Source organism: Corythoichthys intestinalis, chromosome 5 (genome assembly GCF_030265065.1).
Source record: "Corythoichthys intestinalis isolate RoL2023-P3 chromosome 5, ASM3026506v1, whole genome shotgun sequence".
Classification (NCBI taxonomy): Eukaryota; Metazoa; Chordata; class Actinopteri; order Syngnathiformes; family Syngnathidae; genus Corythoichthys; species Corythoichthys intestinalis.
The window spans coordinates 24,874,246-25,080,054 of record NC_080399.1 but is presented as its reverse complement, the minus strand read 5'-3'; the positions used below and the strand labels follow the sequence as shown (position 1 = coordinate 25,080,054).

Genomic DNA, 205,809 nt, shown 5'->3' with positions numbered 1-205,809 from the left:
AAAATAATTATTGATTAAATTAAAATTATCCTTTATTTTACTATAAAATATTTTAACATACAGTTGGGCAAATAAGTATTTAGTCAACCACCAATTGTGCTAGTTCTCCTACTTGAAAAGATTAGAGAGGCCTGTAATTGTGAACATGGGTAAACCTCAACCATGAGAGACAAAATGCGGGGAAAAAAAACTGAAAATCACATTGTTTGATTTTTAAAGAATTTATTTCCAAATTAGAGTGGAAAATAAGTATTTGGTCACCTACAAACAAGCAAGATTTCTGGCTGTCAAAGAGGTCTAACTTCTTCTAACGAGGGTCCACTCGTTACCTGTATTAATGGCACCTGTTTTAACTCATTATCGATATAAAAGACACCTGTCCACAACTTCAGTCAGTCACACTCCAAACTTTACTATGGCCAAGACCAAAGAGCTGTCGAAGGACACCAGAGACAAAATTGTAGGCCTGCACCAGGCTGGGAAGACTGAATCTGCAATAGGTAAAAAGCTTGGAGTAAAGAAATCAACTGTTGGAGCAATTATTAGAAAATGGAAAACATACAAGACCACTGATAATCTCCCTTGATCTGGGGCTCCATGCAAGATCTCACCCCGTGGCGTCAAAATGATAACAAGAACGGTGAGCAAAAATCCCAAAACCACATGGGGACACCTAGTGAATGACCTACAGAGAGCTGGGTCCACAGTAACAAAGGCTACTATCACTAACACAATGCGCTGCCAGGGACTCAAATCCTGCACTGCCAGACATGCCCCCTGCTGAAGAAAGTACACGTCCAGGCCCGTCTGCGGTTCGCTAGAGAGCATTTGGATGATCCAGGAGAGGAGAATGTGTTATAGTCAGATGAAACCAAAATAGAACTTTTTGGTAGAAACACAGGTTCTCGTGTTTGGAGGAGAAAGAATACCGAATTGTATCCGAAGAACACCCTACCCACTGTGAAGCATGGGGGTGGAAACATCATGCTTTGGGGCTGCTTTTCTCCAAAGGGACCAGGATGACTGATCTGGGTAAATGAAACAATGAATGGGACCATGTATCGAGAGATTTTGAGTGAAAATCTCCTTCAATCAGCAAGGGCATTGAAGATGAGACGTGGCTGGGTCTTTCAGCATGACAATGATCCCAAACACACAGCCAGGGCTACAAAGAAGTGGCTTCGTAAGAAGCATTTCAAGGTCCTGGAGTGGCCTAGCCAGTCTCCAGATCTCAACCCCATAGAAAATCTGTGGAGGGAGTTGAAAGTCTGTGTTGCCCAACGACAGCCCCAAAACATCACTGCTCTAGAGAAGATCTGCATGGCGGAATGGGCCAAAATACCAGCAACAGTGTGTGAAAAGCTTGTGAAGAATTACAGACAACAGACAACGTTTGGCTTCCGTTATTGCCAACAAAGGGTACATAACAAAGTATTGAGATGAACTTTTGATATTGACCAAATACTTATTCTCCACCATGATTTGCAAATAAATTATTTAAAAATAGAACAATGTGATTGTCTGGGTTTTTTTCCACATTCTGTCCCTCATGGTTGAGGTTTACACATGTTGAAAATTACAGGCCTCTCTAATATTTTCAAGTGGGAGAACTTGCACAATTAGTGGTTAACTAAATACTTACTTGCCCCTCTCATTAACATTAGTAAATAAATTATCCTCAAATCAGTGCCAAATAATAGCAAAATTAAATAACCGTGAATTATTCTTTTCATGATTAAAATAAACATTTTTGGTCTGACCTCCGAATGAGTTGGCCTGTGTGGAATGTAGCCCTCGAGCCCAAAAGTTTGCCCATCCTTGCTTGCAGTAATCATGGACGGTTGTGTCAGCAGGATGCAGAAACCTGGGAGGGACATCCTCAGTGAGCCAGCCAATTGTTGGTTGTCTTTACAAAATGGTGTCCCAACAACTTGGCCACGGGGAAGTGGAAGTGGCTGTTTTTTTTTGTTTGTTTGTTTCTTGGGGTGGGGTTTGGGGGAGGTTCAGACGATGCTGCGGGAGCCGCTGGAGTTGCGTCTGCGCATAAGCGGGATAGTGTGGTGCAGCGGCATAGGCGAGTCCGGCGGGCAGAACTGGTGCGGGTGGTTGTAAGGAGGCGGGGGCGGCGGCAGAGGGGGCTGGGGCCCGTCACCCTGGACGTGGACGGGCGTAGACACGGCCGAGCGCAGCAGCTGGTGAGCGGCCGGCCCCTGGCTGAGGAAGGCTTCCATGCGGCCCCGCCCGCTCTGGTCCACCACGATGACCTTGACGATCTGCTGGCACTGGATGAGCGTCTCTGGGCGGAGGTCCCCGGCCTGGGCGGGGCCCAGCAAGGCGGGCGGGGCAGTCAGGGCCAGGGGGGGCGAGGACTCAACGCTGGGCGGACTCAGTTGGTAGGTCTGCAGCCTGTTGTGAATTGACACCTAGTTTAGGAACAGCCAGAGAACGCACGGGGAGTTACCAGCCTGAACGCAGCCTTACGCAGCCCTCTGGTGTGACACGCACGGGGGCATGCAGGCATGCACGGAGGTGGCGTGCACAGGCAGCGCGTGCAACACACACACACTACACTTGCTTGTCGTCACACAGCATTGTTAATAAGTTAATAACTAAAACGTAAGGATGCTGTGTGAAATGTCCATCATACTAAATAGATGTACTCTAAACTCAGTGTATATTAACAACAGATGATGGGGCAAAGCCATACGTTTTATTTCATTGTACTGCACTATTTAAATAAAAGCTTTTTTAAAAGTGACTACCGTAATTTTCGGACTATAAATACTAAATGGGGTTGTATTGCGCCTTTCCAACTTTTTAAGGCCCTGAAGTGCTTCACACTACATCCTCATCTACCTACTGGTGACGCAGCACCAGGAGAAATGTGGGGTTTATTATATTGCTCAAGGATACTTAGACGAGGTCATCAGGGCTTTCTTTTCTATGGAAAAAATTCAGAGAGCTATTTATTTAAACTTTTATTCAATTTTATAAGAGATGTTTCCGAATCTAGGAAATTCAGGCACTTTTGGAGCTATTATTTTCTATTTGTGTTCAATAAACATCCTTTAGGCATTTCAATGAAGTTCAGTGTTTGCATTATTCCATTTTTTTTACACTTTTACTGCAAATGAATATCGGCTATAAAAATCGGTTATCAGCCCCTTTAACTACAGTGATCCCTCGTTTTTCGCGATTAAGGGGGACCAAAACCATACCAACTAACAATAAGTGAAAAGCCGCCAAGTAGCGCCCACTGCCCACAATTTTTGTGTGTGTGTATGTGTATTCAATACTGTATATTTCTTCAGATTTAGCATTGGAAAGAGATACATATAAGACATGTTTTTTCACTTTTTCCCCAAAGTATAATAGCAAAAAAAAAATTACGTATACAAATATTTTAATAAATAGCTTGTAAGCACTTCAAATGTAATAACTATGATAAGTTTTAAACATGTTACTGTATCAACGAATTATTTTTAAACATGAATAAAGTAGAAAAAGCTTGTCTTTATTTAATGCTTCATTGAGTGAGTCCACTCAAATTCGCTCAAGCTGCTCACTTACACACAATGAAGTGCCACAGGCACTGTTTAACAAGTTGAAATATGACTGACACTGGCATCTGTTGCAAGATCAAAGCTTAATGTCTGTCAATTATTGTTAACTTTAATAAGCAAATCCAGTGCACTGCCTGACCAACAGAGAGCAGCAGGAGGGAGAGTGAGACTACGTGATCTGCTCGGGACGGCCAATCTGTATTTTATTTTATTATTTTTTTTAATTGGAAAAAAAAATTGCGATGGACTGAGGGTGCGAAGTTTGAAGTGCGAAGTAGCAAAGGATCACTGTATTACTAATCGGTCTCGGTCCTAAAAACCAATATCGGTCGATCTCTACCTGAAAATAGTCGCTTTTTCACATTTCTTACACAACAGAAAAATGAAAATCTGTTTTTTTGTTTGTTTGTTTTTTTAATTTAATAAACAAGATTCTTTCCGCTGGCATGCAAATGATGAGGTGTTGTTTGTTCTTATAACCCTCTGTGGGGCAGTGTCACTACAGTGGACAGCTATTCAAAAGTTGAGACCTTTAACCCTTTATAGGGCAAGTGACTATTTTTAGACATTTTAAGATAAAACATTATATATATGGCGGAAAACACAGAGAAGACTGAAAAAGCCGTTTCTGCTCTTGCACTCCTCTTTAAAATAAACTGCTGTATTTTAAGCCAAAAGAACTGTTGTGTTTGATAGAAACATAGGTCTATCTGCTGCCATAGCAGATTCATGGCGCATTAAGCCCCTGAACTATTTTTAATTTGTCCATTTTACCCTGGAAACCCCCGTTTACAGACGTCACGCAACCGCTTTTGTTTCAACCCAGCCATAAAACGAAGGTAATTAATTATATTTATTATTCAAAATATCAGTCATTTTTAGCTTAGAATCATTAATTGATGTGAAATAGTTCGTTCCCCCCCCCCCCCCCAAAATTCTTCACGCACATATTTTGAACTTTTAAACAAATTACGTCAAAAAAATGGTGTCTGCAAAAAAGTCTCGGATATCTACCTTATAACTAATTGCTTAATTGTTTGGTGTTTTTTTTCTTTGTTACAGTCGCATTTTCTCCGATATGTTAAATGATAAATAATCGATCCAGACAAAGAAAAATTGAAAAACAACGTTTAAAAGGGTAAATATATGGAAAAGAAAATCTCGACCACTCTTTGATGTCTGCGATTTCTGCATCACGACCCTTGTTATCTGACCATGTTTCACCCATAAAATCTCCCCAAAAATCCAGCTGTGGCCATTTACAGCTGTGTCTTGACACTCAGTGATACATGCTACATGGAGTTTTTGGATCGAAACAAGGTAAGTACATGATAATATCTCGTTAAAATCATGGCGTCTTTAATTCTGCTCTTGCGTGCTCCTACAGCCAGTTAGGGTTTTGCTGTTTACATTTTTTTTTTAAATGCCCTCCTGTTCAAAATTTTTCTTCCCCCAGAAAATTGAGATTTTAAGCTTTCCAATGATGTATCACAGATGCATATCGGAGAATTTTGAAAGTTGGCCAAATTGGGGGTCTCAGAGCCTAGGGCTGTCAAACGATTAAAATTTTTAATCGAGTTAATTACAGCTTAAAAATTAATTAATCGTAACTAATCGCAATTAATCACAATTCAAACCATCTATAAAATATGCCATGTTTTTCTGTAAATTATATATATATTCTGTAAAATAATTTGTTGGAATGGAAAGATAAGACACAAGATGGATATATACATTTAACATACGGTACACAAGGACTGTAGTGGGCATTTCACCCTACTGTCATTTAAATCTGTCTATGCTGTCCTCACTCCGAAGCGTCTACTTTTTCCAAAGCTAGACAGCTAGTGAACGACGCCTTAATAATCAGACTTCTTCCTTTTTCATCTGATTTATTAATAAAATGGCCTCAAACCATTGTCCTCTTTAGACCGTAGTGAAACTACAAAAAAAAAAGTACACAAGCATTGCATTAGCAACAACGTTAGCTTAGCACGCTATACAGGTTCACTAAACATAAACAAAAAGCATCTCATACAAATATAACATTTCGCTTACTAACATAATATGTACATTCTTTACAACAACCATACTTACGGACAAATCTTGTCCAAGGATCATATAAGCACAACATTACAACGTAGGCGTCAGCCCGAGATGTCGTGCAGCCATATTGAACTGGCAAGAAAGCAATAAACCATGTCGCAAAGCGACCACAAGAGTTCGCTGTTAGACAGCACAAAAAACCTTGCAGTAAAACTTACCAAAAGGCAGAATACTGTCTGAGCAGGACATGTGCGTTAATTGCGTCAAATATTTTAACGTGATTAATTTAAAAAATTAATTACCGCGCGTTAACGCGATAATTTTGACAGCCCTAAGCAGAACATCAAGTCACCTGAGTGTTTTCCGCCATATATAGTTTTTTATAATTAATAATAATTATCATACTGTATTTTTTTATATCATTCTTTATTATGAATACAATCGGAAATTAATACAACTTTTTTCTAAAATAAATTAATGAAGTTAAAATGAATAAAAACAGAAATACACTGGTTACAGTCCCAAGAAACACTCTAAAGTGGTTTTTCTTCCCCCATAGTATTTAACTCATTGCAAGCCATTGATGACGACAGACGTCCTATTCATTTAAACCGGAAAGACTAGCTGTGAACGCTCATTTTTTGACAGCGCTAGATGTCAAATTCATTTTGACCGGGAGGGTCAAATGAATAAATGCTCATTCGCCCTTCCCAGTCAATATTGATTGGATTTCTAGCACTGTATAGGTTTAACTGAAATAATTTATTATTTAGAAAGTATTGCCACCATACAGCTCTCATTGGTTTATGGATGTGTGCGTGAATGGTTTCACATATAAAACACGTTATCAACCCTACCTGTGAAAGACACTATTTAAGTCAAATTTGTTTTTTTTGCATGTCTCAAATTTCACCTGCAGGTCAAAGTGGAATACCGAAACTTTTAAGTGAGTTTACTTGCACCTGAAGACACCACAGAGTAAATTATTGGCCTAAATTTCCTTTTTGCAGTCGGGTCGAGCCTTGAATAGCTATTGTATCCCACAAAAACATTTTCCATCCTATTCAAACTCTCATTACTATCCTAGAAGGAGAGAAGAGGAGGACGGGGAGTTTGTTTTGCAGGTGGGTAAGGGTGAGGGGGCCATTTGGTAAAAGATCGAGGGATAAAGTGACACCGAGGGCGTGGTGCCTCCCTAACACACTGACTGACACGTCTCAAAAGGACTGGTCGAGGTGGGAGCGAGACACACGATGCAAAGGAGAAAAAACACACATTGGACGGAAACGCACGCACAGACTGGTTTATGTCGGCCTCGTCGCGGCTTAGAAGCAGCTGATGGAGAATGAATGTTTTCTCCTGAGCAAGAGTGGCGGCTGATCCACTTGCGGGCCTCTAGGCAGCTTTTGTATCCTTGGTGATGAGCCTCCAGTGGAGCTTTTCGCTTTTTTTTATTATTATTGTTGTTAAAGCGAAGCGTGACTTTCTTCTTTTGAAGCCGTACACACACAGGCACGCACGCGCATTCACAGAGAAGCCGACAAGACCCACGGCGGTGAACAAGCACAGACTTACCTGAGGGTGACAAGAGTGGTTTTGGCACTCACCTCCACTGCATTGTTGTTGCCGCTTTTATCATACACGTCCTGTTGACCTGCCGAAACACGCAAGAACATCCACGGGCAAGTTTTAGAACACAGGTGTCAAACTCAAGTCCCGGCGGCCAGATCGAGCCTGGCATATCATTTTGTGTTGCCCGCTAAAAGCTAAAATAGTTAAAATTGTTAAATTTCAACTTGGCATCACATTTTCTAAAAATATTTTGGAAATGTTGCAAGCATTCACTGTCATTGATGGCGATGGACATCCAATTCATTTAAACTGTAAAGGCCGGCAGACAACATTTGCTGCCACCCTCTACCAGTTCAAATGGATTGGACATTCATCCCTGTCAATGGCAGCCAATGAGGTATAATAAATGGAATAATTGTTGAATAGAATGTTTTTGATGACTTCTAATTCCAGGTCTCCAAAATTCTACCAAATGGGGTCATTTTGCCTCTAAAACATGATACAGTGCAACAATTTTTTTTATCGACTCAAGCCTGGGCCACCAGGAATTTTGCTGATTTTTTTCCCCCCCATTATTATTCTCGAATTTCTTGTTGCTGACACAATTCTGCTCTATATTTAATCCCAGTTGTTAGGAATAATCAGTGTTGTTAATTTTACTTTAAAAAATAATTAGGTACAGTTAAAAATTACTTCTCCCAAAAAGTAACTGAGTTAGTAACCTCGTTATAAGAGGAATTAGTTACTCAGCAAAGTAACTGATGTTACTTTTCATGTTCTACGCGTTATTACATTATACATTATATAGCATCTTTCCTGTCAAAGATGTTAATATTAACTGATTAAAGAAAAATAAAAACACTATATAGACAAGTTTCCTGAGAGAAAAATAGGCGGCGCCATCTTTGATAATTTCTGCTCCGAACTTCGGGTTTAGACAGAACAGCATGAAGTGCGTTTTAGGTAAGCTGTGTATTGACAAAGTTAAAACTGCAAAATCAAACCAGAGCAACCCACGGAATCATAGACGTAGATGAGACCCCGAGACTTTCCGTGCTGTGCGTGAACTCCTGGAAGCCCCAATATATGGTTGGAATTGGAATGTTTTGAACAGCGTCTAGCTTCAGAGCGCCAGTGTGAATCAACCTCGCCATACGCCTTAAATCAAAACCAGCTGCAGACAATAAGTTAAGGATGTGATTTAAAACTAAGGATATACATTGTATCACAAAAGTGAGTACACCCCTCGCATTTCTGCAAATATTTATATATTTTCATGGGATAACACTGTCAAAATGACACTTTGACACAATGAAAAGTAGTCTGTGTGCAGTTTATATAATCAGTGTTGTTAATAATGGCGTTAGAATATAACGGCGTTACTAACGGCGTTATTTTCTTCAGTAGTGAGTAATCAAATTAATTTCTTTTCTCATCCAGGCAACGCCATAACCGTTACTGAGGCGGGAAAGGCCTGCGTTACTATGCGTTATGATGTTGGTTGACTGACACGAGTATAGTCTGAATAAGACGGACTCACGGAGACGAGAGAGCAGAGCAGGAGTGGGGAGGAGGCAGGGGAGTGTGACGCCGTTGCAAACACGATGCTACTATGCTAGGTGGCTCTAATAATACCTGACTGTAGCCGATAGCCTACAAACTACGCCCACATGATGCATCGGTAGATATCACATATATACACAACTAGATGCAAATGAAAGACAAGGCGGCATTAGCAACATGTATAATAAAGAACACGATGCATTAGTAAACAGCCACCATTTTAAAGCAGTAGACTACTCATGAAGGCTCTGTTGTAGAGAACCTTCCTATCGAACCTAAGTCACTTTTATCTAAAATGCTCCTAAATCGGCAAAACTTAACTTAAATCTATCTTTAATGATGAAACAGTTTTAAAACTTATACATGTCGAAAATAGAAAGAAGGGAACTAATGCAACAACGGGAGCAATTTTAACAACTTTAACGGTTGATTCACAACATTAAATGACTTCCACACATAGCAGCGGTTACTATCTAGTATACCCCTGTGTCAAGTTAAGTTTAGGGAATTAAAGAATTGGGCTAGTTTTGCCAATTGTCCCAAAAACCCTTTAAACTTCACATTGTGTGACCTTTTTAAAAAAACAAAACAAAAAACAAAAGAAAACAACAACAAAAAACATGAAAATGATCACCAGTTACTTTGCCAAGTAACTAATTACTCTTACATTCAGGTAACTGAGTTACTAATGCAATTACTTTTTGGGAGAAGTAATTTGTAACTGTAATTAATTAATTTTTTAAAGAAAGATTAACAACACTGTATATAATAGAGTTTATTTATTTTACCCTCAAAATAACTCAAAATATAGCCACTAATACCTAAACCCCTGGCAACAAAAGTGAGTACACCCCTTAGAAACTACGTACATCCCTAAAATGTCCAAATTGAGTACTGCTTGTCATTTTCCCCCCAAAGTGTCATGTAACTCATTACAGGAGTGCTCTCAGCATTGCTGCAGAGACTTAAATATCTGAAGAAATGCGAGGGGTGTACTCAATGTTGTGATACACTGTACATACTGTAAAAGATTGTATGATTGTTCTTATCACGTCGTAGATCATATGTGGACAAAATTTGTTCCGAATGCAGAAGGGCTAACACAGATTTTTTTGTTACAAGGAAATACTACAAGGTATCTACATATAAACAAAAACAGTATGTCATTCGTTTTTTTATTGCAGATATTAATCGCGATAAAACATTTGGACAACATGATTCTATTTCTTGTTTTATTTAAAATGATTGGTTCATGTGAAAAACAGGTCAATAAATCAAAATTTATAAAAAATAATTAACTAAGGTGGAACATAAGTCAAGCCTTTCATCGTCAAAGTAGAACGCACGTAGTCTCAATATATGTCCATCGAGGTCCAGTTAGTGTTGCTGTGGGGCACATCAATTTGTCTTCCCTTGCCTAACAGCGTTGTCCACCTGTAAAAAAACGGACAAAAAACTTGTAACACTTACATTTAAGTGATTACATAATTGTGCCATCCTACATGTACTGATTAGCAACAGGCTAGCAACAGTTATCATGTGTTACAGCCACAGCAGTACAGTAGTTGTGCTAAATAATATTACACAACATCATAATTAGAATCATCATCGTAATAACAATATCAATCAAACAAACAAGTCGTTTAAAAGCGCAAGATTTTAGCTTTAGTATTTTTTGAGCACCGGACACATGAAAATGCAGGGATAGGAAGAACATACCTTCCGTAACACCAGTGGCAACATGGCTACATAAACACCCGGTCTTTGTGGTGGTATGGGCTTGGTTCCACATCTGCCTTCATGAACATGTTGTCCTCCCATGTCGTGATGATGGCAGATGGATGCAATATTTCCGAATGATCTTTTGTGAGGGATTTTGATGAGTAATGTTACTCCAGCTCCACTGTTGTTTTGGATGGAGAAAATGTAAAATGGAAGTCGCGAGTGGAAATGCGGAAGTAAAGTGGAAGTTCCTCGGACACTTGTCTATACAGTATTTTAGAACATTTGGTATTTAATTTAATCAAATACACTTACTTTATTAGGTATACAATGCTAGTAACAGGTTGGACCCCCTTTTGCCTTCAGAACTGCCTCAATTCATCATGGCATAGATTCAACAAGGTGCTGAAAGCATTCCTCAGAGAGTTTGATCCATATTGACATGATGGCATCACACGGTGCAGATTTGTCGGCTGCAGATTCATGATGCGAATCTCCCGTTCCACCACATCCCAAAGATGCTCTATTGGATTGAGATCTGGTGACTGTGGAGGCCATTTGAGTACAGTGAACTCATTGTCATGTTCAAGAAACCAGTCTGAGATGATTCCAGCTTTATGACATGGCGCATCATCCTGCTGAAAGTAGCCATCAGAAGTTGGGTACATTGTGGTCATAAAGGGATCGACATGGTCAGCAACAATACTCAGGTAGGCTGTGGCGTTCCACCGATGCTCAATTGGTGGCCAAGTGGCCCAAAGAGTACCAAGAAAATATTCCCCACACCATTACACCACCACCACCAGCCTGAACCGTTGATACAAGGCAGGATGGATCCTTGGTTTCATATTGTTGACGCCAATTTCTGACCCTACCATCCGAATGTCGCAGCAGAAATCGAGACTCATCAGACCAGGCAACGTTTTGCCAATCTTCTATTGTCCAATTTCGATGAGCTTGTGCAAACTGTAGCCTCAGTTTCCTGTTCTTAGCTGAAAGGAGTGGCACCGGCATGGTCTTCTGCTGCTGTAGCCCATCTGCCTCAAAGTTCGACTTACTGTGCGTTCAGAGATGCTCTTCTGCCTACCTTGGTTGTAACGGGTGGTTATTTGAGTCACTGTTGCCTTTTTATCAGCTCGAACCAGTCTGGCCATTCTCCTCTGACCTCTGGCATCAACAAGGCATTTCCGCCCACAGAACTGCCGCTCACTGGATTTTTTTTCTTTTTCGGACCATTTTCTGTAAACCCCAGAGATGGTTGTGCGTGAAAATCCCAGTAGATCAGCAGCTTCTGAAATACTCAGACCAGCCCTTCTGGCACCAACAACCATGCCACGTTCAAAGTCACTCAAATCACCTTTTTTCCCCATACTGATGCTCTGTTTGAACTGCAGGAGATTGTCTTAAACCATGTCTACATGCCTAAATGCACTGAGTTGCCGCCATGTGATTGGCTGATTAGAACTTAAGTGTTAACGAGCAGTTGGACAGGTGTACCTAATAAAGTGGCCGGTGAGTGTATATTAGTCTGTTGAGAAAATACAAATGTAAAATGACCATTAATCAGTGCTAATCTCAAACTGTATGTTAGGCCTACTGCAGAATAAACAGAAAGCTATCCTTAAATATTCTGTAAAGTAACAATATTAAATATTGAAAATAAATCAAGTTTGAGAACGCTACCTTTGAAATTCCCTGGCTCATCGCCATTATCGCTGTCTTGTTGTGTTTGCCAGAGCATGCACTGAAGCAGGGCATGATCCACCCATCTAGCAAATCATCATCGCGTTTGCAATAGCGTCACCACTCCCTTCCCTCCTTCCCTTAATATCTCCAGGCAAGTAGGTAGGCAGCTGATGTTTGACAAAATCAGACAACTCGCGTTTCATTCAACCAAATTTTAGTAACGCGCCCCTTCACATCCTCACTAAGGGTAACGGCGTTGCAAAGATGGGAAAATTAACTAATTAGATTACTCACTACTGAGATAAATAATGCCGTTATTCTCTAATGCCGTATTACCAACACTGGCAATAATGCACTAATTAGCTGCTTAAGTACTGTATCTATTGTACTATCGTGAAAATGATTGGAAAAGTTGATACTTGCATGAGTCGATTGAACTTATGCGCCCCTAAATTTTTGAAAAATGTAAATAGGAAGTTGCATAAAAACAAACTCCCTTGGCAAAGGTAAAGGTTTCGTTCCAAAATTTGAATGTCAATTCATGTTGTTTGCAGTGTTGTTAATAACGGCGTTACAATATAACGGCGTTACCAACGGCGTTATTTTTTTCAGCAATGAGTAATCTAATTAATTACTTTTCTCATCTTGGCAACGCCGTTACCGTTACTGAGGCGGCAAAGGCGTGCGTTACTATGCGTTACTAAGTTGGTTGAATAAAAAAAGTCTGAGAGAAACGGACTCACGGGGACGAGAGCAGAGCAGGAGTGGGGCCGTTGCAACCGCGATGCTAGGTGGCTCCAATAATACCTGACTGTAGCCATAGCCGACAAACTACGCCCACATGACACGGTAGATATCATATTATAGAACTAGATGCAAAAACTGACACAGCTGCATTGCCAACATGTTTTAAGGACTACATGTGTTAGTAAACAGCCGCCATCTTAAAGCAGTAGACCTCTCAGGAAGGCCCTGATGTTGAGATCCTTCCTAGCGAACCTAAGTAACTTTTTTTTTTTTTTTTTTTTTTTAATCTAAAATGCTTCTAAATCGGCAAAATCTTAACTTAAATCTATCTTTAAATGATGAAACAGTTTTAAAACTTACACATGTTTAAAGTAGACAGACGGGAACTAATGCATTAACAGGTGCAATTTTAACAACTTTAACGGTTGATTCACAACTTTAAATGACTTCCACACATAGCAAAGGTTACTAGCTAGTTATCGCAATACCCTTGTGTCTAGTTAAGTGGAGGGTAAAGGGGCTAGGGCCAATTGTCCCCCAAATCCTTTAAACTTCACATTGTGTGACCTGTTTTTTTGTTGTTGTTGTTTTTTGTTTTTTTTGTTTCTTGTTTTTTTTTTTTTTTTTTTTTTTTTTGAGAAAAAAAAAAATTATCACTAGTTACTTTGCCAAGTAACTAATTACTCTTACATTCAGGTAACTGAGTTACTAACGCAATTACTTTTTGGGAGAAGTAATTTGTAACTGTAATTAATTACTATTTTAAAGTAAAATTAACAACACTGGTTGTTTGTGTATTTCGTGATTGTGTTCCAAACAGCACTGACATTATTCATAACCTTGACAGCTAACAGGTACAAATACCGACGACGTGTACTGTAATTAAATTAGAATATTCCCATCTTTCCAGGCCTCTAATCAGCACTAAGTAGGGGAGCTGTCGTTTTAAGGGATTTTTTTTTATGTGTGTGAAAGGAAACGCTTCAGCAGTGCGTTTGGGGATGTGAAAAAAAATGCATATTTGCTTTCCTCTAGTGAGCGAGATAAGAAGATTTACCGCAACGTGTGTTAGAGCTTAGCTTACTTTGCAAAAAGAAATAAATTCACTTTTAAGATTGACCCTCTGTAAATACACAGCAACTTGTAGCCAGTGGCAAGCTTAGGGGTAGCTCATGACTTACCTAAAAAGCAACTCAATACTGCTTTAATAAACTGTCAATTTATAAAACTCAACTCATGACTGGAGACCAGAACGTGTGTTAGATTTAATCTTATTTTGAAAAAATTAATAAATTCACCTTTAAGATTGACTCTCCATAAATACAGAGCAACTTGTAGCCAGCTAGATTTTATGGAGGACCAAAGATCCCAAAATTTAAAATAAATAAATAAAAGTGAAAATAAAAACGGCTATAAATGCAAAAATAAGAAAAGATTAAAAAATACAAAATAAATACAAAAATAATATATGGAATTTGCCCTTGTATTTGTTTTTTTGTTTGTTTGTTTGTTTGTTTTCCATTATCAGTACATGAACATGACAAAATTAATGAGGTGGCGAGAGTGCATAACTTGCCAGTGTTTTCAACCTATTTTGAGCCACAGCAAACTTTTTTCATTAAAAAAAAAAAAAAAATCCCAAGGCCCGCCACAATCACAAAATGTAAAGATGAATGTCTTTAAAGTATATTAACAATGTAAAGTTATGTATTGAATAAGAATCGAATAGAGCTGAAACGATTACTTGTATAATTCAAGTAACTCGATTTTAAAAATTGATCAAGGAATTTTGTCCGCCTTGAGGAATTGTTTAATTTTGCCAGCTGTAAGCTTGACATTTTGCCCGGACTACTTCCAAAGCGGTACAGCGCGCTGACGTCACGTGCGTACAGGAAAAAGACCGAGGCGGCGGATATATTTGATTTCAACCATGCATGAATATAGAGTAGACATGTGCGATTTACCGGTTTCAAGGTATACCGTGGTATGAAAATGTCAAGCTTTCAAAATCGCAAAAATTTTCCATCATATCGTCCCTAAGGTATTAGCTACAGTGTATCACAAAAGTGAGCACACCCCTCGCATTTCTGCAGATATTCAAGTATATCTTTTCATCGGACAACACTGACAAAAATGACACTTTGACACAATGAAAAGTAGTCTGTGTGCAGCTTATATAACAGAGTTCATTTATTTTCCCCTCAACTAACTAACTCAAAATATAGCCATTAATATCTAAACCCCTGGCAACAAAAGTGAATACACCCCTTAGAAACTACGTACATCCCTAAAGGTCCAAATTGCGTACTGCTTGTCATTTTCCCTCCAAAATGTCATGTGACTTGTTACAGGAGAGCTGTCAGCATTGCTGCAGAGAATGAAGAGGTGGGGGTCAGCCTGTTAGTGTATATTTATAATTGCTCTTTACCTTAAAAATATGTTTTATCCGATTACTCGAATAATCGCTGGAATTTTCAGTAGAATGTTCGATTACTAAAATATTCAATTGTTGCAGCCCTAGAATAAAACAAACAGAAAGAGAGACACATTTTATAATAATATTTTTACTCTCAATGTGACACCTGGGCTTGTTGCATTGGAGTAGATATCACTGCATCTCCGGTGAAAATTAATCTCGCTACGTTCAGTTCTTCTTTACAGTCAGGCCTAAATCTCAATGAACTGAGACTCTCTGAGAGGAAATGGTCTTTGCTTCCTTTTGACCACCATTGAATGAATTTTGTCTAGTTCTGAGTTAGCATCTTTCCTTTTTAAAAACCTTTTCCATCGCTGTCACGGTTATAGCTTTGCTAGCTAGCCGCTACTGCTAACCCCAATGCCACCCTTACTTCTTCCGCATCACTAAACAAAATAATTAGCTACCTATTGACATCTACTGATATGGAGGAGTATTGCGTGATTACCGACCTTTGGACAACAGGCATCGGATTTTGAGCATTTGCGGATTCATTTTCCAAAAACTTTATTACATCAATTTAGCTAAAGTGTATGGTTTTCCACGGCACATCACACTACGCCATGGCACAGTGGTTGAAAAACACTGGGCTATAAAACAATTCAGTGCAGCTGGAATAAATGGTCAATTAGAAAAAACTCAAGTTTAACTCATGACAGGACACTAAAATAGTCAGCTGGGATTGACTTGAGCTTGTTGGTGACCACAATGTGGACAAGTGTTACAGAAAATGACTCTGACTCGATTTTAGTCCATACCTGAGGGGGATCCATGTCCCGTGTGCACGTCTACTTGGCCGCCGTTCGTATGGATGCTGTGAGGCTGGATGCCCTGTTGCCGCTCCAATTCCCCTTAAAATACCAGAAAACAAACACAGGTGTGAATTATATCATGTACCCAGGAGTGTGCAGTTGTCACACATTTACAGTGGTGAAAAATATTTTGATAAATGTTTTGATTTTTGAAAATTGCATTCACATTGTAAAAAATAAAACTTCCTATTTGTTATGCTAACTCAAGATTTTAAGAAAAAAAAACCATTATGTTCTCTTTATTTTATTTTGAGTATTTTTAAACTAATTTCATCAAGTTAATATTGTAAAATTGTAAGTAGAATCCTCTCCCTTCTACCCTCCCTGATTGACATCTACTCCTCCCAGTGACTCAGCAAAACGCAACATCCTCAAGAACAGTTCACATCCTGGTTTTCAACTGTTTGAACTGCTCCCCTTTGGGAGGCGCTATAGGTGTTTGAAACAAGAACAAACAAAATGAGGAATAGGAATAGTGTCTTTGCTTAAGCCATCTCCACCCTCAACTGCCATAAGTAACACCACATCACCAAATGTCCAATACATCTACATGCAATATTCTATGTGCAATACTTACTTACGTGCAATATTAACGTAAATATTCAATGCCTTCACTGTCAAACTGCTGCTACTTCACTTCTATTCACACATATTCTATGTGCAATACTATTTACGTGCAATATTCCAATGCCTTCACTGTCAAACTGCTGCTACTTCACTTTGATTATTTGCACTGCCTGAACATAGGACTACCTCATACACATTTTATATTTATTTAGATTTTACACTTTTATACTTGCAAGTCGGTTTTGAGATTTTTACTTGTCCTGCACTGTAAAGGGAGATGCTGCACAATTTTATTGTACTCTAACTGTATAATGACAATAAAGGGCTATTCTATTCTATTCTATTCTATTCTATTCTATAATTAACTTAACTGCATCAGACCCACGTTTTTTCTGCTGGGCAACAAAAAAAAATCTTTGCTGATTTCTACTCTACTCAAACACCAGAAGAGAGTGCATAATGGGAAATGAGCACTTACGTTTGCCTTTTTGAAGTTGCGTCTTGTCTCAGCCATTTTCAAAGTGCCAAAAATAGTAAAGAGGACGTGCTAAACCTCATGACTGATTTCGATGGGGAAAGTTTCGTCCAATGAGCTCCCATAAGTGGCAATAGCAACTAAATTCAGTATATTTATTTGTCTCGAGACGCAAACGCGTCATGTCCTTCAGCAGCATGCTCAGGTCTGAAGGGGTTAAAATGGATAACTTCAGTCAACTTTTTTTTTTTTTTTTTTTACAGCGTATGCCTGTTTTTTTTTTCATATTTCATTTTATGTCACTAATTGCAAATTTTCATAAAATAAGCACGTACTGTATGTTACAGTATTTTTCTTTCTTTTTGTTTAACATAACAGGGGTCCTATAGATTGAAAACTTCACATGATGGAGGAAAAACTGAAAACAGTTTGGTATTCCCAACCCAGAAATCAAAAATGTGCTTATGCTTTAGTACAGAGTATAATTAACATTGCCACCTCCTCAAGCCTTACACTGGATGTGTATGTGCTCCATCTCGTTGACTTCGGAAATAGCCTCTCGCAGTTCCTCGGCGAATTTCCGCAGCTCCTCCCCGCTTGGTGAGCAAAAGCTGACCAGCTGCTTCTTCTCAGAGGTAAACGGGCTCAGCATTGTCACACCATGGGCGTAGTCTGGTGGCAACCGCAAACACACGGTGTAATTATTTATGGATTGGGAAGTAAGTAGTTTTAGGTAGAGCCCTTTAACTCCATCAAGTGCAGTGAATAAGTTAACAAGTGTTTTAATTCTGGATATGTGTTTTTTTTTGTTTTTTTTTTCAAATTTCTGTTTGCAAAATTGCCCAGATGATGGCCCATGACTCAAAGAAGAACTAGTGTGCTACTGCCCACTACAGGCTGAAGGCTGTGATGAAAAACACTACCTACCTTATGACATACCGCAACAATAAGTCGGCAATTGAATACCGTAATTTTCTGACTATAAGGCGACCCTAACTATAAGCCGCCACCCACCAAATTTGACACGAAAACAGCGTTCGTTCATGGATAAGTCGCACTGGACTATAAGCCGCAGCTGTCCTCACCGTATTATGGGATATTTACACCTAAAGATATTTAATCGGCAACACTTCGACAGCGGCATCATAAGACTGTCATAACACCAAATGAACCACAATGAAGCTTAGAACCAATTGGCTACAAAGCTTCATTGCTTCATGAAGATTCATTTGGCAGTTACTGCTCCCTTGGGGGAGACAGTCAACCTCTACCGCCACCTGCTGTCAACGCTGTTGTTATCCAACATGCCTCCTAGCATGCATTGCAGCGCTACAGATAAATAACAATCAAAATTCATGTTCTGTGCTAATTATTTCTTTTAGTTACTGTTCCAGTGGTTTCATTAATTGATAGTTATTGTTTTTGGTAACACTTTATTTGACAGTGGTGCCATAATACTGTCATAAGACCATCATAATTATTACATGACAGTGCCATGAGCATTAATGAATGCTTATGACAGATGTCATTTTGTGTCATTCGGCAAGCTATCTCACTTTTGAATGGATGTAAACGATCCAAGCTGGACATAAATTGAGTTAGTGATATAATTTGCTGGATGACACTTAATGACATCTGTTATAAGCATTCATAAGCATGATACTGTTATGTCATAATTATGACCCTCTTATGGCAGTCTTTTGACACGGCTGTCAAATAAAGTGTTACTTATCAACCCATATAAATCAACAAATAAGCCACACTGTACTACTACTGTAAGCCGCAGGATTCGAAATGAGGGAAAAAAGTAGCTGTTTATAGTCCCAAAACTACGGGAATCAGACCTTATACAAAAAAATGACAACACTCGATTGTCTACAAGCAAAATGGTTCTGGATAAAAGTAGTCACTTTCAAGGGCGTGGGTTTGGTCTTAATATTCGTACAGACGATATAACCGCATAACCTGCATGTACACTTTTTGCTGGGGACGGGACATTAATAAGACCAAACATATTTGGTGAATGGGGGTCAGGGCTATATTTCTCACCAATATTAACCTAATTAATTGATAGGCTAATTGATCGATGCAAAATAAATAATAGATTGAGTCTTAAAGGCCAGTTAACAGATTAATGCGTCAGATTCTTTCACTTATTTTAAGTAAATATTACTATTTGTTCGTATTGAGCCCATACATCTAAAAGTTGGTCAACTTTCACCTAAATCAAAAAATTTCAAATAATGTTTTGAACAATATTCTTGAATTAAGAACATTTCTGACAAACAAGTTTTTCTTTTAAGATTAAATATACAAACCTTTTTGCTTAAAATAAGTCTGTTAAGCTTATTTTCAGCTTGCTGTTTTTCTTATTTCAAGAAATCTCATTGAGTAAAATCGACTTGAAGCACTGTAGCAATAGCAAAATTAGTGGAGTGTTCCACACCTCCACAACACTGACGTCTTTTTACATTACTTACAGTGGCTGCTGCTGGCGGGGGAAAAAATTCTAATATCCCTCTTTGAAGCGGATGTGGGAGGCAGCAAGTTGTATTTCTGTCTGGCTGTGAATGGGTGTGTGGGGTGGGGGGGTTCAAGTCATCACCCAATCAAACGTGCGTTTCAGGGGGAAACTGGACTGGCACATTCAACAAGTGAAAAGGGTGTAAGTGTAAGTGAACATAATTAAAGTACTGTAATTCATTTAATAATGGTAGGATCAATTCTATCCTATAGGAACATATAGGAAGACAATCTAAATGACCTATATAACTGAAGTCATTATATAATGCAAATAAGGTGGCTTAAAAGTTGGTGGGGATAATTTGAGCATCCTGAAATTGGTAGTGTTATGTCCCTACCATCCCTATGCAAACCTACGTCCTTGGTCACTTTATAAATTTGGGTCAACTAAAAACGAAAAGTCAAAAGTGTCATTTGGCTGTAGGTTTTGAGATACAGTATCTGACTGAAATGTTAAAATCCAAGTAGTTTAAGCAAAAATAGGTATTAATTGATATTTGTTTTGGAAGTGGACAAAATGCAATAATGTAGAACACGTCGTAAGCATTGGCACACACTGATATATCCGTTTCATGTTAAATGTTGCAACCTGTAAAACTTACCAAAAAAATTACACCAATGTATCTTTGTAGTAACATATCTTTAGCCAAACAGCACTAAAATCTTATATTTTCCATTCCATGTCACCACAGCAAGTACAATTATGCCATTTTTATCTCTGAAGCAGATATTTTCCAAGATTTGGAGACCAGTGAAAACGGGCTCTGAGGATCAATACATACCTCCCCATGCGACATAGCTACCAAGTTTCAAGACGATTGGTTAACAAATAACAGAGTATTAGGACTTAAAAGTTATTGTCCACAAGAACATGAAGACAAACAACAACAACTACTTGAGTGGTGACTTGAAATAGTCTTCAGCCTGTAAAAACCTATAATTTAGGCACCTTGACAGATAAGGTATTACAAAATTTACAGATTGTGTGAGTTAATCATACATTCATTGCTGAAGAGGTGAAACTGCATTCCCAGTAGACCCATCGCTTTGCAGAAGTTGTAAGAAGCTGAGCTTTTCTTCTTAGGGCACAACTTCAGGATCTGGAGATGCACACAAACATGTTAAAAATGCTAAACAACAACAAAAAAGTGCTACGTCTAAATGAAACAACTTTAAACTGATACAAGTAGTTTGGAGCGTGCTCACCAAGAGCAGGTCATTGAACAGGAAGACCTCTCTTTGAAGCTGCGATAGTTTCTGTTTGTGAGGTTTGTTAGCATCAGGAACCTCGAACAGACGACAGCAGCACACAAGACGTCTGTGAGGTACGGCCAAAATCTGTACAAGAAATAAGCAGAGATAAGTTAATCAGCAAGTAGGTCAGTGGGAAAGGTTGGGAAATTTGTCATCAGTGTGAAAAATTCTTACGGTCTTCAGGCCCAAGATGGACTGCTCCACGCGGCTAACATAGGTAACATGGTCCTCATTGGATCGCAGCTCTCTTTGTTGAATTCTTTCATAAATGCCAGCCACCATTTCTCTGGGGATGTCTGCTCCGTCGTCCACACCTGATAAAGCAGCCATTGAGAGAATGAAATTGTGAGAGCATGAGCCACAAGGTGAAAAACACTATCAGTTGAATGTGTTTTATAAGATGGCTGTTGCTTTCAAGGACTTTAATAAATAGAGAATTGTCTCGGAAAAAAACACAAGGAGATGTCTTTTTATTTTTCAAGGTGAAATAGTTCATTGCTGGTATTAATAAAAACCACATACAGTGGGGCAAATAAGTATTTAGTCAACCACTAAATGTGCAAGTTCTCCCACTTGAAAATATTAAGAGAGGCCTGTAATTGTCAACATGGGTAAACCTCAACCATGAGAGACAGAATGTGGAAAAAAAAAAAAAAAAAAAAAGAAGATCACATTGTTTGATTTTTAAAGAATTTATTTGCAAATCATGGTGGAAAATAAGTTATTTGGTCAATACCAAAAGTTCATCTCAATACTCTGTTATGTACCCTTTGTTGGCAATAACGGAGGCCAAACGTTTACTGTAACTCTTCACAAGCTTTTCACACACTGTTGCTGGCATTTTGGCCCATTTCTCCATGCAGATTTCTTCTAGAGCAGTGACGTTATGGGGATGTCGTTGGGCAACACGGACTTTCAACTCCCTCCACAGATTTTCTATGGGGTTGAGATCTGGAGACTGGCAAGGTCACCCCAGGACCTTGAAATGCTTATTATGAAGCCACTCCTTTGTTGCCCTGGCTGTGTGTTTAGGATCATTGTCATGCTGAAAGACCCAGCCACGTCTCATCTTCAATGCCCTTGCTGATGGAAGGAGATTTTCACTCAAAATTTCTCGATACAGATTCATTCTTTCCTTTACACAGATCAGTCACCCTGGTCACTTTGTAGAAAAACAGCCCCAAAGCATGATGTTTCCACCCCCATGCTTCACAGTGGGTATGGTGTTCTTCGGATGCAATTCAGAATTCTTTCTCCTCCAAACACAAGAACCTGTGTTTCTACTAAAAAGTTCTATTTTGGTTTCATCTGACCATAACACATTCTCCCAGTCCTCTTCTGGATTATCCAAATGCTCTCTAGCGAACCGCAGACGGGCCTGGACGTGTACTGGTTTCAGCAGGGGGACACGTCTGGCAGTGCAGGATTTGACTCCCTGGCGCCGCATTGTGTTACTGATGGTAGCCTATGTTACTGTGGTTCCAGCTCTCTGTAGGTCATTCACTAGGTCCCTCCATGTGGTTCTGGGATTTTTGCTCACTGTTCTTGTTATCATTTTGACGCCACGGGGCTAGATCTTGCATGGAGCCCCAGATCGTGGGAGATTATCAGTGGTCTTGTATGTCTTCCATTTTCTAATAATTGCTCCCACAGTTGATTTTCTTTACACCAAGCGTTTTGCCTATTGCAGATTCAGTCTTCTCACCCTGGTGCAGTTCTACAATTTTGTCTCTGGTGTACTTCGACAGCTCTTTGGTCTTGGCAATAGTGGAGTTTGGAGTGTGACTGACCTGTACCTACCTGTATTAATGGCCCCTGTTTTAACTCATTATCAGTATAAAAGACACCTGTCCACCCCATACAATCAGTAAGGCTCATACTTGTAACATGGCCAAAACACAAAAGCTGTCTAAAGACACCAGTCACAAAACTGTATACCTCAACAAGGCTGGAAAGGGCCACAGAGCAATTGCCAAGCAGCTTGGTGGAAAAAAAGGCCAAAGTTGGAGCAATCAATAGAAAATGGAAGAAGCTAAACATGTAAGATATCACCTTGTGGAGTCTCATTGACACTAAGAAATGTGAGGGATCACCCCAAAACTACACGTCAGGAGTTGGTAAGACCTGAAAAGAACTGGGACAACAGTTTCCAAGATTACTGTTGGTAATACATTAAGACATCATGGTTTGAACTCATGCATGGCACGGAAGGTTCCCCTGCTTAAACCAGCACATGTCAAGGAGTCATAGGAGCAAGTTTTGTGGTCAGATGAGAGAAAAAAAGAAATTTGAAGAATGATGACTACGAGTGCACTGGATTAAAAGGAGGATTACTAGGACCCTGTATTGTGAGATTTTGGAGAACAACCTCATTCTCTCAGTCAGAGCATTGAAGATTGGTAGTGGCTGGGTCTTTCAACATGACAATGACCCGAAGCACACAGCCAGGAAAACCAAGGAGTGGCTCCGAAAGAAGCAATTAAAGGTTCTAGCATGGCCTAGCCAGTCTCCAGACCTAAACCCAATAAAAAACCTTAGGAGGGAGCTCAAACTCCGTGTCCAGAAACCTGACTGATGGGTGGGCCGAAATCCCTCCTGCAGTGTGTGAAAACCTGATGGAAAAACTACAGGAAGGCTACTGTACCAATTATCAACATTTGTTTTCTCAGGTGTTCAAATACTTATTTGCAACTGCATCACACAAATAAATCGTTAAGAAATCATACATTGCGATTTATGGATTTTTCTTTTTAGATTATCTTTCTCACAGTGAACATGCACCTACGATTAAAATTTCAGACCCCTTCATGATTTCTCAGTGGGAGAACTTGCAAAATAGCAGGGTGTTCAAATACTTATTTTCTTCACTGTATTGACAGATAGACAGAGCTCGAAATAATTCATACTTCTGCACGGGTATGAATCTTTCGGGGTTGTCTGTAGATGCCCGTGCAGCACTTGAAATGCTGCCCAGTCACATCCACACAAAGCTGAATAACTGCACTTAATCATGAAGGTTTTTTTTTCATGGTTTCCATGACAATGAAGTAGTTGTCAGAAGCTGCTGTTGACTGAAGAAAGAGTGCGGTTGAGGAAAGGTAAATAGAAGTCAAAGTGCTGCCGGGCAAAAACAGGTGATGAGATGTATTTGGAAAATACAAGCTCATATCGTTAAATCGCAATGAGGCGCAATTAACTGGTGTGCTCTCTGGGCCACAAGCAGAGGAGCTTAAGATATCAGACATGGAACACCAAGAGAGCGAGCAACATTCATTTCGAGTCAACGGCATACAAATTCATGACCGTGCCTACAAGACGTGACTGTTACCTCTGAGGTTGCGTATGAAGTCATCAAGGCCCATTTTGCGCTGCGGTTTAATGTTGGGCGAGTACATGTCAGTGTTGAGGAGGACCACGGCAAAGGCCAGGATGAAGATGGTGTCAGGGTTGTGGAACTGCTGCACCACGTCGGGATTGCACATACAGTAGCGCTGGCTGTGTAGACACAAAAACACAAGCAGGTTCAGACACACATGCCAAGTCAAGGAGTGTAATCCTTAAAATAGATGAACCGGATATGTAAATATACAGTGGTGTGAAAAAGTATCTGAACCTTTTGAAATTTCTCACATGTTTGCATTAAATCACCATCAAATCTGATCTTATCTTTGTCAGAATCACACAGATGAAAAAACTGTCTGCTTTAACTAAAACCACCCAAACATTTATAGGTTTTCATATTTCAATGAGGATAGCATGCAAACAATGCCAGAAAAGTAAGTAAGTGAACCATTACATTTAATATTTTGTGCCCCCCCCCCCAGCAATAACGTCAACCAGACACTTCCTGTAGCTGCAGATCAGTCTGGCACATTGATCAAGACTAATCTTGGCCCATTCTTCAAAACTGCTGTAGTTCAGTCAGATTCCTGGGATGTCCGGCATGAATCGCTGTCTTTAGGTCATGCCACAGCATCTCAATGGGGTTCAAGTCTGGACTTCGACTTGGCCATTCCAGAACGTGTATTTTGCCTGAAACCAAACTGATGTTGATTTACTTCTGTGTTTTGGATCATTGTTTTGTTGCAATATTCATCCTCTTTTTAGCTTCAACTTTCTGACAGACGGCCTCAGTCTGTCCTGCAAAACATCCTGATAAACTTTTGAATTCATTCTTCCATTAATTATTGTAATTTGTCCAGGCCCTGAGGCAGCAAAACAGTCCCAAATCATGATGCTCCCTCCATAATGCTTCACAGTGGGGATGAGGTGTTGATGATGGTGAGCTGTTCCATTTTTCCTCCACACATGACGTTATGTGTTACACCCAAACAATTTCATCAGTTTCATCACTGCAAAAAATATTTTTCCAAAACTTCTGTGGAGTGTCCAAGTGCCTTTTTGCGAACATTAAAAGAACAACAATGTTTTTTAGACAGCAGTGGCTTCCTCCGTGGAGTCCTCCCATGAACACCATTCTTGGCCATAGTTTTACATAGAGATGTCCCGATCGATCGGCATCCCGATCGATCAGGTCCGATCACGTCATTTTCAAAGTATCGGAATCGGCAAAAAATTATCGGCCATGCCTTTTATATATATACAGTGGTACCTCTACATACGATCACTTCGACACACGATCTTTTCGACATCCGACATAAAATTTGAGCCGCCATTTGTTTCTACATCCGACGAGTTGCTCGAAATACGACGACATGACAGCACTGCAAACGAACGCACGGTGGATTTTCTTGTGTGAGAAATCAACACAGTTTTCAAAAAAAGTTGATACAGTTGGAGAAACAAGGAAAAAAGTGATGCTTACCTTTGAAATGAAGATGCAAGTTATAGAAAAATATGAGCTTGGGGTGCGCGTCCCTGAACTGGCTCAACAATACAGCTCCATGGTCCTCTTCCGACCACCGTTCGCCACTATTTATAAGTTAAGGTGACAATTATTATTGTGGTAACATTGCCAAGGAAATCGCCACCTTCGTCACGTTTTTATCATTTATTTAAGAACTTATCCAACACAAAACGCCCATTGTCTTAAGCAGTTGACTGCTCTCAAGAAAACGAAAGTATTATCTCTACCGCACCGACCTATCTCACTGAGACGTCAGCTTCGCGGTGCGTTCAGGGACAGTAAAAAGTGTCCGCCATATTAGAATCCGATTCGTTACATTATTTACAGGAATAATTATTTATTATTATTCTTATTATTATATTATTCTGAATTATTTATTTATAACTTATTTGTTTTTCTATGTTTAATTGCCATTTGTAACAGTGCCAGCAGTATTTATTAAGAATTTAGTGTATGTTTTTAGGCTTTGGAACGAATTAATGGAATTATAATGTATTCCTATGGGAAAATCCTGCTCGACATACGACCATTTCGACTTACAAACAAGGTCCTGGAACGAATTAAATTCGTATGTAGAGGTACCACTGTATATATATATATATATACATATATATATATATATATATATATATTTGGGCTGTCAAACGATTAAAATTTTTAATCGAGTTAATTACAGCTTAAAAATTAATTAATCGCAATTAATCGCAATTCAAACCATCTATAAAATATGCCATATTTTTCTGTAAATTATTGTTGGAATGGAAAGATAAGACAAGATGGATATATACATTCAACATACGGTACATAAGGACTGTATTTGTTTATTATAACAATAAAACAACAAGATGGCATTAACATTATTAACATTCTGTTAAAGTGATGATCCATGGATAGAAAGACTTGTAGTTCTTAAAAGATGAATATTAGTACAAGTTATAGAAATGTTATATTAAAATGCCTCTTAATGTTTTCGTTTTAATAAAATTTGTAAAAATTTCAATCAAAAAATAAACTAGTAGCCCTATTCTGTCCTCAATGTGTGTGAGTACACAAATTGACCGATAGCGAACATAAGTTCCAAAAAGAAATCAGACGGTGTGGCAAAGTTGCATGGGCTTTACTGAAGTCATCTCTTTTTGACAGGAGCACGTTTCTTTTATTTTTGTAAAACTGAAAATAACAAGGCAATGTGCCAATAACTTGCATAAATCACAAAATAACATAAAATGTACACACACGTGTCCATTTGAGCAGTAGCACTAGCCAATTAGCTCACAAGCATCTAACAATGTAACTGCATTTCACCATATATGTGAACAAATTCAAATACACATCATCAATAACTATCTAATGCTCATGAATATAAACAAAGGAGGAATATAACTCACAAGCGATGCATGTATTAGACACAAACAGTGTGATGGGGCTATGAGAACTGCCACTGCATACTGGATGCGGACGTTAGCTAGTCTGAATAGCACTGTCTATTAGTGTGAGTTCGCGTCGACATACACGTCAGAAAAGCGCGCCGAAACCCAAATAATCAGCTGCACTGAATCGCCAGCAGAGGGCGACATTACGCCACATAACATGTGCAAGTCACACCCAAGCGCCAGCAGAGGGCGGAAAAACTCCATAAAACACAATTAACAAGTTGGCCTTTCACTGTACTGACATTTAAATCTGTCTGAGCGGGCCTAGTGCGTTAATTGCGTCAAATATTTTAACGTGATTAATTTAAAAAATTAATTAACGCCCGTTAACGCGATAATTTTGACAGCCCTAATATATATATATATATATATATATATATATATATATATATATATATAGATTTTTTTTTTTAATTAAATCGTTTTCTAATTGTATTTAACGTTACAGACAATATATTACACTCATCCAGAGTCTTTAGTTTAGGCTTAAGGTAGGGTTATCAAAAATATCCAGATAACGGCGGCAATTAATTTATTAAAAAATGTGTGACGATAAAATATTAAACGCAATTAATGTATGCGCTGCACGACCCTCTCACTCATTGTCGCGCTCATTCTGTAATGACGCCGTTTTACTTATCTAGAGCGATAAAAGACAGCACAATATGAGTTGAGTAAATTTTGGCAGTCTTTGGAGCCTTATTTTAATTGGCTAAAGCCTTGCAACCCCTCTCCCTATGAATAGAAATATCATGGGAAGCAATGTGAGGAAGCAAGGTGGCAATTGATCTTTGTCTTAACACCTTAAGTTATTTCCCAACGCAGAGAAGATACATCAATTGCTAGCACGACGCACAGTCATGGTTCCACTTCCCATCATGCATTTGGGATGGCCACAGTATCATTTACTGAAAGCTCAACAAATACACTAGATGGCAATATTTAGTCACAATATACAAAGTCACAAGTCTTTCTATCCGTGGATCCCTCTCACAGAAAGAATGTTAATAATGTAAATGCCATCTTAAAGATTTATTGTCATAATAAACAAATACAGTACTTATGTACTCTATGTTGAATGTATATATTCGTCCGAGTTTTATTCATTTTTTTCTTAATGCATTGCCAAAATGTATGTGATCGGGAAAAATTATCGGGAATGATTGGAATTGAATCGGGAGCAAAAAAAGCAATCGGATCAGGAAATATCAGGATCGGCAGATACTCAAACTAAAACGATCGGGATCGGATTGGGAGCAAAAAAACATGATCGGAACAACCCTAGTTTTACATATAGTTGATGTGTACACAGAGATATTGAATTGTACCAGGGATTTCTGTCTTTAGCAGACACTCTAGGGCAGGGGGCCCCATCTGCCGGGCCGAGGCGCATTTGCTCCCGGGCCGCACAGAAATAATAATTTAATGACGACCGCATTCTGACCAAATTAACTCTGTGCCCCTGCTTAACACACCAATATCCCTGTCAACTCTCGATATAAATATACGGGATAGATTAGAATGTCGTCATAGAAATCCATTGATTGGACTGCTAGCAGTACATCTTGTTTGTGTATATAACATATCTATGTACGCTTATCCTCGATAATAACGTATTAGTAGACCGCGGGCGCAGCACATTTGTTCCCAGAAATAATTAGCCCCCACACGAGTGAAGATGACTGGAAAACAGATGTCTTTGGAGATATTTTTACAGCGAAAAGGGCACCTGATGAGCCTACAACCTCGAAGACCCACGAACTGCGAAGGAGTGGATTCGTAACCCGTTTGTGAATAAACCGAGTGATTCGAGCATGACTGTGCAACAGGAGGATCAACTTGTAGAGATCGCAAATGACGGCGACCTTATTAAACGTACATTTGAGACAACAACTCTACCGAGGTTCTGGATTAAAGTCATTCCAGAATATCCTGACATCGCTACGAGAGCATTGAAAACCTTGCTACAATTTCCAACATCGTATCTTTGTGAAGCGGGCTTCTTAATTAATGCTTAACGACAAGGCGAAGTCGTTAATGGTGAGAGCAGTGTGCAGTTGTTGTGTGCAGCTAAGATGGCAGGATGTATCTGTGGAGAAATTTTCTACAAGTCCTTCCATGATCAAACGTAAGTTAATATTCCTTTCTTTCAAGAAAGTTTAAGTACTGTTTACTTTGGAATCGCTGCATTTGCGCATTTTGAGGCTATGTTTAACGTTACGCGCATGCGCAGAACCACATCGTTGCAATTTTTGATGGGTTGCAAAATTTGTCAGAACACCGGTCCGTGAAAAAAAGACCCAATTAACACCGGTCTGTGGTGCAAAAAAGGTTAGGGACCCCTGCTCTAGGGTTCTTTTTACCTCTCTGAGTATTCTGCGCTGAACTCTTGGCGTCATCTCCGGTGGACGGCCATTCCTTGGGAGAGAAGCAACAGTGCCAAACTTTCTCCAGAGACAACTACTCTGACTGTCGATTGATGAACATCCAGACTTTTAGAGATGGTTTTGTATCCTTTCCCAGCTTTATTTATGTCTACAGACAGCTCTTTTGACCGAGCCATGATGCACATAAGACAATGCTTCTCATCAACACATTCTTACATTCTTACCAGGTGTGTGTTTTATAGTGGGCAGGGCAGCATTAAACCACTCAACAGTGATTGGGCACACACCTGACTTAAATTGTTTGGTAAAAAATGGTTTCAATTGCTCTTTAAGTGTCCTTGGGCAGATGGTTCACTTACTTATTTTTCCCCCTTCTGTCATTGTTTGCATGCTATCCTTATTAAAATATGGAAACCTATAAATGTTTGGGTGGTTTTAGTTAAAGCAGACACTGTTTTTACATCTGTGTGATTTTGACAAAGATCAAATTACATTTGATGAGGATTTTATGCAGAAATGTGAGAAATTCCAAAAGGTTCAGATACTTTTTCGTACCGCTGTATTTCACACAAAAAAGTGTTTCAATTGTAGAAAATATTCTTCTCTCTGGTGATTCTGTGTCTAGATTTGGGCAACATCTTTTTAATGAGGGTTCTTTTTTTCAATCTCATTAAAAGATTATCAGGATTTTCTTTCTTTTTTACAAAGGGGAATGATGGTAACAGAATTCTTGCGAAGCAATAGGATAGGGATTAAGGATTAATCAATTGCCAATTTGGAGCTAAAGATAAAATATGCAAATTTAAAAACCTCAAAAATGCATCTAGAATTTATTTCACTGCATAACTCGTATTTGATTCAGTATAAAAGCATCAAGCCTCCAAATGAAACCTGCTGAACTTTTCATTCATTTGGTCAAAAATGCTTCAGTAGGCTACTGTATGAAATGTTACTGAAAGATCTGTTAATATTCAACCCAGCTCTCTTGAGTTCCACCTGCAGGCTTCTGCAGAATATTAGAAACACCTCTGAAAACCTTCTTTGTGGATCCAGAAGCGCAGTCTAACTTAATGAAGCGGACCCTCTGACTTCATGGCTCCTGGCTTTATTGTTATTATGGCACACTTTTGCGTTCTGTTCTAATTTTAAGATATGGATTGAGAGCTGGTTAGAATAGGAGGAAAGAAACAATAGTAGCATCTGGACGGGTCTGCTTTAGGGAAGGTTGTGCAATTAATTAAAGGGGGAAATGCACTTTTGAATTGCTTTTTTCCCAGTTAGTTGCATCTCAGAAGGGCCTGTTCTCCCATAAAGTGTGAAATTACACTAGCACAATGGGATCTGCCTGTTTTCCAATGTCTAATGTTTTTAAATGTTCGAAATTGTGATATTACAAGTGGGTGATTTACATAATTTGGGCTACACATCATGTTTTCTACATCTACAATCTGAAAGGTTGGAAAGCTAAAAAGTCTTTCCGTTTAGCACTTTCACTGCCATTGATGGTGACATACTACATCAATCTATATTGGGAGGTCGAGCAGTGAATTAGGGCTGAACGATATTGGAAAAAAATGACATTTCGATTTTTGGGGGGTTTGCGATATTAAAACTAGAAGAATTTTCAACAGACTTGAATGGCTGTGTTAGGAAAGACTATGGTTGACTCACTATGACCAGTGTTGTCACAGATTACTTAAAAAAGTAATTTAATTACTGATTACTGATTACACCTCAAGAAAGTAATCTAGTTACTTTACCTATTACTTTATTATCAAAGTAACTAAGTTATTTTAAAAGTAACTTATCAGTTACTTTTTACCAATGTTTCTCCTTTTGCTGCTTCAACTTAAAAATGACAATAAAAAAATGTCATCACATCTAACTGAATTTTTCACATAAGGCTTAATCTTTGAGTTAGCGGGGGTTTAATTAGTCGATGGAGTTGATTTTAACCACCATTGACCCGCGCTAGCTTAGCCACTCCGGAGCCCTGAAACTAACAAATAACTGACAAACTGCACGGAATTTGTTCAAATCAACTCCAACGACTACATAAACCCCAGCTGACTCCAAGATAAAGCCTGATGTCAAAAATTCTGAACTTCCCCTTTAAAATAAAGACCTAGTTGTTAAAATATTGTCTATAAAAGTTGTAAAGCAATAAAACAAACAACAAAAATGAATGAAGTGAACAAGAATCCTACAACGTATTTCATAATGGGTCAAAATCATTTTTCGAGCAGATCATGTAACTAGCACCTAAGAGACTATCTTTTTTTGCTAAGCCAAACCTACACATGTGGAGGCAGGATGGATATTTAGAATTTCTGTAAACCTAAGCTTTCAAACACAACCAACAACTCAGCTTGAACAGTTTTATATATATGTACACTATAGACCCTACTCACGTGACGTCACAACTCCGGCCTCCTGACTGGTGCCGCCCAATTGTCCGTCAACAAATCGTGTTTACCTGTTACGGCTACATACATTCCGCCTATTTACGGCGTGTTTTTCTGCTCGTTAACATTAATAATCAAAATGGTGAAGGCGTGTGTGGCGGTCGGTTGCAATAACAGAGAAGATAGACGGAGAGACTTGAAGTTCTACCGGATTCCGAGAGACCCGGAGAGGAGAGAGCGAGATGGGCTGCTGCAATTCGACGAGAAAACTGGGCTCCAAACGATTACCACAGATTATGTAGTAGTCATTTTATATCTGGTAAGATGCATTTAATATATATTTAGAGGGTTTTGGGCTGACAACCACAATTAAGATCATTGCTAGGCTAATCGCCGACAACATACACGTATGTATGTAGTGAGAGGCTATCGCTAAACCATATAAACATTAAAAGCCCTAGCTCCATTGACAAATGACATGAAATACATTAGACTTGACAGTGGATGTTAGCAAGAACAAAACATTTTGAATTGAAAATTTCGTAACTCACCTTTCCAAGCACAAGATAGATTCCTGCCGAATTTTCGTGGACGAGGACCTGTTTCACCCAACCAGCAACGAAGTATTTATAAGCCTCCAAGCTCTTAAAGTTTTTCAAACTTTCGTGAGAATAGGCTGATTTTGTGTGGACAAGATAGTTGTACATATCAGGGTAGCTAGCAAATGTCAGGCAAATACGGGGGAGACAGCGGGTCGAAAAACATCGATTTAGGCATCAAATATGGATCTGGCGAATGGATAAACTGAAGCTTTTCCACATAACGCCTTTTATGCAACGCATCAAGTGAGTTTACGGCATCCGAAAGCACCGGGTCTTCCATGAAATGCATTATAAATTGCTCGATCAATTGAGACCATTGATAATACAGACACAAAATGACGGACAAGGGGGCGGAACCATACAGCGAGCACGTGATTTTGTGACGTCGGTGGGTAGGGTCTATATATACGGTATTGGCCAAAAGTTTGGCAACACCTCAAAGGTGGATACTTTGAAGAATGTAGAATACAAAACCTGTTTTCAGTTATTTCACTTTTTTTGCCATTCCACATGTTCGTTCATAGTTTTGATGTATTCAGAGAGGAATGACAATAGTACTGAAAATATGTAAAACGCAAAAATGATGAGGCGTGTGTCCAAACTTTTGACTTTTGTTTCAGTCATTAACATGCTTTGCCCCCAGCCCCACAAAAGTAAAACGCCGCCTATGGTTACAAACACTAGCAATAAAATGTGCATAAAGGCTGGTTACAAACTGTAGAATTGCTGGCTGTCTTGTCACCTGTAGGGTTGTTTCGAGTTTTGTCGCGTTGGACTGAAATTCCAAGTGCTTCCTTGTTGAATTGGATGTAGAGTTTTTAGCAGCCGACAGTCTTTTTCAGCCAGCGCAAAGTTTGCAACGCACGGAGATATTTTTGTCATCTTTACTGGACAGAAATGTGAAGCAATGGCTGTATTTCCAGTGAGCAAAGGCGTCCATTTGCGGTATATACTGTATATCCTGCCTTTCACTGTTAGCCTCGCTGCATCGTCAGAATGCTATGTTGTTGACCGCCGTGGCAGACAGCACTCAAACAGCATCGTAATACACGTGACCCGTTTTTTTTTTCCCCGATGAGAAAACATGAGATGTGATGTCACTCCCAAACTCAAGAGCAATATTTTCTATTCAAATGCTCTTCGTACATGACTACAGTATTCTTCATTCTACGTACATTATGAGGCAAAAACAAAATAGTAACGCACAGGAACTAAGGAAAGTAACTTTAATCGGATTACTGGCTTGGAAAAATGAACGCGTTGGATTGCTCGTTACTGAAAGAAAGTAATCAGATTACAGTAACTAACGCGTTACTGAGAACACTGACTATGACCACATTGATTTCATTATAGATGCCCTGATCTGATCACATGATCGGAAAACGGGCCGAGCGGAAGAGGATCTGGATTTTCAGGAGGCCTTTCAGAGGATCGGAACTGGGTAAAAAGGATTGGATTTTTAATTATGTTTTTCTGCATCATACTCGTTCAGTCTCTCACGCTCCTTCCTTCGTTGGGTACTAAAAGTTAACGATGATTGACAGGTTTGTAGGTTTGATCTGGCCTCGGTAGCTCTACGATAGTATGATCAAAGACTCAAATGTGTTAATCATCATTAAGCTTGGTACTAAAGAAGATTTATTAGAGATGTAGTATCGGAATCGGCAAAAAAATATCGGACATGCCTTTTTTTTTTTTTTTTTTTAATTTAAATCGTTTTCTAATTGTATTTAACGTTACAGACAAAATGTCTTACGCTCATCCAGAGTAGCTTTGGCTTAAAGCAGGGCTATCAAATTTATTGCGTTAACGGCGGTAATTGATTTTTTTAAATTAATCACGTTAAATAATTAACGTATGCGCTGCACGACCCACTCACAGATTGTCGCGTTCAATCTATGAAGACGCCATTTTACCTATAGATAACGCTAAAAGGCAGCGTATAATGAGTAAAGAGAATTTTGATAGCCTTTGGAGCCATTTTTTATGTGGCTAAAGCCTTACAATACCTCTCTCAGCAATTAAAAATAACGTGGGAGGCAATGTGGTGAAGAAAGGTAGTAGTTGATCATTTTCTTAACACCCTATGTTCTTTCCCAACGCAGAGAACATATATCAATTGGTGCCCCTACGCACAGTCATGGTTGCACTTCCCATCATGCATTTGGGCAGAAGTTAAATGGCTGCAGTATCATTTACTGAAAGCTCAACAAATACACTAGATCAGGGGTTCCCAACCTATTCCACTAAGGCACACTGTGGGTGCAGGATTTCATTCTTACCAAACAAGATGACAACACTTTTTCCCCAATCTGGTGTTTTACAAGTGCAATCAGTTGATTGCAGTCAGGTGTGGCTTGTTTTAGCAGAAGCCTCATTGGTTCAACTGTCTCTGCTGGATCGGCTGGAACAAAAACCAGGACCCACAGTGTGCCTTGAGGACTGGGTTGAAAACCCCTGCACTAGATGGCAATAATTAGTCACAATATACAAAGTCACATTTATCCTTTAAGAATTACAAGTCTTTCTATCCGTGGATCCCTCTCACAGAAAGAATGTTAATAATGTAAATGCCATCTTGAGGATTTATTGTCATAATAAACAAATACAGTACTTATGTACTGTATGTTGAATGTATATATTTGTCTGAGTTTTATTCATTTTTTTCTTTATGCATTGCCAAAATGTATATGATCGGGAAAAATTATTGGAAATGATTGGAATTGAATCGGGAGCAACCAAAAAAAAAAGCAATCGGATCGGGAAATATCGGGATCGGCAGATACTCAAACTAAAACGATCGGGATCGGATCGGGAGCAAAAAAACATGATCGGAACAACCCTACTTGGTACGCAGTCTGAATTGTGCTGTGGCAACTCATTCAATGTGTAAGTGAGAGGCTGTTCTCGGCAGTGAGCAACAAAGCACAAAAAAGAAAACAAACATGTTTTTTTTTTTCGGTATTGGATCAGGACTCGGCATCGGCAGTTTCTCAAAATTGGGTGACTTGGATTTGGACTTAGACTCGGGTGCAAAAATGTGCGATCAGGACATCCCTAGTTTTCATACAATACCGTTTTATCCAGGCTAAGGGGGTTCATCTGTGAATGATGATGATAATGATGGCGTACATAAAAGGGATCCAGGAAGCCATGTCTCTGCACAATTGCTGCTTTTATGGAAAAAAAAAAAAGTTTACATTAAAAAAAAAAAAAAAAAAAAAAAAAACAATCACACGATGGGACTATTCTGCAGGCGCACATTGAGATGGTGATGTTCAAACCATATATTCTGCAGGCCTACAGTGAATGATCAGGTTTCAGTGTCATTGATTGCCATAGACGTCCAATCCATTTTAACTGGGAGTGGCTGGCTGGCTGGCTGGCTGGCTGGCTGGCTGGCTGGCTGGCTGGCTGGCTGGCTGGCTGGCTGGCTGGCTGGCTGGCTGGGTTGGAGGTCTGAAGCCGTCAATGGCAGCCAATGTAAACAGGAGTCTGGGTGCAATGTGGTAGGGCGCACGCACATATCCGCTGCACCATCAGAGTCAAACTCATCGTAGATAATCATAGCTTCCCTCAGAGGGTCATTATGACTGTGAATGCGGCACCATATTTTTCACACTATAAGGATCACTTCAAAATCTGTTTTTTTTCCCCAAAGATTGACAGCGTGCCTTATTTATGAATGTTTGTTGTGACTTCAAACCTATTTTGTTGGATCGCAAGGTCGCTGGAAGTCACTCACAGCAGGGGGTGCTGAGGACCATCAAAAAACTGCCATCTCGGTCCAAATTTGCTCGTGCGTTTTCTCCATACAAGGCATACACAATGGCAGTACACACACATGCTGGATAGTTTACGTACTACTACTAGGCTACTACAAAGATGACGTTCTATTTCATTTGGAAAAAAAACGCGCCCGTGTATTATAATCCAAATCATTGATGCTAAACGGCGCAATGACACAGGAACACATTTGAAAACTTAAATGGCAAATAAGCCACACAACACTAAAATAAATTGCACATGAATATCCAACAGCGCTCTGCACGGCTGCAGCTCAACAGCAACAACAAACAATATCATTGCAACAATGCAAGCATATTTTACCTATTTGAAGACGCCAAAGGACAAACATCTTCATTTTCGAATTGAATTTGAGGAAATGTTGCTATTTTTGTATAGAAAAAATTGCTAATTCGTTTTTGTGCCATGTTAACGCCTCTTCTGTTAACGGTTTACTTTTCCGTTCCAATAGCGCCTTATTCAAAGTGACTCGGTAGCAAGCCAGGTGTCAGGTGGTGACCATGTTATTAACAAAAAAAAAAAACTTTTTCAATATACAGTCATCCCTCATTGTTGCGGTTAATGGGGACCAGAACCTGCTGCGATAAGTGAAAAACCGCGAGGTAGAATTTTTGTGTGTTTGTGTGTGTTCAATGTCTTTATTCAGATTTAGCATTGGAAAGAGATATATTTACATAAGACATGTATATAGGATGTACACATGTATATATATATATATGCTGTCAAAATTATCGCGTTAACGGGCGGTAATTATTTTTTTTTAATTAAGTTAAAATATTTAACGCATTTAACGCATGTGCGGAACAACCCACTCACGCATTGCCGCGAACAGACTACAATGGCGCCGTTTTATGTATATTGTGAGGTAAGAGGCAGAGACAAGCGAGTGGATTGGACACAGGCATTCCTTGGAGCCGTGCTATTTACTGGTATAAGCTTTGGCATCTCTTCCACAACAATTAAAACTATTGTGTCGAGCGACGTGGAGAAGAATGACAGGAGATGAGCTTTTTCTTAACACAACGCAGAGAAGATATACCATTTGCAGCCACCACTGACAGTCATGGTTGCCCAACTCCCCATCATAAATTTGGGCAGTTAAGAACAGTTAAGTCGCTACAATATCATTTAGTGCAAGCACAACAGAAATAATATTCCTATCACTCAAAAAAAAAAAAAAATGTTCACAAAAAGAAAAGCGCTCAATGCAAACAGAACTGGCATTCCCAATCAAAATAGCTATGCAAAATAATTCTCAGACTTTGGTCAAACTCTATTCAAACATTTCGTTTAGCTCAACAAATACACTAGGTGGCGATATTTAGTCACAATATACAAACTATCAAAATTACTATAATTTGTACTCACATTTATCTTTTAAGAATTACAAGTCTTTCTATCCTTGGATCCCTTTCATAGAAAGAATGTTGATAATGTTAATGCCATCTCAATTTATTGTTATAATAAACAAATACAGTACTTATGTACAGTATGTTGAATGTATACATCCGTCTTGTCTTATCTTTCCATACCAACAATAATTTACAGAAAAATAGCGCATATTTTAGAGATGGTTTGAATTGTGATTAATTACGATTAATTAATTTTTAAGCTGTGATTAACTCGACTAAAAATTGTAATCGTTTGACAGCCCCAAAACATCACTGCACTAGAGGAGATCTGCATGGAGGAATGGGCCAAAATACCAGCAACAGTGTGTGAAAAGCTTGTGAAGAGTTACAGAAAACGTTTGGCCTCCGTTGTTGCCGACAAAGGGTACATAACAAAGTATTGAGATGAACTTTTGGTATTGACCAAATACTTATTTTCCACCATGATTTGCAAATAAATTCTTTAAAAATCAAACAATGTAATTTTCTGTTTTTTTTTCCACATTCTGTCTCTCATGGTTGAGGTTTACCCATGTTGACAATTACAGGCCTCTCTAGTATTTTCAAGTGGGAGAACTTGCACAATTAGCAGTTGACTAAATACTTATTTGCCCAACTGTATATATAGTGTATATGGTTTTTAATCACTTAAAATGCATTATAAGTTTTGGACATGTCCCAGGTGACATTGGGCGAAAGGGGGACTAAACCCTAAACTGGTGCTTGCAAGGTTTCAATCTTTTAAAGAGTGACCTCAATCTGGAGTTTTGGTGTTTTAGCAAGAAACATGAAGTCAATACACAAGATGTTCTTTGTGGGTCACACAAAATCATGTGGTAAAGTGGATCTGGCCCCAGGCCTTGATTGGACATTTACCCCCTTTTGCGTCTTTCAGAAGACTTCTAATAAGTTCAAGTATTCAAATCGTGAAAAAGTATGACCCCTATAAGATCGTAAACTCAGCAAAGCAAGGTTGTGACACCACCAACAGTGGCTGACAAGAAACGGACGCCATTAATGATGCCGAAAGGTTGAAAAGTTTGACAGTGTAAAGCGGTTTGCGCCCTCGGTGGCGAAGTAACACTCGTCACGTTGGCTCGCACGAGTGTGATGGAATGCTGCACTTTGTCTGCTCTGTCGCCGGCCGCAGGCTTCAAACGGCACCTCCCAAACTCCTTGACTGTCACTTGTGCTTACACACTGGTGTATTCCGGTAGTCGGGGGGGGGCTTTTATCACAGCGACTGAGGCGAGACGCCAACGTGGCACCGTAGGATATACACTGCAGCACATTTCTTGTTCTTGAACTTTATTTAGCACTTAACAGCACGATGTGTTGCTCAGTGTCACTAATGACATTACATTGACACTGTAAGTAGCTGCTAACAAAAGCCATTTGCGTGGGCCTAATGTGGGCGGGAACAAATGATTTTTTTTCCCCAGAAGTTAAAAAAAAAAAAATGCAGAAAAAAGTCACAAGTATCCAGAAAGTCTGTCATTTTGATTTGAATCTGAATCAGAATGTCTCGATAAATGGCCAAGAGGTTACAGTCCATTTTTTTTTTTTAACATTCATTATTTTTTAACTCATTGGCCACCATGTATAGCAATAGACAAACCCAAGTTACGCAGCAACCTCGGCATATTACCACTTACAAAACTCAAACTAAGGAAACACACAAGCGTCCTGCCCTTGTAACGCTTTAATTTTAGTTCATAAATAAAATCATTGGCTGGCATTGACAGTGATAGACTTCCAATCCATTTTAACTGGGTGGAACGGCCATAGGCGGATCTACTATTCAGGCGAAGTAGACAATCGCCTTAGGCCCCCAACCAGTAGGGGGCCCCCAACCAGCTGCCCTTGCCCCAACGAGCAACGGCTTGGGCCACCGGAGCCAGCAGCACTCCCAGCTATTCGTCATGCATAATTATGTCAGCATACCAAACAAAAAAATAACAAAACAAAAAAGAAAGCCATTTGAATGTGGAATTTATATTATCTCCCCCCCCACACACACACACACACACGCACAACAATGGACTGTTCCACGACGACGGACTGAGTATCAGTCGCTTAGCTTCATTTAGCTCACTTAGCTGTTTGTTAGCTTCACTGAGCTCACCCGTGGTTTTCACGCCACTAAGCTTGCTATTTTTACAGCTCACTTGATACTTAGCACGTCGGCTATCGTTTATTTCGAACACATGAGCGAACGTGCTCTCCATGAGAGCCAAAGTGCAGTGAGGGAGAAGTTGAGAACAGGCCTCTAATGCCTCTTTTAACTTTCTTCACACCGAACATAAAATACACGACAGCACGCCCTGTGGTGAAACAATGTAGTACAGTTCCAATCAGTCATAAAATTACACAGCTGGTTAACAGCAAAAGCACGTCATGTTCGTCATATAAATGATGATTTCTGGAGTTAATCCCACTTACTTCAGAATTAATATTATAATATGTTGAGTAAATACTACATAATACAGATTCTACACTAAGAATAGATTTCAAATGACACTCTTCATGACAAATATGATTGGCAATGAATAACTATTATAATTATTATACTACTATTATGTATAGTAGTATACTATAATAATATTGCTAGTTTTTTTTTTAAGAATTGTTTTGAATAATGTTGGAAAGGCAAAGTCAGTGTTCTGAATCTGTTTACTTTCCATTCTTTTGCACTAGTAAATGCTATCAGCATTTAATCTCATTGTTTGTTTGTGATTAATTATTGTTATTAACATGATTATTTGTACTTTAATAAAGAATTTAAGTGTTCCAAAATAGTTATGAGAATAAATAAGCGTCAACAAAAATTTCATTGCTAAATTAGTAAAAAAAAAAAAAAAAATTGTTAGATTAGTCGATTAATAGTAAAACTAGTCGGCTGACTAATCAGGAGAAAATTTGTCGTTTAGGACAGCCCTAGTGTACCAGAACATATTTCCTCCACACCCTTCTCACCTTTTTAACCCCTGACTCATGAAGAGGGCCCCTGGATATGTTCGCCTTAGGCCCCAAAATTGCCAAGTCCGCCACTGAGGACAGCAAAGATCAATGGCTGCCAGCTTCCCGCAGTCAAAATGGATTGGACGTGTTTTGCAGGCAATGGCCAAAAACCATGATCATTCAATGCCAGCCATCCCAATTAAAATGTATTTGAAGTCTAACACCGTCAGAAGCAGTGAATGGATGAACTAAGACACACCCTTAAATGCTGTAGGAATAAAAAGTGGTCTATTTTCAGTTTTTTCATCCAAATTCACCCTGAAAATCTTTTTTTTTTTTTTGCCTGTACCATTCAATTACTTTTGACCATTCTAAAAAAAATTGATGTAAAAAATAAATAAATAAAACCTTCATCTTCTTCCATGTTTAATTATTAACATATTTTTTAATTTTGATTTGGTTTTTGCTTCCTGCTGTGACACAGCAGCCTCCTGACTCGTCTACTTGATGTAATATGCAGCAAATGTTGAGTCGAGGAGAGCTCCACTACTGAATGCCTCCACGGACACAAATGCACACACACTTATTTGCGCATGTTTATGCACCACTGTGTGAATAAACAGCAATATCGTGTGTGTTTGTCTGTGTGTCACTCTTGGCTCCACATCTTATGTCAGCAGTCTGTTCCAACAGCAGCCTGGCATCTTCATATCATGAAGGTTCACACGCCAGCTGGCACAAAGAAGCCTTCGATGCCACGATGACGGCACATCACATACACACACACAAACGTGTGCAGAGATGACATAACAAGTGTTGCGTAACACACACGCCACATCGCGATAAGGACCACTCACTTGTGACCTATGCTCACAGAGCGTGCTCTGTGATTGCTGGTGACAGATGTGTAATGTGCACCACCCAAAGGGCTAGGGTCCCTATGACTCGCCGAGTGGTGATGAAGTGTTCTGATGGGCCTCCAAATAAGAGAAATAGGATGAAATGTGATATTTGCTTTTCCCCTCCACCACCTTTCAGCTTTCAACACACGCTATAAAGGTCATTTAATATACGCGTCATTCCAGAATCGGAGGGCATTTTACGTCCAACTCTTCAAATTTTAACCCTAAAGTGACCAAGCTATTTCAGCGACCGTATTCGATTGGGGTCATTTGTGATCCAATTGACTTTATACAGGAATATTTCTATGTAAATGGTTGCTTTAGGGTTCTTCATATTTACAGTATTTCACTGTTTAATATATTTGTCTATCATCTTACGCTATAAGGTTTGTAATTAGATTTTTCTTAAACACAAAATAAGCCAAACAAAAATAAAAACACACACACCCTGATAGAAAATATATCACAATAATGTATTATAGGGCTGCAGCTATCGAATATTTTAAGAAATCGAGTATTCGACTGAAAATCGGATAAAACATTTTTTTAGGTAAGGAGCAATTATGAATATACATGAGAAAACAAGACATTTCATCTAATATTGAACCATTTTCAGTCAATCAATGTCTTGATTTTCGATGTACATTGTTGAAAACAGCCAACAATTGCATCACAGAAGTGAGTAGAAAAAAAAAACTTTTTTACTGTTTTCACTCAAAAACTTCTAGATCTTATTTAAAAAAAAAAAAATCTTATTTCTTACCTAAAAATTTCACTACGCTTGATAACACTCTGGAGCTGCAGCTATCGATTATTTTAGTAGTCGATTAATCGATGAACTACTTAGTTCGAATAATCGAGTACTCGGATGAACATAAAAAAAATTAAAATACCTGAGCTGGGCCTCAAACGGTATTAAAAAAAAAAAAAAAAAAAAATTAATCAAATAAAATAAGGATCTACATATGTACAACAAAAGAACAATTGGCTAACTTACAAAGCAAAAGTCACTAGCTTAAATGCTATAAAATACTCGGGGTTTTTTTTGTTTGTTTTTTACAATACTCTTAACGAATGGTTCAGACACATATTCCCACAAAAATTGGCTAAATATACCTTTAAACTAAATTACAAACACATTAAAAAAAACACTAGCTCAAACAAAAACCTAGCTTATGTTGGCCATAACAGGGAGAAGCTGGATTTGGCAATGTAAAATGAGGCAGACGAGAGGGCAGTGTATCCACCCAAATCAATAAAACTAAATGCAAACACTTTCAAAAACAAACCATTACAACGCCACTTTAATTTAACGAATACTCGAAGTAGCAAAATTTAGTTCTTATCTTTTTTTTCTAATCGAATACTCGAGTTAATCGATTAATCATTGCAGCACTGATGTATTATAATAATAACATATTACGTTTTGACTAGAAGTCAAATGATAGATTGATATGGGATTTTCAAATGCAGATGCCTAAATAATCTAAAAAAAATTTAGCCGATTGCCAATATCGAAAGCCGATTTATTCAGCCAATATTTTAGGCCGATATCCTTTTTTTTAAGCACGCAGATTATGAAAGACATTTTTTCTTTAAATTGCTTCAACAGCATCATATTTACAGCGATGACCTGAGACTTAAAGGATTAATTTTGGTCTAGTGCTACCAAACCAATGAATTTAGCACTTCTTTTTATGATTATACACACTCGGCAAGAACAGTACACTATTTTCAAATAATTAAACCCACCAAAACATCACGATGAGATGTAAATAAGTGAGAGTTTAAGAGGCCATGCTAAATCTAGTGCTAACGCGAATGCTACGCTAACGCTACAAGTTACATTTAGAGTGCAAGGATCACTCAATAAACACTGTAAAAAGCTAAAGCAACATTGCATATTCTCTCATGCAAGATAAAAAAAATATTAGGGCTGTCAAATGATTAAAATTTTTAATCGAGTTAATTACAGCTTAAAAATTAATTAATCGCAATTAATCGCATTCAAACCATCTATTAAATATGCCATATTTTTCTGTAAATTATTGTTGGAATGGAAAGATAAGACACAAGATGGATATATACATTCAACATACGGTACATAAGTACTGTATTTGTTCATTATAACAATAAATCAAGATGGCATTAACATTATTAACATTCTGTTAAAGCGATCCATGGATAGAAAGACTTGTAGTTCTTAAAAGATAAATGTTAGTACAAGTTATAGAAATTTTATATTTAACCCCTCTTAATGTTTTCGTTTTAATAAAATTTGTAAAATTTTCAATCAAAAAAATAAACTAGTAGCCCGCCATTGTTGATGTCAATAATTACACAATGGTCATGGATGCTGAAACCCATAAAATCAGTCGGACCCAAGCGCCAGCAGAGGACGACAAAACTCCAAAAAACACAAGTGACAAGTGGACATTGCACTGTGCTGTCATTTTAATCTGTTTGAGCGGGGCATGTGCGTTAATTGCGTCAAATATTTTAACGTGATTAATTTTAAAAAATTAATTACCGCCCGTTAACGTGATATTTTTGACAGCCCTAAAAAATATATTACAATAGTTACAAACAGGGCAAGTCTGGAGCTTCCTATAGCAACCTGCTTTCAAGCTGTTGAATGGTCCTTCTGGGGTCCTACCGTCAGTCAGCGGTGACCACAGCTGACCACACAGATGCCTGATAAAAATCATTTTTTAAAAATCTTATTTTGTTTGTTAATCGGCCGATGGCCGATGTTGAAAAAAATAGTCCATATATCGGTCGACCTCTAGTTTTGACAATTCTTCTCTGTTTCGTTTTTGAAAACGCATGTTAATTTTTATTTATTTCCATTTTTTGCATCGAAATTAAAAACATGAAATTTTGCACACAAAAAAAGTTTCTTAAAAAATAAAATAAAATATGTAAGACACAGTGGTAGATTATTAGCATCAAAGTACAGAAAAACTGGTGACTAGCAAATATACAAATACTTTTTTTTCTTTAATTATTTGCATAAGTAACTTCATCCTCTTGACGGAGATAGGTAGTTACGTGTTACATTTACTAGGTTACATTAACTTGAGTACCTATTTGAGAAAAATGTACTTCTAAGAGTAGTTTTATCACGACATACTTTTTATCATTACTTGTGTACTGGAGTAGATTTGTGAAGATGAAGCACTGCTACTTTGGTCTACACTAGTGTCTCTAAATCTGTCCTTTTCGTTATACATTTTAGATTTCACTTTATTTTTACCAGAAATGCCGACAGTGGCTCTGCCAGTTTCACCAATGAGACATTGCAAGAATAATCACATGACTCCATTATACAAAGAGTACAGTTACATGACCAAACAAAAGCTTGCAGTCGGTCAGTCAGTCCTATGATAACACCGGCCTGTTCAATCACATAGCATCTTTAAAGTGTCGTAAAAATTATTTTTTCATTCATTTTCCGAGCCGCTTATCCTCACGAGGGTTACGTGGGTGCTGGAGCCAATCCCAGCTAACTATGGGCAGTAGGCAGGGTACACCCTGAATCAGTTGACTTCCAATTGCAGGGCACAAGGAGACAAATGACGATTCATGCACACACTAATGCTTAGGGATAATTTAGAGTGCTCAATCAGCCTACCATGCAAGTTTTTGGGATGTGGTGGGGAAACCGGAGTACCTGGAGAAAACCCACGCAGGTACGGGGAGAACATGCAAACTCCACACAGGAAGGCCGGAGCCCGAGATTGAACGCTTTATCTCAGAACCGTGAGGCGGACGTGCTAACCACTCTGCCACCGTGCCGTCATTGTAAAAAATAAAATAACTACAAAATAAACTACAGTATTTAACCAAGAGTCAACATTACCCGAAAGCGCGCATTTCAGCCTCACTCCCAGTTTTTATTTGGAAGAGATGGACCACAGAAAACCAGAGATATGATCATTTTAATTTTATGGCAGGAAATATGTTTTCTCCACTAGAGGACACTCTACTCTTTGGGCGGGTGATGTTTGCTTTTTGTAGATTTTTGTGCATTTTTTGGCCTAATATGGTCATGTAGTGGGTTGTAGTAATAATAATAATAAAATAATAATAATAACAACAGTTCATATAGATGACCTTGTGCTGAGAACAAAAAATATACCATTTAAAAAATATACACTCACCGGCCACTTTATTAGGTACACCTGTCCAACTGCTCGTTAACACTTACTTTCTAATCAGCCAATCACATGGAGGCAACTCGGTGCATTTAGGCATGTAGACATGCTTTAAGACAATCTCCTGCAGTTCAAACCGAGCATCAGTATGGGGAAGAAAGGTGATTTGAGTGACTTTGAACGTGGGATGGTTGTTGGTGCCAGAAGGGCTGGTCTGAGTATTTCAGAAACTGCTGATCTCCTAGGATTTTCACGCACAACCATCTCTGGGGTTTACAGAGAATGGTCCAAAAAAGAAAAAATATCCAGTGAGCGGCAGTTCTGTGGGCAGAAATGCCTTGTTGATGCCAGAGTTCAGAGGAGAATGGCCAGACTGGTTCAAGCTGATAGAAAGGCAACAGTGACTCAAATAACCACCCGTTACAACCAAGGTAGGCAGAAGAGCATGTCTGAGCGCACAGTACGCCGAACTTTGAGGCAGATGGGCTACAGCGGCAGAAGACCATGCCGGGTGCCACTCCTTTCAGCTAAGAACAGGAAACTGAGGCTACAATTTGAATCGAAATTGGACAATAGAAGATTGGAAAAACGTTGCCTGGTCGGATGAGTCTCGATTTCTGCTGCGACATTCGGATGGTAGGGTCAGAATTTGGCGTCAACAACATGAAAGCATGGCTCCATCCTGCCTTGTATCAACGGTTCCGGCTGGTGGTGGTGGTGTAATGGTGTGGGGAATATTTTCTTGGTACTCTTTGGGCCACTTGGTACCAATTGAGCATCGTTGGAACGCCACAGCCTACCTGAGTATTGTTGCTGACCATGTCCATCCCTTTATGACCACAATGTCCCCAACTTCTGATGGCTACTTTCAGCAGGATAATGCACCATGTCATAAAGCTGGAATCATCTCAGACTGGTTTCTTGAACATGACAATGAGTTCACTGTACTCAAATGGCCTCCACTGTCACCAGATCTCAATCCAATAGAGCATCTTTGGGATGTGGTGGAACGGGAGATTCGCATCATGGATGTGCAGCCGACAAATCTGCACCAACGGTGTGATGCCATCATGTCAATATGGACCAAACTCTCTGAGGAATGCTTCCAGCACCTTGTTGAAACTATGCCACGAAGAATTGAGGCAGTTCTGAAGGCAGAAGGGGGTCCAACCCGTTACTAGCATGGTGTGCCTAATAAAGTGGCCGGTGAGTGTATATATCAGACATTGTAAGCAGTTACTCACAATGCTACTCATTACTTGAGCATACATTTCACCTAATACTTTTATACATGTACTAGAGTATTTTTTTGGATGGCTACATTAATAATAGTAATTTTATATAAAACTACACCTGCTTGAGTAAAACCTTTGGCTACTCCACCCACGTCTGCCTCTTGGTCAGCATGAATGAAAAAACAGCTAGCTAACTTCTAATCCTGAGAAAACTAACATTTGTATGAACTACAGATTTGCAAGCCTGTTACCTGAAACCCTGTTAGTGTATCAATTCCAAATACTGTAACAATCAAATAAACCTGATGATTAAAAAAAAATACCATTGATCTTAAAGATGATCTCATCAAGCCCTTGTCTGTCCTCATTCGGATATTATGCTAATTAATGCTATCATATCAGAGAGGACATCCAAAAAGCTCTGTCAGGTGACACTCAATAAAACAACATGAATCACTATTGACGTTTTGATGTATGCTGATGTGATAAAAGAAAGAATAAGGCAGACCTTATCTTCTCGCACAAAGGACACACATCCTGTATTTCATTGACTGTGGCACTTTCATAACACTAAATCACAGCAGCTATTTTTCTCAAATTTGTCCCTGTGGGCAATCTGTGGACACAACCAGGACGCCCCAAGGGCAGCGCTGCAGAGAAAATTTGTTTGCTCAATTCCTTCCCTTCTTTCCTTCAAATATGGTGACTACTGGAGCACCATGAAGGCATAGAGAGTACTGTTATTTGAGTCCTATTTTCATACTTTATGTCTATCTTGAACAGCGCGAGTCTGTGCCAGGCGAAGGGGCGTTTAAGACCAGGATTTGGTCATTTCGTGGACAGGCAGAAGCCTGCTCTTTGGAAAGCAACGGAGAAATAATAGAAAAGTGACTTTTTGACTTATACCCTGGCAGCTTTAGGAGTATTGTTGATATCTGACACTATTCATCAATGGAATGTATACAGTCAGTATGAGCTGTGTGCCAAAAAATCGATTATTAATAATATCGATATTTTTTTTTCTTAACAGCGAACAGGAAGGGGTTATGGGGGGACAGAAGAAAAGAAACACAAGAAAAGAAAGAAAAGAAACACAAACAACAACAAGAAATACATTGAACGCCTACACTAACTATTAATATGTTGGTGCTATCGTCAACTAGATGTATTTCCGATTGACACCATGTGGGGGGCCTGTTGACCTGGGAGAGAAGGGGAGGGAGGTGGGGAAGTGTATGAGCTAAGTGATTGGGAGGGGTAGATAGTACACAGATCGCTCTGTGATCTAGAACCCAGTAATCGTGTGAATCCCTTGTGAGTGTAAGCCCGTTGGCAACCAACCCTACGCCGCCCCACCGCCAGTCCCGGCATCGGGACCCCCCCACCAGAGCGCCCAATCACATCCAGCCGCACGCAAGCCCTGCCGAACACGTGACAGCCATGCAGACGAGCGGGGACACCGTGCAGGAACCAACCCAGAGCCACGACCCCCACCCAGCCAGCCCGTGGGGGGGCAGCGCATCCCTCCTCCCGCAGCCCAGCAAAGGAGTCATTGGACCCCCCCGGGATCCAAGTTGGATCCCATCAACCCGCCCTCAGGGATGGGAAGAGGGGACGCACCAACAAACCCACGCCCGCCCCCACCCCCGTCCGCTCACCCGGCCCACGAGCCACAGCCACAGGCCCCCAACCAGCACAGCACACCGCGGGACCCCCGACAGCCCACCAAGCTCAAAAAATCGATTATTAAATGCATCGAGATTCGACACGTGACGATTCGATTACAATTCATAAATATTCAAATGTTCCCTAGTAACTTTATGACAGCCGCTAGTAACAGAAAGAAATTCAAGACACGTCTGCCCCCCGGACATCTTTAACGGACGCACGCACAACGTTATGATGGATGCAGCTGAAGTTACTGAGTGAGAGATTTACTCCTGTTCAAAAGACTCGAAAATAAATTGGTGTTTGATACAGGTAGGGTTCCGGCAGTCGCGCTCTGTGCGCAAGTTATTTTTTAGAGCTAAAAAGGGATGAGATATACTTCGTTACTCCTTGGATTTCACTTGTTCAGCAGTAGGTTCAAGTCGTGTTAATTGGGAAAAAGTCCCTACTGTTTTGCTACGTCAAGTGTTCGTCTATCAGAGGTGAGTACACGAACCTTCTTGTAATGTTTAACTTTTATTGTTGTTGTTTGTGAGATGTTACTAGTTAGCGCCGAGCGCTATGCTAATTAGTGACTTCACTAACATGTATTTCCTTGTCAATCTGTACGTTGTTTGGTGGTGTACAAAAGTTACTCCAGATGCAGAACGTTTAAAATCAGGATTAAGTGCAGCGGTAAGACTACAAACATGCGAAATAGAACAGAAATCAGTGGGAAAAAAGTATATTGGTTAAAAGAAGTCTTGTTTCTAAAGACTTTGTTTGTTTCCAGAAAATTTGGTATTCATTCCACCAGTGAGGATTTTATTGTATTGTTGAGAAAAATAAGTTCTACCTTTGAAACAGCTTATGTTTTTGGACCTTCTTGTGAAAAAGAACATCTCAAGGTTAGCTGTGTGTTGTTTGGCAAGTTGAGAAATAAGTAATGCCTTTAAAGTGGTTAATGATTTTGCACTTTCTTGTTAAAAAAAAAAAGCAGCTTAAGGGCAGCTATTTGTTGTATGGGCATGTTTCCATGTTCCTGAATCATTAGGATATTTTAAATAAATAATGGACATAAATTTGTCTGGCGACTTTATTAATTTGTAATGTATGATGCATCCATAATCGTGATAATCGTGATCATCGTCAATACCGCGATCATCCTTCAATAATTGAATCGTAACACCCTGAATCGTAATCGAATCGTGGGGTGCCTAAGATGGCACAGTCCTAGTCAATATACAAGTACACTATTAACAGACTGCAATATACTCAGAGTGCAGCTTCCCTGTACAAATCATTTGTGACTTAGGATGAAGCTCAACCTCGCAACACTTATTAACTCTCTAAAAACATTGTGCTCAGAAAGTGTCGCCAGGAGGTTGCTGGGAAGTAAAGAGAGTCTATTTTTGTACGCTCACTGATTCCCTACATCATTTTTGGGTGCTGTAATTGGCAAGTTCATCCACGGTTGCAGGCAATCAGTATAATTTCTTAATGATACCAAAGATTTGCTCTCATCACAACCTGTCACCATGAGCTCTCACAAGCACTTACAGGCTATTAAAATGTCTCCCCGGATGTGAATGTCTGTTAGCCCCAAGGCTGATGCATGACATCAAAGATTCTTTTACTCTCCTTTTCTTTTTTTTTTTTTTTTTTTTTATAGCTGCAGTGCAGAATATGTAAGCACCCATCGCTGGCGGCATAACACAAAAAAAGTGTGCCCTTTTGGTTTTGGTGATGGATTTATGTTGCTACGTTTCGCAAGAGTACTGCTAAACTCAAAGGTCCCGGATGTCCATCCATCCATTATCTGTACTGCTTATCCTCACAGAGGCCACGAGAGTGCTGGAGCCTATTGCAGCTGATTATGAGTGGAGGCAGAGTACACCAAAAACAATTTGCTAGAAAATCGCAGCCAAGGAGTTGAATATCCAATAAATTAAGTCATGCAATCATGTGAAAGCATGCAAAGAACTGAGAAATAAAGAATGAAAGAAGAATATCACACAGTTGCAACCTAACACATACATATTTTTACATTTATTTATATATAAATATACTGCTTTTTATTATTTTGATATTTTATTTGATCATTTTAATAAACATTGTCAACGGCACTGAAAGAGCTATATTGTGTTGCTAACCTGAAGGCCTCGATGAGTCTCTCCACCTTCTGCGCTTCTCCTTGCACACGCACGTGAGCCTGGAACTTTCTCAGTGCCTCGTCCAGCTCCATGCCTGAGAAATCCATCTCGTCCACCACACAGCTGTGAGCAAACATACACACGAAAGTATTTTTAAAAAAAGAAGCAACAATTTAACACGCAGGAGAGGTGACGTTGGCCTTTGCATCCGAAACATTGCACACAAACACACACGCTGAAGGCAAAACCTTCCTCTTACAGTCATACTTCCATTAGTGAGCTACTGACCTGGAAGACACACACACAAGCGGAAAGCGGAAAGTGATTACAGTGGCAGATAAGAGGCATGAGAGTCACATAATGACAATCAAAGGAGTACATGAAAGAATGTGCCAATGGCTGGACTACATACAGTACGTGAACGTATGCGTGCATGTATGTGCATTAACCTATTTGGACAATCTGTGCGACAATCTTAGCAAAAAGCTTTTCCCTTCCTCCCTCGCGGATATGTCTAAACATGAGGATGAGTGCAAAAACATGAGCATTTTGAATGAAAGCGTGTTGTACAGTATTTATGCAAGCCAGGGTGTTATCACATGCACTTAAGTACTAAGAAGGGGCCACAGAAGACAAAAATAGTCACTTGTGACTCACTATTAGTCTTGTACTATTCCTTATTATTCTATTAAAATGTTTGAATGATTAATAAATAATGTGACAACAAAAAGAAGTCACAAAGGAAAGTCGTTGGATATTTGTAATAGTGTTGCACCGATACCAATACAGCATTAAATGGCATCATCGGTATCAGGGAGAACTAAGACGTAATGCACTGATACTGCTCAAAATGTACTCTTAGTGATTTAGTTTCCAAGTGCCAGTGCCCCACCCAAGATGACTGACATATACACGCTGGCGTGAACACAAACGCTAATCACCTGTCGAAAGATGTCCGCCAATTAAAAACACTGCCAAAAAAGTAGACGAAGATGAAAAAGAACAAAACAAAGAAGATAAAAGGTAGAAAAAGAACTAAAAGTAATTGAGTATTTCTTTTTTAAGCTTGAAGATAGTAGAGTCAGGTCCTGTGGTGTTTTGAGCCTAGGAGAGTACCATATTTTTCGGACTATAAATCGCACCTGAGTATAAGGGGCCTTTTACATGGTGACTCTCCGAGAATACGAAAAATGTCAAATTTGCATTTGCATTTGCGTCTCCATTTGAACAATGTCGCGATTCCGCATGACATGAAAACGATGTAGTATTTATGCCAGGCCCTAGGGGGGGGCAGTGCAGATTTAATGGGCGACAGAGAATGATGCACTTTGACCCCACCAAGCTCCCTCAGCCTGGAAAAAAAATATGCCCGCCCACTCGAAGCAATGTTTCATTTTTCTTTTGTTCAAAAAGGCACAAAAACTGAAACGTTCAACATATTTAATTTAAAAATATTATTCCACTATTCCGCCATATTTGCTGTTTTTAATGTTTAGTAGCACCGCTGCGCACGCCCAATGTGACGTGTACGAGTGCTGACGTTAACGACACGGTCTCGCGCCGCAGGAGCCTTTGATATGCATGCCGAGGAAGCCCCCCTCAACCACCCGCAATCGGATTCTTCCACTTTGGAGGCAGGATTCAGAATTTTTTGTCCTCGCCTTCCATCTTCGCCCACACCATATGCACGCGAGGCGAGTCCGCAACTCAGTCATTGTGTCTTTGTGTCGCAGAGTCGCCATGTAAACTGCCCCTAAGTCGCACCAGCCATAAAATGCCCAACGAAGAGGAAAAAAACATATATAAGTCGGATCGGAGTATACTGTAAGTCGCATTTTGGGGGGAAATTTACTTGATAAAATCCAACACAAAGAACAGATCCAAAACACCAAAATAACATGTGCAATGATATAATAATGTGTTAAAATTTCACAGATAAGAGTATAAGTCGCACCCCCAGCCAAAAACTATGAAAAAAACTGCGAGTTATAGTCCGAAAAATATAGTAGTTTGAATTTTCAAAACATAATATGGTGTTGTTGAATGTTTAAATTTAGCAGATACTGTCTCATGTTATTATGAACACTGACATTGACATGAGCATTTATGAAGATGTTAGCTCCTGTAGAGGGAGGGAAAACGGGGGAAAGTAGGCTAGCAAACTTGTTTGGCCTGCTAGCATAAGTGATTAACACTTGAACTAAGCTAATGTACTTGTGTACAAAAACAACATTTTGGCCTTTGAGAGCAATTCAAAAGTTTTAGAGCAGTTTATTCGTTCATTGGTATACCAGATAGAAGGTGATTTAAAAAAAAAAAGTTGTTCTGGATTCACACTATTAGTTTATTTTTCCTGTTTCACAAAGGTTTTTAAACAGAGTCTGACCAAGCTATGATAGCAGTTACTTAAAGGGATCCACAGTTATAAAGACTTGTAGTTCTTAAAAGATAAGCGTTATTATTTGTTAAAATAATTTAATATTGAAACACCTCTTGATGTTTTCGACTTTATACAGCTTTGAAAATTAGTTTAAATAGTGGGTCACCATTGTTGTTGTTGACGTCGCAGGGCGGTGACGTCACATGGTTACGCTGCCGAGCTTCCACACTATGACTAGAGCGACATAAACATGTAATCTGTTTAACCCTTTCAATTTTAACCCGAGGGGAACATTAATGAGCATGAGAGCACTGTCAATATTTCACAAAACGAGCAGCAAAAGCAAAACGAACAGGAAAGACGGGATGAGACGTGGCAAGAGTAGGGAAAAAAAGGGTGTTCTGCCAAAATGTGCTACCCCGGCAAAATGTCTACAAGAGGCGAATTTGAGATACAGACAGAACATAAAGATGCTTTAAGAAAATACTTAAACGTAATAATAGCAAATAAAGGTGGTTTAAGTATGCTACGTGATTAATGTGGTCAATAGATCAACAATCTGCCTTAAAGCTACCACGAGAAAACAATATGCTTAAAGGTGTGAGAGGGATAAAAATGCAAGAAGTATTTTGAGGCAATAAAAAGGTAATAAAAGACTGAATAAAAGTACTCTCCGCTTTTAACTGATGAGTGCACGTGTTGGAGGACTTGCCGCGTAGAAGGAATTGCAGTAACCTGGTAGTATTCGTCAAGTAACACTAACAATCTACATCAGGGGTCCTCAAATACAAATCTTGAAGGTCCACAATTATTTTTTGCCATACAAGCATGGGTCCATTTGTTAATGTCAGTCAAGTACAAGGCAGGTCGAAGGTTGTAAAGGTGGTGTTCTTTCGACCAAACAAAAATACAACGTACATTCTGATTAAAAGAAATAAATGAAAACATTTTTTTGACTTAAAATAAAAATACCAAAAAAAACATACAGGTACAATGTTTACACATGTACACTAAATAATTGACTAGATCTGTCAATAAGGTGCAAACAATAACTATTGACAGTACATTTTGTAACTGGAGAAAACTTATCTTCAAAAGAGCTGTGCTCTTCAACATAATGGCGTTTCAAATTTTCACTTTTTATCAGAGCAACCGTCTTTAAGCATATTAAGCACATAGGTTTGCTATTTGCAGTTGGTAAAATAGACGCATATATGTCATTCCATTCCTCATTGAAAAGGCAATTTTTGTTGTCCACTTTTCTTGTCCTGGTCAACTTTGAGCATGCCGTTTTGTTAGGTTCGGTCTTCTACTAGTGGCACATGTGGTGTGGGTGAACGTTGTTTAACATTGTGATCTTCTTTTGGTGGGATGTGAGGTGTTAGTGAACGTTGCTTAACGTTGCCCTCATGCAGCGAGTGCCGGGGTTACACGGGGACATAAATAAATAAATCACATTTGCTCACAGTATGACTCACGTTCCTGAATGAAAAATAAAGTACACGACAGCAAGTACAAACAGATTGCAAAGTGCCAGGTGCGACTCGTGTTTGAGGTTGCTGATACTGCTGCGTTCCGTTCACGCTAGCTAGTAGCATCAGGGGTCGCGTTAACCGGAAATTTTCCGTCGTTGACCGGTTTTTTAAAACGGTGACGGAAAAAACTGAAGTCCGTCCGTCATTTTGACAGGTTGCAATTCACACCCCAGACCACAGGGTGGCGAGTTAACATATTAATTAGCTATTGTCTCTCTTAATGCATGACGTCGTTGGATATTCTGTCAGAATATTGTAGCGTCACCGGGGTCTGGCGGCGGCACCGTGATTGACACATCAACGCGAGGTTCTTATTGGTGCACCCGGTGTGCCAGTGCGTCATCCAATTGATGGACAAGATTGCCGCCTGTGTATAAACCCCAATCACATGACGTCACAACTCCCCCCCCCTGACCGGAGCCGCCATATTGTGTGTCAGCTCGTCATGTTTACACATTACCGCTACGTACATGCCTCCTATTACGGCGTGTTTTTCTGCTCGTTAATATTAATAATCAAAATGGTGAAGGCGTGTGTGGCGGTTGGTTGCTGTAACAGAGAAGATAGACGGAGAGACTTGAAGTTCTACCGTATTCTGAGAGACCCGAAGATGAGAGCGAGATGGACTACTGTAATTCGACAAGAAATCTGGGCACCAAACGATCACCACAGACTATGTAGTAGTCTTTTTATATCTGGTAAGATGCATTTAATATATATTTAGAAGATTTTGGGCCGACAACCACAATTAAGATCATTGTGTGACGTTGGTGATTGGGGTCTATATCGTTGCCTCCTTTTCTTTGGGGGCGGAGTTGTTGGCGGTAAGGAGAGTAAAAAGGGAGAAAAATACCACGACTTCCGTGTCTAATTTTTCGCTGCCAAGCAAGCGTTACAATATTAATTAAAAATGAATGAAATCTAAATACTATTGAATATGTCATCATTATCATTTTAAAAATTTAAATGACGGGTAAAAATAGACTATGACCGGATTTTTATGACCCTGTCAGTCAAAATGACAGACAACGAAAATGTCTAGCACAACCTCTGAGTAGCATGCACGCTCTCTCAGAAATCAGCGCATCCACGCAGGCTCTCTCATTCAATCAGCCCCTCGTTGTCGTAGCGGTGACAACGGAAGTGAAAACATGGAAGATATTCGACTAAAAATCAAACAGAATTTAGCGATAGGATAGTAGCGCATAGCGATAGATCGGCGATTCATACAAATGATGTATGTTGAACAAAAAGTTGTTTGTTTTTCTTTCGTTTTTTCGTACGTCCTTGGGTCCGCAAAAAGGTGTGCCGTGGACCATAGTCCGCTAATTGAGGACGGCGGATCTACGTCATCACCCCGAGCGTCCATAAAACATGGCGCCCTCCGTAGGTCAAAACATGTACTAAATATGATAGATTTTTAAATCAGTGGCAATATTTTATGTGTTTCTAATGACATATTTTAGTAAAAGAGAAGAAATGTAGCTTATTGGAGCCTACAAGTCTTTAAGTCTGAGGTTCCCTTTACAATTTCAAGTGAGTATAATAATTTACTAATAAAAGAGAAAAAAATGTTTTTGTATATATATTTTTTCAAACAACATCGGCCGATACCACACAGCTAGTTATCGAAATTGGTATCGGGAGATTCGGGAGCCAGGAAATGGTATCAGTTATTTTGGAGTTGAAATGTTTTTCTTATTCATAAAAACTTGGGGTAATTATTTTTATGTTATTTTATTTTTTTAATCAAGCTTAAACTCTCTGTAAGGCGAAACTTACTGGAAATTCCAAGTCACTTTACAGTGATGCGGATTTATAGTATAAACAATATATAATAATATATTGCAGTTTACATTAAATTTCTGTGAAAAAAAAGACCTTTACCAACAGGGAAGAAAACATTTTTTTGTCTCATTGTCAGCTACTGTATAACAGCTTCCATGTTGAATTCTGTGATAGGATCTCTTTCCATTTCTTTTTAGTGCTTTGGTAGTAATGCAACGTACAAGTCACAGCTCATTCTCAACCTTGGAAAGCATTTGACAAAAAACTCTCAAGATCTAAAGTATAAATATATATATATATATATATATATATATATATATATATATATATATATATATATATATATATATATATATATATATATATATATATATATATATATATATATATATATTTTTTTTTTTTTTTTTTTTTTTTTTTTTTTTTTTGCCTTTTCTAATTCAATTTTATATAGCTCTCACCACTCAACTCGAAACTTCTAAAGTTGTTGCTTTTATGAGCTTCTTTTGTAACCATTCTGCAACTTTGAAACGTGACAACGAGTCCTGGAGGTGCTCGAAAGAGAGGACGGCCGATTTAAATCTTAAGATAAAGTTTGGAAGCTGCCACTAATGCAACTCTAGGGTGTAAAATACCTCACTATATGGCTATATCTCACCATGATTGTGCTTTTGCCTGTGCTTATTACTTGCAGCGAGCCATAATATCACCATGGCTGTCAATGCACAAGTCAATAAAAGTAGGAAGTGCTAAACCTGCAAAAGGTCTTGTATAATTCATGGCTGCGGCCCAGCAGCCCAGCATCAACGTGAATGATGCCACTGATAAAATGTTGAAAGCAATGATAGCTATTGAATGATGGGAAATGTAGGCACTGTTGCCAAAGTTTCTGCAACGACTACAGAAAAATGCTATTCTGGATGTGACCTGAATGGATGCAAAAGATTAATATTTTGGCTTTAACCCTTATTAGACCGCTCATTTTAACCATTGGTAGCCATTCACGGTGCTAGAAGTCTGTTCCATTTAGACTGGGAGTGGCTGGCAGCCCTCAAAGTCAAATTAGATTGGATTGGACGTCTAGCGCAGTCAATGGTACTGGAATATGAGCCAGTCCTCCCAGTTAAATGAATGACATTGATTGTTGTTGATGGCAGGCAATGAGTTAAGTACGGTAGTCCCCGGGTTTTGACCGAGTTTCGTTCCTACGCTGGCGACGTAAACCGAATTTCCGAGTTAATTTAGAATGAACCCTTTAAGTACCCCTAAATCTCAAAAATAATTATCCAAAAAGTCAAAAAGGATTGTATTGTGTTTAATGATGGAGGATACACTGCCCTCCTGTGGCAGCGTTGGGTCTGACTGGACTGTCGCCTTGTATGACTGAGAAGCAGACTCAGACGTCAGACATGGAACAGTGTTGTTTTAGTCAAAGACAACGACACGGAAAACATTTTGTTAACGAACATTTTTTTCATGACGATGACGAGCTGAAAATGCATCTTTGATGAGTTTAACGTGATGAAAGGATTGTCAATTTACGTCTGACGAGACGAAAACGACATGAAAATGTGCCATTGTACCCGTTATATGTCCACAATGTGTGCCATTTGTGCACGTAGTTGTTTTTTTTGTTTTTTTTTGTGTGTGCTGTAGTCAGCCAGCTTGCTGCGAGCCAGCCGTCATTCACATGGCTTGCGCACGGCCCCACCCTCCTCCGAGGCAGTCCAGATGAGTAGTGACCTAACATCAACATTAATGGCGGCTCCAGGCGCGAGGATTCGTGGACGCATTTTATCTATAATCTGACCGAAAGAAGCTCCCGCTTGACAAACTTGCGGCCACATACTTGGTGGAGAAAATACTTAAGTACCGTATTTTTCGGACTATAAGTCGCAGTTTTTTTCATAGTTTGGCTGGGGGTGCGACTTATACTCAGGAGCGACTTATGTGTGAAATTAGTAACACATTATGATATCATTTCACATGTTATTTTGGTGTTTTGGAGTGACACTGATGGTTGGGGTAAACTTGTTAGCATGTTCTTTATGCTATAGTTATCTGAATAACTTAATAGCTATGTTACGTTAACATAACGGCCACGTTCGCATTTTGTTGTTCATGCATCATGTTACATTATCATACTGTACACTTATTCAGCATGTTGTTCTTTATTGTATTTTTATTTTAAATTGCCTTTCAAGATGAAATATCTGTTCTATGTGCTGGATTTTATCAAGTAAATTTTCCCGCAAAAATGCGACTTATATATGTTTTTTTCCTCTTCATTGGGCATTTCATGGCTGGTGCGACTTATACTCAGGTGTGACTTATAGTCCGAAAAATACGGTACTACGAATCTGAAACGGCATCTAAAAGTTCGACACGCTGATATTTATGCGAAGGTAAGTTGTTGAAAGTCATTTTAAGATATCATAGACCTATAGTTTTATTCAGCAAATGGTCCATTATCATTTTAATATGTATTTTGCACATTTTTGGTGTAAGTGGAGCACTGAGTTTAGGCTAATATTTTAGTTTATTTGCGATGCTATTATGAATAAGCTTTTGAAAGCAAACAATGTGCAGCCTGCGAACATCATGTAATGGGGAGAACATTTGGCCATATTTGATCACGCAGCACGCGCTTTAACCTGTATTTGTACTGCCTAAAAGATGGTGTAAAGACGTGTTGCTGTTCCCCATAGGGTTAAAATGACAGCAAATCTTAATTGACCTACTGTATATAAGGTTTGAACATATGCAGCATATGTTTACAAACAATGACTGAACATAACTCTGCTTATTAAGCACGTTGCTGCATGCTCCATGGGATTATCATAACAGACTGTAACGGAGCCCATTTTTTCCCCCCTTGATTAATCGTTAACTTCTTCACTTGCATTGACGGTAAAATAAGTCCTATCTTTTGACTCTTTTCATCCTTCTGCTGTGAAGTTGTCAGTTTTGCAGATAGTCTCTAGGTAGGTTTAGTGTTAGGGTTAGGGGTACCCCTGGCAGCCAATATTGACATACTTTGTCAGCCCTCCCACTTTTAATGAACTTGACATCTAGCGTCGTCAATGGCAGTCAATGAGTTTATATAAAACACCAAACAGGCTAGTTACAGACCCTTTGCAATAGTCTTTTTCATGCTCTAGCCTATATGTGTTGAATTACAACATGCTAACTACTGTAAATAAATATTCAGGTACTCTTGTCGTGTATACAGTGCCTTGCAAAAGTATCCGGCCCCCTTGAATCTTGCAACCTTTCGCCACATTTCAGGCTTCAAACATAAAGATATGAAATTCAATTTTTTTGTCAAGAATCAACAACAAGTGGGACACAATCGTGAAGTGGAACAACATTTATTGGATAATTTAAACTTTTTTAACAAATAAAAAACTGAAAAGTGGGGCGTGCAATATTATTTGGCCCCTTTACTTTCAGTGCAGCAAACTCACTCCAGAAGTTCAGTGAGGATCTCTGAATGATCCAATGTTGTCCTAAATGACCGATGATGATAAATAGAATCCAAATGTGTGTAATCAAGTCTCCGTATAAATGCACCTGCTCTGTAATAGTCTCAGGGTTCTGTTTAAAGTGCAGAGCATTATGAAAACCAAGGAACACACCAGGCAGGTCCGAGATACTGTTGTGGAGAAGTTTAAAGCCGGATTTGGATACAAAAAGATTTCCCAAGCTTTAAACATCTCAAGGAGCACTGTGCAAGCCATCATATTGAAATGGAAGGAGCATCAGACCACTGCAAATCTACCAAGACCCGGCCGTCCTTCCAAACTTTCTTCTCAAACAAGGAGAAAACTGATCAGAGATGCAGCCAAGAGGCCCATGATCACTCTGGATGAACTGCAGAGATCTACAGCTGAGGTGGGAGAGTCTGTCCATAGGACAACAATCAGTCGTACACTGCACAAATCTGGCCTTTATGGAAGAGTGGCAAGAACAAAGCCATTTCTCAAAGATATCCATAAAAAGTCTCGTTTAAAGTTTGCCACAAGCCACCTGGGAGACACACCAAACATGTGGAAGAAGGTGCTCTTGTCAGATGAAACCAAAATTGAACTTTTTGGCCACAATGCAAAACGATATGTTTGGCGTAAAAGCAACACAGCTCATCACCCTGAACACACCATCCCCACTGTCAAACATGGTGGTGGCAGCATCATGGTTTGGGCCTGCTTTTCTTCAGCAGGGACAGGGAAGATGGTTAAAATTGACGGGAAGATGGATGCAGCCAAATACAGGAACATTCTGGAAGAAAACCTGTTGGTGTCTGCACAAGACCTGAGACTGGGACGGAGATTTATCTTCCAACAGGACAATGATCCAAAACATAAAGCCAAATCTACAATGGAATGGTTCAAAAATAAACGTATCTAGATGTTAGAATGGCCAAGTCAAAGTCCAGACCTGAATCCAATCGAGAATCTGTGGAAAGAGCTGAAGACTGCTGTTCACAAACACTCTCCATCCAACCTCACTGAGCTCGAGCTGTTTTGCAAGGAAGAATGGGCAAGATTGTCAGTCTCTCGATGCGCAAAACTGATAGAAACATACCCCAAGCGACTTGCAGCTGAAATTGGAGCAAAAGGTGGCGCTACAAAGTATTAACGCAAGGGGGCCGAATAATATTGCACGCCCTTTTCAGTTTTTTATTTGTTAAAAAAGTTTAAATTATCCAATAAATTTTGTTCCACTTCACGATTGTGTCCCACTTGTTGTTGATTCTTGACAAAAAATTAAAATTTTATATCTTTATGTTTGAAGCCTGAAATGTGGCGAAAGGTTGCAAGGTTCAAGGGGGCCGAATACTTTTGCAAGGCACTGTACAATGGGTGCCAAAGAAAATGAGCTTGCTCTTTGGATTGGGCGTCCAGGAGTTGGTTATTAGTTTTGTGTTGTTTTAGAGTTATCAAGGTTTTGGCCAATTTAAATTTTCAAACATGTTATGTATGCTTCCTTAGGTTCCTTATAAATTGTAAGCTACATATGACTTGTACTTTCCTGCACAGCAGGAATTTTATTTTACTGCAATCAGTGTGTAAATTTCACCAAAATAAAGGTAGTGTTGTGAAAATAAGTGTTTACTTGACTGCCAATGTTCATTCGAAATTGTTGGAAACTTATTTTTTTACTAAAACCTTGTGTATCCATCAACCAATACTAGTCTAAAAAATTTTGAGTTTTCTATAACTAAAACTAGACTAAAACTGTTGAGTTTTCGTCAACTAAAATAGACTAAAACTGAATATTTGTCGACTAAAACTAGGCTAGAACTAACACATTTTGAAATGACTAAAATATGATTAAGCCTAATAAGTATTTTTGTCCATAAGACTAAGACTAAAATTAAAAGCGCTGGCGAAAAAAAACCCACACTGGGATAAAGGATAGCTGTGCTCTGGTTTGCCCACATAAGGCTGTAAGTTGTTTCAGCTAATATATGTTTGTGTATGCATTTGTAATTAAATTCACAGCTACAGTTTGTGGAGTTACGTGTGAGCAATGTGCTATGAGAATTGTAAATACGTAATTATTCGTGACATTTAAGATAGCGGATTTTTGCTAGGCAAATTAGGCTCATTTAATCTACTAAATTTACATATTGATCAGACTAGATGGATGTTTCAACACCAATTGTTTTGTGTCAAGTGTTTTGTTACAATGCGTGTCATTTTGAAAATAAGTGTACAGTACATATGTGTGTTGCAGCCTTACAAAGTACAAAGCTTTAAAAAAGCACAATTGCCTTGTTTACTGTCTGTAAGGCTGAACAACTTCACGTTTAGTGAGGACACAGCATGTAAAGTAAAAAATAAGATGATGTGAGGTACAATATGGTAAAAAAATAAATAATAACAACGACTAGAGACAAAATGGCGGACAAGACTCCAGTGTCGTAACGTCAAAATCGCGTAAATCCAGTACGTTGTAATCTGGGGACTACCTGTCGTATATAATTCAAGATAGGAAAAAAAAAAAAAGTTTAGAGTGATAATGGAGACAATAACCGGAGTGCACTTCTGTTTTCGCTCATTTAAGTTTATGGATATTTTTTTAATTCATGAGAAAAAATATAAAAATAAAAATCTTGATTAGTAATAAAAATATAAGGGGTTAGGTCTGTTGCATATCAGGGTGATGCCACAGATGACAGTTATTAATGTTATTCCACGAATGATATGAAATTTTTACATTGTACAATTAGGTGAATATAGACGCACAATGAAGAAAACCAAGTGTTTATGTTATGAGGAAACATTTGTATTTTCACAAGAAAAAAATATGATTGAGAATTTACATATATAAAACTGAAATATTTTGAAAAATATTGGTAATTATATGAGAGTAGAGGTTTTTTTTGTTTTTTTTTAATAAATACAACTTAAAGGAATAAAGTTGCAGGAAAATTCTAGGACCATAATACTGTAAATATTTATGTAATAAGTGGCATCGTCAAAACACTGCAAGAAGAGAGGAATTGTTAACTAAAGGGAAATGTAGGCCATTTCAAACAGAATTCAAACATTCCGAATCTAACTTTGAACAGGCTTCTTTTTGTTTGTCGTTTTTTTTTTTTTTTTTTTTTTATCTATCCCCACTGAACATTTGAAAGATGGCCAAGGTTCAATTGCTTGAAAAAGAAACTCTAATGGCTTACAAAGGCTTCAGACAGCAGCGGTGAATTATTTATATTCAACCTAAAGTCGTCTCTGTTGGGGGAACCAAACCAACGCTACAGACTGGGATATTCTATTTAAAGCTGCGTGTCAATAATGGACAGTGTCCCTAAGAATGAATAAATAAGGACACCAGAAAAGTTATTCATGTTGTATTCATGTGTAGAATGTCTACCTTTTTAAACTCATTCAATGTCAGTGCCTCCTAGTTATTATGGATATTTGAGAACTCTAAAAATTCATACTAGACAAATTACACTGTACAGTGTGCAAAAGAATGCTGACTCACTCGAGGACATCTCGGTTAAACTGCAACTTGCTGTTACCCAGGAACTCTCCAATCATCTGCCTGCTCAGACCTTTCCTCTGGAGCAGGAAGTGGGCCACACCGATGGCCGTGTCGGGCACGAAGCCACGCGTGATCAGGAAGTGGATACCTTTCTCCGGGTTCCTGCCGGCACAGGAGAATACAGGCAACACTTTCAAATAAGGCCCAGAAAAACAAGAGTTCATGACAACGGCATAATAAATCTGCTATCGTTCCCAATTCCTAACACATACTCAATCATTAGGCTAGATTTTACTGAAATATACAGTGGTTTTGTATCTATACTAGGGCTGTCAAATGATAAAAAAAATTTAATCGAGTTAATCACAGCTTAAAAAATAATTAATCGTAATTAATCGTAATTCAAACCATCAATAAAATATGTCATATTTTTCGGTAAATTATTGTTGGAATGGAAAGATAAGACGGATATAAGGCAGAAAACACAGACAAGACTGAAAAAGCAGTTTCTGCTCTTGCACTCTTCTTTAAAAGAAACGGCTGTATTTTAAGCCAAAACAACTGTTGTGTTTGATAGAACAATATGTCTATATGTTGCCATAGCAGATTCATGGCACATGAAGCCCCTGAACTATTTTTAATTTGTCCGTTTTACCCTGAAAACCCCCGTTTACAGACGTCGCGCAACCGCTTTTGTTTCAACCCAGCCATAAAACGAAGGTAATTAATTACATTTATTATTCAAAATGTCCGTCGTTTTTAGCTTAGAATCATTTAGTGATGTCTCATATTTTGTTTAAAAAAAAAAAAAAAAAATTTAAAAAATTATTCACTCCCATATTTTAAACGTTTAAAAAAATTATGTCACAATGAAAAAAATGGCGTCTGTAAAAAAGTCACGGATATTTACCTCATATCTATCGCTTAATTGTATTGTTTTTGTTACCGTGGCATTTTCTCTGAAATATTATTTATCATCTAACTGGTCCAAACAAAAAAGTTTTTAAAAAAAAGTATAAAAGGGTAAATATATGAAAAAGAAAATCTTGACCACTCCTTGATGTCTGCGATTTCTGCATTGCGACCCTTGTTATATTACCATGTTTCACCAATAAAATCCCCAAAAAATCCAGCTATGGCCATTCACAGCTGTGTCTTGACACTCAGTGATACATGCTACATGGAGTTTTTGGATCCAAACAAAGTAAGTACGCGATAATATCTCGTTAAAGTCATGGCGTCTGTAATTCTGTTCTCGCGTGCTCTCACCTCCAGATAGGGTTTTGCTGTTTAAGTTTTTTTTTTTTTTTTTTTTTTTTAAATGCCCTCCTGCTCAAAATTTTTCTTCCTCCAGAAAATTGAGATTTTAAGCTTTCCAATGATGTATCACACATGCATATCGGACAATTTTGAAAGTTGGCTAAATTGGGGGTCTCAGAGCGGAACTTCAAGTCACCTGAGTGTTTTCCGCCATATACATTCAACATACTGAACATAAGTACTGTATTTTTTATTATAACAATAAATCAACAAGATGGCATTAACATTAGTAACATTCTGTTAAAGCGATAAATGGATAGAAAGACTTGTAGTTCTTAAAAGATAAATGTTAGTACAAGTTATAGAAATTTTATTTAAAAACTCCTCTTAATGTTTTCGTTTTAATAACATTTTTTAAATTTTCAATCAAAAAAATAAACTAGTAGCTCGCCACTGTTGATGTCAATAATTACACAATGCTCATGGTGCTGAAACCCATAAAATCAGTCGCACCCAAGCGCCAGCAGAGGGCGACAAAACACCAAAAAACACAAGTAACAAGTGGAGATGACACTGTGCTGTCATTTTAATCTGTTTGAGCGGGGCATGTGCGTTAAATGTGTCAAATATTTAAACGTGATTAATTTTAAAAATTAATTACCGCCCGTTAATGCAATAATTTTGACAGCCCTAATCTACACTACACATATGTGTTAAATAAGCAAAGTTTTCAAATACGTTGTATAAAGACAGTGGAAATGAAGGAAAACAATACAATGATACAAAAGTATGAATGAGATGGCTGGCATTGATTCCCAGTCAAAAGGGATTGGATGTCTAGCGCTGTCAATGGCAGCTATTGTGTAAATGAGTTCCTCATAAAGATTTAAATATGATAGTCTACAGTCCCTGACAAAAGTCTTGCCGCTTATCCATTTTGTAGAAACAATTGCTAATAACCTGACTTTTAATGATTCAATTGGTTTCAGAAATGGCTCATGAAAGCTAAGAAACTCCCAAATGATGTTGAATGTACAAAAATATATTTCTTTCACTGAAAAAAGATTTATCATTTAATGAAGACATAAAGGTCAAATTTTGGCAAGACAAAAGTTTTGTCGCCTACAGAGAGTAGTGTGAAAATTGAACAAAGAATGTACTTCAAATACAAAAATATGTTACATAACATAAGCGAATTAAGTAGTGGTGCTGTGAGATCCAAATTTAATACTTTGTATGACTTCCATGGGCTTGAAGTATCTCTCAGGGTGCAGACAATTAAAAAAACCGTGTGGCATTTGCCAAGGCCCACAGCCTGTCAAAAGGATGGACGCTGGAAAAGTGGCAAAAGGTGGATTTTTTCAGATGAATCTTCCATTGAATTACACCACAGTCGCAGCAAATATTGCAGGAGACCTACTGGAGCCCGCCTGGATCCGAGATTCACTTGGAAAACAGTGAAGTTTGTTGGTGGCAAAATCATGGTCTGGGGTTACATCCAGTATGGAGGTGTGTGAGAAATCTGCAGTGTGGAAGGCAACATAAATAGTCTGAAATATCAACAAGTCATAGCTGCCTCTTAGATTCCTAAGCATAAAAAGGGACAAATTCTGCAGCAGGATGATGCTCCATCGCATACTTCAATCTCTACCTCAAAGTTCCTCAAGGCAAAGAAGATCAAGATCCTCCAGAACTGGCCAGCCCACTCACCAGACATGAACATCATTGAGCATGTCTGGGGTAGGATGAAAGAGGAGGCATGGAAGACGAAACCCAAGAATGTTGATGAACTCATGCAAGACTGCTTTCTTTGATGTTCCTGATGAATTCATCAATAAATTGTATGAATCCTTGCCGAAGCCCATGGTAGTCATACAAAATATTAAATTTCACAGCACCACTACTTAATTCGCTTATGTTATGTAACATATTTTTTGTATTTGAAGTAAATTTTTTGTTCAAATTATCACACTACTTTCTGTAGGTGACAAAACTTTTGTCTTGCCAAAATTTTACCTTTATGTTTTCATTAAATGATAAATCTTTTTTCAGTGAAAGAAATATAGTTTTTGTACATTCAACATCATTTGGGAGGGTCTTAGCTTTCATATGAGCCATTTCTGAAACCAATTCAATCATTAAAAGTCAGGTTATTAGCAATTGTTTCTACAAAATGGATAGGCGACAAGACTTTTGTCAGAGACTGTATAGCACAGTAAAGCTAAATGTGGGCAGAATATTTATCAAGAGGAAGCTAAGTCTTGCTGTTCTTAATGAATGCCTTATGAAACATTAATAACCCATTTATAAACCAGTTATTAACGCCTCATTAGGGTAGCCAGTTGGGGAGCTTTGGTACGTGATGGCTTTTTTTTGCATTGTCTCTTACAAGTGCGTGACTTAATTCCAAAGAGTACTGTGTGCGTGTATGTATTTGTGTGTCGTGTAAGAATATATTGCTTATGAAATCCAGAAAAGCGGAGTGCATTCATGCTCAAAAGCTGTTAACTGAGGACGCGTCTGGGTCAGAGCGGCTGTCTCTGATGCGTGCTACTTAATCAAGTTTAATTCGCAATAACTAATAGTAATGATAAGAAGTAAAGGCCAGTCGTGCTCACTATTTATGGCTCCTTTCACATTGTTCATGCCCTCTGCCTCTCGCTTTCACATCTCCTCCATCTCCTTGATGCCTTTGCCTTTATTTTTTCTCTAGATTAGAAGCCCATGTCACAAAAGAAGCTCTCATAGCAAAAAAATCTACTTTGAAGAGCGGCAAGCGCATGCACATGCGTGTGCGTGCACAGTATGTGTGCGTATGTACAGTAGATGTGTGTTTCTGTGCGCGATGTGGATCCACTCACACGTTGAATAGGTTTAGTCCAATGCGGTAGAGGCGTTTACGGTGTGTGTCAGTGGAGAGGGTGGGCGAGCGGCAGGATGACGGATCCTGGCATCGATCCCTAGGCAGGGAGACCACCAGAGCCTGCAGGGCGTCAGGGACTGTCCCCGCGGGCAGCTGCTGCGGGTGAGTGTAGTGGTACTGCTGGTACTGCGTGTAAATCTGGGCCGGCTGCTGGTCCGACTGGGCCGAGGTGACGATGGCGGTGGAGGTAGACGTGGAAGTGGACCCAGCCCTGTCGGATAAGCCGTCCCCCTCTTGGGTGGTGCCGGGGAGGGGCACGGCGGAGCCTCTCCGTGACCCCGGATCCACCATCTCCAATTCCTCGCTGGGAGGAGGGGCAGGGAATTCCGGCTCTTCGGCAGACTCTCCTCTGACGAGACCCATCCCACTAAGCGAGGTCTTCCTGCTGCCCGCCTCGCCTCCGGCGTTGCCCAGGGAGGTGGTGGTGGTTGTAGTGGTAGCGGAGGAGATGGTGTAGGAACTATTGCTGTCAATGTGCACGGTAACGTCGCGGAAGGCCATGAGTAGAGAGCTGGCGCTGCGAGGGAGGCAGGCGCTCTCAGCGGCAGCACGGAGGGCCCCGGGGTCCATCAGGAGGCCCTGGCCGTCCGTACCTTCCGATACACTCCAACCGCGGAGAGCCTCATCAATAGACTGCGCCAGTGAGTGAAGCTGAAAGAACAGGGAAATAAATAATTTCTGTAGGAACATCCCAAAATACACATTATTTAATCTAATCTATGTGAATAGGGTTGTTCCAATCATGTTTTTTTGCTCCCGATCGTTTTAGTTTGAGTATCTGCCGATCCCGATATTTCCCAATCCGATTGCTTTTTTTTGCTCCCGATTCAATTCCAATCATTCCCGATAATTTTTCCCGATCATATACATTTTGGCAATGCATTAAGAAAAAAATGAATACAACTCGGACGAATATATACATTCAACATACAGTACATAAGTACTGTATTTGTTTATTATGACAATAAATCCTCAAGATGGCATTTACATCATTAACATTCTTTCTGTGAGAGGGATCCACGGATTTAAAGACTTGTAATTCTTAAAGGATAAATGTGACTTTGTATATTGTGACTAAATACAGCCATCTAGTGTATTTGTTGAGCTTTCAATAAATCATACTGCTGCCATTTAACTTCTGCCCAAATGCATGATGGGAAGTGCAACCATGAGTGTGCATCGTGGTACCAATTGATATATCTTTTCTGCAATGGGAAATAACAGGGTGTTAAGAAAAAGATCCCCTATGTTAAGAAAAAGATCAACTACAACCTTCCATCCCCACATTGCTTGCCACGATATTTCTAATTGTTGAGAGAGGGATTGTAAGGCTTTAGCCAATTAAAAAAGGGCTTCAAAGGCTGCCAAAATTCTCCCTACAAATTTTACGTTGCCTTTTAATTCTATGAATACGTAAGATGGGGCCATTATAGATTGAATGCGTAAATGCGTGAGAGGGTAGTGCAGCGCATGTGTTCATTGCGTTAAATTTTTAAAAATGTTATTAAAGCCGTTAACTCGATAAATTTGATAGCCCTACTTTAAGCCAAAGCTACAGACTCTGGATGAGTGTAAGACATTTTGTCTGTAATGTTACATACAATTAGAAAACGATTTAATTTTAAAAAATATATATATATTAAAAAAAAGGCATGTCCGATATTTTTTTGCCAAGTCCGATACTTTGAAAATGACGTGATCTCCCGATCGATTAGGACATCTCTATATGTGAATGAAAATTTTAATACTTGGTCATCTAATGCAGTCATCGTCAACTGGTGCATCAGGACTAAAAAGTGGGTCATGGATGCATAATGGGTAGGTTGCAGACAGGAAATGCGATTTAACGGGATCCTCAGTGTACAATGGTTCAACATTCGATTTTTTGAGGTTTCAAATGGCACACATTAAACTATTTTTATCTGTTACATTTAAAAAAAAAATTTTTTTTTAATTCCATACATATACTGGTCCTTCTCAAAAAATTAGCATATTGTGATAAAGTTCATTATTTTCTGTAATGTACTGATAAACATTAGACTTTCATATATTTTAGATTTAGAAATGTTTTTCTGTGTCTTAGCCTCTTGCTTGAGGGTGTCAATGATCGCCTTCTGGACAGCAGTCAGGTCGGCAGTCTTGCCCATGATTGTGCTTTTGAGTGATGAACCAGGCTGGGAGTTTTTAAAAGCCTCAGGAATCTTTCGCAGGGGTTTTGAGTTATTTCGTTGATTCAGATGATTAGGTTAGTAGCTTCTTTAGAGGCTATTTTTTTGAGATAGGGATTTTTGTTTTTTCTTGACGTTTTTGCCAAAATCATCAATATTAAAACAATAAAAGGCTTGAACTACTTTAGTTGTGTGTAATGAATCCAAAATATATGAGTCTAATGTCTATCAGTACATTACAGAAAATAATGAACTTTATCACAATATGCTAATTTTTTGAGAAGGACAAGAAGTTACCTTAATTATTAAAACTGTGAGTGTACATTTGTATAACTTCTGATTTACGAATGAATTTAGGTTACGCTGCTGACTTTGATTGGAACACTGCAGTAAATTGTAGACCTTGTCCAGAGAAATATTACAAATGGTCAGACATAATGATAATAATGCATTGGTATATAGCACGTTTCAGGACACTCAAGACACTTTACATTGCATTATTCTTTCACTCCACACAAGATGGTGGCAAGCTACGATAGCAGCCACAGCTGCTCTAGGGCACTCTGATAGAAGCAAAGCAGCTAATTTGCAGCATTGGCCCTTCAGACCACCAACAATGAATCATTCTCATCCTTCTTTCACACAAGTAAATACGGTGAAGAGTCTTGCTACCAACTGCGGCAGTAAATCAATAGTTGTCTTTCTAAAATTAAACAAATCTGAAAATTGTTTTGAAAACAACCCTTGTACATACAAGGGTTGTTTTCAAAACAATTTTCAGATTTTTTAACAGTGCATTATTTATTGTTTTTGACTTACCGTAATTTTCGGACTACAGGCGCTTCTTTTTTCCCCTCATTTTGAATCCTACGTCGTGTGCAATGATGCGGCCAATTTATCGATTTGTCTAATGGCTGCCAGGGGCGCTCGAGCGTAAAATGTAAAAGTGAGACACGTGGAATATATGTGTCGAGGAAGACGCTAGTTTGCACTATTACCGGTAATTTAGCTTTGTGCTTAGTGCATGAATAAAAGTAGCAGACCGTCATCATGGAAAATGCTAGAAGAAATACATATGACGTAGCTTTTAAGTTAAAAGCTTGACATTAGAGTGAATCGTGGATTTAAAGTGGCACTCCGAGTTGAATGGGAGGCTTGGATGACCAGCGGCGAGATATCGTTTACTAATACAGGCAGCGTGCGAAGAACAACTTTTGCACAAGTCTTCCATTGGATCCACACATATTGGAGCAGTGTGAAAAAAATCCACCATCACCAACAGGTTTAGAAAAGCCAGTCTGCTGTGTGACGAAGAGGATGGCACAAGCTCAGGAGTTATTTTGTCTCATTATGAGAGACGTTGAAATCGACAACGAAAGAGAGACTGAGAAGGTGCGTGGTGAAGTGTATCTGAGCCGATTCATATCCAACACTGAGGGTGAAGTCTTGTATGGCTTCAGTGCACAGGAGGAAGATAAAGATGGCTAACAAAGACTTATGTTTCTAATAACCAACCCAGTTAGTGATGTTCTGCCGTGTTGCTGCTATGTAACTGCTGTGTTGCTGGCGCTGTTTGGAAAGAAAAGTTAAGATATGTTATCAAAATTTAGAAAACTGTGTATTCCTTTGGCAATATCTCATGTTACTATGTGGGCACACATGGCTTATAGACAGGAGGGGCTTATGTATGTACAAATTTTTTTTTTCATTTAAAAATGTACTGGGTGAGGCTTGTAATCAGGGGCGCCCGATAGTCCAGAAATTACTGTAAATGAAAGCGTGTAGCAACCTAGTGATTGTATGAAAATGCAAACAAGTGTATGTTTTAAATCTAGATTTTAAAAGTTGATAGTGTAGTCCAGTTGTCATCTTATCTGTCCGCAAAATCAGAAAATGCAAGTGTGAGTTGTCATCTTATCTGTCCGCAAAATCAGAAAATGCAAGTTTGAATACATTGAAACTTTTCTTTGGTAAATTAAAGACTTGCCATAGGTGTCAATGCTACTCTATGTGAGCCTTGTGATTGATTGCCAACCAGTTCAGGGTTGACTGAAGAACCAACCAAAGTAACAAACTAGAAGTGATTTGACGTCATTGTGCAGCCTCTTGGTATAGTCGCACAAACAACTGCAAAGTCTTTGTTGGAAAATTTTTGTGCATATTTTAAATCTATAGATGTTAGTGTAACGTTAATGAGAATGAGGGCTTATGGGGAAAAAATCACTTTGGCACTTTTAGATAAAGGAAAATACTTTAACCTTTGGAAAGGAAGTGTAACCTTAGTATCTTATCATAATAGAGTACATATTTGCAGAATAAGGGACAAAAATAAAACCCCGTAATCTGAGCAGGTTAGCTAATTATCTGCCCTTTGTAAAACCAATGGGCTGAGATGAATAGTGACAGTGTCTCAGTAATTAGATCATGTGGTAAAACTGCTCAAAGAAGCATTTTATTCTGCGGTTAATGTTGGACTTAAACCTTATATGAGAGAAAGGAAAGGTATTACATGATTCAAGGGTTTAATAGCATTTATTATCAGTGCACTAATCTGTATATCCAGGATTTAAAGAGAATTGACATGCTGTTTCTCACTTTTTATCCTTGTTGCCAAATAACTATGTAAAGTACAATAACAAACGGCCACAACAAGAAGGTTAAACAAGTTTGGCACACTAAAAACACATATTTGGAAAACATCCATCAAGCCTTTGTTCTCTGGGGAAATGATCAAAACCACCACAGGGGGCAATTTCTTTTTAATATGTACTCCACACCACAGGGGTGAAAGTGGGCTGTAACTGTCCGGAACAAAAATCGGAGGCGAAACGAGGAGGAACCCCTTTGATCCTGAAAATATTATGCCTACTGTCAAACCTCATTGTTAAAAGAAAAAAAAAACTGCCAGGTTGCGACACACGCATCTTCAAAAAGAAAAAAAATCTACAACTACTTCTACTAAACGTCAGATTTACATACACAAGTCTTAACAACAAGCCTAATAAAGTACTTGTGCAGCATCATCCTTTTCCATCCATATTTAATATTTATTTATTCCGCGGAGTTCTCCCAGCGTGTGCATCTGAGTCTGACAAGACACCCTGCCTGGAGTCCACTTGTCCGTTCAATTGGCTGACATACTGACATGTGGTCAACAGTGTTGTTAATCTTACTTTAAAAAAGTAATTAATTGCAGTTACAAATTACTTCTCCCAAAAAGTAATTGCGTTAGTACCTCAGTTACCTTAATGTAAGAGTAATTAGTTGCTTGGCAAAGTAACTGGTGATAGTTTTCATGTTTTTTTTTTCTCAAACAAAAAAAAAAACAAAAACAAAAAAAAACAGGTCACACAATGTGAAATTTAAAGTGTTTTTGGGGACAATTGACCATAGCCCAATTCGTTAGCCTAAACTTAACTAGACACAAGGGTATTGCGGATATTGCGATAACTACATAGTAACCTTTGCTACAATGCCTTGCAAAAGTATTCGGCCCCCTTGAATCTTGCAACCTTTCGCCACATTTCAGGCTTCAAACATAAAGATATGAAATTTAATTTTTTTGTCAAGAATCAACAACAAGTGGGACGCAATCGTGAAGTGGAACAACATTTATTGGATAATTTAAACTTTTTTAACAAATAAAAAACTGAAAAGTGGGGCGTGCAATATTATTCGGCCCCTTTACTTTCAGTGCAGCAAACTCACTCCAGAAGTTCAGTGAGGATCTCTGAATGATCCAATGTTGTCCTAAATGACCGATGATGATAAATAGAATCCAAATGTGTGTAATCAAGTCTCCGTATAAATGCACCTGCTCTGTGATAGTCTCAGGGTTCTGTTTAAAGTGCTGAGAGCATTATGAAAACCAAGGAACGCACCAGGCAGGTCCGAGATACTGTTGTGGAGAAGTTTAAAGCCGGATTTGGATACAAAAAGATTTCCCAAGCTTTAAACATCTCAAGGAGCACTGTGCAAGCCATCATATTGAAATGGAAGGAGCATCAGACCACTGCAAATCTACCAAGACCCGGCCGTCCTTCCAAACTTTTTTCTCAGACAAGGAGAAAACTGATCAGAGATGCAGCCAAGAGGCCCATGATCACTCTGGATGAACTGCAGAGATCTACAGCTGAGGTGGGAGAGTCTGTCCATAGGACAACAATCAGTCGTACACTGCACAAATCTGGCCTTTATGGAAGAGTGGCAAGAACAAAGCGTGGTGCGATGGTGTGGCTCAGTGGTAGAGTAGTTGTCCCCCAACCCAGAGGTTGTGGGTTCGATTCTCTGCCCTGATGAACTTGCCTAAGTATCCTTGAGCAAGATACTGAACCCCACATTGCTCCTGGTGCTGCGTCACCAGTAGGTAGATGGCGCTGTAGTGTAAAGCGCTTTGAGCGCCTTGAAAGGTGGAAAAGCGCTATATAAGTATAACACCATTTACCATTTAAAATTGACGGGAAGATAGATGCAGCCAAATACAGGAACATTCTGGAAGAAAACCTGTTGGTATCTGCACAAGACCTGAGACTGGGACGGAGATTTATCTTCCAACAGGACAATGATCCAAAAGATAAAGCCAAATCTACAATGGAATGGTTCAAAAACAAACGTATCCAGGTGTTAGAATGGCCAAGTCAAAGTCCAGACCTGAATCCAATCGAGAATCTGTGGAAAGAGCTGAAGACTGCTGTTCACAAACACTCTCCATCCAACCTCACTGAGCTCGAGCTGTTTTGCAAGGAAGAATGGGCAAGAATGTCAGTCTCTCGATGTGCAAAACTGATAGAAACATACCCCAAGCGACTTGCAGCTGTAATTGGAGCAAAAGGTGGCGCTACAAAGTATTAATGCAAGGGGGCCAAATAATATTGCACGCCCCACTTTTCAGTTTTTTATTTGTTAAAAAAGTTTAAATTATCCAATAAATTTTGTTCCACTTCACGATTGTGTCCCACTTGTTGTTGATTCTTGACAAAAAATTAAAATTTTATATCATTTTGTTTGAAGCCTGAAATATGGCGAAAGGTTGCAAGGTTCAAGGGGGCCGATTACTTTTGCAAGGCACTGTATGTGTGGAGGTCATTTAATGTTGTGGATCAACTGTTAAAGTTGTTAAAATTTGTCCCGTTTTTGCATTAGTTCCCTTCTGTCTACTTTCGACATGTGAAAGTTTTAGACTGTTTCATCATTTAAAGATATATTCAAGTCAAGATTTTGCCGATTTAGGAGCAGTTTAGATAAAAAGTTACTTAGGTTCGCTAGGAAGGTTCTCTACAACAGAGCCTTCCTGAGGAGTCTACTGCTTTAAGATGGCGGCTGTTTACTAACGCATCTAGTTCTTTATTCTACATGTTGCTAATGCAGCAGTGTCTTTAATTTGCATCTAGTTCTGTATATATGTGATATCTACCGAATCATCATGTGGGCGTAGTTTGTAGGCTATCGGCTACAGTCAGTTATTATTGGAGCCACCTAGCATAGTAGCATTGCGTTTGCAATGGTGCCAACCTCCCTTGCCCCCTCCCCACTCCTGCTCTGCTCTCTCGTCTCCGTGAGTCCGTCTTTCTCAGACTTTTCTCGCGTCAGTTAACCAACATAGTAACGCACGCCTTTCCCGCCTCAGTAATGGTAACGGCGTTGCCAAGATGAGAAAAGTAATTAATTAGATAACTCACTACTGAAGAAAATAACGCCGTTAGTAATGCCGTTATATTCTAACACCGTTATTAACAACACTGGTGATCAACATGGAGGGTTAGCTCTGATTGGTTCAAATGCACGTGTTTCTGGGACAACAAAAAAAAAAGAAAAAAAAACATGCTTGTTGAATTAATACGATAAAAAAGGGCAATGCAATGGAAAATTGATCAGATCTCTAAGAGAAAGGAAGGAGTCGAAGAGTCTTATTTTATTGTATTTGCTCTGATGAGGAAGTCCAGAACATTTTCCACGTTATAATCCGTGACCCCAGAAATAATTAATAGAAAATGTTACATTTGAAAGCGTTAAGTGGTCCTTAAACATAATAGATTTTTAAAACCATTTTTTAAATTAAATTGCATAAATGTCCTCTAATTTCTATCATAAATGATACATTAAGCATTACATGCAGTTCTCGTGGTAAAAAAATATATAACTAAAGTGAGATAACTAAAGTGAGGTGAACACAATAAAGTTTTAAATAATTTTCTTTTTTACAGCAATGATGTCCAGAAATGCTTGTCTCAAATGTGATACATTTGGCAATATAGTTAATTTCCACCTTATTTTTGTTCATTTACCTATGTTAGGCTACTTATTTATTTATTTATAATATAAAAAAGAAAGTCAATGTTTGCATTATCTTCAAGATATATTCCATTTCACTATGCATAATGTTAGTCATTTGTACTTATTTTTGTTAATGTTAGTTTTTTGTTTTTTTTAATACTAAGATATAAGTTAATAATAAAATTATCTTCAATTTTAATGTACTGTACATCCTATGTTCTTAAGTAGTTAAAATTGAGGTTTTGCATTTAGATGCAAGGAAATGAGAGTAAATACAAATTAGGAGATGGAGGTTGGGGTTACTCTATGGTGTTTTTGTTTACTGTTATTTTGCACATCATTCAAAAAATACAATTTTGAATGAAAATCAGTTTCTCAAGTATGCCTTGTTAAAATAAGTGTAACTCAGTAGCTTAATGCATGTGTACAACGTTTTGGTTTTTATTGCGTGTTATAGGTATTACAGCGGTCCCTCGTTTTTCGCGGTTAATGGGGACCAGAACCCACTGCGATAAGTGTGAAAACTTGCGACGTAGCACACCCTATTGTGTGTTCAATGTATTTTATTCAGATTTCGCACCTGGAAAGATACATATAAGACATGTTTTTACACTTTTTCCCCCAAAGTATATTAAAATATATATATATATATATATGTACAGTATACTGTATATGTATTTTAATAAATGGTTTATAAGCACTTCAAATGTAATAATTGTGATAATTTTTAAACATGTTACTTTCCCACTGAATTATTTTTAAACAAGAATAAAGTACTGCAGTAGAAAAATGCTTGGCTTTATTGGCTTCTGTTACCTCCTTTGGCGGTGACTCTTGGAGTGACATGTGGAAATTACAAACTGCTCAGATCACTTTTAACACGTGGCGTTTATTGCCGCGAACACGACACATCCGGCTGCCTCGAACGTTGCCACACACACACACACACACATTCATTCCAGTGCGCGCTTCCTTATCCACCCGCCCTCGCATGCGCACGCAGAGCCCGTCTGTTCCAAGGCAGCACTCGCAACACTTCATTGAGTGAGTCTACCCAAATGCTCTCACTTACACACAATGAGTTGCCACAGCAACTGTTTAACAAACGACGATTCATGCATGCGGTGCTTTTAATGCTCATGACTCTGGCAAGCTCAAACAGAAACATCTGTCAACATTGTTAACTATATTTAGCAACTCCAGTGGAGTGCCACAGTTCCAAACAAAGAGCAGGGAGAGGGGGGATTGAGGGAGGGAACGAGAGTGCGACTACACAATCGGCTCAGGACAGCTCATCTGTATTTTTTTTTTTTTAATTGAAAAACAATCCGCGATGGACTAAGGGCGCAAAGTTTGAAGCGCCAAGTAGCAAGGGATGGGTGACTTACCAGATGCACTTTATATTTTTTAAGGTGCATATTTTGCTTGATCCCGGCGCTACTGTTACGCAGATTGAAAAATAAGGCACGTTTAACCAGTGTTGTTAATAACGGCGTTAGAGTATAATGGTGTTACTAACTGCGTTATTTTTTTCAGTAGTAAGTAATCTAATTAATTACTTTTCTTAGCTTGGCAACGCCGTTACCGTTACTGACAGTGTAAAGGCGTGTGTTACTACGTTGGTTGGATGACGCAAGAAAAGTCAGAGACACGGAATCACAGAGACAAGAGAGCAGAGCAGAAGTGGGGAGGAGGGAAGGAAGTTGTTATGCCGTTTCAAACGTGATGCTAGGTGGCTCCAATAATACCTGACTGTAGCCGATAGCCTACAAACTACGCCCACATGGTGCTACGGTACGTTGCTAGATATCACATGTATATAGAACTGGATGTTAAATGACAGACACGGCGGGGTTAGCATACTGTACATATAGAGACCTAGATGCAAAATGATAGACTTGCCGGCGTTAGTAAACAGCAGCCATCTTAAAGCAGAAGACTTCTCAGTAGAGAGCCTTCCTAGCTTCCTACTCTTTCTTTTTCTCTACTTTTTCTAAAATACATAGGCGGAGTTACCGGGGGGCCAGCCCCCCCGATGGCCGAGAAGTTTTATTGCGTTTAATTGACATTCCTATATATCGATTTTAAAATTAAGAGTTTTCCTGTAAAATATTGTCTATAAAAGTTCTAAAACACTGAAACAAACAACAAAAATGAATGAAATGAAAAAAAGAAGATATTTTATAATGGTTCAAAATTATTTTTCGAATAGATCATGTGACTAGCACCTTAGACGGTCATTTGCTTTGCTTAACCAAAACCACACGAGGATCTAAGAAGCAAAGCAAAATGGACATACGTAATTTTTACAAACCAAAGCTTTCAAAAGCGACAACAACTACTGAGCAAGAACCAAAGATTGAAAATGTGGACCATGAAACGCCAGAGACCACCGTCAAAATGGTGAGCGGAGTTTCAATTTGCCCCACTAAAGACACTAATTGTGCAACAGAGCCACCACCAGTGTCTTGCCAATGTAGTTACCCCCATCAAAAATTGTATCCCCTGGCACGCACACACACATTAGTTATGAGTTATGTCGACTTAAACAATTAATTGAAGAGACTTGAAAAAAAAAGCATTAAAAATATTTCCGGACCCGAGATTGTTGTAATTTTTTAATTTCGGACCAAGAGGATTTTTAATTCATGACCCCTGCTCTAGAGTGTGAATCTCTTCTTTTGCTCAAAATCAGGCTCCAATTAACTCTTGACACTAAGCGGATTAGCACTTTTGCTGTAGAAAGAAAGTAACTCTAGCTTACTTGTTCAGAGAAGCAGTCCTCTAGCTGTGAGAGCGAAGGTCCAGGGCTTGGAGAAGGCGCTGGTGCCGATCCCGTAGGGGCAGCCGGCACCGGGGCGGACGCAGGAGACGGGGGCAGAGAGGTTGAGCGGCACGGTGGCGGAGGCGGTGTCTTGGAGCGGAGTGGGATCTGTCCCCCACCCGGATGGAGAGAGTAACTGTGTCTCTGAGCGCTATTGCGGTTCCGTCCCGAGGGGCTGGGTTGGCGCAGGGAGATCCGGCGGGGTAGCTTGCTCTCAGAGAGTGAGTTGCGGATCTTTTGGAAATTTTTGCTTAGCTGGTACTGACGAAAGGCGGTTTGGATGCGGCGAGCTGCCCTTCTTGCGATGAGGTGACCTCCATACTTCTGCTCCAGGTCTTCTATCTGGAGAGGTGAAGATTCACATTACAACCGAAGAGGTGTAAGTGAACAGTTACAATAAACAATATTTATTATCTTTTAGCAGCCAATATGACTCAGTGGAACTTGAAAAGGAGGATGGCATATAATATAGATAAACATTTTGCGAACCTAAGGTTTATATCTATCTAATGCAGTGTTGTCCAACCTTTATTGAGTATGCGGTTTTTATGGATTCCAAGCTCTTAACTCAAACGACCTCACCTCACCTCAGTTTTTCCATTCATGTTAATTGAAGTGCCATTAATATGTCTAAGCTCCACAAAAACACCATGCCTTTATGTGTCTAATAAAGACAAATGGGACTGCATAAAAACATAATAAAAAAGAAGGTAAATTAATGGGCTGGTTTAATAAATAAAAATAAATTACTATAAATACTGTAGTACTTGTATGTTGGATGTTTGCCTTTAACCCTTTAAAAGGCATTTATTTTACTAATCGGCTTCCATTAACGGCGCTAGACTGCAATCTATTATTAACTGAACGTCCATCGCCGTCAATGGCATTGCTTTGCATTGTGACTGACATCATGAGCTGTAGTCAGTTTGGTTGATAAGATTAGTGGGAGCGTTTGGGAATGAGTGGTGGCCAACAGCAGCCCTTCGTTCGTTAGTATTATTCATTCAGTCATTTTGCATTTGCGTACTTAACTGTTTGTTCTACCGTATTTTTCGGACTATAAGTCGCACTGGAGTATAAGTCGCATTTTTGGAGGAAATTTATTTGATAAAATCCAACACATAGAAAAGATATGTCATCTTGAAAGGCAATTTAAAATACAAATACAATAGAGAATGAAGGAAAAGAGTTGACAGGTTGCTTTATTCTTATAACGAACAGGAGATGATGACACAGAATTCGGGAGTAAAAAGAACAAAGAATTTATACTTAAAGACAGACAAACAGAAAAGACAAGACATACTGGTACCAGGTGACAAAGAAAAAAGTGCCTCCAGCCTCCCCATGCATAGGCTTTTTCCTCCCTTCTCACTGGGGGGTCTTTCCCTCCCCCATCTTGCTAGCACCCGCAAATATTTTCCAGATGTGCAACTATTCAAAGGCATTCACTCAACACAGGACAAATAACTTGTCTTATGATGAAAAATGCAATGTCCACATATGATTATGTGAATGAATGGAAACATAATCCAACAATTCCCTCTTTTGAATTCAAATAAAAAATTGAATTCAAGAACAATGTGCTGAATAAGTGTACAGTATGATAATGTTACATGATGCATGAACAACGAAATGCAAACGTGTTATGTTACCGTAACATAGCTATTAAGAATTATTCAGATAACTATAGCATAAAGAACATGCTAACAATTTTATCAAACCGTCTGTGTCACTCCAAAATACCAAAATAACATGTGAAATGATTTAATAATGTTTTAAAAATTTCACACATAAGTCGCTCCAGAGTATAAGTGGCACCCCCAGCCAAACTATGAAAAAAACTGCGACTTATATTTTGAAAAATACGGTATTCAGCTGACTTGAAATTTCTCAAGTCAACATAACAAATTCATTTTTGAATAGAAAACCATCTGCCTTCTAGCGGAAAATTCTGCCTATGATTCTACGTCGCTAGCGTACATGCTTGAACAAAGATCCTAGTCAATTCAAAATGCTTGCATTGTATCTCATTATTTAAAAAAAAAATAAAAATAGTCCAGAAAAGTTGCACAGCCAACTTTCCAGCAAAGAATTAAAAAAAAAAAAAAAAAAACTGTAAAGAAAACGAGGACACCCGACTCACACCGTGAGAATGCGCCACAAAAATGCACACACTCAGAAGCCGTTATTAGCTGTTACTATGGCAACATAGCATCTTTAATGCTCCTGTCGCTGTGGATATGGAAACACTGTGTTAGCTTCTTTTTTTTTTTTTTGTTCGCTTTCATGTCAACAGAGGCAGAAATAGATCTGAATGGGCTTCTTCTTTTGCAGCACGCAATGTCCTCCTGGCAGCCCCCTTGCATTCCACCCCTGGTCCCCCTCACACCTCAAGATAAATGTCTCCATGGGTGAAAAACAATCTCTAATAGGTGCATTATTCAGGACTACATTTCATATACAATACTAAAATGCTCTCATTTTGTTGTATCAAAATGGTTAGACACACAACTCATCCCACTTATCCCCAGGATGGTCGGGAGGGTGCCGGAGCCTATCCCAGTTAACTGCGGGCAGGAAATGGGGTACACTGTGAATCGCAGGGCACAAGGAGGCAACCATTGACACGCACATTCATAGCTAAGGACATTTTGGATTTTTCATTCAGCCTACCATGCACATTTTGGGGATGTAGGAAGAAACCGAGTACCCGAAGAAAACCCATACAGGCCCAGGTTTGAACCCTTGATTTCAGAACTATGAGCCAGCTGTCCTGACCACTCCACCACCATGCCACCACATCATTTAACACAGTGCAATTATTATGTGACAGCATTGAATTATGATATGTAAGAGCATATAATTAAATTATGAGAGTATTTCAGGGTATTGCGCGGGACCAGTGCAGTAGTGAGTGAGAACATTTACAATCAGTGTCAGTTACTGTAATCTGATTACTTTGAGTAACGCGTTCATTTGTCCAAACAATTAATCTGATTAAAGTTAGCTTCCTTAGTGTCTGTGCGTTACTATTTTGTTATTGCCTCATAATGTGTGTAGAATGAAGAATATTGTAGTCATTTTTGTTTCCATGGTAACCGCTCATAGTTACTTCCTATTTTGGTCTCGAGTCACATGGGACTGAGAAAGACCTGTGCCAGCACTGCCAGCACGGGTGCACATTCCAGCCGAGTGCAGCCACGTATTGAGATGTGCGAGGTAATATTGATCTGTGTGCGTTCATGAAAGTATTTTTCCTTCATTCTGGAGGGTTCCAGCGGTAGAATGGATCCGCTACGTTGCCGGCAGTTTCATAGCTTTGCCGTTGCAAGGGCGGGTAGTCGTCACTCCTGCTCAACCTCACGAAGTCTGAAAGAATTGTTTACATCATACAACCCTTAGCAAAAAGTATGGAATCACCAGTCTCGGATGAGCACTTAAAGAGTCAAGAATCTGCATTGGACAAGGTGTCAAGAGTCAATAATCTGCATTGAACAAGGTGATGATGCTGGAACTTTTGTTTGGTGTTGTTCCAGTGAGATTTAAAAATATGACTGCCTGAAGAAGACATCAAAATTCCCTCAGTCCTTGATGATATGGGGCTGCATGTCAGGCAAAGGCACTGGGGAGATGGCTGTGGTTAAATCTTCAATAAATGCACAAGTTTACATATACATGTTAGACAGCTTTCTTAACCCTTTAATTGAAAATATGTTTGTCATTTTCCAAGCTGACAATGCATCTTGCCACAGAGCTAAAACTGTTATGGCATTCAATGGAGAAAGACTCATCCAGTCAATATCATGGCCTGCAAATAGCCCAGATCTCAACCCTATTGATAACATGTGGTGGAAATTGAAAAAAATGGTCCACAGCAAGGCTCGAACCCGCAAGGATGATCTCGCAACTGCAATGGCACCAAAATGATGAAGAATACTCACCAAGTCCATGCCTCAGAGACTTCAAGCTGTCATAAAAGCCAGAGGTGGTTCTACTAAATACTAGAGATGTGTTTTGATTGTTATTTCTTTGTTGTTTCTCATGATTACATATTTTTTTCCTCAGAATGGAGTAATTCTATTTCCCTGTACTTGATTTGAAAATTAACATTTACTGATCACCACAATGTTTTTTATTCATTTCTTTTAATGTTTCTGAATTCTAAAGAGTTGCACTTTTGAACTAATTCATTATTTTTTCAAGCTTTTTATCTAAGTTTGTTCTACATGATAAAATGTCTGAGTGAATGCTCGTCCGAGACTGGTGATTCCATAATTTTTGCTAGGGGGTTGTAGTCGTGTTGCACATTTATGCCGTGAGGTGACGTGATTGTTTAGCATTTTTGGGATGTGTTGTAAGTCCGATTGAGTGTTACATGCTTAATTGCCGCCACCTTTTGTGGCCAAATTGACCGCTTGTGTGTATGGCGTACTTTGGTGTTGTGCACGCGCATTCGCGCCCGGATCCACATTTGTGTTTATTGCACTGTGCAATAAATTTGTGTGTTGTTGATTATTGCGTAGTCAATTTGCATTGTTTCACATTCTGAATTTTTTACATTAGGCTTGATTTTAACAAATTCCATGCAGTTTGTCAGTTATTTGTTAGTTTCAGGGCTCTGGAGTGGCTTAGCTAGCGCGAGTCAATGCTGCTTGAAAACAGCTCCATCGACTAATTAAACCCCCACTAACTCGAAGATTAAAGTGCCTATGACAGCAAAAAGCATGATTTTTTTTCATATTTTCCACAGTATTTTATGCTCCTGAATGAAATGGACCGCTTGGATGTGTGTGGAAGTGATCGCTATATTTATTTAGTTTTTTGAATCCCGTGCCATGAAAATGAGTGACTTCCTACTCCAGTCTTGAGTTGAGAAAGAGAGTGCTGTGACATGTACGGTAGAAGGAGTCCTCTCACTATCCAGCCATACTATTGTATGAGAAGCACTAAGGATTCAGCTGATTTTGCGGATTAATTGGTTTATTTTTCGCATCACGCCAGCCAAACGGCTGCAGGAAAAAAAAATTGCTGCACCAGGGAGAGGCGTGAGCCTTTTTGGGATTTCAAAAGGTTCCCATTCACCAATGGATATTGGCCAAAACAAGCCCCACTACAGTGGGACCACTGGACTTAAGAGGAAGTGAGTAAACATCGTGTTTTGTATAATGTCAAATACTGGGATCATTTTAATACGTAGGTGGCTTGCATTTTGTGGCTGACATGCTCCTTCTCCACTCGGCCGATGACACCGGCAGCTTGTCACTCACCCCCCCGCCGGGAGAGCACTATACTCAGTTTTTTGCCCTCTTCATGTGCCCGGTGTTCCGTCAAATTTCCCACCCGATCAGAAATTGCAACTTTGTGTTAAAAATAGCCGCAAATACAGCGATTACAAAGTAAACACTACAAACGTTCTTTAAATAATGGACTATTTACTTACGTTTCATCATGGCTGGGCAGGTAGAAAAGCTCTCCTAAGACACATTCTGTCTGTCATGTTAGCTGCACAACAACTGCACGCCACTGTTTGTTTACGTCGTCGCTGTGTAGTAAAGCATTTTTTTTCATTATATTCGTGTTGACCATGTGGCAGCTACGCGTTCCTCCGACGTCGGCAGGTTTGTCTGGCGGTACTCTCCAGCTGCTTCCCCGGCGAGCTCTCCTGTCCGTAGTAGCAGGGGAACGAGCTGTAACTTGCTCTCCGCCGGGCGGGTTGCCGATCGACAAAGACAATCAACAACCCCGCGGCAGTGTGACATGACCGGTTTTGTGTGTGTTTTGTTTTGTGTTTTGTGTGATTTTTGTGCTTGGAAAAGCAAAAATAAGATTTTGAGACATCACTCGGTTCGGGTTAGCATGTCAGCTATCTGTCACGGCTCTTGGTTTATTTACATTCTCCGAAGCCGGGGGGCAGGGAAATGTCGAAAGCCTGACTAACTATGGTGGCATAATATAGCGTTCCGGAGGTTCGACAGCAAAGGTGAAGTTGGCAGTTTTGACCATTATGGAGTAATTTTGCCATGTTGTACTGAATAAATGCATTTTTATTAGGGACGTTTCGATCATGTTTTTTTGCTCCCGATCCGATCCCGATCGTTTTTTTTGAGTATCTCCCGATCCCGATATTTCCCGATCCGATTGCTTTTTTTTGCTCCCGATTCAATTCCAATCATTCCCGATAATTTTTCCTGATCATATACATTTTGGCAATGCATTAAGAAAAAAATGAATAAAACTCGGACAAATATATACATTCAACATACAGTACATAAGTACTGCATTTGTTTATTATGACAATAAATCCTGAAGATGGCATTTACATTATTAACATTCTTTCTGTGAGAGGGATCCACGGATAGAAAGACTTGTGACTTTGTATATTGTGACTAAATATTGTCATCTAGTGTATTTGTTGAGCTTTCAGTAAATGATACTGTAGCCATGCCCAAATCCATGATGGGAAGTGGAACCATGACTGTGCGTAGTGCTACCAATTGATATATCTTCTCTGCGTTGGGAAATAACATGAGGTGTTAAATAAAAGATCAATTGCTACCTTGCTTCTCTACATTGCTTCCCATGATATTTCTAATCGTAGGTAGAGGGATTGTAAGGCTTTAGCCAATTAAAATAAGGCTCCAAAGGCTGCCAAAATTCACTCTACTCATTTTACGCTGCCATTCTCTCTATATAGGTAAAACGGCGTCTTTACAGATTGAGCACGACAATGCGTGAGTGGGTCCTTTATTGGGATAAATTTGATAACCCTACCTTAAGCCTAAACTAAAGACTCTGGATGAGTGTAACATATTATGTCTGTAACGTTAAATACAATTAGAAAACGATTTAATTAAAAAATATATATATTAAAAAAAGGCATGGCCGATATTTTTTTGCCGATTCCGATACTTTGAAAATGACGTGATCGGACCCGATCGATTAGCATCTCTAATTTTTATTATTTCATATTCCATTTAGCACAGGATTGTTATTTGTCATGACCATATCATTAATTTAGCAATTGGGAAAAATACTTCAATAAAAAGAATATCCTTTAAAAATATTGGAGTAGACAGACTGAAACAATGATATTTTGAGACTCTCTTTGTCGCATTTTCCTCGTTATGAATAAGTCCACCTCAATGGGCTGCATATTAAATCGGATGAAACCATTCTCCCGCTGACGTCATCCACCTGTTGGGGACGCTAGAGCCCTATAGTGGTAGGCGTGGCTAGACGGCGATTAAAACACTAATTTCTCGTCATCTGCGCTTTGCCAAATTGTTATCTATAGTTGAATCGTCTCAAAATATGATTTCAAGTCACATAATAATGCTATTTAAGACTTTTTTTATCCTGTCGTACGCACTTTAAGCCTTATGTGAAAAATTCTGATCTTCTATAAATTCAATTATTGGAAAATCAATTACATGCGATGACATTTTTCGTTGTCATTCTTATGTTGAGGCAGCAAAGAGAGAAAAATTGTTAAAAATTAACCGATAAATTACTTTTAAAGTAACTTAGTTACTTTGATAATAAAGTAATCAGTAAAGTAACTATTACTGATTACTTTTTTGAGGTGTAATCAGTAATTAAATTACTTTTTCAAGTAATCTTTGACAACACTATTCACTATACAGTAGCATATACATTATGTAACATCATTCCAGTGTGATGTGTGAAAGCACCTTATATATTGTATATAAGTGGTTTAATAGAATGCTTGAGACAATTTCAGCACAGTATATGAGAGCATTTGAGTCAAGTGTGAAAAGGTAACCCTGAATTATAAAGGGTCCCAGAAGGCCCCTCTTACCCCAATGGCACTTTTGCAGAGAAGGACGTACCTGTTTGTTTTTGTTCTCTAGGGAGATTTCGTACTCGCTGGGTCCCTCCCGCTTGGCTGTGGTGCCCTCCACGTCAGGTCCCCCCGAGGACGAGCCGTCCTCCAGGCTCAGCAACCGTCCGCTGTCGTAGGAAGAAGAGCGGATAGCGATCAGCTGTCTGTGACCTTCAAAACACATCGGTTTGTTCGTGTGTATCTGTGTGAGGGGCAGCAGGTGGGAAATGATTGCTGTTCCCGCAGGCCATAGCAGGACACAATTGCTCTGCAGCAGGAATTCTTTTAAAATCTACCCTCAAGTCTTTAATGTGATGTTCTCATCAGATAATTTCTTTAATTATCTATGATTAAGTTTTATTATCCATTTTATCTGAGTGTATTTTGACTGGGCAGAAATAGTTATCCTCGCATCTGGACTGAGTATTCTGATCTTTTTTTGCAAAGGGGCCTTTCGCCTGGTGGAAAAAGTGGTTCGCACATCTGCCTCACAAGCCTAAGGTTTGAGGTTCAAATCTCAGCACCCATTTATTTCATCTTCTTCCTGCAGTCCCTCCAATTTGTATGTTAGGTTTACAGAAAGGTTTACAGGGGCGCAACTACCCTACTGTTGTTAGTCTATGCGAAATCAAAAATGGTGTAACGTCCCAACCTGCTCTAACCCAGCAGACACGCACCCACACGTACATTTTTTTGGTGGCATCTGTTATGGTCCACAAATGCGGAATACAAGATTGGACCCAAGAGCAGACAACAATTGAGGAGATGCCTACCAGGGTTTATTAATACAAACAACACAAACACGCGGTCGCAGAAAAGGGGGAATAAGTAAAGTAAAGGTGACAAGTCAACGAGGATCAAATAACACTAAACTAAGTGGTGGGCAGAGATAACAAAAAAGATAAGAAAAAAATGAACACACTCAATACCTGCACAAGGTAGAGGAATCACAAAACAAAAAAAACAGCTGACGATCAAGCGAGCAAATATTCAGTCCTTCTCAAAAAATGATAAAAAGTGATAAAGTTCATTATTTTCTGTAATGTACTGATAAACATTAGACTTTCATATATTTTAGATTCATTACAGACACCAGAAGTAGTTCAAGCCTTTTATTGTTTTAATATTGATGACTGGCAAAAAAGTAAATAAAAACCAAAAATCCCTATATCGAAAATTTGCATATTTTCATCTGACCAATACAAAAAAAGTGTTTTTAATACAAGAATAGTCAACCCTCAATTAATTATATCAGCTATGCACTCAATACTTGGTCGGGAATCCTTTTGCAGAAATGACTGCTTCAATGCGGCGTGGTATGGAGGCAATCAGCCTGTGGCACTGCTGAGGTGTTATGGAGGCCCGGGATGCTTCGATAGCGGCCTTAAGCTCATCCACAGTGTTGGCTATGGTGTCTCTCAACTTCCTCTTCACAATATCCCAAATATTCTCTATGGGGTTCAGGTCAGGAGAGTTGGCAGGCCAACTGAGCACAGTAATCCCATGGTCAGTCAATCATTTACCAGTGGTTTTGCCACTGTGAGCAGGTGCCAGGTCGTGCTGAAAAATGAAATCTTCATCTCCATAAAGCTTTTCAGCAGATGGAAGCATGAAGTGCTCCAAAATCTCCTGATAGCTAGCTGCATTGACCCTGCCCTTCATAATACACAGTAAACAAACACCAGCAGCTGACATGGCACCCCAGACCATCACTGACTGTGGGTACTTGACACTGGACTTCAGGCATTTTGGCATTTCCTTCTCCCCAGTCTCCCTCCAAACTCTGGCACCTTGAGTTCCGACTGACATGCAAAATTTGCTTTCATCTGAAAAAAGTACTTTGGACCACTGTCCAGTGCTGCTTCTCCATAGCCCAGGTCAGGCGCTTTTGCCGGTTTCAGGTTCAAAAATGGCTTGACCTGGGGAATGCAGCACCTGTAGCCCATTTCCAGCACACGCCTGTGCACGGTGCTTCTGCAGGTCCCCCGAGGTCTGGAATCGGCCCTTCTCCACAATCTTTCTCAGGGTGCAGTCACCTCTTCTGGTTGTGCAGAGTTTCCTGCCACACCTTTTCCTTCCAACAGACTTCCCACTGAGGTGCCTTGATACAGCACTCTGGGAACAGCCTATTCGCTCAGAAATTTCTTTCTGTGTCTTAGCCTCTTGCTTGAGGGTGTCAGTGATGGCATTCTGGACAGCAGTCAGGTCGGCAGTCTTGCCCATGATTGCGGTTTTGAGTAATCAACCAGGCTGGGAGTTTTTAAAAGCCTCAGGAATCTTTCGCAGGGGTTTTGAGTTAATTTGTTGATTCAGATGATTAAGTAAGTAACTTCTTTAGAGTACCTTTTCATTATATGCTAATTTTTTGAGATAGGGATTTTTGGTTTTTCTTGACTTTTTTGGTCAAAATCATCAATATTAAAACAATAAAAGGCTTGAACTACTTCAGTTGTGTGTAATGAATCTACAATATATGAAAGTCTAATGTTTATCAGTACATTACAGAAAATAATTAAATGTATCACAATCTGCTAATTTTTTTAGAAGGACTAGTACAATGAGCCTCCAAAGCACAAGTGTCGAATGGCGATCAGCAAGTTAACATCTCAGCACCATTCTCTTGGATCGCCGGCGTTTATATATTACTGTTGACTAGCTGGAATTAGCTGAAGGTGCGACGTCAGGAACGCCCCCACAGCCGGTGTTCTTTAAAATTTTGCATCCCATCAGAAATTGCAACTCTGGTCTGCGCATGTGCGTAATGTTAAAAATGACCGTGAATGCAGCGGTTCCAGAGTAAACAGTACAAACTTTCTTTAACAAAAGGAATATTAACTTACATTTGATCATGGACGGACATGTAGAAAAGTTCTCCTCAGACACATCCCGCCATGTTAGCTACACACAACAACTGCACGCCGCTCTCTCACTGTTATTGTCTTCACCGTGTCATTAAGCATCAATCTACTCAATTTTCCTGTTGTACATGTAGGTTTATGATGTAACTTGTTAATTTAGCACCTTTGGATAACATTCAGAGTCCAACTGAAAACAGGGCTTATTCACCACCACAAAAGCTTTGGGAGAAAATTATTATAAGGGTGGAAAATTTGACAGAACACTTGAACACAGGCTCTGTAACAAAACAAAATCTGACCGGCAGCAGAATGTGACAGACTCTTTATTGCTAATTTACTAGTTAGTGATAGGGCTGTAAGTAACGATTATTTTTAGAATCAATTAATTTAACGTTTGATCAGATAAATGTCACTTTTTTTCAATTACCTTCACAATTCAAGTTAAAGTTGTTATAGGCATGTTGTAAGTAACAATGAAGACAAAACAGATGATTCTTTCCTTCAAAAATAAGATTTTATGACAGCTTCCTGACTTAACTGTAGTCTACAACTGTATTGTTTTACATACATAAAACTTAAAAGTTTTTAAGGGAACCTCAGACAAAGACTTGTATGCTTTAAAAATCCATAATCGTTCTCTTTTTCTAAAATATGTTATTAGAAACACATTAAATATTGCCATTGAATTAAAGATCTACAATATGTAGTACATGTTCTGACCTACGGAGGGCGCCATGTTTTAAGCGCCCAATGGACGCTCAGGGTGATGACATAGATCAGGGGTCGGCAACCTATGACACGCGTGTCAGCACTGGCACGCGAAGGGTTAACCAGTGACACGCGAGCGCATGGCAAAACAAAAAAAAAAAGCGTGTTATGTTTATTGTCAGTTGTATCTTTATCAGTTGCTGAAGCGCCCCATCTTGTGGCCGTTTTATTTATTGGTTCTAAAACAGTAGAAGAAAAATGCAAATAGGAAGTTCTTCAAATGTGATTCAGTGTGTTACACGGCAGCTCCACTCTCACAACTTCTGTGGCTTTTGTGTTTGTTAGAGCAACGTCTGTGAGTATTTTGTTGTCAAATTGAGAATTTCACTCTTTATATTGTCTTTAGGTTGCATGTTTGAGGGGAAATGTGTTTGATATTTCTAATTAAGAACTACTGAATACAGGCTAATTGTGTTTGCATATATGGATGGCATTTTTGTTATTTTCAGCATTGTTGCTGCTTGCATGTATTTTTTCTTTGTTTTAGTCTCACAAAAAAGGAAAGAGAGACATAAAGGATTATAGAAAACATCCGGAGTGTGAACCTTTTCATGTTTAGCTGCTTGGATAGCGGAAGCGAGCCCATTTACAATGCGCCTTTTTACCGGAAATTAAGGCATTTTCAGTTGCGCGCCCTGTTATTTAGGGGCTTTACGGGACCGCCCCTCTCACCCACTCTGCCTGTGGCGTTATAGACCCTACCCACCGACGTCACAAAATCACGTGATCGCTGTATTGTTCCGCCCCCTTGTCTGTCATTTTGTGTCTGTATTATCAATGGTCTCAATTGATCGAGCAATTTATAATGCATTTCATGGAAGACCCAGTGCTTTCGGATGCCGTAAACTCACTGGATGCGTTGCATAAAAGGCGTTATGTGGAAAAGCTTCAGGTTATCCATTCGCCAGATCCATATTTGATGCCTAAATCGATGTTTTTCGACCCGCTGTCTTCGCCGTATTTGCCTGACATCTGCTAGCTACCCTGATATTTACAACTATCTTGTCCACACAAAATCAGCCTATTCTCACGAAAGTTTGAAAAACTTTAAGAGCTTGGAGGCTTATAAATACTTCGTTGCTGGTTGGGTGAAACAGGTCCTCGTCAACGAAAATTCGGCAGGAATCTATCTTGTGCTTGGAAGGGTGAGTTACGAAATTTTCAATTCAAAATCTTTTGTTCTTGCTAACATCCACTGTCAAGTCTAATGTATTTCTTGTCATTTGTCAATGGAGCTAGGGCTTTTAATGTTTATATGGTTTAGCGATAGCACTCTCACTACATACATACGTGTATGTTGTCGGCGATTAGCCTAGCAATGATCTTAATTGTGGTTGTCAGCCCAAAACCCTCTAAATATATATTAAATGCATCTTACCAGATATAAAATGACTACTACATAATCTGTGGTAATCGTTTGGAGCCCAGTTTTCTCGTCGAATTGCAGCAGCCCATCTCGCTCTCTCCTCTCCGGGTCTCTCGGAATCCGGTAGAACTTCAAGTCTCTCCGTCTATCTTCTCTGTTATTGCAACCGACCGCCACACACGCCTTCACCATTTTGATTATTAATGTTAACGAGCAGAAAAACACGCCGTAAATAGGAAGAATGTACGTAGCCATAACAGGTAAACACGATGTGTTGACGGACAATTGGGCGGCACCAGTCAGGAGGGCGGAGTTGTGACGTCACGTGGGTAGGGTCTATATGCGAGCAATAATGGATTTTGAGCACACCTCCAGCTCTTCCTCTATTTCTCGACTCCTGCGCTTGTCAGATTTTTTTTCTCTGCGCGTTTAATTCAGCCCTCGCTACTAACATGTCACCAAACCGACCAATCAGAGAGCTGGCAGAAGTACACTGTGTTACCAATTGCACTTTTTGGTAATTGCAGTGGTTTCAACTCTGCACCGTAGTGTGTAGTAGACAGGCGATTAACGTGGCTTGTTGTCGACGATTCGCCCGGTGCTTACTTCAGAGAGGTGGTGATGTGTATAAAAACACAGTGACACTTTGCATGGCATTTTGCTGGAGACTTTTATTAATAAAACTAAAACCATCATGGGACACAGCCACTTTTCACGACGCTCTTCGCACAACTCTCTCTCTCAACACCTTGTTTCGCTGCCTCTCTTTTTCTCACCCTTAACTAGTAAGCCGGTCATACTGTCGGGGACAGCGGCCCCTTGGGGATGCCGGTAACAACTGGTTGGCTGGTTACTTCCGCTAGCTCTGTGCATTATGCCTCAAGAGCGTTGTGTGTATGTCACACAACAAGTGTCAAACGCCACTATGAGACAAAACATGAAAATTCATGGAAGACTGGGCCAGGGATCACATTAAGGCAGGCATCTTTTGTATTTGTTATATAAAATCTAAAATTGTGCGTAGAATTCACTGTTTGTGAACAAGACAAAGTATTCGCCTGTTCTGACTTTGAAGGTTAAAACAGCCCGCTCTGTACTGTGAGAGACCTGCACTGAGAATCACGCTTGTTCCCGTTTTCTTGCTGGATTGTGTGTGTGTGATATGTTTACATAAGATGATGCTCAAGTTTTGATATTTTCTACAATATACATTTATTTTTTAGTTATTTGATATTTTCTACAATATACATTTATTTTTTAGTTATTTGATAAAGAATGGTAGTTGTAAGATTTCAACGTATCTTCATGTTGTTTTCTTTGGAGTAAAATTACAGCTCTGTTGGATATAAAATTCAGATGTGCGTCATTAATCTTGGTGTGGCACACTGATTGACAAGAAAATTTGAAAGTGGCACGCCACACCAAAAAGGTTGCTGACACCTGACATAGATTGTCACTGTCAGGTGATGAATACTACTGGGTTACTGCAATTCCTTCAACGCGGCGAGTGTTAGGTTTTGTATTTGTTTTCTCCTAGTGTAACTTGTCCCTGTGATTGCCCATTGATTTCACCTGATGTGCCTTCTCCTAGCTTATCCTCCTGTGCTCACCTGTTCCTTGTTGTCTCGTTAACCCTTGTTTGCGTGTGTGTATATAAGCTCCCATTTTCTGTTCACTCCTCGTTGCGTCATTGTCTATGTCCATGTCTACGTCAATTTCAAGTCCGGTCCAAGCCCTCGTGTACCAGTCCCTCCGATTTAAGTAAGTTTTGTTTGAATCTTGCCCTTTTGATCCTCAGTGCTTTCAGTTGTACTTTGTGTTTTTGTTAGATATCATTAAACGTTTTTTGAGTTCACCTGCCTTGACGCTTTTGTTTCCCTGCAATTGGGTCCACACAACCTGCCTGCCTGCCCGCGTCCCTGACAGCGAGACGTCCAACACATGCACTCATCGGTGAAAAGCGGCCAGTACTTACTATTTGTGTTTTTATTGAGTCTTTTATTACCTTTTCATTGTCTCAAAATACTTTTTGCATGTGTTTCCCTCTCATACGTTTAAGCATTGTGTTTTGTTGTGGTAGCTGTGAAGCAGATTGTTGATCTGTTGACCACATTAGTCACATATATTTAAACCACCCTTATTTGATATAGCGACGTTTAAGTATTTTCTTAAGGCATCTTCAGTATGTTCTGTCTGTATGCATCTAAACAAAACAAGCTGAAAGCGCACGGTAGCACTTTGGGTGTCAAATTCGCCTCTTGAAGATGTTTCGGCGGTGTAGCACATTTTGGCAGAACACCGTTTTGTTTCTCCTACTCTCTTTTTGTCTCATCCCATCTTTCCAGTTCATTTTGCTTTTGCTGCTCGTTTTGTGATATATCAACAATGCTGTCATGCTCATTAATGTTCCTCTGGGGTTCAAACTGAAAGGGTTGACCAGATGGCATTTTTATGTTGCTAGAGCAGTGATTCTTAACCTTGTTGGTGCTACCGAACCCAAACAGTTTCATATGCGCATTCACCGAACCCTACTTTAGTGTTTAATTTTTTTTTTTTTTTTTTAATTCAAGACATATTGTTTTTCTACTGGTGCACAAAATGAACATATACAGAAAATAATGACAGTACATATTACATATTACATATCTGCTTTGCGATCAGGTACGCAACTTCATATGATGTTGTGAGAATCGGTTTGTTAATGGGTACAAATCAAAGAGCAGGCAGAGTGGCCTTATCTTCGAATTCGGCTCTGCATACCTTGAATTCAGCAAACGTGTTCTAATATTCCCCATCTCCATGCAGCTTCTCGAAGTGTTTCTTTAGTTTTGCCGGTGCGAGGCTAGAGTTGCTCAACTTGGCATTGCAAATTATGCAGCAAGGATATTGACTCCCATCCCGTTCCATGATACATGAGAATCCATATTGTATATAGTCATCTGACCACTTTCTTTTTGCTTGAAATAGTTAGTATGGATTAAAATATGAAGAAAGTAATTACTGTATTGGCCCGAATATAAGACGGTGTTTTTTGCATTGAAATAAGACTGAAAAAGAGGGGGTCGTCTTATATTCGCTGTCTAGACGTTATACCCATTCACGGCGCCAGATATCCTTGAAGCGATGTTCAAACTGGTTAAACTTCAGCTACTCTGAAGTTTAACCAGCTAAAACATTGCATTATTTTATTGCAATGTTTTTCCTTATTCAGATTTGTTTCAAGACTACAGTTACAGTTATACTTCACTTTGATGGTTAAAGCAGTTATTGCAATTTTGTTGTTTTATCACAACAGATTGGTTAATTAACATTTCAAAAACCAGAAGCCATTCATTTACGAATGTGATTGCACTTTAGTTTGCATATTTAAATGTTCAGATATTAAGATTTGAATGAGGCAAATTAACATGCTTTTTCTCTCAAATATATTGTTATAATCATTTGTTTCGGATGTACTGTAATTATTTTCTGTATATAAAATTATTTGGTGTTCAAAAAGTCTTTTTTTCCAAACTTGAGTCTTAGGGGCAGTTTACATGGCGACTCTCCGAGAAAACGAAAAATTTCATGTTTGCATTTATATGGTTCCATTTCCATTCAAACAATATCGCAATTCCGCATGAAAACGATGTAGTATTCATGCCAGGCCCTAGGCGGCAGTGCAGATTTACAAAGTGACAGCGAATGATGCACTTTGACCTCCTCAGCCCGGAAGACAACATGCCCGCCCTCTCCAAGTAATGGCATTTTCTTTTGTTCAAAAAGGCACAACAATGGAAACATTCAACATATTTAAGTTAAAAACATTATGAAAACAGTAAATTAAAGCCGACGTTCCGCCATTTGCTGTTTTTAATGTTTAATAGCACAGCTGCGCACGCCCATGTGACATGCGCGAGTGCTTACGTCATCGAAGCGAAGGCCGTTTCCGTGCATATGAATGCGCTGCGACCCCCGTAATCGAATTCTTCCACTTGGGAGGCAGGATTCAGAATTTTTCGTCTTTGCCTTTCGTCTTCGCCGACACCATATGCACGCGAGGCAATTCCGCTACTCAGTCATTGCGTCTTCATGTCGCAAAGTCGCCATTTAAACTGCCCCTTATTCAGGCCAATACAGTATATGACATACTACGATGACTCTCAGACGTTGTTCTTCGCAGCACTGATTGGCCAAGCAATGTCACATGATCCTCTGCAGCCAGTGATGGTCAAGCAAGGAATGCCATCGCGTATAGACATGATGAGTCGGTGTGTCTTGACCTCAGCGGCTGAGGCTCCACCAAACCCCTGACACTGACTCACTGAACCCCTAGGGTTCGATCGAACCCAGGTTAAGAACCACTGCGCTAGAGTCATACTCTGGAAGCCTGGCAGCGTAACCATGTGAAATCACCGCCCTGCGACGTCAACAACAATGGTGACCTACTAGTTAAACTAATTTTACAATTTATATTAAAACGAAAACATCGAGAGGGAGTTTCAATACCAACTTATTTTAACTCATAATAACGTTTATCTTTTAAGAAGTACAAGTCTTTCTGTCCATGGATCCCTTCAATAAAGGTTCTGAGTAAAAAACATAAAAAGAATTTTTCAGTACCCAAATCAGACAAAAGTCCTGTTCATTCAAATAAAGAAAAAGTGCTGTGATGATTTTTTTTTCTTGTGGGAAAAGCGCTGATATAGATTGTGTCAATGACTCTTTTTTTTTTTTTTTTTTTTAACTAAACAACAAAATCGAGTAAGGAGGAGGCAGACTGTAATGAAGGTTTTCTTTATCAAACAGTTGTTCATAAATACAATCCAAATCCAATTTCAAAGCACACTCTCGTATGACAATTTACAGTGTGAATGGGAGTTATTGAAAGGAGACTGAGAAAATTTAAGCTGTATATGAATGGGTGTATGTGTGTGTGGTTTCTTTATCAAAAGAAATTGGACAACTTCACTATCAAACAATAACTCAAGTGCTAATATGCTTCTCCAAAACAATACAAATGGACGGACACTCAAGACACTGATTAGCATATTTGCTAACTAGCTGGTTACACACACTTCTCTGTATTGAATATAAGATATACATTGGAAACAATGGTGTGTAAAGTGTTCTGAGCCTCAATTATTCCATGGCAATAAGAATGTCTGCTTGTGAGACAGAAAGACAATGTCAAACATGACTTGCATAAAAAGTAGCAAGATAACTTAATCAGCCACTGCAGACTTTTTAGAAACAATAATCTGTAATGCAGCTAAGACCAGAATGTATAGGCGAATAAAAATATAGACGTTAAACAGTATTTCAATGCAGCTTCAGCATGGTTATTGTGGTTGCCTTCAATAATTCCCCTTTCCCTGACTTATTTATATATTTATTTATTTATTTAGTAATCCCTGCTCACGCTCACTAAGGACAAATACTGCCCTTTTACACGACATCGCCGTTGAAAATATGCTAAAGGGGAAATAAGGCCATGGGCACAGAGCAAAAAGTTGAACTGATAAGCAATAAAAGAGACATATTATGCATTTTTCCCCAATTTAAAATAGTCAGGGGATCTTAATAACATGTCCGTACATGCTTTTGTCAAACCCCCCAAGGATCAGTCATGCAAATGAGCTTCAGATGACCCTGTCACCTCTACTACAGGGCCAAAGGCATATGGCTGCTGCTGCAGCAAACCTAAAGATCGTAAAATCATTTTGATTCAAGGACGCAGCAATCATCATCTAGCCGCCAAATTACACTTGTCAAATAGTGTCGCTGATTGGTGCTATTAGAGAATGCAGTGATGAACCAGACAGTCAGTTTCCTCCCACCCACATATTGCAATGTATGAGAAGGCTGAAAGTCAGAGCTGTTGAATTGTTTTACAATCAGAGAGACAGTGTATATGTTGCATTGTGTCAATGCTGTTACATGACCAATTTTGATATGCACGGCAAACATGGCTGACAAAAATACTCACAGTTGATGGGTAGGCAGGCACTAAAAAGACGTGACTATTTTAATACAAGCTATTAAAAAGTCCCCTGTGAGCTGTGATCATCATTTGACAAATATTGTCTTGTGAGTGCCTGCCTCCCTGTCCTCAAAACAAATCTTAGTTTGTTCAGAATGTATTCACAAGTGTTACCCGCTGTTTATTTTTTACACACCGAAAGCTGAACAACAGCAGGTAGGTTAAACATCTTATTCGAGAGCGCACCCTCAGAGTTCTACTTGTTATTCTTGTGTTGCTATTACTCTTATGAAGTCAATATCTCACTCAGGAATAAGGCCATGAGAAAAGCATTGTGTCTCTCAAAAGAACTGGAGCAAGTCACGTTCAGTCGCAAATGGAACGGAAACAAGAGGAGGACGCGCAAGGAGAAAGCCAGCACCAAATCAGAATACATTAGAGTACATTAGAATACATTAGAGGGTTTAAAACGCAAGAGTTGAGCAATTTATGCATCTGGACTGCAAAAAGCTTCCGTAATGCTGTGTGAGCCATCCCATCTCGCCTACTCACAGTCTGCACGTGGGACGTAAGGCACAAGTGTACATCTGTCAAAAACTATAAGTCAAAAAGACACATTTGAAATACACATTAAAAATAAGTGAATTTTATGCAATAGTAAGTTGCTTAATTATACTGTATAATTTATCTGGTTCTTCATTGATGGTTGTTGTAAGTCTTGGACTTCTGTCCTGTTTTGTTTGATTGCTTGACCAGCTAGCAACAGAGAAAGTAGTGGAACACCAGAACAGGTATTCAGAAAAAATAACATATAAATGAATATCATGAGAAATGATATCATCAAGGGGTAACATTTCTCATCTGATGCAGGAGAACAGAATGTAACAAGATCCCCCTCAAGCTCCACAAATTGCAAAATGATCTGATGAGATTGTATGCAAATACAGTATAAGGCTGTGACCATTTTCCCCAAAGATTTTCCATGTTAAATTTAAATCATTGCCAAACGTCATTCCATCAGGTGGCAATTTTCCCAACCACTGTGTTGTGCAAATCAGAATTAATTCATTTAATTTAACAAAATTGTGCTGATAATTAGATCTTTGCTACAAATAATGAATCTTCATTTGCTTATTGGCTGCCATTGATGCCGATAGTGGCCCTTCCTGATCAAATATATAGGACTTCTATCTTGGCCTGTCGAGATAACAAATTTTAGTAGGCGACGTATTGTCTCATAAATGATTGCGATATGCGATATTTCCTGTTTTTTTGTTATTTTTTTTTTTTTATACCTATTCAACCACAAATATAGTGACAATACATCCTAATAAACATCCACCTGTAAGTGTGGATATTGAAATGAAATGAAGTTGTTATTCTTAATTCATTAACATTAACTTTTTTTTTTTTTGCCACAACTCATACAAGGGTGTATTGGAAAAAACACCTGTAACATTTTTATGACCTTTTTATGATCTTGTAACCTTATTTGTGACCCGAATTGATCCATATATGTATAACTACACACATATAAACATAACTGCGTCATAACTGCTTTTTAACTGCGCCATACTGCTTTTGAGAAGAGTAACTAAATGTGTGCTCTAGGTGCACACATTCTTTTGGACTGATAATGCAACTTCTTATCAGGTTATGCTCGCCATTCTGACGGGAGTTTTAGCTCATTGCTATGGTAACCAAGATATATGATGCTGCTCAAAAGTGCAACGAGTGAACCAATTATATTTGGACACGAGACTAATCTCCTTAAGAGGCTGGGCAAAACATGTCAAATTTACCATGTTTGGGCAGGCAATATGTCTCCTGAGGGCAGGGGTTGGCCCCCTCTGTTATCATGTGGCATATGCCTATAAGAGCGGACCTTTTCCGGGCCACACCTGGGGTCGGTCAGAGGATTTTACGCGTCAGTCGCTCGGCCGGAGTTCCTTGATTGCTCATACCAGGAACGTTGTGTGGCCCTCAGTTCATTGTCGACAGGTAAGAGCTTGATTTCATTATCATCAGGGAAGTCATTGCACTTTGGTGCGGGGATATTTTAGCTTCGACAACTAATTATCTAGCGCCATTGTTATGTGTGTTGATGTGTTTTTAACTGCTTCGTAGGGGTTTTTGACAATTCAGACCTAGCGTTGTAGTTATTCTGAGCTATGTTTGTTATTTTGAGTTATTTTTCCAGGGCTCAGTTTGGATTTTGAAGTTTTTCTTTTTAAAACCCTATCCATGACTGCCACCATGACTTCCGTGTGTCACAAGAAAGGTTGTTGGTCACATGCGTGCGGGCGAGCGAGGTGATTGCTCGCCTTGCGTTCAAGAACTACTATGACAATGTGGACCCAAGCAGGTCTAGTCTATATCATTTGATTAGACTCGTTAAGTGTCCGTATCCGCGAAAGTAACCTTTTCATTTTATCCATATGTGACGACCGTCAATCCTCCCCCTGCGTTTAATTCCAACACATTGCCATGTACAGCAAGGTGGCTGATGGCTTCTTGAACGGGACACGTGCAATAACTCGCTTGCCTCCACCTACTCCTTCCTTCCTACTGCAACTCTGCCCAACAACAACCATGTCGCGTGCTGTTAACAAGGCTGAGTGTCCTGAAAAATACTGTCAGGGGCCACCCTAATAATGTTATGAATTATATATTTAAAAAAGCAATATCGAATAATTTCTCATGGCACATCTGATGATCTCTCACGGCACACTAGTGTGCCGCAGCATATCGGTTGAAATACACTGTATTACGAGAAAGCAGAGAACAGGATGGGGTTACGGGGGAACAGAAAAGAAGGAAAGAAGCAGACAGAAGAGGAGAAGAACAAACAACCCTAGAAATTATTACACGCCCATGCAACCTATGAACATAGTGGTGCTATCGTTACCATATTTACCTGAGGACACCATGTGGGGGTGCTGATAACCGAGCAGAAAGAGGAGGGAAGGTGAGTCAAAAGGAGACGTGATTAGGTGGGGTGGAGCATAAATAATTTAAGCAATGTGAGTTGGGTAACCCAGTATTTAGCAAATCACCTGTAAGTGTGGATATGTTGACATCCTATTCTATGCTACCTGATCGCTAATCCTGGCACCGACTATATCTCTACCTGAGTGTGTCTAATTCCAACTGGTCATGTGTGAACCCACTCAGACGTATGCTGGTCCTACAGATTGTGGAAATGCTGCGCGAGGGCAACCCCAGCCAATCCGGGGAGCGAGCGTGGCTCCACCCTCCCCGCAGTTCAAGCAAAGGGGCCAACGTCATCACCCCGGGACCCAGGGCGATCACCCGGACCATCTGCGCCCCCATTAACTAGCCTTCAGGGAGGGAGCGCGCCATTGCCCCCTAACGCCTGCCACCATCACTGCCCGCCCACCCGGACTCCCTGGACAACAATTTTACCTATAACAGCTGAAGAGCTCAAAGTTTAGAGGTGATTTCAAATGTTGATCATTTTGGGCAACTACCATATCATTTGACTAATACATTGGAATGTGTAAAGCATTTTTCCCTCCGCTAGCGGATGATGTCAAGATTGATGAGCCTTTTGAGGATTGTCTATGAAAAAGTGGAATCGTAGGCTCTTTTGTTCATTGCAGTTCCAATTACGATTATATCTCCTCATCTTTGTTTTGATATGTTGTTGAATGCCACATATAAATCCAATTTGTTGTCTGAGGATAATGAAAATAAAGACAACACACACACCAACTCACTGTACCACAAAACACACAACTGCCTACGCGCCAAGCAAAAGGCAAAGTGGCTCGTTTTCTTGTCCCTTCGTTACTATGGCAGTGACGGCCATTGCGTCATTGCCGGGTTGCTAGGGGTGCTCACGTATCGATGGAATCGGCGCTTGTTGCTCTGACTCAGGCCCATGTGCTCAATACCGTCGAGGCCCTGACGGCTATTTGTTACAAAGCGTTTATTGTAGCCGCATCTGTGACCACAAGTACGCGCGCACACACAAATCGTAATGTGGGTGGTCAGCTGCACACACAACCAAATGTCATTCGGCAAAATAATAAACCTTCATGTAATGGCTGTGTTGGAGAGTTACAATGATTCCGATGTTTGCCCGCAACAAACAAGGAGACAATATGAGAGATCATTACAACGATAGTGTGACTGATGACAGTAAACCCTGAACTGACTCAGTGGATGCTGATAATAGCCGAGGAAACAATTGAGGGGGAAAACAGTGTAGCAATAATTCCAACAAAGGAGAGGAAAAAAGGAGTGTAAACAAAGGATGACAAAAGGGAAGCTTCATTTATTAAGTCTTCCTGTTGAAGACTCTCTTACCATCAAGGGCTACTGTACCTTAGTTCCAGCGCTTATCTGAGTCATACAAAAGTGAGTCAAATAAAGTTAGCGCGGTATTGTTAACCCCGGTTCTTCACCTACGCAAGTCAAACCTCAAGGTGATTCCAGACACAAGCAACATGGATTTGGCAAGTTGAGAAAGGGCGAATAAGACTGCCATTTTGAACAATTTTAATCTTTTAACTCTATGCTTTTGTTATTTTTTGGACGTTGTGTTACTGTGACTAGCTGTTTACAATAGAAAAGATTATGATAGGAAACCATTTCAGCAGCTCATGTTTCAGGGAAATATTTAGGACCACAAAATGTAATTAAAGTTAATGGACCTTATGTTAGGTTTTGTGTTTGTTTTCTCCTAGTGCGACTTGTCCCTGTGATTGCCCATTGATTTCACCTGTTGTACCTGTTCCTAGTGTATCCTCCAATCTGCATCCTTCTGTGCTCACCTGTTCCTTGTTGTCTCGTTACCCCTTGTCTACGCGTCTGTATATAAGCTCCCATTTTCTTTTCACTCCTTGTTGCGTCATCGTCACAGTCTACGTCAATGCCCATGTGCTCGTCAGCGTATGTTCTCCAGTTTTCGCCATCCAACCCCTTGTGTTCCTTAGTAAGTTTTTGATACCCAGTCTTTTGTTAGTAACAGTTTTGTTTGCCTCTGAACTTTCTTCGGATCATCACAGCCTTTGTTTTGCACTTTGTTTTTGTTGGCTTTCAATAAATCATTTTTTGCACTGCCGGTCTTCATAACCTCTTTCCCTGCAATTGGGTCCACACACCACCTACCTGCCCGAATTCCTGACACTTTAGTTACATATAATAATGTTTGTTACAGTCACAAATTACTTCTCCCAAAATGTAACTGAGTTAGTATCTCAGTTATTCAGTTACATTATACATTCTATAACATCTTTCACTTCAAAGATATTTATTGGGCTGTCAAATATATCGCATTAACGGGCGGTAGTTAATTTTTTAAATTAATCTCGTTGAAATATTTAACGCATGCGCGGAATGACCCACTAATGCATTGCCGCAAACATATTACAATGGCGCCGTTTTTTGTTCATTGAGATCTAAGAGGCAGAGAAAAGCAAGTGGACACAGGCATGCATTGAGGCCGCGCCATTTATTGGCATATTCTTTGCCAACTCTATCACAACAATCATAACTATTGTGGCGAACGGCGTGGGGAAGAATGACACGAGATGATCTTTTTCTTAACACGATTCATTGAACACAACGCAGAACATATACCATTTGCAGCCACCGCTGACAGTCATGGTTGCCCATCATGTTCCCATCATGCATTTAGGTGGAACAGTTAAGTCGCTACAGTATAATTTAGTGAAAGCACAACAAAAATAATATTCCTATCTCTCAAAAAAATAATGTTCACAAAAACAAAAGCACTCAATGCAAAGAGAACTGGCATTCCCAATCAAAATAGCTATGCAAAATACACATAAAACTTACTCAGACATTGGTAAAACTCTATTCAAACATTTCGTTTAGCTTCACAAATACACTAGATGTCAATATTTAGTCGCAATATACAAACTATCAGAGGTCTTGTACGTTGTGAAGTCAACACTCAAATGAACGTAAGGTACAATGAACCCGCAAACTACGGAGTCAGTCGAGGGGCAAAACGCACTAGAAAAACTTGGCTAGATCTCTAATTAATTTAAAACTTGCCCTTGACACCTTGTGGTGTATTTCAATCACTACGTAGTTAAAGACACTTTGGAAGAACGGCAGGGAGCCCGATGTGACGTCCCGCTCGGCGATGTCAACATTGGCGAGCTATTAGTTTATTTTTTTGATTGAAAATTTCACAAATTTTATGAAAACGACAACATACAGAGGGGTTTCAATATAAAATTACAATAACTTGTACTCGCATTTATCTTTTAGAACTACAAGTCTTTCTCTCCGTGGATCCCTTTAACAGAAAGAATGTTAATAATGTTAATGCAATCTTGTCGATTTATTGTTATGATAAACAAATACAGTACTTATGTACAGTATGTTGAATGTATATATCCGTCTTTCCATTCCAACAATAATTTACAGAAAAATATGGCATATTTTGGAGATGGTTTGAATTGCGATTAATTACGATTAATTAATTTTCAAGCTGTGATTAACTCGATTAAAAATGTTAGTCGTTTGACAGCCCTATTAATTATATCAACTGATTAAAGAATAAAAACACTACATACAGTATTTTAGAACATTTTGGATTTATTTAGATAAAATACATTACAGTCTGTTAAGAAAACAAATGTAAACTGACTATTAACCAGTGCAAATCTTTGAAACTGTAGGCTAGGGCTACTGCACAATAAGCAGAACACTAAATGTGTGTGAAATTTCCGATTCTTAGATTATTCGCGATTCGGCCGTGGAAGATTCGAAAACGATTCACAAACATCCAAATTCTGATTATTGAGATATGCTAAATAAAGCAGAACTAAAACACAGGCCGCGCGGTCTTTGGGACGCAATGAGGAACGGACAGAGAGTAAACATCATGCTTGTCATTACCTGGGTAATGCTTAACTCACAGCTCTGGCTCAACTCATGCCGCCAGATAAAAAAACAATAATACCTGACTGCTGCCGACAGACACTACAAACTACGTCCACATAATGCTACGGTAGATATCACATGCAAAAAGAACTACCGGTAGATGTGAAATGACAGACTCGGCGGCGTTAGCAGCAAATGTATAGAAACCTAAAACCAGTAGACTTCTCTTGAAGGCTGTTGTTGCAAACCTAATTAACTTTTTATTTAAAATACTCCTAAACAGTGTTGTTAATCTTACTTTCAAAAAGTAATTAATTACAGTTACAAATTACTTCTCCCAAAAAGTAATTGAGTTAGTAACTCAGTTACCTGAATGTAAGTGTAATTAATTACTTGGCAAAGTAACTGGTGTTACCGTTCATGTTTTTTTACCCCCCACCCCCCCCCCCCCCAAAAAAAAAAAAAATTTGTAACCTTTGCTATGTTTGGAAGTTATTTAATGTTGTGAATCAACTGTTAAAGTTGTTAAAATTGGTCCCGCTATTGCATTTGTTCCCTTCTGTCTACTTTCGACATGTGAAACTTTTAAAACTGTTATATCATTTAAAGATAGATTGAAGTCAAGATTTTGCCGATTTAGGAGTATTTTAGATAAAAATTACTTAGGTTCGCTAGGAAGGTTCTTTACAACAGAGCCTTCCTGAGAAGTCTACTGGTTTAAGATGGCGGCTGTTTACTAACGCAGCTGTGTCTGTCATTTCGCATCTAGTTATATATACAGTTTGTAGGCTATCGGCTACAGTCAGGTATTATTGGAGCCACCTGCGTTTGCAACGGCATCACAACTCCCGTCCCTCCTCCCCACTCCCGCTTTGCTCTCTCGTCTCCGTGAGTCCGAGTCTCTCACAGACTTTTTTCGCGTCATTCAACCAAGGTAGTAACGCACGCCTTTACGTCCTCAGTAACGGTAACGGCGTTGCCAAGTTGAGAAAAGTAATTAATTAGATTACTCACTACTGAAAAAACTAACGCCGTTATACTCGTAGCCTCTGAATCGTAATCGAATCGTTAGGTGCCCAGAGATTCCCACTTCTAGTTATTAACAACTATGCTCAGAGGATAATTTGGAACAAGCATACAGCTGCTGCTCCTTAAGCGTGCAATAGGCGAAAGAATATCTACTACATTTTTTTTAAAAAATAATTTTAGCTTTCATACGTTTTCTTTCATCTCTACCACTTTTTCTTATTAGGATCACAACCTACACAGGTGAGTTGGACCCTATCTTACCCCTAAGCCAAGAACTGGGGTACACTCTGGAATTGTTGCCATTAATCACAGGTCAAATTATGGATAGGAGTGGGAACCCTGGGTACCTTCCGATACGATTTGCAAGGCTCACGATACAAATTATCTCATCATCATCATCATCAATTATTATCAACGCATGGATCAGGAAATCAATTTACCATCAAACAATTTACTGTCCCTATTATGGACCAACATCCACGCTCTTGTTCACACACACAATTTCTAGTCTTACCCAGAAGCATGATAGAATGCAGGAGGAAGTATACTGAGAAAACAAACACAATTGCGGATAACAAATGCCAACTCTGGATTCAAACCCTCAACCTAAGAACTCCTCATGATGCAAATGTGTTAACCACCTGGCAATCAATATAAAATTATTAATCTCTGCAGAATTACAGTAGAGAGCTCATTTTGAATGAGAAAGGCAACTGTTGTTTCTGTCTCTTTGCAATCGCCCACTACTGGCCTGGCATGCATATTACAGCATTACTGTTAATTTTGCAGGACACAGAAAAAATTTCAAGTAATACATGTGCAAGTCATCCGTATTACCTGGATGTGCCGCTTGCATCAGGCTCAGGATGCTCCGGGGCGGGGCAGCAGAACTGATGCAGCACCGTCTCATTTCTGCAAAGCAGAGAGGAAACAATATGATTTCTTTGCCTGTTTGTTTTCCCAGCATCCTGCCAAACTTCTCACGCCAAAAGATCCAGAAAAAGAGACTTTCATTAAACTCCTCGGGATTATTTGGCAATGATCCCTTTGTAAATACCCTATGTGGGTCAATTCCGGGCTGAGACTGCTTACAGTGCGTTGATACCAGCATCCAGATGTTAAAACCTACCAATGATTTAGCCGTGTCCCTGAATCAGTGTGACAGATGGTCACTTGCAGTTATTTCCCTTCCTATACAAGTTACTTGGATTTCCATTCATATTTGAGTGATGATATCCACACCGGAGACCACGCCATAAATACGTTTGATGAATTTCCTTTCCTTTTTGATGCACTAGGTCTCCAAGCATGAAGTGTGCTGGTACTGTTCACAGAGGAGACAAAAGTACTCACGCTGTGTAACATATGCTGTGATAAATGTTAAAGGGAACCTTGGACTTTTAGGCTCTAATAAGCCAAAATTGTTCTCTTTTACTAAAATGTTATTAGAAACACATAAAATGTTGCCATTGATTTAAAAATCTATAATATTTAGCACATGTTTTGACCTACGGGCGCCATGTTTTTATACCTGCAATGGATGCTTGGGGTGGTGGCGTAGATTGTCACTGTCACTCAACTAATATTAACAGGTTACGCCAATTCCTTGTACACGGCAAGACATGCGCTCATTGGTTAAATGTGGCAAGTACTTACTATTTGTGTTTTTATTGAGTCTTTTATTAATAATAATAATACATTTTTATTTATAACGGACTTTACATTTGAAAAACAAATCTCAAAGTGCACATTACCATGTAACCGTTTCAATGGCTCAGCTCGCCGGATGGTTTGGGTTATTTTCTATTTTTGCCGGAGACGAATTCGTCAAAATGGGCGGAGCCAGACATGGAGTCAACAGGCCAGGTGCTTATTCATGGTTTAAATACCAGCGAACATGGACAAAGAACGCTTCATCATGAAGGTGGAAAGTCACAAAGTGATTTGTGATGCAGCAGATCCTTTTTGTAAGGACAACATTAAAAAGGAAGCTGCATGGAACGCCATAGCAGAAGTTAGGATGGACGGTGAGATTTTAAGCAAGTTGTGTAATTTTTAAAACTAATTACCGTATTGGCCCAAATATAAGACGGTGTTTTTTGCATTGAAATAAGACTGAAAAAGTGGGGGTCGTCTTATATTCGCGGTCTAGATGTTATACCCATTCACGACGCTAGATGGCGCCAGATATCATTGAAGCGATGATCTGTCATGACAGATCTCAGCTACTCTCAAGTTTAACCAGTTTGCACTATTTTATTGCAACGTTTTTCCTTATTCAGATTTGTTTCAAGACTACAGTTACAGTTAGACTTCACTTTGATGATTAATGCAGTTATTGCAATTTTGTTCAATCACAACAGATTGGTTTATTTATATTTCAAAAACCAGAAGGCATTCATTTATGGATGTGATTGCACTTAAGTTTACATAATTAAATGTTCAGATATTAAGATTTGAATGAGGTAAAATAACATGCTTTTTCTCTTAAATATATTGTCATAATCATTTGTTTCAGATGTACTGTAATTATTTTCTGTATAAAAATGAATTTGTTGTTCAAAAAGTATTTTTTTCAAACTTGAGTCTTGAAAAAGAGGGGGTCGTCTAATAATCAGGGCCGTCTTATATTCGGGCCAATACGGTACTATGTGTTTTTATTGAGTCTTTTATTACCTTTTCATTGCCTCAAAATACTTTTTACATGTGTTTCCCTCTCATACTTTTAAGAAGGGCTGTCAAACGATTAAAATTTTTGAATCGAGTCAATTACAGCTTAATAATTAGTTAATCGTAATTAATCGCAATTCAAACCATCTATAAAATATGCCATATTTTTCTGTAAATTATTGTTGGAATGGAAAGATAAGACACAAGATGGATATATACATTCAACATACGGTACATAAGTACTGTATTTCTTTATTATAACAATAAATCAACAAGATGGCATTAACATTATTAACATTCTGTTAAAGTGATCCATGGATAGAAACACTTGTAGTCAAAAGATGTTAGTGCTAAAAAAATGTTAGTTAGTAAATGTTAAATGTTAGTACAAGTTATAGAAATGTTATATTAAAACCCCTCTTAATGTTTTCGTTTTAATCAAATTTGTAAAATTTTCAATCAAAAAATAAACTAGCAGCCCGCCATTGTTGATGTCAATAATTACACAATGCTCATGGGTACTGAAGCCCATAAAATCAGTCGCACCCAATCGCCAGTAGAAGGCGACAAAACTCCAAAAAACACAAGTAACAAGTGGACATTGCACTGTGCTGTCATTTTAATCTGTTTGAGCGGGGCATATGCGTTAATTGCGTCAAATATTTTAACGTGATTAATTAGAAAAATTAATTACTGCCCGTTAAAGCGATAATTTTGACAGCTCTACTTTTAAGCATTGTTTTTTTCCTGTGGTAGCTTTAAAGCAGATTGTTGATCTTTTGACCACGTTAAGACCAAATCATACCAGACGCATTTGCAGTCCAGGTCCAGCAAGATATAGCGCCGGAGCCAATCCGTTTCCATTCTTTCCTACTGTTCATATTATACCAGCCGCGACAGCGGTATGAATTGACTGCGGACCATCTCCGACGTGCAGGAGCCCGCCGGATGGTTTGGGCTATTTTCTATTTTTACCTGAGACGCCTTTGTCAAAATGGGCAGAGCCAGGCCTGGAGTCAACAGGCCAGGTGCTTACTCACGGTTTAAACACCAGCAAACATGGACAAAGAACGCTTCATCTTGGAGGTGGAAAGTCACAAAGTTATTTATGATGCAGCAGATCCTTTTTAAAGGGACAACAATATGAAGGAAGCTGCATGGAACGCCATTGCAGAAGTTAGGATGGACGGTGAGTTTTTTATGCAAGCTGTGTAATTAAATAGTGTCACAAAATCATGGTAATAGCAAAAAAATTCGGGAAAAAATGTTCAGTCAAATCAAGTCCACCTCTCTCTCTGCTTCTCTGTTGAGTACAGACTCCGTGTGTTTGTCGTTGTTTTTAATGCCACATTATTGCAAGCAATTACGCGAGAGCTCACGACGGCATGGAGCTGCCGGACCGCAGTTGTGCGCAGCCGGTATGTTTTGTCCTACTTTTGACGCACTGTGGAGCACGCAGTCAACACGGAGACTGGCAGATTCGTACAGAAGACGCATCTGGTATAATTCGGCCTTTAAACTACCCTTATTTGATATTACTACATTTAAGTATTTTCTTAAGGCATCTTTAATATGTTCTGTCTGTATGCATCTAAACCAGACATGTCCAAAGTCCGGCCCGGGGGCCAAATGCGGCCCGTGGTCAGATTTCATCCGGCCCCCAGCCTCTGTCATAAAATCAATAACATCTGGCCCGCACACAGACTTAATAAATTGGTCAACAGTACTGCAACCAGCAAATGAAGTAGCTTACACACGAAATGCTGCTCCTCATTTACCCACTAAAAGGCAGCAGCCCTTTAACCCTTTTTTGCAAAATGTATCACATTTGATACACCTAGAATTTATGATTTTCAGACTAATTTAGAATTTTGACATTTCTTTTTGAAATCAAAATGATGGATGGAAGTCGACACATGCATCTGCAGGATCCATGAGAAAAAAAACATGATTTAGCATGGGTTATAGATGTTACAGCGCTTATTACACATATTCATTTTGACTTTTCACAAATTTGGGAAAAAAAGGTTTCATTAGGACCTTATTTTTCAAATTTTGGGATTCTCTGATAATTGCTTCATGCTGCAGGTCTTTAAGGGCTAAGCAACATTATTCCGTGTGACCCTCTACTTCCAATTTTCTAAAATGGCAACAATCAACAAAAAAAAGTTGACCTTGACGGCCGACGCTTCAAGGATAGGTGGAAATTGGACTATCACTTCACTAAAATATGCAACAACTGTGTCTTGCCTCATTTGCAAAGAGACAGTCGCTGTTTTTAAATATTTCAATGTGAGGCGATATTACCAAACAAGACACGCTGACATGTACGACAAGATTACAGGGAAGATACGCAGCGAGAAATTGAAGCAACTTGAAGCTAGTTTAATTTCACAGCAGTAGTATTTCGCAAGAGCCCGAGAGTCGAAAGAGAACGCTGCAAAGGCTAGTTGCGAGATTGTTGAAATTGTTCATTAAAAAAATAATAAATCAAATGTGACACACTGAATGGCTGCTAAATTTTACTTAAATATATTGTTCTACGTAAAGGACATCAGCCAAGGTCGGCCCACTACGTTTTTACCACGCCAAATCTGGCCCCCTTTGCAAAAAGTTTGGACACCTCTGATCTAAACAAAACAAGCTGAAAGCGCACGGAAGTACTTTGGGTGTCAAATTCGCCTTTTCTAGGATGTTGCGCCGGTGTAGCACAGTTTGGCAGAACACCGTTTTTTCCCCAACTGTCATCTCGTCTCATCCTGTCTTTCCCGTTCATTTTGCTTTTGCTGCTTGTTTTGTGAAATATCGACAGTGCTGTCATGCTCATTTATGTTCTTCTCGGGTTCAAATTGAAAGGGTTGAACAGATGACAGGTTTATGTCACTAGAGTCATACTCTGGAAGCCCGGTAGCGTAACCATGTGACATCACCACCCTGCGATGTCAACAACAATGGCGACCTACTAGTGAAACAATTTTTAAAAATTGTATAAAAACGAAAACATCAAGAGGAGTCTCAAAATTATTTTAACTCATAATAACGTTTATCTTTTAAGAAGTACAAGTCTTTCTATCCGTGGATCTCTTTAAAGAAAAAAACCTTTATTGCATGCATTCCAGAGGAAAGAATCTTGTTTCATAAAGTTAAATAACACTAAATAAAATTCTAATAGTGGAGAAAAAAAAACGTCACTTTCGTCATGCATATTTTGTGTTTAAATATTTCTTTCTCTATTATCAGAGGTTTAAGAAATGGGCGATTTGCATACTTAAATACTTTGAGCAATCGTCTTTCACATGAAGGTCGCTTATATTGGGTGTTGTCTTTTCCTTTTAAGCAGGGTTGCCGATAAGGTGGAGAATAAACAGAGGAGTAGGATGGCAGGATACGTAAAAATATTAAGAACTGAAAAGAAGCTCAAATAGCAAAGAAGACAAATGTTGACAGTATGTCACCCATTTAATCATATAGACAAGAGTAAAAAAAAAAGCTTCAGATATCTCTAAAATATGTTTGGTTAGCAGTTGGGGAGTCTCCTCCCCTGCTGTGCAGTAGAAAAAGAGAATATTTTTAGCGAGTGCCTGGTGTTGTTCCTTTCACAAATATGAGAGTTGTGAAAAATATCGTTTAAATGCATAGTTTTATGCAAAACAGTACAGTATCTAAATTTCCCCCTGGCCTGATAGGCCATCTGAGGACAGGTGGCGAAAGTACTAGGGAGTAAATCTAAAGAGTCATCAGTTTATGCAGGCTCCCTGAGGAAAAAATATTTAAGCATTTGTAGTGTGTTGCTTCCAACCACTGCTACGAGGAAACAGAAAATCGACGAGAACACTTTGGAGGGCCCATCTCGCCTTCAGGATGCCACACATCTCCCAGCATATGTAAACTATATAGATGAAATGGGATTTCTCCTCAATATATGCATTATTATTTGACTGCACTACTAAGACATTTCTTGACCTGCGCTCAGCATATTGTAAGTGATGCAGAGTCACAGTGACAGGCAGTCAGAGTCAACGGCAGGACTCGCAGTGACAGTCGCAGCTATAAAAAGATTCCTTTTCTCCACAACTTCCTCATCCAGGAGGAAACTACGCAGCCAGTCGGCCAGATCAACCATTTTCTAACTGTACAAATTCTAGGAGAAAGGCCTTCAATGTCAAAGAAAAATGATGACTACATATTTTGTTTTGCTTCTAATCTTGAGTGCCCTGCAACCTCAAGTGGAGATGTCTTAATCCATTAATAGTTTAAGTCATTCACTAGCTGGCATTCACAACGATAGACGTCCAATCCATTTCAACTGGGGGAAGGGTGGCAGCCCTCCAATTCCAAATGGATTGGACATCTATAATCAGCAATGGTACTGAACCATGATCTTTTACTGCAAGGCCTTCCCAGTTCAAATGGATTGGGCGTCAATGGCATTCATTGAAAACATGCAGTTTTCCACTTATTTGATAATTGGTAGCACACGGGTCAATCCAGCAGACGCACTAATGTTAGTTCGTTTAGTTGATTAAGACAACTCCACAGTGCACTCAGCTCATGTTATTTTTTTATTAAATTGATATGAATCTGGGTGCAGTACCACAAAGACAGTCGGAGATTTTTTTCTTAAATCAATTTTGAATTGAAACAATTGTTTTTAGAGGTTGACGAAGCCCTGCGGGGGGCTTTACAGAATGAAAATGACTCATCTAATCAAGATGAAACAGCTCCAGAAGCGGGAGGGATTTTAAAATATACTTGTATAGGAAATGTCAGTGTGAAAAACAATGTGAGACAGAGACAGAGAGAGCGAGAGGCATCGTGACAAAGGCTGATCGGCTTGTGTTGAAATAGCACAAATTTGCCCCACTAAAATATCGCTGCTCAAATCCTTTGGTTTCCTCATTAGAGATGTCTCATCCGCTTCTCTCAGCGCAACTTGGCACTGATAAAACATAGGTTTGAATTCAAATCTAATCTCAGGCACTCCTTGGACACCCCAAAAACCTGTGTCTTGGCGTCACTGATTACTCTAAACCAGGGGTCCCAAAACTACAGCCCACGGGCTGTATACGGCCCGCCTCCACATTTGGTCTGGCCCCCTGAACATTTTTTTTTCCAATAGTGCTATTTATTTCCTAGCTTTTTTCTGTGAAGAACCCAGACAGAGTTATTTGGTTATTATTCATTTAATTAATAGTGTTATTATTATATTATATTATATTATATTATATTATATTATATTATTATTTTCATTTTTATTTTTATCTTTATTTTTATTTTATTTTATTTACTTTTTTTTTCGTGAAGAATCCAGAAAGGGTTATTTGACTGTGGCTTTCTGATAAACAATTAATTTTTACATTTAGGCACTCCTGCAATCGTCACACTTTTTCTGTTACAAACTGACCCGGCCCCTCATCAGAGAAGAGAAAAGTTATGTGGCCCTCACAGGAAACAGTTTGGGGACCCCTGCTCTAAACGGTCCAAACGTCTGAATGGGAGTATGACACATATAGAAAAAGAATATTGACACTCACTTTCACCCCAATGGACAAGTTACAGCAGTGGATCTCAAAGTGTGTTGTGAGTACCAGCAGTGAGCTTCCTCTAGTGCAGAGGTCACGGAACCGCGGACCTCGGTCCGGTTCCGGACTCCCAAGCCGTCTGGACCGGATCTCAAGCTGTCGCGACTAATACGCGTTGCAACAACAAAAATCATTTTTGTTTGCGGGTTTGCAGAGCGGAGGTGGGCAACAAACAAAAACCTTAGCGATGACGCGCGTGAGCCAGCTAGTGGGAGTGAAGCATTTGAAAGTTATTTTTAGAACAGCATGTCTCACACTCGCTTTCCAGACTCCGCGGAGTGACAGCCAAATACTGAGCCAAATGAAGTTGGAGGAAGAGGCGAAAAAGGTACGGCAAATGGCGTGCTCAAAACTACGCAAGAATGATGCAGAAAACAGAGTGTTTAAGGAGGAGTGGACCAACACATTTTTGTTCATTTTACCTGGCGGCAGCAGAAGACCGCTATGGCTCATCCGTTCAGAGATGGTAGCGCTTGTAAAGAGCAGCAATTACAAAAGGCACTATGAGACGAAGCACGCAGCTTTTTCGCAAAGTTTCCCTATGAACTCTGCCATCCGTTCTCAAAAAATAGTGGAATTAAGGGCTCAATATGATCGCACCTCAAGACTCATGGTTCATTTATTCACTGCACAGCAACGCGCAAATGAATGCTCCCTCAGAATACCATGGATATTGGGTCAAAACAAAAAGACTTTCAGTGACGCACGGACCCAAGAAAATAATTTTTTAATTTCGGACCCAGAGGATTTCTAATTTATGACCCCTGCTCTAGTGGAATGCAAAATATTTGCTGAAGATTTATATTTAATGTTAAGAACTGTTTCTTTTTGAATATTTAGAACTTATATGGGTAACACAATTTAACTAGTCTAAATCCTTTGACACATTGCCAGTTGTTTAATTTTTTTTTTAACTGCTCAAACTGTCTTTTTTCGGAACATTATGGCATATTAACTAACATACAGTATTTTCACCCATGCTGTGATATTGACGGTGACTGCCGACCAGTTCATTTGAACTGGGAGGACAGGCAGGGAATTCTCATTTTCAATGCCATTGACAGCACTAGATGTGCAATCCATTTAGACCGGGAGAGGCTGGCAGCAAATGATCGCGTTGTCAATGGCAGCTAACGAGTTGATTTTGGCCCTGACGGATGTTCTCAGAGAGCCAAATTTTCCTTGAGGTGCTATTCGAAAATGTTTGGTAACAACTGCTTTATAGTTTTCTGGAGTCGAATCACATCCTCAAGTATTGGTGCGCAGCTCCTCACTGAAGCTCCTCCAGCTTAGGCATGTGCCGGTATAAGATTCTGACGGTATGATAACCTGAAGCCAAAATATCACGGTATCACGGCATTGCAATTACAGCTTTAAAATGTCTTACTTTGAGGGAAAAAAAAAGTTATTTTCATTGAACAGGATTTTTATATTTCAAAGCATATCAGCTAATTGGAACATAAGTATACCGTATTTTTCAGACTATAAGTCGTTTTTTTTTCGTAGTTTGGCTGGGGGTGAGACTTATACTCTGGAGCGACTTATGTGTGAAATTATTAACACATTATTATATAATTTCACGTGTTATTTTGGTGTTTTGGAGTGACACTGATGGTTTGGTTAAGTTGTTAGCATGTTCTTTATGCTATAGTTATCTGAATAATTCTTAATATCTATGTTACATTAACATAACACGTTCGCATTTCGTTGTTCATGCATCATGTAACATTATCATACTGTACATTCAGCATGTTGTTCTCTATTGTATTTTTATTTTAAATTGCCTTTCAAAATGACATATCTGTTCTATGTGTTGGATTTTATCGAGTAAATTTCTCCAAAAAATACGGTGCGACTTATATATGTTTTTTTCCTCTTCATTGGACATTTTATGGCTGGTGCGACTTGTATTCAGGTGCGACTTATAGTCCGAAAAATACAGTAACGTTAAGTTAAAGCAACACTTTGCAACTTTTAAGTTTGGTCGGTTTTAGCGACACAGCTCAACAGTATTACCATCAGAACAAAAATAATTGAATTATTTTCCATAAAAAGCACGTGTCTATGACTTGTTTATCATGTATATCATGTTTACATTGAATGAATGAATGAATTAAATTTATTGTCATTGTCATCATCATCGGTATCATTGACAGTTACAGAATGTGGGATAGTTTGGCCAAGAAAGAGAATCATTGAGAGTCACAGAATATGGAATAATTTGCCCGAAAAGACAACGACAGAAAAAGGAAGACGGGAAAAAGCATATGCTTATCAATACCCGTCCCCCAGCAGCCCGGACACACAGTCTAGCATGTTAGAGTTGCATAGTCCATTTTTTACTCATATACCTTCCCAAAAGATGGGTTAGCGGCCCCGGCAAATGATTTAGGCGTCAGTTGTAATCCAGAGATGATGAGATCATTTGCGCGTCTTCCTTGGTCGAGATCATCAACCAGAATTTCCAGCCTTTTAATGCGAACCTCCCTCTCCTCAACCGCTTGCTTGAGTTTCTCGTTTTAAGCGCGCAACAGCTGTAATTCTTTCATGACTTCTCGATTCTGGCTTTGAATCAGGTTAGTCAGAGAGGCCTCCAATTTCTGGATGGAGGATTTGACTTCATCCAGATCCTCGGGTTTCAGAGTTCTCGAAGCCATACTGGAGTTGTGCTTCTGGCTGGCCCTGAGCGCTTATCGGTTAAGATAAGAGAGTGCTTCAGGAGCTCAGAGAGTGTGTCTGTACACGGTGAAGGCTGAAGCATTATACACAAACTCGCTTTCTCAACACAGAGAGTTGCCAGAGAGAAAAAAACACCACGTTTTACCACCCCTAGACACACTAAACACGCTGGAGTTAACTCTAGTAGCTGGTGTGAAACGTTCATGACAGTGTTTACTAACCTTTAATTTTGTATTAATGCAAAATCCTATTGCCTCCTCGGCAACTACCCTCCGCAAACATGTTTTATATGTCGGTTGGCCCTTCTCCTCTAAGCTGCGGCCGTCTGTAACTTTTCTGTAGCCAAAGTATTCCCATACCAGCGATTTCGTTTTCTTCGATGGAGAAAAAAATTTCAGGAGTTTCACCTCCTCCAGCCATCGTGTAGCACAGCTGACTTACTAGCCACGTTTACATGCTGACTTTTATTCATACCGATTCAAATCATTCCGAATGGAAATTTCAGATCAGCTGTTTACATGTCACTTCATCTATTCCGATCCAGCGTTTACATGTGACTGCCTTTATTCCGAAAGGACGTTTGACAACTGCCGTCTGACATGCGCAGATTAATCAAAACAAAGCGTCACGTTGCAAAACATGGAGATCGATCGTCGGAGTGCTGCTGTTTTAACTTTAACCCACTTGTTGTGTTTGTGGGGTCGTATCCGCTTCTGCTGTTTTGCTCTTTTGCCTTGTAGTAGCTAGTTTTCCACCGGTTTCTAATCTGGTCAACGCTCCGGTCTATTCCGGCTTCGTGTAACCTCTCGTGAACTTTTTTAAATAGTTCACTGTTCCTCGTTTTACGCCCGTCTAAGCGAGCAATTATATTCAATTCTTTTAAAGTTTGAATTAAATACAATCTTTCCGCCGGACTCCAATTAGGTGCGCTGTGCTTGGAAGCCATGTTGCAAGTGACGTTACTTACGTCACAAAGTGACGTCACCACGTCAGTACGGAGCATGTGCAGAAAGAACGCAACCAGACACCATTCCGCTTCCCTGTTTACATAATATAATTTTACTTCTAATCGGTTTGGGAAAAGGAATATTCCACCCTGTGAATCGGAATGAAATTCCATTCGGTTTGGGCCTGTTCATTCCGAATGAGGTGTTTATATGGAACACATTTATTCGGTTTGAACAAATATTCCGATTGTAATTGGAATATTTGGCTCCATGTAAACGTGGCAACTGAGCAACAACCAGTGGGGGAGGGTTGAGCCCTGCAGCTGCAAGCCAGGGATTTCTCCCTGCATTTTTGGGACATAAAATAGGTAATACCTTAGGGACGGTATGACCCAAAAAATTTGGGGCCGTTTTGAAACCGCGACGTTTTCATACCACGGTATACCTTGAAACCGGTAATCGGTACATGTCTACTCCCGCTTGTAAAATAAATGTACGTTTAAGTCAGTCAACCACTTCACGTGATAAAAAACCTTTCGTTAAAGTCTTAAAACTTAGCATGCAAGTTTTTAAAGTAAAGGTGGACAGACTCAAAACTGTGAAGTACAAGTACTAACACAGAGCCCACTGCGCTGCCCATTTCATTGATTTCCCATTGGAGAAATTGAGGGGTGTCCTTAACATGATGAAACAAGAAGATGTCACTATAATGTGAAAAGCAAACATTCATATTTAGTGGGAAATAATGGGATATTCTGTAGGATTTTCCTCCACTTTATTGATGATTTATATGTGGTCAGGCAGCCTGCTTGACACACATACATACACAAACTTTCCCATCAATCTGTTTGTTCAAGGCCTTCTACATAATGGCCATCCGCATGCAAGGCAGCGTACAAATAGAGCAGGTGAATATTTTAAGAGTACACGCCTTCTGCTGTCGGCCCATGTTCCCGTTCTGACTCACAAGGCCTCGCTTTTTTTCTACCACTACTTCAAGCACAGTATGTTCAGTCATCAGTCGATTGCCGGGAGCCTCACATGCAACAAGGGCTCGGGATGACGCCAGTACATTTTGTGCACCTTCCCAGACACAACGGGATGTCCCTCAGTCCCTTTGTGCTGAGTTTTTTTTTGTTCGGGAAGGATAAAGCAAGTAGACAGCTCCCCTAAAATGTAGCCCAACCCTTCTTTTCTTCTCTCTCTTGGTCATCTCTCTTCCTCAGCCACTATGAGCTGGTCTGCTCCAAAGTCAGCCTCAAGCTCCTTCCGCAAAACTCCTCCGAGGAGGCCTCCATCAAAGAGCGTTACTGAGCATGCATCTTTCTATTTCTCGCTCCCCCTCCTGAGAATGGCTGATTACCGTTCGCTCCACAGGCTAAGTGGGCCAGATAGGAAGGCTCAGCTGGAAAAAGCGAGAACGAAAGAGAGCGAGAGAGGGAGAGAACCCTTTCTCTGAACCTTATTCTTCCCTGTAAAACTCTCCAGGGTACATACACGTGCACCGGCAACACTGGCAACAATGCAAAATACACAATCGTGCAGCCAAAAAAAGACTACACACCAGCCCACGTGTCATTTAGATGGAGATACACAGATAAACGGGTGCATTGAAAGGTGTGCAGCCAACAACCTCCTTTATAACAAACACCTTCCCACACAATCAACTAAAAAAATCTCCATTAAAAAAAAGTGATGCTAAATATTTTTCAAATGAGGTATTCATTTATCAACAGGCATTGTGTATACAAAAGTGTACTTTTAACCAAGACTTCATTGGATGGTTTTGTGATATTGAACATTTTTAGTGTAAGGTGTTCATTTTGTATTCACTTTGTTGAATGTTTTTTTTTTTCAGTTCACTTTTGGCAGTTTGCCTATATTAGTGGGCATAACTGACCACTTTTGACATGCATATGAAAAATTCAATAGAGTGTAAGAGTTGCCCTATTGCCCTATGCAATTTGAGGTACAACAAAGGAAATGACTGCAACACTGCAAGCCAGGTCAAGAAGAGTCATTTAACCGATACTTTTTTGGCCAACCTGGAGAGTTGTGACAATGTGAAGTAATTCAATTCTTGTTTCTCCTTGGTCACCAACTCATCCAGTGTTGCCCACTTATCCAATAAAAAAAACAGAAAAGCACAAACCTACTTAACAGGATAATTACCTACACTATTCAAGTCAAATGTAATCTAGGCTCGCGCACATACTGTAATTTTTTTTTATTGCCTCCCCACATGACATATGCAATAATAATGTTGAAGCTTGCTGAATTGTTACAAAACATCAAACTCTTGAGGTGTCGATAACTCTTTTTGAGGGAGGTCTTAAAGCAACACTAGGTCACTTTTCAACCTTTATAAACTATTTTCATAACATTTGTGATAATTAGGGCTTACACGTTAACAGGCGGTAATTATTTTTTTTAATTGATCACATTAAAATATTTAACGCAATTAACGCATGCGCGGAACAACCCATTCAAGCATTGCCGCGAACAGACTACAATGGCGCCGTTTGAAGTATATTGAGAGCTAAGGGCAGAGACAAGCAAGTGGAGTGGACGCAGGTGTTACCGGCACCCGCCAAGGGGGCCGCTGTTATTTTCAATGTGACCGGCATTGTCAGATTGAGCAGTGAGGAAGAAAGTGATCGAGCGAGAGAGGGAGCGAGAGAGTAGAGAGAGTGCGCAGTTAGCGCAGGCTCAAGTGCTGCGTCCCCCACATGCTTTTGTTTTGTTAGTAAAAGTACCCACAAGAAGCTATCGAACGCCTCTCGGTGTTTATATGTACGCCGCCGTCTTCCTCAGGAGGAAATCGGACAAACAGAGCCGACCGACGACAACGAGCCAACATGAATCGCCAGTCCATAGCACCGCCAATTACCAAGAAGGGCAAATTGGTAACACAGGCATTTATTGGAGCCGCGCTATTTATTGGAATAAGCAGTGGCCTTTCTTCCACAACTGCTATAACTATTGTGGTGAGTGATATGGGGAAGAATAACTGGAGATGATCTTTTTCTTATCACCATGTATTGTACTCAACGTAGAGAAGATATACCATTTGCAGCAACCACTGTGACTCATGGTTGCTCAAATTCCCATCATGCATTTGGGCAGTTAAGAACATTTAAGTCGCTACAGTATCATTTAGTGAAAGCACAACAAAAATAATATTCCTATCTCTCAAAAATAAAATAATGTTCACAAAAAGAAAAGCGCTAAATGCAAAGAGATCTGGCTTTCCCAATCAAAATAGCTATGCAAAATAATACTCTATTCAAACATTAAGTTTACCTCAACAAATACACTAGATGGCAATATTTAGTCGCAATATACAAACTATCAAAATTACTATAACTTGTACTCAAATTTATCTTTTAAGAATTACAAGTCTTTCTATCCATGGATCCCTTTCACAGAAAGAATGTTAATGTTAATGCCGTCTTGCGGATTTATTGTTATAATAAACAAATACAGTACTTTTGTACAGTATGTTGAATGTATATATCCGTTTTGTCTTATCTTTCCATTCCAACAATAATTTACAGAAAAATATGGCATATTTTAGAGATGGTTTAAATTGCGATTAATTGCGATTAATTACGATTAATTAATTATTTAGCTGTGATTAACTCGATTAAAAATTTTAATCGTTTGACAGCCCTAGTGATAATATGTCAACTGACAACTAGTGAATGACACCTCTTTTATATCTTGAAGGGGTCTGTATCGCTTTCACCGACACTAACTTTGAGGAGGGTGGCAGGAACCCTGCCACAAAAAAAACTACAAATGCGCTGACTGCTTTAGGGCATACGTCACTTCCATTTTTCCCCATTCATTATAGAGACGCAAGTCAATGCAAATGCTTTCACGCAAATTCTGTAACGGTGGCAGAGCAACAAAATAGACAAAAAGTTTTGTCTGAGGAGGAAAAAATTAAGGCTACAAATTAGGGGTTTAATGGTACACAAATATCTCGGTTCGGTACATACCTCGGTTTTGAGGTCACGGTTCGGTTCATTTTTGGTATAGTAAGAAAACAAAATGCAAAATATAAATGTGCTCGTTGTTTATTACACACCTTTGTGCTTTCAACAATAGGAACACTAGCCTATACATAGCTAGAATTCTGCTCAAAAAGTAGCGGGTATTTAAAGATAACCCAACAACAATTTGCCTTTCAGACCCTGCGTATTGGTCAGTTTTCTTTCTGAAAGAAAGAAGAAAAAGAAGTCCTGTGCTAAAGAGAAAAGCAATCGCAATGACAAAGATTTTAATATGTATTTTACAAATGAAATGCCTCAATGAATATTTTTTTTTTCTTATGAACGGTTTTCAAAAGCTTTATTGGTGGATTTTCTCAAGTTAAAGCGCCACACAGAAATCAAAAAAATTAATTGTGTAAGCAGGATTTGTGTATTATTCTTATTATTTAATTACAGGTGTTTTAGCTCATTTCAATTTATTTTATTTAAATGCGCTATTATTTATTTTATCATGTGTTTATATTTGACAAATGTGATGTAGTATTCATTTATATTGTATATTTTATGTTGTATAACTTTAGTTGCTATGTAAATATTAGTTCGTACTTGTTTTGCCGTGGTAGGAGGGTTTTGTATTGAACACGGGCCGTGTTGGTTATTATTATAGCAGAGAAGACAGCAGTAAATCAACAAAGACAAGTCAACTGTGCCCCGATCTACCACACAAGAGATCTGATGGACTCAAAAAGTGGGTTACGATTGCATATTAGTTTGAAAATCGACCGTATGCACCATATTTTTACACGAGTGACTTCTGGTCTGCCCGATCCTAGCTACCGGTATTGACGCAGGAGGGTCGCGTCTCGCATCAAATAATAAACTCTGACATTCTTTTCGCATGCGTCATGTTGAGCCGCTTCTGGGACGTGTCTAACACGCGGCCGCACTGCGACTGGTGTGCATTGGCTGATTGACTTTAACGCCCGCGTTTCACTGCGTTCTCGCGGCGGCCATGTTGTCACGCCGTTGACGTTTCTGGGTTATACTGTCCTACCGTGTTGGTCCTCATTATAGTAGAGAAGACGGAGTAAATATAATCTACACAAAGAAACTGTAACCCGATCGACTCGTTCGGTACCGAAATGGTTCAATACAAATACATGTACAGTTACATCCTTACTACAAATACTGTATATACAGAATAAACATTGGCCCGGCTTTCACCCGCTGGCGTGATGCGCCCCCCCACACTCCCGACCTCGTTAGCGCTGACAAGTTTGGGTTGGGTGGAGGGGGGTTAGCCACACTAAGCCACACGGTTGCTAACCGTCATCTGCTTTTGTTTAGCCACAACTGGATTCATTACCTTTATACAATTCAACCTTCACACAGTCGCTGGAAACAGAAATGTGGTTTAATCCATCTGGAGGCGAAAGGGAGATTGATTGATGATTTTACGACACTGCGGGTGTGCGCTGGTCCTCATGGGAACACAATCTTCCTTAAGGCAAAACACTACTACTTTTCTCCACTAGCGTCGCTAAAATCGACCAAAACTCAAAAGTGACCAAGTGTTGCTTTAATGGTAGTAGAAGTGGTCAAAGTAGTGGCATGGGTAGTCATGGTAGTAATAGCCTGGTAACAACAGTAGCTTAGTACGGTAGTCATACATTGTAAAACAAAGCTTGTTACATTTATGACAAAATAATTGGAGGTGTGGTTGCCAGAACTGTACTGTTAAAAAACAGGAAAGGCATAAAAATAATAAATATTATAATAGAAACAGGAGATGTAGTGTAGTCAATGACAAGAAATTGTGAGAGTCATGGACTAGTAGTTGTAGTGCTTTAGTAAAACCAGACTAAAAGTGAAAGTAATGGACTAATTGACTTGATTTTTATTTAGTCGTAGGAGTAGACCACGTAAATAAATAAGCCTAAAATAACTAGCATACTAGAAAGATCCCTTTCAAGTGTTTGAACATAAGTGTCTACTCGACATTTTTTTATTGACAGATGTTGCTGAGGAAGTGACTGGCTGGAGCATACAAGTGTGAGGAAGTAATTTAAAAAGGGTGATGTAATCAATGCTGTTAAGAGACTAAATGCTGTGCTGTCATCCTCCATTCAGAAAATGTGAAAATAACCACTTTCCACACTCCATCCCTCCTGCTCCATGACGAAAACAAACTTTAAGCACAGACATGTTCCACCAGAGATTCAAACGTGGATCTGCTGAAGGTGAGGCATGACCGTGCTAACCATAACTTAACTGTAATGCACTTTCATTTTGGAAAATAAAGCCAGAGTACCAAGAAGATGAGGCTTTAGATGGGTTTTGAACACCAAATCTGGTAACTGTAGGGCAGACACTCGAACAACTAGTCCACTGTGTTGTAATGACAAAACTAATGATCAGAGGTGGGGGGAAATACACCAGGTCCAAGGACATATTAAGTCGCCAGTACATTTAGTAAGAGTAATGTTAGTCTCTCCATGCAGTATTGAATGTAACACATTTTAAGGGATTGAGAGGAGCCTTTTCAATTGACAGTAAATAGCAAGGGCGTAGGTTTGGTCTCAACATTGGTAGGGATGATATAACAGCATTACTTGCAAATACACTTTTTGCTTGGGACGGGACATTAATAAGCCCAAACAGACGGGGTGACCCGTGGTCAGGGCTAAATTTCTCATCAATATGAACCTAATTAATTGATAGGCTAAACGATCAATGCAAAATAAATCTGTATTGACTTTAACTAACTTTCATGTGTATTGGTTTAGGTCAAAGGTGGGCAAACTATTCCACAAAGGGCCGCTGTGGGTGCGGGTTTTTGCTGCAACCCATCAAGAGGACACCTTTTCACCAATCTGGTGTGTTATAAGTGCAATCAGTTGATTGCAGTCAGGTGCTTTATGTTTCCATTTTAACCTCATTGGTTAAAAGCTCTGTGCTGGATCAGTTGGAACAAAGACCAGGACCCACTCCGGCCCTCGAGGACCGGTTTGCCCACCCCTGGTTTAGGTGATACACCGTTCGATTCAAACCTTTGTTTTCAAAAACTACTAAAGAAACATTTTGAGAATTTCCAGAATAAATGTCTGGATTTTACTAGGAAATTTAAATTTCAAAATTTGACCACAAATTATATCAACATACACAAGAAATACAAACATGTTAATCATCCATTAACTATCTATTAGGGGGTCATCCTTAGTTGACTACATTTCTTACAGTTTAATTAACTAACAGTAGAACACATACAGGAGGATATTTCTCTCAACGCAGCTTCCTCCTCAAGTTAAGAAATTCACACAGATTAATGCTATGCTAACTCTGATGTAGGTCGGACTTTCAGTAGCAATATTAGTGGTGTGTTCTAGGCCTGTCGCGATAACAAATTTTGTGTGCGATAATTTATTTCATAAATTATTGCGATATGCGATATTATTGCGCCCCCCCCCAAATTAAAAAAAAAAAATATATATATATATATATATATATATATATATACAATGGGGGTGGCTCAGTGGTAGAGTAGTCATCCCCCAACCCAGAGGTTGTGGGTTTGATTCTTCGCCCTGATGAACTTGCCTAGGTATCCTTGAGCAAGATACTGAACCCCATGTTGCTCCTGGTGCTGCGTCACCAGTAGGTGAATGGCGCGATAGTGTAAAGCGCTTTGAGCGCCTTGAAAGGTGGAAAAGAGCTATATAAGTGTAACACCATTTACCATTTACAATAACACTGTGAGAATACAGTATACTAGTATATTAAAAGATCAAGTACACCCATTTAAACGCAATAAATGCTTACTCTTAAATTCAAAAATACTTTTTAAGAAATCACAACTAAAATCAATGAATAGACCATGCCTCTTTTAAGTAAAAGACAACAATATTAATACCATATGGAAACAGAATAAATAAAATGTCTTTTTCAAGAAAAAAATAAAATTGCACTTAATAACTTAAGCATCAATTAAAACTTTTCCTCTCATAGCTTCTGCTATGGCGTTCCATGTGTAATACTGTGATTGGATGTTTTCCGAGGCACCATGAAGCGCACGTAATGGTGTTGTTGTTTTTTTCATGTGACGCAGCAGTGAGAGAGGCAGTGTCTCTACACAACCTGCCGAGAGCCACAGGTTGTAGTGTTGTAAGCGCCGTGTATTAATAAAAAACAAAGTTGGCAGCACGTCGTGTGTCTGATATCATTGCCAAAAAAAAAACCACACACATAATAGGACAACAGACAGCTTCCTTTTTAATGTTGTCCTTATAATGATGATCTGCTACATCAAAAATCACTTTGTGACTTTCCACCTCCATGATGGACCGTTCTTCGTCCATGTTTGCTGGTTAAACCGTGAATAAGCAACTGGGTTGTTGACTCCAGGCCCGGCTCCTTCCATTTTGAGAGATTTGTCTTCGGCAAAAATAAAAAATAACCTAAACCATCCGGCGGGCTCTGGTACGCCGGAGATGGTCCGCAGTCAATTGGGAGCACTGACGCGGCCAGTATAGGTGAACAATACGATATAATGGGAAATAATTGCTCCGGTGCTATTTTTTGCCAGACCCAGAACGAAAATGCATTTTGCGTAGTTGGTAACAAGGAAGCCGAACTTTTAACAGCACGTCAGCCGCACACGCACGTGCACGCGAGGCGATAAATCGCAGCGGAAAATTTACCGCCTTCATTTTTATTTACCGTGCGATAAATGGAATTATTGCATATTGCGACAAGCTTAGTGTTCCCCACCTCCACAGCATTGACGTTTTTTTACATTATTTACAGTGGCTGCTGCTGGCGGAAAAGACACTTCGGATATCCCTCTTCTTCGAAGGGGGTGGGGGTGGCGGCATGTTGTATTTCTGTCAGGCTGTGAATGCATGTATGTGTGTGTGTGGTCGGGGGGGCGTCAAGTAGGGTTGTTCCGATCATGTTTTTTTGCTCCCGATCACATCCCGATCGTTTTAGTTTGAGTATCTGCCGATCCCGATATTTCCCGATCCGATTGCTTTTCTTTGCTCCCGAATCAATTCCAATCATTCCCGATCATTTTTCCCGATCATATACATTTTAGCAATGCATTAAGAAAAAAATGAATAAAACTCGGACTAATATATACATTCAACATACAGGACATAAGTACTGTATTTGTTTATTATGACAATAAATCCTCAAGATGGCATTTACATTATTAACATTCTTTCTGTGAGAGGGATCCACGGATAGAAAGACTTGTAATTCTTAAAGGATAAATGTGACTTTGTATATTGTGACTAACTATTGCCATCTAGTGTATTTGTTGAGCTTTCAGTAAATGATACTGTAACCATTTAACTGTTCTGCCCAAATGCATGATGGGAAGTGCAACCATGACTGTGCGTAGTGGCACCAATTGATATATCTTCTCTGCGTTGGGAAATAACATAGGGTGTTAAGAAAAAGATCAAGTACTACCTTTCTTCCCCACGTTGCTTCCCACGATATTTCAAATTGTTGAGAGAGGGATTTTAAAGCTTTAGCCAACTAAAAAAGGCTCCAAAGACTGCCAAAATTCACTCTACTCATTTTACGCTGCCTTTTAGCTCTATGTAAAGGTAAATCGGCGCCATTATAGATTGAACGCGACAATGCGTGAGTGGGTCGTGCAGCGCATGCGTTAATTGCGTTAAATATCTTAACGTGATTAATTTTTTAAAAAATTAATTACCGCCATTAACGCGAAAAATTTGATAGCTCTACTTTAAGCCAATACTAAAGACTCTGGATGAGTGTAAGACAATTTGTCTGTGATGTTAAATACAATTAGAAAACGATTTAATTAATATATATATATTAAAAAAGGCATATCCGATATTTTTTTGCCGATTCCGATACTCTGAAAATGACGTGATCGGACTCGATCAATCGACATCTTTAGCGTCAAGTCATCAGCAAATCAAACATCCGTTAGAGGGGAAAAATGGACTGACACATTCAGCAAGTGAAAAGGGGTCAATGTAAGTCGGAACACAATGAAAGTACTGTAATTCACTTAATAATGGTCGGGTCAATTCTATCCTTACAACTTGTCTGGGAAGACAATCTAAATGACCTATATAACTGAAGTCATTATATAATGCAAAGAAGCTTGCTTAAAAGTTGGTGGGGACAATTTGACCATCCTGAAAAATTGGCAGTGTTATGTCCCTACAGTCCGTATGCAAACCTACGCCCTTGGTAAATGGATTTACTGCATTCATGTAAAAGTGCAAACTGCTGTCCTTCAAATGCACCTGCTTGTACACAACTGTGAAATAGTCAACCGCTTCCACACAGATCAAGCCACCGCGTCACAAACGTCGTATACGTGCAGGTGAACAATGCCCTGAGAATCAGTGATGCCTAATCACTCATGTATTCATGTCTTTTCCCACAAGCTGCAGCCTTGTGTGAAAGGGTCTCCACATGCACCACGCAGGCACCCCGTTAACCAGCATGACCAAATTTGGAAGTGTCGCCGTAACAGAATTTCAGGAAGTAAACAGCCAGGCCTTTTGACGACGAGTCAGCTTTGTAATGCTCCTTTGCGCGGGTACCGCTCCTTCACCAAATACACAAAGAATGGGTTCATCGACAGCGTGCTGCACATTGCTTTTACTAATATGAAAGGCCTTTACTCCCCATCTAATTCACACTCCTTCATTTAGGGAGTAGGCTCTTCCAGAGAGACCAATCATGCTTCAGCTGGGATACATGGGATACTATGTGTGTGAGTGTGTCTACATTTCCTTTTTCTATTTTGTCTCAGGTGTCATTCGGACAGACATGAGGCCATCAGCATTTGAGAGCAGAAATTTTGCAGTCGTGTAAGCACCATGGCTCAGTGTTGCAAAATTATAGGTCTTTTTTTCTATCCCACAACTGCACTTCAGCACAGGTATGAGAAGCTTTATGGTCGTCGCATTGCCCCAAAACGTAGTCAATTTTAGGGTTTGAGGGTCAATTTGTACTTGATTTGACAATCCATACAGCAGAAGGCCTGCTCCTATGACCATGGATGAAAATAATGCACAATTACAGCAGGGCTTTGTGCAAAGCCTGGAAAGGTCTATCTGGAGAGCTGCACTAGACCTCAGCACCAAAAAAAGCTCGATTCAGCAGATACTTCAGGGAGTGATAAAGCTTTTCACGTACTCCTGGTTGTCAAGAATCATAATCCTATGCTTTGAGCACTGAGCAGCACTCCACATCCAGGACCAAAACAAGCGCAATCTGTAGTAAGATGGCAATGCTTAAAGCAGTGTTTACTTGAGGATTGTAAATATGATGACTCAGAAAGTGGTGGAAACCACTTTCAATTCTGAAGCTAAATTAGCTTTATTCACCAGGGCATTATAAAGGCAAATTATGTTCCTATTTTACTTTGAAATAGTTTCTTTGTGTCTTTGCACAGTTAGAAAAAAAATCAATGTACTGTATTATCAGAAGTATTAGCTCTAGTAGTTGTTAGAGCCGTCACCCCACTTATTAAACACCCACATTTTTTTCACACTGACCAGGCCCCCTCGCCCTCTCCCAGCCAACATGGCCATGTCAAATGTTGATTTTAGCACCTGCCATGGGTTGCTAAAATCTGGACGGCGTGTTGCAAATGGCCCATCGATTAGACTTTTGACACCTATGATAGGGAGGGTAAAAAAAATAGTGTATTTCTGTTATTTGATGATGTAGTGGTGATCTATATTGTAGCAAGGGGAACTGGTGGTGTGGTGGGGGTGTGCGTGTTCACGTGGTACACGTGCATCTCAACTAATAGCAAAACATCAGAGGCCTGTCGGTTGCCCCATGAGACGTGAACAAGCCGCACATTCATTAACAGCAGAAGCAGCAACGTGGACGCACCGCTTCACATCACACGCCAGGCTGCCCCCACACATACGCACACACCCACGCAACCACACGTCACACACATAAACACACGGTCACGCATGCATGTATCACATGCACAAATGCATGCATCTTACAGTCACTCACGCACGTAAGCATGCGTCACACACAGACACACATGCAAACAGTACACACAAACCAATGCATCACACACATGCAAATTACACTTACATGCATTTCACAAACATACATTATAGAAAGAACGACACACACTTGCATGTATTGCAAACACATACAATATGTGCGTATGTATTACACACATATGCATTAGCACAAACATTCATGTTACGTATCATACATGCGCATCTCAAGTATACACATAAAACACATGTGCAAGCCCACAGCTGTTTGTTACGTAATGATGATCCAGTTTCTCTTTTAAATAATCCACCTCTTTCTCTTGCTTACTCCCTCTCTCGCTCCCTCTCTAATTAAAAACGTCCTTTTAACTGGGCAACTGTCAATGTGCGTGCATGATAATAATTTTAATAACAAAAGTAACAATCTTTTGGTGCACTAAATATTTTAAAAATAAAATGAGAGGAAATCACGAGATGTGGATTTCAGGACTGTTTTGTACTCACTCTGATGTTTTGGTGAGGGCCAGTGACCGACACAGCGTAGTCGGGGTCATCGGAACCAAAGACCGACATCCGCTGCAATTCCCGCCGTTCTCCGGCTCGCTCTCCACCGGCGAATCTGTGGGTGGCTCTGCCGGAACCAGCTGCATGTCCCCTGGGTCCAGAGGCTCCGCGGAAGGGGGCTGCACCACCGCGGACCCCTCGACTTGTGAAGGTGCTGTCGCTTGCTCAGGTGCGGGGCTCGCCGTCGAGCTCTTGGTCTGGGGGTCCTGAGCGAGGTGCAGGTGATGGAGGCAGCCAACGTCGGGGTGAAGCTGATGGTGGTGATGATGGAGGAGGTGATGCGGGTAAGCGGGATAGGAATGCTGATGTTGCTGCACGCGGACATCTCGCAGGTGCCTGTTCTCCCCGATGAGCTCATCCACTCGCCGGTCCAGCTCCTCGATGCGGGAGCGCTGCGTCTGGATAAGACTCTGCTGGTTCTGCACGATGGTGGTGAGCTCCCGCAGGTACAAGATTGCCTGCACCGGGTTTTCCAGCAGGCTGGAGCTCATCCTACATGCGGGGCTCGGACAATGGCCAGAAAGAGAGGGGCAAAAAGGACGCAGAGCAGAGGGAGAATTTTGTCAGGACGAGCTCTCCTTTGGGTTTTTGTTTTTTTTCTTCTTCTTGAAGGATGCGGTGACTGTGCTTGCCTCCGCTTATGCTCCCTCGCTCCTGTCTCCCTCACTCACTGCGCTGAGAGGTGCTGAAGAGAGGAACTAGATCCAGCTGTGACGGGAGGGAGGAGGGACAGGAACGAGGAGGAGGTGGAGGAGGAGAAGGGGAAGAGGAAGCACTGATGCGCCATTACGCACAGAGACGATCAAACTTCTGGGCAAATGCGCACCCTACAGGCGATATGACATCAAAGCAGCACATCAATATAATGATCACAAATTTTTATTTTTACGTGATCCAAAGAGGCAAAAAAATTCTGTACTTTTGGCTTGAGTAGTAATTAAATAATAAATAAATAGGATTAATTCCAAGAATCTGTTGTGAAAAGTCAGTTTAGCAAATGTTTATGAGGCAGAGACAGCAAGAATAAGTGACAGTTTAATGTTAAACGTGGCATATTCAAATATTAACGCAAATTTCTTTATATTTGACCGCTGAAAGAAGCTATCCATTTACCATAATGTAAGAAACGCGTTAACCGTGCGTTGTTTTTTAGCCAAACTACAACAAAACGAACAAAAAAGTATGCAAACTGAATTAATGCGGTCGGTTAGTTTGGTTGTACTCTATTGGTTGTGCATTTCTGTCGGTACTTAAACGCCACACATTTAATAACATTGAGATCACGTGGTGTATATACGAAAGTACACCGAGCATTGCCATTTTCCCAATTTTTTTCGTCAGCGCCACTAGCTTTTCTGTTGCATATCCTCTGGAAATATTCATTAGTATACAAAATTAATAATATTTTTTAAATTGCCTTTCACGCGTAAGCAGTACGTTTCTCACGGCTTTTTTTTTTTAATACTGAAAACATTTTTCGAGGGTACACAAACGCTACACGACGAACAGTGACGTCACATGACACATATACACGGAAGTACGGCGCTTGTTGTTTTGCTAGTGTTGTTAGCCTAGCCTTTTCCGACACATAAATGCCCTGAGAGTATAAATAAGTGCACTAAATAAATGGTCAGGTAGGCAGTTTATCTGTTGAATTATATAATTTTTGGTTTCTTTAAATGCCACTTTTACGGTGCTTTTGTTTATTTTTTTAAACACGATTAGCGTTAAGTGCTTAGTTTTCGGTTGTCACTTAGGTTTCAAGAAAAACATTCTCAATTCAATGTGTGGGTGTATTACCTGTTGAATTTTTTAACGATCGACATGAAAGGGTGACATGCTGAAATATGTGACATGGGATCATGTGTTGCTGCTGCTGCTCCAGTCATGTGAGAGTCAGAAGGGAATGCGAATGCTCATGAAGTGTGTTAAATTATTGAACTGATGTGCGTTTCCATGCAAGATTTTTAAATTTGCTATTAGTCTCATGACATATTAAACTGTTCATACGTAAGTGGAGTGCGATGGGAGGAGTTCTATGTGTATGTTATGGACAATTCTGTCGAACCACATACCTAAACACACCGACGACGTGACCATATAACACCCCTACATTTATATGAGCAAATACCTGTCATAAGGGGCTTGCTTTAACGTTTTGATGTAGGATGACCCAGAAGCTTTGCCTGGAGGGTCAGGTGTACTCTGTGCCTCTCATCCAGCCAGACCTGAGGAGAGAAGAGGCTGTTCTTCAGATAGCAGATGCATTGTTCTTCCTGGAAACCATCTCCACAGATATTTTCAGGAGGTAACCTCCACACAAATTTGACATTGAATTAAAGGGATCAACATTTTTTAATCTGTTTTTGCCTTGCGTTTTATTTTCAGGGTGTCCGAGAGTGTGGAAAAAAATCGCTGCCACCTGCAGAGTGTCACCGACAGGATTCGACTGGTTCAGGCTCGTGTTGACAGGATCAAAGGCAGTAAAAAAGCCACCAAGGTAAGTTAAACAAACCCATAAAATAAAATAAATACCTTTTACCCACCTTTATAGATGCTTGAATTGTTTTTCTGTAATATTTCAGGCTGATGCATAACGAGCCACAGAGTGATTATATACTCTTGCAAATTGTAGCATAGTCACTGAATGCCTCCTGTGTATCACTAGGTTTTCTCTAGTGCCAAATACCCGGCCCCAGACCGACTCCAAGACTATTTGTCTATCTTCAACGGAGCCACGGACCCCTCGACACAAGCCCGTCAGCAACAAAGGATACATAATAAGCTTCGGCCCTTTGATGAGAAGACATTACAGGTGAGCTTGTAGGGTTCACTGCAGATAAACCCAAATTTGTCTGGAAACAATTATTTTCTCAAATGTTCAGTTAATTTATCAAAGCAGAAATCAAAAAGCAAATTGACAACTATAATTCGGCATCATAACGATTGAAAAAAATTTGGCATTGACCCAGCTGTAGAAAGTGACTCACTGGCATAAGAGAACCGCCCCTCAAAACAAGCTATATCAGCTACTTGCTAAAGAGAAGAATTTTACTACCAGTATCATTCAACTTGTGTAAAGACATCTGGAAATTGTTTTGACTCGTCAGCCAAAATGCACAGTATCTTTCCGTAAAGAAAAACAATATTTCCCCAGGTAGCACTGCTTTTTTTTGCAATAAAATTTTTCTTTCCGAGTGTCTTGTCTTGAGACAAATGAAATACTCCCTGCAATTTCCTTTGGTGGCCAAATGCATTATTCAGTTTCCTACATGGGAATACATCTGATTCAGTCCTGCCTGCACTAACATGACCCACAATTTGTTAGAGCAGTGAATCCTAATGATTCGTATGTTTTAAGGACCAAACTCTGATGCAAATAGCAACAAACTTATGCAAGCGGGTTTGATGAATTACAGATCGACCGATATGTGTTTTTCAAGACCAATACAAATACTGATTATTAACGATACACGAGAATATCGGTTACCGATAATTATCGGCCGATAATGGCAATTATGACATCACACAGATAATACAAATATTTAAAAAATCAACCGATAATGCAATCCGATAATTATATACTTGATTTAGCCTACAAATGTGCGCAACCAAGCAGTTTCCTCCACTTCTCCACCGCCGCCTGCTCAACCCCTCCCCTCTCTGAAGCCCCTGTGGGAGGAGGGGTTGAGGAGTACGGCGTCATTGAGGAGGCGGTGTTATCAGTGTTGAGGTGCTCTCACTAGCATGCGTTGATTTTCCCGTGTGTGAAATGAAATAAACGATGCTCTCGCCATCTACAAAACATTCACTGCAGAAGTTCCACAAAGCGTAAAGAAAGCGTCCTTGTGGAACACCACTAACCCAGCAGCCATTTAAAACTGCATCACAAAGATTTTTGGAACGAATACGAGGCTGCTGCTAGCGCGAATGCTAAAGCTATTGTAAACACAAATAAACTATAAAGGAAGCTACAGGGCTTGTGATGATACAGAGACGCTGCGGTCCTCCCGGAGTCGGGTTGTTTGGGAATAAAGCCCAAAGCGGGTGGTAAACTCCCTTCTATGGCTAAACACCTCACGAGACCGATAGTCGACAAGTAGCTGTCTTCCGACGGAGCCCGTCGGTCCGGCAGGCAACCGCCTCGCCCTAGGCGGGCAGAGCAGAGCCATGCACCGAACACGCCGCAGCGAGCCGGCCGGGGCGGGCGGATATCCGGTACGGTACGAACTTAGCTGCCGCCGCCACTCCAGTTCAAGACAGAGGCCTGGCGCGGGTGCCAATTTGTGCAGCCGGACAGACTGAAGGGCACAGGCGGGAGGAAATTCCCGAAATGACCCGATAGCCAAACCCCTGGATGAAAAAATAATGCAGTTTATACGACCACGATTCTTCGTGAAAAACATGCCGATCACATCAGTTTTACCACGGACATTTGAACAAGTGATGTCAAGTAAGCATGTTTATCATGACGGCACAGTGGTTAGTTGATAATTGTAACATGCACCAAACCACACAAAGTCATCCAGTCAGTAATGCATTCAGTACGCTTTAAATTTATGACGTCTTAATCAGATCATTCTTCTTAAATCTAGTCAAATAATTTTCCCCATCTTGTTTGAGTGTTTAATGATTATATTTAACAGATGAATGCGCCAGATTATTCCACTTAATTGAACTAAATATTGCCATTTGTTCTTATTAAGCATCTTAAAAAAAAAATTTTTTTAAGGGTAATTTTTCCACTTAAATCAAGAAAAAATTGCTTTCAAATAATGTTTTCAACCATACATATTCTTGAATAAAGAACATTTCTGACAAGTTTTTTTTTTTTTTTTTTTTTTTTTTAGGATTATGTATAATTATTGCTTAAAATAAAGCTGTGAAGCTTATTTTCAGCTGGCTATTTTTCTTCAAGAAATCTGAGTGAAATATACTTGAAGTGCTGGCAGTTAATTTCACTTATTTCCAATAGATTAACACTGAAAACAAGGGAATTTAACTAGTTTTAAGGAGTTGTGTTTTTGCTGTGTAGTAATGTTATACGATAGGAATGGCTTACTTTTAAAGCCATTTTTGTGCAACTTAGGTATTTACTCTGTAAGTAATTGTTGCCAAAAGTTTACCATTACACAATGTCAGACAATCTGTCTTTATTTAGATGTTGGAATTTACTACTTGTTCACATTTGATGTTGAAAAAAAGAGCAATAATATTTTTGCACAGTAATATTTTCTCTTGTGTATACTTTAAAATTTTACATAAATCTTTTAATAGAATTATTGGCTTGACATTATCGGTTATCGGTTGGAATGAGGAGGAAATTATCGGTTATCGGTATCGGCTGAAAAATGCATTATCGTGCATCACTACTGATTATTAGTAGTTATAGGGGCAGATAACCAATTTTTGGAGCCAATATTCATTTGCAGTAAATGTAAAAATTGGTGTTAAACAAAATTGAATAAGGATATACAAGGCAATAGTGTGATGCGCTTTGAGGGCCTTAAAAAGGTGGAAAGATGCAATACAAGTGTAACTCCATTACCATAACCATTTAAACAATCAGAAGACTGGTTGAATACTAGTGTAGGAGAAGACAGGCAGAAGAGAGAGGCCCGGCTGCACCTGAGCCGAAATAACCCCGTTTTAAATTTATTTTTTCATATCGGCTGGTCAGATTAAATAGAAGGCCGATACAATATACGTCAAATTTCTAAATATCGGCGCTGATAATCGGCCCGGCTGATAATCCGTCTACTTCTACGATGGATATGACATTTTGCAAAAAGCTTGTCACCTCAACTTCTTTTGATTTTTTTTTTTTTTGCTGACAGGAGAAGCTGGTGTATTTCCCTGTTTGCATAGGCAAAAAGAAGAAGTTGGAGGATGAGACGGAAGAAGGGCTGGGCAGCCTGCCCCGCAACATCTCCTCCGTCAGCTCGTTGTTGCTCTTTAACACCACTGAAAACCTGTGAGTCCACATGACAATCAACAGAAAATTAAGATATCTGAAAAATCTACTTAAGTACTATTCTTTTAAGTACTGTATTTGTAATTTTATACTTCCCACTACTGCACCATATAGAATTTCAAAGATAATATTAAAGGGATATAATTTAACCATTTGCATCTCAGTGGAACGAATCCTGTTTAAAAAATTGAAAAGACAAAATTGTTTCCAATGTGTAATGGTTAAGAAACGTAAATAAAAGCCAATATTTCCCAGAAGTATGCAAAAGAAGCCGCTGTTAGAAATTTTTTAATTAAATTTAAATTTTAAATTTTATTTTATCCCAGATTGTCCTGCCTCCTCGTTGTGCACTGGGTACCAACTGTAGTATAATTGGCTATTGGAGAGCTTTAATGGACTGAGAAAGTGAAGCAAAGTTTGTCTGAGTCTCAGACAGAGAAAGGTGAAAGACTGTGAGAGATTGCAGATACATGAACTAAAAACTGTGTGCGCACTTTCTTAGCTACTAATGTTTTCGAGTGTATCATCGTTGACGTGCTGTACGATTGTACTGACCTCACGTTCATCACATAATCACTGCGTAAGTAAGCGGTGCTATTTTTTGGGTTTAAACATTTTCTCCATTATCAGAGTTCTAAGAAATGTGCAATTTGCATATATATATACTTTGTGAAACCATACTTCACATGAAGATAATTCATTCTAGATCTTATCCATTACTTTAAATCCCCTCACGCCATTGTGTTTTAAAGCTACAAGAAATACGTGTTTCTCGATCCTCTGGCGGGAGCTGTGACCAAGACGCACACGACCATCACGACTGAAAAAGAGGATAAGCCTTTTGACGCGCCGCTGTCTATCACTAAGAGAGAGCAGCTCGAGAGACAGGTATGTTACAAAACAAAAACGTTTTCAGATACTTTAACTCATTGGCTGCCATTTATGGTGATAGATAAATCAGAGTTGCTCTCAAATTGAACTATTTTTACACTGGCCATCAGTGTTGTTAATCTTACTGAAAAAAAGTAATTATAGTTACAAATTACTTCTCCCAAAATGTAATTGCGTTAGTAACTCAATTACATGAATGTAAGAGTAATCAGTTACTTGGCAAAGTAATTGGTGATAATTACTTTTTTTTTTTTCCCTCAAAAAAAAAAAAAAAACATTGGCCGCACTATATGAAGTTTTTTGTGAAGGTTTTTGGTACAATTGGCCCGAGCCCAATTCTTTACCCTAATTTACCTTTTACCCTGAATCAACTGTTAAAAGTTGTTAAAATTGCTCCCATTATTGCATTAGTTCCCTTCTCTCTACTTTCGACATCTGAAAGTTTTAAAACTGTTTCATCATTTAAAGATAGATTCAAGTCAAGATTTTGCCGATTTAGAAGTATTTTAGATAAAAAGTTACTTAGGGTTAGGGTTAGGTTCTCTACAACAGAGCCGTCCTAAAAAGTCTACTGCTTTAAGATGGCGGCTGTCTAGTAACACATTTAGTGCAATGTCTGTCATTTTGCATCTAGTTATATCTATATACAGTACATGTGTTATCTACCATGTCTACCATATCTACCATAACATGCGGGCGTAGTTTGTAGGCTATCAGCCACAACATGTATTATTGGAGCTACCTAGCATCGCGTTTGCTCGGCGTCACAACTTTCTTGCCTCCACTCCTGCTCTGCTCTGTCGTCTCGGTGAGTCCGTCTCCCTCTGACTTTTCGACCAATATAGTAACGCATAGTAACGCATGCCTTTCCGTCCTCAGTAACGGTAACGGCGTTGCCAAGATGAGAAAAGTAATTAATTAGATTACCCACTACTGAAAAAAATAACGCCGTTAGTAACGCCGTTATATTGTAACGCCGTTATTAACAACACTGCTGGCCATACATTAACTTTGGAATATTACCACTTAAAATGCTGGGGGGAAAAAAGGTTGAAAAACCTCCCTTACAAAGGCTGCAACTAATGATTATTTTTATTATCGATTATTCTGACGAATAATTGAACGATGAATGGGATAAATGTCAGTTCTTTTAATGACCTTCACAATTTCATTCAAAGTTGTTTTAGGCATGTTGTAGGTAGCAATGAAGACAAATTGGAGGAATATTTCCTTCAAAAATAATATTTTATTACAGCTTCCTGACTTAACCGTAGTCTACAACTGTATTGTTTTGAGTACATAAAACTTTAACACATTTTTTATAAAGGTTCTGAGTATAAAACATAAGAATTTCTGAGTAAACAAATCAGACCTGTTAAAAGTCCTGTTCATTCAATTAAAAAAATGTGCTGCTGATTGACAATTTTTATCATGTGGGCAAAGCGCTGATATAAATTGTGTCAATGACTCATTTATTTCCTTTAAAAAAACTTAACAAAATCAAATAAGGAGGAGGCACACTGTAATGAATAAGTTTTATCATAAATACAATCCAAATCCGAGCTCAAAGTACTCGCTCTTGTATGACAATTTACAGTTTTGAATGCAAGCTTGCCTTGGAGACTCTAAGCGACATGTCCAATGTCCGCCCGGGGGCCAAATGCGGCCCGTGGTCAAATTTCATCCGGCCCCCAGCCTCTGTCATAAAATCAATAATGTCTGGCCCGCACACAGACTTAATAAATTAGTCAGCAGTACTGCTACCAGCATATGAAGTAGTTTACACACTAAATGCTGCTCCTCATTTACCCACTAAAAGGCAGCAGCACTCTAAGCAACATTAACATACCCCGTGTGACCCTACCCTCCCAATTTTCTAAAATGGCGACAATCAACAACAACAAAAAGTTGACCGCGACGGCCGACGCTTCAAGGATAGGTGGAAATTGGACTATTTCTTCACTAAAATACGCAACAACTGTGCCTCATTTGCAAAGAGACCATCGCTGTTTTTAAAGAGTTCAATGTGAGGCGATATTACCAAACAAGACACGCTGACATGTACAACAAGATTACAGGGAAGATAGGTAGTGACAAATTGAAGCAACTTGAAGGTAGTTTAATTTTACAGCAGCAGTATTTCACAAGAGCCCGAGAGTCGAAAGAAAACGCCACAAAGGCTAATTGCGAGATTGTTGAAAGTATTAATTAAAAAAAAATAATTAAGCAAATGTGACACACAGAGTGGCTTGCTAAAATTTGCTTATATTGTTCTACGTAAAGGAAGTCAGCCAAGGTCGGCCCCCCACATTTTTACCACACCAAATCTGGCCCCCATTGCAAAAGGTTTGGACACCTCTGCTCTAAACTAGTGTATGAATGGGTTTTAATGTGTGGTAATAAAAAGAAATTAGGCTCGAGCGTTTACGTCACAGCACCACGGGATCATGCGAGATTTGCGACAACGCAGCCATTTCGGAAGCACGTCTGCATCACGGGACATTTAAACTTAACGGCAAATACAGTTCAACTACGAGTGCCAAAGATGGAAAAAAGTAAGGAAAACCAGTTCGATACAGAGACAAACTTGTTACCACAGCGAAGGACAGATATGTGAGCAATTTTAAGGATGTGAACAATGTTGACCCTTACGAGCAAGCTGAACACAAATGGAATAAAGATGTCGACAAGCTTCCACCACTATGTGAAATGGACATCATGCTGTATTTAGTGTTTGGTGTAAGTTACTACACTCTTCAGCAATTCCGAAACTACAAATCGCTACAAAACTACGAACAGTTTTGCTGCGGATGGGTGCAGGATCTGCACATTATGACCATAGCAAACGGCAACACCATCTTTCTAGCAAAGGTAGGCAATGTGTTATTACATTAGTCTGTGACCACGGATGTACAATTTTTTTGTTGCAGAAAATGTAACCTGTGTACAAATTCTTTGCCACTCTTTCACGTCAAAATATTACAGCTTTTTCATTTAGCAACGACAGGAATTATGTCTTATGAAGACAATGCACATGTATGCATGCTAGTTGTTTAGCTGTAGCTATAGCTAACAACAGGCCGACTTAGGGCATAAAGTTACCGAAATTTGCGTAAACAAACGAAATTAACTTACCGGAGTGGAAGTGCATAGAGCAAACTCTGTGTGTAACTGGAGAATCAAACGTTATGCCCTTCCTTCTGATCGAGGCCACCCATGCCATTCTTCGACGTTTGGTAAGTTCATATATGACCTTTCCCTCGCCTTTTCTCCATGTAGGGATCCGGAAGAAACTCAACGGTTTTCCGTCGAGCTGTACATTCTCCTTTCTATTCGATCAGTTGTTGCAATTCTTTACCACACAATAATTTCCAACCATTTTTAAAGAGCGACCTGTGTTGAAATGCCTCACTGTTTATGTTTACCACTTCCATAATGGCGATAGCGGCGGAAACCTCGCGAGTGCCACGTCATACGCTCGAGCCTAATAGCTAACAACAGGCTGACTTAGGGCATAAAGTTACCGAAATTTGCGTAAACAAATGAAATTAACTTACTGGAGTGGAAGTGCATAGAGCGAACTCTGTGTGTAACTGGAGAAGCAAACGTTATGCCCTTCCTTCTGATCGAGGCCACCCATGCCATTCTTCGACGTTTGGTAAGTTCAGATATGACCTTTCCCTCGCCTTTTCTCCATGTAGGGATCCGGAAGAAACTCAGTGGTGTTCCGTCGAGCTGTATTTTCTCCTTTCTATTCGATCGGTTGTTGCAATTCTTTACCGCACAATAATTTCCAACCATTTTCAAAGAGCGTCCTGTGTTGAAATGCCTCACTGTTTATGTTTCCCGCTTCCAAAATGGCAATAGCGGCGGAAACCTCGCGAGTGCCACGTCATACGCTTGAGCCTAATTAAACACGTTTACTATCCAAGAATAATTCAAGTGCTAATATGCTTCTCCAAAACACAATCCAGACAGACACTTAAGACACTATTTAGCATAATCACTAACTAGCTTAACACTGCGTGCTAAGTAGTAACGTCTCATCAACAAAGAATACAAACAATACAATTCGCTTCATTTACTCACCTCTGACGGAGGCACACTGGATCTAAAAACACAAAACACAATCTAACTGACAATCTAGCCTCGCATTACACACAAAGAAAGACCCAAACGGGACTGCTCAAAGCTGCCTGCAAAAATTGATTATCTATTTGGTTGCAACTAATTTATTAATCAATTAGTTGTTGCAGCCTTACTTCCTACTGTTCTAACAACTTTAATGTTATTAAAAGAATTAACTCGTTGGCTGCCACTAACGGTAATAGACGTCCAATCCATTTTGACTGGGAGGGGCTGGCAGTGATTGAATGCTGCCAGCACCTCCAGGTTAAAATGGGTCAGACGTCTATCGCTGTGAATGTTCCAGTTTCGAGCAAAAAAAACATCATACAATAAATTAGTCACTGTCATCATGCAGTTCAGTCCAGCCGTGATAGTTTTGTAAATCTGTGTTGAAGATCATCAGGCACTCATGTTTCAACAGACTGCAGAGAACTACTTCTATGTACCAGACTTGGGTCAGGTGCCCGAGATTGACGTGCCGTCGTACCTGCCTGACCTGCCGGGCATTGCCGATGACCTGTCCTACAGCGCAGACCTGGGGCCTGGCTTTGCTCCGTCCGGTCCAACACATAGCATTCCCGAGCTTCCGGCCTTCTCGGAGGAGAGCGGCGGTATTGAAGCATAGATGCTTTTAAAAAATCTGAAAATGGAACCTCTTAACTCGTTTTCATTAAGCAAAAGAATATTTTGTTGGCACATCTGTCATGAGGAAACCCACAAAAAAAGCATTGTCTGTTTCAGGTGGTGAGATGCATCCTATTGATCTTCCTCCTCCCCCACCCCCTCCACCGCCGCCCCCACCACCACCGCCTCCTGCACATGGCATTCCTGCAGGACCACCTCCTCCTCCACCCCCTCCGCCGCCGCCACCTGCGGAAGCCACAACAGACGGTGTCCAAGGTCCTAGCTCAGGTTTGCCAATCATTAAAGATCGGGTGTAACCGTGAGCATGGATGTTTTGTTTTTTTTAATATACACTGCTGGCCAAAATTATTGGCACCCCTGCAATTCTGTCAGGTAATGCTCAATTTCTCCCAGAAAATGATTTCAGTTATAAATGCTTTGGTAGTAATATCGTCATTTATTTTGCTTGCAATGACAAAACACAAAAGAGAACGGGGAAAAAACATTAAATCATTATCATTTTACACAATACTCCAAAAATGGGCTGGACAAAAGTATTGGCACCTGTTGAAAAATCATGTGATGCCTCTCTAATTTGTGTAATTAACAGCACCTGTTACTTACCTGTGGCACATAACAGGTGGTGGCAGTAACTAAATCACACTCGCAGCCAGTTAAAATGGATTCAAGTTTACTCAACCTGTCCTGTGTCCTTGTGTGTGCCACATTGAGCATGGAGAAAAGAAAGAAGACCAAAGAACTGTCTGAGGACTTGAGAAGCAAAATTGTGAGGAAGCATGTGCATTTTCAAGGCTACAAGTTCATCTCCAAGACCTGAATGTTCCTGTATCTACCATGTGCAATGTCATCAATAAGTGTAAAGGCCATGGCACTGTGGCTAACCTCCCTAGATGTGGACGGAAAAGAAAAATTGACGAGAGATTTCAACGAAAGATTGTGCGAATGGTAGATAAAGAACCTCGACTAACATCCAAACAAGTTCAAGCTTTCCTGCAGTCCGAGGGTACAACCGTGTCAACCCGTACTCTCTGTCGGCGTCTGAATGAAAAGGGACTCTATGGTAGGACACCCAGGAAGACCCCACTTCTGACCCAGAGACATGAAAAAGCCAGGTTGGAGTTTGCCAAAACTTACCTGAGAAAGGCAAAAACGTTTTGGAAGAGTGTTCTCTGGTCAGCTGAGACAAAAGTAGAGCTTTTTGGGAAAAGGCATGAACATAGAGCGGGGGTGTCCAAACTTTTTGCAAAGGGGGCCAGATTTGGTGTGGTAAAAATGTGGGGGGCCGACCTTGGCTGACGTCTTTTATGTAGAACAATATATTTAAGCAAATTTTAGCAAGCCATTCTGTGCATCACATTTGCTTTATTTTTATTTTTTTTTTATTAATAATCACAACAATCTCGCAGCTAGCCTTTGTGGCATTCTCTTTCGATTCTGGCTTTTGCGAAATACTGCTGCTGTGAAATTAAACTAGCTTCAAGTTGCTTCAATTTCTCGCTACTTATCTTGCCTGTAATCTTGTCGTACATGTCAGCGTGTCTTGTTTAGTAATATTGCCTCACATTGAACTCTTTAAAAACAGTGACTGTCTCTTTGCAAATAAGGCAGTTGCGTGTTTTAGTGAAGAAATAAGTCCAATTTCCACCTATCCTTGAAGCGCCAGCCGTTGCAGTCAACTTTTTTTTATTGATTGTCGCCATTTTAGAAAATGGAGTAAAGGGTCACATGGGGTAATGTTGCTTAGAGTGCTGCTGCCTTTTCGTGGGTAAATGAGGAGCAGCATTTAGTGTGTAAGATACTTCATATGCTGGTAGCAGTACTGCTGACCGATGTATTAAGTCTGTGTGTGGGCCAGACGTTATTGATTTTATGACAGAGGCTGGGGGCCGGATGAAATTTGACCATGGGCCGCGTTTGGCCCCCGGGCCGGACTTTGGACATGTCTGACAGAGTTTACAGGGAAAAAAACTAGGCCTTCAAACGAAAGCACACAGTCCCCACAGTCAAACATGGCGGAGGTTCTTGATGTTTTGGGGTTGCTTGCTGCCTGTGGCACTGGACTGCTTGACTGTGTGCGCATGGCATTATAAAGTCTGAAGACTACCAACAAATTTTTCAGCATAATGTAGGGCCCAGTGTGATAAAGCTGGGTCTCCCTCAGAGGTCATGGGTCTTCCAGCAGGACAATGACCCAAAACACACTTCAAAAAGCACTAAAAAATGGTTTGCGAGAAAGCACTAGAGGCTTCTAAAGTGGCCAGCAATGAGTCCAGAACTGAATCCCATAGAAGACCTATGAAGAGATCTGAAAATGGCCGTTTGGAGAAGGCATCCTTCAAATCTGAGAGACGTGGAGCAGTTGGTCTAAAATTCCATCAGAGCATTGTAAGAAACTCATTGACGGATACCAGAAGCGGTTGTTTGCTGTTATTTTGTCTAAAGGTTGTGCCACCAAGTAGTAGGCTAAGGGTGCCAAATTGCCAATACATTTGTGTGGCCCATTTTTGTGTTTTTGTGTCAAATAATAGTGATTTAATTTTTTTTCTTTCTCTTTTGTGTTTTTCATTGCAATCAAAATAAATGAAGGTATTACTACCAAAGCATTTGTAATTGCCATCATTTTCTGGGAGAACTTGAGCATTATCTGACAGAATTGCAGGGGTGCCAATACTTTTGGTCAGCACTGTTTTGTTTTGTTTTTTGTGCGTTTGTTCAAAGTGCAACCAGGTGCACTACTTACACTAAAAAACATGCCTTTTAATAGAAGTTAATTTACAAAAGCAGTCAATCCTTCCAGTTAAGCAATGTGATTGCTATATTTAGTCACTTTTCCAAACCTTCAAGCAGTCATTTGACACCACCACCCCTCCAAAAAGGAACTACCAACTCTACCCCATTAGCGACCATTGACGGTGATCAATGTACAAGAATTAGCCATTTTCACTCGACCACATACCTTTGGCCTATCGCAATATTCAAAACAACGACTCATATCAACAACCTTCCTACTGTTCTAACGCAATGACTGCCATTGACGGCGCTAGAGGCACAATACTTTTCGACTATCAAGTGGAAGTGCTTATGTTCATTATCTGCCAAGAAAGTATTATTACTTTGGAAGTTTTCTGGTGACAGGAGAAATAAAGCATCGCCATATTTCTGACTTCTGTGATCTCAGAACATTTCCCTTCCAAGTTTGGATTAAATTGGCTAATACGTTAGCAAGTTATAGCAAAATTCCTTCCGTGGCCTCTTTTGCCTTTAACCTCATGATAGCAAATTTTAATCACCTCTTCATGTTACATACATATCCTGCAAGTTTGATCATCTCTTTGTTCTTGAGTTACCTTGAACACGAAGACATACGGAGCTGGGTACATAATCTGCGCTCTATGTCTCATATGTAATACTGTCAAAAATGGTTTCAAGTCAGAAATTTTATTATTCCCAAAATAGTTAGGGTTTTTTTGTTAAGCATCATGAGATTTAATTTAACATTACAAAAACAAACCTCACCAAGTCACCATCCTTCTCCAACCCGATAGGCCAAGTGGTCGGGGCTCCCTGCGAGGTGGTCCAGCCCTCAGACGGCCGCGCCAGCCTCTTGGAGTCCATCCGCAACGCCGGCGGCATCGGCAAAGCCAAGTTGCGCAACGTCAAAGAGCGCAAGATGGAGAAGAAGAAACAGAAGGAGCAGGAACAAGGTGCGACGTGATATCAAACGCTATTCTACTGTCACCGATTAGCAATTAGGAGCTGAATGTGAATCACCCACAATAAATTGCTATTGTCGTCTCTGAGCAGTTGTAGCAGCATCCAGCGGTGGCGACTTTATGTCTGATCTCTTCAACAAGCTTGCCATGCGAAGGAAAGGTACGCTCAAGTACACATGTGTTGTGGATGTAAATGACCCATCCTCTTTTTTTTTTTTTTTTTTAGGTATTTCTGGCAAAGGTCCGACCGGTTCGGATTCAACTGAGCCCCTTGCCGGTACTGGAGGAGCGTTTGCAAGAATGTCCGACGTCATCCCGCCACTTCCCACACCGCAGACGACGACAGACGATGCAGATTGGGAAGTCTGAAGGGCTGATAGTTTCAATTTAATGCACTGAAAATTAGGGTTGGAACAGTTGTGGAATGTATCCAGTAAATGTTTTAACATGGGAAGTTAACTAGAAAGTTAAAAATGTAAGAGTATTATTCAAGCATAAAAATTGAGTTTTGATTTGTCATAAGCAAAAACAATACAAAAGGATGACAGTTTAACACTGATTTGTAAGAACCTCAGAGCTATTCATTTTTAAATATTTTATTGAACATTCAATGTTTTCGATGAAGAACAAAAAACATTAAAGCAGGAATAGCAGCGATATTAAATGTACTTCCATGAAATCCATCAGGACCTTCACCCCACTGAATTTAACCCTGGAGAACACTTTTTTTTAATTTACAGTCTTTACTATGCGCCAAAATTGGGTTTTCAAAGGTTAAATTCAATAACTCGAAAAAAAATTGATGTGTTAATGCCATGAAAGGTTTCCAAAAAATTCCAAGAATTTGATTTCTGTTCTGAATTCTGTTGATATATATTATAAATGAATGAAGCATTTGATATGTCTTTATGACTAGATTGTACCAAACCGGAAGTATTACTTAGAATTTGATTGTAAAATGCTGTATGTAATGTAAAAAGTTCATGAATTTCACCAGGAGTTACAATGCTTGTTCAAGACGCATTTTTCTTGCATGTTTTTCTCTTCAATAAACCAATGTTTGCATTACATAACGATGCGTGTAAATATTTAATGTGGCAAATGAAAGCCATGCAGCATTGTAGCTGCTTGAATAATTCAGCTGGACACGCAGCATTTAGAAACGTTCCAACAATGTTGCAGACTCAGTGGATGCGAAAACTACACACCCCATTCAGAAACTAGCTTGTGGTATCAGAAAATGAGACCAAGATAAATAATTGAAAAACTTTTTCCACCACTAATGTGACCTATAACCTGTGCAACTCAATTGGAAAACACGTTAAAGCTTTTAGAGTGGTGGAAGTAAAAATAGAGAACTGACATAACAGGATTGAATAAGTGTGTCCCCATTGATGACCACAGGCAATGTTTTACTGCCAATGACGTCGATAGTCTTCTGATCCCATTTGGGAGGGTGGCAGCGATCAATCGACAGCAGTCAATGGCAGCCAATTATCGTCACTTGCAAAAAATTAGCACCACAGTGACATTATCAACTCAACATTGAAAGCGCTGCTGGAATTTCTGGCTGTGAAAAACACGCAACACTTTAAAAATGACAGCACATTGGATCCGTTAGGGGTTAACCCCCTAGTTTTTGCTTCTTCTCCACAAAGAACTGAAAAAGAAGAACAGTGGACAATGAGTGAGGTCATTGTAATCAAATCAGTGCTCCCCAATAATCAACTAAAATGTTGTATATTTTGTAAAAACTATGTAAACATAAAAGTGATGGCTTGTAACTATAAAACCTTAAAGGGAACCATGGATAGAAAGACTAGTAGTTCTTAAAAGAGAAACATTATTATGAGTTAAAATAATTTGAAATTAAAATCCCTATTGATGTTTTCGTTTTTATACAATTTGTTAAATTAGTTTAACTAGTAAATCGCCATTTTTGTTGACATGGCAGGGCGGTGACGTCACATGGTTATGCTGCCGGGCTTCCAGATTATGATTCAAGCGGCATATATGTCATTTGTTCAGCCCTTTCAATTTGAACCCGAGAGGAACATTAATGAGCATGACAGCACTGTCGATATTTCATAAAACAAGCAGCAAAAGCAAAATGAACAGAAAAGACAGGATGAGACGAGAGGAGGAAAAAGAAAAAACGGTCTTCTGCCAAAATGTCCTACAAGAGACGAATTTGGTTTAGATGCATGCAGACAGAACATACTAAAGATGCCCTAAGAAAATACTTAAATATAGTAATATCAAATAAGGGTGGTTTAAATCTGCTACTTGACTAATGTGGTCAACAGATTAACAATCTGCTTTAAAACTACCACAAGAAAACAATGCTTTAAGGTATGAGAGGGAAACACATGCAAAAAGTATTTTGAGGCCATGAAAAGGTAATAAAAGACGCAATAAAAACGCAAATAGTAAGTACTCGCCGCTTTTAACTGATGTGTGCATGTTTTGGACGTCTCGTCGCGTAGAAAGGAATTGCAGAACACCGGTAGTGTTCGTCTAGTGACAGTGACAAATAGAGCTGGGGATCTTTGGGCACCTAACGATTCGATTACGATTATGATTCAGAGGCTCCGATTCGATTATAAAACGATTATTGATGCACCCCCCCCTCCTTTTTTTTTTTTTTTTTTTTTTTTTTTTATGTTTTGTACATTAGTTCCAAAATTGTTCAAAAATCCTCTCAGGCTAAACCAAACTACTATTTCAGTATCAAGTTAACGTATAACAGTAAACAAATATACAAAAATAACAGTAAATAAAATACTCCAGTCCCCATTTTGTATCAGCAGCTTTAAACTACATTCAATTAATTTAATGTTGTGAATCAACTGTTACAGTTGTTAAAATTGCTCCCGTTATTCCATAATTTCCCTTCTGTCTACTTTTGTCAAAGTTTTAAAACTATTTCATCATTTAAAGATAGATTCAAGACAAGATTCTGCCGATTTAGAAGTATTTTAGATAAAAAGTTAATTAGGTTCGCTACAACAGAGCCTTCTAGAGAAGTCACTGCTTTAGTACTGGTTTAAGATGGCGGCTGTTTACTAACGCCGGAAAGTCTGTCATTTCGCATCTCTGTTGAATAATACATGTTCTAACACCGCCCTCGTCTGTTGTTTTGCATCTAGTTCTACATATATATGTTATCTACTGTAGCCGTATGTTTGTAGCAACTAGCAACTGTGCGTTGTTTGTAGTGGCTGTCGGCCGCAGTCAGGTATGATTGTTTTTTTTAATCTAGCGGCATGAGTTGAACATGATATTTACTCGCGGTTCGTTCCTCATTGCGTCCCAAAGACCGCGCTGACTGTGTTTTACTTCTGTTTTACCTGGTATAATTCAATAATCGGAATTTGGATGTTTGTGAATCGTTCTCGAATCTTCCACGGCCGAATAGCGAATAATCTAAGAATCGGAATTTTCGCACGTCTGTAGTGACAAACTACGTCATCACCCCGAACGTCCATTGCGTGCATAAAACGTGGTGCCCTCTGTAGGTTAAAACGTACTAAATATTGTAGATTTGTAAATCAATGGTAACATTTTATGTTTCTAATCACATATTTTAGTAAAACAGAACAATTGTGGCTTATCAGAGCCTACAAGTCTGAGGTTCCCTTTAAAGCTGCCATTGCATCGCTCAATGTTCCTTACCTTCCGCAACGCAGCGAACGCTGAGCCGAAGTTTTTGTGAGTACTGGTGCGACTCTGGATCCACGCAGGAAGTTTGCCAAGGGTGGCGGCACGGGAGTAACGTCGATCACACAGAACGATGGAGGAGTAGTCGCCACGGTGACGGATAGCTCTGCCTTTTGTTATGAGGGAGGAACAAACTTGGAGCTGATTATCACATTTATAATAAAAAAAAAAAAAAAGAAAACAGCACACCTATTGACTGATTGACAGCCTTCATGCAGAGGTTTTCTATCAGTGCTTGACCAGGGCTCTTCCCTCCACTGTGAGTCTGAAACACAAAAGAGTTTCAAAGGAGACATACTAGATTTTAGTTGCAAAAAATAAAAAATGCCAAGGATAAGGAATTTTTGCACATTTTTTGGCAGAAACTCCAAAGACGCAACTACTTCTATACTTTAATAAAATAAAAAATAAAAACAAACATGTACGTTTTCCAATTTGTCTTTTTTTTTTTTTTTTTTTTTTTTTTTTTAATCATAAAGAAAGTCAAGTTGGAAAAATACAAGTAAATGAAAAGCAATGTGTGTCACCATGTGTTTGTCCAGATAGGACATCTTTTCCTGAAGTTCTGGTGATTTGATGTTGGGATAAGGCATTCCTACCATCACCACACACCTGGATTCACAAGACACATAAAAATCTCACTTGCAGTTAATTTGATCAGTGGGGATATGCTTTTATCTAAAAAAGCAGCATTATAAAAAATAATAATAAAAGGATATGCTTTTTAGTACAACGCTATATCTAAAAGCATCTTTTCCTAAGCGCATATGTACCTGCCCAGGTCATCAGAGAAATTGATACCCTCGCTCATCTTTCCACCCACTACGGAGAACAGCAATGCCCCCGTTAGGGTCCCACCGTCTTGCTGACTGCACTTCTGTTCAGATACAGACATTTATTGACATATTGTACAGTGTTTCCTTCCATACTCTCAAAACAACATTTTTGTAAAATGCTTTCTTTTTTAAAATTAAAAAAGCATTGTGGTGTACTATTTAAACAATAGAATGAAAAAAATATAAAATGAAAAACAATGAAAGTTATGAAAGTTGGAAAGAAAACACTTTTTCCTTCCATTTTCTTAGATTTAGGTTTCATTTCCAGATCTTCGATTTTTTTTGTGCTTGCACCACAAAGAAAAAGGGAGAAAAAATTGTAGTGTTAGCTCATGGCTTAAAAATACTCATAAGTCAAGGTACCGCTGTACGTAGAAATCAAGCATGATTCCAGCAAAATAGGAAGTGACAGTTCTTCACCTGAATGCAACGGGAGAACTCGCCAAGAACTTGCTCCACATGGTTGGCCTTTTTGGGCTCCTGGAATATCTGAAAAAATCACATTTGGCTTTGAAATTGGGATTTTCTAAGCAACCTCGAGCAAACAGACTGTATTAGATTTAGATTAATTTAATTTAGATTAATTTAAATTAGACTAGACTAGACTAGACTAGACTCGAATACCTTTTAAAGATCCTAAAGGTCTTACAATTTCAACCAAAATCAACTGTTATCAATGTCCTCTTATTGAGAATGGAAAATGTAAATGTTACACAACGTTAACAGTGCATCATCACTTTCAACTGTTATTTTGCGTTGAAAGAACTTGGAAGTCAGCGAAAGGTATGGTATGAACTTGGCACCATGTTTCAGGTTGTACTATACAAAAAAAGATAACAGACAAAAAAAGATAAAAGATAGTGATGTAAACTACCTTTTTCTTGGTGGCAAGACGTGTCAGAATGCCACCAGACTCCCAATGTACCACGATGCGCCTCAAATACTCGTACGAGGGGAAGAAGCACACCATGCCGCCTGGCACCACGTTGCAGATATTGGAGAGGATGCGGCCCGTCTCATCCATCTTTCAGAACATTAAAACATGACAACAATATAATAACACATAGGCTGGATTCACATTGCACATCCAAGTGTCATATTTTCCAATTTATTGGACAGCTGTCGTCGGCAATTATTTGGAATATGATGATGGCTGCTCATGTAATACGAACATTCCAATTTTTTCACTTGAACAATACTTTATTAATTTAGCCGTTGCATGTGTACGTTTGTGTGTTACCATGCGAGGAGAGTCTCTGTTTTGGTATGTGAATTCCAGCTCCTGACCGGATGGACCGCTACACAGGACAATAGGGAGGATGTTCTCTGGTGGAATGACATGGCCTGTCGAGACAGAAATAAAAGTAATACATGAAATAAGAATACACAATAACAAAAAGGTGACGATAAGCATAATATGGAAATGTATTTACAACCATTTTAAATCACTTCAGGCTAAAAAAGAAAATGCACAAACCAGAGCTATGCTGTTTATATTAGAAGTATTGCTGTCATTAAACTACCGTATATACATATATAAACACACACACACACACAGATTATACATACAGTGCCCTCCATAATTATTGCCACCCCTGGTTAAGATGTGTTTTTTAGCTTCTTATAATTTTTTTAATTCAAATAATATGGGACCTTAATGGAAAAAAAGAGAAAAATCCAACCTTCAATACAAGTGCATTTATTCAGTGGGGAAAAAATCCCACATAAAGAAATAATTATTTGACATCAAATAATGTCTGTCACAATTATTAGCATCCCTGGTGTTAATACTTTGTACAACCCCCTTTTGTGTGCTTTGGTCAGATGAGACCAAGATTGAGCTTTTTGGCAACAAACACTCTAAGTGGGTCTGGCGTGCCACGAAAGATGCGCATGCTGAAAAGCACCTCATACCCACTGTGAAGTATGGGGGTGGGTAAGTGATGCCGTGGGGCTGTTTCGCTTCCAAAGGCCCTGGGAACCTTGTTAGGGTGCATGGCATCATGAATGCTTTGAAATACCAGGACATTTTAAATCAAAATCTGTTGCCCTCTGCCCAAAAGCTGAAGATGGGTCGTCACTGGGTCTTTCAGCAAGACAATGACCCTAAACATATGGCCAAATATACACAGAAATGGTTCACCAGACACAAAATCAAGCTCCTCCCATGGCCATCTCAGTCCCCAGACCTTGTTTTGTTGGCAAAAGGGGGTTGTACAAAGTATTAACACCAGGGGTGCTAATAATTGTGACACATTATTTGATGTCAAATAATTATTTCTTTATGTGGGATTTTTTCCCCACTGAATAAATGCACTTGTATTGAAGGTTGGATTTTTCTCTTTTTTTTCCATTAAGGTCCCATATTATTTGAATAAAAAAAATAAATATTAGAAGCTAAAAAACACATCTTAACCAGGGGTGCCAATAATTATGGAGGGCACTGTGTATATTTATATATATATACATATATATATTTTTTTTTCTTTTTATCAAATACACAAAGACATATTTCACATGTTCTCCATCTTTCGAAGGAATTATTTAGCTTATTTCCTGTTTTTATATACAGTACAGGCCACTCCTTTGTGTGTTTTCTTTCTTTCCACGACTTTTTCAAGAGGAAATCACCTAAAATGGTTTTTGACTTCAAAGGTATGCTTTTTCAGGGTTGATTAGTGGAATTTATTGCTTTATTAATGGAGTTGGAGGTGTGTCCAAACTTCTGGCCTGTACTGTACATTTTAAAACACAAATTATATAATTACATTAATTTTTTTTTTTTTTTTAAAGAAAAGGAAATTTGTTTTTTAGAGGGTAAAAACTGGGATTTGGATCCTTTTTGGTGAACAATGTCTCTAAACAATCGACTATTAAAATCGTTGTCGATTAATTTGATCATCAATTAGTTGTGCGTTAATCGTGGCAGATACACACTTACTCCCACAATCAAAGTCTGACTTGAGCCAATGTTCATACTTAAATGTACCTTTGCCCTTTCAATTGTGTTGCGTCCGTAAAATATATATATATATATATATATATATATATATATATATATATATATATATTAGGGCTGTCAAACGATTAAAATTTTTAATCGAGTTAATTACAGCTTAAAAATTAATTAATCGTAATTAATCGCAATTCAAACCATCTCTAAAATATGCCATATTTTTCTGTAAATTATTCTTGGAATGGAAAGATAAGACACATGACGGATATATACATACAACATACTGTACATAAGTACTGTATTTGTTTATTGTAACAATAAATCCACAAATGGCATTATTAACATTTTTCTGTTAAAGTGATCCACGGATAGAAAGACTTGTAGTTCTTAAAAGACAATTGTTATAGTTACAAGTTATAGTAATTTTATATTAAAACCCCTCTTCATGTTTTCATTTTAATAAAATTTGTAAGATTTTCAATCAAAAGTAGAGTTAATATAATAATAATAAGAATAAAAATAACAATAATAAAAATAGAGTGACCAAAGTCTAAGTTTTACGTGTATTTTGCATAGCTATTTTGATATGGAATGCCAATTCATTTTGCATTGTTGTTTAACTGTGTCAGAATAGGGCCTCATTACTATAGACTGAAGTGCTTTTCTTTTTGTGAACATTATTTTTTTGGGAGAGATAGGAATATTATTTTTGTTGTGCTTTCACTAAACAATACTTATGTTTGTTGTGAAGGAGTTGCAGAAGCTTATGCTAATAAACGGCGCCATCCAAAGAACGCCTGTGTCCACTCGCCTTTACTGTATAACATATATCTGTACATATCTTACCCAAAATACAACAAGAGACACATAATTGCCACTAAAAGAAAGAAAACTTGCCGAAATATGTGTGGAGCACAAATAACAATTTGCATTGCATTGTGAATACAGCATAAACGTCTCACAACTACTAATTCTCCCACGTTTAGAAGAAATAACATGAGTATGGAACGGCGCTGCCCCCAAGCGGCCGGTGGCGTTCTCTTCACTCTTTATGTCCATAAACGGCCTCATTGTAACCTGTTTGAGGCAATGTGCAAGCTGGTCATTTAGTGCATGTGTTAATTGCGTCAAATATTTTAACGTAATTAATTTAAAAAATTAATTAACGCCGTTAACGCGATAATTTTGACAGCCCTAATATATATATATATATAAGCGGTGCAACGGTTTGCGGTTCAAAGCCGAACCGTTCGGTTCGCCCTGCACGGTTCAATACGCCTTTATGAACCGCGCCTTTTCGGTTTTGCAATTAATGTATTCCGAACGCTTATGGAATGAATTGATCGAGCTCTGTGTGCCTGTGTGTGACGTGAAGCACCGCTGTGGAGAAATTCCCGCCCCGCAAGTAAATGTCGGATCGCTGTCAAGCACCTGTGTAATAGAAGCCGAGTAACGCCCTCTCTCGCTTACGAGCTAAGTGAAAGTGAAATAAGAAAGAAAACAAATAGCTATGGCGAGCGGAGGAGTGGAGGGAAAGAATTTTGAGGAAGAACACCGGCTTCTTTCAAATCTGCGGTGTGGACCCATTTTGGTTTCCCCGTGGATTACAATGCGGAGGGAGAGAAAATATTGCAAGCATTGCTCAGCACTTGTTCCCCATGCTAATGGCAACACTTTTATAACCTGACTCCGGCACCTCAGCCAGCATCACCCACAGATATCACTTTCTCAGGGTAGGACAACCCCGAAGATGACACCAGTGAAAACACACGGCGGGCTTTTATTTATTTGCAACGCTTGACCCGCGTTATATTGTTCCCTCGCGGACGTATTTCTCCAACAACGTAATTCCCGACAATTATGAAATGGCACGAAAAGCCATCGAAGATGATTTCGCTAAAGCACATGGTTTCGCCCTGACCACTGATAGTTGGACGTCCCGTGCTACAGAGTGCTACTACCTAACTGTGACAGTCCACTATAATTCATACCTGTCAAATTGTACGGTCTCGTCGTAATTTGTACAAGTGAGCACTCATTTTTGAATGTGTACGCCGTACATTATGTTCAAAATCTGCACGTATTTCGTGCATTACGTTTTTTTTTTTTTTTTTAATCCGTTCGGATTCGGCCACCGTTTCTGCAACGAGACAATGCGTTGCTTGAATGACGCGAGAAAAGTCAGAGACTCGGAGAGGGTAGAGTGTTTGTTGAGACGCTGTAGCAAACGCGATGCTAGGCTAGGTCAGGTGGCTCCAATATTATCTGACTTAGCCGACAACATACAATCTACGCCTAGATGTCTCATGCATATAGAACTACATGCGAAATGACAGACTCGGTAGCGTTAGTAAACAGCCGCCATTTTAGAGCAGTAAACTTCTCAGAAAGGCTCTGTTGTAGTAAACCTTACGAGCGAACCTAAGCAACTTTTTATCTAAAATACTCCTAAATCGGCAAAATCTTGACTTGAGTCTATCTTTAAAGGATGAAACAATTTTAAAATTTTCACATGTCGAAAGTAGACAAGGGAACTAATGCAAAAACGGGAGCAATTTTATCAACTTTAACGGTTGAATCACAACATTAAATGACCTCCAAACATAGCAAAGGTTACTATGTTTGTTTTTTGTTTGTTTTTTTTTAATGGAAAAAAAAAACAAAAAACATGAAAGGTATCACCAGTTACTTTGCCAAGTAACTTTTTTACTACTGTGTGTGTATTTCAGTAGTCAGTCACTACACTAACCAAAGAGCTAAGAGGAATTTTAACAGTCGAAAATGTTTACATTTTAAGTGTTTATTTCATTTTTTAAAAAGCAAAATAAGGCAGTTTAAAAAAAAAAAAAAAAAAGCAAAACGCAAACCGATACCGAACCGAAACCGTGATCCCAAAACCGAGGTTCAAACCGAACCGTGGGCTAACTGAACCGTTGCACCCCTAATATATATACAATATATATACAGTTTAATACCATGGGGTTGTGGGATATGTGGGTGGAGTTAGTGTGTTGTTAGCATGTGTGGACACGGAAGTAAAGGGGTGTTCAGAAAGCCAAGCTTGTGTCCATCTGTGCTCTTACCGTAACACAACAAATTGAACATCCTAAAACAAACTCAAGGCACAGATTATGAAATAATACTGAGTTTGGAGCATTATTTGGGGAAGAATGACAAGTGTGTTTTTAAAAAAATGATGTGGTGAAAGCTTTCCCTCAAAAAACGGCTGTCAATAATAATGCATATTATCAAAATAAGTTGACTTTCTGTTCCGTACTGAAAAATCATCACAATATGATCCTATATTAGCACACAACAAAAAGTTCTACAATGCCAAGTGCTTATAGTGTAATAAAAAAATTCTCTCTTATCAAAATAGACTGGAATGGTGCAAATGTTTATTGCATTTTATTGCTCGTAGACCTTCGCCTCACAAACACTGACTCTGTATTGAGTAATGCGGCCCTCAAGGCCCCTAAAACGTATTGATTTGAAGCTTGTGAGCACGCAGGCGAATTCCTCCGCATACTACACCATGGCTCCTGTCCTTTGCACTAAAATATCGACAAAGCCATCACGGCTATTTAGGAGAGTAGCTGTAAAGCCAAATGCGATATCACTTACCGCAGGAAAACTCAGCAATGCGATCTTCCTGCACGCCTGCGGAAAACAGCAGCTCCTGTTTGAAGTCTGATACCTGCACAGAAGAGCTTTTTTAAACAAACTAAACCATTCCTGCCATTGAAGACATCCATTCCTTTTAAACTGAGAGGCGCTGGCAGTGAGTTCAGTCCGTATTGCATTGAATAAAATCATAGGCGGAGTTTGACTTTTCTGACAGGAGGGGGCAAAAATGTTGATGACTCCAACACGCAGTGTCAGCAATAATATTAACTTAGTTACAAGATATATGCATGGATAGTAGCTTAGCCCTCGCTCGTACTTACAGGCATCTCAGCTGTGTGTGTGCGTAGGTGTGTGTGCGAGCGCGCGTTTTTCTGTCTTACCTAGTGCAGAAGTAGACGCCACATCCTTTTTGATTGAATATCCCAGCTAGCAACATTTATAAAAATACGTTGAAAATGAGCTTTTTGTTTCCCATAGTTTTTAAGGGTTAACACGTTTAGAGGATCAAACTTGCTCTCCGGCGTCTCATGGTCTTCATCTTCAATCCTTGGTTCTCGCTCAGTAGTTATTGATGCTTTTCAAAAGCTTAGATTTGAACAAATTACGTATATCGATCTTGCCTCTTCTGTCCTCCGGTGTTTTTTGGGGGGGGGCTAAGCAAAGCAAATGACCATCCTTAAGGTGCTAGTCACATGATCTGTTTGAAAAATAATTTTGACCCATTATAAAAATATTTTTTTTGTTTATCTATATTGTTTGTTTTATTGCTTTACAATATTTATAGAAAACATTTTACTGGCAAAGTCTTAATTTTAAATTCATATATTGGAAAGTCAATTTTATAAAATGACATATTCGGCCACCGGGGGGGGGGCTATGCCCTTAATCTCCGCGTATGAATAAAATCACTTGAAGTTCTTGGTCACGGGTGTGAAAAAGTAGTTATGGTTTCCTTCGGCGGGCTTTAAGTCTGCAAACTAAGGCTGCCACAATTTAGCGACTTCTCATGGATTAGCAAATCAATCACCAACTATTTTAATAGCCGATGAAGCCTTTAAAAACATTGTTGGCCTAAAAATGGATTAAATCCTCTTTTTTGAACCTCCAAATAACAAATATTCTATTTCATTAAAAATAATGTTAAAAGGAAAAAAAAAAAAGGTTGATATACTCTCTTTATTTTTCCAAACTTTTAGCACATTTGGGTTTTCCCGTCAGGATTCGCCACAGCTATGCTTATTTAATTATTTCAACTTTTAAAAAAAGGGGGTTTATATTAATTTTTATTGGGGTTTAAATTAATAAAATACTCTGATTTCTCTAGTCGTCGCTCGTTCATGGAGAACGACAAATTTTATTTAGGTCAACCCACATGATTTACTCTCATGGACCACACAAAATGATTGAAGCGGGCCGGATGCCACAGGTTTGACACATGTGTTGAACTCACTGGCTGCATGGTTCCTCCAGCAATGATAACAGCCCTGCTCTCCTTCAACACCTGAGCGAAATGAACGGCCGGGTTCAACAGAAGGAACTTGACGCTGCTCTCTGATAGATTTCCTGAATATTTGCATGAATAATTTAAAAATTGGAATCCGACTGAATTGTTTTGCAATGATACGTGCTTAAAGCAGTACCTTGTCTGTGTATGACCACCCTTCCGTCAGTATTGCTGTTGGTGAGAGCCATGAAGAAGCCTTCAATTTGCATCATAGGAGATGCACTTAGTGTGTTTTCTGCTTCTGAGGGCCCCTGTTGGCCGTGTAGAGGAGCTGCACACAAAAGGCGCTTGTGATTAAGCATGCAACAATTAAATATTTATAGTACTTGTCAGCGGGTGAATTTAGAGAGTTTATGACGCTGCTTTTGACGCGCATCTGACGTCTGACCTGGTGCCGTGCTCTGGTTGCCTTGCAAGTGCTGAAGGTAGCGGTTCAAACCCTCCGTGCGCCGGTTCTCCTTGTTTGTGTTAATGGGAGTGTGTGGAGTCACGCCTGAACCCACATACTTCTCCACAAAACCACCCAGCTGAGGAAAACAAAGGAGACACAAAGGTTTTCCTAATTGCACTGTGCAGAGCTACACGCAGCGTTTAAATGAACTGGAAATGTCAATTCTCCGCTGACTTACTTTTCTACTGATCATGCTCTTCTCAAAGTATCTGTGCAGCTGGAAAAACGAAGCAGAGGGCACATTTCAGGTTGTATTGCAGCATGGGTTAATATTGCGTGATCATTTATCAATCATCGATAATCATGATATAATATTAATATAATCAATAATTATCGATGATAATCAGAGGTGTAGCAAGGGTCCCCGGGGGCCCCAGGCAACAAGCAACATGGGGCCCTTCGAGCGTGTGCAAGCAAGGGGGACAGTTGGACTTGGAGCAATAGAAGAAAGAGTAGCAATACAAAAATACCACCATCGGATGCGGAGGTATATACCTTTGTGTGAAATCAGTAGTCAGATTGGCCCTACGACCCACCAAATTCAAATTATTCCGTAAAAACCACTGATTGGTGGACTGCCGACCGAAATGAGTATTAAATTTGCTAATAAAATTGTTTAGGATTATTTTAGATGCATATATGTTATATCTTGCTTATCGAGTATTCGACGAGGAATACGATAGACCCATTAATAGACTTTTTGGGAAAAATCACCATTTGTTTAAGTAGTCACATGAATAATGATGTGGCCTGTGAAAATCAACTTAAAACAATTTGGTAAGGACTTCCCAGAGAGTACCCAATGGATCACCCTTAAAACAGTTATATGGTATAAATACCTGATTGGACTTTCTTAAACATGTATGATCAGCGTCACATGGTTAGTAGAGCTGGAAATCTTTGGGCACCTAACGATTCGATTACGATTACGATTCAGAGGTTCCAATTCGATTATAAAACGATTATTGATGCACCCCCCTCCTTTTTTTTCCTCTTTTTTTTTTATTTTTTTTTTTATGTTTTGTACATTAGTTTCAAAATTGTTCAAAAATACTCTCAGGCTAAACCACACTACTATTTCAGTATCAAGTTAACATATAGCAGTAAACAAATATACAAAAATAACATTAAATAAAAAACTCCAGTCCCCATTCTGTATCAGCAGCTTTAAACTACATTCAATTAATTTAATGTTGTGAATCAACCGTTAAATTTGTTAAAATTGCTCCCGTTATTCCATAATTTCCATTTTGTCTACTTTCGACATGTGAAAGTTTTAAAACTATTTTAAAGATAGATTCAAGTCAATATTTTACCGATTTAGGAGTATTTTAGATAAAAAGTTAATTAGGTTTGCTTGGAAGGTTCGCTACAACAGCCTTGCAGGGAAGTGTACTGTTTTAAGATGGCGGCCGTTTAAAACGCCCGCATCTAGCTTTTTGTAGATGTGCTGCTGACACTACCAAATCTATATTGCATCTAGTCCTATATAAATTATATCCACCGTAACATTATATGGATGTAGCAGCTTTTCGGCAGCAGTCAGGTATGTTGTTGTGTTTTTTTATCTCGTTGCATGAGTTGAGCTAGAGCCGTGAGTTGAGCATTGGCATTACCCGAGGGGCCGGGTAATGGGAAGCATGATGTTTAGCTACCCTCGCTCCGTTCCGTCCCGAAGACCGTGCGGCGCGCTGAGTGTTGTGTACTTCCGCTTTACTTCGCATATTTCAATAATCAGAATTTGGATGTTTGTGAATCGTTCTCGAATCTTCCACGGCCGAATCGCGAATAATCTAAGAATCGGAAATTTTGCACACCTCTAATGGTTAGTGTTGAAAAAAAAAAAAAATTCAGCCAAATGCTGGTATGCAAAACTCGTTTTGCAAGCCGGTATTTAAGGCAAATATACAGGGTGGGGCGGAGCAACTTGCTTATTTTAATTAGGTGCCCTGACGCGATGGTTGCTCTGAGGATGGTAGAAATGGACTTATTTGAGACGGAGGGGCTTAAAGTTTAATTCTTAACGTGCATTATTTATTTTGTGTTGATTTTTCAGGAACCCCAGTCAGCCTCATGGAGTCGACGAAGTTGGAACACTTTCGCTGTTGAAGCATTTTTTACAAGAGAGCAATTAAATCGTGTGAATTAAGTTCCTGCACCATAGCTAATTTGTAGGGATGAAATTTCAATTCTTCATAGAGGATTGGTCTCACAGAACGAGCAGACAACCCAAGAGCAGGTGTGTGTTTGCGACAGACTATCGCGAAGATCTCAAAACAGATTTTCTAACCGCGTCATTGTTTTGGGGTGACCTTGCTGTCCGTGGGAGGCCAGGTTTCTTTTTCTTTACATCATCCGTTTCCTTGAAATTGTTTACCCATGAAACAATAGACTGCCGGCCAGGAACACAACCATGGGAGGCAATATTGAAATGTCTACAGATTAGAGAATGCACGTTGCGTTTTTGACGATTGAGCGACAGCTTGAAAAAAATGCTTCAAGAGCGAAAGCGCATTCCAACTTCGTCCACTCCATGATGCTCACTGGGGTTCCTGAAAAATAAACACAAAATAAATAACGCTTGTTAAGAACACAGCACTTCTTTTCATGATTATACAAACTCAGCAAGAACAGTACATTATTGTCAAATAACTACACCCACCAGGACGTCACGACGAGATGTAAACAAGTGAGACTGAGAGGATTCTCGCCATGTTAAAGATAATGCTAATGCTAATGCTATGCTAACGCTACGAATTACATTTAGAGTGTAAGGATCACAGATGTCTATTCAAAATTATTTTTTTATCGGCTTATTCTAGTTGTTAATCGCCCAATAGCCAATGTTGGGGAAAAAAGTCCATATATCAATCCGATATATCGGTCGACCTCTACTTCACATATAGTGCATCACAAAAGTGAGTACACCCCTCGCATTTCTGAAGATCTTTAAGTATATCTTTTCATGGGACAACACTGACAAAATAACACTTTGACACAATGAAAAGTAGTCTGTGTGCAGCTTATATAATAGAGTTAATTTATTTTCCCCTCAAAATAACTCAAACTATAGCCATTAATATCTAACCCCTGGCAACAAAAGTGAGTGCACCACATGGGAACTACGTACATCCTTAAATGTCCAAATTGATTACTGCTTGTCATTTTCCCTCCAAAATGTCATGTGACTCGTTACAGGTGTGCTGTCAGCATTGCTGGAGAGATTGAAGAGGTGGGGGGGTCAGCCTGTTAGTGCTCAGACCATACGCCGCACTCGACATCAAATTGGTGTTCATGGCTGTCACCCCAGGAGGAAGCCTCTTCTGAAGATGGTACACAAGAAAGCCCACAAACAGTTTGCTGAAGACATGTCAACAAAGCACATGGGTTACTGGAACCATATCCTATGGTCTGATGAGACGAAGATTAATTTGTTTGGTTCCGATGGTCTCAAGTATGTGTGGCGGCGATCAGGTGAGGAGTACAAAGATAAGTGTGTCCTGCCTACAGTCAAGCATGGTGGTGGGAATGACCCCCCCCCACACCTCTTCAATCTCTGTAGCAATGCTGACAGCACTCCTGTAACGAGTCACATGACATTTTGGAGGGAAATTGACAAGCAGTACTCAATTTGGACATTTAGGGATGTACGTAGTTCCCATGCGGTGTACTCACTTTTGTTGCCAGGGGTTAAGATATTAATGGCTATATTTAGAGTTATTTTGATGGGAAAATAAATGAACTCTCACAGACTACTTTTCATTGTTTCAAAGTGTCATTTTGTCAGTGCTGTCCCATGAAAAGATATACTTAAATATCTGCAGAAATGCGAGGGGTGTACTCACTTTTGTGATACACTGTAGCACTCCTTGGTTTCTTTAATGTCAGAGACAGAGCAGCTGTTTCTTGAGCTGGAGTGAAACCGAAAAACAATTCCTTTTACTCAAAATGCTGAAACGCAGGAGACGCGCAAACCATTTGCAGAGGTGGTCTGTCCGACCACTGAACCAGTCGAGGCATAGAATGAGAGAATTTGCCACACACTTGTTCACCCACTGAGGTGCATGGACGAAAAGATGCACTTTCGATATTTTCGGATGTCAGCGGGCAGATCTGACATTTTTTTTCGCCAAATTCAACCTTTAATCTCAAATAGCAATCAATTAGGACATAGCAATAACAGAAAGGACATTTTGTATGGACCAATCGCAGGCCTTGTCGTTCCCGCAGCAACGCGTCATCACGACGCGTAGTCAGGGTTTTTGGGAGGCGCACGTCAGGCTACGGCGTAAGGTCCCAATGGCATAGTTACGGCATTGCCATGATGCAGAACCCTAACATCCCCTTAATGCAGACTACTACCTTAAACAGGTTGATGTTGTCAATTTGAGCTTTGAAGAGAAAGTTGTTGATGGTGTGCATCTCTGTTGCTGAAAAACAAAACAACAAAGACAAATTCAGTGACATTTATGCAAAATTTTCCCTGTCAACATCTGCGTGTGCGCTTTTGCGTAAACAAGTGTGTGAGTGAAGTCTGACCTGCTTGTGTGGCTTGGCTCTGCGGATTCTGGCCCACCCTGCCTGTGGGGACAGCATTTACATCATCATGTTTGAGTAACGGTCGTCAAAGGTGAAAATGATTACACTCACCTCCCAGCACTCGCACAAGCCCCTCAATCACAAAGAGAACTTGTTTTATGTACATCACATTCTTCGCTTTCAGTCGGCTCCTGAAGGAGCAGACAATAATATTGAGTACTTCTTAGCCAGTCGAAAGAGTTCCCGGTACCTTAAAAACATGTTATTGACATACAAACGTCAAAGATATTCACCTGAACCGTTCAGCATACTGGCTTAGTTGTGAATGGGCCCGGCAAAGCTGCATACCACAATATTAATGCATCTCAAATTAGGAAGATTACAAAAAAACTGATGAAAAAAAAATTGATGAAAATTGCAATTAGTCTGTTTACCTGAGCACCGTCGAGTTCAACACTGTGTATGCAGGAGAGCGTGTCGCTAAGGTTGTGCGCTTCATCTATGATCACCACCTGTTTAGATTAGGCATGTGCCGGTTACCGGTTTCAAGGTATACCGTGGTATGAAAACGTCAAAGTTTCAAAACCGCTAAAATTTTCCGTCTTACCGTCCCTACGGTATTAGCTATATTTTATGTCCCAAAAATGCAGGGCTCACCCCTCTCCCTCAAGTTGTTGCTCAGTGTCAGTGAGTCAGCAGTGCTGCACATTGGCTGGAGGACATGAAACACTTGAACTTTTTCCTCCATCGAAGAAAACAAAGTCAGCGGCTTAGGTGGGCCAACAGACATGTAAAACATGTTTGCGGGGGGTGGCTATGAAAGTAGGCAATATATCCAATAGGATTTTGCATTTATACAAAATTAAAGGTTAGTAAACGCTGTCATGAATGTTTCATAGAAAAACTTGTAGTTCTTAAAAGATAAATGTTAGTACAAGTTACAGAAATTTTATATTAAAAACCCTCTTAATGTTTTCGTTTTACTAAAATTTGTAAAATTTTCAGTCAACAAATAAACTAGTAGCCCGCCATTGTTGATGTCAATAATTACTTACACAATGCTCATGGGTGCTAAAGCCTATAAAATCAGTCGCACCCAAGCGCCAGCAGAGGGCGCCAAAACTCCGAAAAACACAAGTACACATTTCACTGTGCTGTCATTTTAATCTGTTTGAGCGGGGCATTTGTGCGTTAATTGCGTCAAATATTTTAACGTGATTAATTTAAAAAATTAATTACCGCCCGTTAACACGATAATTTTGACAGCCCTACAATAAAGATAATGTAAAGTGCTCATTTCTCATCAAAAACACAATAACATTAACATCAAAAATAACCAATAAAAGCATGAAATATCCCTGACCAAATCATTTGAGTAGAGTAAAAACAAATTTCTTTGGCCCTCCCTGCAGAAAAACTGCGGGTCTGAAGGAGTTAATCATACACTTCATAATGATATTGACGGGACACATTCCCCAGACACTGCGCCACGCCTTCAAGTAGAGGGCCTTTCCACACTCCGCTTCAGTCGGTCGCAGTTATTCTCAAACACATGCAGCGATCCAACGCCGAATTTAGATTGAAAGTACGAAAGCTGTATCGCATACAAACAGGAAGGATTGTCTCAGGAGTGATTTGTTCGAGGATTCAAGGTAATTATTATATTTTTCGTACCATGCATGCATTTTGAAACGTTGTGAAAAAAAATCAATGGGAGAAATTAACTGCTACGGCATCGGCATCATAATTCGCAATTTCTACGTAAAAATAATGCTGACTGCATGTCTTTTTGCTTCAACCAAGAATCGAGACTGTTTTACGTTCACATCTATAAAGAATTTAGGGTTTTATATATTTATTCACAAGAATTTTCAACGTAAAATGCTCTTTGTGGTGATAAGGCGGCCCCACAGTGGCTTAAAGACTAGCAGCACATTCGACATATTTACGTAAAATAAATGCTAATTGCTCCAGTTCTTTGCTCTTTTAACAAAGAATTGAGACTGTTTTACATTCATATCTATGAAAAATTCAGGGATTTAAGCATTTATGGCATGTACAAGCAGTTCATTTTTTATATCCACAGCATCTCTGAGAAGAAATGTGAATTTTTTTAAATTCGGGTGCCTACCTGGTTCTTCAGCTGAATCCCTGCCGCCCGCCTTGTGGCTTCATGCAGCACCATCTGATAAGGCAACACCACCAACTGCAAAATCAAAAGCAATGCATGCAATTCAGCTTTTGTACAAATAAAACACATTCTGCAAGACGGGAGGATGAAGCAAAGGTACAAACTTGCACTTGCGGGACAGCGAGGCGTGTAGCATAGTAAGGACACGAATTCCTTTCCTTGCCCAGCTTCACCAGTTGCTCGATGTCATGGATGCTGCCCAGGAGTTCGTCCCTCATCTGCTGCAGTACTGAAGCCTTGCTGTAGGGACAGACGCTCTTCGCCGGGCCTCGCTTTCTTTTCGAGCCTTCTTCGTGATGCGGCTTGTCTACAAATAACATATCATTCTTAAAAAGGGAAGCTATCTTTTATGATAGGGATGTCCCGATCACATACGGTGGTATGAAAAAGTATCTGAATCTTTTGGAATTCATCATATTTCTGCATACATCACCATCATATGTGATCTGATCTTTGTCAAAATCACACTGATGAAAATGCAGTGTCTGCTTTAACGAAAACCACCCAAACATTTATAGTTTTTCATATTTTAATGAGGATAGCATGCAAACAATGACAGAAAGAGGAAAAATTAGTGAAACCTCTGCCTAAGGAGACTTAAAGAGCAATTAAAACACATTTTTACCAAATATTTTAAGTCAAGTGTGTGCACTCCCCAATCACTGATGAGTGGTTTAAAGCTGCCCTGCCCACTATAAAACACACACATCTGGTAAGAATTGTCTTGATGAGAAGCAGTGTCTGATGTGCATCATGGCTAAGAGTGTGACAATATCTCGATACGGCGATATATCGCGATATTTTGCAACCCGATGGGTTATCGATATGCTCCCGCCAAGAATCGATACTTTTATTTAACATATTGGCCATACAATGGAGTATGGATGCTGTAAACTGCTCAATGTTTGTTGAGCAATTCCTTGGCGGTCCACTAGGGGCGCTCGGGAGTGGCGGTGAGGGTAAAGTGCGCACAAGTTGTCTAGAGAAGAAGAGAGGACGCTCCATGTGGGTTGAAAAAATAAAAAAGCTCCGTGAGAACGGTGGAGGAAAAAATGAGAAAAATATTGCTACAAATCACACATGGGGACACACTTTAGATTTTACACCAACAAGAAAGGAAGTAAGGTGAACAAGGACTTTGCTGTATGCAAGAATTGTCTAAGAAAAATAAGTTTCACTGGGAGCTGGTGACGTAGTGGACACGGGAGTTTGTGAGCTTCGCTTTCATCACTTGAGGTAAGAAAGTTTTGCAATGTAATTGACTTTTTAATTCACATGTATTATTTTGATGACATTTGGTGTTGAATAATATAAAATAAACCAGGACCCTAAACTGGATGAAAATGAATATCGAACAAGCCCACATGAATTTACCGATTTATTTGATATTATTTGAGAACCAGTTTCCATCTAGTTTACTACACAAACTGTTATTACTGTCATTTTGATACAATAAGCTATAAAAATGGTTTGAATAGGTTCCAAGATATATAAAGTGATGTGCATGATAAATAATGTAGCCTACATATTAACAATAGGTAATTATTGAATTTTTAATTTCTATACATTCAATTCATATTTTTTTTAATGCAATACTTCCAACACAAAAAAAATCAGGATTTCAACTCAAACGCTATGAAGTAGCTAATATTTTTTGTTTTATTTTGTTGTTTTTAAGGTGAGGAAGACTGTGACTGAGCAAGTCTGACATCTTAAATGCTGAAGCAGATAGTGGAAGTGCTCAAACCAAGCAACAAAGGTCATATACGAAGAAAAGACCCACCAATTTTATCATTGCCCCACTCCAAGCTCAACTGCTGACACCTACGGCACTTTTTATTTATTTATTTTTTTAAAGATTTAAAACTTTAAAGAAATTAAAGGTGCAATCCATCATGATCTCTCCAAGCGATATCAGTGGTCGTGGTTGGTTTCCTCTATATGTGCAGGGGCACAATTTGCAGTAGATTTATATTTTACAGCAATGTTGCACAGAAAAGGTGTCACTGTTTAATAAATGACTTAAACAGTATTTTTTCTATTTTTAAATATCTTTTTTTTTTCTTTTTTTTTTCATTTCAACAGTTGTATCGTAGAATGTCATGTATCCAATTTCTGACCAATATATCGATAATCGCTGTATCGTGATATAATCGTTATCGTGAGCCTTGTATCGCGAATCGTATCGTATCGTGAGGTGCCCTGAGGTTCCCACTCCTAATCATGGCTCAGATAAAAGATCTGTCTGAAGACCTGTGATCAAGTATTGTTGATGTGTGTAAACTGGGAAAGGATACAAAACCATTTTTTAAAGTCTGGATGCTCATAAATCGACAGTCAGAGAAGTTGTCTACAAATGGAGAGAGTTTGGCACTGTTGCTTGCTTCTCTCCCAAGGAGTGGCCGTCCACCAAAGATGACGCTAAGAGTTCAGCGCAGAATACTCAGAGAGGTAAAAAAGAACCCTAGAGTGTTTGCTAATGACAGTCCAATATCTCTGTGCACACATCAACTACATGTAAAATTATGGCCAAAAACGGTGATTATGGGAGGACTCCACATAGGAAGCCACTGCTGTCTAAAAACAAACATTGTTGCTCGTTTAATTTTCGCAAAAAAGTACTTGGACACTCCACAGAAGTTATGGCAAAATATTTTGTGGACTGATGAAACCAAAGCTGAATTGTTTGGGAGTAACACACAATGTCATGTGTGGAGGAAAAATGGAACAGCTCATCAACATCAAAACCTCATCCCCACCGTGAAGCATGGTGGAGGGAGCATCATGATTAGGGGCTGTTTTACTATCTCAGGGCCTGGACAACTTGCTATCATTAATGGAAGAATGATTTCAAAAGTTTATCAGGATGTTTTGCAGGAAAATCTGAGGCCGTCTATCAGACAGTTGAAGCTAAAAAGAGGATGGATGCTTCAACAAGACAACGATCCAAAACACAGAAGTAAATCAACTTCAGAATGGTTTCAGAAGAACAAAATACTTGTTGTGAAGTGGCCAAATCAAAGTCCAGACTTGAACCCCATTGAGATGCTGTGGCATAGACTTCATAATATCATTTTGATGTCTATGGCTGTGGCATGAGTTATAGACAGTGATTCATGCCATACATCCCAGGAATCTGACTGAACTACAGCAGTTTCGTAAGAATGGGCCAAGATTAGTCCTGATCGATGTGCCAGACTGATCTGCAGGTACAGGAAGCCTCTGGTTGAAGTTGCTACTGCCAAAGGGTGGGGGGGGGGGGCACAAAATTTTAATGGGATGGTTCACTTACTTATTTTTCCGCCTTCTGTCATTGTTTGCATACCATTTTCATTAAAATATGAAAACCTATTAATCTTTGGGTGGTTTTAGTTAAAGCAGACAGTTTTTTCATCTGAGTGATTTTGACAAAGATCATATCACATTTGATTTTATGCATAAATGTGAGAAATTCCAAAAGGTTCAGATACTTTTTCTGCCACTGTAGCTGCTCTGCTATTGGCTATTGCCTAGCATCTTCCTAGCAACCAATTGGCTAAGAGGGACATCTACTGTCCTGTATGTTTGTATGCCAGCATCCTCTTCTCTCCCTCTGGCCATGAGGTGTTTCAACAGCTTTACGTGAATGTATTAACTTTTATTCTTTACTCTATTCTTTGTTTTTTTATATTACGCACAACTCTCATGTTATGTTTATTGTGCAATAATCTTATTGTAACATGTATTTGTTACATGTTTAGATGCAGTTTTATGCTTTATAAGGATTAGGACATTTACATGGAAAACGCGTCTCTACTTACGGAATTTTCAATTTACGAAACCACTTCCAAAACCAATTAATTTCATACGTAGAGATACCACTGTACTTAAGTCCAAAGTGTGATTACTCTTGTCACATTTGCTTGAATCATATCACACTATGAGACCAAAATTTAACTACTTATCATCTCTGAGGTCACTTTTTATTGCTGCCGAATTGTCACATGCTGTCTTCTACAACTTTACATACAGTACTGTAACATGGGAAGTATGTTACTTTTATTTAATTTTTCTCACCTTGTTTGTTTTTCTGCATCTCCATGCAGCGGTCGTTGATGCGCTGAAGGCTGCCCAGATGTCGGACCTCCTCATTTACACAAAGATTCTGCAAAGATTGTTTCACATCAGGTTCACGTCGTCCATTTTTGATATCATTATTATTCAGCTCCACTGCATAGAAGAATTATATTATTTAAGTGTAGTCCCAATAATGTCAATGTGGTTGGCGCTGATGTTTTGAAAAGTAATTATTTTGGGCACAAAGTCAGTTAGAATTAGGAGTGGGAACTCCTTGGTACCCCGCGATACAATACGATTTGCGATACAAAGGTCACGATAACGATAAAACAATTATCGATACATTGGTCAGGAAATCATTCTACATCACGACTAATAAACAGAAAAACAAGCTATTTTCATCCTTCGGCTTTAAGTTAATCACTAGTAGACGTCCAATCTATTTTCGTCCAAACCGACTGGACGTCTATGATTATCAATGGCAAGCAATTAGTTTAATTTTAGGGCATTTCTGGTCATTTGCTGTTGATTTTCAGTCACTTTCTGTTGAATTTGGGGCATTTATGAGTCACTTCCTATTAATTTTGGGGCATTTATGGGTTACTTCCTGTTCGTTTTGGCTTACAGAATGGGAAGTGACCCAGGAATCTCCCCAAATGAATAGGTAGTGAGTCTAGTGACTCAAACCCAACAGGAAGTGACCATCTACATGCCCTAAAATGAACAAATAGTGACCTGTAAATGCCCCCAAAATCAGAAAGACTGGCTGCAAATGCTCTGGTTTCAGGCCCCTCCCAGCTTAAAATAAAAGGGCGTCTAGGGCCTTCATTGGCAGCCATAGAGTTAACAGAGACACAATTATATTATATTATTATATACTATGGAAGATTTTGTTAGCCACTTGTTGGTTCCTTAGTTATTTTTGTTATTTTTTTTTTTAATTGAGACCTTTTTAAAAAGATATTGATTCTTGGCAAGAGCATATTGATCACCTTTTTTGATTCAAAGTATCACGATATGTCACTATTTCAATATTTTGTCACACCCCTAGTTAGAATGTTCATTCATTAAAAATAAATACACTAAATAAACAAGTAACATGAATATATTTGTGAAAAAAATACTATATTGGATGAGAAATTAATATTTTCACTGCCAAACATCCAACAAGCTGTTTTATGCAAAATTGCAGCATAAACTTTCATGTTTTGAATGGTTTTGTACATACTTAAGTGTGTTTATTTATCAGGAAGATTGACTTGGTAGACGGGCAAGCAGGACGATATTTCTATCTTGTGCAGCCTTTGTGCTTTGTAAGTAAGTAGGTAGGTCAGTCAGTGGGGTAGTAGGTTTGTTGGCAACTTTTTAAACCAATAGACTTCCACAAAACAATCATTGCAGACTGGTGTCCTGCATCTTCGTGTAAACAGCCCTTTAGTTTATGGGTATGTCAGTCAATCTGTCGATAGGTATGCCGGGCTGTCAGTCTGCATTTTTGTTTATAGGTAGCTTGTCGGGCTGCAGCTATCGATTATTTTAGTAATCGATTAATCTATCAACTAGTTAACTTAAATAATCGGATTAGGAACATTTAATGCATTGCAGAATACATTTTAGGAGAGCTTGCCAATTTTGCACTTTCAAAAGAGCAGAAAATGCTCATACAAAATAAAATTCCTGCGTGTTTCTTCAAACTATGCAGAATTGCACTTCATTTAAAAATAAATTAAAATGCCTGAGCTTGGCTTCAAATGGCATAAAAGAAATAAATGAGGATCTAAGTATTACAAAAGAAAACAATTGGCTAACTTGCGTGGCAAAAGTCTGCTAGCTTAAATGCTATAAAATGCTGACTTTTTTTTTTTTTTAGACTGCTCTTAACAGATCATTCAAACACATTCCCACAAAAGAAACTTAAATATACATATAAACTCAATTTCAAATGCATAAAAAAATATTAGCTCAAACCAGCTTACTTTATGTTGGTCTGAACAGGGAGCAGCTGGATTCAGCCATGTTAAATGAATTGTCATATTCAATTATGCCACTAGAGGGCAGTGTATCCCCCCCAAAATCAATAAAACTAAATGCAAACACTTTCAAAACACACCATTACAACGGCACTCTAATTAAACGAATCTTCAAAGCAGCTAAATTTGAATAGCACCTTTATTCTAATCGAATTACTGGAGTTAATCGATTAATCGTTGCAGCACGAGTAGCTAGGTATGCCGATCTATCGGAATGCATGCCTTGTCTGACAGTCTGACAATGTCTATCTGTCAGAAAGTATGCCTGTGTGTTGGTCAGTATGTCCGTCGGTATGTAAGTAAGTAATAAGTCATTGGAGCCATTGAGTTAATAGTTGTGCACTTGTGCATGTTTCACCTGCCGTGAACCCAGTGTGACCAGACTGATGTCTTTGCTGAACGGGCTCTTCTGGACCTCGTGAACGAACTGAGTAAGCTGTGAGTGTGTGCGACTGCAGTAGTAAATCTGTCAACACACACAATAACATCTAGGATTATTCACACAACAGGGAAGTAAAATTCTTTTTACAGCCATCATGCTACCTTTGTGACATGCTCTTCGACTAGTTCATCATCCTCTTCCTCTTCAGCTATGCAGAACCTGAGAAACATCCTTCTGTTATTGTGTAATCATGTCAAGAGTTAAAAAATGAATGGCTGCCCACACCTGTTTTTTGGCCTTGACTCGTCATCGCTTTCATACTCAGCGATAATGAGATCCTCGTCATCTTGATTTGCCGTCCCATCAGTTTGATCCTCTTTACAGAGTTGGAGCAACTTGAATGCTTCATCCTCCTCAGGGTTCTACAGACACACAAAAGATGGGGGGAAAAACACCTTTAATAGTCTACACCAGGGGTCCCCAAACTTTTTCCTGTGAGGGCCACATAACTTTTTCCTTCACTGATGAGGGGCCGGGTCAGTTTGAAACAGAATAAGTGTGACGATTGCAGGAGTCCCTAAATGTAAAAATTTATTGTTTTTCAGAAAGCCACAATCAAATAACCCTTTCTGAATTCTTCACTGAACAAAATTAAATAAAATAAAAATAATAATAATTAGTGCTGTCAAACGATTAACATTTTTAATCGAGTTAATTACATCCTAAAAATTAATTAATCGTAATTAATCGCAATTCAAACCATCTATAAAATATGCCATATTTTTCTGTAAATTATTTATATATTCTGTAAAATAAATTGTTGGAATGGAAAGATAAGACACAAGATGGATATATACAGTGGGGAGAACAAGTATTTGATACACTGCCAATGTGGCAGTGTATCAAATACTTGTTCTCCCCACTGTACATTCAACATACGGTACGTAAGGACTGTAGTGGGCATTTCACTCTACTGTCATTTAAATCTGTCTATGCTGTCCTCACTCCGAAGCGTCTACTTTTTCCAAAGCTAGACAGCTAGTGAACGACGCCTTAATAATCAGACTTCTCCCTTTTTCATCTGATTTATTAATAAAATAGCCTCAAACCATTGTCCTCTTTAGACCGTCGTAAAACTACAACAAAAAAAAGTACACAAGCATTGCATTAGCAACAACGTTAGCTTAGCACGCTATACAGGTTCACTAAACATAAACAAAAAGCGTCTCATACAAAAAATAGAACATTTCGCTTACTAACATAATATGTACATTCTTTACAACAACCATACTTACGGACAAATCTTGTCCAAGGATCATATAAGCACAACATTACAACGTAGGCGTCAGCCCGAGACGTCGTGCAGCCATATTGAACTGGCAAGAAAAAAAATAAACCATGTCGCAAAGCGACCACAAGAGTTCGCTGTTAGACAGCACAAAAAGCCTGCTGTAAAACTTACCAAAAGGCAGAATACTGTCTGAGCGGGACATGTGCGTTAATTGCGTTAAATATTTTAACGTGATTAATTTTAAAAAATTAATTACCGCGCGTTAACGCGATAATTTTGACAGCCCTAATAATAATATAATATAATATATAGGGCTGTCAAACTTATCGCGTTAATGGGTGGTAATTTAATTTTTTTTAATTAATCACGTTAAAATATTTGACGCATTTAACGCACATGCCCCGCTCAAAGAGATTAAAATGACAGCACAGTGTCATGTCCATTTGTTACTTGTATTTTTTGGTGTTTTGTCACCCTCTGCTGGCGCTTGGGTGCGACTGATTTTATGGGTTTCAGCACCATGAGCATTGTGTAATTATTGAAATCAACAATGGCGAGCTACTACTTTATTTTTTTTTTTTGAAAATTTTACAAATTTTATTAAAACGAAAACATTAAGAGGGGTTTTAATATAAAATTTCTATAACTTGTACTAACATTTATCTTTTAAGAACTACAAGTCTTTCTATCCATGGATCGCTTTAAGAGAATGTTAATAATGTTAATGCCATCTTGTTGATTTATTGTTATTATAAACAAATACAGTACTTATGTACAGTACGTTGAATGTATATATCCGTCTTGTGTCTTATCTTTCCATTCCAACAATAATTTACAAAAAATATGGCATATTTTATAGATGGTTTGAATTGCGATTAATTACGATTAATTAATTTTTAAGCTGTGATTAACTAGATTAAAAATTTTAATCGTTTGACAGCCCATAATATAATATAATAATAACACTATTAATTAAATATATACTGTAATATAATAATAACACTATTAATTAAATAGATAATAATCAAATAACCCTCTCTAGGTTCTTCACAGAAAAAAGCCAGGAAATAAATAACACTATTGAGGAGGGGGGGAAAAATTGTTCAGGGGGCCGGACCAATTGTGGAGGCGGGCCGGGGCCATAGTTTGGGGACCCCTGGTCTACACATTAAGCAGAAACCAACATAAAAATAACAAAAATAATGACTTAATCAGACCAAGATTAAAGTTTTTAGAAGGCAGTTAACACTACATCAAGTAAAATGCATTCTCTCTGGGCTTAAGGCTTGATGCACTTAATGAATTTTTAGGATTGGGAAGGATCAGCAAGTTCAGCAGGCTGCCACAGAAGACGTCCTATCGGACCAAATCATGGCCAATTTTCCAGCACCTTGAAAGATTATCCCGATGTTCTGCATTTTAGCGTCTCATAACAAATGAGCTGTGAACTGCATGTAATTTTTGATTTGTTGGTACAACGGCAAATTCAAAGATATCGTTCAAATTGTGACGAACATTAAAATGCGTTAGATACACAGTTTGTCTTTTTATGTGTGTTCTGGTACGTTTGTTTCCACGTGAAAGGTGGATTTGCATCAGCTTTGGACACAATATTGTTAAAGTTGTACTTCAAAAGTGATTTATATTGAAAAAGGTGTATTTTTTATATTTAATAATGAATAAATATACTTTAAAGTATTAATTATTGCATTCAAAATAATACAATCGGTTACATTTTCAAAGAACTACATTTCCCACGATGCTTATTGGCAAAACAAATAATTCCAACATAGTGTTTTATTATTTTGTTTATATTGTTTCACTTGGTCATTGGTCTGTTTAGACAGGGAATTGAGGGCAGGGAAAGAAATGTGTGCCTAACACTTCCAAGAATTTTCATGCACTTACTGCAAAAGTCAAGCATTTTTCAAACATTCAAAACACAACATTAAAGCACAATCATTTTTCTAGGATTTCAAGCACCTGTACGAACCCTGTCGACTGATATTCACAGATTTGTGATTCTTCGTCCGTCAGTTGAACTGACAATAATTACCTAACCTAGGATCCACAGTCTTTTCAAAACTTCTTTTAGCTTTATAATGACCTTTTACCTAAAGTCAGCTCTGTGGTTTTTACGTTGGTTACACCTCATAGAAAGGTGTTTATTTTACTCTTTATTTGAAATGGCATTTTAAAAAACCCTGATATTTTAATAGGTTTTTCATTCTACAGAATATACGTACTCAAATTAATAGTGCCTACCTTTCTTTTCATTGCATACTTGAGTTGAACGTTGTTCCGAATCAGTTCCAAGCGCTCCTCTCGCTTCTTTCGTTTATTTTCATCCTCCTAGAACAAGAATGTGTTAACATTTCTAAAACAGGAATGTGTGTGGAAGAACATTAGCCAGACATCAGCAGGCTGGTATAGTCTCACCTTCAACTTTGACACCAAATCTCGTTCAGCCTTTTTTTGCACAAAACTGGTGATCCAGTCAGGTTCTGCAGATGAACTCTGGCCAGAAGCCTCAGTAATGGGTGAAGAAAGTGACGTCTCACCCTTTTGCAGCAAGGCGGCCGCCTCTTGTTTTCTTTTAGTCTCAAAGTCTGTTAGCCAGGTCAGCGCTCCGCATATCAGACTCAGAGATTTACCCTGGATCAAAGATAATACATATTTCATGAAAGTACTTGGAACCATCTTGCATGTGTCATGCACAGATATACACTAGCATACCGTCCCAGTGGGGCTCTCAAAGATACCAATTTTGCCTTGGTCCAGTACATTATACAAGGATCTCATGAAATCTTCCTGGATAGTGTACGGCTGGTAAGGAAATGGAAATTCAGATCTGCCATTTTCCATGACGACAAACCTGAGAACCAAAAGAGACGTGTGACGGAAAAATTACATTTTAAAGGGCGAAATGAACGCAACATTTTAAACTGTGTCATATTTTTAAGTGCATATCTTGTTAATCAGTTGTTGTAAGTTTATAAATGCAATAGGCAACATTTCCACATCCATTTTGATAAAAGCATCAGAAATAACCTCTTAAGCCAGTAAGGCTTAGAAGGCTTCTAATTAGAGTTGAGGTTTCAATGTAAGGTGAGTAAGTCTAAGGGGTTCGCCGAAGGTAAAGAAACGCTGAGCCATAAACTTCATAATGATATTGACAGGATTGAGTCCCCAGACACTGCGCCATGCGTTCAAGTAGGGGGCCGTCCCACACTCCACTATAGTCGGTCGAAGTTGGTCGCAGTTATTCTCAAACACATGCAGCGATCAAACACCAGATTTAGGTTGAAAAAGTATGAAAGCTGTACCGCACACAAACATGAAAGATTGTCTTAGGAGTGATTTGTTCGAGGATTCAAGGTAATTATTATATTTTTCGTACCATTCATGCATTTTGAAACGTTGTGAAAAAAATCAATGGGAGAAAATAACCGCTACGGCATTGACGTCATATTTCGCAATATTTCCGTTAAAAAAATGCCAACTGCCCGTTTTTTTGCTTTTAACCAAGAATCGAGACTGTTTTACATTCATATCTATGAAGAATTCACACATCATTCATTCACAAGAATTTTCAACGTAAAAAGCTCTTTGTTTGCGTTTCCACTTGGCCAGCTTTGACGGCGATAGGCCCCCTATTAATCGGCCCCGTGTCCCGTCACTATATTATGAAGTCTATGGCAAAGCCCTATTTTTGTGTGCTAATAAATCTAGGCAAAGTGGTTTATTAGACCAGGTTTTGGACTGGTTTGCTCCCAATTTACAGGCTTAATCCATTTCTTTTAACTGCTAGTCCTCGATCTGATAGGAGGAGGAACTGGTTTGCTCAGTGGAAGGTTGACTCGCACTGAGTATGAGGGAATACAACAGACCAATGGGCAGCGTGGTCTCAATAAAACATGCTGTCAAAATGAGAAGAATTTAAAACAGTTGGCTAAACTATTAGCACGCTAGCTTAAATATATTAGTTTTGAATTAGAAAAAAATGCTTTATTACCTAGTTCCGAAGGGTTCGGGGAATTCACATGCGAAACTTGTGGGGTTCGATAACTTTAGCAAGGTTAAGAACCACTGGTTTAAATTCTCAAAATTGGGTTTAATCTAGGACAAGGTTTCTAATAATTACAGTGTTAGGATATAAAACAAGGGTTGGATATGGTTTTTAAGCAGTGTTAGAGTTTCATGTAAGTAATGAATTACGATAATAAGAGTATCGTAATGTACAGATTGACATGCTCCCATTATATCTGAATAAAACAGCGTCAGTTAAGCATCACTTACAGTCACGTTTACGATCCCTTCAGGTCAAGTAGTGATACTGTAGCTAGCCGCGGTTGTCATACTCGAAATTGATTATTTTTATGTTAGGTATATTGGAAAGATACTCAGAAGTGGAAAGATTTGAGTAGTTTTAACTCCCGCGCCAACAGAGGGCAAAGGGTACCAAACCTGGCCAATAAGAAACGAGCTAAGATAATGTTTGTTCGTTTTATTGACGTGCCCAGCACTGATGAGCGGTAACATTATATGAATCCAATTGTTCAATCATGAATGGCTCATATAGCAAATATTTGAATGCATGATAATACATTATTAATATCAAGGCATAATGTAATCGCAGGAAAGGCATTTCTTGAGCAATAATCCGTTGTTTTGCTATGTCTTTCCGGAGATGACGGTTAAAAAATTTTAACGCTCCTCAGTGCACGCTTGGTTCTTCTCCATGGTTCCTTCTAGAATGTCTGGAAAGTTCGACGCTTGAGCTACTTAAAAGGAACTATCGTTCAAGCGTGGACTTTGAGCGGTTTGAATCGTCAACGCTTTGCTCGGCGACCGAATAACGCGTACGCGCGTCGGTTAAACGAGTGGTGGTGTTCATAGCTGGCCTTTAGCACACCAGTCAGGTGTTGTGTTGTGGGCGCTCGTTAAAGTCAGGCTTAAAAGGACCTAACTCCCAGTTTTTCAATGACCGCAGAGAAGCAAACGAGCGAGGGACACCCCAGCATCCCAATGGAGGGAGAGGACATCACACCCAAGAAAGATGGAGGTGTTTTGAAGGTTAATAATCGTCTTTTCTCGACAAACTGCTTGTGCAGATGGCATTAGCTGTCGTTGGCTAGCTCCCTGCGGGCGCGTTGCTAACCAATTGTTTATTGTCCTGACTCCTGAATAACTAATCATGAGGATATCCAACAGGCTTGATAAATTAAACTTTAAAAATAACTTTTGTGAACGTAAAAGTTGCAGTGTTAGATATGGCGACGCATTTTTATTGAATAACTTCTTGGTACCGGTTGTTGAGCACGTGTCAAGAATGGTATGTACTTACAGGGACGTAAATGCAGAAGTATGATTTTCTGTATGTATTAAGACGAGGCAATTAATGCGTTAACTCAGTAATTCAGTAACACATTGAATTATTTTTACTACGTATTAACAACACAGCCATAAGTGAAGAAGTGAAGCCTTTTGTTTGCATCTCCTGAGCCTGATTCTAAACGGATAAACACATTACAGATTACTGTCCAAATACACGGACATGCTCCAATGAGCGCAAGTACATCATTACTCTTTTCAACGGTTTTGTTTTTCGTGTTCGCCATATTGTAAAGAAGACATCTTCATCATCTGAAATTGTTAATATTGTGAGTTTTAGCAACTGGCTTAGCACAGAGGAGTATAACCAGGAGTGCACATATTTTTTTCGCCCAGGTTCTCAGAGGAGGACCTGGAGATGTGACTTGGTCCTCATTGAGCTTGAGAGCCGACCCGCCTGATGCGATAAATTTATGACAAGCTTTACTTAGAGCCAATTAACTTTAATTAATTATATTAACAATTAATGCTTGATTAACATCGACTGGCACAACAAAATTGGCATTACTTTGAAGTGAAATGTGAAGAAATAAACATAAAAGCACCAATTCAAAATAAAGGGCATTATGCGGCTCCCACATTAAAGAGCATACGACACGAGGAAAAAAAAGTCTTAAATGGCATTATGTGAATTAGAATCATATTTTGAGACGATTCGACTATATACAACAATTTAGCAAAGCGCAGATGACGAGAAATTAGTCTTTTAATCTGCCGGTTAGCCACGCCTACCATGATAGGGCTTTAGCGTCCCCAACACGTGGCTGACGTCAGCGGTAGACTGGGCTCATCGGTTTTACTATTCAGCCCATTGAGGGGGAATTATTCAGAACGAGGAAAACGTGACGAAGAGAGCCGCAAAATGTCATTGTTTCAGTCTTTCTACTCCAATATTTTTACAGGATATTCTTTTTATCCAAGTATTTTTCCCCAATAGCTATATAAATGGCTTCAGAAGGACCAGTCAGCCCGTAGAGGGGGAACTATTCACAACGAGGAGAACGCGACGTTGAGTGCGGCAAAATGTCATTGTTTCTGTCTCTTTACTTCAATATTTTTACAGGATATTCTTTTTATCCAAGTATTTTCCCCAATTGCTAAATAAATGGCATGGTCATGACAAATAACAGTCTTGTGCTGAATGGAATATGAAATAATAAAAATGCATTTATTCAGGAAAGACATGGCAAAATTACTCCATAATGGTCAAAACTGTCGACTTCACCTTTACTGTCGCACCTCCCGAACGATATTTTATGACACCCAAATCGGACATATGTCATTTCCCTTCCCCGGCTTCGGAGAATGTAAACAAACCAGAAGGCGTGACAGCTAGCTGACATGCTAACCCGAACCGAGTGATGTTTCAAAGTCTTCGAAGCGGAAAATCACACATTACTAGCCTGGATTATTTGACATGACGACCCGGTTGTCGATTGTCTTTGTGGATCGGCAAACCGCCCGGCGGAGAGCAATTTACAGTTCGTTCCCCGGAGGAGGGTGGCTGGAGTTGTTGTGCAGCTAATGTGCTGCTAATGAGCAGAGGAGAGCTTTTTACATGCCTATCAATGATCAAACATAAGTAGTCCTTTATTTAAAGGAAGTTTGTAGTGTTTACTTTGTAATCGCTGTATTCATATTTGACATAATACAAAACAAGATGTTTACTCACTTCCTCGTAAGTCCAATGGTCCCACAGTAAATATCCACGGTGAATGGGAACCTTTTGAAACTCATACAGAATGATTTTTCTGCAGCAGTTTGGCTGGCGTGATGCGAAAAATAAACATATTAATCCGCAAAATGAGCTGAATCCTTCGTCCTCATACACAACAGTACACTGTATAGTTAAGAGGACGTCTTCTACCGTACACGTCACAGCGCCCTCCTCCTCAATGAAAGACCGTAGCCGGAAGTCACTCATTTTCATGGCGCTGGATTAAAAAAACTAAATAAATATAGCGATCGCTTCCACACACATCCAAATACATAAAATACATAAAATACCTCGTGTATTATGAAATAAACATGCTTTTTCGTGTCACATGCACTTTAACTCCAAGCCTTTTTAAAAGTGGGATGTCCTCCTCATAAGACCTTATTGAACGTGCATGTTTAGCTTTGTAAAATGCAAGCAAAAACACGTTTGTCAGTGCATGTCGCTGTTCATGACCTTTATTCCGCAATTTGTCCATAGGGCGAGTGGGGTCATGTCTGACATCGATAGTTTGCTTAATTGCCACATGCTGTTTTTTTCGTGCTTTTCAAAGTTTGGATGGCTGAAATTCTTTGACCCTACATAAAATGCGCTGCTCTTATCGGCGACATTGGGATTCTCACGGCACATTTTGTACCGCATTTCCGTGCGAGCATCATTTGCTTCTAGCCATGGTATCTCCTGCAGCCACTTTTCAGCAAAAGTCCTTTTTTTTCGGTAGCTCCGGTGACGCCTCTGTCGTCTGTCTGTCTTTTGACGGGGGTGGGGGAACACGGAAGTAATTACTCAGTGTGGCCTGCCTCTTCGACATTTTGAGAAGTTATTTTCTCGTGTCCGCCGCAAATACAGTGGTCAGCCATCGGTACGCAAAAGCGTATGGAAGCCGTTGAGGGCCAGCGCGTTTGTCTACGTCCAGTACGCATGCGCGCATGCGGACCACTTATGTGCACCCCTGAGTATAACAGAAGCAACTGGTTATGCACTGTTAAATCACACTGCTGTGATTTTAAAGAAGTTTGTTATTTACAAGTTTTGTAATGTTGTGTAACAAATGCTATGGTATTTTCCGTTCATGTCAACTCGTAACACAAACTGTTTTCAACTTAGTCACAGCATCAATTAAACTTGTGAGTAGACATGTGCTGATTAACGGTTTAAAGGTATACTGTGGTATGAAAACGTCACGGTTTCAAAACCGCAAAAATATACCATCCCTACTTTATTAGCCATTTTTTATGTCCCAAAAATGCTGGGAGAAATCCCTCGCTCACAGCTGCAAGGCTCAACCCTTCCCCACCAGTTGTTGCTCCGTGTCCGTGAGTCAGCTGTGCTTCATGATTGCTGGAGGAGGTGAAACTCTTGAACTCACCCACCCCTTGCAACCCCCCCCCCCCCCCCCCCCCCAATCGGAGAAAAAAAAAATCGCTGGTACGGAATTACTTCGGCTACAGAAAAATTACAGACTATGGCAGCTTAGAGTAGCAGGGCCAACCAACATGTGACTGAACTGAACTTTTTCCCCCATCGAAGAAAACTAAATCGCTGGTATGTGAATACTTCGACAATAGAAACTAGAGGTGTGCAAAATTTCCGATTCTTAGATTATTCGCGATTCGGCCGTGGAAGATTCGAGAACGATTCACAAACATCCAAATTCCGATTATTGAAATATGCGAAGTAAAGCGGAAGTACAACACACTCAGCGCGCCGCACGGTCTTAGGGACGCAATGAGGACCGAAGCGAGAGTAGCTAAACATCATGCTTCTCATTACTTGGCCCCTAGGGTAATGTCAATGCTCAACTCACGGCTCTAGCTCAACTCATGCCACGAGATTAAAAAAACACAACAACATACCTGGCTGCTGCCGAAAAGCTGCTACAAAGTACATTAACATAATGTTACGGTAGATATCATTTATATAGGACTAGATGCTGTATAGATTTGGTAGCGTTGGCAGCACATCTACAAAAAGCTAGATGCAGGCGTTAGTAAACGGCCGCCATCTTAAAGCAGTACACTTCCCTGCAAGGCTGTTGTAGCGAACCTTCCAAGTAAACCTAATTAACTTTTTATCTAAAATGCTCCTAAATCGGTAAAATACTGACTTGAATCTATCTTTAAAATAGTTTTAAAACTTTCACATGTCGAAAGTAGACAAAAGGGAAATTATGGAATAACTGGAGTAATTTTAACAACTTTAACGGTTGATTCAAACATTAAATTAATTGAATGTAGTTTAAAGCTGCTGATACAGAATGGGGACTGGAGTTTTTTATTTAATGTTATTTTTGTATATTTGTTTACTGCTATATGTTAACTTGATACTGAAATAGTAGTTTGGTTTAGCCTGAGAGTATTTTTGAACAATTTTGGAACTAATGTACAAAACATTTAAAAAAAAAAAAAAAAAAAAAAAAAAAAAGGAGGGGGGGTGCATCAATAATTGTTTTATAATCGAATCGGAGCCTCTGAATCGTAATCGTATCGTTAGGTGCCCAAAGATTCCCAGCTCTAATAGAAACGTTACAGACGGCCGCAGTTAAGAGGAGGGCCAACCGACATGTAAAACATGTTTGCGGAGGGTGGCTGCTGAGGAGGCAATTCCTCCAATATGATTTCGCATTTATACAAAATTAAAGGTTAGTAAATACTGTCATGAATGTTTCCCACCAGCTATGAGAGTATAAAAAAAATTAATCCTGTTCAATGTAAAAACTTTTTTTAACCCAGATATGTCTAAGTAACACATTTTAGAGCTGTAATTGTGATACTGTGAAACCGTAATACTTTTGCTTAAGGTTATCATGTTGTCAAAATGTTATATCGGCATATGCCTACTTGTGGGTCAAGGTAACATTCAATATCCCTCACTACATTGGGTGTTTTCAGTTGGTGAAAAGAGAAGGCACTGGAGCAGAGCTGCCAGTGACTGGAGACAAAGTGTTTGTACACTATGTAGGAACCCTCCTGGATGGCACTCCTTTTGACTCCAGCAGAGACAGGGGAGAGAAATTCTCCTTTGAGTTGGGCAAAGGTTGGTTTCCCATACTTAAGAAGACTGGTAACCCATCACAGAGATGACAAGATTTGTATCCTTGTATCTGTGTGTACGCAGGTGAAGTTATAAAGGCGTGGGACATCGGCGTGGCCACTATGAAACAAGGTGAACTCTGCCAGCTCATTTGTAGATCAGATTATGCATACGGTTCTACTGGCAGCCCACCCAAAATCAGCCCTGGTGCGACACTTGTTTTTGAGGTAAGCCTTACCTGCATTCCACCCCTTTGTCTTTGTTATCAGTGGATTATATTTACTTGCCATTGGTTTATTGAGCACTCTTCCCACAGGTGGAACTTTTTGAATTCCGAGGGCAGGATATAACCGAAGATGAGGATGGAGGGATTATCCGTCGCATTATCACTAAAGGGCAGGGATACGCAAAGCCTAATGAAGGAGCTACTGTTGAAGGTAACACATTTGTAGTACCATAAAACATTCAGATACTCCCTTTCGAGATGACTAATGTACTTAAAATAGTCATTTTCTACAATTAGTTTTTAAGTGTATTATTTAGGTCCATTTCTGTAGTCTGAGGTCCTTTACAAAGCTATGTAAAATTTTGCTTCTCTTCAGTGAGCGTGGAAGGCACCTGCGAAGGGCGTGTGTTCGATGAAAGGGAACTCAAGTTTGAGATCGGAGACGGAGAAAGTTTCAGTTTGCCAACCGGAGTCGAGAAAGCCATCTCTGCCATGGAGCAGGGAGAGGAATCGCTGTTTTACATCAAATCCAAGTAAGGCACATGTACAGTGTGCAATTCTAGAAACGAAAGGCACCTAATACAGGTCTTTCTAAAAAAAAATTAGCATATTGTGATAAAGTTCATTATTTTCTGTAATGCACTGATAAATATTAGACTTTGATATATTTTAGATTCATTACACACAACTGAAGTAGTTCAATCCTTTTATTGTTTTAATATTGATGATTTTGGCAAAAAAGTGAAGAAAAAACAAAATTCTCTATCTAAAAAAATTAGCATATTTCATTCGACCAATACAAAAAGAGTTTTTTAATACAAAAAAAATTCAACCTTCAATTATATCAGCTATGCACTCAATACTTTGTCGGGAATCCTTTTGCAGAAATGACTGCTTCAATGCGGCTTGGCATGGAGGCAATCAGCGTGTGGTACTGCTGAGGTGTTACGGAGGCCCAGGATGCTTCCATAGCGGCCTTAAGCTCATCCACAGTGTTGGGTCTGGTGTCTCTCAACTTCCTCTTCACAATATCCCACAGATTCTCTATGGGATTCAGGTCAGGAGAGTTGGCAGGCCAATTGAGCGCAGTAATGCTATGGTCAGTAAACCATTTACCAGTGGTTTTAGCACTGTGAGCAGGTGCCAGGTCGTGCTGAAAAATGAAATCTTCATCTCCATAAAGCTTTTCAGCAGATGAAGCATGAAGTGCTCCAAAATCTCCTTATAGCTAGCTGCATTGACCCTGCCCTTGATAAAACACAGTACACCAACACCAGCAGCTGACCTGGCAACCCAGACCATCACTGACTGTGGGTAATTGACTCTGGACTTCAAGCATTTTGGCATTTCCTTCTCCCCAGTCTCCCTCCAAACTCTGGCACCTTGATTTCCGAATGACATGCTAAACTTGCTTTCATCTGAAAAAAGTACTTTGGACCACTGAGCAAGAGTTCATTGCTGCTTCTCTATAGCCCAGGTCAGGCGCTTCTGCCGCTGTTTCAGGTTCAAAAGTGGCTTGAGCTGAGGAATGCAGCACATGTAGCCCATTTCCAGCACAAGCCTGTGCACGGAGGCTCTGGATGTTTCTACTCCAGACTCAGTCCACTGTTTCTGCAGCTCCCCCAAAGTCTGGAATCTGGCCTTCTCCACAATCTTTCTTAGGGCCCGGTCACCTCTTCTGGTTGTGCAGCGTTTCCTGCCACACTTTTTCCTTCCCACACACTTCCCACTGAGGTGCCTTGAATACAGCACTGTAGGAACACCCTATTCGCTCAGAAATTTTTTTGTGTCTTAGCCTCTTGTTTGAGGGTGTCAATGATGGCCTTCTAGCCAGCAGTCAGGTCGGCAGTCTTGCCCATGATTGCGGTTTTGAGTAATGAACCAGGCTAGGAGTTTTTAAAAGCCTCAGGAATCTTTCCTAAGGGTTTTGAGGTAATTCGTTGATTCAGATGATTAGGTTAGTAGCTTCTTTAGAATACCTTTTCATGATATGCTCATTTTTAAGACGGGGATTTGGTTTTTCTTGATTTTTTTTTTTTTGCCAAAAGCATCAATATTAAAACAATAATAGGCTTGAACTACTTCAGTTGTGTGTAATGAATCTAAAATATACGAAAGTCTAATGATTATCAGTACATTACAGAAAATAACGAACTTTATCACAATATGCAAATTTTTTTAGAAGGACCTGTATAGTGGAGTTGGGCAATTTGAAGCTCGATAACAAAGAACCCCCCCCCCCCCACACACACACACACACACACACACCGTCTCTCCATTAATTTTGGTGATCAGCCAAGTCCAACGTATGCAGACGCAAATGACTAGTTTCGCAGATTTTGAACAGTCCCTCAGGAAGGCTGATGTTGATTTGTTTTGAAGAAGTTCATTACACTCCAGTTGAGGTAAACTGTAAAACTAAACGCGCACAATAAAGAAAATTACACAGAGTGCACTAAAGTGTAGGTTTTATTTTTTGAGCGCCTACTAGCTTGATGCTAATATACAATTTTATTTTCGGGGGCTAAATCTAGTGCACTCAAATATAGGTTTTATTTTTTTGAGCACCCACTAGCTTAATGCTAATATACAATGGTATTTTTAAGGGGCTAAATCGCCCCGCCCAATTTGAAAGTAAAGTTCAATTCTTTGCTGATATGACTTACTCCTCAGCCAGTTAAATATAACAAGAATGATTATGGTATGAGTGCAAATAGTCCAAGCTAATGTTTCTTCCAGATATGGCTTTGGTAATGCTGGAAACGCCAAATACAACATCCCCGGCGGGGCGCTTCTAAAATACAAGATCAAGCTCACAGCCTTCGAAAAGGCAAAACAGTCCTGGGAGATGAACTCCACAGAGAAGTTGCAGCAGAGCGGTGTCGTGAAAGAGAAGGGCACGCAGTATTTTAAGGTACGTACAGGTAGCCCAGTTTGTGCCTCTCAATACTTGTAAATGTGACACTGATTGCGTTTGCTTTCAGGAGGGAAAGTTTAAGCAGGCCTCTGTTCAGTACAAGAGGATCGTATCATGGCTTGAGAATGAGTCTGCGTTGTCTGAGGAGGAGGATAAGGCATCCAAAGCGCTGCGCTTGGCTGCACATCTCAATTTAGCCATGTGCTACCTGAAGATCAAAGAGCCCAACAAAGCGCTGGAGAACTGTAATAAGGCAAGATGTACACACGCACTAAATCAGTGATTCCCAACCACTGCACTGTTGAAGTAATCAGGTGTTGCATTTAGGAGTGGGAACATCTTGGTACCTCACGATACGATACGATACAATTTGCGATACAAAGCTCACGATAACGATTATCTGACAATATGGCGATACAACGATTATCTATACATTTGTAGAATATCCTAGAATGATTTTCTGACCAACAACTAATAAACAGAACTAATAAACAGGAAAACAAGCTTCTGCTGTGAATTGGAATGAGTTTATCACTAGTAGACATCCAATCCATTTGAAATGTTAATTCGCTGCCACCCTCCCATTTCAAATGGATTGAACGTCTATGGCTGTCAGTGGCAGCCATTGCCAGGCAATGAGGTAATTTTGGGCCATTTAAGGTCATTTACCTTTTGATGTTCAGTTACTTCCTGTTGGGTTATTTTATAGGTCACTTCCTGTTGATTTTGTGTTACAGAACAGGAAATCACCCAAATGAATAGGCAGTGACTCAAACTCAACAGGAAATGACCTATAAATGCCCTAAAATGAACCACAAGTGACGTGTAAATGCCCTGAAAACAAGGGTTGGGGAATCTCTGGCATGAAGCCGATTCGATGTATATCTAGATACCCAGGTTACGATTCGATTAAAAAAAAAAGATACATTTTTTAGGCCGAGCTATTTGATACAGTTTCAGAACGATCGGGTTCGATACAGAGTGAAAACGATACGATAGTAAACATTTGTTGTGTGTGTTCATACAGTATTTTAAAAATATAAAAAAGACCACATTTTTTAATAGCAAAATTAAACAAAATTTCATACCAATGTTGTTTTATTTTTTTATTTTGTGTGTTTGTGTGTTTTATTTTTGTGTTTTGAACACAATAGGTAAGTAATTTAAGTGCAAACTTTCAACGTAAACATCTTACAAGCAAAGAATATATGCAGCAGTTCTTGAAAAAAAAAAAATTAAACCTGTTAGTGTTATCATAAATAAATAATAAATTATGCTTTACCACTGGTATAACTGGGGGAATAAAAACATGGCATTTTAGACAGACAAGTCTATAATCATTACTTTAACCTTATACACAGCCAAGTCATTCACTTTAGGGCTGTCCCAAATGACTAATTTTCTCCCGATTGTCAGCCGACTATTTTTACGATTAGTCGACTAATCTAATAATTAAATTTTTTTGTTTGTTTGTTTTTTTTTTTTTTTTTTTTTTTTTTTTTTTTTTTTTTTTGTTTACTAATTTAGCTATGAAATTTTTGTTGACGCTTATCAATTCACAAAAAAACATATTGGAACAATTAAATTATTAAAGTACAAATAAACACATAAATAATAATAAATCACAAATAAACAATTAGTTTAAATGCTGATAGAATTTACTAGTGTAGCATCCCTGATTGAAAAGGTGGTCTCTTAAACTGATGGTTTACAACTTTTATTCCATCCTTGATGTAATCACACCGTAAGAGCTATGGTGCACACAAATAAAACAACACAATTAGAAATTAACAAAAACTTTTCACCTTTTTCCTTTTAAACCTTATTTATATATCAATGAATTGCCTTTACCTTAATTTATTACCTTATGATTGACAATCTCTCCCTTGAGTGCAATCACTGTATATACTGTATATATTTATGACCTTTTAACCTTATATAATTTTCTATACCATAAAATAAACCATAACATGAAATAAACCTTTCAGTTAGCATTAAGGACAATACTAATAGCACTTATAGGCCCATTGTCAATCAAACATTATTATTCAGTAAGGCGACAGCACCCTCTGGTGTACAAAAAATGAAAAGAAAAAAAAAAATTACAAACGGTGACGGCGCTTGAGGTGTTTATTCACGGCCGACGTGCAGCCAAGCTTGGCATTGAACAGACAGGACAGAAGAGTGTACCCTCCGTTGTTTCTTTGAAATAAGTCAATGTTTTGGACACTCTGGTGCGCTTTTTTTGGCTTTGTGCCGCTTTCCCCGCTTGCATACAGAGCATCCGACATTCTGAACTTTCCACGCATGTATTTTTTTTTTAACCCTTCATTAACCGTCGACGGGATGTTGTGCTCGTCGACGGATTTACGTCATCGATGACGTCGACTATGTCGACTAGTCGGGACAGCTCTAATTCACTTATGCCTGTGCTTCCACATTTTTTTTATTCCTCATCACTGTCTATATCTGTTTTGAAGGGCAGATTTTTCTTGAGGAAGATCAACTAATCCACATGTTCATGTTTAAGTAGACTGCGTTTCGTGGAAACAATATCTCCAGCAGATCGTGCTGCCCTTTCCACCATTGTTGTGGGTTATTTTTCAGGGTTAAAAACTCAAGATCTCTGTACCGCTTCACACTTCACACTAGCTCTGTCCCATGCAAACAGATCTGGCTGCCTTCGTCACTTCAAAGTCCGACTTTTGTTTTCCTGTGTGCATGGAAAATCAATCGCTGCACGTCGCTGGCGTGGTGCACCAACTGTCCATTGTTTTAGTATGTTGCTTCATTGCCACTACTAGTTTCGTTTTGATCTGTGAAGAAAACGCTACGGAGCATGTGTTACAGTGGTTTTGTTAACTCTCGCGTTGTTATGACACGCCCGTGACGATCGGGTAATGACGGTGACTACTAGCGGTTCTGCCGAAATGAATGGGAAGTTGAGGCAACCACGACGGCGGTCACAATCTAAGTGCGCTGTGTGAATGACATAAGGTAAAAGCTAAATTATTATCATATTAAGCAATGGATTGAACTAGGCATTAAAAGCCGATTCTTGTGCTCGCGATCGCCAAATTCTATCTCTACAATCGGTTCATTGAATATTTAATGGCTAATTACTGTCAAATGATAAGTTTACTATCAATACAGCTGTATCCCTCACCTGTAAAACCCGATATCCGGTCGTATCGGTTTATCGTTTTCAAGCTTAATGAAAACCCACAGTCTAAATCAGCGGTCTCAAACCGACTCCACAAAGGGCCGCAGTGGGTCCTGGTTTTTGTTCCAACAGATCCAGCACAAACAGTTCAACCAATGAGGTTTCTACTAACATAAGCAGCACCTGATTGCAATCAACTGATTACACTTGTAAGAAACCAGATTGGTGAAAAGGTATTTGTCTCGTTTGGTTGGAATGAAATCCAGTACCCCCTGCGGCCCTTTGAGGACCGGTTTGAGACCACTGGTCTAAATGGATTGGGCGTCATGCACCGTCAATGCAGCCTTAGAGTGAACTGAGACACTATTATGGTGGAAGATTTTGGAGCAACTTGTTGGTTCGGGGTTTTTTGACATTGACACCTTTTTAAAACGTTGTCTCGATTCTTGGCAGGAGCATATCGACAACATTTTGGGATACAAAATATCACGATATATCACCATTTTGATATTTTGTCACACCCCTAGTTGCATTGGTCCACAACTTTGAAATAATAGCCAATGGTTGGACCATTTGAGAGGAGCTGAAACGAATACTCGAGTAACTCGAGTAATTTTATTCACCTCGAGGAATCATTTTAATTTTGCCAGCTCTAAGCATCACGTTTTGCCCGGACTACTTTTAATGCAGGACAACCCGCTGACGTCACGTGCGTAGCGGAAGAAGCAATTTAAAAAAAACAAAAAACTTACTGCAGCCGACAGCCGCTACAAACTACGCCGGCGTTGCTAAAAACTACGCCCACGTGATGCCAGTGTGGTAGCATGTAGTGTCCAATGCATCTCATAGATATTGCATGCATTAAGGACTAGATGCGAAATGACAGACTTGGCCGCGTCTGGGCAGCTTTAGTAAACAGCCGCCATCTTCAAGCAGTAGACTTCTCAGCGCTAATAAATATAATGTTGTTGTCACCCGCTCGCGTAACGTTGCCCTTCGGAGGGCTCTGTTTCTATTAAAGATCCACGATAATATCGGTCACCGATAATTATCGGCCAATAATGGCAATTATGACGTCACACAGATAATCCAGATAATAAAAAAATTCAACCGATAATTATATACTTGATTTAGCCTCCAAATGTGCGCAACCGAAGAATTAAGCACGCCGCCTCCTCAACCCCTCCCCTCTCTGGAGCCCCTGAGGGAGGAGGGGTTGAGGAGTTGGACTTCCACGACAAGAAGCAGTAGTATATTATGGCGGCTGTTAGTAAAAAAACGACGCTCTCGCCATCTGCGAAACATGCGCCGCAGAAGTTCCACGAGGCGGAAAGAAAGCGTCCTCATTCAACACCACTAATCCAGCAGCCATTTAAAACTGCATCACAAAGATTTGGAACGAGTACGAGGCTGCTGCTAGCGTGAATGCTAAAGCTATTGTAAACACGAACCAAGCTAAACTACGGGGCTTGTGACGATACAGAGTCGGGTTGTTTGGGAATGCACCCCAAGGCGGGTGGTAAACTCTCATCTAAGGCTAAACACCGGCACGACTCGAGACCGATAGTCGACAAGTAGCAGTCTTCCGATGGAGCCCGCCGGTCCGGCAGGCCGCTGCCCGAGCCCGGTTCCCCGGCGGCGGGACCTCCAGCGAACACCCCGGTTTCTCGAGCGTTCCCCCACGGCGTGCGCCCCCGTCCAGAGCAGAGCCGGACCCCGAATACGCCGCAGCAAACCGGCCGGGGCAGACGGATTATCCGGTACAAACGTAGCTGCCGCTGCTGAGAGGAGACACTTTTTTTTTTTTTTTTTTACCGAAATGACCCAAGATTAAAAAAATAATAATAATAATGCAGTTTATACGACCACCATTCTTCATGAAAAACATGCCAATCACATCATTTTCGGCACAGACATTTGGACAAGTGATGTCCAGTAAGCAAGCTTATCATGACTGCACAGTGGTTAGATGATAAACATGCAGAAAACTAAGTTAGCCAGTCAGTGATGCATTCAGTATGTAAAATGACGAGCGGTCAGATGACTTTGTAACGCTGCCTTTATTTTCGGCTTAACAAAACTCGGGCACAAAACAACACACATGGGCTATTTTTCTTCCAAGAAATCTGAGAGAAATGCACTTGAAGCGCCGGCACATAATTTAACTTTTTTCCAATAAATTTACACTTAAAACTGACTAGTTTTAAGGAGGTGTGTTTTTGCAGTGTAGTAATGTTATATATGTTAGGAATGGCTTACTTTTAGAGGCATTTTTTGTGCAACTTAGGTATTTACTCTGTAATTGTTGTCAAAAGTTTATCAAAAGTTTACCATTACATACTGTAATCTCAGACAATGTCATTATTTAGATGTGGGAATTGACAACTTGTTCATATTTTATGTTGAAAAAAAGAGCAATAAATTATATTTTTGCACAGTAATATTTTCTCTTGTGTATACTATGAAATTTTACATAAATCTTTTAATAGAATTATCGGCTTGACATTATCGGTTATCAGTTGGAATGAGGTTATCGATATCTGTTGAAAAATGTATTATCGTGCATCACTAGTTTCTATTGATTATGACCACTGTCGATGCGTGGCTAACTTGTCTTACATAAAGGCTTTATTTAATCTGTAAAAACACAGCGCTGTAGAGTGATGAGGGTGTAAAATTAAAACATAATAAATCTGTTAGTTTTATTTTAGCTCAGTAGTCATTGCTGAATAAAACACCAAGTAGCACTGGTCCCTAATGTGCTCCAATACAGCAGGTATCATACATTTATTTTGAACACTGCAAAAACTCAAAATCCTATCAGCACTTACAGTTTAGACTAATTTAAAACTTAACTAGAGTTTAAAAATAGCTTGACACAAATGGAAATTCAATTGAAACACGTGGGGAAAACACATAGCTTTCAAGTGATGTGTGTTATCAAGCGTAATTACATTTTTAGGTAAGAAATGTTTTTTTTTTTTTTTTTTTTTTTTTTTTTATAAGATCTAGAAGTTTTTTGAGTGAAAGCAGTGAATTTTTTTTTCTAGTCACACCTGAGATGAAATTGTTGGCTGTTTTCAACAATGTTCATCGAAAATAAAGACAGATTGACGGAAAATGGTTCAATATTGGATTAAATGTCTTTTTTCTCATGTATATTTATAATTGCTTTTTACCTTAAAAAAAAAAAAAAAAAAGGTTTATCCAATTACTCGATTAATCGATAGAATTTTCAGTCAATTACTCGATTACTAAAATATCCGATAGCTGCAGCTCTATTTGAGAGTCAATTTAGTTCAGTTCAATATTGAACAAAGCCTCTTTGGCGTGTGTGATCACAGGCCTTGGAATTGGACGAGTCCAACGAGAAGGCGCTTTTCCGGAGAGGGGAGGCACTGTTTGGCATGAAGGAGTTTGACCAAGCCAGAGATGACTTTCAGCGTGTTGTTCAACTTTATCCTGCAAACAAGGCTGCCAAGAGTCAGGTATGAAGGGCTATTAAGATACAAATCTTTATTGAAATTACGATTCTGTTAATGGTAGATTTTATTGTGATTAACACTTTATGATGGTAAAATCATTATTTGGTCATAGAATAGAGCATGTATCAATTAGTCATTGACTGCCATTCAAGATAAAAGATGCCCATTCCATGTCCTTCCTGATTTGGTTACACTAATGGCTTCTCTGTTTTTTGTCGTCCAGTTGGTTCATTGTCAGAAGCAAATCAAGGTGCAGCACGAGAAGGACAAGCGCATTTACGCCAACATGTTCAAGTTTGCGGAGAAGGATTCCAAGGTAAAAACTTTCACACGCATTGGGAAAATGTCACTGAATACTAGGGGTGTAACGGTACACAAAAATCTCGATTCGGTACGTACCTCGGTTTTGAGGTCACGGTTCGGTTCATTTTCGGTACAGTAAGAAAACAAAATGCAAAATATAAATGTGCTAGTTGTTTATTACACACTTTTGTGCTTTCAACAATGGGAACATTAGCCTATACAAAGATTAGTATTTTTTATAATGTGTGCAAAGTGTGTGTAGTGTACACATAAATGTGGCCCTCTTCCCTACTCATCCTCTAGCCCAGTACTTCTCAAATAGTGGGGCGCGCCCCCCTGGGGGGGCGCAGAGCAATGCCAGGGGGGGCGCATGTGACCTCGGGGAACATGTTTTTTTTTTGCCGTACTGGAATAAAGTGTACTTGCACATCCACTCAGTAGGTGGCAGTGGCGCTCTCATTTTCAGAGTGCGCGCAGTATTTTTGAACTAAGGAAGAGCACTCAGCACACACAGACAACAGATATGAAGAGCAGTGTGACACCGCCGTTTTCGAAAGCCGTTTTCCGACCAGACTCACTCACGCAGCGACCCCCTGTCTTGTCCGGTTCTCACGTCGCCGCCCGAGAAGTGCCATTTTCGGCTTGGGATCGTCACGACGACTGCCCTCACTACCTCGGCTGCCGTGAATGCGCTTTTTTCGTGCCGTTTGCCTTTTAGCTTTGACTTTTAATACAGTGGGTGATGATGAAAGACCACTGTTTACTGTGTCTAAAAATAATTATAGCAGACAGCAAGAAGCCAAATCAATGAAGACGCCACTTAAAGACATTAGACCCCAATCTCATTGTTAAGCCGCTTGATTTTTTCAGTGAAAACGTGCCAAATATTGCCAACAATCGTCCTGCTTTGTCAGTGTTATATCAGTAAGCCAGTGAGCATTGTTAGCATGCTAATTGCAAAATAACTCCACACCATTGCAAAGGAGGTAAATACTGTGAGCAGCAAAAATAAAAACTGTCCTGTCCAAGGACACTTTTTTTTCCCCCTTTTATTCAGATGTTTTTTCGGTCAAATTTTTTGGCACATTGTCCTCATGAGTGAATGTTTCTAATCAATTTTAATTTGGTATTATTTACTGATTTTATTACATTTTATTTTTCTGTATCAAATGGTCAAAAATGTACCTTGAGTGTATTTTTTAGTTTGGATGTGAATTTTTTTTTTTTTTTAATTCAGGCAAATTGATGCACGTCAAGTCTTCTCTGTTACAAACAAAACAATGTTAATAAAGTTATACTTTATAATAAGTTGATCTATGTTACTTTTTTTCTTTATTAGAAAAAAAGGACACAATGTTAGGCAAATGCGTATTTATAATAGTAATTTTATAGACAAATGATACTATTTACAGTGGCGGCAGAGAGTTTGGGGGGGCGCGAAACATTTACGTCTTCCTTGGGGGGGGCGTGACAGAAAATAATTGAGAAGCACTGCTCTAGCCAGTCGCTGAGGCAAACCAACTTATTTACATTTTCTGAGAGTTGTTCCATCTATATTCTTTTTAATTTGAATTCCCCTCCCAGAGGGCCAACCTGATTGTCTTCCATGTTTACATTTAACCGTTACCCACTTCTGAGTGGTGCGACGGCCCTGACCGTTTAATTGTTATCTTTTTTGAGACTGTCAGTCAGCTGATCGTGACTTACTCTGATTGACACCGGACGGGTCGACGACGACGTCTCCGCCGCTGATGGGCCACCCGAGGAAGGGTGCCAACTTAAAAAACTAGCCGCTGTCTGTCATGTATCCATTGTGCAGCGCTTTGTTTACATTTGCGGCAATAACGACACTTGCTTTACGGCAGCTAAGCCGATAGAAGGTAGTTTGAGCTTGCATCTCCGCGTGTGTGTTGTATTGTGCCTGAGTCTTGTTAACCAAATAAAGGCAGCGTTAACAAAAGTCATGTGATCGCTTGTCATTTTACAGTCAACACTCTGAGAGTTCGCAGCTTCGCATTTGATAGCATACGTACCTCGTACCTCCTCTCCTCGCCAGCTGTTTGCTCGCCATTCATTCACCTGTGCATTTGATCGCTTTTTGTTACACTCCTGCTTTTTCGGTGAGGTATTTTGTGTTCATTTGTTATTAATAATAATAATACATTTTATTTGTAGAGCGCTTTTACCAATGCTCAAAGACGCTTTACAGTAGGAACATAAACAGCAAACAACGTGAACGGAACAAAACAAAGAAAATAATTATAAGCTAAGTTATTGGATCGTTTTTGTTCACCACTGTAAATAAGAGCACCGCAGCAGTAGAGGTAAACTGCCATTTTCGTACAATCCGTTTTGTTTAGTGTAGAAGCCAGGGTACTGGCTGTCTTGTTACTTTATTTTTACGATCAGGGTTTACTTAGTGGGTGGGGTTTAAGTGTAGTTTCATTTTGTTGTTTTGGCCTGGGCTTACGCTGAAGCCAGCTTCTTCCGCATTTTGTATATTTTGTTCATTGCGAGTTCGATTTGTGTGAATAAATTTGTGTCCACTTGGAACTTGTGTGCATGGCTCCCTTTACGGGTGATCCAAAAAAAAGTTTACACTAGCATAATACAACTTAAATGCCATGTTTATTCAGCTTAGAATTAGAATTGAATCACAAATTATACATTATTGTAAAGAACATGTACAGTACGCTCTATTTTTCAATGTGTCCTCCCTTAAGTGTCACAACAGCCTCCAGGCGCCTGCGGAATGCTTGACAGGTCTTCTTTATGTAGGATGCTGTCCTCTTTTCCCAAGATCTAACAATGGACCTCTCCAAGGCTGCCACAGAAGTTTGTGGCTTCTTACAGGCACTGTCCTCCACAGTTGCCCATATGCTATAATCCAGGGGATTGAGATCTGGACTCTGGGGTGGCCACATATCACCTTGTCAATCAACTTTTTGGTCCGCACAGATCGTCACTTCCAGACCCAGGTTTTCGTGAGGCTGTTCCAGTATCTTTCAGCTTCTTTTTAACTTTGTAGACTGCACATCTGGATATTCTCAGATTTGCTGCAATCTCAGTAGGTGTCAGACCGACACGCAGCAATTCAGGTACAGCTAAAGTTTTCTTCATTTTCAGCAGAAGCACAGGAATTGTAGAGACGAGAGATTACCAGCTGCATTGAGTGACCTTAATGTATCACTTAACCATGACAACCTATTTCGATATTTTTCAATGGCTTTTAAACAAGCAGTCAACTGAGTGTAAACTTTTTTTTTTTTGGGTCACCCTGTATGTTACGCCCTTAGCGAGCAGTCCGTGGGACGTAACAGTGGGATTATGGGATGCATGTGCGTTAAATGCGTCAAATATTTTAATGTGATTAATTCAAAAAATTAATTACCGCCCGTTAACGCGCTAAATTTGACCGCACTTTACGTCAGAAACTCGTTCGGTACGTGTCCGTTCCGAACCGAGGACCACGTACCGAAACGGTTCAATACAAATATAGTTACCGTTACACCCTTACTGAATACAGAAGCATTTTTGACATTTTACCCAAATGTTTTGAAATGTGAGAGACCCCACTTACAATAAAGTAATCTCAGTCTGCGCCTACAACTGTTTTAGTTTATATGACAAAATAGTCAGTGGATTGATTTGATATTAGAAAGCAGCTAAAACGTTTGAATGTCCTGATCTGACAGCGTTTTCTTCTTTGTCTGCAGAATGTGTCTGAGAAAGAGAAAAGCAAGGAGAGCAATGGCAGCGAAGATATGGAGATAGGGAGTGGCGACAAGGAAGAAGTGGGAGACTAAAGCTCAAATGCCGTAAATTCTGACTGTTAATGTTGTTGTTCGTGTTTTGTTTGTTTTTTGACTTTTGTTACTTCAACCATTTGTGTTTAGGTGTACAGTGGTACCTCGACATATGAATTTAGTTCATTCCAGGCCCCGGTTTGTATGTCGAAATGGTCGTGTGTCGAGAGGGATTGCTCTGTAAGAATACATTATAATTAGACTTAATTCATTCCACACCCAAAAACCTATGCTAAGTCCTTAAAGGGAACCTCGGACTTAGAGACTTGTAGGCTCAAATAAGCCACAAACTTTCTCTTTTACTAAAATGTTATTAGAAACACATAAAATATTGCCTTTGTCTTTTGACCTATGGAGGCCGCCATGTTTTATGGACGCTCGGGGTGATGACGTAGATTGTCACTATCACTCGACGAATACTAGCAGGTTACTGCAATTCCTTCTACACATTGAGAAGTTCAACACATGCGCTCATCGGATAAAAGCGGCGAGTACTTACTATTTGTGTGTTTATTGAGTCTTTTAGTACCTTTTCATTGCCTAAAAATGTTTTGTTTTTTTTGCATGTGTTTCCCTCTTACACTTTTAAGCATTCTTGTGGTAGCTTTAAAGCAGATTGTTGATCTGTTGACCACATAAGTCACGTACGTAGCATATTTAAACCATCCTTATTTGATAATACTACGTTTAAGTATTTTTTAAGGCCTCTTTAGTATGTTCTGTCTGTATGTATCTAAACAAGCTGAAAGCGCACAGTAGTACTTTGGGTTCAAATTCGCTTTAGGACGTTTTGCCAGTGTAGCACATTTTGGCAGAACACTATTTTTTCCCCCGTGCTCTCATCCCGTCTTTCCTGTTCATTTTGCTTTTACTGCTCGTCTTGTAAAATCTCAACAGTGCTGTCATGCTCATAAATGTTCCTCTCAGGTTCAAATTGAAAGGGTTGGACTGATTACATGATACATTAGTCATACTGTGGAAGCGCGGAAGCATAACAATGTGACGTCAAAAACAATGGCGACTTTACAAATTGTATAAAAAAGGAAGCATCAAGAGGGGTTTCAATATCAAATTATTTTAACTCATAATAATGTTTATCTTTAAGAAATCTTTTAAGAACAAGTCTTTATTTCCGTGGATCCCTTTAAAAAAAAACTACACGTACAATTATATATGGCAAGTACACACAGCAAAACAATTTATAAATAAATCTGAAATAAGAAAGCGTTTTTATTGTCATCTTAACTTACTGGCGAACGGAGGTCGAAGGAGACCGGGTGTGTAGGTAGAGGAGGACCCTCGGTGTTGTGAGACGCATTGTCTAACCAGTTCACTGACAAGCACACTACGCTCGTATTTTTCTTCATTTCACTTCAATGGTAAACGTCACTTTCCTTTTTTTCCCTCCACTAACTACTACCACCCTCATTAACCTTCTTTGGACCCTTGAGGATTTCTCTCACAAGAAAATCCGACGTGCTGCCATCTTGCAGGAAAACAATAAAATTGCGACGCTGTTGTAAATCGTATCGCGAGCATTTCGTCATATGTCGAGACAGATGACAAGTCGAATTTTATGTCGCACGTCGAAAGAATTGTATGTCGATGTGTTCATATGTCAAGGTACCCTTGTATATGGGTGCAAGTGCATCTACAAGAGCAACTTTGTTGGCTTTGTTCGTCCAGGCCTTTGGCGCTTTTGTTATTGTGGTGACAAGCTGATCAAGTGTTTTTAATAGTTTTGTGCTCTCAACCCGTTTAAACCTTTCAACCTGTAGCTTTACAAGCGTGTTTAACAGCTATTTTTGCGATGGTGTGTTCAAAGATGTGTATGTAGAGAATTGAAAAGCCTTCTCTGTAAAGGGCTAATCATCTTGCACTATATTTGTTCTCTACCCTTCATCCATCCGAGCATCTGCATTATGGGCCTACTGATCAGTTCTGGCGATTTGCCGGAATGTTCCAAATGTGTGTATGTATGTACGTATGTAGCAGGAGGTGATGTGATTGTTTGGACTTAATATCTTGCTAATTCTCCAATAAAGCCATTTTAGGTATGGGTCAACCCACCGGTGCTCTTGGGGCTATTGACAATGTACTTTTGATGATATTTTTCCCTTAAGTGTTATATTGTACTTGTTATTTCTTATTTGTCAATGACAAAAATAATCAACTGGAATTTCCTGATATGTAAATGAGCATCCACACAGCTATGAAGGACCCGTGAGCTCGTTCGGCTGTCTCATTTTTCTGCTTGATGAAGTTTTGCAGATTCAGCCTGTCCAGAAGAAGCTGCTGTGGAAACACCTGTTTAGACTCTACTTTGCCTGTCAGGAGGGTGTGTAGTGGTGTGGTCTGGTGGAAGGATTCAATAAATAAGTTACAACATGAATTGTGTGTCTGCCATTGTCAAGTAGTACTTGGGACACTTGCATATCTAGATTTTCATTCCAGATTAAGTGGGCCCAAAAAGTAGCAACACTTCGCTAGTCATTCCTATTTATCAATGGAGTGATGCCTTGAATTTCAAGTTTGAAATTGTTCAATGACCTGCCTTGGAATTCAAAACAACCCATTCCAGTAAGAGAATTCTGCATTTATGCACTTTTAAAAATAGTCTAAAGGATAGAATTTATGTAGCCACTGCCATGGATGTTGGCGAGTGTATAAGTCGATATTTACCATCAGAAACTTAATTTTAAATAGCATGATTAGGTGAAAATACAAAACTATCTTAATGACACTTCAAAATTATATAGTTTGCTTTGAATCAATGCTTTGAGATCTGAGAACAATATGGATCGTGGCCACCAGGGAGCGGTAAAATAAGCATTACATGAGGCAACACTGCTAAACTGACACATTACTTAGTAATAATTATGATATAATCTGTCATGTGTTACTACCACTTGTTGGTATATGTATTTCAAAAATGTTAAATTACTGAGATTTGTTAGTAAACAATTGACGTGGAATGGGTAATGTGCATAATTTAAAATATTTAGCAATTCAATTTTAAGATTTAAAAGTATTTTTTTATGCTGCTTTAGTTTTGCTTAGAGGAACCTAACAGAAAGGTTTCTCAGAAGCTTTGTGCAAATGTTTTAGTCCATTATATAAACACAGCATCAGCTGAGTATACTACAGCCGTGGGAGATGTTATCCTGCAGCTACCTTGGGGACAATGGAGTCAGGTTTCAGGTAGGGTTAGTGCACTGTTGTGACCCATAGGTAAACGCTAAAACAAAATGAATCCCCAGGAGATGGTGAGCTGCCTCTGTGTGGAGAAAAACAATATAAACAGCTAGGAAGTTCTGTTATAGAGCCAACCACATCATGGGATCAGGCCAGCTAGCAAGATATTGATGCAATGGAGGGTTAATTGTAATAGATTGTCCTATATTAAATCATAGCTGATTGATAGACCAGTAACAACCATGATGGGGGAAAACTGCCTCTAGCAGTGTGACAAAATACAAATTCCAAGTTCTGTATTTTTTGTTTTACTCACTTGCACTTGATGCAGTAGGTTTCAGCTTGGAGCAAACTGTAAAACCTCAAAATTCATGAGTAATGAACGGGCTCTTGCTCCTGGTCATGGGGAATACTTAATTTATGCATCAAACAAAGCTCTTGTTTTTTCAACATGTCCCATTTGTCTAGGGAGGATACCTGCTTCCAATTTGGGCAAATTCCATGGTGAAACCAAAACGGCAATGACAATATCATCCAGCACTGTCACCATGCGGGCATCCCAGTTGGAGAACTGGATGAGGGGGTGCCAAAGTTAAATTGGCAGGAATACAGAACCACCATGTATGAAGGAGATATGGCACAGCACACTAACATCAAAACCATATCCCAAGTTATTAGGCATGTGCAGGTATGATATTCTGACAGTAGGATAACTTCAAGCCAAAATATCACGGTATTGCAGATGCAGTCACAACTCTTACTCTTACTTTGAGATATCTGGGTTTTAAAAACCTTTTTTCCATTGAACAGGATTTTTGTTTTTTTTTAAACATAAAATAGCAAATTGGAACATAAGTATGATGTTAAGTTAAAAAAAAAAAAAAGATTCTAAATAAAATTTAAATAAATGCAGTCCTTTAGGTGAGCCTAAACCCATAACCACAGCTCATTATTACCATCAGCACAAAAATAATTGAATAATTTTCCATAAAAAGCACGTGTGTATGACTCGTATGCTGTTTATTATACACACACTCCCTTTCTCAACACAGATAGTTGCCAGAGAGAGAAAAAAACACGTTTTACCACAGCTAGACACACTATACACACTGGAGTTAACTCTCGTAGCTGGTGGGAAACGTTCATGACAGTGTTTACGGACCTTTAATTTTGTATAAATGCGAAATCTAATTGGAGGTATTGGCTCCTCTGCTGCCACCCTCCGCAAACATGTTTAACATGCCGGTCGGCCCTCCTTTAAGCTGTGGCTATCTGAAACTTTTCTGTAGCCGAAGTATTCCCATACAAGCGATTTCGTTTTCTTCAGAGGGGGAAAAAGTTCAGGTGTTTGACCTCCTCCGGCCGCCATCATGTAGCACAGCAGACTCGCTGACACTGAGCACCAACCGCCGAGGGAGAGTTGAGCCTTACAGCTGCAAGCGAGGGATTTCTTTATGCATTTTTGGGACTCAAAGAATAGCTAATAACTTAGAGACGGTATGACAGAAACTTTTTGCCGTTTTGAAACCTTGACGTTTTCATACCACGGTATCCCTTGAAACCGGTAACCGGCACATGTCTAATCCCAATTGTGAAGCATGGTGGAGGAAGCATCATGGTACTGATGTGCTTAGGTACTGTATGTCAAACAACTTGTTCTAATCAAAAAGAAAATCACAATTTTTCAGGGTAATTTGAACAAAATGCATGTTATATCATGGCCAAGTCAAAATCAGGCCTTAATCATGTTGAGATTCTGTGGCATGTCTCTATAGTCCACATTAATGGACGCCTTCATTCTGCCAGCCACAGTATAAGGCAGCCTTTGTTTAGAGAGTCTGGCTTTAGACCGCCTTCCTCTTGCCCGTCCTCTGCAGTTCTCAGACTCAGACCCTATTCTGCAGACTGGAAATGGTTACAATGCAGCAACTCTCAGGTCTTTGGTCAAAAGAAAACTGCTTTGCATTTCCAATTTAAATGTTATAGTTGACAACTTTACTCATGCTTAAAATTTTATGAAACAAAACACCAATATATCAAAATCACAATAGTATAATAAAGGTTTGGTAGTAATTGAAAAATTGACTGTGAGTCCTCACAAAGTGCAGCATATACTTTTACAATGATCAAATTTATTTTGACTGTGTACAATTTTTGGAAATATATATATATTGCATGTTCTCCCCGTGTCTGCGTGGGTTTTCTCCGGGAACTCTGGTTTCCTCCCACATCCCCAAAACATGCGTGGTATGCTGACACTTTAAATTGCCCGTAGGTATGAGTGTGTGCGTGAATGGTTGTAGGTTGTATGTCTCATTGTGCCCTGCGATTGGCTGGCAACCAGTTCAGGGTGTACCCCGCCTATTGCCCGTAGTCAGCTGGGATAGGCTCCAGCGCCTCCGTGACCCTTGTGAGGAAAAGCGGCATGGAAAATGAATGAATGAATATATATATATATATATATATATATATATATTAGGGCTGTCAAAATTATCGCGTTAACGGGCGGTAATTAATTTTTTAAATCACGTTTTAAATCACATTTTTAATCACGTTAAAATATTTGACGCAATTAACGCACATGCCACGCTCAGACAGATTTAAATGACAGTACAGTGAAATGCCCACATGTTGTGTTTTATGGAGTTTTGCCGCCCTCTGCTGGCGCTTGAGTGCGACTGATTTTATAGGCTTCAGCACCCATGAGCATTGTGTAAGTAATTATTGACATCAACAATGGCGGGCTACTAGTTTATTTTTTGATTGAAATTTTTAAAAAATTTTGTTAAAACGAAAACATTAAGAGGGGTTTTAATATAAAATGTCTATAACTTTTACCAACATTTATCTTTTAAGAACTACAAGTCTTTCTATCCATGGAGCGCTTTAACAGAATGTTAATAATGTTAATGCCATCTTGTTGATTTATTGTTATAACAAACAAATACGGTCCTTATGTTGAATGTATATATCCATCTTGTGTCTTATCTTTCCATTCCAACAATAATTTACAGAAAAATATGGCATATTTTATAGATGGTTTGAATTGCGAGTAATTACGATTAATTACGATTAATTAATTTTTAAGCTGTAATTAACTCGATTAAAAATTTTAATCGTTTGACAGCCCTAATGTATATATGTATATGTATGTATGTATATGTATGTATATATGTATATGTATGCATGTGTGTATATATACATATATATGTATATGTATGTATGTATGTATATGTATGTATATATGTATATGTATGTATGTATGTATGTATGTATGTATGTATATATGTATGTATGTGTATGTATATACAGTGCCTTGCAAAAGTATTCGGCCCCCTTGAATCTTGCAACCTTTCACCACATTTCAGGCTTCAAACATAAAGATATGAAATTTAATTTTTTTGTCAAGAATCAACAACAACATTTATTGGATAATTTAAACTTTTTTTAACAAATAAAAAACTGAAAAGTGGGGCGTGCAATATTATTCGGCCCCTTTACTTTCAGTGCAGCAAACTCACTCCAGAAGTTCAGTGAGGATCTCTGAATGATCCAATGTTCTCCTTAATGACCGATGATGATAAATAGAATCCACCTCTGTGTAATCAAGTCTCCGTATAAATGCACCTGCTCTGTGATAGTCTCAGGGTTCTGTTTAAAGTGCAGAGAGCATTATGAAAACCAAGGAACACACCAGGCAGGTCCGAGATACTGTTGTGGAGAAGTTTAAAGCCGGATTTGGATACAAAAAGATTTCCCAAGCTTTAAACATCTCAAGGAGCACTGTGCAAGCCATCATATTGAAATGGAAGGAGCATCAGACCACTGCAAATCTACCAAGACCCGGCCGTCCTTCCAAACTTTCTTTTCAAACAAGGAAGAAACTGATCAGAGATGCAGCCAAGAGGCCCATGATCACTCTGGATGAACTGCAGAGATCTACAGCTGAGGTGGGAGAGTCTGTCCATAGGACAACAATCAGTCATACACTGCACAAATCTGGCCTTTATGGAAGAGTGGCAAGAAGAAAGCCATTTCTCAAAGATATCCATAAAAAGTCTCGTTTAAAGTTTGCCACAAGCCACCTGGGAGACACACCAAACATGTGGAAGAAGGTGCTCTGGTCAGATGAAACTTTTTGTCCACAATGCAAAACGATATGTTTGGCGTAAAAGCAACACAGCTCATCACCCTGAACACACCATCCCCACTGTCAAACATGGTGGTGGCAGCATCATGGTTTGGGCCTGGTTTTCTTCAGCAGGGACAGGGAAGATGGTTAAAATTGACGGGAAGATGGATGCAGCCAAATACAGGAACATTCTGGAAGAAAACCTGTTGGTATCTGCACAAGACCTGAGACTGGGACGGAGATTTATCTTCCAACAGGACAATGATCCAAAACATAAAGCCAAATCTACAATGGAATGGTTCAAAAATAAACGTATCCAGGTGTTAGAATGGCCAAGTCAAAGTCCAGACCTGAATCCAATCGAGAATCTGTGGAAAGAGCTGAAGACTGCTGTTGACAAACACTCTCCATCCAACCTCACTGAGCTCGAGCTGTTTTGCAAGGAAGAATGGGCAAGAATGTCAGTCTCTCGATGTGCAAAACTGATAGAAACATACCCCAAGCGACTTGCAGCTGTAATTGGAGCAAAAGGTGGCGCTACAAAGTATTAACGCAAGGGGGCCGAATAATATTGCACGCCCCACTTTTCAGTTTTTTATTTGTTAAAAAAGTTTAAATTATCCAATAAATTTTGTTCCACTTCACGATTGTGTCCCACTTGTTGTTGATTCTTGACAAAAAAATTACAATTTTATATCTTTATGTTTGAAGCCTGAAATGTGGCGAAAGGTTGCAAGGTTCAAGGGGGCCGAATACTTTTGCAAGGCACTGTATATATATATGTGTGTGTGTATATATATATATATATTTTTTTTTTTTTTTTTTTTTTTTTTTTTTTTGGTTGTACGTCTCATTGTGCCCTGCGATTGGCTGGCAACCAATTCCGGGTGTACCCCGCCGACTGCCCGTAGTTAGCTGGGATTGGCTCCTGCAACCCCGCGGGCCGCGACCCTCGTGAGGAAAAAGCGGCATGGAAAATGGATGGATATTTAAATTTTAAAATCAACTCATGCCGAAATTTAAGGAAATTCCAAAGGATACACATTCTTCTACTTCCATATTACATGACTGCGAATTAAATGTGAACATCATTATGTTTCTCTTTCTACAACATAATGTAAACAGATGTGTCCTCACCATTTACAATGTATACAATTAGGTCCAGCTGTAAAATCTGTGCTCTTAAAAGCAGAAATTCACTTTAACCTGGCACAGGTATCGTTAAATGC

General features: G+C 39.4%; 4 protein-coding genes across 5 annotated transcripts; 2 read left to right on the top strand and 2 right to left on the bottom strand.

Annotated features, from left to right (window-relative positions):
- Positions 1-1,658: 1,658 nt before the first annotated feature.
- On the bottom strand, positions 1,659-131,093 carry iqsec3b (IQ motif and Sec7 domain ArfGEF 3b). The gene is made up of 15 exons (XM_057836675.1): positions 130,216-131,093; positions 106,649-106,723; positions 86,951-87,071; positions 79,041-79,442; positions 67,774-68,486; positions 63,653-63,814; positions 50,954-51,076; positions 24,335-24,501; positions 21,181-21,320; positions 20,959-21,090; positions 20,753-20,852; positions 17,743-17,901; positions 16,134-16,226; positions 7,217-7,263; positions 1,659-2,423 (listed from the first exon to the last, which is right to left on the bottom strand). Exons 1-15 carry the CDS (start codon positions 130,764-130,766, stop codon positions 2,004-2,006), a joined length of 3,405 nt encoding a protein of 1,134 aa, XP_057692658.1. The 5' UTR covers positions 130,767-131,093; the 3' UTR covers positions 1,659-2,003.
- A 496-nt stretch (positions 131,094-131,589) lies between these two features.
- wash1 (WAS protein family homolog 1) lies at positions 131,590-146,691 on the top strand. Its single transcript, XM_057836613.1, has 11 exons — positions 131,590-131,909; positions 132,443-132,583; positions 132,664-132,775; positions 132,944-133,090; positions 136,113-136,249; positions 137,002-137,137; positions 141,690-141,879; positions 142,010-142,180; positions 145,459-145,617; positions 145,718-145,786; positions 145,853-146,691. The coding sequence occupies exons 1-11, from the start codon at positions 131,902-131,904 to the stop codon at positions 145,993-145,995; spliced, it is 1,413 nt and encodes a 470-aa protein (XP_057692596.1). The 5' UTR covers positions 131,590-131,901; the 3' UTR covers positions 145,996-146,691.
- Positions 146,127-178,704, bottom strand: ddx11 (DEAD/H (Asp-Glu-Ala-Asp/His) box helicase 11). Of its 2 annotated transcripts, none has more exons than XM_057836611.1 (28): positions 178,557-178,704; positions 175,946-176,084; positions 175,649-175,864; positions 175,475-175,561; positions 172,204-172,340; positions 172,080-172,137; positions 171,895-172,002; positions 169,507-169,594; positions 165,555-165,757; positions 165,391-165,465; positions 163,694-163,771; positions 163,553-163,599; positions 163,371-163,450; positions 163,260-163,301; positions 163,083-163,150; positions 158,899-158,937; positions 158,658-158,796; positions 158,406-158,540; positions 158,216-158,328; positions 156,763-156,835; positions 151,423-151,526; positions 151,057-151,206; positions 150,603-150,671; positions 150,120-150,223; positions 149,874-149,958; positions 149,536-149,611; positions 149,302-149,456; positions 146,127-147,286 (listed from the first exon to the last, which is right to left on the bottom strand). In XM_057836611.1, exons 2-28 carry the CDS (start codon positions 176,072-176,074, stop codon positions 147,251-147,253), a joined length of 2,694 nt encoding a protein of 897 aa, XP_057692594.1. In that variant the 5' UTR covers positions 176,075-176,084; positions 178,557-178,704; the 3' UTR covers positions 146,127-147,250. The 2 variants fall into 2 exon arrangements, with proteins under 2 accessions (XP_057692594.1, XP_057692593.1); XM_057836610.1 differs by lacking the exon at positions 178,557-178,704 and adding an exon at positions 177,509-177,683.
- Positions 177,853-199,645, top strand: fkbp4 (FKBP prolyl isomerase 4). Its single transcript, XM_057836614.1, has 10 exons — positions 177,853-178,285; positions 183,212-183,356; positions 183,438-183,580; positions 183,670-183,790; positions 183,956-184,112; positions 186,319-186,493; positions 186,564-186,749; positions 193,004-193,147; positions 193,368-193,460; positions 197,164-199,645. The coding sequence occupies exons 1-10, from the start codon at positions 178,193-178,195 to the stop codon at positions 197,251-197,253; spliced, it is 1,347 nt and encodes a 448-aa protein (XP_057692597.1). The 5' UTR covers positions 177,853-178,192; the 3' UTR covers positions 197,254-199,645.
- Positions 199,646-205,809: the final 6,164 nt, after the last annotated feature.

Excerpts from the sequence above, each read along its gene's own strand:
- ddx11 (XM_057836611.1), bottom strand. The coding sequence starts at position 176,074 with ATGGAAAATGGCAGATCTGAATTTCCATTTCCTTACCAGCCGTACACT. Across the intron at positions 172,138-172,203 it reads GAGTCAAGGCCAAAAAACAG|GTTCTGCATAGCTGAAGAGG; the intron begins GTGTGGGCAGCC and ends GATGTTTCTCAG. Across the intron at positions 163,600-163,693 it reads TTGAACTCGACGGTGCTCAG|CTTTGCCGGGCCCATTCACA; the intron begins GTAAACAGACTA and ends TGTGGTATGCAG.
- wash1 (XM_057836613.1), top strand. Across the intron at positions 136,250-137,001 it reads TTTAACACCACTGAAAACCT|CTACAAGAAATACGTGTTTC; the intron begins GTGAGTCCACAT and ends TGTGTTTTAAAG. Across the intron at positions 145,618-145,717 it reads ACAGAAGGAGCAGGAACAAG|TTGTAGCAGCATCCAGCGGT; the intron begins GTGCGACGTGAT and ends GTCTCTGAGCAG.
- iqsec3b (XM_057836675.1), bottom strand. The coding sequence starts at position 130,766 with ATGAGCTCCAGCCTGCTGGAAAACCCGGTGCAGGCAATCTTGTACCTG. Across the intron at positions 87,072-106,648 it reads GATGCAAGCGGCACATCCAG|CGGACGGTTGCTGAGCCTGG; the intron begins GTAATACGGATG and ends TTCCTACGACAG. Across the intron at positions 24,502-50,953 it reads AGACTCATCGAGGCCTTCAG|CCAGCGCTACTGTATGTGCA; the intron begins GTTAGCAACACA and ends GTGTCTACACAG.
- fkbp4 (XM_057836614.1), top strand. The coding sequence starts at position 178,193 with ATGACCGCAGAGAAGCAAACGAGCGAGGGACACCCCAGCATCCCAATG. Across the intron at positions 186,750-193,003 it reads CGCTGGAGAACTGTAATAAG|GCCTTGGAATTGGACGAGTC; the intron begins GCAAGATGTACA and ends GTGTGATCACAG. Across the intron at positions 193,461-197,163 it reads TTGCGGAGAAGGATTCCAAG|AATGTGTCTGAGAAAGAGAA; the intron begins GTAAAAACTTTC and ends CTTTGTCTGCAG.